Consider the following 238,932-nt stretch of genomic DNA (forward strand, 5'->3'; position numbering starts at 1 on the left):
CCTGACCCTGGTGACTCAGGGGGCATGGAGGAAAGGGGAGGGCTAAGTGCTTGGTGGCCAGCTGCCCTGCGCTCTCAGGGCCTTATCCTGTCTTTGAGCCTCCTAGCATATCAACAGGATATGGCCTGGACATTTTCCTCCCCTGGCTTCCCCAAACACAAAATGCAGTCCTTTGTCTGGACAGCACTCGGATGGGCTCTGGATAGGACCATTTTCAACTTTCTCTCGTTAGATGAAAATGTCCTGAAGCCAATTAAAACTTAATCTGTGAAAGTAATGCTAGTACATTCTAGACCCACAGCCTGGATGAAGTTTGGCTTCTGATACTTCTCATGTGCTTAGCCTGGATTTGATTCTGAAGAGCTATTTTATTGTTCAAAAAGCCTTAGCACTGTATAGTGCCTTCCAGTTTGGTCTCATCTTAGGCTAATAGGAGTTCTATTTTTTGAGTTAGTACATTACTTTGCAAACCTTCAAAATCTAGCTATTGTCTTACTCTGTTTTCAGTTGCTGTAACTGAATGCTTGAAACTACAGGAATTATAAAGAACGATACGTATGTGTCTTAATGGTTCTGGAAGCTTAGAAGCCTAAGATGAAGGGGCCACATCTAGTGTGGACCTTCTCACTGACAGGGACTCTGCACAAAGTCCCGGGGATGCACAGGGCATGGAGTGGTAAAGGAGCTCACCAAAGCAGCTAATCTGGTTTGAGAATACATCTAATCCCGTTAACTTCCTTCCTCCATTACTAATTAATCCACTAATCCATGTATGGATCGATCTATTCATAAATTCAGAGTCTTCCCTTACTCACCCACCTTTAAAAGGTCCTATCTCTAAATACTATTAAATATAACTTTGGGGGATTAAGTTTTCAACTAAAAAATTCTGAAGATAAACATTCAAGCCATAGCAGCTACTTTGTAAGAAGCACACACAAAACAAACAAACAAACAAACAAAAAACCCTCATACATTTTTCATGTGAATTAAAATGGACAGTCTAAGAGCAAGCCTACGTAACAGGAAGCAGCACCATTTTTACTGTTTTAGAAGGGCATTAGCTCTTGTCAGGGCTTCGTCCGTGTGAGGTCTGGAGAGCATCTACTGCCTAGTTTGTAGGGCTCAATGCAAAATGAAAAGATGTGACTCATTATTTAAAAATTATGAAGACTTCTCAGAAGCCATGAGAAGTGGCCCTTCTAACCACGGGGTCCCGGGCTGCACAGGTCACCTATCCTCAAGGCTGTTGAGATAGAAAGTGTGAGTGCAAATTGTACTGTGTGTCAAAATGCATTCACAGACTACACAGACTGTGTTTTTATGGGAATCGTCTTTGAAAATACTTTGCTTTTAAACTCAGGTGGCTGCAAGTCATGTGTTTATTTTGTGAGAGGCTCTGATAGAGCTATAAATAGCATTCTGTGTGTGTTTTGGAATTCGTGGACAGTGAGAAAATCGGGCCTTTCAAGTCACCTTCAAAGCTAACAAACTTTATGAGCACAACAATGGGCAGTGAATGAGGCTGTCGTGCTACTCTGTGTGTAAGTATTTAGTCAAACAGCTACAACCCATGATTATGACTTTCTTTTGATATTTTGAAACTGACGCTTTATTTAATCCATGTATTTTCACTGGTATTTGAAACATTCATGGGGTCCATGTGGTGTAATGAGAGCACGTACTGGGGGAAATCACAGCACTAAGCCATGTCTCCCATTCCAACGCATCCTCTCCCAAGAGAAGACAGTGCCACTCACCTGTCATACAAGAAAAAGGTCATTGACAAAGCACGTCAGGCCACCAAGCTCTGTTCAGTCAAGAGAGAATTTGGGGCTTGCTTTTTCTTATCTTGATATCTAGGGAAAGTTTGTTTCCTTTATGGTGTGAGCTATGGCGGGCTGGAACCATCACAGATTCTAATGAGATATGGTACAGCATGACGTGGGTACAGATGGTTCAATCGGCTTCCTCACCATCAGTTGGTCTCGTTAGACTCTCAATCCGACTTGATCCGTGGAGTCAACAGACTTGTACACGTGGCGTCTGTTATGGCTGAGATCTTCAGTGTCCTCTGTAGGCCTCTGATGGTAAAGGAGAAGGTGGTAAGGCCTGTGATGAGAAGGATTTAGTAGAAGAAAACTTCCCAAGCATCCCGTGGAAGGGGATACAGGGACTCTTGCTTCCTGCTGCCATGAAGCAGTAATATTTCCCCCTCTGTGTTCATCTCCAACAGGCCCAAAATCAACAGGGCTGAGCAACATGAACCACAAACCCTGAGCCCAAACAAACATTTCTCTGGTTAAGTTGCCTCAGCCTTTTGTCGTAGTGAAGGAAACCAACAGGCCATCACGCTTGGGTTTCTAAACAGCAGTTCGCAGCAGAGATGAAGACATGCAAGAGGGGAAGAATCACCTTTGAGCCAAGTGGACATGTGGGTATTTTTTTAAGATTTAATGTATATGTTTGGATGTATGTGTACCACATGCATGCCGGTGCCCTTAGAGGTTAAAAGAGGGCCACCATGTGGGTGCTGGGAACCAAACCCAGATTCTCTGCAAGAGCAGCCAGTGCTCTTAACCACTGAGCCATCTTACCAGGTCAAGGGAACATGTCTTAATTTGAATTTGGACACTGTATTTGCTCTTTGTGGTTAAGTTCCTCTTTTAAAACATTTCCTTACTTGTCAAGTGGAGAATTATTAATATGTACTTTATACAACTGTCATGAGAATTAAAAAAATTAAATACATGTGTAGATATCTACACATATAATCATGTATGTATAGCTACATGTGCACACATATGTAAAATTTGGCCCATTGACACTAAGTAAATGGCAGCTTTTAATAATATTTATTTGTTTATTTATTAAAAATTGTTCAACACAGTCTCACTATGTAACACAGACTGGTCATGAATTTGTCATGCTCCTGTCTCAGCTCCTCAGGTGCTGGGATTATAAGTATATTTCATCACGCCTAGCTAGAATTTGTATTATTACTAACTATTCAAGCAAGAAATTTGCAAGACAGTCTCCTTGATAGGAAAAGAAAGAAAGAAAACTCTACACAGCATTAAGTTACTTACGTTATCTCCATAAATTAGATCTTAGGACAAAGAGAAACATCTCAAAACAAGCAGAAAATAATAAGCTCCAGTGTGTGTCTGACTACTAATTAAATGTCATTAATTTGCATTCTGTTTCTCTCTCTCTCTCTCTCTCTCTCTCTCTCTCTCTCTCTCTCACACACACACACACACACACACACACACACACACACACACACACACACACACCAGCCCTCCCTTCCTCTCCCTGTCTTTCTCCTTCTCCCTCCTCTCCCGCTCAGAGCTCTTATATCTGCTAAGCACAAGTTCTACCACTGAGCCACAGCCCGGACTTCTATAATTTAATGAAGATGTTAGTCAGAGGGTCAAATACCCATGGACAGTTGTATAAAACAGGCACGCACGCACACAACTCTGCTAAGGGAGTTTGCGCTGCCGGTAAGGCTCAGCAATGGAACACTTATTTGACATGCACAAGGTCTTAGATTCAATGTCTAGCATTGTACAAAAAACAAAAGTACATGATTCTAGCAACTTATTGAGCCCATTTCAAAGATGATTTTGTTTGTATCTACCAAATGGAGACAGTGAGTTGTGGTGGTTTGAAAGAAAATGGCCTCCATAGGTTGTGGCACTATTAGGAGGTGTGGCCTTGTTAGAGTAGGTGTGGCCTCCTTTGAGGAAGTGTGTCACCGTGGGGGTGGGCTTTGAGGTCTCCTATGCTCAAGCTATGCCCAGCATGGAACACAGACTCCTTCTGCTGCCTGCAGATCAGGATATAGAACTCCCAGATCCTTCTCCAGCACCATGTCTGCCTATACTCTGCCATGTCCCACCCTGACGATAATGGATGGAACCTCTGAAACTGTAAGCCAGCCCCAATTAAATGTTTTCCTTTGTAAGAGTTGTTGTGGTCATGGTGTGTTTTTACAGCAATAAAAACCTTAAGATATGAGTATCCTTGTATAAGATTGGTACATATTACTCTATCTCAATTAATTGACCCTAACACAATAAAGTATATTCTCTCCAAAGGCATAATTGTTATAAAGGTAGTTCAATTGTTGGGGATCCAGGTCCTTTCTATACATCTGCCCTGCCATCTTTGGAATGTTAATAATTTTGTCTCCCAGTGGTGATGTGGCTCAAAAGCTCCAAACACGGCATTCTCCCTCAGAACCTATGAAAAGGCTGAAAATAACCAAAGAAAAGGAAAGAATATAAAAATCTTATCTCTAACTTGTGGCTTAAGAACAAAAGAATAAACTTTGCTCGTAAGTGTCCTCCTAACAGACTCTTCGTATCTCATTAGTTAAAGTCAGATCACATGTTCATTCCTAAGCCACTCACTGGCAAGTGGTATAGAGTCAGCTTCTGAAGAGGCTGGAGCCACCTCTGCAGAAACACAGGGCTCCATGGAGTTTAGACACTAGAAGAAAGTCAGAGATGGGACCAGGGAACAAGAAGGGGACATCTAGCCGTGTTTGCTCACCACTCTAGGCTTCCTGTGAAAATGAGTGAAATAATTCACTGGAAAAGCTTTAATCCCCTAAAAATGGGCACTGCTCTGGACAGCTGCCATCAAGCATAATCACAAGGATATGATCACCCACTGGAACTGTCAACAAGGGTGGGCCTACCGATGTTGTCTCATAGAAGGCGGTGTGCGTGGAGCCATTGGGCACTCTCTGAAACTGCAGTCACTTCCTCTTATGCCTGCCTCTGCTACCATTGCTGGAGAGCTGGCCAGATGTTTCCAGATTCTTGGCCTCTTATCCAAAGAACTGAAAATAAGGGCTCACACAGATTTGCAAAAGAAGCAAAATCTCTTTATTTAAAGCAAAGAGATAGTACAGATTAAAGAGGGATGCACTGTCAAGATTGACAGCAGGCCAGATGAGTAACAGTACTTGAGGGTCTCAGCCTACAGCCTGCGATCTCTTTATGGGATATAAAGGAAGGAGTTGTTTACTATGGGATGCACTTTCAGTGGTTCCCTGATTGGCAAGTGAGATCATGCATTCTTTTTTCCTACTGCCCTTGTCCCTTCCCATAATGCATCTGATTTTAATAATATGCATGTCCAATTACACATAGATGTAACATAGTGTGATGGTCCAATTAGCAGTGTTCCCCTTAGGCTCGTGTATTTGAACTCTTGGTCCCTAGCTGTTTGGGATGTTATGGAACCTTTAGAAGGTGGAACCTTGGTAAAGGAAGTACATCCCTGGAGGTGGGCTTTATAGTCTGAGCCCACTTCCAGTCCTCACTTTCTGCTTCCTGTGCGCTGATGAAAAGTGGTTTCTCTGCTTCCTGACTACAAGGCTGTCCTCACAACCCTGCTGCCTTTTCTACCACGATGGACTATGTCTCCTTTGGGACCGGAAGCTAAGATAACACCTTTTCTCCCATGAATTGCTTTTGGTCATTGTATTTTATCACAGCAACAGAAAAGTAAATGGTGTGGATCCTACACTGTTGCTCAGAGATGGGAGCAGCTCAATGCGGGGGGCCGGGAGGGGGGGCGTTGAGGGTTTTTCTGAGGTTTTCAGGTGTATTGTTTGGAGAGAAAGATGTGTGTGCACAGTACACACAGGTGAAGTAACCAGACAACCAACGTCACTAATGGAAGAGGAGGTTGTGAATAACCCCAAATAAGCAGAGTTACAGGACAAATTACCCCTCACACCTGCCTTACCACCCCTCACCTTTGCATAATTCGGTCCTGCCGTACCTGATCGTGGGTGGCTGCTAGAGTACAGAGGATATGGAAAGTTACCTGAAGGGAGGTCTCTATCTGTGGAGAAGTCATTGTCCATTTGAGGGTGGAAGCTTTCCACAGTGCCGCAGTTTGGGGGTCACCCACATTCTTGTAAGTAACCACCATATTTATATAAATAAACCCAATAGGCTCATTGGTCCATCAAGCTGAGTTGGGTGGAATCATTCCTTTGGTCTTTCCTTGCTGCCATATCTAGGGTGAACAGGCATTTGTTCAGGTTGTGCCAGAAAAAATTAAAGTGACAGATACATGGAAAGAGTCCTTCACTTTGAAAATTTGTAATTCCTAGCTGGGCAGTGGTGGCTCATGCCTTTAACCCCAGCACTCAGGAGGCAGAGGCCAGCCTGGTCTACAAAGTGAGTTCCAGGACAGCCAAGGCTACACAGAGAAATCCTGTCTCAAAAAAAAAAAAAAAAAAAGGAAAAAGGAAGAAAGGAGAGAGAGAGAGAGAGAGAAAGAGAAGAAAGTTTGTAATTGTAATTCCTGCATCCACACCAGACAGTTCACAATTGCCTCTAACTTCAGTTCCAGAGGTAGCAGCAGTCATGAACACATACCCACACCCAGAAACATAATTAAAATAAACCTTTTAAAAAAGAAACCAGTAAATCAAACAACATACTCTCTCTCTCTCTCTCTCTCTCTACACACACACACACACACACACACACACACACACACACACACACACACACACACACACCCTTAACCAGATTGACGCAAAGCCCAGAATTATCCTTCCAGCTCATCTTGTCTTTCCCAGAGTTCCCATCAGCAGAGGCCTGTCTGTCCTCTGTCCTCCCCGACTGTGTAAGCAGCTCTGACATGGTCCTTGAGGTCCTGCCCCATCTCACTGCTTCCCTTGGCTGTAGGCTGGACTTGGTCATTTGTTTTTGTCAAACAGAACAGTGAATTTCTGGGATACAGTGTTCAAGCTGAGGTAATACGAGACTATGACTTTCATCTTGCTCGACTGCTTTGTTATTTCCTCATTTATTACATTTCAGTGAAGGAAGACACTGTGTGGGGAGAGGCCCCGTGGCAAGGAGCTGAGTGGCCTTGTGCCAAGGCTGTGTGAGGAACTAAGTCCTTCCAACAACTACAAGCGGGTTTGGAAATGCCTCATTCTCCCGCTGAGCTTTGAGAGAGACTGCTGTGCCAGCTGGTGCCTTGACAACGGCCCGTGAGAGGCCAAAAAGGTGAATGTCGGACCCAGCGCTGCTGGTTCCTGGTCCATGAGTATTATGGGATGAGACATGCTATTTCAAGCTACTTCAGTTGGAAGTCATTGTGTGGGTTCACTTTGTGAGCTAACTTGAGTAGATTAAAGGATACCTAGGTAGCCAGTAAATGCATTCTGAATGTGTTTCCTGAAGAGATGAATGTGTGAAGATGTGTCTTTGGCTCTGTGAGCAGGTGTCATCCAATCTACCCTCAGACACAGACTGGGATGACCCCTCCAGTTTCCCTGACTCTCCGGCTTGTGAGACATTTGATTTCTTTGATAAATCTCCATATATGCATATACATATCGCACAGCATACACATACATAAGTCTCACATACTTACATACAAATAACACCGTATATATCTATATAGGTGAACATAGGTATTATATTATTTTAATTACCTATCTACTTATTGAAGGGCACAGTGTGTGTGCCATGGTGTCTTTGTGGAAGTCAGAACAACTTTTAGGGGTTAGTTCAGTTACTTGCCATTGTAGCTAACAATGACATCAAACTTGCAGTCCTTCTGTCTCAACCCCCCACCCCCCACCACCCACCCCCACCACCCACCACCCACCACCCACCACCCACCACCCACCACCCACCACCCACCACCCACCACCCACCACCCACCCCCGGGGCTGGAATTATAGACATGTGGACAATATTATTCAGGGCTAAGTGTGGAACCCAGAGCTTCATGCATGCTAGGCACACGTTACCAACTGAGATACATCTCCAAACCTCAACTGTTACATTCTTTAAGAGAACAAAAAAGTCCAGCTGCATGTGACGGCGCACAGCACTGATCCCACCTGTGGTAAGAGGACTGAGAGTTCCAGACCAGCCTGGGCTGCAGAATGAGGTTCTGTCATGAAACTTCAGGAAGGGACAGAAGTAGGATTGGACTCAGATGTGGTTTTACTTAAGAAGAACGAATACTAGCTGGGCCTACTGTGTGCCGATTTTGTGCTGGACACTATTTGAAGTGCTGTAGATACAGCAGCTTGCTATAGCAACCTCACGAGATGGGTGCTGCATTCTCTCCACATAAATGAGATAACCATAGCACCAACCAATTAGGGAATGTGTCTAATGTTACATATTGAGCTACAGGCTTTGACTCCTGTCCAGCTCCCTAATTATTCCTAGCTTTGTTGTTGTTATTGTTATTGTTGCTGTTTGTTTTGTTTTTGTTTTTGTTTTGATATGTGATTTTTCTGTGTTGCCCAGGCTGGCCTCAAACTCCTGGATCTAAGTGATCCTCCGCCTGAAGAGTAGCTGAGCCTCTGGGTATATGCCACTGTGCTCGGCTCATTGGTGTCAAGTGTGAACAAAGGGGCAGGAAATCCAGGCAAAGCACGCAAGCACAGCACATACTTTGGAATCCTATTTGGATTTGGTCGCATATACCTAAGGCCCTTGTAACGGAGTACTTGGCATACCAATCCCCTCACCTGCAGGTACTGTGTGTGCACGCTCATCTCTCTCTAAGCACTGCTCCCAGCAACCTCAGAACCCGCTGGACCCCGTCCCCTACATCTGCATTGAGCTACATGTACTCCTATCTAAGCAGGCATATGGGCTTTCTTATCCATAGTAACAACCAAATTTAGGCACTTTCTACTCAAGTATATTCCCAATATATTATGATTTAAGGAATAAAAGGGCAGGTGTATAGTCAACTGGTTTTCTTTGGATTTTATTAGTGAATTTTGTTTTCTCACAATTTTACACATACACTGTAGTTTCTGGTTACTCCCCCTACACCCTCTTGTGGTAGTTTGAAAGAAAACAGCCCCCAAAGGGAGTGGCACCAATGAGAGGTGTGGCCTTCTTGGGGAGGAAGTTTGTCACTGTGGAGGAGGGCTTTGAGGTCTCCTGTGTTCAAGCTATACCCAGTGAGACAAATCACTTCCTGTTGCCTTGAGTCAAGATGTAGGACTGTCAGCTCCTTCTCCAGCACCATGTCCACTGCATGCCACCATGTTGCACCGTGACGATAATGGACTGAACCTCTGTAAATGTAAGCCACCCCAGTGAAATGTTTTACAAGAGTTGCTGTAATCATAGTGTCTCTTCACAGTGATAGAAACCCTAATTAAGATGCCCTCCTATTTCCTCCCACACTGCAAGAACTTGTACTCCTTACAAATCTCTTTCCCACAAAATTTGACCAGGGTCATCTGTTTGACCCCATGTTTAGAAGTAACTATAACAGCCTGGTGAGCTCACCTGTGGGTATACAACTGAATACTATACCTCCAGAACCTGTTGGCTGCCAGCAGCTCAGCAGAAGATGACAGGGTCCTGGAAGTCCATTCCCTCTCATAGCTGACTATTAGGAGGTCCCAATTTCTATGAACCCAGTGTCAGTATAAGTCTGTGGCTGCCATGACCTTATCACGCTTTGAAGATGGTGTTTTACAGCCTCGATCCCCTACAGCTCTTACATCCTTTGCACATCTCTTCTTCAATGTTTCTTGAGCCTTCAATGATGGTGCAAATATTTTGTCTTAGGCTAAGCCTTGTCTGAGCTCAACCATCCTTCTTGTACCATAATGGGTCTTTGCATTTATCTCTGTTCACTACAAGGAGAAATATCTCTGTGTAAGACTGAGAGTAGCCTTTGTCTGCGGGTATAAACAGATAGTTAGGGGGTGATTTAATGCTATGTCAATCCTGCTAATCAGACATTTGAGGTCCCCCCACCCCCACTCCCAGGGCCTGAGACCTCTTCAAATACCAGCATTGGACCAATTTTACAGAGTGAACCTGCAATCCAATTGGCAAGCAGTTGGTTGTCCCCATAACAGTAATGCCACCATTGCACCAAAGGGCACGTCTTTCTAGGCAGCTGAGTACTACAGTTTGTAGAGTTTACATCTGTGTTGGAGTATCAGTACTTTTACCCACAAAAGCCTCCATAGGACCATCTAGCACTATAAGAGCCAGTTGGTAAGAAGGAATCTTCCAACCCAGCTGAACTGGTTGGGATATGCACTGTATCCTTTAGTATAAAGGTTTAGGTGAAGCCCCTATTTACCATCTTATGCTTATGAATAACTGGGCATGCATATGATTAAAGTCAGATGCATTAAGGAAAGAGATGTGTGCAATAAGAAAAATAAACATGACCTAATGTATCAAAGTGAGGAACTACCCAAACTATGCCTCTTAGTATCTAGCCACTGCTTTTGAAACTCATATAAAAGAAGGCCCAAACAACAATTGGGGACCTTGAGTCCTCTTCCTCATATGGCCCTCTTTCGATCTTGATGGCAATTCTCTTTCTAATCTGTACTGTTATTTTGCTCTGAATAAAATTGTCTTGTTACTTTTGTAAATCTATGTGAGCCATTATTTCTAATTCTTTGGACAAAGGGCCTGGAAACATCTGGCCCAACACCCAACCACCAATACTATAGGAAATTCTTTCTTGGAGCAATGACCACAGCTCCAACGGACACTCTGGGTTAATCTCTGCAGTTGAGGGGTGCAGGCCATAAAATGTATGCTATATTTGTTCATGGCTACCATGTCATTCTGGCCTTTGGGAAAACATGGTTAAAATTAGCATGCTTTTCCAAAAAAAAATAGGATAAGATATACACAATCTAAAAAGCTATCATTTTAACTGTTTTTCAGTGCTCATCTCGGTGGCATTAAGAGCACTCTTGGTGAAGGCTGGGGATGTAGCTGTTGGTAGAATGCTTGCTTAACATGCATGGAGCCCTGGGCTTACTCCATGACACTGAGGAAAATGGGGCTGTAAGGAAGAACAGAAGTTTAAGGTCATCCTTGGCTACATAGAAACTTTGAGGCCAGACTGGAGTATGTGAGATCCCGTTCCCCAACTCTGCTCCTCCCACCACCAAGGAAAGAGCTGGAGAGATGGCTCTGTCAGTAAAGTGCCTGCCATGCAAGCCTGAGGACCTGAGTTCAGATCCCCAGCACCCATGTACTGTCAAGGGTGTCAGCACACCTCACATCTGTCACCCTTAGTTGGGGAAGAAGAACAGAGATGGGCAGATCCCTGGAGCTTCTGACCAGCCAGTCTAGTCATCAGTGATCTCTGGGTTGAGTGAGAGACCTTCTCTCACAACAAACAGACCTCTGACCTCCATAAATACATGTATATACACAGATGCTCCTTGCATGCACACACACATGAACACACACTTCACATACACAAAATTTTAGAAAGAATTATTACCAATGTTATACAATTATCACCATCATCCATTACATAATTAAATATGCCAAGAAAGCGTGCCCAGTCCTCAAAATGCTGCCTGGAGCTTTCTGGCTAACTAATGTTAGGCTATTTTGAAAGGACTGCCAGGTGGTGGTAGCTTATACCTTTAATCCCAGCACATAGGAGGCAGAGGAGAGTGGATCAGAGAGTTCGAGGTCAGCCTGGTCTACAGAGCAAGTTCCAGGACAGCCAGAGCTACACAGAGAAGGTCTGTCTTGAAAAAACAAAAATAAAGAAGAGGCAAAGAATCAAGTTGCTTTTTCTTGTAGTTAGAGACAGAGATTGAACATACCTACCTTGAAAAGGAGGCAATAGTTTGCCTTACCTTTATTCATCTGAATGAGTGACAGGAATGGCTTTTGCTGTTCTTATTGGCCACTCAGCATCTGTCTTTGTTAGGGTTTCTATGCCTATGAAGAGATTCCATGACCATGGCACTCCTTTAAAGGAAAACATTTCATTGAGGTGGCAGCTTACAGTTTCAGAGGTTCAGTATACTATCATCATGGTGGGGAGCATGGCGGCAGGCAGATGTGGTGCTGGAGGAGTAGCTGGGAGTCCTACGTCTTGCAGGCAACAGGAAGTCGACTGACACACTAGGCAGTATCCTGAGCATAGGAAACCTCAAAGCCTGCCCCCACAGTGACACACTTCCTCCAACAAGGCCACACCCACTCCAATAAAGCCACACCTCTTAATAGTGCCACTCCCTGTGAGATTATGGGGTCCAATTACCAAACTACCACAGCATTAAAGTCCATTATCCTGTGCAAAGGTCTGGGCTGAGGAGAAGCAGGGGCAGCCTTCCTAAACAGGAACTTGATGCTCTCCTGACTCCAACTTCCTTTGCAGCTAAGACACACTCCTCCCCAGACTCTGTCATCTGGACTCTCTCACATGGAGTTTTAACTCAGGAATACTTGGCTGGAATCCAATCTAGTATAGGTAGCAAACACTAGGACAGCCATCTTCAGAGTATGGAATAGCATTTCTCACCATGGTGTTCTGGGGACAATCCCCAAAGACACAAGCATCTGTGCTTATGACAGCAGCAGAGGACATCTCCACAGGCCCGGCTTGGTAGCAGAATCTTGGATGTTTTCCTGTAGGCATGACTTCTAATCCTGGCTTTCTCTGATTCTGAACATGCTGAGAATTATTCAAAGGCCTTTTCTAGACCTGGGTATGGTGATACATGCCATTAGTACCAGCATAGAGTTGTACTCTTGTAACCGAATTGACCATCACTCTATCCTTCTGACAGAGGTGAGGGACAGCATCTCACTGCCACCTGTGAGAAGGTCATGTAGAACTCAGGTGACCAGATAGGAACTTTATTTCCATGATACTATTTCATAGCTTGATAGACAGCTCTGACATCTGCTTGGGTCACCCAAAACTGAACTCAGAAGCCTCAACAGAGGAATTTTGATTTGACCCTGGAAAAGAGGAAGTGGCCTCTGTCTCTGAGCATGAATTCCTCCTGGATATGTCAATCCCTTACCTCTCCTTTGAGTGGCCTCAGGGATCTTTCCTGGGATGGAGAGGTTCAGTCCTGGAAGTGAAAGTTCCTCAATGGCCAAGGGCAAAGATGAGCATTTCTTATTTCATAATACAGCCCAGCTCCCCACTCCACTTTTATCTATTCAGCAAAACTAAGATGAGTGACTGGAGATGCGGACTAGGCATTAGACAGACTCCCTGGTGGGCAGACAGAGAGGGAGAGGCAGACTGTGCACCTCCAAGATGGCTGGCTTCTTCCTCATCTTCAGACCTGAGACAAAAGCCTTGGAGCTTAAAACAAAGGCCTTGTGGGCTTTTTCTGCTGCTGACGGACTGGCTCTACAAGCTCCAGATTGGATCAGGACATGTTTACACAGTTGTGGGCTAATCAACCATCCTGTCTTTCTTCAAACTGACTAACCCTAAATTAAGGGGAGGAAGACCCTTCAAAGACTTTTACAATTCAGAGCCCTCAAGTAGAAGCGGGACTTTGGCTCTCTGAGTACCACGACCACCTCCTCCACCACCACCACCACCACCACCACCACCACCACCACCACCACCACCACCACCACCTCCACCACCACCTCTACCACCACCACCTCCACCACCACCACCACCACCTCCACCACCACCTCCACCACCACCTCCACCATCACACCTCTACCACCACCACCTCCTCCACCACCACCACCACCACCACCTCCACCACCTCCACCACCACCACCACCACCACCACCACCACCACCACCACCACCACCACCTCCTCCTCCACCACCACCTCCACCACCACCACCACCACCACCACCACCACCACCACCACCTCCACCACCACCACCTCCACCACCTCCACCACCACCACCACCACCACCACCACCACCACCACCACCACCTCCACCACCACCACCACCACCACCACCACCACCACCACCACCACCTCCACCACCACCACCTCTACCACCACCACCACCACCACCACCACCACCACCACCACCTCCTCCTCCTCCACCTCCACCACCACCCACTCCTCTGCTTTGTGGAGGGTCTTTACCTCTGCATGTCTGCTGTACATGTGTGTTTCCTTAACCCTAGAGAAAGCCTTTCTTCAACTGCTGACCCCATTTGCTGTGTTTGAGATCTCCCTGGCTAGTACCTGTCACACTGGAGATTTTCCCCTTAAATTCTTTAACTAGCAGAGAAAAGGAACCCAATCAAGACCCAGAACCATAACAGGAGCATCTCAGGGTGTGATTAATTACTTTGGATGCTGTTGATGCAGGCTGAAGATAATGTTGTACTGATAACAGCAGTGTGGAAGTCTACGGACTGGTGGCATTCATCTTCAAGAATTATGAGTTACAGTCTTGTTATATTCACCGAGTGACTATCGTGAGTATGAGACAACCACTTATGACACCCATGAAGAAATGCCCATGTGGAATGGTCACATGGACCCCGAAAAATGCACAGAGCACCTAAACCCTGTTGGTACCTGGAGGTGAATATGGAACATCCTGTGGCTATGCAGGGCAGGTGTGCTTGTACATGTTGTGAGGCAGAGTCCTGGGTCTCCCTCTTTCCTAGACCAGTTCCCCGTTACTGCTGCTCTGTTTATCCACTGAAGTAACCCAAGCATGGCACAAATCCCCTACTCCTCTGTTGGCATGATGCCTGGTGCTCAGCTGCTGTGCCTTCTCCTGATCCACAAGAGCGGTGTGCAAAAACAGCTGTGAAACTGTAGACGTCTCAGGCTCACTCCTTGAGTAAACTGTTTAAAGCTACTATCAAGCATGGACATGAGGCAAAGATGTATTTTGGAACTTGGAGTCCCAGAAGTGTTCTCATTCTTCATACAACCAAGGAAGAATCATGGAAGCACATTGGGGAAGTAAAGTCTAGCAAACCCATGGCTAGCGCTAATACATCCTTGACATCAGACATAAGAGCAGAGTGTTTGTCCTTTTTGCTGATGAACTGGCAGAGAAGCTTAGACATCTCCCTCTAAACTAAAGACCATTTCCTTTCTCTTACATAGGTATTGGTCTGCAGGGTGCAGATTGAACCCAGGACCACCTGCACACAAAACAAGGGAGTCACTGTTCGACAGTGTCCCAGACCCTTTCATTTCTTACTCCATCAGAGATGAACAGGAAACCATGAGCCCTTCATGATTTCCTCGTTCCCTTTCTAAATTCACTCTCTACAGTCCCCAAGCAATGAGAGCCTGTGTCCTGGCATCATGTGTACGGCCAGCTGATGATGGCTTCAGAAACACTCTCTTATGGTTTATGATTGAGAGATTTTTTTAACCGAAATTTTAGAATTCAAGGGTAGTGCTCATTTGTATTGCTTGTGATGTTCCAGAGAGTTCTAACAAGTAATCATGTGAGATGAGAGATATAATCAGAATGAATATGAAAAAAACAGAGAGAGAGAGAGTCAAGTTTGCATGGTAGCAGGTGTTCATAGCTCCAGCCATCTAGGGCCTGAGGCAAGAGGTTTTCATGAGTTCAGGAATCTGAAGCTAGCCTGAGTAATGTAATGAGACCAGGTGTAAAAAATTAATTTGAGTTTCAGAGAAGATACTTAATTTGCTGGGGCCACACAGTAAGACAGGGATAGTGACAGAGCTGGGCATATGCCCACATTTTCTGACTCAATCCTCCTGGCTTTTGACCAGTCAATAGGCTCTTCTCCACTTATATGTGATTGCCTCAGTAGGGTGGGTTTCAAGACCAGTCACAACCCCAACAGCCTTTTGTGAGTAGCTCTTTACATGTGCTGTTTCTTCTAGTTCACTGTTTTGTTGTTGTGATACAATACTCTGACCCAGGATCTGTGGACCATCGATGGCCCCGTTGTCAATGGTCTCTGTCATAACCCAGTGTCTGTGGACCATTGATGGCCCAGTTGGCAATGGTCTGTGTCTATAACCCAGTGTCTGTGGACCATCAATGGCCCAGTTGTCAATGGTCTGTGTCTATAACCCAGTGTCTGTGGACCATCGATGGCCCAGTTGGCAATGGTCTGTGTCTATAACCCAGTGTCTGTGGACCATCGATGGCCCAGTTGGCAATGGTCTATGTCTATAACCCAGTGTCTATGGACCATTGATGGCCCATTTGGCAATGGTCTCTGTCATAATCCAATGTCTATGGATCGTCTATGACCTGATATCTTGGCCTCAGCCTGGCTTCTTCAATTTGTATGTCTTGAAATGCAGCTATCATATGAGCAATGATGACATATAATGCTAAAGATGCAGCTGATTACCAGAAATGATTTTGTTTTCTGGAATGTACCCCACTCTCATGCACAGCAACCCTGCTTTCTTTTTAGTGTCAGAATAGCTTCTACCCACCAAGTTCTGTGTCTAGCTTACAGCCCCCCTGCCCCCGCCCTCATCGTATGTACCTTATTGAAGTTATAACTTTCCCACATCCCCACACCCTTATGCTACTCTCAAGTGATGTCAGAATTGTCATTTTTCTTCACATTGAACACTAGGAAATAAAAAAAAAGAATGACCTGCCTTTGATAATTCTTTCAATACAAATTAAAAGTATTTATCTAGAAGGTATAAATTATACGAAATTCAAAACAAAATTGCATTTGTTTCTTTGTGTGCTTACTTACATATTCAGTTATTTTGAGACAGGATCCTGTTCTGTAGCCCTTGCTAGCCTAGAACTCATTCATGTAGAACAGGTCAATCTTCAACTTGCAGCAAATCCTCCTGCCTCAGCTTCCCGAGTGCTGGAATCACAGGCCTATCTCTGCAGGGTCAGCGAGAACAGGTGTCTCAAAAAATAACATAAGGTGGCAGAGATTGAAAAAGACACCCAACATCACCCTCTGGTACACACACACACACACACACACACACACACACACACACACACACACTATTAAATTTCTAATGGCAAGAAAATGACATTTTTTAAATTGCACTGAGCTTGACAGTTTTGAGCACATGCCTGGATTGTCTTGGCACCTTGTGATAACACTGGTCCAGATTTAGTGGGTCTGGAAATCTGTTTTCTTCCACTCTCCCCGTGTTACTGGTCCACAGACCACATGCACTGTGGATAACTTTGCCTACCTTTAAATGTTAGCCTAACCAGGGTGTGGTGTTCAATGCCTTCAATCCCAGTACCCAGGAGGTAGAGGCAGACAGATCTCTGTGAGTTCAAGGCCAGCCTGAATTCACATAGTGAATTCCAGGAATAGCCAAGGCTACCTAGAGAGATCCTGTCTCAAAAAGCAAACAATAAAAATAAAAATTAATTAATTAATGTTATCTCAAATGATTTTTGTGAAACTCCAAAAATTAAAATAATAGCTACCAGTGTTTCCCCTTGCTAAGAGGTCTTATTTTGTTCTACGTTAAATATTTTATTTTCTCTGCATAGTTACAATTTTAACTAATAGTACTTATCAGCATAGGAAAATGGGGATTTTTAGATGATGTGATGAAGAGAACCTTTGTTTACTTAATGCTCAGAAATCAGGCCAGTGTCCAGTGTTTCTAAAGTAGGGTTAGGTCTCCATGGAAATGTCATAGCATTGGCAGTCCTGCTGCTAGGCAGGCTAGGAAAACCCCGGAACAAATACACATGCCAGGCAACTTCTGGTTTTTGTTTTGTTTTTCTGTTCCTCCATGTCCAGCCTGGCAAGATGCAGTAGCACACAAACACTGGGTTTGCATACTCATTGGTCGGGTGCATGCATGCGTGCGTGCGTGCGTGCGTGCGTGCGTGCGTTCTCTCCTTTCTAATGGGATGGTCCTTCCAGGATTCCTTCTCTCCTTTCTAATGGGATGGTCTGCCCCCTTGAACTGAAGTTCTCAAGCCGCTGTCTGATCTCATGTGTTACATACTGAGCTGTATCACACTAGCTTTTTTTTCAAGCACGATGCGATTGCCCTGATTCAGTGTCTCGTTCTTTACATAACAGCATCATGCCATTTTTCATGTCCCAGGGATGACTTTCTTACCCAGTCGCTCTTTCTCCATTGCTCCTTGGCATGGGAGATGTAGGAGTCCATACTAAAGGCCGAAAGAATGACTGGAGGGTGGGATTCAGTGCTTGACTAGCAGTCAGGAAGTCCTGGGTTCCATCGCCAGCATCACAAAAACCTGTCATCCCAGAACTCAGAAGGTGGAGGCAGGAGGACCAGAAGTTTAAGGTCATCCCTGAAGACAGAACATGACACCAACCTGGGATACCTGAGGTCCTATCTTTAAAAAAACGTGCTGAAATGAAGAGGGGGTAGAAATCCTGGATATTCCTTTGAAAGGCAATGGTGTCAGCACATAGAGTGAAGCTTTTAGCGAACCAAATTTTCCTCCACAAGAGAAAATATTAAAACTTTCCCCAAATGGAGAATAACATGGCATCTTCATTTGTGATTGCAGTCATCCAAGAGAGAAATAATCACTGGAACCTGAATGGTTGAGGTAGAGCTGGGCTTAGGTGTGTAGCATTTGAGCAATGTAGAGATAGCCGGAATGATTGATCTATGTGGGAGGGGCCATCACAATGGTCCAGACCTCAACTCTCCTCTTAACGTCCCTCCTTCAGCATTCTACCTGCTAAAAAAAAAAAAAAAAACAAAAACAAAACAAAAAAAAAAAAACAGACAAAAACAACCAACCAAAAACCTCATTCATTTTCACTCTTCCTGGCTTATTGATGCAACATTCCTAAGAAGTCTAGTCGGTCTTACTGAGCTCTAGGTTACCATAAAAGTGTTAAGTTCACAGCAGTGTCAGAGTTCAGAGAAGGATGGGAGAGACTGAAGGACAGTTCTTTTCTCTGGGGTCAGAATGTTGCCACCTTTCCACTGAAGAGCAGCCATTAGTTTTCAGGCTCATTTTGCATGAAAGAAGTCTAGAGAATTGCAGAGCAAACCATCTGTGGTGACTATAGAGAAGGACCTCTGGAATACACTTATCTAAATTACTGCCCATGTGCCCCTGTGCCATCCCCTCTCTGTAGAAGCTCACTGGTTCCACTCCATCAAAGAGTTTTATACACAAAGTTTATACACAAAGAAGAATAATTCAGTATCCCCTGACTATCTGCAAGGAAGTATTGTAGAGAACTGTGAGTTCCCAACCCTAAAACACTTGGAATTCACCCAATGAAAGGTCCTGCCCTTATTTCTCCATCTACACTAGGGAATGCAGTTTCTGTAAGAAAGGAAAAAGGTTGTGTTCTCTGCCTGCCTATGAAAGAAAAATAGGGACTGTAGTCCCTTTCAAGTCAAAGTTTTATTCTTAGGTCAAAGGCACCTCAGGAGCCTCCTGCCAAATGCATTGAAAGGCTTTGTTTGGCTATCTGAAGCCATCAAAGGTCATGAAGGTCATCGTTTCACCCATGCTGGGTTTGAGAAATGTGGCCTTTCACCGCTTCTCATGTGCAGCAGAAATGAATGCTCAATGTTCGCTTCATTACCCGGTCCTCGCTTTTTCTCTTCAGACTTGATGAATATCATCACCCAAAAGATAGTCATGTTGTGGCCTCTAGCTTACCTTAAAAGTCTTGTTGTTAAGTCACAACAATGCATGCTTGTCCAGACTTAGAGAACAATGGGAGAAGCTGAAATGTTTTTCTCCAAGGTTAAGACACCTTTCCGGGGCCTGCTGGTTTCTCTCCTGGATAAAGGTGACCTCAAATCACAGACAGACCAGCCAGCCAGCAGCAGGACACCAGGGAGCCTGTTTTCAACAACACTCAGGAAACCCTTCTTTCTTCATGGTAAACACCAGTTAATGACTGAGAGGTAATAGAAAACTTAAAATTGCCTAAAGCAAACATCAAAAATAAAGATTGCAGACGAGTGTAGATCCACAAAAATTAGTGGATCAAAGTACAAAGAGGACATTATCATAGACTCAAGATGTATACCACAAGGCTAACTCCAAAGGGGAAATATTAAATAGACAGTGGAGAAATCTGTGATGTAGCTGATACCACCATGATCAAAAGATATCGACATTATCTATCTCCTTGTGTAATATGCCTGTCAAAAACATAGCATCATTTCTGTGGTTGGTTGTTCTCTTTTTGTTTGTTTGATACAGGGTGTCAGATGACCCAGGGTGGCCTCAAACTTACTGTGTAGTCAAGAACATGGCCTTGAACTAAACCTTCTGACCCTGCTTCCTGAGAACTGGCATTACAAGTATGGACTGCTATGCCGGACAGTTCCGAAGTCTTGTCCAAAATGCATGACCTTGAATTTAATCATGAGGAAACATTAGACATGGCTTTGATGTTGTCATTTTCAGTAGTCATTCCTCATTCTGGGTTATACTCAACCTGCCTGCTTAGTGTGATAGTCAACCTGCCTGCTTAGTGTGATAGTCAACCTGCCTGCTTAGTGTGATAGTCAACCTGCCTGCTTTGTGTGGTAATCAACATGCCTGCTTTGTGTGACTTGAGCATCTATTCTTAACTCCTTTGTTTGTTTGTTTGTTTGTTTGTTTGTTTTTAGTTTTTTGAGACAGGGTCTCTCTGTGTAGCCTGGGCTGTCCTGGAACTAGCTCTGTAGACCAGGCTGGCCTTAAACTCACAAAGATCTGATTGCTTCTGCCTCCCTGGATTAAAGGTGTGCGTCACCACCCACCAGGATCCTAACTCTGTTCTTTTTTCCCTGGGGCAGACTTTTCTTTTGACACCTGGACCTTACAGGTGTTTCTTCTTACCCATGTCTCAGTTTTTTTCCATCTTCCCAGCTGTGGCACTTCCCATCATTTGTGTGGTGCCCCAAAGTGATCTCACCCACTCTTCTGCTTCTTGGTTATAGGTAGAAATCAGAAAGTTAGGAAAACACCATGGCCCAAGACCACATACCTTAAATATCATACCAATCTTATTTCACTTGCTTGCCTCAAACTCACCATATAGCCACATGTGACCTTTAACTTCCAATTCCCCTGCCTGTACCATTCACGTGCTGTGACTTCAGGTGTAGGCTACTATGATCAGCTTATGTGGTACTGGGATTCTAACCTAGGTTCCTTGCATTCCCAACTGAGCTACACCCCCAGCCTGGCACCCTGATCTACTCACATTCTATTGTGAGTATTCAATGGCATAGGCACCCTCAGCCCTAAGAGAGTTGACTGTGTGCTAAGTTACAAAGAAAGCAGGCACTGGAAAACAATAAGCAACAACGGCAGGAGTCAGACGGACCTAGAGTAAAGTGGTGGACTACTGGACATATAATAGGACAATGTGATGCATAGCCTTTCTTTCTTCTTGTGTGTGTGGGAGTGCATGTATGTGGTCATGCATATGGAGGCCTGTGGGGGAGTGCATGTATGTGGTCATACATATGGAGGCCTGTGTGGGAGTACATGTATGTGGTCATGCATATGGAGGTCTGTGTGGGAGTACATGTATGTGGTCATGCATATGGAGGCCTGTGTGGGAGTACATGTATGTGGACATGGATATGGAGGCCTGTGTGGGAGTGCATGTATGTGGACACGCATATGGAGGCCTGTGTGGGAGTGCATGTATGTGGACACACATATGGAGGTCTGTGGGGGAGTGCATGTATGTGGATACACATATGGAGACCTGTGTGGGAGTGCATGTATGTGGACACGCATATGGAGGCCAGAGAAGGACATTGCATGTCTTTCTCTCTCACTCTCACCCTTACGCTCTTGAGACAGGGCCAGTTACTGGACCGGAAGCTCATTGTTTCCACTAGGCCTACTTGCTAGCCAGTTCCTGGGATCTGCCTGTCTCTACCCCATAGTGCTAGGGTTACAGACACATGTAGCCATGATCGTTTTTTGTTGTTGTTGCTGTTTGCTTAATGCGGGTGCCAGGTATCTGAACTCAGGCCCTCCTGCTTGAACAGAAAGCACTGCTACTTAACGAGCCGTCTCCCCAGCTCTGTGATAGTTAAATTTGATTTTCTATAACAAACACACACACAACAACAACAGAAACCAAACCACCTTTACTTGTGTGTGCCCATACTTTTAGATAATAAAATTTAGGGGGAAAAAAAGACTAGAGAAGTGGGGTAAAGGTATCTTTTTACTTAAAAAAAAAAAAAAGCACAGAGCAATGAAGGAAATATCTCCTTATTTTCCAATTTTATCCAATGATGTAATGGAATTGCAATAAAACTAGTAAGATACACATTAGTAGAAGACTCAACTTTCATAAGTCAGGTGACTTTGCTCCATTTTACAAAGTATCATGAGTACAAGGCTCATGCTGCTTTCTCAGTAAGTGCTTGACCATTGGATGGATGACTCTAGACCATGGCGTACAGGTGTATAACCTAAGTGCACCGGCACCAGGTGCTCCCCAGTTAGTGCCTTAGAACATAAACCTCAGTGAATCGGCAGGAAGGCGTGCTTCCAAGATGGGCTAATCTGTTCCTCTTCCTCAGAAAAATTATTGCCTTCACTAATGAGGTCTGGAATGGGAATGCTTCTGTCAGTTTGAATCTGAGGAGACAGACTCAGGCACCATCCACGCACCTTCTATAGAAGGTAAAGGTACTGTCAGTAGTAAAGTCAGGCTTTTGTGAATGACTTAGCTGGTGTTTTTTAGTAGTATCCTGCATGTCCTAAGAAACAAAGTCTTTTTTCTTTCTTACTAAATAAAAAAGCTCCATAATATGTCCGGTGGTTTGAATGAAAATGGCCCCCACAGACTCACAGGGAGTGGCACTATCAGGAGGTGTGGCCTTGTTGGAGGAAGGGTGTCACTGGGATGGGCTTAGACGTTTCAAATGCTCAAGCCAGGCCCGGTGTCACTCTCTTGTCTTGCTGCCTCCTGATCAGGATGTAGAACTCTTGGCTCCTTCTCCAGGACCACGTCTGCCTGTGTGCCACCATGCTTCCTGCCGTGACAACAGTAGACTGGACCACTTACCTGTAGCCAGCCCCCATTAAATGCTTTGCTTTATAAGAGTTGCCATGGTGGGGAGTTAAGGGGATTTTACACTCTTGAGGTTAGGCCTTGAGGAAAGTCAGAGGAATTTTTACAATCTTGAGTTTGGGTCTTGAGTTATGGTACATTCGGAGATTTACAACTTTTGATTACAAAGTGCTTGCGAAAGCCCGTGGCTATCTTGACACAGCTGCTTCCTCTGTAGCTGAAAGAAACGCAGGGCAAAGGGCCACCTAGAAGCAACTGTTAAAGGTTAACCTTTGTCTGAAACAGTTGGCAGTTCCAATATCCCTGGAATATGTGTGCAGGCTACGGGCATACAATTTTTCACATTCAGACCTTGAGGTATACCAGAATCAAAGTCTTTTTTTTTTATTTCTAGATTTTTTTATTTTATTTTATAATTAATTTAATTTTATATATCAGCCATGGACTCCCCTGTCCTCCCTCCTCCCACCCTCAGCCTCCCCCCTCAATCCACCTCCCCACTCCCACCTCCTCCATCAAAGTCTTGATTCCTCTGAGTCTATATATGAACCCGAGTCTGAGTCTGAATTTTCAACAGTTGCATATTGTGAGCAAAGAATCAAGAGTTCTACTGAAGAAATGTGGTCTTTTACAAATCTAATCAGCACATTCATCACACATGGACCGATCATTAAGAGTATCAAAAGAGTAAGTGTAGCTAGAGTTTTCCTGCCTTGCCCACAGTCAGGACAAATCTTTGTCACCCGCCAGTCCCACAGCCGCTCAGACCCAACCAAGTAAACACAGAGACTTATATTGCTTACAAACTGTATGGCCGTGGCAGGCTTCTTGCTAACTGTTCTTTTATCTTAAATTAACCATTTCCATAAATCTATACCTTGCCACGTGGCTGGTGGCTTACCAGCGTCTTCACATGCTGCTGGTCATGGCGGCGGCTGCAGTGTCTCTCCGCCTCAGCCTTCCGCTTCCCAGAATTCTCCTCTCTCCTTGTCCCACCTACTTCCTGCCTGGCCACTGGCCAACCAGTGTTTTATTTATTGACCAATCAGAGCAATTTGACATACAGACCGTCCCACAGCAAGTAAGTCCATCAATTGAGGCCAATAGGGTTGTCAGCTGAGGGGACCAATTAAAGAGCTTATGGAACCAGGAAAGTGATTGCTGTCTTTCTTTTTGTCTTTCTAGGAGAATCACTTTGAGTTCTTGAGTGTTTTTCAACAACACCCGAGAGGTTAGCATAGAAACAACAGGATTTACCCAAGGCAGCACATAGCCCTCCTTGCTCAGGAGTAGCAAGTCCTGTTCCCTTCTGTTCTGTAGAACCATTTCTGCTAGAGTCTGCCTGTTGTTCAAGGTGTGCAGTTGCTGCCTGGATGCAGAATAGGTCTTTTCCCACAGCCTCAGAGAGGCTCTTGTAATTGACTCAGCTAGTGATCAGTGCTGCTGCTCCTAGGGTGGCAGAACCCACAATCCCTACTTGCACCATTATAGGGACAAGGATTGGGTTTCCTCCTTTATGTCATAGCTCCAAGGAGGAGTCCAAATGCTGCCTGCCAGCCAGATCATCATAAAAATATATTTGTGGGACAATTTGTACTAAGACACAGAGTTCAGGTTGGTTTCCCATGGTATAAAGGCTACTTAATATACAGGGACATAAACCCATGGGGCAGGCACACCAAAACCCTCATGGGGTGACCAGCTGATAAGAGTTGTTTAGGTTAAGAGTATTGGAAGACCTTGAGAAAAAAAATATATATTTTTGCATATTGATGAATAGGCAGTTTTGTCTAAGGGATAATTATATGAGCAGAAGCAGGTGGCATCTCTTTGAATGTTTCCTAGGGTAAGAGGGACAAGCTGTCCTGTTGGTTAGGGACACAGTCCTGAGTGTTATGGATGGCTGTGTAACCAGAAGACCTAATGCTATATAAAAGGGCAATCTAGGTTCTAGACATAACCAGCAGTCATGAGCAATATTGGTATTGGTAGAATTAAGGAGGGAATAGGTGGCCAGGACCATTTCAAAGAAGCGGTCCATAGGCACTGGTGGTTCAATCTGGTTTATTATTTTACTAGTTATAGTTAGCACTTTGATTCCTGGTGAGATGACATTCTGACATTCTGGACTATCAGGATGGTGCTGGGATGAGTTGTGAGGACCTGAATGGGAATCAGGAGAGGCCTAAAGAGGTCATGTAAAGATTCTATGGGGACAACAGGAGTCCTAATCTGTGGTTGCTATATGATAAATGCCATTTCATGGTCATTACCAGAGTCCTATAGCCTAAATCCCCAAGATCTTCCTGAATCCTAGGAGCTACAAGCTTATGGCTGTGTAGTATCCCATCTCGTAACTTGGATAGTAATAGGGTTACAGAATATGGGTCTTGTGCAGGAACTATTAACAGAAGCTGATATTGTTATTAAGGGCTCATTGTCAACATTCCAAGAAGGAGCCCAAATTTCACATCCCAAAAATGGACACCAGAACTCATTCTGACTGGAGCAGACTGAGTAGAGATAGGTAGACAAACATTGTAGATTTTTCCTTGAAATTTTCCTAAGAGACATTTAGTTAAGGCTAGAGATTTGCATGCTTTTCTAGGGTGAGAACCAAGTTGGAAGGTTCCTCTATGACCAGATCTTCCAGTTATCTGATTGAATACTAGGTCTGGCATTAGATGACATAAATCAGTCATAAAGATTGGGGCTGCCTCAAAATCTATTTGGAATACCTCAGATGTTAGCCATCATGCCCAGAATTCTGTAAGTCTCCAAATAAAAGTAACAGGAGAAGATATTGGGAGGTTCCCAAAGGTCCCAGAAACTAGACATGAGTAAATCAGAAGAGTCATGATAGCTTGAGAACTCTTAGTCTTACCTTTAACAGGTCCTTGGGGTGTGTGAAGGCTCTCCACTGGGCATCTGAGTTGTCTGATCTTCCGTCAGGAGCATGCTTGAGATGAGGTGGTGAATCCATGTCCTGATCCCAGCAGCTTTCACAGCAGTCGGGATAGTCAGGATCACTCTGTGTGGACCCTTCCAGCGTGGTCCAAGGGGCTCTTTGTGATGTCTCCAGACGAGGTCTGCCAGTTTATGGTTATGTAGCTTGGCATGTGGCAGCTCATAGATATCTCTCAGAACTGGAAAAATATTGTCCTGTACCACCTGGAGTGCCTGGATAGACTTAAGAAACTTGTATTCAAACATCTTTGTAGTCAGAAGTTTTCCTGTGTCCAGCCCAACTCCATAGTTTCTCAGCCACTTTTAAAATAATCATTCAGAGGCTTAATATTATTTACAACTGTATGGCCTATGTCAGGCTTATTGCTAGCTAGCTCTTATAACTTAACCTATTTCTATTAATCCGTGTATCTCCACATGTTCCATGGCTTTACTGGTCTGCTGCATCTTGCTGCTCCTTCAGCAGCAGCTGGCCATGACTTCTGAAGGGAGCTCGGGAACGAGAGGAGGGAGCCTGCCAAATGTGGATTTCAGAGGGAGTGTTCCATACCCGGAAGAGGGCAAAGGGTAGGAGAGCTGTTCAGTCGTCTCCAGTGTCTAGGGTTAATTTAGTTGAGGTCTCCTTTAGGGTCTGATTCATTCTTTCTATCTGTCCTGAACTCTGGGGGTGGTATGTACAATGCAATTTCCAATTAGTTCCCAATATTTAACTAAATCTTGTGTTACCTTAGAGATGAAAGCTGGTCTATTGTCTGACCCTATTACAGAGGTGTGGTGATATATTGTGTACCCTAATAAAATTTGCCTGAAGATCAGAGAGACAAAGGAACAAGTCACTGCCATGTCTCACCTCTAGGACTCCTCAGCCTGAAAAGCCTCCAGTTCCTGTCTCCTCACACATTATGTACCGTTCTCCACCAAGCCATCACTTCCTGGGATTAAAGGCACGTGAGCTTCCAAAGCAAAATCACAAGATTGTGCCACCACTGCCTGGCTCTGTTTCTTTCCTAGACTGAGTCAATCTCATGTAATCTAGGGTAACTTTGAGATCCAATGGATCTCTGCTTTCTGAGTGCTAGGATTAAAGCTATGTGCAACCACTGCCTGACATCTATGGTTAATCTAGTGACTTGCTCTGTTATCTAATCTTCTAGCAAATTTTAATAGAGTACACAATATATCACACAGAAGGAAGTCCATATCCTGGGATGAATTCATTGATGATCTTCTTGACTACTGTGGATGCTGTCTCTTTTGGAGTGGAGAGGGCTTTGATCCAATCTGAAAAAGTACCTATAAAGACTAGGAGATATTTATACCCATATTTGCCTGGTTTACCTTGGAGAAATCCACCTCCCAGTGGACTTCAGGGGGAAGTTCCTCTTTCCTTCTTGCTTTGAGAGGGCTCTTTATTTTATGGGTTAGTAGCCTGGCAGGGGGGCCATTCAGTCACACAGTCCTCCACTAACTGATTTATGTTGAAATTTTTGAATTTTGAGTGGCCTAGGAATTCTTTTAATTTTCTTTGACATAAATGTGTCCTCCTGTGGATTTGGCAGATCAGGGACTTGGCCACTACAGTTGGCAGAATGAGTCTTTCATCTGTAGTATACAACCATCTGTTTTTAACCTGGGTGTTTGCCATCTTGGCAGAATAATCTGGTATCTTGGACAACATATTGTCTGGTATTGTTATCAGTAAATTGATAGTGGCCAGGCAGCCTCCTTGGCTGCATGATCTGCTCTCTATTGCCCTGGGTTTCACAAAAGTTTCCTTTCTGATATCCTGGGAAAGAGATGATGGCCAGTCTTTTTGGGAGCCAGAGAGTAGACAATAAGTCTAGGACCTCTTGTTTATTATTAATAGTTTTCCCTTCAATAGTTAGCAAGCCTCTTTCTCTGTAGATGGCAATGGACACGTGCTGTGGTGTAGACATAAGTTTCTGTCCCACCTGGTCCCACAACTGTTCAGTCCCAAATAAACACACAGAGGCTTGTATTAATTATAAACTGTTTGGCCTATTGCTCAGTCTTATAACTAACTAGCTCTTACACTTAAATTAACCCATACTTCATGTCTAGGTTTAGCCATGTGGCTTGGTACCTTTTCTCAGTTCAACATTCTCATCTCACTTCTTCTGCTTCTGGCTGGCAACTTCTTCTCTGCCTTTCCTCTTCCCAGCCTTCTCCTAGTCTGATCACCCCACCTACACTTCCTGCCTGGCTACTGGCCAATCAGTGTTTTATTAAACCAATAGGAGTGACAAATCTTTACAGGGTACAAGAGCATTATCCCACAGCATTTCCCCTTTTTTTTCTTTTCAAAACAAAAACCTGAATCTAATCTTTGTTTAGCTTTTTCCTGATCATTATTCATAACAATTTGTAACCAACATTTTAAACAAAGACAAACATCCATAACCCACCAAATAACTGAAGACCACCCACACCCCAGCTCTTGGGAATGTGGGCATAGTTTTCTCCATACTGCCTCTTGTTGGCCTTGGGCGAAGGCATCCCAGGAGTCCCTGAGAAAATTTTGAGGTAATGACCAAGTCCTCTGAAGACCATCAGTAACTTTTGTTGACAGATATCACCTGTCAAGTTTCAGGAGGTCTCCCTTGACCATATCTGATCCATATTAACCTGGAACGAATCGACAACCTCTTGTTTCCTGTAGAAACAAAAGCAAAACAGCTTCTCCAAAGCAATGCATCTTTCAAGGATGCTGCAACCTGCCCAGAGGAGCAAGATGTAAGTACAAGTAAGCCATGAGACACATGGCGATACACAGATTAATAGAAATAGGTTAATTTAAGATGAAAAACCTAGGTATCAAGAAGACTGAGCCATAGACCAAACAGTTTTATAACTGAATAATTATTTTGTAAGTGGTTGTGGGACCACAAGTGGGAGAGATTCATCTGGCCTGCTGGGCTGGGCAGGACGGAGAATCTTCCACCTACACCATGGCAAAAGCATACGGCGGTCCGAATAAGCATTGATAGTTTTGTCTTTTCCTAATTGTCTTGGTTAGGGAAGTCAGTTCAGCCTTTTGTGCTGAGGTGAAAGAGGGCAAGTCTGTGGCCCAGATAGTCTCTGAGAATGTCACTATTCCCTGCATACCTGGTTCCTTCCTGGATGAAGCTGCTGCCATCCCTGAAGTGTGTGAGGCCTGGATCCAGCCAGGGGGTGTTAGTCGATTCTGGTCAGATTCCATGCACTTGCTGCAGTACCTCTATGCAGTCATGGATGATGTCGGAATCTGGGTTAGGCAGCAAGGTCACTAGGTTGAGAGAAGTGCTAATGTGAGGGGGTTGAGGAGCAAGGCCTGGTAACATGTCAACCGGGCATTGGCCATCCACCAATCAGGGGGATTACTGAGAACCCCCTCTATCAAGTGGGGAGTAGTTATGCTTAGAGGTTGCCCCAGAGTCACTTTGTCAGCATCCTTGACCAAGAGGGTTGTAGCTGCAATGATACGGAGGCAGCTGGGCCATCCAGAGGCCACAGGATCCAACCATTTGGATAAATAGGCCACAGGCTGCTTCCAGCGTCCAAGATACTGAGTCAGTAACCCCTCAGCTAGGCCCAGTCTCTCATCTACAAATAGTTGGAAGGGCTTATTTATGTCTAGCATAACAAGATAGGGGCCTTTAGCAGAGTTTTCCTTTATGGCTTTAAAAGCCCTTTCTTGAGCCTCTGTCTAGAGGAAGGATTCCTCTGTCCCACAAGTGGCCGCATATAGTGGTTTGACCATTTTAGAAAATCCTGGTATCCAGAGTTGGCAGAATCAACTCTGAGCCTACAAATTCTCAGATTTGCCTTCAGGTCTTAGGGGCTGGGATATCCAGGATATTCTGCTTCCGGGAAGGTAATAGCCATTTCTTATTTTTTTTTTAAAAGAATGTGTCCTAGGTATATGACTTCTGAGATGCAGATTTGGGCCTTTTTAGCTGACACCTTGTATCCTAGGTCATCTAAGTCTTGCAGTAAGTCTCTAGTTGCCTGTAAGCAAGAGCCCTGGTCCTTGGAAGCAATAAAGAGGTCATCTACATATTGAAGTAGGCTTACCTCAGGGTGTGAGGCCCACTATTCCTTCATATCTCAATGGAGGACCTCATCAAAGATAGTTGGGAGTTTTTGAATCCTTAGGGTAGGCAGGTCCTTGTGAGCTGCCCACTGAAGCCTTGGTCTGGGTCATGCCATTTGAAGGCAAAGATGGGCTGGCTCTTAGCCTCCAGGATTAGGCTGAAGAAGGCATCTTTATGAACTAGGACCGAATAAACTTGGAGCTCTGGAGAGAGGGAGCTCAAGAGGGTATAGGGGTTGGATATAACTGGATGAATACCTTCAACCCATCTGTGAGTGTCCCTGAGGTCCTGCACTGGATGATAATCATTGGTCCCTGGCTTTTTGACCAGCAGAAGTAGGGTGTTCCATAGTATCACAGTCTGGGGGAGGCCAGCTCCCAAGAACTGCTCCAGGGTTGTGAATAGAAGACCTCAGAGAAGCGAGGGATTAGGAAACATTTTAAAAGGTATTTAGAAATAACTTTCTATCTATCTGACAGGTAAATAAGGAAACACACTTGCTCTCTGAGGGTAACTTTCTCTTTTACTTCATCTTAAAAATGTTCTCTCACTCTTTTCCTCTCCACACAGTTACAAATCTCCATACAGCCATAGCTATACATCTCATTTTCATAGCTTCTCACCATATAATATTTTACACAGTTCCTTCACGTTCTCATACAGCTCTTTACACAGTTCTTATACATAGCAGCAGCTCTTTCACACAGCTTTCTTTCTCACACATTCATTCACACACATATATTCTTCTATATCATTCATTCACTCTTTGGTCATTCATTCTCTCACATTTCCCTCACCTTCTCTAATGCTTCTTCGTCGTCGTCTCTCACTCAGCGCACGTACATTTTACTCACATTCTGTATAGCTTCCTTCTCTACATTGCCATTGCTGCTCCCATAGCCAAACTCTGGACGATATATGTTACATTTTCGGGGGTCTGACACAATCTCATAATACATGATAAGGTAAGTCACACAGGTCATGCTGACTGGTGAGTTGTGCTTGGCTAAGCATGTAGCCCTTTCCCGGACAGAGAGTGACTTTGAAATTCAGGACTTACAATAGCAGTAGCAGACTGAACCTTGAGTAGAAGGGGTTCGTGCAGAAAGAGAATTATTGGAGGAAGTTATGCCTACCAAAGTTGCTTCAGTTCTGACCTTGATTCATCAACAAACAACACCTGGGATCTTGTCTTTGTGTATTTTCTGCTGGGGCAGCTTAGTCTGTTTTGAATTTGTTCTAAAGTTTAAAATTAGCTGTTTTTTGAGACTTTTTGAGAATACTGTTACTTTCTTGAGTTATTAAAGAAAAATAATCCGGTATTATTTCTATACATCAGAATTATACAGCTTAAACAGAAATCATCTTCCTTACCATTCACAGCTAAGTATGCCCAAAGATGTAACACATTACCAATGAGTCGTGGAAGGAACCCCACAGCTGTTCTTTTTAGGGGGTATAGCAGTGGCACATGAGAAAGTTACAGAGAAAAAACAACCATTTTCCACAGCCAGTGACCCCATGGCCTTGCCAGGTGGGGCTCCCCAACAGGAAGTTATACATCTGGTGAGTCGACTTGTCAAACACTAGCTGTCACCTTCTGCATACCCCCACAGGCCTCAGCACCATGGAGACTGGCAAGGCACTAGAATTCCATGCTCCAGGAGCTGGTTGATATTCTTAGTGATGCCCAATTTGACTTGGGAGTCATGGGGTACTGCCTGACCCAGATTGGTTGGCACTTGCTTCTAAGATAACTGAGACTGGGGGCTGCTGGATTGCTAGCTCTGGAAGACTGGTCTCTGTCCATACTCCAGGGATGGAATGTTGGAGTTCGAGCGTCAAAGGACACACACCTACAGTAAGCATCTGTGGGAAAAGCCTGTATTATTCTTCTAGGTCCAGGCATAAGGCATAGACTTCACATCATGGGTAGATCATCACCCTTTTCCCAGTAAAATGAATTTGAACTTCCATCTTGGTCAACAAGTGTCTTCCCAAGACGGGGTAGGGGCATTCAGGGATAACCATGAAGAAGCGTGTAACCTTTTTGCTTTCCAAGTCTACAGTTTGTTTTGTTGTCTGTGGATGTATAGCTGTCCCTGTAGTCCCTTGAACAATGTTTGTTTGTTTGATAGAGGCCCTAGTGGGGTTTTTAACATGGAATGCTGAGTTCCGGTGTCCACTAGGAAGTCAGCAGTTTGCCACTCCACTTGTAGGGTTACCTAAGGCTTGTGGAAGGGCCTCAAGCCTCATCCCCTTCAGTCATTATCCCTGCCAGTTTGAGGAAATTTTGACCATTTTTAACATCTTTTTTGTCCTTTCTTTCTCTGGGGACATTCCTTCTCCCAGTGGCCCATTTCCTTGTAGTAAGCACATTGATTCTTTTTGAGACAGGGTGCTTGGGGTTCTTATTATTTCCTTGCCCACTGTTTATTTGGGACAGCTGTTGGTCCCTGAGTTCAGTGTACCCCCAACTCCTGTCTGATGCCAATAAGAACTTAACCAACCCTTAATGTTTGTCTATCTTTGGGTGCTCCTCTGTTACTATAAACTTTGGTGGCTATAGTTACTAATTCAGACAAATTTTTACCTTTGAATCCATCAAGCCACTGAAGTTTGCCTTTAGTAGCTGGAGCTGCTTGGTTAATGAAAGCCTGATTGATTGCCATCTGATTCTCTGGTACCTCAGGATCCAATGGAGTGTAGGAATGATGTGTTCAACAGGCATGCAAGAAATGCACCCAGTGGCTCATTCTTCTTCTGTACTACCTGACTCACCTTTGACAAATCTGTGAGCTGTCTATCAGCTGCTCAGTCCCCCCCCCCCAAGAATCTGGTGATAGACCTGCAGCTGCTCCCTACCTTCAGTTGTGTTTAGTCCCATCCCTTGTCAGGTCCGGAAGTGGGGAAGGTAGTATTAATAGTCGTCTCATCATCCTTGGCGCAACCATCTTGCCCTGGGACCAGCTTGCAGCATTCTCATCAGATTCTCTCTTTCCTCAGTGGTAAATAGAACCTGGAGGAGCTGTTGGTAATTATCCCAAGTCGGATGATGGGTGAACAAAACAGAATCAAGAAGACCTATTAGCACTTGTGGCTTCTCAGTAAAAGAGGGAGTTTGGAGCTTACAGCTGTGTCAGTCACTAGTAGCAAAGAGAAAATAGGCTAGGCAAGGTTTGCCCTCCACATTGGGTGGATCCTGGTGCAGAGGGGAAGAGCAGTAGAGGCCTAACCTGTTTTCTCTTTGTGGTTTTCCTGAGTATGGAGGTGCCTTGACCCAGGTGGTGAATCAAGGAGGGAGGGGAGAAGGAGGAACTCTGGGAAGGGCAGAAGGTTTAGGAGAAGGTAAAGTCGTAGCGAAGCCAGCAGCCATGCTATTCCCCATTTCAGAGAAATTCCCCACTTGCCTATGGGGTCAGGGGTTATAAGGAGGGGGAGGGGAGTCATCCAGCCCAGGATCAGAAGGGGAAGGCAAGTCTGCAGGAGTACTGGAAAGGTTAGACTTTCCTTTTGATTTCTTCAGTTGGATGGGAAAAATGACAGTCTTATTCTCTGAGGAAATAATTGGGGGTTTTAGCCAGGATGGGGTTTGACTAGGAGATAGCACCAGGCCACGATGTAGGGGACCTGGTCTGGATAGCCTGGATGGCTAAAAATGATGTCCTGCACCCTAAGAATAAGTTTAAGATCAAAGGAACCTTCAGGAGGCCATGTATCTCAGAAGGCTGGCAATTCTAGTGAAAAAAAGACTCTAAGTCGTCCAGGTTTGACATGGGCAGCGGAGACTGCTGCTGCACCCCCAAAGTCCTGAAAATGAGGAAGTACAAGGTCCAAGGGGGCCTGAGGTTTAGAGGAAGCTCGGTCCATGGTGGGAGTTAATTCACAAGCAAGTACAGTGAGGAGACCAAAAGTAAACAAGACAACAAGTAAACAAAAGTGGGGAGACAAAAACCCGGTAGACATAGACAGAAGAATGCAGCACAATGAGCCATATGGTCCACAAATGAACAACCCAATGGCCAGAAGAGGGGTTGAGGCATCCCCCATTCCCCTCTGGATCAGAAGTCAACAGCATGTCCTCCTGCTCTCCATTGAGCCCCAGTTTGCCTGGACACCAGATACAGAAACCAGAGAAAAACTTACCAATCAGCCAGAATCAGCAGAATAAAATTGCCGGAGACTGGGGTGTCCTTGCAGAATCCTGCAATCCCAGATGATCTCCCAAAATGTTGGGTCTTAGGGTTGTGCGAATAATGGGGGCCAGACCACTGAAGTTCATTAACCAGAAGCAAGGGTACCAAAACTTCTAGCTAGCTAGGGCCACAGGCGGAGTTTGGGATTCTGACACTGTGACCATGAAAAGGTGCCACAAGCCTCTTTTTATAGTAAAAGACCACACAGCAGGTGGGAAATTAAAGGGATTTTACAGCCTTGAGGAAAGTCAGAGGAATTTTTACAATCTTGAGTTTGGGCCTTGAGTCACAGTACATTCTGGGATCTACAACTTTTGATTACAGGGTTTTGGTGAAAGCCTGTGGCTATCTTGACTCAAGCTACTTTCCCCCATAGCTGAAAGGAATGTGAGGCAAAGGGCCCTGTAGAAGCAACTGTTAAAGGTTAACCTTTGTCTAAAGCAGCTGTCAGCTCCAAATCCCATAGAATATGTGTGTAGGCTACAGGTGTCATGATGCAGCAGGCAGGGCCTTTGGAGAGTTGGGAGCCAAGGTGCCCCATGGCGGGCGAGGCAGACATGCCATGTAGACGTGGCAGGCTGCAGAGTAGCAGGATGGAAAGTCACTCACACCCCAGGCACAGCATCCACATGCAGAGTTTATTATAGAAAAATAGAGAGAGAGAAGAAGAGAGGAAAAGAGGGACAGAAGAGAAAGGGAGGGAAGGGGAAGTGGAGATGCGCACACCTCATGGTGGAGAAGGGAGGAAGGGAGGAAGCAGAGAAAGTGGAAGGGAGGGGTTTTCTTTTTTAAAGGGGACTTTACATCAGGACGCAGGGCAGGTCCCCAAGGGGCGGGCCAGAATACCAACAATATGCATACAACTTCACACTCCTGGGCTCTTCGCCATCTTGTGGAGTGGACCTTAAGTCAAGTCAGACATTGGTTGACTACTCCCATGAGCTCTGTGCCACCATTGATTCAGCATATTTTACAGGCAGGAGATTGCAGGTCAGAGGTTTCATGGCTGGGTTGGTGTTTACATTTCTCTTTTGGTGGGCTGCAGAGTATCTACCCATACTAAAGGTACTAGAATGTAAGGATGAAGGCTCCATGTAGGCACCAGCTTGACTTGAGTTGTGAAGGTGTTGTCCCTGGCAATGGAGCCCTGTAGTCTGTTTTCAGAGAGCAACCCATTGTCTTCGCAACAGGTTGGGTGGTTTGAGGATTTTCCTAGGACCCCCTTGGCCAACAACTCAATTGAATGCCACCCAGTCCTGTTATTGGAAGCCTCATTTGGTGACAAGAGATAACCAGTTGAGACTCCATACCCCCCATTATTAGGAGACCTCATTAGGATCATCGTCCTCATCATCCTTCATGTATTTTAGGAAGTTTCCACTGCACTAGGTTTTTATATCATCTCTCAAATGCCCCTCAATTCCAGCGAGCTCTCCTTGAACTCCCTCCCCGAACCCTATCTCTCCTCCCCCTCCCTACCCAATCCTCCTGTTCCCATCCTTAACCACCCCCAATCCACCCATAAAAATCTATTATTAGCTGCCGTTAAGTAAATGATAACCAAGTTACAATCCATAGACCCAGAGATATTAGGTATAGAGGAAGCATCTGGGGTAGAGAGAATGACACATGGATCTCCCTAGGAGACTGACCTTGATTTTCAATTTGACAGGATTTAGAAACACCTAGAAAACAAACACCCAAGAGTGTGTTTCCAAAAGAGGTTTAACTGAGGTAGGAAGACCCACACAAGATTTAAGTCATGGCATTCATCTCCCTCTGCTTCCTGAATACAGGGAGCATGTGACCAGCTGCCTCACATCCCAGCTGTCATGTCTTTACCACCATGCTGGACCACCATGCCTTCAAACCACAAGTCAAACCAGTCCTCTCTCTTATTGGGTCTTTTGTCCGGCATCTTGCCACAATACTGGGAAAAGCATCTGGTGTCAATGGTAACTCTAACTATTACTATTTTAAATAAGATTCTTCAGTATCATATGACCAGCATAGCTTCTAGTATATGCTGTTGTTCCTGAGCTGACTGGTTGGTTATCTCTAACCTAATAAACAGAAAACATAAAAGGCAGGGTCTTAGGTAGCCCAGGTTGGCCACAAATTCACTATGTAGAAAAGGGAGATCTTGAATTTCTGATCCTCCTGCCTCCACCTCTTGAGGTATTACAGGCATGTACCACCATGACTTTCTGATGTAGTGCTTGGGTCTCCTGAATTCTAAGAAACTGAGCTATGTCCCTAGCCCGTGATTTGCTCTTAACTGACAAAGACATGTTTCCCTTTATAACTCAATAGAGGATGGCAAGTTTTTGGTGCCATGGTTTAGTCTGCAGAGACTTTTTATCCTCATGATATATGAGGTATTGGTCTGGTCCACCACACGTATATAATATTGTACTCACAGGACCCGGAGGAGAGGGAGAGTAGGTTGTGCAAAGATTCTTCTACGGGAAAGTGAGCTGCTGTGCTGCTATCAGCCACACCAGGGATAGAAATGAGAGAGTTCATAAGAAAGCTTCCTCACAGGGGCAGAAAGAATAAAAACAAAGCATTTGCCAACTTTCTTAGAAAGCTTGGCCTAAGGCAAATGCCTATGTCATTTCCTTCCCTCCTTCCTGTTCCTTCTTCCCTCCTCTCCCCCTTCTTTGTCTTTCTAGTTAGCCTCCTTGCCTTTCATCAAGACTAAAATTTGAGCCAGATCATAGGACTTATAGGGAAGAGATGGATGGCTCGATGGATGGATGGATGGATGGATGGATGGATGGATGGATGGATGGATGGATGGATGGATAGTCAGACACACCGGTAGGCATGGTCCCATTGTAAGACAATACCTTTGTTCCATATGAATAGTCACTCCTGCATTGTTGAGGATATTTTCAAATCAAGTATTCCCAAGCTACTTTGAGGCATGCACACTGATTTCAGAAATCAAGTTACAGTGGTATTAGGGCTTGAAGCCATGTGTAGGCTCAGAGATGTCTGTTCTCTCAGATACTAACCAAGGTATCTGGGTGCTGTTTCTACTGAGTATCCTGTTTGCCCATAGCAGCCCAGTCCTGAAGCCTGGGTATAGTACCACACTTTGAGGAACAGACAGAAATTCTGCAGTATGTATTTGTGCTCAAAGGAAAAAATACAATCTTCATTTGATTTGTATTCCCTATGTCTTATACTTCTGTCAGCCCTGCCATCTCTGGAACTTACTGAAAAACTATTTAAGACTATGCCTCCTACTCTAGAATCTGTTCTGATCAGGAAACCACTGAGAGCGAAAGGAGTAATACAGAGTCATAACCAAGTGCTTCAGAGGAAATGGTAAAAAAAAAAAACAGCAGAAATTTAGTTTCTCAAAATTCTGTATGCAAACCAAGTGTTTGAAAAAAATCTTCCAACATCCTGACTTTATAGCTATCTACAAGCTTTTGGATTCTTCCTGTGTCTCTTTCACAGGTCCATCTTCTCTGAGAGTCTGTGGATTTCTTCATTGGATTTTTGACTATCCTAATCACATTGATCATACTGAAAAGACTTTGTTTCTGAATGAGGTCACAGTTACAAATAGTGTGAGGGAATTAGGACTTCAGCATCTTTGGTGGCCCTATAATCTCAGAACTCAGGAAGCTGAGGCAAGAGAAACATTTGAGTCCAGTTGTCTTAAACCAACCTTGGCAACATAATGAGGTAATCATTTCTTAAGAGAAAAAAATAAAAGACAATTCATCCCACAACAAAGACTGGGAAGGAGGGTGTATCTGTAAAGATGATAGGGAAATTATAAGCAAAATGGTAAGCCAGATCACTCAATTCTATCATAGGTCTAATGGGGTTCATAAACAACTCCAAGGTGAGCTAATACATTTTTACAGGCAAGAGAAAAACTTCTATTTGGTACACTGTGTGCTAGAAATCGACAAATCAATATTATTCAAGGTGTGTGGACAGAAATATTTTTTACACAATATTGCACACATCCTGTAGACTACACCTCATAAAAATGGGGGCATCAGCAAATGTTGAAAGATGTCCATCTTCTTCCTTGGAGTGTGGTTCTGAAAGGTCCTGTGTGTCTGTTTTTGACTTCTGCCTCTAAATGATTGAACTGGTCTCACACCCACCTCACAAATGAGGGGTGTTCAGAGCCCATAGAAGTACAGAGAGCTTGTACTTCTTAGAGTTTGTAGATTAGGTCCTGGGAATGGTCTTCATGCCTGTTTGCTCATAAATACTGGCCTAATAAGCAGCTCTGTGTGTGGCAGAACTCCAAACATAACACCCTGGTATAATCCACTAACTAGGTTGTGGGGAGGCAGTTAGTTCCCTTCTATGTATTAACTTCCAGCATTCTTAGAAGCTACTGGGAAAGACCTAATTGTTGCCCATGAGCAAACTGCACTGGTCAGTTCTGTTCCGTGGGATCACTGTAAACCCCATAGCGTGGACAGTCAGTCAGTCACAGGGGCCTCCCTGTCTCTGAGCCCAACCTCTGTCCTTAATTCCCTTCTTTGCCTGGCCTGACCTTTGTTTCTGAGCTTACCCTGAACCAGATTTCCTACTTCTTCTGGATGTTTTGATCAATGCCTGAAGACTACACTGTCGCCCCTTCCTTCTACTTCAGTATCCTTCCAGATGTTGCCTCTGAGCACATCCTTGGCTCCAGGTGCTGCTGTTGAAATGTTGTCCTTACACTCAGTGGTCACCCAGGTCCCCAGAATTCTACCTGAGACTCATGCCTCAGCTTTTCCACTCTGAACATTTGGATTTATTTATTCATTCATTCATTCATTATTTATTTATTTATTTATTTATTTATTTATTTATTTATTTATTTATTTATTTATTTATTTTCTCTCAACAGAGCTTCAGGGACCAGTCAGTCTCCTCAATGCCCATTTGAGCAACTAGATATCCATATTAGCACTGTAGCGTGACACCTGTTTTCTCATGTTTCAGCTTGAATGGAGAAAACCAAAAGGCATGCTCCAGTCTAGCCCTCACCCTCATCCATTCAACTGCACAAGTCCACACTTCCGTGCTTTGACTTTGCCCTCCTTGGAATTTGCAAACAAACAGAGCTGGAGATTGCAGAAAAGAGCCTACTGCAGCAAGACCAGCATTGGGTTCTCCTGGAGAAGTTCAGTGTAAGAATGACTTAGCAAAATCTTTGTTTTTCTAGTTCATGGCCTCCTCCTTCTCCTCTCCTTCCTCCTCTTTTCTTCTTCTGTTTGTAGCAGTGACCATGATACAGCACATTCACAGTTTTAAGTCAGTGTCCTTGAAAATTATCAGCAAAAAGTCAATCTTACTTAAATCGGGAATTTTTTCCCTCTTCTTGTTTCTCTCTTTTGAGACATAGTCATTACAGCCCAGACTAGTCTATGACTCAATATATCACCAAGGATGACTTTGAACTTCCAATTTTTTTTTGCCTCTACATCTGAAGTGCTAAGGATTACAAGCAGGGACCATCATGCCCAGTTTTCATGATCCTGGGAATCAAACCCAGGACTTTATGAATGCTAGACAAGCACTCCACAAACCGAGATACATCCCTAGTTCCCTAGAGGAGGCAATTTCAAATATTCAGCTGGGGTTGGTTTCCAATACATAAACTGTAGTAGAAAATAGGAAGAGCATTGCCTGATGCTCCCACTACCATGCTTTGCCATCATGGTGGACCATCCTGCCAAGTCACAACAAGGTCACCTTCCTCCTCTAAGCTGCTTCGGGTCAGATGCTTTGTCACCACAACAGGAAACATAACTACCACTTCTTCTATTAGGAGCTAGACCAAGGACAACAAAGCTTTCCTCACGTGTCTAGATGCCATCACAGCACACCTGAGGGGTGATGTGCCTGGTGTCAGCAGCTGTCTGTTGGCCACAGGAGGAGAGCCAATGTTTGAGTACAGATGCTGCTGCTCACGACACCCTTGGGAGCTTGGGGACAAAGCAAGAGTCCCCTGGTTTAACTGATGGGAGCTCGGCCAAGATAGCTACCTGGTTTCCTTGGCCTTAGCACCAAGGGGATACAACTTACAAAACAAATCCTTCTTAGCTATGTGATGCTTGAGTCCCTGGCTTGCTTTCCTCTCTCAGTTTCATTGTCTGTCTCTACAGGGGAACCCATGGCTCTGTGACAATAGGGTTCTCAGATTGGGGAAACTGGAGGAACAGCTCTAAGAAAGCCGCAGGGGAGCATGTCTCTATGGCTGGTCCTGACACAATCCCTACAGGAAAGCCAGAGATGAGCACGTGAATGAGGTTAGCCCACCAGGAGATTCAGCTGCAGCTGTCAATTCCTTTGTATTTGAATCTGAACTACAGGGAGAACACTGGAGAGTCTCCTTGTCACAGATGTCTAATCCTAAAGTGTTTTTTCTACCATCAAATTGGAGGCCGTTCTTCTCCCTCTGCTTTTTTCTCCTCCTCCTCCTCCTCCTCCTCCTCCTCCTCCTCCTCCTCCTCCTCCTCCTCCTCTACTTTTGAACCAGGCAGGCCTTGAACTCAGTGTGTAGAGGATGACCTTCAGTGTCTGAACCTCCTGCCTCTATTCCTGAGTGCTGGTATTACAGGCATGCGCCACCAGGCCCAGTTTATGGATGGGACCCAGGACTCCATGCAGGTTAGACAAGCACTCTATTGATTGACTTGTTGCAACAGCCCCTGGGCCATCCTTGACAAGACTTTTCTCTTTTTCTCTCTAGCCTAGGTCTTGAAGTAGGAGACTTTGACCCATTCTTCTCCCTTTCTCCTTAAGTTCCTGGAGCACGTGGTCTGTTTATTCCCTTTGCAAGTCCTTATATCATCCTCTCTCACCATGTCCTTCTCTCTTGATGTGCTGTGTTCAGTGTGAAGGATACAAGGAAACCGTGACCCCACTCCCTGTGATCCAGATGACACTGTGAATAAACCTACATTGTGTTGGTGACATTCACTGACTGACCTGGCTAGACAGTTTTGCTTAGGCTTAATTTGGTTTGGTTTTTCTCTTAAGACCAATGCTTTGATGAAAGGCTGCCAGACATTATCAGCCCTATTCTCAGTGAAGTAATCCCCAACAAGCATTCACAATCTCTACAAACATGCACCCATACTACAACTCAAGCAACAACCTAAGACCTGACAAAAATTAGCTCATGGGCTGTAGAATCAGTTCATGGACTTGATAATAGAATGTTTGCCTCAAATGCACAAGGTCTTGGGTTTAATCCCCAATATTGCAAAAGTAAAACATGTAAAAAGGTTGCTTTGGTGGGCTGATTGCCCTTCCTTATAGCTCCAGAAGCAGAAACCTCACCCACTCTCATCCACCACCCCAGGAAGTGCCTGAGACTGAATTTACTTAGCAAAACACACCAAACATTCCAGCAGTATCATGATGACTCTCACGCAGTGTTCTCTAAGCCTCCACCACTGCCCAGCTGTGCAAAAATCAAGAGCAGGAGAATCCTGGGAGCTCAGAGATGCTCTGGCTTGGAGGACACTGTTAGCTTGACCTTGGCTGAGCTAATTCAGTTTTCTCTCATCTTCAGACACAAACCCAGATCTGCTTCATTGCATTGGTTTGAGAATAAAATATGCTGACACTTGAACTTAAAAATCTGTTTTCTTCTAAACACCTAAATCATTAATCTGTACTTTTAAGACTAATGGGCACTGGAGTGCTAACACCCTATCTCAAAGGTTAATATTAAACACTTGTATTGCTTTTGCCCTTTTAGAAGTTGAGCAATAGACACTGTTCATGTGTTGACTTACCAAATGCAAGCAGAGCACTGGAGGACCAGCTGAACAACAATCATTATCATCGGTAAACATAGAAAGCAGGCAAGGACTGAGGCTCTTCCTTCCCTAACAGAAAACCCTTATCATGGGACTTCAGTAATCCCATCACAGCTAATCTCTGCTAATCATTCACTATTGCATCATTCACTATTGCGTGACTTCTGCTCCTTTGGTTATTTTGAATTGAATTTCAGTTCTTTAAGGCCAAATGGGCTAGCCAATGAGGTGAATGATTTACCTTTTTTGTTATCCCTTCAGGCATCACTGCCCTTTAAGGTTTAAGGTCTAGGAAACGAAGTAATACATACTTCTTGTCTTAAGAGTTTGAAATTCCATTGCGAGGAAAAGACAGTTTATGGGAAAAGCAATCACGTTAAGGCTCAGAAGGGTGGCCCAGTCCGTAAAATACATGTGACCTGAGTTTGATGCCCAGCATCTATGTGTTAGCAATGTGCGGGCAGTGCATGTCAGTCATCTCAGCACTGGGAGATGGAGCCAGGAGGATCCATGGGGCTTGCTGGTTAACTAGTGTAGAGGAATCAGTGAGATCCAGGTTCAGTGAGAGACCCTATCCCCGAAAAATAGCAAGGAAAGTAAGTGACTGAGAGACGCACCTGACCCCGTCTCTGGCCTCCACATCGATTTACATACAGACGCATAAACATGTGTTAAATACCAAGGGCGTGAAGAGACAGATGAACAGAATAGTTGGCATGAAGAAGCTCTCAGCTCTTAGTGTAGGAGACAAAGCCAGAAGGAGGACCTGTTTCCTCAAGTCAAAGCACAGAGGCAGTCATCTCAGCTCCATGTGTCCAACAGAACCTGTGACAGGCCACCCACTCCACTAACTGAGGACCCAGTGTGTTCCTACTTCCTAGGGCGTCTTCACACACTGTCCTGGCAGCTCCTGCTGGAGTGTGTGAGAAGCCTGAGGCCTCAGTCTCACTCAGTGCATGTGAATGGTTTGAAATATAGAGTCAGATTTTCCTGGACTGAGTACTGACTGATGGTACCGAACATCAGAATGAAACCAAAGAAGGACTCTTGAGATCCACTCTAAAGATCTGGGAAGAGATCTCAGCTTGTAGAGTACTTCTGATGCAAGCATAAGAACCCGAATTCTAGCCCGAGCATCCTCATAAAAGCCAGGTATGTGTGCTAATCCCTGAGAAAGGAGAGAAGGGAGAACTCCTAATTCGGACAGCCAGCCAGCCTAATCAGCTAGACTGTCTTAGGGTAGATGACTCTGCAGGAATGGCAGTGCAGGCTGACCTCTGACCTCTACGGCATATGCACTTGCCCCCTACACACACATGAGATGGAAACTAAAGTTGGTCATCAAGTCTGGAATATATAAATGTAGAAGTATAAATAAAATCAGTCATCAGGCTGGAATATAGTGACAGCCTATTAGCAAGTGAAAAAATGGTATACAGAAAGTCTATGGTATGTAGTGAACAATGGGTATCTAAATTAGGGTCATAGTTCCTTAAAATGAAGTGCTTCTTGAAGACAAGGCTTTGGGACATCCAGCATCTGCTCCAGTTAACATTTATGCTAGGAACGATGATCCAAAAATCACAAGGATGGTTGATGCTTCTCACTACCTTCAAAGAACCTCACACAAAGAAGGAAAAACAACAACAAAAACCAACCACCATGTTGTAAAAGGCTTTTGGTGGCCTTGGCGCCAAGGTGCCTCATGGCAGGTGAGGGAGACATGCCATGCAGACAAGGGGGGCAGCAGGCCAGGAGGCACAGTGGAAATTCACTCACACCCTCCCTCTCTCCCTCCCTCCCTCCCTCTCTCCCTCCCTCCATTTCTCTCTCTCTCTCTCCCCTCTCTCAGATCTGAGAAGACAAGGCTCTTTCTCTTGACTGAAGACTCCTCACCTGCTGTTTTACAGGTTTATGCTCTGAACCAGCAACTGAGATAAGCCCCTCCAACGGATGCAGGGGTGAGGCAGGAGAGCACACAGTAACTCAACTCGTGTCATTCTGGACTCTGTAGTGCTGAATTTTGCTACTTTTAACATCTGTGCTGACTTACAGGTAGTCTCTACTTCTAAGAGAAGAATGCTTCCACTGGCGAATCCATCAATAGTTCCAAGGAAACTGACTATTGGCCATTTCTCTTGTCAATGAACCAAGGAAACTTGAATATTGAATATTACTAACTTGAATAACTCAGTGATTAGGGGAAACAGGTTGTCACTACACAGAGTAACAAAGACAGACCAAGTCAAACAGAGCTCAGTTCTCTGGAGTGACTCTTCATACCTCCAAGTCTAGTACCAGTATTTTTAAAAATGACTGCATCAAGCCAATGACAGCTGGATAAACAAGGACTCCGATCCTTCTCGCATGGAGATGCTGGTCACTCTTTTAGGCAAACAATTGTGCTTGCCACGTATCCTGGAGAAGATCAAAGGGGAAATGGGAAAGAGAGTAGAAATAATTCAACTACAGCCTGATTGTGCTGCATCCATCATAGAAATGAGGATTATGGGAGAGGAATCATTTCTACTTTGAATTATTATGACTTGTCTAATATCTATCACTCTAATACAATACTCGAGATAATCAATGTGAAGAGGAATGGTTTATTTTAGTCAGGGTTCTAGAGGTGTCAGCTCATAGTAGACTGGTCCCATGATTTTTGAGACGGGGGCAAAGCAGTCTATTATGGTAAGAGTGTGTGGCAGAGCAAGCTGCTCACCTCACGGTGGTCAGAAAGCAGAAAGGGAAAGAGAGGCGGAAAGGAGTTAAAACTGAGAGGAGGAAAGAGAGAAAGAAGGGTGTCTGGGTACCAGTGTCCCCTTCAAGGTCATGTTCTGACTTCTTGTAAGCAGGTTCCACCGTTTCCCAAGAGCCACGAGCAGAGGAACAAGCCATAAACATTCAGGACTTTCCTGATCCAAACTACCGCAGTGTTCACTGTGTGGTCAGTATTTTAGTTTATGTTTAAAGATGTCCACTTAGGATTAGACCTTCTATGACCATCTTCTGTCTCTCTTCTCTCTCTCTCTCCAGGTCTCCTGTATCCAAGGCTGGCCTCAAATTCTCTATGGAGCTGAAAACGCCTTTCAACTGTTTATCCTCCTAAACACCCTACTACTTGTACTTCCATCTCCAGAATCTTGAGATAACAGGGAGGTCCCAGCTTGCCCAGCTTATGTGGTGCTGGGAACTGAACCCAGGCTTAGTACACACACACACACACACACACACACACACACACACACACACACACCACATTTAGACTTATCCAGTTGAAGTTTGTTTAGATGACGCTAATCTTGATGGTAACATCACAACTTACCAGGAGCTGATGGGGCTGGATCTGCCTTTTGCTGTGTACCAGGCTCCCCAGGGTGCTGGCTGTTGCTTCTGTGCCACAGAGCTTCCTCCCAGCCTGTTTCATCTAGCGCCTGTTGGCCTTGACCTCCACATCAAACAGCAGTGTGATGTCATCCGTCTTCCTCGTGGTAGATTTGGTGATTAGGAGAGCTTGACAACAAAGTAGGGCCAGATGTCTTTCTCCTAGGGACCCGATTCCAAATTTATACAGGATCTGTCCAGAACCACGAGGTCTGTGGCTGCCAGAATGTAGGTGACGTACAGGTCTTCTTTACTGGGACTGCAGAAACCTCTAATGACTGTCTCCCTGATCTTCTTGACCTTTTGGTTTCACCTTTGAGAAGGACAGGGATGTCCTAAGCATTCAAAGCCATCTTGGTGAAAAGGGTGCTATTAGGATTATAGATGGTGCTTTAATTTATAACACACACCTGTATAAAGAACTAGAAAACAATTTACATAAATCGGTGATGTGCTAGGTTCTGGTAAATAAATTCAGAGTTTTTATTTCAACATTAAGATGAATAAGTTCAGAAGTGGTGTTGTGCCAAGAGCATTAAGTGCAATTGTGAAAACACTTAGTGACACTAACCGAGCTCAATAAAATGGTACATTTTATTTTAAGTGCATTTTCCTGCAATGTTCTCTAATGAACAAAACTATTCTTACTGAAGGACACCCCCGGGCCGGGGTGGGGGGGGGAGCGTTTCCCATTGTGCTGCTCTCTAATAACTTACATCAATAAGCTTCAGGTGTGTAGAGACAGGACAAACTCCAAATATGCCTCCCAAAGTTCAGGGTTGGGAGTATTACAAGATTAAAAAACAGGTGGCTAGCTGTGGTGGTACATACCTATAATCTCGACACTTGGGAGGCTGAGGTGAAGGCTGAGGCAGAGGATCATACGTTTGAGCCCAGTCTGAGCTAGATAGTGAAACCCTGTCTCCAAACACAGAATCTGGGGGGTTGTAGTTTACTGGTATAGCACGTGCCTACCATGTATGTACAAGGTTCTGGGTTCAATCCCTAGCACAGCAAGAAGAAAGGGGATCTCAGGCATGAAGAAAGATGAAGGTCGGGGGGTCGGGGGGGGGGGGGCAGTGACACAATTGTTGGTCTGCACATGTAACTCAAACTGCGTGGCTCTTCACAGGAAGCATTTTCAGAAAATGGAGGCATTGCAGAGATCCAGCAGTGAAGACCTCCTGCATCCAAAGTCACCCACGGGACATCTACCCATACCCCAGTGAATTGTCAGTGGTGGCAACCAGTTTGATAGACAAAGGCAGCCTCGGAGGTCTTGAAAAACAACTTGGGCACCATCACTACTGTGTCCCCTGTGTCAAAGGATGTCTACAGCAGAAGTGGAGATTCCCTGCCAAGCTGTGTGGCCCCTAAACTTAGTGATAAAAGCAAGCAGCTAATAGCCATGGCAGGAGGGGTCTGTTCATGCTTCTCCCCATTGTCATTGTAGAGACCAGAGGTACCTGCACACACAAGAGGGTATATAGAGTAGCCACAGGAGCAGGAATGCACTTGGTCATCCATGTTGCCTGCCCCAAACATACCCTTTAGTAGGCTTTAGACTCCTGGGCCAGGACTCTCTAGAGTACATATCCCAGATGATCTTGCTGGTTTGTTTCCTGGGTGTTTTGTTTGTCAGCAGGGTGCACCATAGAAAGACTACAAAAGTCCCCAGGGGGGAAATGGAGAATTCACTCTGGCGTCCACCAGTCTTCCTCTGGTTTCTTGGGTCAAAGCCATTATCACCACCCACTGTGACCCTGCCAACACTAAGAGCAGCCAGCAGTGCCAGCCCAGGGGAGCTGACTCTTGGATTAGATCTCCTCAGGGGGTCTACGTAGCTCTTTGCCACCCACGTCCCTTCTCCCATCCTCTGGGTAGTGATTGTGTGGAAACCTGGCTGGTGGCTAAGTCACTGCCAAGCTCTAAGTTGCTCCATGCTGTGCGACAGTGGATCTCAGGCTGAGTCTTGCCCTGGGTGAGTCTGTTTCGAGTGAAAATGCAGAGGCAGGATGACTCTACGGCTCTTTTGTACATGTAGACACCACCGCCCAGCCAGGCCCAGCCATGAGCAAACTGATGAATAACTTACTCCTGCAGATAAAAACGTGAGTGAGTGAGGGTCCGTAGGCAGGAGGGCAGGATAGCTTCTAACACACCCAGCTGCCCCTTCATATGACGGTTAATGCTCCTTCAAAATCAGCGTTCATTAAAATAATCCTCTGCCACCCCCGCAACCAGAATCGTATAAGGAACCAACCAAAATTGACAAGTAACTCTGACTCAGCTTTTTAGGTGACTTAGAATGAGTTATCTGCAAGAAGCATTCTGTTGTTTTTGTTTTGTTTTGTTTTTACATGTGGCCCATGACCTCAAATTGCACATGTTGGGAAATGCTGCCATCTCTCTAGATGATGATCAGTTTTCACTGTAGAGCAGGTCTTAGTTTCCTTCGTCAGACCTGCTGTCTTAGTTCACAGAGCCCAGCTTTGCGAAGCCTGTGCAGTAGCTCTTTACCTGCTCCAGGAAACATTCTCTCAGGCTTTATCTCCTGGTGGTGCATATCAGCTTGCTCTCCATGGGGGGCAGGTGCCCATTGCATCTGAAGAGGACTGCTGAAGAGAACCTGTCTCCACTGAAAGCCATCACAATGCTCAGAATCTCAGTGACCAGATTAAATCTAGACACAGCCAACAAGGGAATCAGCGCCTTGGAAAAGAAAGAAGGGACTGGTCAGTTTATACCACAGAGGATGAAGAAATGGAAAACAGTAAAGGCGAAGGACAGAAATGGAGGGTGGAGCGTACATGTCATGAGAAAGCTTTGCAAGAACAGATGAACACATGTGTGCCTTTCTATGACATCAAAATTTGTTGAGTAACAGTAAAGTACGTTATGGCAGGTTAGTGGACGGACCTCAGTCTAGTATTCCCAGTGTCCTTGGTAGCCCTGGCTAACACCAGCACAGGCCCGTTCATTCTAGTCGTTTTTAATATTTAACCCACTTTTAATTGTATGTGTGTCTGGGGGATGGGGTGGGGTTACAGAGGAGCTATAAAGGGTTTAAAAGGCCACAGCAGAGTTCAAGAGGTTTCAGAGAGGCCTGATAGACAAGAGCAGAAGTTGATGTAGATACAGAAACTGTCTTTGCAGAATAAGATAATAAACCAGCTGGAGGTCTAACTGCCACTGTTGTCACCACCACCACAACTACCACCACCACCACCACCACCATCATCACCACCACCACCAACAACAACACCATTACTACCACCACCATAACCACCACCACTGTCACCAACACCATCACCACCACCACCAACAACAATAACAACAACACCATCACCACCACCACCACCACCTATGGTGGTATTTTATTTGTACTGAAATGTGATTTTGATTGTATGTTAATAAATAAAGTTGCCCGGGGGTCAGAGTTATTAGAGCCATAGCAAGAGCGTGGCGGTGGTGGCGGCGGCGGCGGCGGCGGCGGCGGCGGCGGCGGCGGCGGCGGCGGCGGCGGCGGCGCACGCCTTTAATCCCAGCACTTGGTAGAAGAGCTAGGTAGATCTCTGTGTGTTCAGGGATACAGCCAGCATTGGAGACACACGCCTTTAAGACCTGGAGGGCTATTCATACAGGCAGTGACGAGGCAGTCACGTGTTTGGGTTTACAACCAATGAGAAGGCAGAACAGAAAGACTATGTAAAGACAAACACACAGGAAGTAGGTCTCTTTCGGAGAGGTAGGAGCACTGCAGGAGCAAGGGTAAGGTTTTAGCTCTGAGCTCTGACCTCTTGGGTTTCTCTTTTACATTGGTTCTGTGTTTCTTATTTAATAAGACGGTTGGTTACATCTACAACCACCACCACCACCACCACCACCACCACCACCACAACCACCACCATCACTGCCACCACCACCACCAGTGTCACCGACAACCATCATCACCAACACCACCAACACCATCATCACCACCATCACCACCATCACCACCACAGCCACCACCACCATTATCACTATCACTACAACCACCATCACCACCAACACCACCATCACCACCACCACCACCACCACCATCATCACCAGAGGGTCAAACTGCATATCAGAGTTGAGTTCCAAGAGTGGGTTTCACTGGAGACTGAATGACAGCAGACAGATAGACAGCAAGTCCAAACAGGTAAATGGACAGATGGGCAGATGGCAATTTAAGTAGGCTACATTAATGGGAGTGGGTCATGCTGAGCTGACCTCTTGAGTCAGTAGGGAGTTCCCTGACTGTTAGTGTCTTGACACACAAGCCAGGTGACACATGAGGAGCTTGAGAATTTGGTGGGAACTCTTCTGCCACAGTGTCAAGTGCCCCTCTCTTTGTGGTCTAGGTGAGAAAACAGCACTCTTCCTCAGTCTGATGTGTCCAGTGAGTTCTTGGACCTGGCTTCCCTGATGTCATTTACTGTACTGTGTACATTCACAGTCCCAATTACTTTGTATGTTTATAGCATGGTACCCTTTCTGTTTCCAGGAATGTGTTAGCTGTCAGCCTGGGTCAGCCTGGGTCAGCCTGGGTCAGCCTGGGTCAGCCTGGGTCAGCCTGGGTCAGCCTGGGTCTTTGGGGAGTGCAGGATAGATGGGCCTGTTCACCTGCCCACCAGGTGTGCAGGCATCCTCCATCTTCAGCATGGAGGCAAAAGCTACCCATAAAAGAGAGTCTCTCAGAGCAAGACAGAACCTGGTCACAGATGAAGAAAAGTAGGAGCATACATCTCAAATAAGATTTAAAAACTGGCAATAAGTTATGAAAAATTGAAAATATATGTACACATGGACTTTGGTGGCTTGTCTTTGTGCAGTGCTGAGACCCGAACCCAGGGCCTCAAGCACACTGTGTGCAAGTCTTCTGTCACTGAGCTATGGCCCTCATCCTTTAGCATTTTCAAATATGATGAATACAAAATGCTGTGTATGGCATTGCCTTGCATATATATATATATTTGCATAACAAGCTCTTAAATTTTAATTGCATAAAGTGCAATCTAAGTATGTTATTGCGAAGAAAATCATACAAACCGAAACTTTAAAAAATATTTAAAGTGAATAAAAATGATATTTTAAGAAAAATATTTTTCTAAAGAAAAGCAAGAGCAATAGGGTTGAACACTGTAAACTAGATTTTTGCTGTCTGCTCCATTCATAGGTTGAAGCCCTAACCCTCAGACTGACTGTGTTCTGCAATACGGTTATTGTAGAAAAAAGGACCATAAAATGAGAACACAAAAAACTGGGCTCTGAAAACACCGTCTTCTGGACATAACAGAACTGCCTCACTCATGAACTCCTTAACAGCTGCGATTGCCAGCACCAGATCAAGCCAGTCAGCATTCTAGCGTGTAGTGGGGAAGCCTCCTATCCCTCACTGTGAACAGCTTCCTGGTGAGGGAAAGCCTGTCTTCCCTGGGATATACTTCCTGGAGGGTGGACCACATCCCCCTGGATGACCTCACACCCAGAAGTACACATGGACAGCACAAACAAACAGATACAGAATTGGGGGCAGTGTGGGTGACTCTGGGAGGTGTTGGGGATGAGGATGATCGAAACACATCATATGAAATTCTCAAAGAAATGAATAAAGTGTTTAAAAGCAGAAGTGGGCTCAGTTTGATGGAATGCACTTACAAGACCTCTTCTTCCTTGTGAGCATGAGGCCAGTGCCATCCTCTCTCCCAACTCCCACCAAAAAGCCATCTGAAAACATTGAAAGAGAACAAGCTGTTGTCAAAGCAGAAGCAAGGACGCCAGAATCAACCGCGCTGACACACCCGGCCCAGATGTGGAATGAGCGGGCCAGGCAAATATCATGACAGGCCCCTGATAACTCAGTTCACAAGCAAAGGGCAATCAGTCACCGAGGCCCTGACAATAGATGGGGAGAATTACACATATGCCTGGGCCAACTCCTCTTCCCCCTCTGGGACTGGTCCTGACTTGTCCAAGAATGGAAGAGCTATAGCCTTAGCCCACCCCTGCCAGCCCTAACCAGTTAGAAACGTACTAATATGATTGCCACTTGTGTAAGCCAATCCTGGTAGAATGGGCACACTGCTTTTAGAATTCCTTCAGTTGTGCTTAAAAGGAGGCTGCAAGCTTCTCCCAGGGTCACCATTTTGCCTTTTTGTTGGATGTGTGGCCCCAGTATACTGACGGGTACCTTTACTCTTGAGATAATAAATGCTGTTGTTGATTGCATCATGACTGGTGGTCTTTTATGGGACTTCTCATGGACCTAACACAGAAAACAGGTCATCTGTGGTTCAAGCTGCCCCATGCTGGGAACTTTGTTATAGCAGCCCAAGCTGCCCAACACATTAATAATGGATAACATCTACTACATGATCAATAAAATAAAACATAGCTTTTTTAAATCACAGAGAGTTTAAACAACACCAAATTTGCACATAGTAATTTAGCATTGTGTAATCTGAAAGAACATGAAATCAAATGATCATTTGATAAATCAACAGTCATGAGAAATTTCACTGTGATTCATCTAGTAATACTAGATTAAATATAAAATCAATATAGATATAAAATCAGTAACTTTAGCCTGTCCCCTAGTATCCTGTACCTGATTAAGTGCAGATGAATCATTTTAATTTTTTATTAATTTTTAATTTTTTTTGTCTGTGTGTGTGTGTGTGCACATGTGCATGTAAGTGTAAGTGCCCATGGAGCCCAGAAGAACGCATCAAATCCACTGGAACGAGTTACAGAGGGTACTGAGAACCAAGTGCAGACTGGAAGAGCAACACACACTTTTAAGTACTGAGGTGTCTCTCCAGCCACCAGATGGATAATTTTACTGAATTTATAAAACTGTAATGTTTTTTGTCGCTTATGAGACAAAAGTTAAAAATGAAACTCAACTGTGCTATGTATTGTGGTGGATACATGAGCTGACTTGATTACGGGACCATTTGACAATTTATGCAGATAGAAAATCATCCTGGCCAGGCTGTGGTGGCCCACACCTTTAATCCCAGCACTTGGGAGACAGAGGTAGGCTGAGTTTGAGTCTAGCCTGATCTATAGAGCTAGTTCCAGAAAGTCCAAGGCTACACAGAGAAACCCTGTGTCAAAAAACAAAAAGAAAAAACAGGTTCCACCCTCCTGAATGCTTAAGGGAAGTTCCTTGTCTGTGTATCCTGAATAATGGGCATTAACAGCTTAGATGCAAGATTGTAAAACATCAGTATCGAACTTCTGCCCTCCAGGGTCCTCCCATTGTTCTGTAAGCCTGTATTTAAGACCTCCTACCCCCTTCAAGAAATGACATTCGACATTTAAAATTAAATATATATATATATAATTGAATGAATACTGTGAATGTAATCTATGAATACCACAAATGTGATTAATATCATGAGTGTAATTTAAAAAATTAATTAATTAATTAATTTTTAAAAAAGAAAAAAGGGGGGTGGTTATGAAGTTTGGTAGCTAGGGAGGTGGGGGTGGATCTGGGAGGAATTGGGGTAGGTAGCGGTGAATATGGTCAAAATATTTTGTATGAAATTCTCCAAAAATTAATAAAAATATGTTATCCTGTTTGTATACATATATAATTTTTATTTGTCAATTACACCAATAAAATAATCCCAAAGACATATAGATATATATTGGGAAACTAGAGCTGATTTTTTGAAAAATATAATAGCATAGACAAAAATCTGGCAAAATTAATTAATAAGAGAGAGAAAGAGATTGAGAGTATTAAAATTTAAGGTGGAAAGGGAATTTTTTAAGGTTATAACAGAACACTGAAAACAAATTGATGCTAATGAAACTCAATGATATATTTTAACTCAAAATAGAAAGCAGCTTTCTTACCTCAACAATTCAAAGTGGTTTGCTAAAAATTACAAGAGGCTGGAGTGGTGTAGGCTCCATGGTCAAACCCTGGCACTAAAATCAACAAGTAAACAACCAATTACAAGAAGTCATTGTTGGGGGTTAAGCTTCTGCAATGAGATCCAACAGGAAGTCAAAATGGAATTATTCCTGTTTATCAGGTTTGGGGCCACAGTTTGATTTCCACAGCAGGCCTGCCTTGAGGGGAATGATAATTTCCTTCGCCTTAACCATAGCGCTTTATATTAAAGGAAGAAAGTAGTATTAACTCTGATGACTTAACATTACCCCTGTAGCTCAGTGCATCTCTCAGCCCTTATCAGAGAAGCTTCTTCCTGCACTAGATGACGATTTAAAATTTGTCAATGCACAGAGGATAAGGACCTGAAGGGTGCTTAGCCCTAAATGGGACATCTGTGTCCCACCCCTTCCTCCAGGCTCAAGAATCATCAAGGAAGAGCGAGCAGAAAGATTCTAAGACCCGAGATGGTGGATGACCACAAGGAAAGAGTGCTTTCTGAACACAGAGGGTGGTTCATGTGAACACAGTGCTGTGACAGACCTGTTCAAGACCAAGCCAGGCATAACCTCAGCACCCAGAGGGTGAGTGGGCCCAAGTCCCACCTCTAACCGAGGAGCCATTGTGGATTGACAAGTGCTGGGAGAGGCAGGTGTAACCCCTGGTAGGCTGACCACACTCCAGGGGAGAGTCCACACCCTAGAGGATTGGAGCAGCACAAATCGGACTCAGTGGCTTGAAAAGAAATGGGAGTCATGAAGTTTGGTAGCTAGGGATGTGGGAGTGGGTCGGGAGGAATCGGGGTAGGGGTGAATATGGTCAAAATATTTTGTATGAAATTCTCAAAAAAAATAATAAAAATATATTTTAGGAAGGAAAGGGAGGAGGGGGGAGGGAGGAGGAAGGAAACATTAAGTAGCCTGATGTTGTCTGTCAGTTACTGCCAGTGCTCTCTCTGTCTTCGCCTTTTGAAGATGTAATTTGCAAGCGAACAGTGTGATTTCTGGTATTGTCTCTCTTTCTTTAACTCTTCTTGCCTAGAACTCTTTTCTGCTCCTGGAACATTTACTGTTTTTTTAAAGCATTTTTAAAAAATTAATTTATATTATTATTGTGCATTGGTGTTTTGCCTGTGTAAGGGTGTTGGTTCCCTGGAACTGGAGTTACAGACAGTTGTAAGCTGCCGTGTGGGTGTTGGGAATTGAACCCAGGTCCTCTGGAAGAACAGTCAGTGCTTTTAACCACTAGGCCATCTCTCCAGCCCCCATTTACTGTTTTTTAATAGGATGAAGAATTGCCTGACTCTAGAAACAAAATAAGTTCAACTAAGATTAAAACTAGATGGAATTCTTGTCATTTCGTCTTTTGACTCAAATAATAATGTAATTACATTTTTGTTTATTGTAAAATAGAGATCGGTAAAGCTTCATATATCAATAGATTGTAAAATTACTGAGTTATAATCAATATCAACCCATAATTAAGTCTCCCAACCACCCAAAAACATAGACTACAATTAAGAAGAAAAAAATCCCTTAACCTATTAAAAGGAACCTACAGGAAAAGTCCATCAAACATGAGAGCTGCTGGTTAAAATCAGGAGGCACCGTGGCAAAACCAGGCGCTGCTGGCGTCCCAGGGTTCCCATGTAGAGCCAAAGTCTCAGAGGTCTTTAACATAAAGAAGGCTTATTATTTCCTGCACACACACACACACACACACACACACACACACACATACATACACACACACACACAAACATACACACACACACAAACATACATACACACACACAAACATACACACACACAAACATACACACATACAAACACACACACACATACAAACACACACACACACACACACACACACACACACACACACACACACACACACTGCAGTGCTGAACCACAAATACAATTTGATGAGAAAAAAAAAAATGGATCCATAAGGAAATCGTGGGATTCAAGAAGCAGCAATGGTCAATTTGAAAATGCAAATTTTTAGAAATTTTGGAAATGTGGTTGGGAACACACTCATACTACAATTTCAATGCTTAGGGGAATTATTTCAGGGTTTTTTTTTTGACAGATATTCGCTCATGTCCTATGATCTAAAGTATTTATTATTTATTATGGATATTTTCAAGCAAATATAGCTAGAAGTAGAGAGAGTAGGACCATAAACTTTTATGGTATGAACTTTAATATATATATTTTTTCCACTTTGTTTTGTTGTCCACTTTTGCTGGAGTGACTCATAATTCACCCAGCTATGCCCACTGGCGTGAGAGTGGGGTCCCGATGATATCTCATACGGCCAGGATGGCCTCAACAGACTGTATTGAGGCTGGCCTTGAACTCCTGGCTTCCTGCCTCCACTTCCTGAATGCTGAGATTACAGATGTGAACCACTGAACCCTTTCAATGTGGATCTCCAAGAAACAACTGAAACACACATCATTATCTCATCTAATAATCCTTTAAACATCCTGGCGCTAAGATGGGTAGAGACTGCTTGTACCTGCCTGCCTCACTACCCACCTGTCTTCAATGCCAAATTTCTGGGAAAACTCTTTACTTTTAGATATCCAGGAAAACAACTTCAGTCTTATTTCGATATCACCCCTTTTGTCATTACTGGACAATAATTTAATCAAATATCTTTCCACCCAGCACTCGAAATTAAACGGAAGTATTTTTGACTGCAAGTGGGAACCTACTGAATGCCTGAAGTGGGCGGTGTAACCTACTAGACGCCTGCAGCGGTAGCGTGAGTTCCCAAATGAAAGACTACCACAGAGGCAGCTCGTGAGCCTGGAACTGAATGGAATACCTTAGTATCTTGGTAAGTGCAAAGATACCAAACAAGCATGGCTAAGAAATGAAAGACTGGAGAGAGATGTGTAGCATGAATCTTAAAAGTTCTTATTAATAAAATCAAACCTGAGGCCATTTATTGGGGTCCATGCTGGTAGATCAGAGAGACAGAACAAACCACAGCTATCTCACCTTGCCAATTCCTCAGCTGGTCCTGTTTCCTCAGACTGGAAGCCTCTCAGTCCTCATCCAGAATGAATCTCAGCTGAACTGTGTTGCTCCATAGCCTGAATGCTTAACCAGCCAAAATTTTAACCAGCCAAATGCCTCTAGTTTCTGGTCCTCACGCCTTATATATCTTTCTTCTTTCTACCACCACTCCCTGGGATTGAAGGCTGACTTTCTGGGATTAAAGGCGTGTGTCACCATGCTTGGCTATTTCCAATGTGGCCTTGAACTCACAGAGATCCAGAGGGATTCCTATCTCTGGAATGCTAGGATTAAAGGTGTGAGTGCCACCATTTTCTAGCCTTTGTATTTAGTGGCTGTCTGTTCTCTGACCCCAGATAAATTTATTAAGGTACACAATATTTTGGGGAACACAATACCACCACAGAGATGTATTACAGTATTACAGAAGACACTGTTTCCAAAGCAACGCCCTCCTTAAAAGCAGGAACCCTGGGGATTTCATTTAGGAAGCCTATGCAGACTCATTCAGGAAAACATGCTGGGGGGTGGGGGGGGTGGGGATAGGCACATTCCTGAGCATGCTCAGTTTAAAGTCATAGTTCAAGAATGAAAGATGGCAGAACTATCTGGGGACTTTCCTAGCTCAAGCTTATGGAGCTCTGGAATATTCAAAAGGTTAAACGGGCAGGAACATGGGCATGCTAAGTTTTCATTGTAGAGTTGGCAGGCAGGAATTCTGGGCATGCACAGCTTTTATCATGAAATTTTAGCTGTGGGGGAGGGTGGATAAAAGGATGTTTTGAAGGTACCCGAACATAAGCATTTGACTTTAAATTTGCCTACCTGTTCAGACTAATACTACCTGTCACACTGTGGGGTTCCTAGTTCTGTTGCAAATGCAGTGCTGCTTGTCTTTGCTGCGTGTTCTGTACCCAGTGTAGCTCAGTTTAAAGGCAGAGAGGAACGTCAAACCTACCTCTGATGGATTACTGTATCCTCTTCAATTCTGCCATCCTCCTGCTGCGTTCACTCACACCTGTCTCGATCGTGGTTGCTGCTTTGCTGCTCTGATCTTTCAGCTTTTATTAAGACCAATTAGAATTCGTGTTACAGAGACATCTGAAGGAAAGGAACAAATCATCCACAGAAAATGTCCCAAGAAAAAGAGTAAATTGGCCTAATGGTATAGCATACTTCCAACAAGATAGAATTCCACACATCTTCCCAAATGTTTGTTTCTGCTGTTCTCTACAGACATAAAAGGCAAATGGTCTTTTTGTAGTCCCAGTTCAATTAAAAATTAAAGCTGGCTTTGGAGTTGGAGCATGGCTCTCTCCTTCTCTAAACCCAAGCATGCTTGTTAAAGGAAAATCGGAAGTCTATGTCTCATGTCAGAAGAGCCACCTGATATGGGACAGAAGAAAAACCAAAATTAAGGGACTATTCTATTGCCACTAATCTCAAAATTCTTTGGTTTTATTTTGACTCTTTAAAACTTTTCTTAAGGTATAAATATTATCTCAAAGTTTATAAGATTATTATATATCTATATATAAATGTTCTGTTGTGATATTGGTGGTCATATAGAATACTAACTAATTCTAGAAATAAGCTTTATCTGGCTTCCTGTATGTGATTTCAGGCTTGAGTCAGAAGCAGATAACTAGGAACTAAGTTTGTGTACCCTGGATGTCTTTAACAGAGTGTGGTCCTTTAACCTCTCAGACATCTGATGTACATGACATTTACAATATTTACGTTTTCTGCAGTGAACAGTGACCATTCCTAGCAATGACCTTTGAGGTCTCCAAGAAGATGATGGGTCCTTGCAGTGATGAATCCGCCTGGACTGTGATAACGCCACTAAGCTGACAAATACCATACTAAGATCAGCTTCAGACTACAAACTGCTCAGGACAACTTCCAAGCAGTTAGCTGAGATGGTCCAGCCTCATAGACTACTCCAGCCAGGACTTCAGATAAACCCTGCACTTTCCCATTGCACCAAGAACGAACAACAGCCAGCTCTCCCAGAGCTTGACCATTGTCTCCATTTTCTCAGGGTCCCCTAAAGATGCCATTGACCCCAGGCAGCAGGAAGTAATTTTAAGAACACAGCACCACATTCCCAAGAGGTGAGAGGATGGTCTTTTGGTGGATTATGGATGTTTATCACTGTTTACCTGGGTTGGTTGCAAGTTGTCATTGGTCATGATCAGGAAGAAAACTAAGCAAAGGAGATTAGATTCAGGGATCTTCTTCTGAAAAGATAAAAAGGGAGGATGTAGGAATGATAGGATAAAAGGGTAGATTATTGAATCTATTTTTAAACTAAAAAGCAACTACTAGTCTCAAATATTTTATGTTGGTATGGATTTTTGCATATTGATACAAATTTAAGGTTGTTTTTGTTGTAACATATATATTATATATATATGTATATATATATATATATATATTTCTCTTGTTCAAGGTATTGTACCTATACAGCTCATCTAACAATGTAATGTAAATTTCTAGTCCTTGAAAGTTATTATTACAAACTATTTAATATAATTAAGAAATGCAGGTTAGTAGTTAGTCATCCATAACAATCAAACTTGTAGTCATGCTAGGTATGTTTTCAAGGTCAAACAGATATTTTTTAGATAGATTGGTCAAAGATTTGCAGAATATGGCATTTAAGATGTTTTAATAACATAAGGGTTTTCATGACAGTGAGACATGTCTGCTCCTGGCAGCACCAATCTACTTCAGAGAAAATGATGAGCACCAAAGAAACTCCATATGGAGTTTGCTTCACTTGTGGCAAAGTTAGCCACTGGGCAAGAAAGTTCCCTCACCTCAACTGCTGACAATATGCTGTCCAAATCGGACAAGCAGGACAAAAAGAAGACAACTGCCATACTTTGTCATGACAAGGTAGGACAGTCCTTCAAAAGCCCTGCTTCACAGAACGGAAGGCCTGGAGGCTAAAGGTGGATGATCCAGTGCTGTAGAGGGAACGTGGGTGACTGTCCAGGCAGCCAGATGCCACTCATTTCTATAGTTTTAGAGCTTGCTTTCTCTGCATGCCTGTTTACTCAGGTAATATTTTGTCCTTCTCAGGTCTCTGATAGGGCTGAAGATTAGAGAGTTATTTTGTTTTCTTTATTACCAAATTCAGAAAAGAAACTTACAAAAGAGATGTAAAGTTTATAAGGTTGTGAGACATAAAAGCTTAAGTTATTCATATAAGAAAACGTTTTAAGGTCTAAAATGATATTTTTAGGATGGTAATACAAGTTATGGCAGAAAGTGGTTTAGGTATAAAACTTTGGACTCATCGAGATAGGTTAGATAATAGAGTAATTTCTCCAAATCTGTCAAATACAAACGGACTGGACATTGCGAATGTAATTCTTGCCTGATAATTGTTCTTATTGTATACAGTTTTACTGTGTTAGAGTTAAAACCTTTCCTTTTTATTTAGACAAAAAAGGTGGAAATGTAGTATATTTGGTTGTACTGTAACATTCCAAGACTGTTAATAAAGTTAACCTTGAATCAGAGGGCAGAGTCGATGACTAGCTGACTGGAATTAGTCTCAGAGGTTTTGGAGGACCCAGGATATGGTATGATAGAGAGGCACAGGAAAGAGTAGGGAGGGCCTTAGAAAGATGTGTGGGCCCTTCTGATCTGGGAAGTGGAGAGGGAGGGTCAGCTGTTTGTCCCTCCACTGCTTTCTTATCTATCAAGATTTTACCCCAAAATCTGACTCCCGGGTTTTTATTAATAATAGAACAATTTAGAAAACCGCTTCTGCTCCCCGCTCTTCCAGAGGCCCCGAGTTCAGTTCCCAGCGCTCACATCAAGTGGATCACAAACTCCAGCTCAGGGGGACTCCAGCCCCCTCTTCTGGCCCTGCACCGTCTAATTTCCAGAGTTGCTCCCCCCAGTCTCTTTCTCTCAAGTTGTCACATTCTTCCTTTTACCAAAATTCTCCCCATTAGCATGTGGATGCACAGCTTTCCCTGTTAACAGACAATAATAGTGGTCTCCGGTCACTGCCCCACATTGTTTGTTTGTTTTCTCAGAAGGCCTTTAAAAAAATTGTCTTCACTCACTTTTTCAAACTCAGCTTTCAGTAATTCAAAACTAGTCCATACCAATCCTGGTCTCCCCTCTGCTACCCCACAACCCACTTTAGGAAGCTTGTCTGAGTACCTCCCATGGCCAATTTGAGGACACAGTCATAGCAACATCTGGCCAACAGTGGACTATGTAGCTGAGGGTGGACCCATAAGATCGTAGCGAAGCTGAAAAACCCCTCTCACCCTCTACCTCTAGAGAACCTTTTCTGTCTTGGTGTGTTTAGATACTCCAACACTAAGAACTGTGTTACGGGGCCGGCGAGAGGTCTCGGCAGGCACAGACACTGCTGCGCAAGCCTACCGACCTAAGTTTGACACCTGGATCCCAGGACGGAGGGAGAGAACTGACTCACCAATCTGTCCTCTTACCTCCACACACAAGACTCACCATGCACGCTCCTGCACACATGTGAGATGCACACACAAATAAGTAGAACAAAAACTGTGAAATTCGTATTATAATGTCCTACAGTATTCAGTATAATAGCCCGTTGATGGGTGTGCAGTCTGAAAGCAATAGGCTATACTCTAATTGCATCTGTGGAGGAGGCTACACTTCTAAGGCTAGGTAAGTGTTTTATGATCACACAATAACGGACCTCCTAGCCTTATGTTCCTCACACGTATCTCTCCCTTTCTGTCTCACGTTAGTAAGTGACTTCTCCATGGAGGCAGTCTCCCTGTGCTGGACAGTTTTATGTCAACTTGACACAAGCTGAAGTCATCAGAGAGGAGGGAACCTCAATTAAGAAAATGCCTCCATAGGATCTGGCTGCAGGCAAGCCTGTGGGGCATTTTCTTAATTAGTGATTGATGGGGAGCGCCCAGCCCCTGGAAGATGGTGCCATCCCTGGGTTGGTGGTCCTGGGATCTATAAGAAAGCAGGGTGAGGAAGCCATGAGGAGCAAGCCAATAAGCAGCACCCTCCATGGCCTCTGCGTCAGCTCCATGGCCTCTGCATCAGCTCTATGGCCTCTGCATCAGCTCCTGCCTCCAGGTTCCAGCTCTGCCTGAGTTCCTGTCCTGACCCCCCTCAGTGATGAACAGTGATATGGAGTGTAAGACAAATAAACCCTTCCCTCCCCAAGTCGCTTTGATCATGGTGTTTCATCACAGCGACAGAAACCTTAACTAAGACACAGGCATTTTAAAACCTTTGCTCTTATCCTGATGTGGTCTCTCTGCCCCTCTCCTCCTGCCCATCACTGGAAGTTCCTTCACGGAAACTGTGTCTGACGCTGTCCTTCCCTCTCCTGCCGTCACAGAAACCAGACTGTCACCCTTCTCTTTTCTTTCCTTCTTTTCTCCTCTCACTTAGTAAGCCCAGACTGGCTCAAACGTGTGATCCTCCTGCCTCAGCCCATGGATCTGCCTCTCCATCAGAGCTGTGACTCAGAGTTTGAGCAACACTCTTGAGTGTCCATGGTAACCTAGGGTGGCTTTAAAACCGAAAAGGTGATCCATCGAGGAGAGATCCTTGGTCGGGGGTGGGGGAGTGGGGGGGGGGTGGAGGGTGGAGTCAGGTTCTTGTTGTACAGCACAGACTGGCCTTGAATCTGTGATCCTCCTGCCTCAGCTTCCCAACTGATGGGACTATAGTTGCGAACACCTCACCTGGCTGTCCTCTGGGAAATTCCTGCACACCAGAGCACCCCTGGAGGTGGTGTTGAGGTATGGGAAATGGGGGGGTTATTGTTCTCCTACCTCAGTTACTGTCGCTGGAAACCACTTTTCCCTGCTCTTCAGGCAGAAATGAGAGCTCAGTGAAGGCACAGTCCTAGCTACAGCTTGGTAAAGAAGCATTGCAAAACACGGCACTCAGTACCTGTGTGTTTCTGAAGGAACACCATGTCTTTCCCTAAGCCACAGCAGGCTGCATCCAGCTGTGACTCAGAGCATGATCAACACTACTCAGGGCCATGGTAGCCGAGGCTAGTTTCAGGTTACCTTTAAAAGGTAAAAGATGATCGATCAATGAATGATCCATGCAGCAAAGCCCATCTGTGTGTTTGTGAATATTTTAAGGGGAGCAAAACGCAGTGTCCCGCTGGGTGGGACTCTTCTCCTTCGCCTCCCTCTTCTGCACCATCAATCTCTTATTAGACTCATAGCTTGCTTTATAAAGCCAGGACAAATGGAGCAGCTGGCCTCAAGCAACCGCCTGTCCTCTTTGCACAGAGCACGGAGAGGCATGCCAGCTGAGGTGGGGGCAATGACTGTCTTTAGGATACAGACCCATCTGTCACCTCGGCAGAACTGTTGCCTTTGATTTTCCTGACCCTGGGAGGACAGCCCACGAGTACAGAGAACTGGAGCTTTCTGTGAACCGGCTTTGTGTAAGTCTATGAAATGGCTGGTAAAGTTTTCAGTGCCCTTTCTACCAAGCAAGGAACAGAGATAACAAAGCGAAATGACCCTCAATGTGTAGAAAGCCTCGTTTGCAATTAATTCTCAACAACATGATATTAAGTTCTATGGCGTCCCAGTGCCTCCAGAGTACTGTGTGCTTAGTGTTTATGTGGTGCTGTGCTCAGTAACTTCCTTCCACTTCCTTCCCATCAAATGACTCATATCTGTCTTTCTCAGTAAGAAAATTAAAACGAAACTGCATGAGACTGGGAAGCTAGAAGATTAGAAGAGTTAAGATTGGAAGTAAGTAATCAGTCTTGCTCTATGCTTTCCGCCTTCATTTACTTCCTCGGGTCCATCACCGCCGGGTTCTAGTCTTCTGACCCTTCTGACCCTTCTGAGCAGGGCAGCCTCAGTCGCCAGTGTCTCACTGGTGTGTGGCTGCCACCTGCTGGCAGAGTCTGGAACTGCAAGAGTGGACATGCTGCGTGGACGGCCAGAGGCAGCGAAGTCCCCTAGCAATGTACAGGTGTCCACAGTGATTCGGGTTCCTCGCTCTCCTAGGAAAGGCCACAAGAGGCCTGATTCACGGCAGGAGCAAAAACTGCTCGGGCTAAAAGATAAAGGAGTAAGAGAACGGGTGGCAAAAGGTGACGGATTTCGACATCATTCAAAGGTCCAGGTGTGCAATCATGCAGTGTACCGTGACAGCACCACTCTCCACAAATACGCAACGCTGTGAGAGCCGCCCTCCCCCGAGTGGGAGTGTGAACGCCACACCCAAACCCTGCGACACATTTGCTGGCCCTTATTAATGTATCTGTCAGTGCTCAGTGATTCCTGTGCAGTCACGGCAGACATGTCATCTGTAAGATTCTGGGACAATGGTAAGGTGTTTGGTTTTTGTTTTCCCCGTAACTAAGTTATGAAATACAAGTAAAACTAAGAGGGTGTGCTCAGCATAGTTAACAGGTGAGTCTTCCGTGAGCCATGTCAGGATAACTGGAATAAAGAGTGTAGGAGCCAGCGAGATGGGTGGGTGGGTAAGGGCGCTTGCCACCAAGCCTTACGACTCCTGGGACCCACGTAGTGGAAGGAGAGACTCGAACCCTACAAGTTGTCCTCTGACCTACACACACACTGTGGTACACACTCCTCTCCCAAGGGGAAAAAATGTAATAATTTTTCAGAAGTTCAAAAAACTGGAGATATAAAGAGCAAGTAACAATGCTTTTCCATGAATAAGAAGGTGGGAACGGCAAGCCGGGTGGGGGTGGTGGAGCCTTTAATCCCCGCACTGAGGTGGTTGGGGGGGGGGCGGCAGGCAGATCTCTGTGAGTTCGAGGCCAGCCCACTCTCCAGGACAGCTAAAGCTACACAGAGAAACCCAGTCTCAATAAACAAACAAACAAAAAAAAAAAAAACCCTAAACAAACAAAAAGAGGAAAATCTCAAGTCACCACCCTCCCATCATGGCACAATCAACCTCACCTTAGTGACACCAGGACATCCACGTCTGGACCCAGACAAGGGGCTGAGCCTGAAGCTCCCCCACAGCCCCCCCCCCCCCCGTGGTCTCTAGGCACCTGCCATCTCTTGACCAACCTTCAATCTCATGTCCAGGCTACCTTGAAGACTGATGTGACTGAGAGAATCAGAACACACAATCTCAGGGTGACTCAGGATTCAGGCCCTGTGACCCTTGTCTATCGTACATGTACATCTTCTAAGCCTGTGATCTGTACATTTTTCTGCCTCATGATCCTGGGATGGCTCACCTCAAAGCTGCCACTGCATCTGGCAAATACAGACAAACACAGATAATAGTTAAGTTGTTTTAATTGTGGTAAGGTAGGTCATTTGAAAAGGGATTGTAGGCCAGGTATTCCTAGAAACAATGTTTTTTCTAGAGATAATCCAAAAAGAAGGCCCCAGCCTTCTGGGGTATGTAGAAGGTGTAATAAAGGCCTGCATTGGACTAATGAATGCAGACCAACAAGGAACAGGCAAGGTAACCCTTTGCCTTTGGGATACGCCTTATGGGGCCTCCCACAGACCCCAGTATCAAATTTGATTCAATCATTCCCTGTCAGTGTCAGAGAAACTCACCCACAGAGCAATTAAAGGATTTAATGCCTGTTGCCAAAAACAACACTGCTCTGGATATAATCAATGGCAGAACAGTTTCAGTAGATAAAAAATTCAGGAGAGACCATAAAACAAGTATTTTGGCAAACAGCTATAAATGGTCATAGACCAAAGCTAAAAATACAAATAAATGGCATTGAAATTGAAGGTTTAGTAGACACACAAGCAAATCAACAACAATTTCACCCAAATCTTGGCATCTACATTGGCCTCTTCAGGAGACAAATATTCAGATAAAGATTTGAACTTTATCTCAGGTAAAACAAAGTGCAAGATGGATTGAGGATATAGGGCCAGAAGGACAAATAAGCAAATTAAAGCCACATGTGGTTAACATAGCCATGAATTTATGGGGATGTGATTTGTTGCAGCAATGGAAAACACAGAAGAACATCCTCCTATCTCAGAAACAAAACGTGAAATAAAGAATGATTCTGAGAAAAATATTAAAAGGTATTATCAAGAATAGTCACAGACCATTCAGGTTGTACATAAGCAGGACACAACAGGTGTTGGTTTTTTAAAGCTTCCAACAGCCTTATCTTTAAAATGGTTAACTAACAAATCCATGTGGGTAGAACAATGGCCTTTGACATAAAAAAAAAAATCAGGCCTTAGAACATCTGGTGCAGGAACAGCTAAATGCTCAACATAATGAGGAATCAACCAGTCCTTAGAATTCCTTGATATTTGTCATTAAAAAGAAATCTGGAAAATGGAGAATGTTAACAGATTTAAGAGTCATAAATAAGGGGATGCAGTCAACGAGCTCGTCACAGCCTAGAATTCCCTTGCCTTCTTTATTACCTAAAGGATGCTCTATTATGATGATTGACTTAAAAGACTTAAAATACTGATTTTTTACTATACCTTTACAAGAACAAGATTCCAACAGGAGAGACCTCTTGAATAAGGAGAGGTGATAGATAGTCCATCAGACAGCTTGCTCACTCAAACTAAATTATAAAGACTAACAAATGACATTCATTTGACCAGGCATGAAAAAATAAATATAAAAAACAATATTTTTAATGACAATTTATCAAATGCACACTTGTCTTATGGGCATGAAAGGAAAAATGAGTTTTCTTAAACCACATGTCTTAATTCCATGTTAGAATGTTAAACTGTAGATTGCCACATGGCCCAGGCCATCTGGGACATCAACTTTTGAGCTTTCTTCTTAAATAAATAGGATATTTTTGTCATTTGATATTGAAAACATAGTTAAGACATTTAAAAAGTTTTAAGTAAATTCAAAGAATTACTGCAGTTCAAATTTGTTTTCTAAATCTCTAAGAGTTGAAGTGATAGAGAGCTAAGATAAAATATTTGAACAGGACAATGAGAGTCCATGCCTTTGATCCCAACAGACAGTGGATTTCTATAAGTTAACTGTTTTCTAAATCCTAGAGTTACAGTAAACAAGGTGGTGGTGGTGCATGCCTTCAATCCCACAACCCTGGGACAAAACTCAGACGCATCTCCCAACTGGTATGTTTACATATCATATTTACAGACTTAAAAAAAAAAAACCCTCTAAGGGTTACTAGAAAGGCAGCTAATTTCCAATGGAGACAGGAATAAAGAGCAGCTTTTGCAACTGATGGTAAGCTCTCCTCCATGCATACAACCCTGACTATTGAACCAAAGAATATCCTAGTTATGGATATAATGTTTATTGGTAAATTGGCAACTGAGGACTCTTCATAAGTGCAAAAAGAAGTCCACCAACATTTGCCTGTTGGCTTCTATTGAAAAATTCTCTCCATATACAGAGAATAAATATTCTCTGAGAAAAAAGAATCTGGACAATTTACAAGGCATGGAGAATCTTACACTCAGTCATTGTCAACCACCCAAAGCCGTGAAAGGAAAGTTATTAGAGTGGCACTGGTACCTGTCTGAATTCCTTCATGACCAGGATGTGGTAGCAAAGGGGTCTGTGCCTTCCTGCACTGAGAAAATAGCTCATTTGTCTAAACCCCTCCCCCAAGAGAGGCACTATTGAACGGTGGAAACCAATGGAATGGTCACAGCATTTGGCTAAGGCAAGGTTTACTGGTGGTTCACCAACCATTGATGGAACCAAACCAATGGAAAGCAGCAGACTATAGACCAGGGGATGCAATGGCCAATACTGAGGTTCATTGAGGCAATGAACCAAAAATCAGCACCGTGCTATCAGCTATAAGACATACAACTAGGAAAGCAGAAGGAAAATCTCTATCGTCTCCAATTTGTGGTGTGTGTGCAAAGGTGATCATCAAAATGGAAAACCACTAATTGGCAGATAAATGGCAAAGCTATCTGGTCGTAGGAGGCGTGAATGGAAATGGCAAAACCCAGCAAAACTTAGCAAAGATGTCAAATTTTATGTAGCTCACACAGGCAAGACAGACAAAACGCCTGAAAATAATGAAATAGTGGACAAATTAGCATCATGTTTAGTTAAGACTAGCATGTTAAAATTTGCCAGGGAACAAATTCAGAATAAATCAGCAAGCATGATAGATTATACATTAGGAAAACTTGGAAGTTTACCCCAACACTAAAAAATAAGGGGAAATGGAGAACCAAATTAACCCTATGAGAAGAACTACTATAAGGAATCCTTAGCAAGGAGGTGGTTCACACCTTTAATCCCAGCACTTGGGAGACAGAGGCAGGCACATAAGAATTACAGTGATTTAAATTTAAAAGCCTTTTGCAAAAGGCAGGCTGAAATTCAAAGTAAATGTCCTCTGTGATCTAAAAATAAATACACGTAAGCCTTGAATTTACATATATAAAGAGAAAGGAGAACATAGGTATATTTATCCATACACACTAAGGTATATTTAGTTTCAAAATTTCAAAAGAATTTGAAAGAATATTTTTCTGTTGAAAGAAATGAATACTTTTTCTGTTGCCAAAATACATTTTGCCTTAGGAAAGATATAACCTACCAAAAAAAAAAAAAAAAAAAAAGGAACCCCCCAGAGTTAGGGTTTCGGCAGGGTTTTACTTTTATCTTTCCAAGAGAATAAAAGCATCCAACTAAGAAATCCGGAGACCACTAGACAAGTTATACATCTGAAGGAAAGGGACAGATCATCAAGAGAAAATGTCCCAAGAAAAAGAGTAAATTGGCCAGGTGGTATCGCCCACTTCCAACTGACTGGCCTGAAATGCCAGCTCAGAGCCCCAGCCTAGTACCAGCACCATGCCACCATCTGGACCAAGTGGCTTCCCCTTCCCACTAGAAAACCACCCAAGCTTCTCTGCAAACAGTGGACACCTTCGGGTTGACTGCTGCATTCTACGTAGCCAGGATTACCACGAAGTTGACAAACACCACCCAAAGGTCAGCTTCAGACTACCAACTGCTCAGGACATTCAAATTGCTGCGTTCATATGAAACGGACACTAACATTTTACAGAACATTGAACTCAAAAATACCTAATTCTAAAACTGCCAAATACAACCAAACTGAATGTTGTGGGAAACTAGGCAGAAATAGCTTCATTATTATAAATAGTTTTACTGAATTAGAGTTAAAACCTGTCCTTTTTATTTAGACAAAAGGGGGAAATGTTGCAGGATATTCGATCACACTGTGATCCCCTGGATTGTGTTATTTACTGGATAAACCTTTCTAGTTGTGGATTGGCTCAGCCCTAGCACACACCTTTAATCTAAGAGCTTTCTGCCTGAATAATGTAAACAGGATTAAATAAAACCAATCATAGGTCAAGAGGCAGAGCAAGCAACCAGTTGGCAGGAAGTGAACAAGAAAAAGACAGAGAGAGTAAGAGGAAGTCAGGAGGACAGAGAGAGACTCACAGGGAGTAGAAAGGAGGAACATTCAGTTTGGGAGTTCCTTTTGGTTTGAAATGGCACAGGAGGAGGAGGCTTCTGGGATGATGGCAGAGGAGGCAGGTCAGTTGGGTGTTTTTCTCTGCCTCTCTGAGCTAGTAGGCTTTCACCCCAGCATCTGGTTCTCAAGTCTTTATTGTCAAAATTAAATGATTAAGATTTTGTTAAAAACAACAGAAGTGTGTCACTGTGGAGGCGGGCTTTGAAGTCTCATATATGCTTGAGCCATGCTCAGTGAGACAGATCACTTCCTGTTGCCTGCAAGTCAAGATATAGGACACTCAGCTACTTCTCCGGCACCATGTCTGCCTGCACTCTGCCTTCTTCCGGCCATGATGATAATGGACTAAACCTCTGAAACTGTAAGCCACCATAAATAAATGTTTTCCTTAATAGGAGTTGCTGTGATCATGGTGTCTCTTCACAGCAATAGAAACCCTAAGACAGCTAGTATGCACAAGAAAAAAAACCATTTGGAGGTGAGGGGTCAAAGGAGACAAAGTCAAGTTACATAAAATGATAAGTAAGCTCTGGAAAGCTGGGTTCCACAAGGGGCATACAGCTGACAGTATGGTGTATAATTCAGCTTTGCTGAAGGGTAGATCACACCTTGTTGTTCTTACCACAATAGTAATAATGCATGGAAGAAACCTCCGGGAGATGACAGATTCATTTATGGCCTTGATAGTGATATGTTTTCAAGAGTATGTGCATACCCTCGAATTTAACAGTTTGTATACATTAAGTGTGTCCAGTTTATGCCACTTACATGCCAATAAATGGTTTTAAGTTTTTAAAAGAATTTTATTATACCTATTTCTGTTTCTTGCATGCATACATATGTGGTTGCGTGTTCCTTTGCTTGCATGTTGAGGTCAGAGGACAACTTGTAGGAGTCAGTTACGTCACTCCTCCGTGTGGGGCCCAAGGACAGAATTTAGGTTGTTAGGCTAAGCAGTTCTGCCAGCCTGCTTTCAAGTTTGTTTTTAAAAATAATCTGGAAACCATTGTGGAATTGGAAGTCAGATGTATACAGAGAGCTGGCAGGGCAGCAGGTTGTGAATGTAGCACCAGTCATTCGACTACTGGGCAGTAGACTAGTGAAGGTTAGAGCCAAGTGGCCCTCAGAGTGAGGGCAGCGGGACTTCTCTCAGTGAACATGATATCCACGCAGGGAGTGTTGGACATTATGTCTCAGTTATTCCCTTCATATGTATGCGATGTTTCACAATAAAGAAAAGGTGTGTATTAGCCTGAGGAGCAGGCTCAGAAGTGTTTCTGGCTGCTTCCCACAGTTAGCCCCGCTGAGTCTGATCTCAACAATGCTGCAGTTTGGGAAGGTTAATTTGATTGTCAACTTGACAGGATTAGAGTCATCTAAAAGACAAGTCTCTGATCACAGACATGAGGGAGTTTCTAGAGTGGGTTAGACTGGGAAAGCTCATCCACTGTGGCAGCGCCACACCATGGGCTGAGTTTCCAGATTGAACACAGGAGAAAGTGAGCAGCCAGGATCACTCATCTCTGTGTGTGTGTGTACAGATGCAGTGTGTACAGGTGCAGTGTGGCCAGATGCAGTGTGTACAGGTGCAGTGTATACAGGTGCAGTGTGTACAGGTGCAGTGTGTATAGGTGCAGTGTGTATAGATGCAGTGTGTACAGATGCAGTGTGTACAGGTGCAGTGTGTACAGATGCAGTGTGGCCAGGTACAATATGTACAGGTACAGTGTGTACAGGTGTAGTGTGTACAGGTGCAGTGTGTACAGATGCAGTGTATACAGGTGCAATGTGGCCAAATGCAGTGTGTACAGATGCAGTGTGGCCAGGTACAGCATGTACAGGTACAGTGTGTATAGGTGCAGTGTGTATAGATGCAGTGTGTACAGGTGCAGTGTGTACAGATGCAGTGTGTACAGATGCAGTGTGGCCAGGTATAGTATGTACAGGTACAGTGTGTACAGGTGTAGTGTGTACAGATGCAGTGTGTACAGGTGCAGTGTATACAGATGCAGTGTGTACAGGTGCAGTGTGGCCAGATGCAGTGTGTATAGATACAGTGCGGCCAGGTGCAGTGTGTACAGATGCAGTGTGGCCAGGTGCAATGTGGCCAAATGCAGTGTGTACAGATGCAGTGTGGCCAGGTATAGTATGTACAGGTACAGTGTGTACAGGTGTAGTGTGTACAGGTACAGTGTGTACAGATGCAGTGTGTACAGGTGCAGTGTGGCCAGATGCAGTGTGTATAGATACAGTGTGGCCAGATACAGTGTGTATAGATACAGTGTGGCCAGATGCAGTGTGTACAGGTGCAGTGTGGCCAGATGCAGTGTGGCCAGATGCAGTGTGGCCAGATGCAGTGCATGCAGGTGCAGTATGTACAGGTGCAGTGTGTATTGGTGCAGTGTGGCCAGATGCAGTGTGTACAGGTGCAGTATGTACAGATGCAGTGTGTATAGGTGCAGTGTGTACAGATGCAGTGTGGCCAGAAGCAGTATGGCCAGAAGCAGTGTGGCCAGCTACCCCTCCAGTTCCCTCTGCTGTCATGTCCCCACCCTGAGGGACTGTGCACTCAAATTGTGAGTTAAATAAATCCTTAAGTTGTTTTGTGTTCCACCGCAGCAGCAGGAACTTAGGGTGAGTGCTGGCTGCCAGCCTGTCATGCCTCCTCTGAATTTGCAGGTGCTGGTGTTAAAGCTGTGGTTTGCACACAGATACCTGGTGTGTCAGCAAAGCTCCTGGCTCCCATCTACCCTATGAGCATACACGGAAGAAATACACCAGAGTACATGAAGAGGATGCCGCATCATGCATTCCAGGGCAGATTGGGCCACACCACACATTGAGAGAACAATGGAGTTCACACTTGTCTGGGCCTCATGGAAGATCTTGCCTGACATTTTGGCTATTAAAACTGCTCAAAACAACTGTTTGTTTGAGTAGAAAGGCCCCAGGGGGTCTCAGGTAGCTGCTGTAATCCTAGACCTCAGAATTTCTGCAGTGAATGGACCAAAGACAAAAATATGCTAGGCTTGGCTTTAATCGCTTCCGCCACCAAATGAGGTTGGGGTTGTGCTGGTCTCACTACTGTGACCAAATGCCAGACTAAAGCAACTTAGGAAGGAAGGGGCTATTTGGGCCCATGATTCCAGGGAATCAGTTCTTCATGATAGGGAGAGCGGGGGCAGAGGGGGCGGCAGCTGGCCTATGTCAATAATCAGGAAGCGAGACTGACGTGTGTTCTCTGCTCACTTTCTCCTTTTTATCCAGAGACACTAGCCCACAAAGTCTATGTGTTGGATTAATCTAATCTAATAATCTCCACAGACCCCAGCCCATGGAACACTGCTGTCCACACCTTAGATTAATCTAACAGTCCTCACAGACATGCCCAGAGACTTCTTTCCATGATGATTCTGAAGCCCGTCACACTGACTATCACGACCAACCACATGGATGGTGTCTTTGCTTTGCCCTGCCCCAGCCCGCTTTCCTCATTCCATATCTGGATCTCAGCCTGGGAGGCAACCCCTCGGAACCTCACAGCAAGGCTGCTGTCCTTGGCCACCGCTTGGGAGGGCGCATGGCACCCAGCCGCACTTTTCCCGTGGCCTCATTCCTTCTGTGGAAGGGTGAGATCGTGAAGGCAGTTTTTGTTTTATTTTGTTTTTTATAAACCTCTGTATCATCTGGTTCAAAGACCCCTTCCTTCCCTCATCCCTGTGACTTGCAGCTGGGACCACCTTGAGTCCCTACGTTCTCTCATTTGGGCTCATATACTAGTGGTCCTAAATAGGATGTAATCCTGCAACATCTAGATTCGTCAGTGGCTGTTGGGGTGGAAGGTTGATGCTGGCATTGAGCAGAGATGCTGGGACACACAAGAGAGAGTGCCTGATCCCAAATGTCAGGAGTACCCAGGTTGGGAGAGCTATCCTGCTCTAGGTAGACAGAGCCTGGTAATTAGCACCTCCTCCCATGCCCTGGTACAGAATGCCTCCTGGTTCCCGCTGACCGACATGGTACCAGATTTAGTAAACATTACCTTAGGGGATTTCAGAATTGTGAATGAGGGACTGTGAACTACGAAGGAAAGCACAGAGATCTTGTTGTCCTACAGAAAGAAAAGCCCTTAAACAGAACACTGAGAAATTTGACTCCATCAGAATGAAAGGACCCCAGAGCTAGAGACCAGCCTGGAGGTGGACATCTAAGATGGCCAGAGCTGGCAAAGTTAATTATAATTCAGATATTCAGAATGCTCAAAGTATGCCTGCTGCCCAAGAAATCTAGCTGAAGAAAATGGATAAATGTAGAAGAGAAAAACTAAAGCATTAAAATACATACAATTAGATGTCCGATTTCAGTCTTCAGGTAAATATGAATTGAAGCAAGAGTATTAATTTACATCTATTATATTGACAAACATTGAAAGCTGGCTTAATTCTGAGTGTCGGCAGGGATCTGTGACTATATAGAAATGACCTGCTCTGTGGCTAGAGTGTGGATGGGGCGGGACAAGAGCGATGGCGTGGCAGTGTGACAAATTAAGCACAGGAACGCAGACCTTAAAGTCAGAAAATCATTTCATTCATTACATATCCCTACAAGTCCATAATGTAATAGACACCCGTGTTTGCTGGAGTGTTCCTGGAGGGAGAGGGGGAGGCATTCCTACATCCCTCAGAGGGAGTATGTGTAGGTTTTCACTATGGAACATATTGTGTCTTCCAGCAGCAGTAGATTAGATATGTTACCTATTCAGAGAGTAGCACAGAAAAGTCTTAAAAGTATATAGAGCCAAGAAAATGCAAAACAGAATGAGATATGTGGCACATTATCCTTTTTTATAAATTAATAAAACATGCCCATCAAATAAACACACATTTCTGATGGGTACAGTGTGGTGGTTAATATTCATCGTCAGTTTGTTAGGGTTTGGAATCACCATGGAAACACACCTTTGGGCTTATCTATGAGGTTGTTTTCAGGAAGGTTCATCTAAGAAAGGAAGGCATTCACTGATGGTGGGTGGAACTGTTCTCTGACTTGGGCTCAGACTGGATAAAAAGGAATAAAAAGGAAGAATGGTGAAAGCAAGCTGAACAGGCCCATATCTCTCAGCAGAGGCTGGCTGGGGAGGCTGCGGAGGCTGGGGAGGCTGGCTGGGGAGGCTGGGGAGGCTGCGGAGGCTGGGGAGGCTGGGGAGGCTGGCTGAGGAGGCTGGCTGGGGAGGCTGGGGAGGCTGGGGAGGCTGGCTGGGGAGGCTGGGGAGGCTGGCTGGGGAGGCTGGCTGGGGAGGCTGGCTGCGCATGTGGTGGGACAGCTCCCTCCCTGCCACCATGCATCCCCCAGCATGATGGACTGCGTCCTCCCAAATGGTTAGTCAAATAAATTCTTCTTCCCTTAGATCGCTTTTTGTTACAGCAAGAAAAGAAATGGGTACAGAGAGAGCCGAGGGGTGTGTGGAGGGTATGATAATTAACCCCAATGTGATCACCCCAACAGGAAGCCACCGAAGAGAACTCCTTTAAAGTGTGATAAGGATGCTGAGGTCAGCTCTCCACAGTTGATGGCTTCTGGAGAGGGAGTGGGTAGGGAAGGACTCAGTTCTATTTAAGGGGCAGGCCACTGGGAGTTTGACCATGCTCCAGTGAGTGTATGAACAACACAAATTGGACTTGGGGTTTTTTTAACGTTCATTTTTATTTTTCATTTTTTCGGGGGGGGGGGCACAATGGTAGGGGTGGACATGGAAGGACTGAGAAATGAGTATGATTGGGATGCATGATGTGAAATTCCCAAAGAATCAATAAAAATAAAAACAACAAAAAAGAACGTGTGGGTGCTGTGGACAGAAGGGAATGAGTGTGAGGCGTGGGGAGAGCATGAAAGGGAACAAGTTAGAGAGGAGCTTCGTGTGTGGAGAGGATGCTGCATCGGGCCTGTGATCCACCCAGAAATCTGGAAATCTGCCAGAAATGAGGAAGAAGAGAAGGGAGCTAGAGAGGGGGAAGAGAGGGAGAGAGGGAAAGAGGGAGGGCGGCGGCGGGAGGGACCCACATACTCTGGAAGGGCAAGGCACTAGTGGTGGAGATGGGAAGGTGTGGATCAGGAGAGTCACATCTGAGTTCGGGGCTGACGAGGGAAATCTGAAGCACGCCCTCTAAGGTAACCTCTGTATAGAAGATACAGAGATAAAAGCCAAGAGGTCAGAGCAATAGCTAAGAGCTAAAAACCTTACCCTTCACTATCACGGTGGTCCTACCTCTCCAAAAGAGAGCTACTTCCTGTGTGTCTGTCTTTATAAAGACTTTCTGGTTCTGCCTTCTCACTGGTTGTAAACCCAACCACATGACCGCTTTGCCACAGACCTCCAGGTCTTCTATGGTTGGTATTGAGATTAAAGGCGTGTGTCTCCATGCTGGCTGTATCCTTGAACACACAGAGATCTACCTAGCTCTGCCTACCAAGAGCTGGGATGAAAGGCATGCACCACCAATGCCCAGCTTTTGCTATGGCTCTAATAGCTCTGACTCCCAGGCAACTTTATTTATTAACATACACATTTTAGTTCAAATAAAATATCACCTCTGAGCATTGCAGATCACGTGAAGCCTTACCTGGCTTTGCCCGCCCTCTTCTGACCTTCTGGGCTGATTTGGCCCTGTGCACAGGCAGGTGGCAGTGTGAGCCCCTGTGCACAGGCAGGTGGCAGTGTGAGCCAGCTGCAGGACAGAAGCCTGAACCGTGGTCAGTCTGTGACCTGGTACTGTCTGGTTGTAAAACAGCAAGACAAAGTTTCCTTCACACCCCTGACCCCGCAGAACCCTGAAAAGGTGAGGGCCCGGTGCCTGCCTGTGTGAGGGGGTCCCCACTGCAGGCACTCTGCAGAAACCTGGACTGTCCTGGCCACACCGATCTCAGTGTCCTCATGGCGGTGATATGTGGTATTTATTTAGCACCTGTTCTGTGCTCCTCAGGCTAATACGGAATTCATACTATAATATACACGGAAATTTGTGACGTAATAAAGTGGCTTTTATTTTTTTGAGGGGCTAGACAGATGGCTTAGCAGTTAAGAGAGCATACTGCCTACAGACACCCCAAGTTTGGATCCCCACACCCACACAGGCAGCTCACAACCACCTGTAACTCCAGTTTCAGGGGACCCCTCCCACATGTACCTGTACACACACACACACACACACACACACACACACACACACACACACACACACACATACTCCCCAACATACATGCCTATACACGATTACAAAACAAAACAATTTTTTTTTTCTGAAAATGTTTTGTTGAGATGTCATCTCATGCAACCCAAACTGGTCTTGAACTCACAGCACACAAGGATGACTTCAAACTCCTCATCCTCCTGCCTCTACCTCCTGGGTGCTTGGATTACAGGTATGTAACCCCACCCCCACTCCAGTTTATTCAGTGCTGGGACTGAACACAAGGCTTCATTAGGTCTATGCAAGTAGTCTACCAACTCAGCTATAATAGTCCTGCCCCTAAAATAGTGTGATTGTGTGTATGTGTGTGTGTCCGTGTCCGTGTGTGAGAGATGGGACCTTTCTTGCCATAGTTGTGATTGACCTAAGGACCTAAGATCCTGAACACTCAGAGTCACTAAAGATCAACCTGGGACAGTGGCTCTCAAGTTCATCGTCTCACACCAGGAAGAGTAAAAACACAGACACTTGTAGACATGACCAAAGCAGAAGCAAGCTTTGCTGGGGAGAATGATGAAAAAGCAAGAAACTGAGAAAAAACGAGAAACTTGAGAGAACGGCAAGGCCTTCCAATAGAGGGATGAGCCTTTGAACTTTCTTGTCGAGGTTTCTGCATGGCTGTGGCAGAAACCAGAGAGGCGGAGGTGAGTGCCATGAGATGGGTTCTTTCCCTGGGCTAACGGACCACGCCACTGGAGGGCCCACACCCTCTATTCCTGCCTTCTTGCCCACCCAGGGGATGGCATCCTCTGTCCACGTGCTGTCCTTCAGTCTCTGACTCTAGCTTTGTTAGTGATTGACTTCGACTGTCTGCTAGCTGTTAGTGACTCGGCCGGCCTCTGACCCGGCAAGTGTCTCCAGTGCTATTAATTAACTAAGTTGTCTTTGTTTTCACAGCTACTGAGAAGTAGCTTCAGTCTTGGCTAGTTAGCTCCTTGTCTGGGCATGCTCTGGGGTCTCTCCTAAAGTAGGCAAAGGCTTTCTTAGAAGCCATCTTTACTTTGTTTATTATGACCAGCAGCACCAGGAGCAAGGACGTATGAAGGAGATTGAGCCTCGCACGTGTGTGTTCGAGGGCTTTCGGGGGGGGCAGGGGGGGCAGGGCCCTGTCCTCTCATGTTTAGCTTGGCCGTCTTGGTTCTTTGTTATTCCCAATTGCTCCCAGCCTCCCCGGTTTAAACCTAACGTTCTCACTGCAACACATCTGAGTCGCTTGCAGCTCTCACCAGGGACGCCTCTCCGGTTCACCTAGGGGAAGCTGCCTTCTGCCTCTGCTTCCTGGAGCCCAGGCTGGCCTGAAGCTTGCTACAGCTGAAGATGACCTTGCCTGCTGCTCCTCCGGCCTCTACCTCCCCAGGGCTAGTATGCAGGTGTGCGCCACCCCACCCGCGCTTCTTCCTTTTTTTAACCAATGCAGCATGGTTGTATATATTTACAGGGCATGGTGTGATGATGTGGAAAATTAGATTAGGATAATTGGTATATCCATCACCTCAGACTTTCATTATTTCTTTGTTGTGATACAATAAAGTGTATTAACCTGCAAAAGCTCACCGATTTTCCCATCCTTCAGAGGAAGCCTGTAATTAAATTATAGTTCCCTCCAGCCCCCACTGCAAACTTAGAGCACTGTGTTCTGTAATTTAAACATTAAAATGTAATGTTCTTCCTGTGCTTAATTCTTTCCCTTTCATTTTATTTTATTTTTTTTTTCTGTGATTAAAGACCAATTGATTGCCCCACAATTACCTTCTGAAATCCAGGAAACTGGATAGGGCATCAAAAATACATTTTAAATTTGATCTTTTAGTAATTTTCTCACTGAGATGGAGAACAGAGTTTGGCTGAATCCTACTGGAGGAGTGACTTTATCCCCCCACCCCACCCCACCCCAGTAAGAGGGGAACAAAGAAAGCAGCCCTGGGCCCAAATGTTTGGAGACTCACCCACTGGGCACCTTTTCAGCTTTATGTCTCTGTCTGAATCTTCACATAAGAAATGAGCTTTTGGTGCCTGGGAAGTGGTTTGGGAGGTGAAGTCCCTGCCACACAAACACAAGGACTTGAGTTTGGGTCCCGAGCACCCATGTAAAAGCAGAAGGTGGCAGTGTGTGCGTAACCCCAGCACCGGGGGTGATGGCTGTTGTGACAGGCGATTCTAGGGGTCTGCTGGCCGGCCAGCCTATCCCAAACTGCAAGGCGGTTGGCTATGAAGCCCTACAGATTCCTGGTCATGATCGCAGCCGGTCTGAGGACCCCTACAGGAAGCGTACATGCAGAGTGGGTGCTGTGCAGGGCTGGAGGCTGGAGCAAGACCTCATCAAAGATCGCAGTAGGAGGCGCTGAAGTGAGGCTTTGTCATCCCCATTGTCACCACGGACTTCTGGGTAATGATAGGATTCCCGTCTCAGTCTCAGTCTTGGGTCTGAGACGATAAAGGGCACCTAAGAGTTCCCACGACAGGTACTCTGGGTTAGGACCAGAATTCACATTAGTTACACGGTAGATAAAACTGAGGTTTTGTGGCTCAAAAGTCCCCCTACATATCAGGTATGTGGGTAAGTGTACGAAACCCCAGCAACAGGAAACTCAGGATCATGAGTTCAAGGCCAACCTGGGCTGCATAGTGAGCCCCTTTCTCAAAACAAAACAGATCGGGGGGGGGGGGGGGGGAGGAGCTACAACTTCTATCCAGCAGACTGAATAGCTACAAGAAAATCAATACACTAGAATGTATATCTGAAAAACTTCCCAGAATGCTACATGGAAAGCCGAAGGGTTGGAAAATACTGAAAGGGGGCTGAAGTGTAAGACTAGAGAACAGATCTTAGCAGAGTTACGGGAAAAGTTAGAGAGAGACTAATGATTGTCACAATTGAAAGACAGGGATCCTAAGGTAAGGGAGTACAATGAATTCCAATAAACAAATCGACGCTTAGGAATGAAAGTGTAGCCAGACATGACGGTTCACATACCTGCCATAGCGGCATCCAGAGGCTGAGGCAAGGACTGCAACCTGAAGGCCAGCCTGGGCTATAGAGAGATACTTTAGGCTAGCCTGGGATATATCGTAAAACTGTCAGAGAGAGATAATGAAGAAATGTAAATTAACCCATTTTAAGGAAGTACTAAGAAGTTTCTGTGAATTAAACTATAGGATTATTAAATGATGGAGCAATCCTGTTTTTAGGATTTGATTTTAAAAGTTGATTTTAGAGTTTCCATTCCAACAACTGGCCTCATTTCTCCTATCAGTGAGTCACTAAGATCACAGGGCATGAAGTCAGTGAAGATACATGCATACTGGGATTTTCACCAACGACCTTACAACTCTTGGGAGCTGCTTTCCCCAATTATGCAGGGTGCTTCAGTTAAACTGCATTTAAACATGCCCACAGTTCCATCCCAGGTGGAAGAAGAGACCTGATTTCCAAAAACTTGTCCTCTGCCCTCTGTACACATGCTGTGACATGAGCACACACACTCACTCACTCACACACAAATACACACGCAAATATATAAATAAGAACACATCATTAAATAAAAAAGATGAGTTAAATACACAAACAGATGTGTATTATTTATGAAAAAGTGACCCAATTTTACAGTATTTTCTTTGAATTGATGAACAGATACAGAAAATTAACAAGCATGCATAACTTGATATACCCACCTTAAGAAACAGGAGACTGGCAAAGAGTACTTGGAAAAAAGAACAAGGTAAGATACTCACCAGGAAACTCAAGCATATTTGTCAAATTTGAGTAGTTAGGGAGGCATAGCGGACGCTGGGGAATGACCAAGAAGAGAAAGGAGAGAAGAACAGAGACAGAAGCAGGCCATACAAATATTAGGACCAGATGTGACAGAGGTAATGCTGTGAATCCACGGTGAAGCGGGGACTGCTCAACAAAAAACCTTTAGAATTCTCTTTCATTATCAAGAAGTAAAATACCTTGTAAACTACAAGACAGAAAGTGATCAACTTTATTTAAGAATGCAGATGTGAAAACTAGAACTTTTTAAAGTATAGGAAAGGGAATCTCTACTCTCCAAGGATCTACAACATAGCCTGATAGTGGGTCAATTAATGAGAGAAACCCTGAAGCTTTATTAAGAGTGTGGAAGCACCACACACAAAGAACGAATGTCCTAAGATCCATTAGGACTTAGATGAGTATAGACCTTCTCCATAGGAGAGAAAGCACATGGAAAATTTAGAGGAGAGTAAATTATTTGGAGAGAACGTGGATGGGCCCTAGAACACTAGACTGTACCCTTGTCCAGGGTGAATGTCCCAGGCGGTGAATGTTGTAGTTCCTTTTCCTGTTGCTGTGATAAAATACCCTGAACAAAGGCAACTTAATGTAGAAATGTTCGTTTGGCTCATAATCTCAGGCGACAGTCCATCATTCCAGGTGGCAGGAACTTGAAGCAGCGAGTCACATGGCACCCACAGCCAGGAACAGAGAGCAGTGAATTAATGTGTGCACACGAGTGCTCAGCTTGCTCTCTCCACGCTTGTGGAATCCCCTGCCTAGGGAGTGGTGCCACTCACAGTGGGTGAGTCTTCCCACACAACTCAGGTAATCAAAATAATTACACACACACACACACACACACACACACACACACACACACAAAGATTTTAAAAGTAAAGACTTTCTCAAATGGCCACCTAAAGATAATCCACAAACCAGGAAGAAATTTATAGCATAACATTAAAAAAATATTCTCCCAAATACATTTATAGAATTAAAAATCAATTGAACAACTCAAACAAGCAAACGTTTCATGACAGACAAAAACCACGGTTAATCATTGATCTCACAAACATGCTCCAGCCTCCTTCTTAGTGACAAATATAAATTAGGGATCATGTTTTTTAAATCTCCATCAAGTTGTCTAGAATTTTAAAATTCTCAGCTCCGCAGTGTCAAGTATTAGGAACCAGAACAATGAGGACTTATTCATAAGGACCGATGTGTGCTAGATTTACACAGGAGGGTAATTCGGAATCATCTAGGAAGACGGTGTTGTAAGCTCCACCCTGGGGAGCCTCACCCAGGTTCACAGGGAAAAGGTGCAGTAGCGTCTGTGCTGGGCTAACCATTACTGAGGAGGGAAATGGGAACAATATTCATCAATTCTCAAAAAGAGTGAATGAATTGTGGCCTATGCGTTTATTGAAATAATATATCCAGCTGTTAGAGGAGCGATAGCTACACTCGTGGCCACAGATAAATCTCATATACACAATACTGTGCTTAAGAAGGTTACGGGAGAACCTGTATAGCATGTACATGTACATGGCTCCATGTATGTAAAGACTCAGAACCGTGTAAACTTAAAGAAATTGGTCAAATAAAGAGGCTTTAAATGTTACTGTATAATCTGTACTTTGTAATATCTGATCATTGCATGGTTCACTAACCTCCAAGCTAACAGAAAATTAAGCATTAACTTTAGTGCTAACAAAAAATATCTGCTGTACCAAAACATTTAAAATTCACCTACAGAATTTTGGTATCTGAATAGAGAATCAGAAAGATTATTCTAGGCTGTCTCTGAGATGCCATTAGTGAGTCATACTTTGTTCTAAGTTCCTGCACTTCCAGCCGTTAGAGCATGAAGCACTGTCACCTACCCGCACGGGCTGGCTGTAACGTTTGTGGAAGTTCTGTCCGGCGGCTGCATGCCTAGACCACCAAAGCATTCTGTCTGGACTGTAGCAGCGGGCAAGGCTGAGCGACATGTCCAGGGCGCAGATCTCGGCTCTGGTGTGTGGTGTTGGCGGGTTCGGTGCTCTCGTGGCCGCCACTACATCCAACGAGTGGAAAGTGACCACCCGTGCGTCCTCTGTGATAACCGCCACGTGGGTCTACCAGGGTCTGTGGATGAACTGCGCAGGCAACGCCTTGGGCTCCTTCCACTGCCGGCCGCATTTTACTATCTTCAAAGTAGAAGGTAAATATTAGAGCTGTGTTTGGAGCTGGAGCAGATCGTCACCTTCAGGGCTGTGTCGGCCAGCTGCTGACAGCTGGCTGCTTGGTTGGATGTGTCAGTGCCGCATTTTGCGTATGGTAGATGGGGGCTGTATTGGCTAAAAGAATTAAATGATTGATTTAAACAAAGGAAAATTAAGAATAACCTTGTGGATCTTGTAGACTTGGCTGGTGCCAGGAATAGACTCCAATGGAAAGGGTGGAAACATCTGTGTTGACTTAAGACCTGGTTTTACTACCCGATGAGTCAGAGGGAAATCTTCACAGCACTTCTATCCTGTGTTGAGAGATCTTTCATTGACTTAGAATCTCCCACCTGAAGGATAACACTGAATGAAGGAAACAATTCAAATGTCAGGATAGTTCCCATGTTTTCTTTTCTAGAACCATGTTTAGTGATAAAACAACAATACCACAATGTTCATTAATTGGAAGAGCATGCCGTGAGTGCCCCCTTGGGTTCTTCTAATTCGCTTTTCATTCGTGTGTGATCATCCCCTTCCGAACTCTGGATCTGAAAGAGGACAGTTCTGTTTGGCTGGCTCTTTGGTTTTAAAGACATTCTTGCATTCTACAGGCCACCAGGGAAACAACTGTCATTTACTTTATAACTTTTTAATAATCTCCATCTGCCTCCCTTTGCTGAAAAGTATATACTTCTGCAAATATGCTCATGATGTAAGCTCATTGTGTTAAAAACTCTGCCCAAGTTTTAAGACACAGACTTCACAACCAAGTGACAAAACTGTACCTTGGCCTCGGTTAGAAAAAAAAAGAAAGAAAAGAAAAAAGAAGGAAAATTTTAACTAGAAGTCACTAAAGCATAATATTTTACAGGGCTTTGTGTCAGGTCTGCACATCATTAGTCCCCAGTGATTACCAGGGGGTAAAGATAGACTACTTTAACAAAGCCAGGAGATCACTTATGACAAGCCACGGGTATGCCCAAGTGTGGTTAGCCCAGGCAAGCCCTTGGGTAGCATGTGCTTTCCTAGAATCTGTTAGAGGAATCGCCGTTGTCTTCCTAGCCAGTGCTGACTTCCTCGATAGAAAACTTCCCTTGGAGCAGAGAGGAAAAGGAGAGTGTGTAGACATGACTGCTCTGCACACCTCTGTGAGCCTTTCTTTTTCCAGACTTCTTAGCCAATCTCCACCTTGAGCAGCATGTGGGTAGCTCTGTTTCTTTGTTCTTAACTAAATATGTACTTTTAAAGTACATCATCTTATTGTGCCTTATTCTATGTGCCTAAATGAAACCTAGTTACTGAGAAAAACACATGCTCAATCTTGGCTTCAACGTGGCTTAAAGAACCATGACAGATTTCTCTATGACTTCAGTGGCTCTTTCCCGAATACACCTTAGAAAACACACAGCTTGCCGGGCGGTGGTGGCGCACGCCTTTAATCCCAGCACTCGGGAGGCAGAGGCAGGCGGATCTTTGTGAGTTCGAGGCCAGCCTGGGCTACCAAGTGAGTTCCAGGAAAGGCGCAAAGCTACACAGAGAAACCCTGTCTCGAAAAAACAAAAAAAAAAAAAAAAAAAACAAAAAAAAACAAAAAAAAAAAAAGAAAACACACAGCTAGGAATGTTATTACTAAGCAGGGTTGACAGTGATCCAAATAATAGTCTACACTTAAAACTTACTTTTAAATTTTTGAAACATTTATCAACATTGTCATCATCATCATCGTGTATATACACAATGCGTGTGTGTATATGTGTGTATATGTGTGCGCATGCACAGTTACACACATGCCAAAGCACATGTGTGAGGTCAAAGAAGTCTTTACAAAGTCACTCAATCCTCCTTTACTTTGGTTTTGGGGACCTCAGATAGGGTGCCAGTCTTCTACAGCAAACAGCTTTACCTGCCAAGGCTTCTCATGGGCCCCTGAAACTTTATTTTTAAGTTGATCTTGCTTCTTGATAATGAAAATTAACAATGTTCTAGATCTGCTGTAAACCCTTTGCACAGAGGTGGTTTGAACTTTTGGCTCAGTGTTCCCATCAGAGTACCTAAGGTGACAGGTGGGGTGGCTCAGGCCTACAATCCCAGCACTCAGGAGGCTGAGGCAGGAAGACTGTCATGAGCTACACAGTGAGACCTTGTCTCAAAAATCCAGTTCTTGATACCCATAGATTAGTGCATCTCTCAACTCTCAGAGGAGAAGCTCCTTTTATAGGAAATGGTGACTAATTCAGAGACCAACAACAGGTCAATGTCAAGAGAGAGGTTGGACTTATGCCCAGCTGTAACAGGACCTCTACAGCACACCCACTCTACCTCAAGGCTCAGGGCTCATGGCAGAAGAGGGGATTGAAAGGTTGTAAGGGCCTGAAGGAGTGAATGTATTGAAACAGTGGTTGCTGGATGTGGCAGCTCAGTGGTGCACATAGCACACAATGGCTGGGACTGTGTGCACAAGATCAAGCCAGCCAAAATGCCAGCATGGATGGGGAAGGACCTGTGAAGTCCCACCCTATCCGAGGGGCTATCAGTAGTTGATGTCTGCTGGGAAAGGGACGGTCAGTCTTCCTCAGGGATGCAGGCCATGAGAGGATGCACATGTTCCAATAGATGGTCTCACACCCATGAGCATCAGGTCTCACTAAATGGACTCAGTGAATAACTTGAGAGAGAGAGAGAGAGAGAGAGAGAGAGAGAGAGAGAGAGAGAGAGAGAGAGAGAGAGAGAGACTGCAAACACATATAGTTGGGGTGGAGAAGAGGGGATGGGGAGAAACTGGAGGGGAAGGAATGGGGATAGATAGGATCCAAACACATGTGATTGTGAACACTAAATAAATAAAAATTCAGTTACTGCAGAAAACTATCTTCAGCGTCAGGATTATTGTAATCTACCAGTGATTCGAGGTTCACAGGAAGATGCACATGCATGTGCCATATGCAAATACTGTGCCCTTTGTATAAGGGATCTGTGCGCTCCCAGATTTTAGTGTTGATTCCTATTTCCGCAGAAGCCTTAAGTTTCCTAATCACATCAAGAGCACAGCTGGAAGAGCTGGCTGTTTTCCCCCTCGTTTCCACTGCAACAAGCACCAGAGAAGCAGGAAACTTGCACACAGACACAGGAACCATGAGTTGAGAAAAGGTGACGAGGAAGGAAAATAGTTGTACCATTTTAAATAAAAAATATTCAACCTTATTTTGACAGCTCAATACAAACTTTCTTAGCTTTCACCTAGATAAAGCTGCCTCTGAAACAAAACCCAACAGTAGGGAAAATGCTTGAAAAGTGTCAGTGTCCTCTCCTGCTGACTGCGTGGCTTCATGGACCCCCTTCTTTGTATGCAGCATGCTCCAGGACAGCCACTGTGTTCAATAGAATGCTTTAGGTTAATAATGATTCCATCCTGTAAAGATCTGATGTGAAGACTTGGCCAGTGTATTCAGAAACCATTGAGGTTGGTAGTTGCTCTGTATATAGTAAAGGTTTGATGTAAAACTGTCACCACAGTGTTTGAGGGAATTGTTTAGCTCTGCTGTGATTCCATCCTATAAAAATTTGATGCAAAAATCTATAGCTTTGAAGGTGTGGCCATTCTTTGGATGTGGAACATACATAGTTATTGTAAAGAGTATGGGCCATTTCCAACAACAGTCTTGAGAAAATACACACACATAATTAATATAAGCTTCTGAGTGATTATTTTATAAGCGGATGCGAGGTCCATGGGGCTGGACAAGACCAGAGAAAACTTCAGCTGCACTTGAGCAACAACCCTTTGAGACTCATCTATAAATTTTCTCTTCCATAAATTGGGAGGACTGAACTCTAATAGTTTCTCAATGCATCTTTCAAACAAAGCCCAACTCAAGAGCATCACAGTGCTTCATTGCTGGTGTCCTCCATCCTCTTGGGCTCTTACACTCTTGCTGTTTCCTCTTCCACAGGGTTCCCTGAGCTCTGAGGGGAGGGATTTGATAAGACATACCATTCAGGGCTGACTATTCCAAGGACACTCTCTCTCCATGTAATGTCTGGCTGTGGGTCTCTGCATCTGTTTCTATCTGCTGCAGAGGGATCTTCTCTCCTGATGACTAATCTATGAGTATAGCAGAATATCATTAGACGTCATTTCATGGATACTTTTTTCCAGACTGGTAGTGTTTGGTTTTACCCTGGGTCTCTTGGCTACCTAGTCTCTGGTTCTTGGTCTCCTGAGCAGTGTCAAGTATGGGTTCCATCTTGTGGAGTCAGACATTGGTTGACTACTCCCACGAGTTCTGCGCCACCATTGCCTTAGAATATTTTACAGGCAGGAGATTGTAGGTCAAAGGTTTCATGGCTGGTTGGTGTTTACATTTCTCTTTTGGTAGCCTGCCGAGTATCTACCCACACCAAAGGCACTAGAATGTAAGGATGAAGGCTCCATGTAGGCACCATCTTGACTTCTCCATCTTCAATGGCTTGTGTAAGTGTTGCCATCAGCAATGGGGCCCCATTGTCAGTTTGCAGAGAGCAACTCGTTGCCTTAGAAACAGCCTGGATTGTTTGGAGATTTCCATTGGGTTCCCTTGGCCAAGAACTCACTTGAATGCAACCCAGTCCTGCTACTGGAAGCCTCATTTTTGTGACAAGAGATGGCCAGTTGGGACTGAGTGAGATTTCCAACATTTAATCTATGTAGCAGGAATCTCTGTTCATGTCACCAAGCCTTGGCAAAGAGGCTGGAGTCCCCAGAAATGCTTAGGAAACAGAAGAGCATGTGTAATGCAGGAGAAGGAAATCCACAGATTACTGATAATGAATCTATTTATTACAGGGTTGTCTGGGGCATCAACTCACTGATACGGGATATGACAATTTCAGCCACAGAGTCCCTGGAAGGCTGAGAACCGGTATCATGCTGTTTCATGCTGCCTGGCCTGGTCTTCACCGAGAGAGAGAGAGAGAGAGAGAGAGAGAGAGAGAGAGAGAGAGAGAGAGAGAGAGAGAGAGAGAGAGAGAGAGAGAGAGAAGGGGCCTGTGTTTCTGCTCCTCAGGTCTTAAGCTAGCTAAGAGGCTATGCCCTAGAGGCTGGTACCCCAAGGTCATAGGTTGAACGAATACCAACTACATTTCCCCTTTTTGTCTAAATAAGAAAGTTCTAAACCTAATAGAAAACTATATACAATAAGAATAATTATCAAGTATTGTCCAGGATAAGGAAAAGGTAATAACAAACAAAAAACAAAAATGGAACTACAACTAACAAGAACAACGTCAAGTAAGAAATGCACTAAATGTCCAGGTCATAGGTAAATGACAAGTTATGGAGATTACTCCAAAACCTGTCCTATTCAGAAGAATTTGAATGTATTACCTAATATGCTCTCAGCTAAGATACGAGAGGATTGTGACTGTAACTATCTAGTCTTCAACCCGTCAAAGACCTGGGAAGGAAAATAATATTACCTGAGTGAACAGGGAGTTCAGGTGAGAAACTTCCCAAAATTGCAAGAAATGACAGAGACAGCTGGCAGCCTGGACAGTCAGTCACCCAGTGGATAAACAGCACCTATATCCCCTGGGAACTTTCTAGGAATACACAGTCTCAAGATCTAAAGGATCTCTGGGGCCTCTTACACATTAGAAGTTTTAGAAAACCCTCGTTTCTAGAATTCTGGTAGACTTCACATTTAGTGAATGTCTTACTCTCCCTGAAAATCAGGGTGGGTTTTTTTTTTGTTTGTTTGTTTTTGTTTTGTTTTGTTTGGTTTTGTGTGTGTGTGCACCCAAGCATGTGCATGCATTCTTGTGTATGAGTGTGCACCCAAGCATGTGCATGCATTCTTGTGTGTGAGTGCAGACATATGGCATGCATATATGGCATGCATGTGGCAGTCAAAGAATAGTGCTGAAGTGTCAATTCTCACCTCCTGCCTTGAGCAAAGCTCTCTTCGTGTTTTGTTTTGTTTTGTTTTCTGCTGCACATACCAGGCAAGCTGGCTCCTGAGCTTCTGAGGAGCCTCCTGCCTCCGTTTCCCAACTCCCTGTAGGAGTGTTGGGATTGCGGACACAAGGATGGCGCCTCTGGCTTCTCTGTGAGTTCTGGGGATTCAAGCTCAGGTCTTTACACTTACACACAAGCACTTTTGCTCACTGACCCATCTTCCCAGCCTTCAGGATTCTTCTTATATGGTAATTACTTGACACAACTCAGGCAAAAGACACTGTTACTCTGCCTGACACCAAGACAGTTCCCCATAAGCAGCGACAACTGCCTCTATGAATACCTCTTTAGTTCTTTGAAACTCCACGTCTCAAGTGGAAGAAGGTGTTTCCAACCAAGGCTTTAGTAACTGATTTTTGGACCTCAAAGCCACGGGAAGCATGCCTCTGGTTCCTGCAGCACATCTTGTAGGGGAGACGGAGGCAAGGACTCCTGTCATATGACATAGTCACATAATGTGTTTCTAAATGTCCTGGGATTGTTTTAATCGGCCGTGGTAAGACACTTGACACACAAATGCCTGCGACGTGTATTGGGAAGGCTTTTCATACTCACAGACCTTAAGAATGCAGGAGGCAGACATACCTGCAAGGCCTTATGGGGAAGTATGAGATTAATGAGCAGGCAGGAGAGGGGAACAGCGCACGGACCTGTGTCTCCTCAGGAAAGAACTGTGCTGGACAGGGTCATTGGCCTGGACACATTTTATATTGACTAGTTGAGAAGATTTTAGCAAGCTCTCAGGGCGGGGGCTCTCTAGTTCCTGGCAATTAGGAGCTTGGGGTGTCAGAGTTGGAGAAGGAGCAACCGGGGGATGGTTTTTGACTGGCTGGTTTGTAAGGCATGCTTGCAGATTCATGCATTGTGTCTGAGAATTACCTAGCTCTGGGGAGGGGTGTTCTTCACCTAGCCAGCGGAGCTCTCAGGTAACTACAATATAGAGAACACAGAAACCGAGAAATACAGACAACGCTGTGTCAACCCCAGACCCCGGGTCTTTGCACAGGTATCAGCTGGGCAGAGGTTCACTGTCCCGCGCCACCTTGAGGATTAATACACACACCTCACTTGCAGCAGCTCTTTGCTGGCAAATTCTTTTGTGTAAGGAAAGCTCCTGTTTAACTTTCCTGGGGTTCCTCACTCCTTGTGCATCGCCCAGTCACCTCTAATGAGTGTGTACTGCACAACTCTGCCACCCAACCCATCACAAAGTCTCCTCATAAAGAGAAGATACTCAAAAGATAACTTTTCAAAATATTTGTGTGTGTATGTGCCAGTATGTGTGTGCCTGCTCATGCATGTGTAAGAGCACATTTGTATGTAAGAGCAGATGTACGTGAGGGTCAGAGGTCAACAGCAAGTCCCCAGGATCCTCCTGCCTCTGTCTCCCAGCACCAGGCTTACAAGCGCATGCTACCACATACTTGCTCAGACACGGGGAGCCAGGCTCAGCCGTCACCCCTGCACAGCAAGCATTATACTGGCTGAGCCATCTCCCCCATGCCCTCAAAGGAAGTTTTCCAAGGAAACATTGCATTCATTCATTCATTCTCAAACATCTCACGTCTATACGTTTCGAGATATGAGATGCTTATTAGAGAAAACTGCATCATTCTTAATTGAGCTTGAGGTAATTAGCCAGCTGGTCTACAATTAAGCTTCTGTTAGATTTTTTTGTATTATAGGTAAGTTTGATTACCAAAGGTTGACAACTGGCAAGTGGCTATGTTGCCATGTTACAGATGCAAAAAGATCTTACGGGATTGAATTTGTTGATTCATGAATATGTCTTGCCATCAAAGCAATCACTAAACCTGTCATAGACTATTTACTCTGTTTCACTGGACAACAGGACATGGACCTGTTTGAGGATGTGTAGCACAGAGTGAGGCAGATATTCATTGAATATCAGCCTAGAATGGTTAGAGCTACAGGACAATTAGGTACAGGGGACACAGAATTCCCAGAAGAGCTGGTGCTGGAATTGTCTGCTGAAAAGGGGACAGAAGCCTGGGAGGGCAAGAGAGGAGACATCTCAGGCTAAGGCACCTACCCAGCCCCACAATTTATTAGCTGCATGACTTGGAGCAGAATGCTGAGAACTTGAGCTTCCTGGTCTGTAGAATGGGAGTGTTATCTACTTCAGGGATGGCACTGAGTTCATGTGTTGGTGACATGCAGAGCAATGCCTGGCACCCATAAGCAAAGGCCTAAAAACAGGAAAGAACCACATGTCCCAGAGAGCAGACCAGGCACATCTGTAAGACTGAAGAGAGGGCTGTAGGCAGAACTAAAGAGGAAACTGCCAGGGACATTTCAACTCTAAGAAGGAACAGACTTCACTTGGCATTGGAAGGCTACGAGAACAGGGTAAGCTTTGAATTCCTGATGGGATTTGGCTGTGGGGAGATTGGCAGGGTTTCCTATTAGAACCTGAACAAAAATAGCAGTGAGAATCTAGGCCGACTTCTGGAGGTAGAACTGATGTGTGTTCGTGACTTCTGAGAAACAACGGGGTTTGTGAGGATCCCTGCTGGGAGTTTGGTGACTGGTGAGAGAGAGAGCTGGCCACATAGCTCACCCCACCGAATCTCCAGTCCTTGACCTTGTACTTCCTAACATATGCCATGATTTCAAGTTCTCTAATTCTTTCTTCTTTTTAAAATACTCTAATTTATTCTTTGACAACTGCCTACATGTACAACATTACTTTGACTATATTATTATATATTAACTCCCCCCATTAACCTCTCTTACTCCAGCCCACTTATCTTATATTAGTTATTTTTCTGTTGCTGTGACAAAACAGCATGACTAAGACCACTTACCAAAGGAAGAGTTTGCTTGGGATAAAGAGTCCATGATGGCAGAGCAGAGGCACAGCCATGGGAACAGGAAGCTGAAGGCTCACAAGAGAGAGAAAACTAGACATAGCGTGAGCAGCAAGGCCTGCCTCCAGTGACAGACCTCCCACAACAAGGCCGCACCTCCTGAGTCTCCCCAAATAGCAGCAAATGGGACCAAGTATTCAAATACTCAAGACTTTAGGTGGGTACTTCATCCAAACCACCACACCCCTGGGCTCCTTCATAACTTCTGCTACTTTCAATCCTGTTCTATGTATATGATCTAATTTTAATTTAATTGAGAACTATTATTTCTTGCATTGATCCTGACATATATTAACATCTGGCTTTAAACCGGACATTAGCACATCATATACGCTAAATTTAATTAGGACTGATGGTGTAACCACAGGTAGGAGGTTATTTACTGGGTCACAGCTCTACCGCTGAAGAAAAAGACTCTCCCTACCCAGCAACTATGAACTGCTCAGGGAGGATTGGGTGTCTCGAACCCCTTCTCCATGATGGTGGATGGTCGACTGCCCTATCTTGTGTGGGTTTTGTGCAGGTGCCTACACTGCATTCCTGATTGCCACAGTCTGTCACATCCAGTCACAGCTCCTCCCCATCCTCCAGCTCTTCCGTTATTTCTGACCCCCTCATCTTCCACAGTGTTCTTGAGCCTTGAAGCACATGATATGGATGTTCTGTTTAGGACCACCCTCACCAGCCAGCTATACTAAATACTTCGACAATTCGTGAGTCTCTGCATTAACCACCACCCATCACAAAAAGACATTCCTAACTTCATGTTTAGTTTTGGAAAATCAGCTGTGTGGAATGAGACAGAATAGTCTGAGTGGATTTATTTTTTATGTAAAAAACTGTACACTTTAGAAGTTTAGTATAGACTGGGAAGGAGAATGGAGTAGTCATAGAAATAAACACAACCTTAGGCTGCCACTATCGTAACGAGAGAAACAAAATAGCCCCCCATGTTCTATAATGAATTATATTCTACTTTAATAGACATGAACATAAGCGATATCCACTCATCCAGAAGATCTAAACAGGAGCATGAGCTAGGCTTTGGAATAACCTAAAAAAAAAAAACTTAGTGTTTCATATGAGGAAAAGGAAAACACATGAAAAATGTAAGGGGTGGGAAGAAGAAACATGAGGTTTGGGGGTAGATGTTACAGAGAAGTTAGAGTTGGATTGCCTGGAGAAGTGATTTCTACCAGTGTGCCCCTCAGTGGGCTGGGTTACCACAAAGAAACGGCTGCAGGTACCCTGAAAACACCCTCTGTTGTAGTGTATATGATGTGCTAATGTCCGGTTTAAAGCCAGATGTTAACATATGTCAGGATCAATGCAAGAAATAATAATTCTCAAGGCATAATTTTGCAGTTTGGGGTTCCTAAGAAACCCACAGCATGTGCCACCTGACCTTTGCTGGAGATCAGAGACTGTTCCCAAATCCAGGCGCAGGGCTAAGCCGTGGGACGGGGGATACAAACAGCCGAGTCCTGCTTTTTGATGAATTGCTGTTGGTTGACGTTTATTTATATATACCAAATATAAATCCCGGATAAAACCAGATTGACTCTCCAGTAAGGAGGATGATTTTCTCCAGAACATGAGCTGTAGAGTGTGGGTGAAGCAGGCGCGGCCCTGGGGGCTGCTTTCTTCTTCTCCAGCCAGCTGTTCTTTCACATGCCCAGCAATCCCAAGCGGTTCCTGTCTTGAGATTCCTGTCGCGACAGAACTGACTCAGCAGCGTAATTAAGAACTGGAGATCAGCTGATGCCCGTTCTCCTGTCTGAGGCTGGCCTCACACTCTATGCTGTCCGTCTGGGTTTCAGGCAGGAGACCAATCACATGACTGTCAAATTGCCTGATGCCAGCCGGTCTGGAGGCCACCTCCTGACCGAGTACCTGCTCTGAATTCTATGATTAACCAACCTGCCTGGTCACCACATTTCTTCAGCCTGCTTAGTTCTCTCTCACACTACAATTTAGTTTTTCTCAATGGTGCCGTGGGAAGAGCTATTGGAGGGTGTAAGTGGTGAGAATGTTGGGGGAGATGGGGGTGGGTAGTCAAGACATTATGTGAGAGAGAGAGAGAAGAGAGAGAGAAGAGAGACAGAGAAGAGAGAGAGAGACAGAGAAGAGAGAGAGAGAGAGAGAGAGAGAGAGAGAGAGAGAGAGAGAGAGAGGAGAGAGGAGAGAGGAGAGAGAGAGAAAGAGAGAAGAGAGAGAGAGAGAGGAGAGAAGACAGAGTGCGCACACACACACGTGCTAGTCATTTATGTGATCCATTCACTTCACTTTAACAGTACTCAGGAGCCTGTGGTGGCTCCTGGCACCCGGCTTGGTCCTGGATGCCCGTGACAACAGTGCCAGTGAGGTGCCCTGCTGAAGTGATCTTCCCAGTCTGCTGCAATTCCAAAACTGACCCTCAGAGGTGGCTCACAAGTTCTCAGAGGCACGACCTTAATTGCTCCTCTGCACCTCTGCTGTCTGTGCCTTCAGAGACACCGACAGGGAGGGGCTGCCCTTACTCAGTGGTGATCTGACCAGCTTTCACTCCACGTCTACTTAGAATTACGAACAAATACAAATTCACTGTAGACTTTCCGCATGGTGCATGGGCATCTCGTGCATTTTCTTACCATGCAGCACCTCACACACACACCACTTGTCACGTAGCATGTCACATGTGTCATATAATTAGTCTCAGGTGGAAAGACAGAATTAGAAATCAAAGGTAACACGGGCTCTTGCTGCTCACCCTAGTCAGTGATCCACATGGAACAGGGATCAGAACGGAAAATGCAGCTTCCCACTTTGTCAACCTGACCATCCAGCACACCATCGCCCTGATCTACCAGGACATACCAGGACATATTAGAAATTGTTTTACCTGCCTCCAGGCCACCCAGATTTGCCGGCACTAGCTTTGGTACAGTCTGGCGTCTGGCCTTCCCCACCCCTCTCTCCTTTTCCTCCTGGGTTAGCTGTATGACCTTTCCCCCATTGCTTATGCTCCTTCTTACCGGAGGATTGGGCCGGTGACGGTCAGTTATCTTCCTTGCTGTTTGCTCCAACTCACAGTAGCCTTTCAGGACGCTTCCACACTTGGCCCATTCATCTTCATATCATAAAATCTTTCAGTTTAGGAGTGTGTAAGGCCTTCTACGTATTCCACATGTGTAGATGTAACCAATCGTATTATTAAAATAAGAAACACAGAGCCAAGGTAAAAGAGAAAAGCCGAGAGGTCAGAGCTCAGAGATAAAATCTTACCTCCTGCAGTGCTCCTAGCTTCCCCGAGAGAGGGAGGTACTTCCTGTGTCCCTGTTTAAATAATCTTTCTGTTCTGCCTTCTCATTGGTTGTAAACCCAACCACATGACTGCCTCATCACTGCCTGTAAGTACCGCCCTCCAGGTCTTAAAGGCGTATGTCTCCAATACTGGCTGTATCCCTGAACACACAGAAATCTACCTAGCTCTTCTAACCACCATGCTCTTACTATGGCTCTAATAGCTCTGACCCCAGGGCAACTTTATTTATTAACATAAAATTAAAATAACATTTCAATACAAATAAAATATCACCACATTTCCCCTTTTCTATTTTAATAAAAAGAAAAAAGGCAAAAGGTTATAACTAACAAAAGAAAAACTATATACAAAAGTACAATAACTATATACAATATATACAAGTAACAAATACCTAAACGATGTCTAGTCCATTTGTATTTGACAAATCAGAGAAAATAATTCCCTTATCTATCCTATTTTAGTAAGTCCAAAATGTATCTAATTCACTTTCTATCCTAATTAATCTTCAACTATAACTAACTAATCTTCAACTCCCTCAGAGACCCAAGAAGGAAATAATATTAGCTAACAAAAATAAAAACAAGAAGTGCACAAAAGCAGCTTCCAAAAATTTTGTGAGTTGACAGAAACAGCCAGCTGCCTGGACAGTCACCTGAGGTTTCTCCACAGTGTTGGGGCATCATCTTCAGCTTATAGGCTTATCGTATCTGACAGACTCATTTGTGAAGTAGGTTGTACACAAGGTCAACAGTTCAACCTCACATTGGGTGAGAGCAGTCCATGTACCAGAAACACCTGAATTCCACTAGTGTCATGTCATGATTCAGGATTTTAAATTCTGGAAATTGTTGATGGTTTTTGAATTCAGCTGTCCATTCTTCTTGGCTGTGTATATATGGCTTCATCTAAGCATGCCCTTCTCCACATCCCTCTATTAAATGCCAGTCTACTATTGAGAGGCGTGAGCTTTCAGTTGCTGTTCCATTGCACAACAGAAGCCATCGGCCCACTGCCTGTTCAGCTGCCTTCAAAGAAAAGGGCACTGTACCTTTTCCAGATTGTGAAGGCCACTTCAGGGATGGTGCCATATTGTCCTGGCCTCAGAAGATGCCGTCTGATAAAGCCATAACCACACTTGTTTTGGCAGGAATCGGTAGTCCTTTGTTTCGTGTTCTGTCTGTCCATTTTGTCCTGTTGATACGAGGATACTTTGTTGTCCAGTGGCTAACTTTTGCCACAATGAAAATTAACTCCATATGCAGTTTCTTCAATGCCCATATTTTCTCTGAAGTAGATTGGTACTGCCAGGAGCCGACATGTCTCAAAAAAGAAAATTTTCTAAGTTATTAAAACATTTTAAATGCCATATTCGGTAGATCTCTGAAGGGTTTGAAGATGACCTGTCTAAAATATATCTGCTCAATTTTTAAAACATATCTAATATGACTACAATTTCTATTGTAATGTCTAACTACTTTCATTTCTTTATATCCTAATAGTTGGTAATAATGTAAAGTATTTAAAACTAGCAATTGTCTTTTTCTTTTCTTTTCTTTTCTCTCTTTCTTTCTTTTTTTTTTTTTAACAATAACCTTAAATCTAATCTCCTTTGCTTAGCCTTTTTCCTAACCCTTGACAACAACTTGTAACCAACCCCCCTAAACAATGAAAATTATCCCAGACCCAAAACCCATTAAAAGAACCAAAAAACCACCCGCCCCACACCACTTCTTTGGCAATGTGGGTGTCATATTCTTAAAATTGCTTCCTGCTGGGTATGGGTGAAGTTATCTTTATCCTGAAAGAAAAATTTAGGTTAATTGTCAAATTCTAGGAAAGGTAACTATATCCTTCATTATTATCCAGTCTGTGTATAAAGCCAAAGTTCAGGGTTTATCTCAAGTCCTTATTCAAGTAGTCTTTGAGACTGGATCATCTCAGCTAGTCATCTCAAAATTGTTCTGAGCACCTTGTAGTTCAAAGCTGATCTGTAGATGATGTTTGTCAGCTTAGTGATATTATTATTGTCCACGTGGAATTGTTGTTGTTGTTGTTGTTGTGGGGCCCCATCTTCTTTCCGGAGACTTCAGTTGATGTTAGGCCTGGCCGTGATTTCCTGCAGAAAACTGATAAGAGACTCGAACACAAAGACATATATATGCAGCTAACTGAAGCCTTTTTTCTAGAATTAGTTAGTACTCTATATGACCATTCATATCTTAACAAAGTTTAAAATGTATATATATATTAATCTTGTAAATTTTGATATAAAATTTATACTTTAAGAAAAGTTTAAAGAATCAGAATAGAATCAAAGAGTTGAGATTAGTAATAGAATAGTCCCTTAATTAATTTAGCTTTTGTCCTGTCCCATAGCAGAAAATGGCTCTTTCTGGCATGATACAGGGAGTTTGCATTTTCCTTTTAACAACATGCTTGAGTTTGAAGAAGGAGAGAGCCATTCTCCAACTCCAAAGTCAGCTTTAAATTTTAATTGAACTGGGACTATTAGAAAACCAATAGTGTTAAATCTTTAGAGAAAAGCAGAAACAAACATTTAAGATGACATAAAATTTTTTAGATAATATATACCCATATGCCATATACTCCCATATACTCTGTTTCCTGGGATAGATGATTTGTCCCTTTTCTTCAGTTGTCTCATTTGTCTTGTGTCCTTCAGATTCCTTAACCTTCATTCTCCTAAAAGACAAAAACAAAAACCTTCCCCCAAGACTAATTTTGGGGATGTTCCTTTTTGGCAAGTTATTATCTGATTAAATGAAAAGACATGTGTTACAGGTACAAGTTAGTTTAAATTGGATGTTCATGCTGGTTGATGAACTATCACCTCCTCTAATTAAGAGGTTTCTCTTGTTCAAATCGAACCTTTATCAATTTTGATGGTACCCACAGCTTATCTTCTCCTATAGAAACAAAAGCAAAACCTCGTCCCCAACGTAATACATACCCTGGCTTCCATTCTGAGGTCAGCACATCCTTAAAGTATATAGGCTGATTTAATTCTGTAGTTTTTTCTATTACCCAATGTCTCTCTGCAGCTGTTGTTCCTTTCTCATTAGCATTCAGAAAATTCAAAGTTAATAGAGCATTATGCAGTCTATTTCTGGGGGTTTTTGTTACTCCTTTCTGTTTATTTAGCATATCCTTTAGAGTTCTGTTTGATCTTTCTATAACTGCTTGACCTGTAGGATTATGTGGTATGCCTGTAATATGCTTTATTTTGTAATAATCAAAAAACTGTTTCATTTTAACAGAGACATATGATGGAGCATTGTCAGTTTTAATTTGTGCAGGTATACCCATGATGGCCATAACTTCTAGCAAATGAGTGATTACAGAATCAGCTTTTTCAGAACTCAAAGCAGTTGCCCATTGAAATCCTGAATAAGTATCAATGGTGTGGTGTACATATTTCAGTTTTCCAAATTCTGCAAAGTGAAACACATCCATCTGCCAGATTTCATTCCTCTGAGTACCCTTTGGGTTACATCCTGCTGGTAATGGCGTTTGATTATAGAAGGAACAAGTAGGACATTTCTTTACTATTTCTTTGGCTTGTTGCCAGGTTATGGGAAAATCCTTTTTTAAACCTTTACTATTGACATGATGTTTTTTATGAAATTCTGAGGCCTCCAGCACATTTCCTATCAATAATTTATCAATCTCATCATTGCCTTGTGCTAGAGGGCCTGGCAGACCAGTATGAGATCGGATGTGAGTTATATATAAAGGATGACTCCTTTTCCTGATTGTATCTTGTAATTGAATAAATAGTGAAGTTAATTCTGAAGCATCAGGGATAAATTCTGCAGTCTCAATATGTAATACCACTCTTTCAGCATACTGAGAGTCAGTTACTATGTTGAGAGGTTCTGAAAAATCCATTAATACCAACAGAATAGCATACAATTCTGATTTTTGCACTGAATTATAAGGACTTTGTACCACTTTACTTAAATTTTCTGATTTGTAACCTGCCTTTCCTTGTTTGTTGGCATCTGTATAAAATGTACGAACTCCAGATATGGGTTTTTGCCGTACAATTCGAGGCAAGATCCAATCAGCTCTCTTTATAAAATCAATTCTGTTGCTTTTGGGATATTTGCTGTTAATTTCTCCCAAAAAATTACTGCAAGCTCTTTGCCAAGGTTCACTTTCTGTCCATAATTTTTCAATGTCCTCCTTAGTTAAAGGTACGACAATTTCTGCTGGGTCTATTCCTGCTAATTGACGAAGTCTCAATTTTCCTTTCCAAATCAAGTCAGAGATTTTTTCCCCATAAGTTTTTAATTTTTTATTTGGTTTATTTGGTAAAAATATCCATTCCAATATAATATCTTCCCTCTGCATTAATATTCCAGTAGGGGAATGCCTAGAGGGTAAAATAACCAAAATGCAATCCAGCTTTGGATCAATACGATCCACGTGCCCTTCATGTACTTTCTTTTCTACCAAGGCCAATTCTTTCTCAGCTTCAGGTGATAATTCTCTTGGACTATTTAAGTCCTTGTCACCTTCTAAGGTTTTGAACAAATTAGTCAGTTCATCATTTTTTACCCCAACAATAGTTCGTAGATGAGAAATATCTCCAAATAATCTTTGAAAGTCATTAAGAGTCTGTAGTCTATCTCTCCTAATTTGCACCTTTTGGGGTCTAATTTTTTGTAGCTCTATTTTATATCCTAAATAATTAATAGAATCTCCTCTTTGTATTTTTTCAGGAGCAATTTGTAATCCCCAGCAAGGCAAAATTTTCTTTACTTCTTCAAACATTCTTTCTAAAGTATCTGCATTTGAGTCAGCTAGTAAAATATCATCCATATAATGATAAATTATAGATTCAGGAAATTTTTTACGTATCACTTCCAATGGCTGTTGTACAAAATATTGACACAGAGTTGGGCTATTTAACATTCCCTGTGGGAGGACCCTCCATTGAAATCTTTTAACCGGTTGAGAATTATTATAAGTAGGCACTGTGAAAGCAAATCTTTCTCTGTCTTTTTCTTGTAAGGGTATTGAAAAGAAACAGTCTTTTAAATCAATAACTATGAGAGGCCATCCTTTTGGTAACAGAGTAGGCAAAGGAATTCCAGATTGTAGAGAGCCCATCGGCTGAATTACTTTGTTAATTGCTCTAAGGTCTGTTACCATTCTCCATTTACCAGATTTCTTTTTAATAACAAATACAGGAGAATTCCAAGGGCTGGTTGACTGTTCAATATGCTGAGCATTTAACTGTTCTTCTACCAGCTCTTCTAAAGCCTGGAGTTTCTCTGTTGTTAAAGGCCATTGCTGAACCCATACAGGCTTGTCTGTTAACCATTTTAAAGGTAGAGCTGTTGGTATTTTTGGAAGATTATCAGTTGTTGTGCCCTGTTCTTGTATAATATGGATGGCTGGTGACCACTCAAAATAATGCCTTCTAATATTTCTCTCAGAAACATGTGCTAGTTTATGATTTGTTTCTGAGATTGGAGGGATTTTAATCTGAGTATTCCATTGTTGCAACAAGTCTCGACCCCACAGGTTCATAGCTATGTTAGCGACATATGGTTTTAATTTTCCTCTCTGTCCTTCTGGACCTATACATTCCAGCCATCTTGCACTCTGTTTCACTCCAGATAATGTCCCAATTCCTAACAGTTGAACGTTTACAATCTGAAGAGGCCAAGCTGGATGCCAAAATTCTGGTGCAATTATGGTAATGTCCGCACCTGTGTCTACCAGACCAGACAACAAAACACCATTTATTTTTATCGTTAATTTTGGTCTTTGTTCATTAATAGAAGTTTGCCAAAAAATTTTCTTTATGTTTTCTCCTGAATTTTCTATTCTCTCTTTTTCATCATCCTGACCAGCATGATTTATTCCAATAGTCATTTGGTTATTTAATCGCTCAGAGCAGGGATTTCCTCTACAGCTGCAGGAAAGGTTTGAACTGGTTTTGCTATGGGGGCCTGCATGAGGCCCCTCCGGGAGTTTCCCGAAAACTGAGGCAAAGGATTACCCTGTCTGTCCTTTGTTGATCTACATTCGTTGGTCCAGTGTTTTCCCTTACCACACCTTCTGCATACTCCAGAAGGAAGGGGCATTCTGTTGCCATTGTTCCTTGAAGAAACATTGCTTCTAGGAATGACCTGTTTACAGTCCCTTTTAAAATGTCCTTGCTTTTCACACCCAAAACATCTAACACTCCTCAAACCTTTTGAAATTACTTCTCCTACCCACGTATCATGCTCATCAACCTCAACATTAATTGTTTCTCTAATCCAATCTTCCAAAGGTGCAGATCTTGCCCTTAACGGCCTGATTATTCTTTTGCATGCTGCATTCGCATTCTCAAATGCCAAAGCTTCAATTATTGCCTTACTAGCTTCTGATCCTGAGACCATTCTGTTTACTGCTGAAGCCAGTCTTTCTAAAAAATCTGTGAAAGATTCTTTTGGGCCTTGCATAACCTTTGTGAATGACTCAGGTTTTTTTCCTGGTTCATCAACTCTGTCCCATGCATTCAAGGCTGCCATTCGACATAAAATTACGGTTTGAACATCATATAAACATTGTGTTTGTATTGAAGCATATTGGCCTTCTCCAATAAGCTGATCCTGACAAACTTGTATTCCTTTATCCCTCCATTGTGTTTCTACGTTTCTAGCTTCCTCCTTAAACCACGTTAGAAACTGAAGTCTCTGGCTGGGTTCTAGAACAGCTTGTGCAAGGTCCCGCCAGTCCTGTGGTATAATCCTATTATATGTTGACCAAGAGTTTAACATTTGCTTTACATATGGGGAATGCATGCCATAAGATACTATTGCCTCCTTAAACCTTTTAAAATCCATCAGTTCAATTGGAGCCCAGATATTTTGTGTAGCCATTTGATCAGGCATCTGCTGTACGGTTACAGGATAAATTAAGGATGATTGTGTGAAAACAGGCTTTCTTTCTGTAACCTTATGATCCAAACTTGAACCAACTTCACTGTTAAAATTAACAGGTTTTTCTAAAGCTGTTATCCTGGCACTTAAATCGACTATCTTTTTAAATAGTAAAATGAGAATAAGCATGGTGATTAACTGCATAATTCCCATAATACTAATCTTTTCATATAGTTGTTCCATTGTCAGACTGCCTAAAATTTCAAACAAAACCCAATTTTCTTCCAATGTACACAGGAAACCCATTTTTTTTTTTTAAATGTGGAAAAAATTTGTCGTTTAAATAGTTTCCTTTATGACTTACCAAATCTGCGTAGAACAGTAGAAATCCGAGCGAATTTCAAAACAGCCACCTAGAGTCCTAGGTGTAAATCCAGAGAGAGAGAGAGAGAGAGAAGAGAGAGAGAGAGAGAGAGAGAGAGAGAGAGAGAGAGAGAGAGAGAGAGAGAAACAGAGAGACAGAGAGAAAGCAAGAGAGAAAGCAAAAGCGAAAGTGAAAGTGAAAGTGAAAGTGAAAGTGAAAGCGAAGGGGTAGCCGGCTAAAGCTTAAAGCCAACCACTTGTTCCCTCTTGAGCCGAGTCAAGGCTTGGCTTTACAGGCAGGGGCCCTGTTTAGCAGGGCAGGCCTGAGCTGTTTGTAGCACTGGCTTTAAGCAAGCAGCTCACAGTCCGGCCTGAGCCCAAGCAGACCTGGGCTGGGGCTAGGGAGCCGGCTGCTCCGGCTAGGGAGCCGGCCCCAAGCAGTTTTTAATGGATTCTTGTCACGTTGGGCGCCAGATGTAGATGTAACCAATCGTATTATTAAAATAAGAAACACAGAGCCAAGGTAAAAGAGAAAAGCCGAGAGGTCAGAGCTCAGAGATAAAATCTTACCTCCTGCAGTGCTCCTAGCTTCCCCGAGAGAGGGAGGTACTTCCTGTGTCCCTGTTTAAATAATCTTTCTGTTCTGCCTTCTCATTGGTTGTAAACCCAACCACATGACTGCCTCATCACTGCCTGTAAGTACCGCCCTCCAGGTCTTAAAGGCGTATGTCTCCAATACTGGCTGTATCCCTGAACACACAGAAATCTACCTAGCTCTTCTAACCACCATGCTCTTACTATGGCTCTAATAGCTCTGACCCCAGGGCAACTTTATTTATTAACATAAAATTAAAATAACATTTCAATACAAATAAAATATCACCACACACATGGTCTCTGTGGGATTCTCCCAGCATCTCCACCTCTGTATCTTGATCTCCCAAGCCAAAAGCATGATGCCTCTACCTCCCCTTGAGGGCGTGCCCATCCTGCTGGCCTCAGGCTCCACCATACTGCCCTCCTTATCCTGGTCTCATCACTGTGTCCTTCTCACAGGCCTCCCCAGCTCCCCTACTTCTCAACTCCCCTGGTTATCCAGACCTGAATTCCCACAATGCCTCCTTCCTTCTCAGGCTGAAATTTGACCATGCTATAGAATGAGCCTTATAGTCCCTCCCACTCCCCTGGAAGATCCTCCGTGTCTCAGGCATTTGTGACTGCTCATCCAGACTCAGCCTCTGGGCTCTCTCTGCTCACCTAGATTTGGAAAAAAAAATTCTATTTTTCTATTCATTCTGAACAAGGACATATGGCACAGTCAGGAATAACTTCCAAAGGCAGAGCTTCCGAGTTAAACTCCAGCCTTCCTTCAGCTGCTGTGGAGAGCAGCCCCACACACCCTGTTGCTATGTAATGCCCTCGTATACTGTAAAGATTTGTCACTCGAATTGGTTTAATAAAACACTAATTGGCCAGTAGTGAACTACAGGCTGCCAACCAGACCAGGAGAATTCTGGGAAAAGGAAGAGCAGAGTCAGAAGTCATCAGCCACAGACAGAGGAAGCAAGATGAGAATGCTGAACTAAGAAAAGATACCAAGCCACGTGGCTAAACATAGAAAAGAATTATGGGTTAATTTAAGTGTAAGGGCTAGTTAGTAATAAGCCTGAGCTACCAGCCAAGCATCTTTAAGTAATATGGAGTCTCAGAGTCAGTTATTTGGGAAGTGGCTTCTGGGTATTTGGGAACAGGCAGATGGGAGAAAAACTTGTGCCTACACTTTGTACTGCTGCATAGATTCTCTCCCTGGTCCGCAAACTGGCTTTTTAATATTGGATGCTATGATCATACTTGTTTTACAGACACAGTAACTCGAGTTTGGTGAAGAGACATAATCTCATGACAAAGGTGTGGTGGGACTGTATTCATGACTGTGCTTAAGCCCTCCATGATCCACCTTTCAAGGGCTCCCCAACAGCAGCTAATTCTCAATAAGAAAGATCAGGCCATCCTGCTCAGCCCTGCTTCGTCATCCTCTATCTCTCTCCTGCATCAGTCTCCACCCCCAATGCCACCTCCCAAGCACAGCCTTTTAGTATCTTCCTGCGTGACCCCATCCCAAATCACTTGGCACTGCTTTATGATTTTGCTAATCTAGCTCCTACTGTAACTACTTCCATATTTTCTGTCTCTTGGCACTGGATTTTAGCTCCATGAGGATAGAGATTTAATAATTTCTGCCTGGCCCTTGCCTAGACCATTCGGCACAAAATCCATGCTCTTTCGTTTTTGAGACAGGGACTAAGTCTATAGAGCTGGAGTAACTCATACTCGCTATGCAGCCTGGGATGCCCTCAAATTCGCAGCAATCCCCTTGCCTCTGCCTCACAAGTGCTAGAATTACAGTCAAGTGCTAACCCGGCCAGACAAATCCATGCTCTATAAGTGTTGAATTAATGAATAAAGGCAGGACCTGGATCATGGGGCATAGAGATTTCTTTTCCAACAAATGCTGTCTGTTTTATTTCATTTTGTATTGTTGTAACAGAATACAGGATAACTGTAACATGTATACCACAATACAAAGAAAGGAGATTCAGTACCTGACGATTTGAGAGGCTAAAACCCAAGATAAGACAGATTCATTTTTTTTCTTCAATGTGTTGCCTGCTCTGTCCTTAAACTTGCAGTGGTCCTCCTGTCTCAGCCTCTGGAGTACTGAAATTACAGTTGTGAGCCACCACACTCAGCTAGGAAGCCCAGCACATTCAGCCTTGTGAGGGCCACCTTGTAATTTGTGAGAAACCAGAACTGTAACCAGCTGTGGGCAGAGCACTTCCCACAGTGAGGATGGAAGTGAGAGCCAGAGAGGGGCCTGGCTTACTCTTCTTATAACAACCAGCTTCCTCCTTTGAGGCCCGGCCCACTCTACCAGTGATGAGGAGGGACCCTGCAAAGACCCAATGACCTTTCACACACACTCTCTTAGAGGTGTCAGCACCACCCCATGGGAACCACAGCATCTTTGGGGATAACTCAAACCTCATCCAAACCACAGCTCCTGCAGCAGCATTGTTGGACCTCTCCAGAGAGATGTAGTTCCTCATTCACCCTCCTGTGCAAAGGCAGGACATGGTAGACGTGAGGCACTCAAGTTCACTTAGCAGAAGAGAAAGTGTCCTGTACACACGTGCCTCAGTGGGACCTTTGCTTCTGGGCTCAGACACCATTTCTGTAATCATCTATTGTGGAACATGGCTGGGATTTGCTGCTGACAACCATCTCTGAAATGTACCCCATAAGTATCTGTGACACCTCATTGGTCCCTGGTTTCCTTTCAGGTCTTCATTTTATTGGACTTTTCATTTGGACATTAACATGAATATCCCAGATTGATCCACACTGTTCCTTCTGGGCAGCAGAAAACCCACTGAAAAATCTAGATGTGATTCTAATGATAAAGACGGTAGCTAGCTGGACTAACTGATTACCTAGGCAGAATGAGTCTAAGTCCTTCTCTTCTGGAGGGACTCTGGACTAAGTCCCTCTGCTGGTAATTAATGGCTCTCAGATATGGACATGATGGTTGGTCTTTCCATAAATCATGCAGCCATGCATGACCACCATCAGCAGAAAATGGGCTCCCTGGCTTCTCATCTGCAGGATTTCAGAGAGGCCACGTGGACATTTCTATGAGGGCTCCAGTTTCTGAAGACTAGGAGCACAACTGCAAAGTGCAAGGTAAACATGTGCCATTCACTGCCCGCAGACCAAATTACTAGCTGTGGGTTTCTCCAGACAGATAGGACCAACTAGGTTATCTCTGTCACAGCACGTGGCTGAGCATGACTGGCTGGGAAGCGGTATTCTTTCTTGCTCTCCAACTCTGGTGGGTGAGATGGGAAGGGGAAATATTTTTCCAACAATAAGCTGTTTCCTCTCTGGGGTTGCTTCCTCTCAGGATTTTCTTAACTACTCTCTTCCTTCCTTAATTACACAGACTCACCAACTCGCCTTCAGCTTTGTAGAAGATCTGTAAACAGCTTTCACTATTAACTTCAACTCATAGATCCTCCCTGCCTGCTTACAAACGTTGATTCTTAATCTGCCTGCAATGCTGTTTTGACCTTTTAACCTCTCCTCTTCCATGTCACTTTTCTTTCTCCTGTGTGCAAAAGTGTGCCATCAACTGAAGTAGTCTCCGGGGGCACTGCTGTCAGCTTTACATTTATGTCCAGGTTCTGATGGAGTCTCGGGCGAAGCTGCAGGCTTTCCCAGGGGTCCCTCCATCTCTGAGCTTCCCTGGCGATACCTCATCACTCCCAGCTGCTCCCTATCTGTAGGGGGGAAGCCAGACTCTCTGCTCAGTTGGGCTATAGCTTGGCTTTTGTTCTACCAATGGTGCCACCAGTCTAGTTAAACACACGAGTAAACATAAACACTAAACAGTTGTATGCATGTCCTGCATCTGGTCAGTCCCTGACACACCTCTCCTAGTAACACTGCTGTGTGCAAGCTCTTCCCACTGAGGATTTGCCACACTGTCCCCTCAAAGTCTTGTTCTACCCTGCTGACCTCTGGTAGCCTTCCATCACTTGCCTCTCCCCACCCCCTGCCCCTGCCATCTTCTCTTTCTTGTCCCTCTCCCTCCCTTGTTCCTCCACGTAGGTTAACTGCAGACAGACTTTTCTCAAGGGTCTTAAGAGTGGTAACGCATTTGATTCATCTGTGAGTAGGTGTTTCCTGTAAGGTGTCATCCAAAGCCATGATGACTAAGTCAGGGCAAATGGGTAGGACATTGGGCCAGAAGCCTATATCTGCCCTTCCCCCCGCCGCCCCCGCCAGCAACTGAGAGAAGCCAGTGCTGGCCTGGGAATGATCACTAATGCAGGCTGCTCTCCTCCCTCCCCACCTAATGTATTAGTCTGAAGGAAAGTATTGTCTACATTTTGACCTCAACTTGGAAGCTCATGGGGGATGGTGGTGATCAAGGTGCCGCATTTGGGAAGGATGGACAGAGGCAGGGAGAAGGGAGAATGCCAACATCCTGGACCCTTGGAGGAAATGGCTCATGAAAATGTGTGAATCTAAAGAGATACAAATGGCAAGCACTACTGAACTCCATGAGCAGCTTGTGATTTTTAGACACTGAAAAATATTCTGTGGAGGTATGATGTGTGCTTCCAGTCCTCTTCACATTTAGGTTCTCATTTGAAGGCTGTAAGACCAGTAAATTAAAGTTTTGTACAGAAATCTCCAGGTGGTTGATCATATCTGTTAGGGGTGCCTCTCTGTCCCCACCCCGCTGGGTTCTGTAAGAGCCCAGATCCTGTTGTCCTGCAGATCATTCCAATTCTGGAGGTTTTAAGAATTGCAAGTACTCTGAATGCTGAGCTATCTTTCCAACCCTTCCCCACTTCTTACATCTAGGAAACAAAAGTATAGCATCTGCCCATTTCTGTGGTGTCAACTGTCCCTGAAGCTACCAACGTTACATCACAGGTCACTGAACTGGAGTCAGGAGGAGATACACAGGAACAAATCAATGCACAGATATAATAAGCCCAGACTCCTTAGGAGTAGAGGTAAGAATTTAGGCAGCCATAAGTCCGTTTCTTTAAATGGCTGCATTTCAAAACTTAGCTGGGCGCAGCCAGGGCAAGCTAGTCCCAGCACGTCACTAGCTCTGGATGCACACATTGGATGTCCTCTGCTAGACCTCAGGTCTATGAGGACAGAATCCAACCTCTAATCACATTTGTTTTCCCCACAGAATTTCAATACTTCACATACAACAACGTGGGAGGAAGGGGCTGAGCATGAGTGAACCCCTCTCCTCTTCCATGTGCCCTTCCCGGGGCACCCTGCTTCCCCAGCAGACCCACTCACACTCACACAGGTTAGGGCCTACAGTCTTCTGTGCAGTGACTTGATTTTGCTCCTCACATATCAGCTCCTTATAGGTCAGAACTCAGTCTTATTCATGTTATTCAGTTCCATCCACTGAGGAGTCTGACTAGAATAGCCTAATCTTTTTACAATGGACAGTTGCCTTTGGTCAAGAAATAATTTACCTCACTTTTTCCCTCTATAATTCCTGCCTATTCAGAAAAGTTGTGATTTTATTTTCCGTATTTGAGATGGTTCTGTTCCCTCCTTCCTCCCTTTCCTCAGAACCGTGTCTAAGAACTGAGATCATGAGTTCCTCAGCAATGCATGCCTTACCCTTTTCTCTTTATATACCTAATAAATCGGAGTATCAGGAAAACAGGAGACATTCAGTGAGAGATGTTGGCTGGGTGGATAGATGCAGGCCTGGGTGGATAGATGCAGGCCTGGGTGGATAGATGATGCAGGCCTGGGTGGATAGATGATGCAGGCCTGGGTGGATAGATGATGCAGGCCTGGGTGGATAGATGATGCAGGCCTGGGTGGATAGATGATGCAGGCCTGGGTGGATAGATGATGCAGGCCTGGGTAGATAGATGCAGGCCTGGGTGGATAGATGCAGGGCTGGGTGGGTGGGTGGGTGGATGGGTTGGAGAGAAGTCAGGGCTTACAGCATTCATTGATGGAGCAACATATTTCTTTCACTGGTCTTGAGCAGAAGATGCAGCTTTTCTCCTACTGGGTGCATTATGATACCACTCATTCATCTATTCAGAAAGCATACATTGAGACCACCCTCACAGTACTTAGTACTCTAGGCGTGGGGCAGAAAACAAGTCACAGTTCCTGCCTCATCAAACTTAGGTTCTAGTGAGATCAGTAATAGTGAGGCGGGGATATAAGGAACAGCCTTGCATGCAGCCAAGAGCAAGCATCAGCCCATCTACATAAATGTTAATTAGCTTCCCTTTATCCCCGTTAGAAACATTCTATAATGGTACCCTGTCTATTTCCATACTTTGCTTCACTGAATCTTTTTTGTCTGTCTGTCTGTCTGTTTTGGCTTTTCAAGACAGGGTTTCTCTGTGTATCCCTGGCTGCCCTGGAACCCACTCACTCTGTAGACCAGGCTGGCCTGAAACCCAGAGATCTGCCTGCCTCTGCCTCCTGAGTGCTGGGATTAAAGGTGTGGGCCAGCTGGGCCTGGCTAGTTTCACTGAGTCACAAAGAATTAAAGTTTGACCACCAAAGAGTCAAAGCTGTAGTTATGGATAGACTGCCAGGGAATATTCTCAACGTGTATGTTTCTTTAATCTATGAAGGCTTGGTTTTTCTCATCATCTACTGTTGAGAGCTAATCTCTCTGAAACTACAAAAATTTATAGACTGCTCAAGGAGAAAAGCACACATGATACAATGCATGGAAGTTTGTTTCCAATAACCCCGAATAGAAAATTTAATTTAAAAATTATTTTTTCTGCAGCCCGGTGGTTCTGGCCATAGGATTCTGTCTGACCCATAATTTTATTAGTATTTTCCCAAAGAAAATATTTCATATCTTCTCTTTAAAAATATTTCAGCTGGGCACGGTGGCTCACGGCTTCAATCCCAGCACTTGGGAGGCAGAGGCAGGCTGATCTCTGTAGGTTCAAGGCAGTCCTGCTACAGAGCAAATTCCAGGCCAGCCAGGGCCACATAGAGGGAGACCCTGTCTCAAGAAAACAAATAAGTTTAATTGCATATTTTCATTGTGTGTGTGCACACGCATGTGCATGCCCGCATGCCATGTGTGTGGAGGTCAGAGGACAACTTGGGAGATCCAGTTCTCTCCTTCCACTGTGAGGATCTCTGGGATCGACCTCAGGTCATCAGGCTTGGTGCAAATGTTTACCTGCTGAAGCACCCCACCAACCTAGTCCATGTCTTCTGAAAGTGCAAAGAAACTGCTCTGGACTTCTTTTAGAAGTTTTTGATGACATACATTGAATTTAAATTATTTAATTGGTATTTTATATAAAAATAAATTAAATTCAAAATTCCCCCAAAACAGAAACACTTGCTTATGTTTCTGTCTATATTGCATAATAACCCAGTGACTAGTAAAAAGAAGGGCTCTGTGAGTTCATTTGTTGGATGGATGAATTTATTTATTCATGAATATATTTTTTATTCATGAGTGAACATATTTATTCACTCATTACACTGCTTCCTCTTCTTGCATTTTATCTGCCATTTTCTTTATTCTTTGGACTTAGCAACACTTTTCATATCATTTTCAATAAAGGAGTTGAATAAATGCATATTGACTTGAATTGAAAAGAGAAATGGAAGCAGACAGAAAATCTCTAGCAAATTGGACCAAAAATCTCCCAGTGTGTTGCAAATTAATCCAGCCAATGCTCCGGATGTTTTGGATGAGGGAGTTCTACCCCAGACAGGTCACAGCGTCTTACTAACCTGGATTTGCTTGAAGGAAGATTCCTCTAATCCAAAGCTTCCTGGGGTTTAATTTAATTACTAAACAACACACAGTGCAAGCAAAGTTTGATTTCAAGATGACTTAGCAGGAAGTCTCTGGCGTGATCATAAAAACAGACACCACACAGCCCAGTTAAGAGACTGCATTGAACCAAATGGGGATGGGTACAATTGAGCTGGAGTAGGCTTTTTTTATTTACTGTGGGAACAGAAGCAATAAAATGTGTATCACTGAGGGTTACTTTTTGCTTTAAAAAAAAATGTGAGGGCCTAGAGAGATGGCCCAGTGGTTAAGAGCACCAGCTGTTCTTGCAGAGGACCCAGGTTCTGTTCTCAGTGCCAAATGGTGGTTCATACGGCTCTGTAACTCCAGTTCTAGGGGATCTCACGCCTTCTTCTGGCCTCCATAGGCGCTGCACTCATGAGGCGGTCTTAAGTACATGTAGGCAAATGTTCTTAATCAGAAAAAGCTAACTAATTAAAATTTCAAAGTTATTATTATGTGGGGTGATGTGTGTGTGAAGCACATGCCGGGGCACATGAATGGAGGTCAGAGGGCACGTTTGTGTGGTTCGTTCTCGCCCCTCGAACTCGGGTCAGCTGGCTCGTGTGGTAAGCACCTTTACCCACGGAGCCACCTCGCCTTCCCCTGAGAGTTAAAGTTTAATTCTGCCCCCTTTAAATATAAAACTGCACTTGCTGTTGCCACTCCAAGGAGATGAACCCGCTGTCGTTTCCTGCCCTTCCTTGTTTCCTCGCTCGGCTCACGGCAGGGCTCTTCACTGCCTCTGTCCATCTTTATCCCCACACAGCTCCCCACTCCCCTCCCGCCCTGCTACACGTCCTCTAAGGAACCTCAGGAAGGTCATGGACATGAGCCCCTGAACAGCCATGCACCCACATACAGCACGGATGTCGATTACGCATCTTCTCCATGCGTTAAGATTGTTCTTGCTCCTGGGTGCAGATCAACGGAGAGAAAGCCACTGCTCCTGGGCTCTTGCTGTTTTGTTTTTAAGATTCAAATCTGAAGTCAGGATAGAAGCAGAGGGGTCAGAAGAAAGAGTACGCCCATATATATGCACATATATATGCATAACCCACACTATATATGTATGTATGTATTATGCATGTATGAGACAAATGGCGTCCCAACATCTCAGCATGGTTCAGCCACATAAGCATCTCTTTTCCAAGGTGGTTAGGAGCCTTGCGAAGGATGCACAGAGTGAATGTGTCTGTAGTTTTCATTTTCTGTGATGTCCATCTGATTTTCATCTCTGGACAGCATTGGTCTGGTAACGTGGATTGAAAAGCATTTCTTGTCTTTTATTAATTGAAAGAGGGCCTGATGTTAGAGACAGCACCTTGAGTGTGGTAGGTCCCAACTGTCAAAATGTGTAACTAAATGTCTAGACAGCCCAATGGCCCACTCAAACTGAGACAAAATTGGCAGAGTACAGTGTATTTCCTTTGACCTGACAAATACAGAGGCTTGTTGGACCAGATTTCAGTCTGCTGCTTTTTTTCCTCACATGAATTGTTCATGGGGGACATGTACTTCCTAGTGCATCACAGCAGAAGGCTTAGGAGGCCTGATTTCTTTTTCCATTAAAAGTCATTGGTGGGTTGAGATGTCCTAGCTTGGATCATTCACTATAAAATTCTGTCAGTGTTTAATCCTTCAGCAGGCACTAAAACCCATTTGTCTTGAGTTATTATTTTATTAGAAGTTATAAAATAGTGAGATTCTCATTCCATTGTTCCTTCTGCATTTCTTATCTTGAATTCTTCTAATGAGAGAAATTTGTTACATAAACTATTGGCTAGCACTCAATAATAACTTCAGTACAGTTCTGCAGAGGTCAGGCATTAACATGATTATGTTCATTTTCCAATTTTCAGAATACTGAAATGGATCCTAGCTTCCTTTAAACGCCTAGGGTGATGTGAAGATCTGGGGAGCTAAGTTGATAAAATGCTTGCTGTCAACCAGGAGGACCAGAGTTTGGGTTCCCCAGATATACATGAAAAGCCCTGTGAGCATGGTGGCCGGTCTGTATCCCAGTGCCTGCACGCAGAGGCAGGGCATCACTCAGGCTATGCTGGGTGACAACATCCAATGCCAACCCGCCTCTTCATGTACATGCATATATGTACACACACTCATATCCACACATATATGTTCCAACACCCATACAATACATGCCATACACATGTACATACATTTTAAAAAGTGTGTGTGTGTGTGTGTGTGTGTGTTAATTATTGGAGGGAAATGTAGGAACTCACAGACTTTGTTTAGGGGTCTTTGTTTTCTTTTATTCTTGAGACAAAGACTCACTCTGTAGGCAAGGCTGCCTGAAACTCATGGTATAGCCTAAACTGGACTGAAACCCATGATTCTCCTGCCTTAGCTTCCTGAGTGCTGTTATTGTAAGATGTACTACTGTAGCACGAATCTTAAAAGGTCCTATTAATAAAAACAAACCCGGAGGCAGATATTGGGGTGAATGCTGAAAGGTCAGAGAGACAGAACACACCACAGCTAACCTCACCTCGCCAACTTCTCAGCCAATCCTTTTTCCTCATCTGGAATGGATCTCAGCTGAACTGCTGCTAAAAGCCTAAAAGCTTAACCAGGCTCTAGTTCCTGGTCCTCATGCCTTAAATAACTTTTTGCTTCCTGCCATCACTTCCTGGGATTAAAGACATGTCTCACCATGCGTGGCTGTTTCCAGTGTGGCTTTGAACTCAAAGAGATCCGGATGGATCTCTGCCTCTGGAATGCTAGGATTAAAGGTGTGTGTGGCACCATTTTCTGGCCTCTATATCTAGTGGCTGTTCTGTTCTCTGATTCTAGATAAGTTTATTAGGGTGCTCAATATATTGGGGAACACAATATCACCATATACTACTACAGTAGAGAGAATTTTAAAATATTTTTTCAATACATTTCAATAGTCTTTGCAGTTACTATTCATTTGTGTTCCTGTCATTGATAAGGGGGTATATTGGTTAGTTTTAAATGTCAGCTTGCCACAATCTAGAGTTACCTGTGAAGAGAGTCTTACCTGAGGAGTTCTCTAGATCAGGTGGGCCTGTCTTGGGGGATTGTTTTAATTGTGGATTCAACCTACTATGGGATGTACCATTTCATAGACTGGACCCTAAACTGTTTAAAAGTGAAGAAAGCTAGTTGAGTGTAAGCAACTTACGATGTGTGTGTGTGTGTGTGTGTGTGTGTGTGTGTGTGTGTGTGTAACAAAGGATCCATCTGTTTATGTTCTTGACTATGGGTGTGATGTGATTAGCTGCCTGAGTTCTCTCCTTGGCTCACCCTCAATGATGGACTGTAACTTGGAAACTGCAATCCAGATAATCCAAAGACTTTCCTCCCCTGAGCTGTTTGGAGTCAGGACATGTTACAGCCAACAGCTCGTTCATGTGACAAGGTGGTCCTGCCTCATCCTTCATATTGAAGCAGACGTTTCTGCATGGAGCCTTGCTCCTGATAGCTGGAAATAATGTTTGTGAGACACTGTGGTGCAAGATGGGGTGGGATGTGCTCTTTGATGTGATGTTTTTATCTCTTTCTTGCACTGAAAATTTTGCTTTCTAAATGAGAGAATAACTTCTTTTTCTGATAAAGATACTGTGGTTTCATGAATGCTTTAAAATATATCAGGGGGAAATCATGCAAAAAAGATAATTACTAAGAAAAAAGCTGATTTCTTTACAGCTTTTTAAGATTTGTTTTCTTTTCTTTTATCCACCCCCCCCCCTCTGCCTTGGCATGAACCCCACTCTGACTATCCAAAACCATTATGTGATTTAAAAATAGAAGCACACCAAAAGTCAGATGACCCATGGGAACTTTGGCCAACATGGAAAGCAGTGGTGATGTATCCTGCAAGGTCATGACCAACAGCAGCTGGCGTTATAGCCAACTACTCATTAACTCTCATTTCTGCTAATTCAGAGGAGGTTATATACATAGCTGCCCTGCAGTATGGGCTTCAGTTCAAGCTTCTTTATTTAGCGAGAGCTTCCCCCCTTGCTAATGATCAATCACACAGCAGGCAGGGAGCGCATTTCACTCCTGAGGGTTTGATATGTAAGAGGAAAGTACAAAGTGCTGGAGTTATGGATGGGTAGAGGGGACCGGGACCTTGGAGGCCACCCGCTTTGGTCACCCCTGCTTGGTGTCAACACTGAAGGGCATGGCCTGGTTCAGTGGCAAGGGGGCAATTCTGATCCCAAGACTCAGCTGACATGGGAAATGCTTGTGGGGTGTTTGCTCACTTCAGTGTGGTGAGGGGGTTCATACAAACCTGGCTGGCTGACACTGGAGCCCCATTTTGGCCAGCCTCTGAGAGAGGTGCTGCAGAGAGAAGGGGTCCCAGAGAAGAAGGTGACCAAAGTCACAGGAAGAACAGGGTAAAGCCCCAACCTCAGGCAGAAGGGGTCTTCCCCACAAAGTGACACTTCCTGCAGACCTGCTGGATGAGTAAGTTAGGCATGAGAAGAGAGGATGGGAATTTTCAGGTCAGGGAAAGACAGGTCAAAGAGTCTGACTGAAAAGACAATTTGGTAAATTCAAGAGCAAGAAAGAGATAAAGGCATGCTGGAGCACAGACTGAAGACAAGAATCTCAGATGAAGCAGGAGAGGAAGGTAGGAAAACAGGTGACTGGCTTGTCACAGCGCCCTGTAAAAGCACTTGCAAGAACTTTTGATATGGCATAAGGGTATGTAGCCTCCAGTCCTAAAGGAAACAAATGAGGTCTTCTTAAATGGCCTTCCACAGGTTTTCACTGAGTGAACAGAACCCACCATTTGTTGAGTGCCGATGAAGACCAGGCATGGTAAAAAAGAAAATCCATCAATACCAAGTAGCCCTCCCACCAAAGAAGGCTCTGTCTTCTTCTCCTTCTCTTCCTCCTCCTCCTCATCCTCCTATTCTTTTTAAGACAGGGGCATACTGAGTAATCCTAGCTGCTCTGAAACTTACTATGTAGATGTGGTTTAAAAGAAAACGGCCCCCAAAGGGAGTGGCACTATTAGGAGGCGTGGCTTTGTTGGAGGAGGTGTGGTTTTTGTTGGAGGAGGTGTGTCACTGTGGGGGTGGGCTTTGAGGTCTCCTATGCTCAGGACACCACCCAGTATGTCAGTCAACTTCCTGTTGCCTGAAAGGTGTAGGACTCTCAGCTACCTCTCCTGCATGTCTGCCTGCACACTGCCATGTTCCCCACCATGATAGACTGAATCTCTGAAACTGTGAGCCATCCCACTTAAATGTTTTCATTTATAAGTGTTGCCATGGTCAGGTTGTCTCTTTACAGCAATAAAAACCTTAACTAAGTGTAGTTGGAGTTTCTTCTCCAGGTCCTGCCAAGCCCCGGCAGTCCGACAGCCCACTTATAAAATAAACACACAAACGCTTATATTATTTACAAACTGTATGGCTGCAGCAGGCTTCTTGCTAACTGTTCTTATATCTTAAATTAACCCATATCTATTAGTCTATAATTTGCCATGTGGCTCGTGGCTTACTGGTATCTTAACATCTTCTCATGGCGGCGGCTGACAGTGTCTCTCCTCACTCCACCTTCCTGTTCACTCTCCAAATTCTCCTCTCTCCTTGTCCCACCTATACTGCCTGTCTGGCTACTGGCCAATCAGTGTTTTATTTATTAACCAATCAGAGCAACACATTTAACATACAGAACCTCCCACAGCAACTAAGACATCAGATCAGGCTGGCCTTGAACTCAGAGATCCATTTACCTCTGCCTCTCAAGTGCTGGGTTAAAGATATGTGCCACCATACTGTCTTTCTTTTAGATCCCAACAGCAAGAAACATATCCAAGAGCTGAGGACTAAAACAATCAACCAATCAAAGGCTCCAGAGATTCTCACCTTTGGAGTAGGACACTTCCCACTACAGGGGAGAAGATGACTCTTAAGCGCCCAGGGGTTAATTACCTTGGCAACTGTTCTCAGCGTGAGACCGGGGGTGAGAAGCAGGTGTCAGAGCAACAGAGCTCATCCTGAATGCCCCAACTGTGGTGCTTGGAAAGTCAAGGTCTCTCTCTGCTCCTTGGGTTTCTCCTCGGATTATAAACTGAAACTTCCATATTAAGGATTATACAATCCACCAGGAGCTAAGAGGGGCAGAGGATGCACACCCCAGGCAATCTGCATGCTGAGTGACAAGGGCAGGAGCCAGGCCCGGGCTCTATTCTCAGCAGATAATCAATCCAGCAATTCAGTCCGTGGCAAAGAACAGCAAATCCCATTATGTCATATTTATTTAGTTCTCATTTGTTTCTCTCAGCCAATCTCTAATTGAACATGCTTCAGGACTGTCTACAGTGCTTGAGAAAACAGTCTCTTGCTTTGTTCCTAGAGCTCTGACTAGGCGGGCTAGGCTGAGGCCATACATTTGGTATGACATGTTTCCCAGGTAACGCCAACACTGGTGGTCCAGGGACTCAACTTGGAAAAGCACTGGTAAACCCAAAAGATGTTCAAGGGCCCGCCCATACCCTCCACCTTGGTGAGAATAGAAACAAAAACTGAAGCATTAGAAAGCAGTAGAACATGGGTTCTAAGCAGATAGAAGAGGCTGCTGTAAGCATGGAGAAGAACAGCCTAATTGCCTCCAACAGCTTAAGGCACATGAAAAAATAGGAGGAATGAGGGAACAGGCCAAAGAGGAAGGAGCCACATGCTCAGAACAGGCGGGAAGGCACCTGTCTCTCTGGGGGAGGAGGAAGTCACATGCAGCAAGTGACAGAGGGGTAAGAGGACCAAAGAGCAGAGGATGATAAGGCGGTGGAAGCTGGCGTAATAAAGGATTTGGATTTGTCTTTTGGATTGATCATCTAGGGATGGAGAGAACAATGGTTGGGTGGATGGATGGTGGGGACCAGCAGTGATTCAAGTGAGAGCTGATGTCACCTTGAGCTTGTCAGGGCCCGGCTGGTGGAGAAGGGGCGAGGCTTCAGAAACGGTGAAGGAGGCCCTGTTTGCACAGGAGTCAAGGCATACACCACTGTTGTCACACAGTGGAGGGCTCACACATTTGATGACCAGCTTAGATCAGAACATAACTCTTCATGCCCAGTGTTTAAGAGCCCCCTCTGACCCCTGGTTCCCCATGTTCTACACATTTGTAGGAATGAAAGGCAGGAAACAGTCGTGTGCCTATGGAAGCTCTCTGGGAGGAGAAATGGCCGTCATTTAAAGGTAAAGCATGAGAACCCAGCACCTATAACAAGTGTATCTGAGGACGTGAGCAGGGCAGCCTCTCAGTCGATCATGCTAGGGTCTGGTCCTCTTGTTTCCCAAGCTCCAAGGCCACCAGTGCAGGCCAGAGTCCCCTAGAACCCCTTCTGCTTCTGCCCATCAGGACTGGAACACTGTGGGCCTTCTGTGACAGGACCTGGAATGATAGCTTTCCCTGGAGCATGCCAACAGTCTCTGCTTGTCTCCAGTCTCTGCCCATGTGTTCCACAGCATCCCTGAGATCACCTCTTCCCTCCTGCTGTGCCCTCCTCCTGCAAGCTGAAGGCAAGAGGAAAGATGAGGGAAATGGATGGCTTGGGAGGCATGAGATGTGATGAACCTGACTGCTGGCCTGTTAAATGTGACCTTGGATAGATTGGCAAGGTGGAGATGTCCTATAAGCATTTAGTTAGACTTATCGGGAGCTCAGGGGGGAAGTCTCAGGTGGCTTCTTAGTTTATTCAAACAAAATGCCCTGGAGTGGATAACTCACAAACAGAAATGCATCTCTCACAGTGTGGAAATCTAATCCAAGGCTAGTGGACTCAGCCTCTGGTGAGGGCCTGATTCTTGTCCTCACTGATGCAGTTTTCCACTGTGTCCTGGTGTGGTAGAGGGATGAGGAGACTCTCTGGAGCGCTCTTCACATGGACGCTGATCTTATTCATAAGAGTTACAGCCTCTTGATCTAATCAGTCCTAAGGTCCCATCTCACAGTATCATCACCTTTGACATTGGGGTGGCAGCATAAGCATTTTGGTGGGATATAAACATTGAGACCACAGGGGCTGGCACACGAGATGTGCAGTCTCCAAAGTAAATGGGACTCCATGGGGTGTGCGAGGAGAAAGGTGTCCCAGCACAGTGACAAACAGGAGGTGGCAGAGGAAGGTGCTGCTGTGGACATGGGAAGGGCTTTCATTTACACTGGCTCATAGCGAAATTCCACAGGAGAGAAGCTGAGCCTCTGGACTCATCATTGGGTCAAGTTCTCACGGTGGGAGGAGGCAGACCCAGGGCAGGATTCGGAGCTTCCTCTCCACCTTTCATTTTCTCACTCATGGGTCCTTGGCCAAGCTCTCTTTTGTATGCAGCAGGCACTGGATGGGACCCGGATGCGAGTTGGGGTGCAGAAGAGTCAGGGCGCAGCCAGCCTTCCCATTGTGGTAGGAACGTTGTCTCTCCAGATTGCAGTGTTACTCGGGTATGCCGAAGCTGACCCGTTAGGAGATGATCGCCACTGAGATCTTGTTGTAGACCCCAGGTAGGCTGCATGTCATCACAGAGGCCACACGTAGACGCACCAGCAAGGGCGTGTAAAGACGCAGGTGACGTGACGACACATTACTGATTCCCACCGTGTCCTGTCCTTCTGTCACTGTGATGAAAATACCCTGACAGAAAGCAGCTTAGCAGAAGGATTTATTGGTTTCCAGTTCCAGGTTACAGCCCATTACAGTGGGAAAGTCAAGGTAGGAACTGAAGCATCGCATTCACCGTCAGAGCGGAGAGGCTCAATGCACACATGCTGCCTGCTTGTGTTCCTGCTAGTGTTCATCACTAACACAGTTCAGGGCCCAGCAGGAGGCAGGGGCTGCCCACGATGGGCTGGGTCTTCCTATAACAATGACCAGTCAAGATAATCCCCTGCAGATACACCCATGGGCCAACCGGATCCAGATAATTCCTTATTGAAACTCTCTTCCCAGGTGATCCTGGGTTGTGTCAAGTGGTTAAAGCTAAGCAATGCATGTGGGAAGGAAGGGCCGAGACGGGATAGACATGTTTAGGATTGCCTAGTTTACATCATTTCATCAGGCCTAGCCACCTGGCCCCTGAGGTTACTAAAGGCGGGACATTAGTGGTCCAGAAGGAAAGAACAGGTGAAATACTGGGAGTGTGCAGTCGGGGTTGGTTGATGGTGTTTGAAAAGCAACCCTCAGGAGGGGGGAGGGCTCCCAGAGAGAGAGAGAGAGAGAGAGAGGCCATGAAGATGGCAGGATGCCTGGGTAAATAATGAAGGTATATTATTGCCAAGTTGTACAGAGCAAGGTGTAGTTGGCATATGCCCTCGGGGCAGATAGTAAGGCTCTTTTTTTTTCCCCCAGCAGTTAGAAGAACAGTAATATTAAACAAGGAAAGAAATCCAAAGGCGCTAGAGAATGCAAAGGTAGCATCACGCCTGCAATCTGCCTGTGTGACATCTGTGACCAAAACATGGACGCTTGCCCTGCCTCCGCCCTTTAGTCAAGCAGTGTCTTAGGAGTGCCACCAGGTGGGCTGAGTACGTCAACACAGGCAGAGAGCTGGGCGGAGGAGGAAGAGGCTCTCCCTGAGGGAGGCTCCTCGGAGGAACCATCTAGCAATGAAATCCAGACCCAGTTTAGGGAGAAAAACGGCCTTTTCCCTGAAGCGTAAGTGGGGATCGTCTGTGTTGAGCCCTGCGGAACCGCGCAGGGGAGACGCAGCCGAGTTTGAGAACACTGCATTTTGTCTTATGGGAGATATAAAGGACCCCGGAACAAAGTAGAAGAACCAGGTTTGGGAGCAAGAGCGTGTGCACGTGTGTGTGTGTGGGGGGGGGGGCAGACAGGGAGGTTGCACATGGAGTCCCTCCTGCCTGATTTTTGGCTGAGGGAGCCACACAAGCAACTTTTTCTGCGGGTCTCTCAAGGATCCTTGTGTTCTGCTACCCCCTCGTGGTGAGTTTTGGTATGGCATGACTGTCACAGGAGGGCTTTTTGTTGGTTTTCAAGTTTGGCTGTGGCTTCAGGAGTCTCTCCTCTGCAGATGCTCTCAGGGGGACTTAAGAGTCACTGGCCACACCGGGCTCTGGCACCGAGATGCAGCCGCAGCCTGCGTGGCTTCCTGTGCCTAAGGGTTAAGGACACCCAGTCCGTCTCACTTCCCATGAGATCAAACACAAGATGTGTCACAGTAGACAGTGGCAAGGCGGGCTTTTGCTTGCTCCTCATTCTAACACAAGCTTAGACAGTAGCAGAAAGCCCATCTTACTAATAAGAGAACCACCCTTGAGGTCCTATCCCGGGATCAACAAGCTGGCTACCAGAGCAAGTTTTAAACCCAGAGCCATGGGGCCGCAATGTCTACACCCCCTGCAAGACTCCAGGGTCTCACCTGCCCCAGGCTCTGCAGGAACTTTAGACTGACCACAGCTCCCTGGAGGTTTTGCCCCCAATTTCACACTGACTTGAACACACCCAATCTGAAGGGCAGCCCCCCAAAAGCCCCACACTTGGTGGAAGGGTGTCTAGTCCAGTTGCCCTATTATTGCCCAGGCAAACAGTTCCCCTAAAGCCGGTTCCCAGGCCGGCTGAGCCCAGATGGTGCAGAAAGCTGCGATGCGGATGTTCCCAGGCTCCTCCCTATCCTAGCTGATTCCCTCGTCTCTTTCCGGAAGATCCCGCCCACTGTGGAAAGCTTATTTCTGTCCACTCTACCTCCGTCTTTTAGTTACTTTTCTTCTGATGTGATAAGACACCACGACTAAGGCAACTTATAAACGGGAGTGTTCTCTTTGGGCTCACAGCTTCAGCGGGTCAGTCTCTCTGCTTCTTCCCCTGATGGCAGGGCAAAGGTACGGAAGAAGAAGGGACAGCTGAGAGCTCCCGCGCGGATCCATCCACGGGAAGAAGCAGAGACACACTGGGCGTAGCACACGTCTTTTGAAGCCTCAAAGTCCGTCCCCAGAGACACACAAAGCCAAAACAGTCCCACCAACTGGGAATCAAATATTCAAACCTATGAGAGTTGAGAGTATTCTCATTCAAACCACCGTGCCCAGTTACAAGTGTTCCCGGAGTTCTGGTGTGGATCGAGACTGCCAGGAGAAACACTGGGCTGTGAATTCTGACTCCAGAAGCCCGTGGGATCTGCTGCTAACACTCATGAGCCTGGACCAAGACTGTGAATGAAGGCTCATACTCTGTGAAGAAGTGAGCAGTGAATGCAGGGTCCTATATCCTCACAGGCCTAGCTGGCAGGTGAGGAGCCCTGGCCTCTGGTACTCCGAGATAGACAGAGCCAAACTCCTGCCTTGCTCCCTTCTCCTCCTACTTCTGCTGAGGCAGGGGACTAGCCATATTGGTCCCAGTGGCCTAGCCCCTCCCTCTTTTCTTACCTGTTCATCTCAGAATAGCTGTAAAATATGTGCAAAATCACTAAACAGCAGAATTGTCCCGGCCTCTGCACCTTTTGGACAGTGTGCAACATGCTAACCCAGCCACCCCTGTGGTCCTGGGATGGAGAATTCCGAGAGGAGTGGTTTTCAGTGTACAGACCTGACTCCGTCTGTCCTGGGCCTCTCTCCTGAGCCCTGAGAACGAGTTGCGGGGGTTGGTTCTCCCCTTTCACCTCGAGGGTCCTGGGGTTTGAACTCACTCTTCACTATGGGCATCAAATGTGGCTTCGCCCACTGAACCATAGTTCGGGCTGGAGAATTTTACAGATAGAAAAATAAGGACAAATACAAGTTCTGGGGTGTTCGTGACCACTCTTATAATATCTGTACTCCAGGCCACTGTGGTTACAATTTTTCATTGCTATAGAATATACATAGCATTTTCCATTTTAAATCACATATTTCAGCAGCATTAAACACACACTCATTGTTTATAACCACCACGCTCACCCATCTCTAGGACTTGAAGTTTAAGACTCTGTACCTGGTAACTAGTGCAGCCAAGTGCAGCTTCCTGCTTCTCCCGCCACCCAGATCCTGGCAGCGTCCATTCCATTGCCTGTCTCCATGAATCTGACGCTGTGCGGTTCTTCATGCAAATGGGAACACTGAGTATCTGGCTGCCTGTGTCCAGTTATTTCGCTTAGTATGTGGCATCAAAGTTCATCTATGCTGTAGCATGCACCCAAAACTGTCACTGTATGTCCCTAAAACAGAAGGGCGTGTGTGGATTTACCACCCTCTTCAACCTGGCTTGCCGTGGAGCCTGATGGCCTGATTCCCGGGCCCACAGGGTGAAAGGGAAGCGCCAGCTCCCGCAATCTGTCCTCTCACCGCCATACTCCAACCACGCCCGGCACAAAGACATAACCTGTCCTCAACACTCTCCTGCCCACAGCCGCCGAATTCTGCCCACGACCAGTGTGACACTGTCATGCTGCATTTTACCTATAGATGGCACTAGTGATCAACTGCTAAGTTCACTTGGTGTTTAGAGAGCACCTTTTGTGTGCTGTTGGCAATTACAGGCCGGTGTAGAAACTCAGAAATGTGCCGTTTGCTCTGGGTAGCATGCCTAAAGCCTCATGCGTTTCAATTCAAATCGATAATTATTGGTATCAGACAAGTTCGCAATGTTTACTAAATAGAAAGCATCGAAGTTCGGTTCTCCATATGGAGGTTTTCCTATAAAAACCCACACTATTGTTGTTAAATGACTGAGGCTACTTACGCTTATGTATTCTTCTGCTTGACAAAGATAATTGTGCAAGTGATTTATGGGTTAAATGCCCGCTGCTAATGTATTGTCTGAATAAAACAAAAATTCCCCAAAACTTCCTTTAGCATGAACGAAGATTGTTAGAGTGGCAGATGTGGCTGGGATCTTTCTTAAAGATTTATTTTTATCATTTTTAATTATGTGGGCATGTGTGTAAGAGGTGTGTGTGTGTGTGTGTGTGTGTGTGTGTGTGTGTGTGTGTGTACGTATCAACACTGGTAACCGCAGAGCCAGCAAAGGGTGTCGGATCCTGTCCTCACTAGCTTTCTATCCCTGTGACAAACACCATAACCAAATGTAACTTGGAGAGGAAAGGGTTGATCTCATCTTACAACTTCCAGCCCACCAGGAAATCAGGGCAGGAACAGGAGGCAGAACAGAAACAGAGACCATGAGAGATGCTGCTTCTTGGCTTGCTCTTGGGCTCACATTCAGCTGCCTTTCTTACCTCTCTCAGAACCACGTCCAGCGATGGGACGACCTCCTGTGAGCTGCCTCCCTCCCCCAGCGATCAGCAATCAAGAAAATGGCCCTTACAGGCTTACCTACAGGGCAACCTGAGGGAGATTATTTCTCAGTCCAGGTTTCCTCCTCCCACATGACCCTAACTTGACAAAAAACTAACTCCTAGAGGTCCTCAGTTGTGAGCTGGAACCCCACTCTGTAAGAACATGGGCTTCTAGCCCCAGAGCCCTCCCTCCAGCCCCTTTCCTATGCCTAGAGTCAACTCTTCCATCCATCCAGAGCAAACCCCAAGCTCTGCTCTTTAAAGCTAACTCTCACCATACTTAGTCCAAGGACGGCCCCTGATAGCGTTCCCGTGACCCGTGTTCTCCAGCTGTTGAGTATTCCTGGGCTTTTCTCGTCCCTTTAACAGTGCTTCCCCTAACCTTTGGATACAGCCCATGTCTATCTTTCTCTGGATCTATATGCATCGCTCTCTCTCTCCTCTTGATCTCAGCTACCAAGCCTTCATATCTTCAACCTCCTAGCTCTACGGGTATTTACACCCCACTTAGAGAGCGAGCACTCAGTCACACAACTCAGGTCAGCTCCGCCAGTGAGTCGCCCGTGTACACAGATGCTAACTACACTCAGTGAAGCCCTGGAATCTGAACGCTGGAACCAAAAGCAAACAAACAAAACCCGACTACCAAAGGCAACCCCCTGCTGCCCCTCTTCCAGCTTCCCCGTTTCTGCATGCCAGTTTCATAATAAGAGTGCTGCACGCATAGGGACAGAGTACTGCAATGTAAGACAGAGCCAGCTCAAGGAGTGTTAGCTGTAATTCTGAAGTGTCAGCATTTAATAACTGTGGGGTTAACTCACGGTATCAGTAAACATATTGACCATGAGTAACAGTACCTGACAAGATTTACTTTCTGTGGGTGGCATAGTGGAGGTCACATTCATGTCGGTGTCCAGCCTGATTTTAAGTCACAGGCTCCTAGTCTAACATGGAGAGAACACCCCAAAACAGACATAGCAAATGTGTACAAGGACTGGAAGCAGTGTGGCCGAACTGAAGAGACAAAGGGTTACTGACCTCAGGACTCCAGGCCAGCCGCACAGCCCAGGCCAAGAGCAGAGCCGGTATTTGGAAGGGACTGCACAAGGGGTGGAGCTGACTGTGCTGTCCTCACACTGAGACTCGTGGCAGGTGTCCTGAGTGAGCACGGCAGTGACACTCCCGTGTCTGCCTCACCAACAACTCCCAGAGCAATGAAAGCTGCATGAAGTGTCCCCTGCAAGTCCCAGGGTTTGAGGGCTCCCTTTGTTTAACCAGCAAGGGACTGGGGCCAGCCAGGAAGTCCAACAGATTTCTGTTTGGTACTTTCACAACCAAAGAATAAGTTGCCAGTTTTCTCTCAAAAGAAAGCAGTCAGTTAAGTACTAGAAAGAGAAATTTTGAAGAAAAAAAAAAAAAAAAAAAAAACAGGAGGGAAGTAAATCTTTTAAAAAAATGCTGCTGTGGCTCCTCAAGATGAAGAAAATGGAGGTAAAGTCAAATGTGAATGGGTGTGCTTTTAAAACCAGGAGAGAAAAGACCAGAATTCAAGATGGTTTTCAAAATGCCATTCAGGGCCAAATTTTTCCAGCCTATTAACTTCAATGGAGGGGGAACAAAAACCACAGCTCCTTTGTTGCGGATCCTTGAAGCACTTGAAGAGCGATGGAGGCAGGTCTTTTCTGAGAAATTGTCTGAAAGGTCAAAGCCATGGCCAGAGGCAGCCCTTCTGAAGAGGGCACCCTCCAGCTCTTGACCTTGGCATCACAAGTGCCTTCTTGTTATGTTTTCATGGAATTCACCTGGGAGCCAGAGTGCCACACTCCACCTGCTCATTACCTCACATACTCAGTATCCCCATCACCTCAAATTCCCTTCAAGCAACAGTTCAGTAGAAAATACTTCAGGAGAATAAGAACTTAGGAGCTTCCAGAATAGATAGAGACATAGTATAAAAGGAGGACATGAATTCTTTTCTTTGTATAAAAATATTGTAATGAAATTAAAAACAAGTAATATAAAATTTACCATTTAGGGTCTTAGCTTCATTGTGAACGTGACTGCATTTGGAGTCACCTAGGAGACATACGTGGGAGTGTACATATGGGCGTGTCTCTAGAAATGTTTAGCTGAAGAGGGGAGACCCACCCCAGATGGAAGCAGTAGCACCCCATGGGTTGGGGTCTTAAACTGAATGAACAAGAGGAAGAGAGCTGAGCACCTGCTTTCATTTGTCTCTGCTTCCTGGTGACAGGCATGTGACCAGCCTCCTTACATCCGGGAGCCTTCCCTGCCATGATAAACTGTACCCCTTGAACTTAAGTTGCTGCTATTCAGGTATTTGGTTTCAGCAACAAGCAAGGTAACTAATGCATCATAGCAACCAGTTTGGGCTTTAGAGTGTGAAGGATTTCACACCTCTGTGCAACCAATCTCCAGAAGATTTTACTTCACAAAACAAACTCTGATCCCTTGAAAACCTCCCCAGATCCACTGCCATTTTTCTTTCTGCCTCCATGAATTTGCCTAGTCTACTTATGCCATAACGGTGGGACCACACACTATTTGTCCTGCGGTGAATGACTTTTCACATAGCATAATGTCCTCAAGGGTCATTCAACTTCTGTTAGATGTCAGAACTTTTTTTTCCTCTTTAAAGTCCATAATATGCAAATGCCACATTTGGTCTATCCTTCATCTATGGGTGCTGGGTGGAACATTTTAAGAAGTCTTTGGTAGACTTTCTTTGGAGAGATAGCTTAGTGGTTAAGAGCACTGACTACTCTTCCAGAGGTCCCAGGTTCAATTCCCAGCATCCAAATGACATCTCATAACTGTCTGTAACTCTAATTCCAAAGGACCCAACACCTGATTTGGTCTTCATGGGCACCAGACATACAAGTTGGTACACAGATACATGCAAGCAAAATATCCACACATAGTAATTTAAATTAAAGTTTAAAAATAAGTCTTTGGAAATGTGTGGGGTGTGTATGAAAGGATGTCACCAATTACAACTAACAATTATTGAGGCCTTCTGTTTGGCCAGCACTGAAAATAGGATCTGCATAATCACTGCTAACCACTGGAAATTCTTACTAGTCAAGGCCCCGAAAACTAGATTTTCATCTGCTTTGTTAGTACTATTTTTATTGTCATTTTAAAATAGATAAACCTATTTTATTGAATAATGGTAAAATATCATGTGAGATTGCATGTGTGAAGTGTCTAGCACACCCTGAAGTAACAAATGTTTATCAGCTTTATCGGCAGCTTCCTCTCTCTCTGTACTAGTCATGTATGGCACTTTCTGTGACCACCCTTAGCATCCTTGTCAAATGCAGCCACGTTCCATTCACTCGGCATCACCGCTCTTCACCAGCAGTGTTGTTAAGATGACCTGCCCCAAACTATTTCATCTTCATCTTTCAAGTCCCTACACCTTTGAGACACACAGTAAAAAGACAAATACATGCTATATTACTTTCCATAATATATGCAATGCCTGTGTTCTCAAGCTATAGGAGACCCGGGCTATAAAGGACAATCACTACACAGCAAACAACTGTTCAAATATTAACATATATCAAGCTTCGAGGAAATGATATGCAAAGGAGACAGAGGATCAAAGAGGGCCCTGTTTCTGCTCTATAGTGAGGAAGCAGATGGGTACCCAACTGTATGCCCAAGTTGTAATTGACATTCACTGAGGGGCAACTGGAGCAAATGAAGGAAAGAAGAGGGAGGATGTCTGCATTGACTTTGTGCCATGGGAGACTTCCTTTCAGAGTTAATTTGGAGATGAATTCCAAGAGCTGACAAGCAACAACCAGGTAATAGATGTGGGCCAGTTAGAGGAGACAGGTGAAATTCCAGGCTGTGGGCACAGAATACGCAAATGCATCAAAGCATGACTTGTCTGGTCTCTCAAAGGGCTGAGGTCTAGGGAAGCCCAAAAATCCAGAGAGTTCCATGTCATAAGGACTTGTAGGATGAGGTGAAGAGCATGAAATTTATCATGCAAATTCTAGACAAATTTTGATAGAACAGGGAGGGGGCACAACCACATTTGTGGTTTTAAATGGACTCTAATATGAAACATATATTAAAGGATGGTGAAGAGAAAGGCACAAACCTGAGATGATATGGATGTTTTGCAGGAGTCTAGAGGGAAAATGTTGAGTACCTAATTCATGGCACTACAATGACAACTAGGGATACACATTAAAGATGTGGAGTTGAGTGATCACGTGGGAGTGAAAAAGGTAGAGAAACCACAGATGGTTCCCATTTTTTAATTCTTGGTGAGAACTTAGAGGATGGACAAGATTTGGGATGGAGAGGGAAAGCATTGAGTGACAAGATCATGAATACTGTAGGCTCTAGATTGTCTCACAATGACAAATATATGAAGTTCAGCCTCCAGTCAAGGGTGAGTCTACATACTTTAACAGGGGACTGTGCCAGGAGGCTGGACCCAGCACCTTGCATGGAAATTTATTATAAAGAGGTCATCATTGATATTCTAATTCTGAAGTAAATGGTAGGAGTGTCTGCCAGCTGGTCCAAAATTCTACAAGTGTCATTTTGAACATGCTCCAAGAACAGAGAAATAAGATTGATCAAATAGCAAAAGTATGATCATTTTGGTTTGATAATAATGTAAAGAGGGAACGAGATTTTTTTTAATTTATCTTATGTGTATGAATATGCACCATGAGTACTTGGGAATGTCAGATGGTTGTGTGGTACTGGGACTCAAACCCAGGTCCTCTCTAAGTGCAACAAGTACTCAAGCCTCTGAACCATCTCTCCAGCTCCAATAACCAGATGTTTAGTATCTTAATTTGAGACTCAGATAGCTCTAAGCAACACTACTTCCTCCTAAAGATACAAATGAGGTGATTTGGGGTATCTCTACAAATCTCCTTAACATAGGGTCCTGGGTGACTGCTGGCCCTTCTTGATGGTCAGAGCTGTTGTCTCTGCTGATTTATCTGTAGTTACTGTCCTTTTTCCACATGTGCAGTCAACCTTTCTCACATGCAACTATCCCCATGGTTCCATTAGTATCCAGTGCCAATCTCCCAGGTGAGCCGATAAACGTTTTGTGACTAGTAAGTGGGTAACCATGGGGGGACATGTTTGTCTCAGGTGATTCCAAACTGACAACATTTTTAAGTGCATCTCAAAACTGACAGTGGGGAAAAGCTTAAGCGTTTCTGTATGCAGGTTGTGGCGTGATGGAGATTAGCCTCATTTGATGACATGCCTCCCCCCCACCCCCGTTTCCCTGGCTTACATCCTGTTGTTGGTTGGTCTTTGGTCTTTTGGGGGGCCCCGCCACCGAGCTCCCAAATAAATCACACACAGAGGCTTATTCTTAATTATGAATGCCTGGCCTTAGCTTGGCTTGCTTCTTGCCAGCTTTCCTTAACTTAAATTATCCCATTTGCCTTTTCCCTCTGGGCTTTTTCCTTTTTTAACTTCTGTCTTACTCTTACTCCGTGACTTTCTGTGTAGCTGGGTGGCTGGTTCCTTTTTTCACAGATTTCTCCCTCTATATATTCTCTCTGCCTGCCAGCCCCACCTATCCTTTCCCCTGCCTTGCTATTGGACATTCAGTTCTTTATTAGACCATCAGGTGTTTTACACAGACACAGTCACACAGCTTCCCAGAGTTAAACAAAAGTAACACACCTCAAAATAACATTTCCCAACACATCCTAGGATACTTGACAGAGGAGGAAATTGGGCATCTCTACCTGTGAGATTTACCTGGTCACTCTTCCCCTTGCCTGTCAACACACATGGCCACCAGCATCAGATTTCACATACCTCCTCTCAGGAAGCCTGTGATGGTCCTGAGCCCTCTGAGCTCACTTTAGTATTTGTGAACTCATTTCTTACTTCCCCCCTTTTGCAGACTTTTATACTTGGACATGACCTCTAGACCAGTGCAAATTACACTGTTCTGTTCAGAATCTTGTCTCAATTTCTTCCACCTCTCTCCCTCTCTCCCCTCTCCCCCTGACTGGCCTGGAGCACACTATGAAGACCCAGCTGGCCTGGAGCTTGGAGTAACCTCCCCACTTCTGCCTCCCTAGGGCTAACATCAAGGGCGTGCATCGCCATGACTTGATTCTTGAGTATTTGATTGTCTGTCTATTTATTAAACTCTTACTCAGTTTTCCTTGACAACAAAGCAATCTTTCTGGGCAGGTAACTCATAAAATGTATTGTCTCCCATCCAAGTACTAACCAGGCCTGATCCTGCCTAGCTTCCAAGATCAGACAGGATTAGTTCAGGGTGGTGTGGCCATAGACCTAAAATGTACTGTAAATTGTGTAAGTGATGGCTCATGGGAGACCTACCTCAGGTTTTTACTTCCCTGCTATCTGAAGCAAATTATTCAGGCCTCAGTCCCCCAGGTATGAACCATGACAACAAGACCCAAAGAATGTAAGTACCTAAACATTAAAAATACTCTGAGTAAATATACTTGTCAGGTGTACGAATTTTCTAGAAAATAAACATTCTGCACTGCTGTAATCTTTTTTTTAATCTCAAAGGTTCTTGGAACATCTACAGAATTTAAGATTTGACAACCAGTTTTACAAGAACCTTGTCCAATCTTCTGGTATATCCAACAGTCGGTCAGCTCTAAGAACCGAAGCCGGCAGTCAGTAGAGGCAACACCATAAACACAGATTAGTATCACTTACCGGAGCTTTTGTGGGATTTCCTTTGGGTAAAAAGCAAACTCTATGCTAGAATGGCCGAGAGCAAGTGAAAGAGACACAGTGCCAGAGCCAAGCCTATACCTGCTCCCAACAGCAGCCATGTCCGGGTTCTCGGCGGACGTGAATGGAGCTGGTTCCACACAAGTGCTGCTTTGTGAAGAAATGATCCACAATGGGCGGAAGGGAGGGGAAGGGGTGGAGGCCTCCTCTTAACACTTCAGACTGAGACCAACATGCAGCTAGGAGAAGGTTTCTGTCAAGACCCCTCTTCAGGCCGGGGAGACAGTTCAATTGGTAAAACGCTTGCCATACAAGCAGACAGGCCTGAGTTCAGACCCCGGGAATCTAGGTTGAAAAAAGCCTGGGCTGGGCCTCACTGCTTATATTCCCAGCCCTGGGGATATGGGGACAAGTGGATATTTGGGGCTTGCGGATGCCGGCTTGAGCTAGTTAGTTTGTAAAAATGAGCGACTGTTTTAAAAAAAAAAAAAAAAAAAAAAAAGCCCAAGCGGGGTGGGGGAGGGGTTAGTTGGCCCCTGAGAACTCAGGTCTTTATGTTAGCATAGAAGACACGTAACTGGCGGATCTGTTTCCCTAGATTCGTTTTTGGATTTCTAAATTAACACCTCTCAGTCTTAGGGCTTCTGTTGCTCCAGTGAAACACCAGGACCAAAAGCAAGTTGGGAAAGGAAGGGTTTATTCGGCTCACACTTCCACAGCACCGGTCATCATCAAAGGAAGTCAGGACAGGAACCTGAGGCAGGAGCTGATGCAGAGGCCATGGAGGGGTTACCTCCCCTCCATGCTTACTGGCTTGCTACCCATGGCTCGTTCAGACTGCTTTTTCTATAGAACCCAGGACCACTAACCCAGGGATGGCACCACCCACAATGGTTTGGCCCCCATTGAAGACTAATTAAGGAAATGCTAATTACAGGCATGCCTACAGCCTGATCTTATGGAGGCATTTTCTCAGTTGAGGTTCCTTCCTTTCCTTGACCCTGGCTGTGTCAAGTTGACATTAAACTATGCAGCACAATTGACCCCTTGTCACCTTGACACACAAACACAGCACTGTTAGACCAGCCTTTCCTTTCTTGTGCATCCCAAGATTATATATTAATAGCCATCTCAACATAAAACACTTTATAAACTTAAGTCTCACAGCCTTACAAATTCAAACACTTTAAACATTGTCTCTTTAAGAATATTGTTTCCTTTACAATCCAAATTCTCTGTAAAAGTCTCTCAACTATGGGATCCTGTAAAACCAAAAATAAATTAAGTACTTTCTTAGTTTAAGAGGGAAGTGCCAGAGCCTTCACAATCTGAAAAAAGCAAAACAAAGTGTAAATAAGTCAATGCCTTGGATCTGGGATTCACTCACCATCTTCTGGACTCCTAAAAAGGGCTTGGGTCACTTCTCTGGCTCCACCCTCTGCAGCACACACAGCTGTCTTCCAGGCTCCAGCTGGCTCCACTCCACTGCTGCTGCTGTTCATCCCACGGTACTGGCATCTCCAAAATGCTAGGGTCTCTGCTACAACTGGGCTGCATTTTCACCAATAGCCTCTCATAGGCTCTCTTCATGGAGCCAAGCCTCAACTTCTTTGCATGATCCCTTCAATCCTGGGCCTTCAACTGTGACTGAGGCTGCACCTTCACCACTGGCCTCTCCTGACCTCTCAGTGCCAGCTGAGACCCCTCAGCTGCTCTCCATGACCCCTTCATGTCTTCAAAACCAGTACCACCTGGGTGACTCATACACACTATCAAGTCCAGCTGCCAGCATGAGGTACAACCTTGGCTGTCTCTGGAACATAGCTTCTCTGTGCTCCCAGGAAATACTTCCCAGAAGAATTCACCTCAGTGATGCTGGTCTCCTCATAAGCACCACTAATTTCTTAGCTCCAGCCAACCAGCATGAAGTATCCCAGCAAAACAAAAGTTTCACTTTAGTAGTTCTGGTCTCTTGTTAATCACAGCTGATTCTTCAGCTCCAGCTAACCAGAACCACAGAATCTTAATTCAAAACAACAAATGGCCCTGATAGCGTTTAAACTTCACTCTGAAATGCCACAGGTCAGGCCTCCATCTTCTGCACTGCTTCCAATATTTTCCCTTCCAAGCTCCTACAGAACAGCTCACCAAGCATGGATACTCAATGCTTTTTCTTGCACAAAGTTCCAAAGTTCTTCCACGGTCCTCCCCAAAACAATGTGGTCAGGTCTATCAATGCAATCCCCCACTATCCTGTACCAATTTGTCTTATTTAGGGTTTCTGTCTCTCCAGTGAAACACCATGACCAAAAGCAAGTTGGGAAGGGAAGGGTTTATTTGGCTTACATTTCCACAGCACTGTTCATCACTGAACAAAGTCAGGACAGGAACTTGAGAAGGGCAGGGGCCTGGAGGTAGGAGCTGATGCAGAGGCCATGGAGGAATGCTGCTTAGTGGCTTGCTCAGCCTCCTTTCTAATAAAATCCTGGACCACCAGCCCAGGGATGGCACCACCCACAATGGGCTGGGCCCTCATCAAACACTAATTAAGAAAATGCCCTGCAGCTGGATCTTATGGAGGCATTTTCTCAATCGAGGTTCCCTCCTTTCAAATAACTCTAGCTTGTGTCAAGTTGAAATAAAAATATCCAGCACACTCACACGTATCTGATGTTTATAAACTTGAATTTGGAGCTATGATGACATTTTAGAATGACCTTTGTAATTCATCGTCAAGATCTTCTACGCTACTTTTACTCACCAAATAACTTGAGTTCTTACTCACTGTCAGGCTTAGGGATGAAGGAGGAAATTTACACTTGGTTTAGCAAAAGTCAGGATGTGTGCTTGGATGAATGAAGGTACATGAAATTTCTCCTGCGGGATTCAAACTACACATGCACTCCACTTCCCAGCATATGACGCCTCGCTGTGTCATACATACTTCTAGTACACTCTTCTTCCATGCCTTTCTTACAAGATGCCCACCCTCCTTGTTTGACTTTCTGTCTTTTAAGAGTAGTAAAATACAGGGATCTCCCCCCAGGCCCGCCTGCCCCCCTCCTCACTGCCAAAATAAGATTCCCACCCCCTCCCCCATTTAAGGAGGCTAAGAAAATGAAAAGGCTGTTCTTGGAATAAACTGTTAACATTAATAGGTAAATGTTTACTGGATAACTACTATGTTGGTTAGAAATAACCTTCCCAACTATGTGCACTGAAGACAAGGGCCTAAATACACAGATGGACAGCATCCGTGGGAGCCAGAGAGAGAGAGAGAGAGAGAGAGAGAGAGAGAGAGAGAGAGAGAGAGAGAGAGAGAGGAGAGAGAGAGAGAGAGAGAAAGAGAGATGCACATGACTTTGGGCACTGTCTTGCATTAGGTCTCGGGAGCTGGTGGTCATACTTCAGAAACCCTGCCAAGCAGTGGGCTTCAAGTTGGAAGCTTCTTTACCTCACAGAAATAAGCTCATGTGAGCAACCTCTACCTACTCTACCCCCTAATTCTATCCCCAAAAGCCAGTGGCCAAAACAATCTATCAGCACACCACTGATAAAGGGGCCCAAGACTTGAGCCACTGTACCTGGATATTTACGTCGGTGTTGGGGGTTGAACTTATTACTCTTGGTCTTGGATTCAAGGATCAGCTATGTCCTATCTTTTTAATAGCATGTTAGGAGGAGACCAGAGTAAACACATGTCTGAAGTTCATCTTCTCTTCGGGGTTGCAGCCTAGGAAACAAGTCTGTGATCGACGCACATCAGCTTGTGGCCAGTTGTACACTGTGTACCCAGAGGCAATGCAAGCTTCAGTCAGTGTTAGCTCCAGCCACTCATTCCAAGGGAATAGTGACCTTTGTGGGGGAAGTGTCTTTCTAATTCATGCTACAGTCGAATTGGATGTGTCCTGAGCTGCTGACCATTAAAGTCTGGGGATTATGTGATTGCAATGTCTATCTGCTGCTGGGATCTGGAAGAATGCTTCCTGGTGAATTTACAGCCGATCCCATATTTTGACCAAGCCATTTCCTTTCTCTGTGTGACAGTATCTCTGCAACACCAGAATTTACAAGTGGGTCACATACTGTGGTGTTGAATAGTGTTGGCTTTCACATGCAATACAGCAACCAAAGATCGGAACTGGCTGGAGGAAGCAAGAACTAGGTAAATCAACTAACCACCTCCCCCAAAAAATTTCAAATGAGATACTAATAATAGGTAAAGTCAAATATAGAGGCTTTCCAAAAGATTGACAGTGATACTGAATGATGCTAACTGAAGACAGGACCATCCCCACCCATTCAGGGTGGAGCTCGTGATAGCAGAATCCAGGGCAGATGCCATAAGAAAGCCACAGGGGCTGTGAACCTGTACTAAGAGCACAGTTTATTAAATGGGTGGTTGACAAGAAAAATGAGTTTGTTTAGTGCACTATCAGCACTGAGTTAGAGAGACAGCACCAAGACCCCACACTCAGTGGCATGTAGAGCCAGAACACAGCACAGAGGGATTTGCTCAGGGATGCGGACGCACTGCCAGCACGTGGAAACAGGTGAAGGGTCACCAAAGGTGGCTGGTTTCTTTTTGAAACAAAACTGCACATGAAGGGGTTTGTTTGTTTGTGTAGCTAGAGTTTTCCTGCCTTGCCCACAGCCAGGACAAATCTCTGTCTCCTGCCAGTCCCACAGCCGCTCAGACCCAACCAAGTAAACACAGAGACTTATTTTGCTTACAAACTATATGGCCGTGGCAGGCTTCTTGCTAACTGTTCTTATAGCTTAAATTAATTCATTTCCACAAATCTATACCCTGCCACGTAGCTCGTGGCTTACCAGCATCTTTTCATGCTGCTTGTCAGGGTGGTGGCTGGCAGTGAGTCCTTCTGCCTTCCTGTTCTTTTATTCCTCCTCTGTTAGTCCTACCTATACTTCCTGCCTAGCCACGGGCCAATCAGTGTTTTATTTATTGACCAATCAGAGCAACTTGACATACAGACCATCACACAGCACAGCCAAGTGCAGACCATCTCAGACACCTGCACTCAGGCCCGTGGTCCTAATCATCCTCTATGTGGACCTGCTGGGTAAAGCCACTAGGAACCCAAGAACGGGCTCCCACAGGACATACAGAACATCCCACAGCATGTTTGTTTGTTTGCCTGTTTGTTTTTAAGGGCAGAACTAGTCAGGTGTATAGGACACTACTTCTACAACTAGGTTTTGTTTTTCCTTAATATTATGTGATCAGTAGATAAATGCCATCGTCCATAAAATTTTAAATTAAAAAGGTAAGCCCATAAAATAACAAGGAAGGGCTGGGATAGGGTCAGTCAGTAGAGCACTTGCCCAGCCTGATATAAAACTGGCCATGGTGACACACACCTGAATCCCACCACTGAGAGATGGAGGCTGAAGAGCCAGAAGTTTAGAGTCACCGTTGCCTGGGCAGGAGGTTGGAGGTGCGCATGGGTTATATGAGACCCTTGTCTTGAAAAAGGTCAGAAGAAAAATTCACAGAAACTCCCAGCTCCCGTCTTGCTGTGCTGGCTGACTTCTCTTGGGTCAGAAAGTTAACAATGCTTTCTTTCCCTTGATAAACAGTTTCTACCAAGTCTCATGGAATATTTCTCACAGGAAGTGAGATTTCCAGCTAACTGAAATGACTAAACATGATTTCTTCAAAAGAATGTGCCATGTAACTTAGAAAACAGGGTTCGGGAGGAATTCTGCGTCGCTGGCCTTATTAAGATGCGATTTTGTGTGTGCAGTCAAGGGCATCGGGAACTCCAGTCCTTCAAAGTCTTTAACATCCACACAAGTCTGCCTCCAGGCTGGAATAACTTAGTCACCTGACTTTCCCATAACTTTTATTATGTTTGGCTTCATGAGGTGCATTCATGCACACATGGGTCCTTTTCCATCTTCCAAAAGCCTTTTGTAGGACACCAATAACCCCCGCTTCTTACCCAGCTCCTCTCTGATACCACACTCATCCTCTCTGAAGAAAGCACGGGGCATCTCCAGAGATTATAGACAAATATGTCCACTCAGATTACAATTCACTTCTACAATAATGTCAACTGACCCTGTGTTTAATATTATTGCTTAGAGATACCACTGATTTGGGACAGCAAAATGTCTCTCTCAGTAGGTAAAGTCACTTGCCAGCAGTTCCTTGCCATTGAGTCCAACCCTGGGACCCCACAAGGAGGAAAGGGCACACTGACCCCTGCATGCTGTTCTATGACCTACATACATGTGCTATGGTGAGTGTGTGCACACATAAATTTGCAAATAAATCAATTTTTTAAAGATCTGGCTGGTTGGTATTGCTTTTAATAATAATGGCGGATCACAAGTTTGAGGCCAGGCTGGACTATAAAGAGGGTAGTCCAGGGAAAAAAAGAGAGTGAAGAAAATCTTGTTAATTATCCTAGCCCCAAACTCAATCTTGCTGTCATGGAAGGTCACTTTTCATTATTTGAAACATAGAGTTGGGGGTTGCAGAGATGGCTCAGCGGTTAAGAACACTGGCTGCTCTTCCAGAGGACCCGGGTTCAGTTCCCAGCACCCACATGGCAGCTCACAGCTGTCTGTAACTCAAGTTCCAGGGGATCTGACACCTTCACACCAATGCACATAAAATAAAGTTAAATAAATTATTTAAAAGAGAGTTGATCATCGTTGACTTGGAAGGCATTAATGGTCAATAAATCCTGTGTGCTAGACATTCAGCTATTTGCACGTAATGATTTTTAGTGCTCACCCACACCAACCAGGAAGTGTGCAATCAGGTTCACGATTCCGGGTAACCTGTTGTTGTTTCTTCTGTTTGTGGGATGGAGGGGGGGGGAGGAGCTGCCGGAAGTCGCCACAGAGAAAGGAATGAATGAATGGTTGCAATCGGTTTCACAGAACCCACGTCCTGTGCTCTGAATTCTCTTTGACATTTCCAAAGCTGCTGTTTGTTTGGGGATATGAGGGAGATGTGAAAGCTCTTTGTTCAAATCACAGTATTTGTGAGTGGCGTGAGACAAAGACACAGGGCACCTCTTAGGCGGTCATGCGATCTCTACCGGAAGGAAATAGAGTGTTGAATTACAGAGAGTCAAGCAGGCAAATTCACCCAAGAGGGCCGGCTTGGGTGTAGCGGCCAGGATGGACCCACAGCCACTTTCCCCCATCTGCCTGAGTACACTCAGGCCAAAGGACGGCACAGTGCTCTCTGGCTTCATTCTAGCAGAGGGAACACAGAAAACGCATAAAAGATAATGGGATTTTGTACATAAGTTGACAGCTGCCACACACATTAAAAACAGACAAAGTCCTCGGGTATGCCAGCTGTCTCCTGCAAGGGTTTTCATTATTTGTTTGTCCACTGCGGTATTACAATGGCCTATTGTCATAGGAAGAGCCAAAGAATTGTTTTTCTGTTTTCTCAAATGAAACACACAGGAAGCTAAGTTCATATACTAAATCCTTAGAAAAGGTCTTTGCTTACTCAGCCATACTAGAAACCAGCACAAGGGAATGGACCATCTTTCTTAAACAACAAATATAACAACGAGATATAGAGAGTTGAACTTGGGATTCAATAGCAGTGGTGTAGTTATTTTGCATTTTAGGCCCTTCCTTAACTCTCAGTTGAGGGTTGCAGTGCGTTTAGTTAGCAACATGGAAGTGGAATCCCTGGAATAGGAAATGTTTCATGTTTTGAAGGCTCAGACTCCTGATTTTCCCAGGAAACAGTCGCTCCCTGCCTTGTGCTGTGGTGTGAGGTGTGGGTTCCCCACACTCTGCTCCAGCTGCTGTCACATCTGTTTGCTGCCATACCTCCTCCCCATCACAGACTCATCTTGGGAACCATAAGCCCAAATAAACTCGTTTTGCCTATAAGTAGCCTTGGCCATGATGTTTCATCAAAGTAACAGAAAAGCACTTCATTCAGACAGGAATGGCATAGGGTCAGTTTGTTTTTGTTTTCTTTTTAAAGAGAAATAACTGGTTTTTTGGACTACATTATTGTCTGGGCAGTACTCAAAACTGCTTTAGACTGAGGCTTGACAGCAAATCCTTAATTCATTGTTTTCATTGAGGGATACATTAGGCTAGTGTTTTTCTTCTGGTAATTGTAGCAGCATAAGAAGGTAGAGAAAAACAATCCTTGGGTCATATGATTAAATAGTGACTGGATGTGCTCAGTTTGCCGGTAGGAGATAAAGACATTCCAGCCTTAGGTTTTACAGGAGAGACCACACTTCTCATTGAATAGCCACCAAAGACAGACAGAGAGCTGAAGCATGGTTCAGGCTCGTGGGTGAGGTGCCCACAGTGCAAGCAGCTACCCCGGCCTAACCTCTCCCCAGCTCTTTTCTCTCACTTTCTGCCTGGGTCCCTCCCTCATTACTGATTCTACTTACCAGGCTCTCTTCTGCACTACACTGAAGTAGGAGCCGCAACTTCCGTCTGTTTCTGAAAGGCCGTTCACACTGAACAAGAGCAGATAGGGTTCTTTGTTCCACACCTTCAGAGGACAGTAGCTCCATTCTGTGAGAGCAGGAGATCCAGCCCATAATTACCTGTCAACCAGAGGGGTCATTTGGGTACTGGGCCTCTTGGGTAGGATTTAGTCAGTAGGTTCTATTTAATTTTCCCAGTGTTGGTTTCCCTTTCCATTCCTTGCCTCATCTGTTCATGCCCATGTTAAAATAGCATTGGTAGAGCTGGCTGGTGGCACACACCTGTAACTGCTGGCGGGAGGTGGAGGCAGGAGGTTCAGAGCTCAAGGTCATTCTAGAGTACATAAAATAGCAAGTTTGAGGCCAGCCTCAGTTAATAGAACCCCATCCCCCCAAAATGAAAGTAAAAATATATAAAATAAAAAGTTCAAGCATTTGAAAGACTATGAAGCTAGAAAATATACACAGAATATAAAGGGAAATATAAAGAGGACCATGGACGCTACTGGAGGTATTTCATGAGAGAGGAACGGAGCAGCTGGATCAAAAAGGTGCGGCAAGGACACCCAAGAGACCAGGAAGAGCCCACTGAGAGAGAACACAAGCCGCTGCGTGGTGTGGTGTCACCGGGCGGTGTTCTGATGGGAGAGCAGCCGGAGGCCGGCCGTGGTGGGCTGAGAGGAGACATCCTGCTAGCAGACAATGCCATCGTGCCAGGAAAAGAACACTGAAGAACTTTCTTTGCAGTGTCCCCAGGATGTTCTAAATGCACTTGTGTATCCTCCTAAGCCCCCCACACCAGCCCACACCACCTGCTGTATACAAGCAGAAAGATCAGCCGTGGCAGTTCCTCGCTACCCTGACAGAAGTTACAGCCTTGAGATGAAGCTTCGTGTGGGGCATTTTATTGTTTTGTTTTTAAGCCATCGTTTTCTGGAGACCACTGACCCCGGCAAACGCTATCACTTAACACTGGATACAATTCCCTAACCGTGCAATCAACACCTCAGAACTGTGGTTTGGGACCCTTCACATGGCTCTCTTTGCTTTGTCAGCAGTCTTCGCCTGTCGGCCCTGAGAACCCTGACTTACCTCACTCACACCTGTTCTTTCTCCTCCTTTCCCACGGCTTTACAGTAAACAGTGTTTATCTTCAGCCATTGAGTTCATTTTTTAAAAACCACATTTAAATGTCTTAGCACTCTTTAGCCAATAGAGGGCGTAAATATCTCATGAGAAAAATAGTAACAGCATTTCACCACATTTTGTTGCTCTTGACAGTATTGAAACTCTGTTCAGTGCAGTCGTGTGCGGCACATGCATGAGAACTCATTCTGTATGCGAGTGAGGGTTAAAAGTCCTTCACTTCTTCAGAATGGATTCGGAAGGAACTGGGATAGAGAAACAGGGTGAGGTTAAGGGGTTTGGGGACAACCAAACCAAACTAAGATAGACTGCTTTAACATGAAACACTAAATGGGAAAACAAAAGCAAAAACAAAAACCAGAAAAACCAGTTGTGTACTATCTCCTAACTTCTGGCTGTTTCCACTCTGTCACAGCTTACATGAAGTGGTCAAGTTTAGACTTTGTATAAGATAGAGCTAAATCAGATATTTTCAGGCGTGGGCTTGCTGGTATCTCCCCCCCAAAACACACACACACACACACACACACACACACACACACGTGTGTGTGTGTGTGTGTGTGTGTGTGTGTGTGTGTGTGTGTGTACGCATCATCACTAGGATTGTTCATATCTCAGGGAAAACACAGGAAGTAGTGTGACAGGTACAAAGGAGGAAATGTGGATTCCATGCTCAGCTGTGCTTCATGACTTGTACACATTTAGTCAGGGGGATGTCACGACATCAGTGCAGCTCACGGACCTGGGAGGACATACAAAGGGAGACATGCTTCACGACAGCAACGCACTATAACCATCCCTTCCTCAGCAGAAATTCATCTTGCCAAGTCCTGTGCACAAAGTCTATGAATTAAGGTAAAAATTTACTTCACAGAATGGCAGTTCCAAATCCAAAGATCCTGGGTTTCTGTTCTTTTTAGTTTGTTTGTTTGGTTTGGCTTGACTTGTTTTTTTTTTACCTGGATCTCCCTTCTTTCTGTAACTGGTTTGAATCCTGAATTCAGGCTTCTCCACCTAGCACGCATGCCTGGCTGGCATAGGAACACAATGGACACTCATCCAGGGGAGTAAACCGTTCTGATTGGCTTCTCACTCCAGTGATGAAACCAAATGCATGCAGGGTTTCACTGAAACGTTATCTATTGGCTGGCGCTGCCACCCTCAACCCGGACCCAAACAACCCTCTTCGGCAAGGGAACAGAATGCTTGCTTCTTCTTAATGTACAGGTCGATGGACATGGATACAGTTTGGGTGGGAATTAACAGGACAGCAATCTAGAGACATGACTCTACTGAGACATTTCACAGTCAACCCGCATTCTCTGAAATATAAGAAAGAAGGTGAAACGAACGCAATATGATGGCCAGTGACTGAGAGGTGAGAAATGATGCTGGCTGTGGGGGCACTCGGCTGCAGTCCCCAGCTGCAGTTCCTGCACACAGCTGCAGTCAGCACACAGCTGCAGTCCCCGCACACAGCTGCAGTCCCCGCACACAGCTGCAGTCCCCGCACACAGCTGCAGTCCACACACACAGCTGCAGTCCCCACATACAGCTGCAGTCCACACACACAGCTGCAGTCCCCACACACAGCTGCAGTCCACACACACAGCTGCAGTCCTTACACAGCTGCAGTCCACACACAGCTGCAGTCCCCACACACAGCTGCAGTCCACACACAGCTGCAGTCCACACACAACTGCAGTCCACACACACAGCTGCAGTCCACACACAGCTGCAGTCCACACACACAGCTGCAGTCCCCACATACAGCTGCAGTCCACACACACAGCTGCAGTCCTCACACAGCTGCAGTCCACACACAGCAGCAGTCCACACACACAGCTGCAGTCCCCACACACAGCTGCAGTCCACACACACAGCTGCAGTCCTTACACAGCTGCAGTCCACACACAGCTGCAGTCCCCACACACAGCTGCAGTCCACACACAGCTGCAGTCCACACACAGCTGCAGTCCACACACACAGCTGCAGTCCACACACAGCTGCAGTCCACACACACAGCTGCAGTCCACACACACAGCTGCAGCCCACACACAGCTGCAGTCCCCAGCTGCAGTCCCCACACACAGCTGCAGTCCCCACACACAGCTGCAGTCCCCACACACAGCTGCAGTCCACACACACACAGCTGCAGTCCACACACAGCTGCAGTCCACACACAGCTACAGTCCCCACACAGCTGCAGTCCACACACAGCTGCAGTCCCCAGCTGCAGTCCCCACACACAGCTGCAGTCCCCACACACACCTGCAGTCCACACACACACAGCTGCAGTCCACACACAGCTGCAGTCCTCACACACAGCTGCAGTCCCCACACACAGCTGCAGTCCACACACAGCTGCAGTCCACACACACAGCTGCAGTCCACACACAGCTGCAGTCCCCACACACAGCTGCAGTCCACACACAGCTGCAGTCCACACACAGCTGCAGTCCCCAGCTGCAGTCCCCACACACAGCTGCAGTCCCCACACACAGCTGCAGTCCACACACAGCTGCAGTCCACACACAGCTGCAGTCCACACACACAGCTGCAGTCCACACACAGCTGCAGTCCTCACACAGCTGCAGTCCACACACACAGCTGCAGTCCTCACACTCAGCTGCAGTCCACACACAGCTGCAGTCCACACACAGCTGCAGTCCCCACACAGCTGCAGTCCACACACACAGCTGCAGTCCACACACAGCTGCAGTCCACACACAGCTGCAGTCCACACACACAGCTGCAGTCCTCACACACAGCTGCAGTCCACACACACAGCTGCAGTCCACACACAGCTGCAGTCCACACACAGCTGCAGTCCACACACAGCTGCAGTCCACACACAGCTGCAGTCCACACACACAGCTGCAGTCCACACACAGCTGCAGTCCGCACACAGCTGCAGTCCACACACACAGCTGCAGTCCACACACACAGCTGCAGTCCACACACACAGCTGCAGTCCACACACAGCTGCAGTCCACACACACAGCTGCAGTCCACACACACACAGCTGCAGTCCTCACACACAGCTGCAGTCCTCACACACAGCTGCAGTCCCCGCACACAGCTGCAGTCCACACACACAGCTGCAGTCCACACACAGCTGCAGTCCCCACACACAGCTGCAGTCCACACACAGCTGCAGTCCACACACAGCTGCAGTCCCCAGCTGCAGTCCCCACACACAGCTGCAGTCAGCACACAGCTGCAGTCCTCACACACAGCTGCAGTCCACACACAGCTGCAGTCCTCACACACAGCTGCAGTCCTCACACACAGCTGCAGTCCACACACACAGCTGCAGTCCACACACACAGCTGCAGTCCTCACACACAGCTGCAGTCCTCACACAGCTGCAGTCCCCACACACAGCTGCAGTCCACACACACACAGCTGCAGTCCTCACACACAGCTGCAGTCCTCACACACAGCTGCAGTCCACACACAGCTGCAGTCCACACACACAGCTGCAGTCCACACACAGCTGCAGTCCCCACACACAGCTGCAGTCCACACACAGCTGCAGTCCACACACAGCTGCAGTCCCCAGCTGCAGTCCCCACACACAGCTGCAGTCCCCACACACAGCTGCAGTCCACACACAGCTGCAGTCCACACACAGCTGCAGTCCACACACACAGCTGCAGTCCACACACAGCTGCAGTCCTCACACAGCTGCAGTCCACACACACAGCTGCAGTCCTCACACTCAGCTGCAGTCCACACACAGCTGCAGTCCACACACAGCTGCAGTCCCCACACAGCTGCAGTCCACACACACAGCTGCAGTCCACACACAGCTGCAGTCCACACACAGCTGCAGTCCACACACACAGCTGCAGTCCTCACACACAGCTGCAGTCCACACATACAGCTGCAGTCCACACACAGCTGCAGTCCACACACAGCTGCAGTCCACACACAGCTGCAGTCCACACACAGCTGCAGTCCCCACACACAGCTGCAGTCCACACACAGCTGCAGTCCGCACACAGCTGCAGTCCACACACACAGCTGCAGTCCACACACACAGCTGCAGTCTACACACACAGCTGCAGTCCACACACAGCTGCAGTCCACACACACAGCTGCAGTCCCCACACACAGCTGCAGTCCCCACACACAGCTGCAGTCCACACACACAGCTGCAGTCCTCACACAGCTGCAGTCCACACACAGCTGCAGTCCCCACACACAGCTGCAGTCCACACACAGCTGCAGTCCGCACACAGCTGCAGTCCACACACACAGCTGCAGTCCACACACACAGCTGCAGTCCACACACACAGCTGCAGTCCACACACAGCTGCAGTCCACACACACAGCTGCAGTCCCCACACACAGCTGCAGTCCCCACACACAGCTGCAGTCCACACACACAGCTGCAGTCCTCACACAGCTGCAGTCCACACACAGCTGCAGTCCCCACACACAGCTGCAGTCCACACACAGCTGCAGTCCACACACACAGCTGCAGTCCTCACACACAGCTGCAGTCCTCACACACAGCTGCAGTCCTCACACACAGCTGCAGTCCACACACACAGCTGCAGTCCTCACACACAGCTGCAGTCCTCACACACAGCTGCAGTCCTCACACACAGCTGCAGTCCCCACACACAGCTGCAGTCAGCACACAGCTGCAGTCCTCACACACAGCTGCAGTCCACACACAGCTGCAGTCCTCACACACAGCTGCAGTCCTCACAAACAGCTGCAGTCCTCACACACAGCTGTAGTCCACACACACAGCTGCAGTCCTCACACACAGCTGCAGTCCTCACACAGCTGCAGTCCCCACACACAGCTGCAGTCCACACACACACAGCTGCAGTCCTCACACACAGCTGCAGTCCTCACACACAGCTGCAGTCCACACACAGCTGCAGTCCACACACACAGCTGCAGTCCACACACAGCTGCAGTCCCCACACACAGCTGCAGTCCACACACAGCTGCAGTCCACACACAGCTGCAGTCCCCAGCTGCAGTCCCCACACACAGCTGCAGTCCCCACACACAGCTGCAGTCCCCACACAGCTGCAGTCCACACACAGCTGCAGTCCACACACACAGCTGCAGTCCACACACAGCTGCAGTCCTCACACAGCTGCAGTCCACACACACAGCTGCAGTCCTCACACTCAGCTGCAGTCCACACACAGCTGCAGTCCACACACAGCTGCAGTCCCCACACAGCTGCAGTCCACACACACAGCTGCAGTCCACACACAGCTGCAGTCCACACACAGCTGCAGTCCACACACACAGCTGCAGTCCTCACACACAGCTGCAGTCCACACATACAGCTGCAGTCCACACACAGCTGCAGTCCACACACAGCTGCAGTCCACACACAGCTGCAGTCCACACACAGCTGCAGTCCCCACACACAGCTGCAGTCCGCACACAGCTGCAGTCCGCACACAGCTGCAGTCCACACACACAGCTGCAGTCCACACACACAGCTGCAGTCTACACACACAGCTGCAGTCCACACACAGCTGCAGTCCACACACACAGCTGCAGTCCCCACACACAGCTGCAGTCCCCACACACAGCTGCAGTCCACACACACAGCTGCAGTCCTCACACAGCTGCAGTCCACACACAGCTGCAGTCCCCACACACAGCTGCAGTCCGCACACAGCTGCAGTCCGCACACAGCTGCAGTCCACACACACAGCTGCAGTCCCCACACACAGCTGCAGTCCACACACACAGCTGCAGTCCACACACACAGCTGCAGTCCACACACACAGCTGCAGTCCCCACACACAGCTGCAGTCCACACACACAGCTGCAGTCCTCACACAGCTGCAGTCCACACACAGCTGCAGTCCCCACACACAGCTGCAGTCCACACACAGCTGCAGTCCACACACACAGCTGCAGTCCTCACACACAGCTGCAGTCCTCACACACAGCTGCAGTCCTCACACACAGCTGCAGTCCACACACACAGCTGCAGTCCTCACACACAGCTGCAGTCCTCACACACAGCTGCAGTCCCCACACACAGCTGCAGTCCACACACAGCTGCAGTCCCCACACACAGCTGCAGTCCACACACAGCTGCAGTCCACACACACAGCTGCAGTCCTCACACACAGCTGCAGTCCTCACACACAGCTGCAGTCCTCACACACAGCTGCAGTCCTCACACACAGCTGCAGTCCTCACACACAGCTGCAGTCCTCACACACAGCTGCAGTCCACACACACAGCTGCAGTCCCCACACACAGCTGCAGTCAGCACACAGCTGCAGTCCTCACACACAGCTGCAGTCCACACACAGCTGCAGTCCTCACACACAGCTGCAGTCCTCACACACAGCTGCAGTCCACACACACAGCTGCAGTCCACACACACAGCTGCAGTCCTCACACACAGCTGCAGTCCTCACACAGCTGCAGTCCACACACACAGCTGCAGTCCACACACACAGCTGCAGTCCTCACACACAGCTGCAGTCCACACACACAGCTGCAGTCCTCACACACAGCTGCAGTCCACACACACAGCTGCAGTCCACACACACAGCTGCAGCCCCGCACTCAGGAGGCCCAGGCAGGAAGACTGTCGTGAGTTTGAGGTCTGCCTGAGCTACATAAGGGGTACCATCCCAGACGGGACTACAGAGTAAGACCTGCCTCTAAAAATGAAAATTAAATTAAAAAGAACAAAAGTAAAGGGCTGAGAATGGAGTTCTTGGTTGGTGCTTAGCCAGCACAAAATAAAACCATGCACAGTGTCTCAACCCTCAGCTCATCCTTAACCAAACAGCGAGTTTGACCCGTGTGAGACCCTGTCTAAAGAGAAAGAGAAGAGGGGGGTGAGGGGAGGCGTTCTTAAAGGGGCTGCTTTTCTTATCTGCGAAATCCGACCATGCCAGGGCTATAGTCGTAACACCCACGGTTTCATGTGTGTCTGGACCGTTGGCTTTAGAATATGAATGCGTGTACTTTAGATACGGTGAGAGTGGGCGAATTTTGATTGGCAGCAGGGGTGGATATTGTTTTTTTCTACTGACGTCAACACCACCCACTTCTTACTCCTCGGTGGCACTCCTTTGATTAGAACTAAAAGGGCTAGGTAGTAGTTTTTAAGTTGCAAGGCTTGGGTGTTTGGTTCTTTTGGACGTGTCATGCTTAATAAAACGTCTTCACAACAATGGCCTTAGGAAGGTCCCTGCCATTGACAAGTGTGTGATTTGGAACACCAGGCACATTGGCCACGTGGCCGGTAGCCCAGGGCCAGCCACACTGAGAAGTCAGCAGCTGTGCATGCTAAATGGAGCTCTGCCATTAACCTGCTGAGGGACCTTCTAAAAAGTGCTTAATTCCAACCATGAAAATCAAGAGAGGTGCCAGGGCCCTAGAACAAAGTAAAGAAAACTGGGCCGTGTGCATAAAGTAACCAACCTGCTTCCTTCACTCTGCATCTCCTTGTTAGAGGGCAGGGGACTTGAGTGACAGGCGGGTTGTGGTGCCTGCTCTAAACTTTAAACACTAATATGCACAAATGCACATAACTGGGAGGAACGGCCCGTTGGGGCGAGGGAGACAAACTCAAACTCTGTACGGAGCTCTTCTGCCTGCTCGCGTGTGCTCAGACACCATCATTCTCTGACCAGCCTCTCCCTCCTCCCTCCTCCCTGTCGTCCCCCAGCCTGTCTGGTTTTCCTTTGTTGGCACTGAGGAGGAGAGGAAGCAGTCTGCTCTCACAGTTTAATTCCCCCCTCACTTAAGCACGCTGGAGTTGTAGACTCCCTTCAGTTCACCTTTCTCTCCTCCCACCCCTGCTTAGGAAAGGGGACACCGGCCCAAGCAGCTGCGGGTTAATAACAAGGCGGGGGAAGGGGTGGATAGATTGCAGGTCCATTAAATTCCAGTCCTGCGAAGGACTGTCTAGATTAAGTTTAGCATCTGATAATGATTTTGAGTGATTGCCCTGATTAAGTTAATTGATGCAAGACGACCCGATTAATTGTGGTTGGGACCACACTCTGAGCAGGGCGGCCTGGAGTATACAGAATGGAGAGGACAAATGGAGCGAGCACGCGCCAATTCACCGCTCTGCTTACTTTGGACTTACTGAACTGAGACCAGCTCCCTCAAATTCGGGCCACTTGACCCCCTGTCGTGATTGGCTGTACTCTGACTCGCTGTTGTGATTGGCTGTAACCTGATTGACTCCCTGTTGTGATTGGCTGTAACCTGACTCCCTGTCGTGATTGGCTGTAACCTGATTGGCTCCCTGTCGTGATTGGCTGTAGCGTGGATTGTGAGCCAGACAAACCCTTTCTCTGGTAAATTGCTTTTGTCTGGTATTTACAGGAACAAGGAAAAAACTAGGAGAGCACACAAGCACAAGGACTTGAGTTCAGATCCCTACGCCCCTCTCAAATGCCGGGCGCTATCATCTGAATGCAACCCAGAGCTGAAGGATAGAGACATGCGGATCCCTAGAGCTTAGTGGCCAGCCACTGGAGCCAAATTAGTGAGTTCCAGGTTCAGTAAGAGACCCTATCTCAAAAAATAAGATGGAAAGCAATCTAGGAAGATGCCTGAGATGGACCTCTGTCCACCACACATGTCCATTCACGTGCATACCCATGTGCACATTTGCATACACGAATGTGTACCACACATACACACACCCCTAAACTAAAAATAATTCCAGTTCAGTGCTGTTTCCACTCATTATGCCAAAGTTTAATTATTTTTTAAATAATCATTTAGAATAATTATTTGTATTGTTTATTTATTTTACATCCCACTAGCAGTCTCTCCTCCCTCCTCTTTTTCCAGTCCCTTCCCCACCCCCCAAAGTTCAATTATTTAAAAATACTCCCATTTATCTTATTTTTTCATGTGTCAAAATGGGATTCATGCTTGTTTCTTTACTACAGGAGCACAGGAAAGATGTCTGTATATTACACTCCACTGTTTTCATGCATACAAGGATCATTTGCATTAGAATATGCATGCACACACTGCAAAACTCAGTGTGATTGTGAAACATAGTCAAGTGTGGTTCATCTTCACCCTCGTTTTACTAGAATTTCAATATTGTACTGGAAGTGTGTATGCTGCACTCATTAAATAATACGAAGAAACTAGAAGCCATGGTCACACTCATAGTCATGGCCGTTAAAATAAGAAAGCATGGTTGTAAGGAATTATATTCATGTTTGTCCAGGAGTGGCAAAGCAAACATTCGCATGCATGGGACTCTGAAAGCCATCGTCTCAGGAAATCCTCTGCAGGGCCAGGATGCGCTCAGTCCGTAGAGCGCTCGCCTAGCATTCACAAAGCCCTGGGTTCAGTCCCCAGCATGGCATAGGGCAGGTGTGGTTGTGCATGCCCATAACCCCGGTACTTGGAGGATCAGAGGTGTAAGGTTATCTCCAGCTACATAGTGAGTTTGAGGCCAGCCTGAGCTATGTGAGACCCTGATCCCCCAAGCCCCCTCCTCCTAAAAAACAAAACCAAAACCAAACCAAAAACTTCTGCCTTGAGACCAAGAGTCATCCAGGACTTTCCAGGTGCTCTGTAGAGCAGGTCAATGACATTTAAGTAGGTGTAATTGTGGACATGCATAATACTGGGCACTTAGCTTGATTTTTCCTTACACAAATGGAGCATTAAATAAGTGTCTTGAAAGCTAAAAATCACTAGGAAAGGATGTACAAGAAGCTGCACCCCCAATACTCACAACCATAATCTGTAAGAGAAGGTCCCACATAGCTGTTTCTGACAGATTCTAAGTAGCAATTTCCAAAAAACCTCCCTATCTTCCTAATTTCATACTACGTGATTCCAAGACATCACCAGAGAACACAAGGCTCCCTCCTGCGGGTTCTTAGTCTTGTGATTAAAAGAATTAAAAATAAAACAACAACAAAAAAGACTCAAGGACTCTCATTGGACTGACAGAGCAGGCATACTGGGGCTTTGAGCAGGGCGGAGGAGGAGATGGGGAGGAGGAGACGGCCATGCTCTCTAGGCAGAGGTAAGGCAGACTCAACAAGGAAAGTCTGCAGGAAACCATGTGTGTGTGTCTGTCGGGGGATGTGGGGGTGTCTTCTGGAGAAGAGGTCAGAGAGAGAATTCCCAGAGGTCAAAGTGAGCAGGCTTAGGACTTAGATCCATGTTGGAAACACTGAGATACAAAAAGGGAAAAGAACAAGTTACCTTTCCGGCCTGGCAAGATGGTTACCACGCTTGCTGCCCAGCATGGCCGTCTAGTTTCCATCCATGGGAAACACCACATGGCAGACAGGGAGAAATGACTCCACAAGCTGTTCTCCGAACTCCCAACTGTGTGCCATGGCATGTATGTGCTCCTAATAAATAAATAAACAAATAAATGTAAGTAATTTTTTTTCAAGAGAAAAAGAAAAGCTAAACTTTCTGAGTTAGAAGTATATTTGAAGTATAAATGATAGAACATCATTTCACAATAAGATTATAGATTAAAGATGGTTATTCATAGAAGATTTATTTACAAAGAATAAAGAGTAGACAATTACAGGAGTTTTTTGAGAGTTTACACTTAATGCTCCATCCAATATTTTGTCATTTGTCCTTTTGATTAATAAATTTAAGTTCAGCAACTATTTATCAAATGCTATAATATACCTATTTATCTAGTATCCATATGTGGTGATATTTTATTTGTGCACCCCAATAAAGTGTATCTGGGGATCAGAGGAAAAAGTCAGCCACTATATTAAACATGGAGGTCAGGCAATGGTAGCATATACCTTTAATCCTAGCGTTCAGGAGGCAGAGATCCTTGTGAATTCAAGACCACACTGGGAACAGAGCCAGGCACACACCTTTAATCCCAGCACTAGTTAACCATAGAGGTCTGGAGGTCTGTACAGACAGACAGGAAGTGATAGAGCTGGGCGGAAAGAGGAAGTGATGTAGCTGGGAGGAGAGAGGAAGTAAAGTGACAGGGTATAGAAGGTTTATAGGCGTGAGTATACTGGAAGTAACTCTCTCTTGGGCTGATGAGTATGCAGGAGGTAGCTCTTGGGCTGAGGATTTCCTGTAAGGATTTCAAGTAAGAACTTGGTGTTGCTAGAGTTTTCCGCCTTGCCCACAGTCAGGACAAATCTTTGTCACCCGCCAGTCCCACAGCCGCTCAGACCCAACCAAGTAAACACAGAGACTTATTTTGCTTACAAACTGCATGGCTGTGGCAGGCTTCCTGCTAACTGTCCTTATCTTGCTAACTGTGCTTTTATCTTAAATTGATCCATTTCCATACATCTATACCTTGCCATGTGGCTGGTGGCTTACTGGCGTCTTCACATGCTGCTGGTCATGGCGGCAGCTGCAGTGTCTCTGGTCATGGCGGCGGCTGCAGCGTCTCCTTCTGCCTTTCTGTCCTTTTATTTCTCCTGTTAGTCCCGCCTATCTTTCCTGCCTAGCCACGGCCGATCAGGTTTTATTTATTAACCAATCAGAGCAACTTGACATACAGACCATCCCCCAGCACAGCCAAGTGCAGACCATCTCAGACACCTGCACTCAGGCCCATGGTCCTAATCATCCTCTATGTGGACCTGCTGGGTAACGCCACAAAGAACCCAAGAAGGGCTCCCACAGGACATACAGAACATCCCACAGCAACTTGGTGGCTTCTTTCTGCTTCTGTGATCTCTCAGCTTTCACCCCAATATCTGGCTCTGGGTTTTATTTTTTATTATTATTTTTTCTTTCTTTCTTTCTTTTTTTTTTTTTTGTTTTTTTTTTTTTGTTTTTTTTTGTTTTTCAAGACAGGGTTTCTCTGTGTAGCTTTGCGCCTTTCCTGGAACTCGCTCTGTAGACCAGGCTGGCCTCGAACTCACAGAGATCCACCTGCCTCCCGAGTGTTGGGATTAAAGGCGTGTGCTACCACTGCCCAGCTGTTTGTTTTTTTCAAGACAGGGTTTCTTTGTGTAGCTTTGGAGCCTATCCTGGAACTCGCTCTGTAGTCCAGGCTGGCCTTGAACTTAGAGATCCGTCTGCCTCTGCCTCCCACTCGAGTGCTGAGCCACCACCGACTGGCTTGGCTCCAGGTTTTTTATTAATAAGACCATTTAGCAATTCATCTTACATCCATATTTTGATTTTTTTTTTTTACTGCTCTGGAAGTAGACATGAAGTAGCAGAATTCTGTTCTTTGCTTTTCTGCTGTACAGTATGGAAACTCTAGAAATTGGAGGGCAAACAGAACATCATACAGGCTGCTTAACCAACTTTCATGGGCTACTGTGTTGGCTGTGCCAAAAGAATTACAATATAATCTTTCATATAGTGTTCTTGGTGGTGCAAAAAAGCCATTGTAAACAACAGAGGGTTACACAGACGGACAAATTCCGTGTCGGGAAGTTGCTGGCATAGGACATATTTGTTGGGAGGACTAATCCCCCCGTGTCCTAGGGGTGTGGTGCTCACAGGTAAAAACATGACATCAGCTTTGTTCCTTGGATCTTTTCCTTAACACTTCACAGAAACAGCCATTGATGGAACCACGGAGGGAGGAGTGTCTCTTCGCTACTGTGTTTTTATTGATGTTATTTCCCTTTCCCTGTTCAAAGTCACTCACCGAGTCAGCTCTGCGTCTACATGAAGGAGCCACACATCCTCCTATGGACCTCTGGTTTGAAACAGGCTCTGTTCACTGCTGTGTATGCTAGGCTAACCAGCGCACCAGCTCCCCAGGGTTCCAGTCTCTGCCTCCTGTTTCGACTTAGATACTGTCTTAGTTAGGATTACTATTGCTGTGATGAAACACCATGACCAAAGCAACTTGGGGAGGGAAGGGTTTACTTGGCTTATGCTTTCACATCACTGTTCATCACGGAAGGAAGTCAGGACAGTATTGCGGCTTCTTTTATTGTTTTATTAATAAACAAAGCTTGGGAGTCAAATACTAGGGAATAAACCTGATTGATCCAAGGAACGGTGGAGAAACCATCACCTGACCCTCTTCTCCACCTTCCCCAGTGGAAAAGACTGAACATCTTTAAGCTCCTCCTTATTATCACTGTGTTCCTCTATCTTCCTCTGAGAAGCCAGAAAACTCTATGCTCCACTCCATTGGCAGTCTCATTGCAACAACACAAACAAATCTCCCCACACAGGACAGGAACTCAAAACTAGGCAGGATCCTGGAGGCAGGAGCTGATGCAGAGGCCATGGAAGGGCAATGCTTACTGGCTTGCTCAGCCTGCTTTCTTATAGAACCCAGGACCACCAGCCCAGGGATGGCCTCACCTACACAGCGGGCTAGACCCTCCCCCATCAATCACACATTAAGAAATGCCCTACAGTCCAACCTTATGGCAGCATCTTCTCAATTGAGGTTCCTTCCTCTCAGATGACTTTAGCTTATGTCACGGTGACATAAAACTAACCAGGACAGGTGAGATCACAGGCTACATCTCACTTTACTTACGGTCTGCGGATCCGAACTGAGGTCCTCACACCTATACCATAAGTGCTCTACTCACTGAACCATTTCTTAACCCCATGCTCATAAATATTTTATCAGCAGAATTATATTTGGGAGAAGTACGATAGCTTTCAACTTTTAAATGTTACTCAAATCTTGCTTATGGTGATTCTAATTTTTTTAGCGTTGAACTCAGAGAAGTTTTTAAATCATGCCTTTTTAAAGAATGGACATATATAAATGTTGCTCAAGTTGATATATTCCAATATATATTTTATGACATAATATACATTAAGAAGTTGCTTTTGGATTCTAGTTTCCTCACCTGAAAATACTAAATTAAGAGTATTTTCTAACCCTAGCATTCTAGAACAATAAAACGTATGTCTTATTACTTTTAAATGACATCAAACTAAAGTATCCTAGTGCAAAGTTAAGTGAACAAAATTTTAGAAGAAAAAGTGGTGTCTGAACTATTTTCCACCAGGAGCTAAAGTGTGTGTCAGTTTTCTGTAGGAGACAGATGGAGCAGTTCCAGGGTCATGGCCAACACTGGTCCCTGCCCTTAGGAACCTGACCTCCTGTCTCCAGGCTATACGCCCTGGGGTAGAAGATAAAAGATATCTTTTTAAAAATTTATACAAAGACATTATTGAATAGCAGAGGCCCTCACCTAATTCTTACACACACACACACACACACACACACACACACACACACACACACACACACAAGCTTTCCACAACCCCACTGTACCTTCCACACTCCAAATCTTTTTTTTCCAGACAGGGTTTCCAGACAGTGCTAGCTGTCCTGGAACTCACTCTGTAGACCATGCTGGCGTTGAACTCAGAGACCCTCCTGTCTCTGCCTCTAGAGTGCTGAGATTAAGGGCATGCATCCCCACCACCTGGCCACATTCCAAATCTTTTGCTTCTCCCCTTTAAAAAGAGTCATTTCCTCTGGTAGCCAGAAGTTTCTCCACGGCCGGTCCTGCAGTCAGGATGTATCTCTCCTACCTGTGTCCTGCAGCCACTTATAAAATAATCACTCAGAGGCTTAATATTAATTGCAAATTATGTGGCCTGTGGGTCAGGCTTCTTGTTAGCTAGCTCTTACAGCTTAACTCAACCCATTCCTATTCATCTCTGTGTTGCCACCTGGCCGTGGCATTGCTGGTCTACTGACATCTTGTTGCTCCTTGGGTGGTGGGCTGGCGTCTCTTGTCACCCTCCTTTCTTCTCCTGTCCCTTCAGTTTGAATGTCCCACCTGACCTCATTCTGCCTTGCCCTTGGCCAAACAGCTTTATTTATCAACCAGTCAGAGAAACACAAATTCACAGTGTACAGAAAGACATCCCACAGCATCCTCCTTCCACATGCTCTATTTCTCTGAGCTATTCACAGAGGGACCAGCCTCTCTCTTGAGACAGCTTTTGTCAAGGTCAATTGTGAACTGTATGGTATTCTCTTCCTTCACAGATGTGTGTCCCTCTCCATGGAGCTAGCCACAACAATGGCCCCACATGTCCTTAGACCTTGTTCCTCACATGGTCCCAGGATTCCTACCCTGGGCTTTCTCCTGCCCAGATACTCTGCCCCCTCACTGTTTTCTGCCAGTTCCTCCTGTCTTCTTGCCTGGGAGATGGGAGATGGACATGGGCTTTCTCTTTTCTACTTCATCCAGCCCTGGAATATCTGGCTTGCCAGGGATTCACACCAACCACTGGCATCCCAAATGTGCCTTTCTAACCTGTGTTCTCTTTCCAGTTGTTCACTTAGAGGTTCACCCTACACCTCAGCGTTTCCTCTCATGTCTCCCAGGAGCTCACACTCTGTTGGTCTGAAGCTAACCCCCTGATGGCACTCAGGCCTGCTCCTCTAGAGGATTTACCCTCTCCAAAACAGTGCCATCCCTCCCAAGGCTGACACCAAACTCTATGGTCTTTCTTCACTCATCTCAAATGTCACAGCTACTGGCAAATCTTGTCAGCTCTACCCTCAAAACACCCAAAGTCAAAACTGGACCTTTTCCTCCCCACCCCACTATCCAGCTGATAAGTTTTAGTTGGATTATCGCAGCAGGCTCTGTCCCTTTGTCTGTAAGTCTATACTGCCCCCCTTCAGGGAACTTTCAGGTAGTTGCAAAACACACCAGACACCCCCCCCCCCTCAAAAGTTGTCAAAGTCTCTCTGTCACACTCTGAATAAGAGCTAAAGGTGTGTTTAGGGTTTACAGGGCTGTGTACAAGCTGCTCAAGCTTGTATATACACACACCATACACACGCACAGACATAGACACATACACAGAGATACAGGCAGACACCACATGACACATGCACAGAGACACATGGTAACAGGTAAACAACACAAGAACAGTACAGACATGGACACACAGACATAAAGATAAAGCAGATGCACAGACGTGATGCATGCTTATACACACACAAACACAGACAGACAGATCATCAATACGCAGACACACAGACATACTGCAACCACCTCGGTTTTGTTTCTTCTCTGTCCCCATCTCCCACGCTACCATTCATTTTCTGTTATACTCTGGTCCCTTCAGTGGAAACCCCTATATCGTTCACACAAGTGCGACATGCCCCCCTCTCTAGAATGCTCCGCCTGAAGAGATCTATAGACACTTGGCCTTCATTTCTTTCAGTCTTTACCCAAAGTCATCTGGGATGGCTTCCGCAGCCACTGGAGATTTTAAAGCCACCACGCTCCTTCTCCACACACGCGTCATAGCTCTGGGCCCACCAGCTCTTTCTCTCTTTAGCGTATATGAACTAATAGTCTGGATTTTTTGTTCGTTTTATCTGTTCCTTCTTTTCCCCAGTGGAATGGGAGCTGCACTGGGGCAGGGGGTTGTGTTTTCCTCACCCCTGATGTGGAAGGATGCTGGAGCTGTAGACACACAATGAACACATGTTGGGTTGATTCGACGGATGACTGGTGCTGTTCCAAATGTGGGAGCCAAAGTCAAACAAGCTTCAGGATTTTTTAAACGTTGTCCTCACAGAGAGGAATCCCAACCTCTTCAGCCTCCAGAAGTCACCACCAGACTACAGGTTTCATGCCATTGTCCTCTTCTGCCTGGTCAGTGCCCCCACCCCCCAGTCCCACCGTGGCTCGGCCGTCTCTGATTGCCCGTCCTCTCCATCAACCATCCCTGTACACACCTCTCCATCATCAACCATTCCTGTACACACCTCTCCATCAACCATCCCTGTACACACCTCTCCATCAACCATCCCTGTACACACCTTTCCATCAACCATTCCTGTACACAATTCTCCATCATCAACCATCCTTGTACACACCTCTCCATCAACCATTCCTGTACACACCTCTCCATCATCAACCATTCCTGTACACACCTCTCCATTATCAACCATTCCTGTACACACCTCTCCATCATCAACCATTCCTGTACACACCTCTCCATCAACCATTCCTGTACACACCTCTCCATCATCAACCATCCCTGTACACACCTCTCCATCAACCATTCCTGTACACACCTCTCCATCATCAACCATCCCTGTACACACCTCTCCATCAACCATCCCTGTACACACCTCTCCATCAACCATCCCTGTACACACCTTTCCATCAACCATTCCTGTACACACCTCTCCATCATCAACCATTCCTGTACACACCTCTCCATCATCAACCATTCCTGTACACACCTCTCCATCATCAACCATCCCTGTACACACCTCTCCATCAACCATTCCTGTACACACCTCTCCATCATCAACCGTTCCTGTACACACCTCTCCACCAACCATTCCTGTACACACCTCTCCATCAACCATTCCTGTACACACCTCTCCATCATCAACCATTCCTGTACACACCTCTCCATCATCAACCATTCCTGTACACACCTCTCCATCATCAACCATTCCTATACACACCTCTCCATCAACCATTCCTGTACACACCTCTCCATCATCAACCATCCCTGTACACACCTCTCCATCAACCATCCCTGTACACACCTCTCCATCATCAACCATTCCTGTACACACCTTTCCATCAACCATTCCTGTACACACCTCTCCATCATCAACCATTCCTGTACACACCTCTCCATCATCAACCATTCCTGTACACACCTCTCTATCATCAACCATTCCTGTACACACCTCTCCATCAACCATTCCTGTACACACCTCTCCATCATCAACCGTTCCTGTACACACCTCTCCACCAACCATTCCTGTACACACCTCTCCATCAACCATTCCTGTACACACCTCTCCATCATCAACCATTCCTGTACACACCTCTCCATCAACCATTCCTGTACACACCTCTCCATCATCAACCATTCCTGTACACACCTCTCCATCATCAACCATTCCTGTACACACCTCTCCATCATCAACCATTCCTGTACACACCTCTCCATCATCAACCATTCCTGTACACACCTCTCCATCATCAACCGTTCCTATACACACCTCTCCATCATCAACCATTCCTGTACACACCTCTCCATCATCAACCGTTCCTGTACACACCTCTCCATCATCAACCGTTCCTGTACACACCTCTCCATCATCAACCATTCCTGTACACACCTCTCCATCATCAACCATTCCTGTACACACCTCTCCATCATCAACCGTTCCTGTTCATACCTCTCCATCATCAACCATTCCTGTACACACCTCTAGCACATGTAGGACATCTGCAGCTGTCTACAAGGACACAACTGGCTAGACACGAGCGAATCAAGTGGGCCAGGAGACTGGCATTGAACTTCTGAATGTGTCCATTCTTGTTTGGTTTTGGTATGTCTCAGTCAGCTAATATATAAGTCAAAATTTCAGCTGGGTGTGATGGCACATGCCTTTAGGCTAGCATTAGGGAGGCGCAGGCAGGCAGGTCTCTGAGTTCTAGGCCAGGATGGGCTACACAGAGAAACTCTGTCTTGGAAAAAAAATCCCCTGTAGCCAGGCTTTCCTAGTACCACCAGCTCCCAAATAATGACACAGAGACTTATTATTAATTATGAAAGCTTGGCTTTTGCTTAGACTTGTTCCCAACTAGCTCTTAAAGCTTAAATTATCCCATTTCTATTCATCTATGTTCTGCCAGGTGGCTCTTTACCTCTCCTCCATTCTATATGTCTGACTACCTCGAGTCTGGCTGGCTAATTCTGCCTCTCTTCTTCCCAGAGTTTCTCTCCCCCTAATCTCACCTATTCCCTCCTACCTAACTACTGGCCATTCAGATCTTTATTAAACCAATCAGAAGGCACCTTGGCAAAGTCATGTACAAAAAGATATCCACAACTATCCTCAGGAAGCGACATGAGGAGGAGAGCTCATAGCGTAGTGAACAAGACCCACTACGGAATGGTACCTTCCAGATAGCAGGTAGGAGGGCAGGTCTCACTGGCTAAGCAGCTCCCTTCACGTCAGCTCTGTCAGCTGAGAGAGTGGCCAGAACTCAAAGCAGGAGGACACAGACTAGCTGAAAACTTCTAGCGTGCGTGCGTGCATGCGGGCATGCATGCCTGCGTGCGTGCGTGTGTGCGTGCGTGCACACTCACAAAAGTGTTCCCACATTGAACTCTGACACAGTAGGGAAGCATAGGGAACTCATGATGAAGTACACTAGTGAACTTCAGTTCACCTGTTGCAAAATCTACTCAATGTGCTGAAATTAAGTAGGGATACTGGGCACCTGTTCAAATACTTATGAAAACAATTTTCCTGAAAAATAAGTCTAAGCCCAGTTAGCTAGGATTGATTTAATTCGGGTTCTGTGTGTTTGTTTGTTTGTTTGTTTGTTCTTACACTTAGTAGGTGTAGAATGAACTACTCAATATGAGTTAGAGAATTGTCTTGGTAGGAGGCAATTTCTCAATAACGAGAGTAGATTATAGAACTGAGCTGGCCATGAACAGCTTCTCTCTCTCTCTCTCTCTCTCTCTCTCTCTCTCTCTCTCTCTCTCTCTCTCTCTCTCTCTCTCTCTCTCTCCTCTCTCTCTCTGTCTCTCTCTCTCTCTCTGTCTCTCTCTCTGTCTCTCTCTCTCTCTCTCTGTCTCTCTCTCTCTCTCTCTCTCTCTCTCTCTCACACACACACACACACCTATCACTTCAAAATAATTAATTATGACACAGAAAACCCAGGGCTGTGAAAAGACTCTCCTCTCTTCCCATCCACTCCCACCCACAGGAGTTCCCACTCTCCTTTGAATTGCTTCTCTGCCTCACTTCGCCTGACTTCCTCTGGCCCCTCCCTTGGTCCCACCCACTTGCTTCCTGGGTCTCTTTCTTCTCCAGCTCTGGGCACTAACCTCTTCTTTATTGGCAGTCCAACACTTTCCAAATTTCAGTTTAGAAGATTTAGAAGAAATTCAAAAGATTCCATCCATATTCACTTACTGTCGGTCTACTTTCAATCAATACCATTTTCTTTTTCCATTTTTTGACCAGGGTCTGGTGGGTGACTTGGCCATCATGCCAGATTTTTTTTTTTTTTTTTTTGTTGTTGTTTTTAATGCTACAGATTGACTCCAGGGATCCAGGCAAGCTAGGCAAACACTCCGCCCACTGAGCCTCAACTCCAGCTCTGAGCAGAGTTTTTATAGAAAATTTACTTGTATACTTTCAGAGAGGAAAGCTTAGGAAATCATCCAGACAAGATCAGGTGCATTTGGGTGCTATGACCATAGTCATGCTTGCGTCCATTGTGTCTATCCACCCCAGACCTTTGTGTAGACTGTGTTTAATCTTCACAAGCCTTTTAAAGAAGTCATTTTTCATTCCCATTATAGAGTTTAAAAAGTGTTGCTGAGCAAGATAAAGTGAGAGATGGAATTTCCACTTAGGTTCATAATCTGTCCTCTGTCCACCACATCACCTACTTTTATAATTGCTTATTACCATGCTTTCTTGTATATCCAGTTTTAAGAAAAAAGAACATAAGACTAAATATATAGTTTTTTTTAAAACATTTTCCTCATGCATCTCCATCTATAAACACAGCTTCCTTTAAATATATGGGGGGGGGGGGGGCTAGAAAACAAAGTGCTGAGGATGCCAACGGGAGCTCTGGGTCCTTTTCCTGTTGATTTTGTCCAGATACAATCAGATCAAAGCCTGGGAGGCTTGAAGACTTGGAAGTGGTACTGAGAGTGATCCTAGAAAAATCCTTTGCTTTATAAATGAAGAGGTTGTAACTCAGAAAAATAAAATAAATTGTGCAGAAAAATAAACACTGATATACGTATATACCCAGCCTGCGTAAGTGGATTGAGTTAAAACTCGGTTGATGCTCACAGACCGACAGAACTCCTCCTGTCCACCTACACGTTTAGGAGTCCCTAGTATCCCAGAGTGAGAGGCATTTCCAGCTGGAAGTGTATTGAGCTATGAGCTGCTGAATCCAAATGTTCCCAAGGTGTCTCATATTTGGGAGTGAGTGTTTCAAGTGAAGGTCTGAAGAGCAGCTCTCAGGGTAAAGGCAGCACCCTTCAGCAGGCTCGTGGAAACATCTGATGAGTGGGTCCATCCTCAGAGATTGAAAACAAAGTAAGGCAACTGTTGGTGTGCTTACAACTTGCAACAAAGTAAAAATGAGTGCAGGTGTATATGTGCAATCGTGTATGTACCTGAATGGACAGTGATGGATACATATGTATGTATAGTGATGCATTGATAAAAGTGTTCATTCCCTGGGTACTCTTGCCACTCCGTAGTTTTTATACTAAGTAGATTCCATATGTCATAGAACTTGCGTGGACTACGGAGAGTGACTAACATTAGGGAGAAGAACACAGATATGCTATTTTAATAACGAGTTTTGGCATTAATGCCTTTGTTAACAGATACTTGTAACAATATTTGGTTGCTAAGTAGTTGTTTTGATAACACTGTCTTATTTAGGGCTTCCATTCTGCCCAGCCGATTAACAGCATGCTACCTTGCTGGAATCTAGGAAGGAGCTAATGCATACTGAAACCAAACGTGATGCTTAGAAAATCCATGAGCTGTGTTGAAAGGCACACCTGTGTTCTTTGGCAGGTGAACTGAATCTCAAGTAAAGAATTTCTGCAAATCTTCCGTTCAGTTGGCCAAACTGGTTTTCACTCCTATTGAGCAGCTGGGGTTGGGGGTGGGGATGGGGGTCGGGGGGGGGTACTTCATTTTTCCTTAAGGACCACAATATTACCACACAAATAACGTTTAATGCTAACGTGTCAGAAGTGGAAAGGATGACGCATTTCAGGGCATAAAGTATCTTCCAGCAGATTTGTGATTTCTCCATTGATTAGTGCTTCTCATAGTAGGAAAGGGTCCTTTGCAATGAACAACTCATGATTAAGATGTTACAGTGGATAAATTAGAAAAGGCTATTTTCTTGATGGTTTTGTTTTTACACTTAAGAATAGTGTGTTATGAATAGTTAAGTGAAGTGTCGGCGAGCTGAGTCCTAAGGAAAATAAGGAAGTGTTTATCAGTTGGAAGCACTCTGTAAACTGCTCTGCAGATTAACTGCAAAGGTTATTTGGGACTACATAATCTTAAATCGAAACAAGACATTTCTCTTCCTTTTTAAATATCCTCTGTGTGGTCCCTTTTCACTTTTTATGTTAGATGACACAGTCCTCTGGGATATCTTCAGCATTCTTCTGACTACATTATTTTTAAGCTTTCAAAACAAAAGACATCTAAACTGAATGCTTGATTCAGTCCACACTGGTCTTTAGACATTAAAGAAAGTATTTTTTCCATTCTTGTGGGCTCAAAAATATAACTTCTTACAATACACATGTAATGTGGTCTAGAGAGCTTAACATCGTCAAATCTCAAAGAAAGGGCCGAGAATAGAAGAGAAAGAACACAGGTGTGAGGACCCTGGCTAAGAAGAGAAAGAACACAGGTGTGAGGACCCTGGCTAAGAAGAGAAAGAACACAGGTGTGAGGACCCTGGCTAAGAAGAGAAAGAACACAGGTGTGAGGACCCTGGCTAAGAAGAGAAAGAACACAGGTGTGAGGACCCTGGCTAAGGGACTAACAGCACCGCCGTCCTGGCCGTAAGTGAGGTTTGTTTCACTCCCGCTTGTTGTAAGTTGAAACTATGTGTTACAATCTCTACAGGAGTAGAATGTTTCTATTTTTACATTTTCAACACGGAGATTCATCTTTCTCTCGCTAGTTCACACCATCTGTTGTTACACTGTTTGTGTACATATCCATGAGTCTCCGCCCTCTGGAGCTGCAGTCTCCAGTGGCTCACACTGGGAGCTTGGAAAGTCCTGCTGCCTGGCTGGCCACCCTGGAGAATTTGGCTTCTTTCGTGGGTGATGCCATAAAGCAGGGCCAGAGGCTACGTGGAGTTCTTCCTTAGAATTCAGAATTTTTTGCTTCTGGAAGCTCTGATTGCATAGCTCATGGCCGGGGGGTCATCCCCCCCCTCCCGAAAATGTACATTACGTAGGAAGAAGTACATCATACTTTACACTTTTAGAAAGAAAACAAGGAGTCTTTTTTTTTTTTCACAGTTATGTCTTTAAAACAGTGTGCCTTTGGATCCAAACAGTGGAATTTACACCCATTCACTTGGTAAGCATAAACCTACTGAGATCTAATGACCACAACTCCAAACATGTTTTTGTGTCTAAGCCAGTATTCTATCAAGTAAAAACAAGAAATAGTTAACAAATCAGCAAGACACAGCAAAGAGCCTGTGAACAAGGACAAAGTAATAATTTGGATAATACTGTTTCACCAACTTCATAGAGAGTGTGCAGGCTTAAAATACAAAATTAAAACTAGATCAGGAATGGGGTTCAGAAATTTGACATGAAACTCTGACAAAAGGCAGGAACCCAGAGATGGGAGTACTTCATGGCAGGTGATAGAAAAGAACAGAAGACACGTTGCAGTCACTACTTGGGGGGGAGCTGATGTGAATAGATTGGAGATGACAAGGAATGGACTCCCCAAACGTTGCTCTTAAGTTTGACCCACCAGTGACCCCATACTGACACATGGGATAAGTTAGGATCAAGACCAGAGCAGGAGGTAACTATGTCTGCCTCTCACTGGCCAAGCGGTGCTCACCCTCAGGTCCATTTCCACCGCTACCCAGCCACTTCAGACTTCAATGTGTTTCATTTGGTTAAAAAATAAAAAATGGAAAGAAAAAAAGATAATAAGGTGGTTACATTCTTCACAATGGGTCAGAAGTAACTCTGCCTGGAGATTGTGAAACTCAGCTAGGAACTTGCTTGTCTGCAGCTGACGGATTTTATGTTTTAGACCTTTGGTTACTTTTGGCAAGAGTTTGATCCTGAAAGGTCACCGAAGAACTGCAAGAACTTTTAGTGGACAATAATAAGCCCATAATGGAGCCAGTGTCTTTGTCCTCTCATTTATGCCCAGATTTGCGACCTCGGGAGCTGGAAGGACGCCTTGGTCTTTGTGTTTATCTTGAGACAGTGGAGAAAAGATGAATGAATGCGTTCATTCTTCAATTCGGCGGGAAAGGTGGAGGAGCTGGTGGGGGTTGGGGAGAGGGCTCAGTAAGAGCAGGAGGCCCTCTTAGCACCTCTGTAAGAGCTGAGTATAATGATGTGCATCTTAAACCCCAGCACTAGGGTGGGGGAGCAGAGAACCGTGGCTGCTCAGAGCTCACCGGCCAATCAGTTTACAAAATAGTGAGCAGGAGTTTAGTGACGGACCCTGTCTCAAAAAATAAGGTGGCCAGCCATAGAGGCTGATACCTAGTGTCCACCTCTGGCCTACATGCACTCACATGCAAGCACACACAGGTGCACACACACATACAGGTGCACACATGCACACACACATATGCACACACACACATGCACACACACAAGCAAGACAAACACAAAAGTTGACGAGGACGATAGCACAGTCAGCAAAGCCATTGCTATCCAAACCTGAGGACCTGAGTTCAGACCCCGAGTCTCTACCTAAGAGGCTGAGGTAGGGCTGCGGAGAGAGGCAGAGAAAAGTGAATCCCTGGACCTCACCAGTCAGCCGCCTAGAACAATCTGAAAGCCTTGGGCCCCCGTGAGAGAGATCCTGTCACAAAAAACAAAGTAGATAGCACCAGGGGGTGCTTTATGGCTGCCACACTCATAGGCATGTACACACACACACACACACACACACACACACACGCACGCACGCACGCACGCACACACAGTTGAGCAAGAACCCTCACTTTACAAACCGGACTCCCCAAACTGAGTGTTCTGGGGGAAATGAGTCCGGTGGCTGGCCCGCCTCGTGCCTTAGTTAGCACAGACCCTCCCTGGGCTCTCTGGTCATCTGCTGCCTTGGAACTGGGCCGGAGCTACAGACTCCTGATTATTCCTTTCCGCATACCACTAGGCCAAAAAGAACTGCAGAATTTTGAGGGCAAGGCCATTTTCAGTCTCTGTCCTCCCTCCTTAACTAGCCAAACAGGGTCACTCAAACAAGCGTGGCACACTGGCCTTTAGCGTTCAGCAAAGCGAGGCTGCGTTACCGTACCGTGTCCTTTCAGGGCACACCAAAGCTGTTGCTGCTCTGCTTTTACAAGGCACCCAGTGAGCCAAGCTATTTGCCACGGGTAGGGCTGGGTCGGGGGTGGCTCGGTGGGAGGCGCCGCAGGCTGTCCCCATCTGGTTGTCCCCGGACAGCTCCAATAAAAGAGTCGTTTTCCGCGCCTGGTCTGTGGGAGATTTGGGGACCTCAAGCCCAGGAGCGCGCTGGCTTGAGTGCTTTGCAACTGCGGGCAGCCAGGCCAGCTGCTGGGAGGAACCCAGGAGGTCTAGCCCCAAATCGCCCTGTGCGCCCTGGGTGCCCGGGCAGGCGGTGGTGTGAGTGCGGGTCCGCTCGCGCCCCCTAGTGCCCAGTGGGCGGGACGGAGGCGGTGACCGGGGGCGGAGCCTCGGGGCTGGGTGCGCGGGGGTCGCCAAGCCGAGTGGGAGCCAGCGCGAGAGCGGCTGCAGGCGGCGGTATGGCAAGCACGGCCTTGGAGATCATCGCCTTCACGGTCTCCATCTCGGGCTGGGTACTGGTGTCCTCCACACTGCCCACCGACTACTGGAAGGTGTCCACCATCGACGGCACCGTCATCACCACGGCCACCTATTTTGCCAACCTATGGAAGATGTGCGTTACCGATTCCACCGGCGTCGCCAACTGCAAGGACTTCCCCTCCATGCTGGCGCTGGATGGTCTGCATCCCTTTGGGCTCCCATCCCCATTTCTGCCCCTAGCTGGCTTTCCTGGCTGGCGCGTCCTCTTAGGAACCCCCGGGAGGGAGGCTGGGCCCCGCTCTGCCCCCGGGGAGGGTCTGAGATACCCGCTGTCCGGTGGGGCGCCTTCTGAACCTGGGAACTCTTGGTGGGGACGCATAGGATCATTTCAGGCGGTTGGTGAGCGACAGGGCTATTCCCGAGTCTGTCTGGGACTGTTGGGACGTAGAAGCTTGCCACCCCACCACCAAAATCCGATTCTCATTCAAATGACACCACTGAGATCCATGAACGATGGCCATGAGATCCCTTTAGCCGGTTCATTGAGTCTTTGTAGAGCCAGGCACTGAGGAGGGGAGAAGGAACCATAGTGAAGTTTTTTGTTCTTTTTCTTAAAAATTTAAAATCCCTCCTACATGCTTGATGGCTTGAGGTTAACGCTTCCTCTAAGTTTCTGGGAAATAAATAGTCCTTGTGGCGGCAGCGGGCAGAAGGTGTTGGCCAGCAGGACAACGAGCACACTTCCAAGCTTTGTGCGTGCATTCTGGGTCTTCCTTGCTTGGTTTGTTTTGAGAGAGATATTGACGTAGAATCGGTTCAGCACCAGCACAATGCTTGCTCGAGTTCTAGGCTCTTCCCAGGATTTTACCAGCGACTAAAAGGACTCTGGCAGAAATTTAAGAAGAGCCCTTTGCATTGCTTCTAGGTTCTTGAGGTGTTTTCCTTTTCTTTATTATTCCTCTTGCGATTTTTATTTGCATAGCTGGGTAAATAGAAGACTTGATTCCCCTAAGACAGTGCTTGCCACAAAAAGCAAACTGTTGCTCAATTCCGTGTTTGATGGAAGCTGGTATAGGGGAAGAGGTGCCTGCCTGTAGAAGGGTGGGCCCTGGTGTATAAAGTAAGTAGCTGGAACACTGTTTATTGCATGCATTGCCGCTGAGTTTCCTGTGCTCAGGAGAGCACACATTCAGGAGACAACAGGCAAGCTCTTGTTTCTGTGGTTTGCATTCAGGAACACGGGAATCACAATATGTTCTAGGACTATTCTGTTTGTAACTCTGTTGTTGCCTGAGATAGCCTGCTAGATAAGTATGCTTCCTTCTTCGGGGCAGTTGGGGGACAAAGAAGAGGAGAGAGAAAGAAATACTCCATCAAGCTTTGAGTATAGAACAATGGGGTTTCCCTGTTGTGTGTCTGCTGTGAAGGTGGAGATGCTCTGTGGTGTGGGGTGGGTACTGAGGAGGACGCGAGACTCAGTCCTCATTATCAAGAACTTGAGTTGGGCAGGCATTGAGTATAGGCATAAATGCAAAATGGGCATGCTCATGTGATAGAAAATGATATTTTAAAAAAGCAGAAGTGACATGTCCCACAATGTTTTTAAATTAACAACATCTTTGAAGTTGGTACAGACAGAAAAAAACTTTTGAGCTGCTGCATAGCTCTCAGTCTGGATAGACAGGTTCATTTAAGCCATTGACCTCTGGTGGACACTGGACCCTTTCCAACTTTCCCCTGCATTAGTGCCTTACTGAAATTCTTTATATTCACCTCTTCGTGTGCATGTATATTTCTCTACAATGTTCCATCGCCAGACAGAAGAACATGCATTTTAATATCCAGTTCACACTGCCAAATTGCATTCCACTAAGAGTGCAAGGACAGCTGCGGTGACGTTTCTCACCGCTGTTCCCACCCAGAATCAGACATTACAGCTGCGGTCTTCCCGCCATTTTCCATGGCGTTCTCAGCTGACTCTGACCACTTAAACTTACCTACGGACCATTTCCTTTTTCTTTTTTTTTTCTATTTATAGTTTATGACAGTAATTGTATTGTTTCTTCGGGGTTTTTTGTATGGGAATCCTTGATTCCTTGGTGCTTGCTATCTGAACCCACTGCTTGGCTAAATTTATTATATCATTTTTCCACACTGAACTTTGAAAATGATGACGTAATTACAGCTATCGGTCTTTCCTTTGGTGGCATCACCCTCTCTGGTGCACTAGGACATTTTCAAGACAAACTATAGAAGACAAACTATAAAAGACAAACATAGCTTCTGCATCTCCCAGGAGGGTTCAGCCACAGCTAGTTTTTTCAAGTGAAAGGGAGTTGATCTCCCCTCCCCCGGACTCAGGTGGAACTTTCCAGAGCAGCACCCTCCCCCCAAACTCCAACCCTGCCTTCTCTCTGTCTTGGATTTCCAGGGCAGTTATGTTGGGTGCTGGGCCTGATATCTGAAGTGGAAGGAGAAAGCCACCTCACTGTTGTCTCTAGTGTCTACACACCAGACCAGCCATAGGCTCCCGTGAGAAACGCCGAGAGAGAAGGCTGGAGACTCTTGCCATCTCGTGTTATATATAGTAAATAGAGTTTCCTGTTTGAAGTCACATCTCTGGTTTCTCATCCTCTGGAGGAATCTCGTTGCTCCTGGATTTCCCTTTGGGAAACACGAGGTGTGGCAAAGCTAGCATCCCGTGAGGGCCCTGTCCTGTTGGCAGACACTCCCATCTGCCTGCAATCCATCTCCGCCTGGTAGAAGGAATTCTGGAGTGGTTTCTTACTCGCGTGCCATTCACCTGTGACTGTTCCTGTTTTCCAGACGAGAAACGGAGATGCAGAGAGAGCCGTAGGTGATGAAGGCCGCACCGTATGTAAACAGGAGTGTGAGAGCCGACAGTCAGTGTCCTGCCTGGTCTCCTTCACTCTTTACACAAATACGCCACGCTCCTCCTGCTGCAAAAGCTTGTGTTCTTTCCCATTAAACACAGCAACTAACTATGCTGCTGATTTGCGACTGGAAGTAAAAGACGTATCATTAAGGAGACATTTATCTTTTAAGGGTTACCTGGAAGGTTTCCTGCCACAGAATTCATTAGGTCCAAGTTACTATTTGAAAATGTCACAACGGAAGGAACTGGTGATTCCTGTTTATTGCTAACCCGTATTCCTTCCAAAGAGCACTTGAACTTCTTTTCACTTGTTTTTACCATGTGCCATCCATTTTTGCTAATGGGGGTGTTTGCCATTTCTTGCAGGAGAACTATAAATTATACCTTGAGAACTTCTAAGTAAATACATTCATGCCTCAGCACTTTAATGTGTTAATTAGCTATTAACGGTGTCAGTAAATTAGGCCTGTCAGAAATAATGGCCTCCGTGACCAGGTTTTTACTACCCCTCCCTGGATGGTGTAACTTCTAAGTCTGCCCTCGGGAGCTGTTAAAAAGCTGGGGTGTAGAGGTCTGCCCTGCAGAAAGATAAACTCTGAAGGTCTGCTGGAACTCACTACAGCCCGAGATTCTGGGTGCTCACAAACCTCAGGCTAATTAACGAACACCACAACCAATTCCTTTCATGGCTGGCAGGGGAGTTTTTCCCTGGTCTTGGCTCCCCATTACAGAAAAATCAGGCCAACTATTGTCTTTGGTGCATGCAGAAAGTTAGCAAGTGAGTGTTAGTGTTCTGGAGCCAGGGTGAAGTGCACTGCCCGGCACCCCAGCTTTCTGGGGAGCACTGGAGAAGGAGCACAGCTAGACAGGATGAGAACCTCCTTGTCCCCCTTCTCTCTGGCGTCTGTGCCTAGAGGTCAGGAAGGTCAGAGAGAGGGGACTTTAGAATGAGAGACTCTGGAAAAGTGATTGTTTCTGAAGGGTAACGACTTCTGTTATTTCCCCTGCCTTGCCAGCCGACTGGGTCGGACTGGCGTTCTAACCACTGCTTCCCACGCACAGAAGCGCATTCCCTGTTCTAGACACCAGACTGTAGAACTCAGCCGTTGGTAAATTCCAGACCATCTCTCTGCCTATGATAAAGCCCGTAAGGCAGAGGACGCAACTGCAGATTATGGCTCACAATAAAGGAATGCTTGTTTCTGTCTTTTCTAAGTATACATTGCACACAGAAGTCTCCCTTTTCCCGTGGTGCTTCTTTCTTGGGTTCCATTGGCCTATGATCAACTATAGCCCAAAAACATTAAATGAAAAATTCCAAAATTAAATAATCTAGAAGTTTTGGATATGTTTTATTCAAATAAGCTGTTAATTATTCTGTTTTACCTAATTGTTACCTTTGTCTTCTTTTTTTTGAAACAGTGTCTCACTCTGGAGCCCAGGCTAGTTTTGAATTTACCACCCTCTTAGCTCATCAGTAGAGTTCTGCGATTATAGGCCTGTATTTCCCAAGCCCATCTTTATAGTTGCTATTAATTTTTTCTGTACTTAATCTGTAATTTTTTCATGTATTTACGGCAAAACTGGTGTATATATAGAGTTTAGTAATTGTGGTTTCATGGGAGTTTTGAAACAAAACATATCCCACACTGATAAAGGATATTACTGCATTTGTTTGTACATGTCTGTGTCGATGTGTGTGTGTGTGTGTGTGTGTGTGTGTGTGTGTGTGTGTGTGTGTGTGTATCCTTCTACTTCTGTTGTTCATTGCTGGCATTCAGAGCAAGCTAAATGTGACCTTCTTTGCTGCCTGCGGTGAACAGGGGACCACTTCTGATTGTCCTTGCAGACACTTTGTAAGGGGTGATGAGGGCTGGCTTCTGCTCACGCCGTGCCTAGAGGACTCATGGGCTAAAGTTTAAAACAGAGTTGGTTCAGTATTTAGTATCAGAGACCCAGCCAGCTCTGAAGCACCATTATCGTTAACAAAAGAATTCTCCATTATCCCAAATCACTAAAAATAAGTTTCTTTTGCTGGTTTTGGTAACCTCCACATCAGTGAAATTAATTTCACACCATAGAATTGAAGGACTTTGTCACGGCAGTCTGTGTTTACTGGGGTTCAGGGTGTGTTACCTTGAGTAGGAAGAACAGCTCCTTCTGCCTTGCAGCATGGATCTTAGTAACTGTATTCACACTTTAAATTCCATTCTTTTCCAGAGGCACATGGGACCAGAGGCCACCAACACTTACTCCACAAATTTACAACTATTAGCTTACAACTATTAATTATCCTTGACTTTGCTTAAATACTAAATAATGATAGATGACTACTGTTCCTTACGTTGGCACTTGAGAAGTTTTTTTTTTTGTTGTTGTTGTTGTTCTCTTGTTTTTATTAGAAGGCTCAAATCCCAAAGTAAACCTTGTGTGTGTTCATTTGCTTATTATATTTGCCTACAACTGGTGGCGCCCCTCTCGCTGCATCAGACCGAAATGTGTTGTTTCAAATGACATGAAGTGGCTTGTATGGGAATGGTGTATCACTTTGAATTCTGTTCATTTAGAACGGGTCAGTGCCTGGCCAAAAGCCCTGCTGAAGTTTATTATCACTCCAGCTATGCAAATAAGATACGTGCCTGTGAACATGAGTGGTTCAGTAAGAACAAGCTTACTAACACAAGGCACTCATTTGCATGCAAACAGTTGACTTCATTATAAATTATTATTCTTTAGTATATGCACCTGAACATTAGCACGGTGTCACTAAAATAATTCTTAGACTCACTGTGGGTCCCTAACTCATGCCGGTTAGACTCACTTATAAACTTCCATTGATATCAGGAGACATCTTGCTGCCCAGTTATAAATAAACATCCTAATTTCATAGTTCCAGACTCCTCTCAGTGTCTGTTGAGTTTTGGGTGCACTAAGGAGTTAGAATGAGAAGCCATGAGGCATGAACTTAACAAACCTTTCCAGGGTGGGATCCTCTCTACCATGTACTAACTCATCTGCAGCAAATCACAGCACCTCTGCATGCCTCAGTTTCCTCCTCAGTAAACACAGGGATAACTTAAAGATCTAGTCAGAGGCACAAGGTTAACCTTAAAGTGTGTGACGCAGAATAGGCATTGAGATAGACTTACTTGCTTTCCTTCTCTGCCTTATTGCATGAATTGACCATTGGGTCGCCCCTGCCCCAGGACAGTATAACGCCCTTCCCAGTGGCAATGCAAAGTGAGCTTTTCTCTCTGGAGATCTGCACATCCAGTGTTAACATAAACGACCTGCTCTGATTACAGGTTATATCCAGGCATGTAGAGGACTCATGATCGCTGCCGTCAGCCTGGGCTTTTTCGGGTCCATTTTTGCGCTCTTTGGAATGAAGTGTACCAAAGTCGGAGGCTCAGATAAAACCAAAGCTAAAATTGCCTGCTTGGCTGGGATTGTATTCATATTGTCAGGTAAATAGTAACTTCCACCAAACACGGTGCTTCGGGGCGCTCATGCCACGGAGCTGACTGCAGTACTTGCCCGCTGGTGTTTTTCAGGTCTGTGTTCCATGACAGGCTGTTCCCTGTATGCAAACAAAATCACAACAGAATTCTTTGATCCTCTCTTTATGGAGCAAAAGTAAGTGTTGTTTTTAGTCTATATGTTTCTAGCTCACAGAAAAATTATACGAATAAATATCTCACATTAGGACATAGATTTTCCCGTGTCGCTTTTGAAAATGAAGTTTGTTGGTAAGTGGTACTCTGTGACATCAAGTTTATGGGTGGTTTTGGTAAAAGATGCTTTCAGACTTCATTGGCATTGCACATTATCTTTAAAGACCTCAAAGCATAGGATGTAGAACAAAAAACTCATCCATCTTCCATCACAAAACTGAGGGGAAATTCAGGAAAAGTTGGAGTGAAGTAAGATGGGAGGGTTAAGTTATGAAGATGGAACATTAAAAGAACTGGATTGTTTGTTCAGAACACTATTTGCTAAGTATTAGTCGCTGGGTCTTCTACGCCTGCTCCACCTAGCCAGCCTTTATGAAGAAACTGCACACAGCGAAGTTTCTCAACAATGCTGTGGGAGCAAGGTACCCGTTCCTCCCCCATCACCCCCCCCCCCCCCGCCCCCGTCAGTGTGGCTGCTCCTGTCCACAGGTGAGTGCCTTGGGACTAACATCATTTGGTTGGTTATTGTTTCTAAGTTGCTGCTTTTTATAGTGGCCCTAGGCTTATTTCCTTGAATTGGGAAAATCCCAGGGATACCAAATGAAAAACAGCCAACCATATATCAAATCTATTTTTTTTGTCTTCATGAAACTATGCTTACATACTGCTATAGGAAGCTGTGTGTGTTCGTGTGTGTACATATGTGTGTGTGTGTATGTGTGTGTAGGTGTTTTTGCTATCAATCAGGCTGACAATTATATTTTAGACTTGAGATAAGTATTATAAAATTTTTTAAAGGTCTAGTATAGAAATAATTGGTCAAGTGGGCATTGCTTTTTCCTAGTGCATTAAGAAGTCGTCAGGGCGGCAGTGGTGGTGCACACCTTTAATCCCAGCACTCGGGAGGCAGAGGCAGGCAGATCTCTGTGAGTTCGAGGCCAGACTGGGCTACATAGTGAGTTCCAGGAAGGCACCAAAGCTACACAGAGAAACCCTGTCTCAAAAGAAAAAATGTCTTCAAAACATTGCTTTCTCTCTTTAATATAGTTAATGCATGTGTCAAAATAGGTGGAGTTGTAATATTTAATGGAAATTATGTTAACATATGTCAGTCCCTTCATGTGCCAAACATAGCAGTGCACAGATTCTGTCAAATTATTTTACTTCTTTAATGCCCTTATGAAGCAGGACTCTCTCTTGAGATTCTCTTTCTGGGATCGAGGCGAGAAGGGCAAGTCAATGCTGACAGGAACTTGGGCTAAACTCCTCCACATTTCAAACAGGGGTGGAGTTCTGTACAGCACATGCCTTAAAATGTGCAGCTTATAATAACAATTTCATAATTTTTGAAACTAGATGCTACGTGTGCTTTTTTATTACAGAGTTTGCCATACATTTATTTTACAATAGTTTCCCTTAAGAAATTTTATTAAGTAGGAAACAAACAAACAAAAAAACATTGTCCTTGGACCCAATATAATTTTTAACTCTTCTATCCATGTTAGAAAAATATATCTTGATTTTTTTAATGTTTGCCTCACTTTTTTTCTGTTGTGTTTTGTGTTTTTGAGATACAGTCTTGTTCTGTAGCCCAGGCTAGTCATATATAGTCTTCCTATATCCTCCTGCCTCAGTGTCCTGAATGCTAGGATTATAAGGGCTTAGCTTCTTGTTTAATTTTGAAAATTAGATTTGCACAGATGTACATGATACTAAACACAAAGGTGAAGATTGGGCCCTAATAATCTCAATGAGGCTAGTTAGCTCAAGGAATGATTAGATCTGAGAATTACAAATGTACCATCACATTCTAATTAAAGAGGCATGACAGGAATCTAGTCTTCATTGAAACTTAGTGTGTTTTCAAACACTGACCAGTTGAGGATCATGATTTCATCCGGTGTTTTATTTTTTAATCAACACTTTCTTGGAGGGGGTGGGCATTGACTCCCAACACAGAATTAAACTGGTTCGTTCCACAGGTCTTGAAAAAGTCATCTTTAAAGCAAGACTTTGACCTGGTTTCTTGAGGGAACAGAACATTCTCAGCTGGCTTTGCTAGAATTTAATAATTCCTGTGTGGGGGTTGGGGATTTAGCTCAGTGGTAGAGCATTTGCCTAGCAAGCGCAAGGCCCTGGGGTTTGGTCCTCAGCTCTGGAAAATAAAATAAAATAATAATAATAATAATAATAATAATAATAATAATAATAATTCCTGTCTGATTTCAAGTTTATTTGTGCTTGAATGTGTGTGGGAGTCACAGCTCCTGGCTCTGCCCACACAGGTGAATGGAGGTTTGGAGGAGGCCACTGTAGGAAGGTTCTAGCTGTTTCTGATGTCTTAATAGACTGGATTATGTAAGTTTCTTGAGGTCAGAAAGCATCTCTTTCAACTCTACCTACCACAGTGCCTCCAAGTGAGAGCTACGGTAGAGAACTGGTCCTTTCAGACTTGTGCAAAGCCTTCTGTGTCAGCAGTATGAGGAGGCAAGATTCTGAGGATGGAGGTGGGAGGCAAAAACAAGTTCCTCTTCCCATAAATGCCACACACTGGGCTATACAGTTACCTGTAGTCAGAAAGTTTCTCAGTTCTCGCCCAGCCCTGCAACCGCTTATAAAATAATCACTCAGAGGCTTAATATTATTTACAAACTGTATGGCCCATGGCAGGCTTCTTGCTGGCTAGCTCTTTCATCTTAAATTAACTCATGTCTATTCATCTATGTTTTGCCACATGGCCGTGGCGTTACTGGTTGCTGGCATCTTGCTGCTCTTCGTTCATGGTTGGCATCTCCCCCTCCTCTCCTTTGTTCTCTCCGAATCTCTGCTTGGATTTCCTGCCTGCCTCTAAGCGACCTTGCCATAGGCCAATGCAGCTTTATTTATCAGCCAATCAGAGCAACACATGTTCACAGCAAACAGAAAGGCATCCACAGCAGTTATCACCAAGTGCCTTCTCCCCAGGGGCTGCCCCAAAAGCTGTGACAGTAAAGAGTGTGGCTCCCAAGTTCAGTCCTTGGGCAAAGCACAGGAAGACAGCTGCTGGCCACAGGTTCTGGTTTGCATTGTACTCTCGGTACTCTTGTCCCCAAAGCCTAAAATGTGCTAGAAGCCAGGTCAGGCCTTGGAACGTGGTTCCCTCTTATTGGTTTGTTGATGCTGTTGACTCTCACAGTACTTCTCTCCAACATTAGACCTTTGCAGATCTCCACATCATCCCTCTTTTATGTACACCTTGGCTGCCTAAGTTAGGAAAATACAAATAAGCTCATCAACAAATCCCCACTGTGTGCAAGGAACCCAGTTGTAGCTTTATGCATGAGAAAAACATGAGTGGCTTCATGTGGGTCAAGAACCCAGTAGTCTCATGGCCGGCAGTGTCCTTCCCAACGCTGGACAGAGGCACAGCACTCACACGGCTCGCTGGTGTTGGTGCTGTTTCCCTTTTGGTCTCTTTCATCCACGTGAAGACTCTGTTCGGACAACTCCAACACGGGCGTTTGCAGAGCCTTGAAAACAGCCCCTTCTCTTTCCTTTGGGCTGTTTCAAACCAACTTCCCCTTTTTTATTAAAACAAAATGTAATAACTCCAAAAGAGAGAAAAGGCCCTGCCCTCCTGCAAGCTTACGCTAATAGATGCCCCAAAGCAAGACTCACAGCCCACAGGATGACATTGTTCTTACCCTTGCTTTGGTGTCCAAACCTCTAACTCCCTGAATGTCTTGTTTTGTTTTCTTAAATAAACTGTTCCGAGTTACAATTGATCAGCAGAAAGAGACTGCTTTTCAAATCACTCCTGTAGCCTGTAACCACGACCCATGTAAAGGAACAGAAGAGCGTGCTCTGAGACTCTGCTATGTGCGATGTGTCTGATGCTTGGCCTCTGAGTCTCATGCTTGGGTCTTGCCCTGGAGGCTTTTCTGTTTTCAATGTTACTGTGGAATACTCCTCATTCCTGGCATATCTGATCTGATACTTTAGGATTTAGACCATACGAAGGTAAAATCTTTTCACTATTGTGTCTATTTAGCAGTTAGAAATTAATGCTTGCCAGGCTGGGGATATGGCTCAGTGGTAGATCCTGTGTTTAAATGAAAATGGTCTAGCTTTAACCCCCAGCAGAGAATATAAAGGCATGGGGTAGGGGGTGGGAAGAAAGGAGGGGGGAGGGGAAGAGGGTGGGAGAGAAGGAGGGAGGAGAGAAGAGCTACTTTCAGATAAATTCTCTCGTTCTGGTTTCTGGTTGAATACCAGCCTTACAGGTACATAAGTGACCTTGCCAGGCTGTTTAACTTGTCTTCCACCTTCATCATCAAGTACCACTGTGTGGCTGCTCACAAGGTTATTTGGAAAGTGAACTGACGTTGATAAAGAGCCCATAGAGTTCTGGGTAGGAGATACTGTGGAAGCGTTAAGTACCGAGAGCAGAACAAATGGTTACATATTAAGAAGGTGTGATTCTGTGACTTCACTTTGTTCAGAGTGGCACAGGGCACCTCTGCTTACTGGAATCCCCCGGATGCTTTTGTGAGGCTGGCAAGCCTTTAAACAGCAACCAGGACAGCAAATGTTTGCCAGCTCCTATTTCGTTTTACTGACTAGCCTGTGGCGTAATTGTCAGCTTGCCCCGAGCTCTAGCAACTCAGTTCCCATCCCTCTATACTCTGGTCAGCTTTCCCAACTTGCCTCCAGAGAGGGGAGCACCTCTGGGGGATTCCCTCTGTGCTATGGGCCCACATTGCAGCCCTACTGGTAGCTCCCACTTGCTGGTTGGTTAATTTGTCTCCTAGACCAGACAGGGAGCATCATGAAACAGAATGCAGGCTAATTGTTGGACTTCTGCAGAAGAGCGAGGGTGACAACAGTGAGGTCTGTGTCCCTCCATAAGGGACAGACATTTGCTTATGAGATAAGGGTAAGCAGGCGAGGAGAGAGAGGATCCTGGGGCTGGAGAGATGGCTCGTCTTTAAAGGCTGGGCTCACAACCCAAAGGTCAGGAAGGGTCCTGAGTCCAAGCTGCCTGGTGTAAACTCAGCTCTGATTCCTGCTGGCCGTCCGTGAAGTTTCACAACCATCTTATGCTTTTGTGCTTTGAATCTATAGACCGAGGATAAGAGGTCGCAATGGTCAGGTGTGCCGGCACAGTTCAACTGCTTACAATCCTATCTGATGGTGCATAGCAAATATTACAAAACGTTAGCTCTTGTTTTGAAAGGTAGTGGTCCTCACACAGCAGAACATCTTCTCTTACAGCATTTTGAGATTAGCAGGAGAGAAATGTTTGCTGGAATGTTAGAGCCCTAATAAAAAGGATAATTGTTTTATGTTACTTGGCTCTCAAGTAAGAGGAAGGTTCAAGAGGGATCTAATGCCAGTCTTTAGGAGAGCCCACACAAGGAAGACAATGCCCAGTAGTTTCCGGCCCGCTGTGTCACCGCCCTGAGACATGCAGCACCGTATCACACACAGTCAGATGTCAGGACACTGTCAAGTGGACAGGGACTGTGAGACTCTTCTACCAGAACGTAGCCCACGGAGTCTCCTGAAACACCTGCTTTGGCTCTCCATCGTTTTCCAGCATGCTGCTGAGGATTCTGAAAGAATGTTAGAAGCATTTTACTTGCTGAAGGGTTTTTTCCTCCTGCTGGTCCATCTGTTCCTATTCACTTCAGTACAAATGAACTCACCTGCTGGTGCCCACAGGGACTTCAGCACAGGCTCAGCTGTACAGAGTCTACCCTGGAGGATCTCAGGGCAGTGTTTGCTGTTAGGCATTTCCTATCTTAAAGGACAGCCCTGTCAGCCCGGTCAGTTTATTCCGACTTCAGAGCTGCCTGTAAACATGTCACTGAACTTTCTGTGAGCACCGTGACTCAGCACACCATTCCCACTTCAGAGCAGGTAAACCCCAATTATCCACACTGCTGGAGGAGATCAATGGCATGAATGTTACTAAGTAATGGATTTGTTACTGAAATGAATGGTGTAACTCAGGACATGAGATATTTCTACTAAATTATAATTTACCTTGGCCAACGTGACATTTAGTTCCACTGTAGATGGCTTCTAAGTTTCCATGAGTAACTGGCAAGTGTCTTGAAAGACATGCACTGATCACCTGGTGCAGTGTGAGCCAGGAAAGCACTCGGAGACGGGTCGGTCTTGAGTCTGGAGCCTGAAAATCTGAGCTCTTTGGGATCTTAGATTAATTCAACTGCCTCATCACAGTAACACAGATGGACAGTGTTATAAAGATTAAGGAAAATAACATACTGGGAAAATGTTGGTCAGAGCTACCAAATTTTACTCGTTTTACATCCATTGGTGAATTCACATCGGCATTCTTGACTGCTTATTTATTTATTTATTTATTTATTTACAATACCTTGGAATAATTTCTAACACTCATCTGCTTTCTTAGTTCTTTAATGAGTTAAATAAAATCTTTGCAATGTGTTCTTATCTCTAAAAATGGAGGTGAAAGCAGTTGCTACAGCAGCACACAGGAAGAAATCAAACAAGGTTCCTGCCATTACCACAGTTCGTAGGATTCTAAACTAGTGGCCAGTCACAACACGCTGTAATAATGCACACATCCATACCTGTCACGATCCACAATTCAGAACTGACACCGAAGGAAGAAAAGAAAAAAGTCCATTTCTGTCTCAGTTTTTCAAATTTGAGAATTCCCCATGAAGACGTCATGACATGGACTTTAAATTTTCTTGTCCTCTTCTTGCTGCTGGTTGGGTGCTGTCTGCCACTGTTCTGTAAGTGTTGGGGATGCCAGACCGTGGGGGGGAACTGTTAACAGAAGAGATGGCATCTTACAGAAGGGAGGTGGACTGTGGCAACCACAGGGTGGGGGGGGCTCTAAACACCCCACTCTACATCAGCGACTTGGAGTGTGCGGTATCGGGAGTAACCGTACTTCTGCAGAATCCCTAGAGAGTACCCGTTTATACAAATGTATCCTTGCGTTTTTTGTGGGCCTTAGATGATACAGAGGTGTTTACATCAGACAATCGTGTGGAAAAGGCTGACTGAGCAATGGAATTCAGTTCTGAAGTATTCATGTGGATAACATGTAAATGTACTTTCTAAATTTTTAGCATTTTTTCCCCTAAAACATACTGTTTTGCATTAAGGCAGCTGGCATATTTATTTTGGTTATTACCATTCTTAATTAAAACAAGGGCATTGTACTCTAAAATGACCTGTGACCTTCATTAAGGTCACTTCAGTTTTCTGTGGGCCCTGAAAGGATGAGGTGTTTTCATTTGTTGCAGCCACTTTATTTTTGGAGGGGCTGCTCAGCATGCCCTGGTTAATGACTCCTCACCTTTTGTGGGGGTTGGGGGAAAAGACAGCCCCAGGGCATTTGGAAAAAATTCCACACCCCACAGTTCTGGAGCCACTGAGAACTTAATGAGCCAGGGAGGGAGAGAACCTTTCTGAAATGGGAACTAAAAGCAGGTTTCACTGACCAGGATTTAAAAATATTCATAAACTCCTTACGGTGGGAGCAACAGTTAAGAGTCCAGGTTTGGAATCACAGTTCAAGGTTTTAAATATGGGTTCTACCATTTGCTTTAGCTGAAATATGGGATAAGTAATTTAATCTCGAGGAGCCTCAACTTCCTCATTTGCAAAATGAGGATATTTATACCCATACCCCAGGACTGTACGAGGGTGGAGGGGCTGGCAGTGTGTGTTAAGAAGAAAAGCCCGAGTCCTAAGAGAAAGGAAGGGCATGCTGCTTCCGCGTCCTTCCTCAAACCACATGTGTATGTATCTGGGAGGGCTGAGGTCACCTGTGTTTGCACAGACATGCTCTTTGGATTCCATTGTTAGATTCATCACGCTGTTCCATTATTATTTGCTTAATGTCTCACCAGCCCCACTAGACTAGGGGGTCTGTGGGAGGAGCTGATTCCCATCATGAACATGCTGAGTAGCGCAGGATGTGGCTTGGATGTCTGTGGAGGAAAGGAAGGAGATCCCCAAGAATCCTTCGTCAAACCAAGTCAGAAATGGAGAGTTGGGCGCAAGGTCAGGATGTGAAAATAAGTGCTCCCAGTCTCCTTCCTTAGGGGGGCCGTGTAGGTTAAAGGGCTAAACTATGACCAGATGTGTGCGTTGTGCTCAGTCAGCGTCACCACGAGACTGCAACCCGCTCATGGAATGAAGGCCACGAGCAGCGGCCTTATGTAGCTTGAGACACCCCAGGGAGAGGATAGGAATTTTTGATTTTTAATGTTTCTGATAGAAGTAAATTCATCTCCCAGTCTTGGTTTGCTAAAGTCACGTTCTCTGATAGGAATGCGTTAAGGCTCCATGGAGGCAACAATCAGATAAGCACTGTCATTTGGCATACACTGAAAACAGTTCATCGCTAAGCCAACTTGTGGCCTCACCCTGGCAGTTATGGATGTGTCCGGAGTGGAGCGTATTTGTTCTTCCAGAGTAAGGAGGAAACTGTGGTGATGTGAACAAAAGAGGCCACACTGTGAGTGAAGAGCTGGCTGGGGACAAGAGGACACTGCTAACAAAAACATTCCGCAGATAATGTGAAATTTGGATAATCTTCCTCAAGTGTTGAAATCAGTTTCTTAGCATTACCAAAAGTCAAGAAACACTTCCAGGCAGAGGTGAGGGAGACGTGCCTTGGAAACAGATCCTGGTGGGTGTTATATTGTCCTTTCTCTCAATGCTGCCTTTGAATGATCCCAGTCAGTGTTTGCCAGATGACATGCACCGATAGGTGTGAGCTGAAGTCACTGTTGAGGGAGACTGGGACATGTGTCTCTCAACAGAACGAAGAAAAAAATCTTAGAGAGGAAGAATCAATCACAAAAAACCATCACATCAGAATTGTTAAAAACATGGGTGATACAGGGTCTCTAAAGACAACTCCAGATACTGTTTTGATGTGTTTGGCAAGGTTTACAATGGAAGTCAAATGGAAAAAAGTGATTCCCTTGAAAGTGATCCTGCATATGTGAACAGTAAAATACATTCAAGAAATGGAATGAGGGTCTAGGGATGTGGCTCAGTTTGTAGAGTGCTGGTGTAGCCTGCACGAGGCCCTGGGTTCTATCCAGGACAAGAGTTATTGTTATACCCTAAGATCGCCATCCCCAAGCCCTTTGGTAAGTTTCCAGATGGTTTGAGTTAATGAAGATACAACGCTGAGGTTCTACACTGTGCTTGTCATGTTCCTTTTGGGAAGGCCATGTCTCGGAGCGTGCGGCTCATGGCTTCTGTGACATTTGTTCCTCACTGACCATTCTTAAGAACTGGAGGCAGGTGTAAAACCCATGACTGAAAGGAGGCCCCCGGGGGACTCTTTGAGGGTGCACGTCCACTATGCAGTTGAAGGAGAGATGACCTCCGAGGATAGAGAAAGATGGTGACAAGGTTTGGTTTCCTGTGGGAATGGCCTCCACGGAAAGTGTTGTCCTGAGCCGGCCCCTTCCTCTGTGCTGTCTGGAAGGATCTGAAGCCAGTTCATTCCAGGACCTCAGGAGTTCAAAGGGGTCAAATGCCATGCACCTGCCAGGAGGCACATCTCTGCATCTTTTATGTGTATAGTCTCATGAAGACAATAGAAAAGGGGGCACACCTGAGGATCTGGGCCGTGAAATGTTCAGATGTGCAGCATGAAGATTTATCAGTTTCTTTTCTCAGGAATGCCACGTCCCCTCGCCGCCATTGCTCCCCATCTGGCCATCTCTCCTCTCTGATGTGCACTTCACTCTTGGTCCTCTGGTGCATGTGTGCACACGAACAGCTGTGCTCTTCTCCATTGACACTTTCTGTTTCTGCCATTGCCACTCCGGAAGCCTCGAGGTCTGTGGGCTTCCCGAAGCAGATGAAGGGTTAACCCCCTTCCTGTTCCATCACAGCTGTTCCTTGCCACAATCTGTCCCCTGATTTCCCAAGGATGTAAGCACAATAGAGGAGAAAGGATCACATGACAAAGTATGCTTAACTCCATCCCAGATGGGGGGGGGGGGGGGAGAAAGTCCCTGATGCTTTGTCAGCATCATTTCCTACCTGCTAGTGGTCCAGACCCCACTACACAGACCACCAAGGAAAGCCTATGTTGGGGTGTCAGGGTGCAGAGATCCCCCCCCCACAGCTCCTGCCAGCTGCTCCCCACACCTGTGTGGCCTCCACACCAAGCCAAAGGCAGGCTCTCTCACTTTATGTCTTGTCCGTGTCAGGAGCAAGTGGTAATCTGGAACCCTGTCTTCTCTTGACCTTGGAATCTCCTGAGATTATCTCTGCATGGATCTGTGAGACCAAAACACACTCTGGGTTCATTGTATACTGAAACGCACCAGTAGACCTTTTTTCCAGTCTTGCAGTGTGTATGTGTGTGTGTGTGTGTGTGTGTGTGTGTGTGTGTGTGTGTGTGTGTGTGTCAAAAGTGAGATGCCTTTTCACAGAAGAAAACAATTCTGCAGGAAGAGAGAAAGCCCCTGAGGTTTTACAATCCTCATTCCTTTGGGGGTGGGGGTGGGGGCTATGACTGTTACTCACCTGAAAGGGTTTCTTCTAGCTGTCTAACAAGTGACTTCATTTTCAAAGGCCTTTTCATCTGGGGAAAGGCCTGTCTCACTCATGTCTGCATTCACTTTGGCCATCTAGGGAGTACTGTGGCCTGCCATCTAGAAGCTTGGTCACTGGTTACCTCTAAATGTTCCCACTAGACCGTAGTGATGATGCTCCTATCTGTCCCTTGCCCTTTTGCACAGACATCTTGCACCTTCATTTATCTGCACACACAGCAGGTATCTGACATACACTGAACTAACTGGAACAGACATGGAGGGAGACTTCCTTTTCCTAACTGCAGAGTATCTAAACAATTTGGCCCGTGGAACAAAAGAAATGAATGGAAAGTTTGGAAAGTGAGGGCAGAGAACGGAAGAAAAGTGCTCATGAGTCAGTCAGGTGACCCCGTCTTTGACCTGGCCCGGCCCTTGCTTCCTGTCAGGAAGTTAGAGAGGCTAAAAACACTTTGAGAAGAGTTCAAAGCGCTGACACAAACATGTTACTACTTCCCTTAAAAGTGTGCAGAAAGAAAGTGTGAGCATTTAGTAACCCTGGGTCAGCAGGGCCACGCGGCCCGGGTGAGCTGGTTAACGCCCATGTCGTCCTTTTCTCACAGGTATGAACTGGGAGCGGCTCTCTTTATCGGATGGGCAGGAGCCTCTCTCTGCATCATTGGCGGCGTCATATTTTGCTTTTCAATATCTGACAACAACAAAACACCCAGGTAGGAAAGAGACAAAAACCCTGTTGGAAAAAGCGCTCTACCTGTGGCTCTCAGCCTTCCTGAGACTGCCTCCCTTTAACACGGTGCCTCATGCTGTGGGGACCCCCAACCTTAAAATTATTTCGTTGCTACTTCCTAACTGTAATTTGGCTGTTTATGAATCATAATGTAAATATTTTGGAGACAGAGGTTTGCCCAAGAAAGGGGTCTCAACCCACCGCACTCTATTATTCCAAATCATTACACACGGGACCAGTTACACACAGTTCGTGTGACTCTTAGAAATTGGAAGTAACAATGGAAAAGGGCTAGGGACAATTATTATTTTGAAAGATCTCACTGCTGTGTTCTAAAGCTATTTCTGTTACTGGGAGGCCGAGCCCAAGGGTAAAGGCATGTTTTTCATGTCGACTTTACTGTGATTTTCACACAGGCAGGAATCCAGTTTCAGGAAAACGAGCATTAGAAACTAGTTTTGAGAAAGAATATTAGAGCCAATAATGAGTTCCCTCTACAGAGTCTTTCACCACGCAGGCTGTGTGGACAGAAGAGGGATGAGCGCTAATGGAGGAGGAGTTAGCTCTTAGCCACTGACAACAATGGTTCCGTCCGTTTCTCCTTTGCCCTGCGTGTACAACGGAATCAACCCAAGTGTGTTTTACCTTCCAGAATGGGCTACACATACAATGGCCCCACGTCTGTCATGTCTTCTCGGACCAAGTATCCCGGTGGAGAAGGAGATTTTAAAACCGCAAGCCCTTCCAAACAGTTTGATAAAAATGCTTATGTCTAAGAGAGCTCCTGGCAAGCTGTGTCTCGAGTGAGCTGTGAAAGCGAACTGTTCACACGATGACCCTTCCACGGCCTTCTGTAACTACCGCTTCCGCTTGTTTTTTTAAAATATGAATTTGAAGACTGTTGATTGGACGGATGTAAATGTTCTTATAGTTGTATACTAATCACTTTCTGTTGTGCCTTCCTATAAGGAAAATAAACAGGTTATTTACAGGATCTGTATATTTTATACACATAGAACACGTGGACGCTTAGTTCAAAGGCTCAGGAAATGTTGGGGTGACAGTCACGTTGGTCTTCAGTACGCTGAGAACTCCCCTCATTTCATCCAGCTGTTAGACAGAAGTGTGTAGGCAATGAGGTCTTGTGGATGGGAACGGGGGTAGTGAGACTATTCCTCACCGGGTGTGCAGGTTAAACGGTCCCATTGTTACCTGCCATGTGGAGTGGCCGTCTAGTTTCTTAGACCTGCCTGACAGGACTGCCCCTCCACGGTGATGGCTCAAGAAAAAGGTGTCATGGCCCTGTGTGTGGATCATAAGCCACACAGGTTTGTCTGACTCAGAACGCCCATTACCATCAGGTGAGCCGGGCAAAGGCGGTGACTGATTCCAAAGCCAGCTAAGGAAGTTCTGGGGCCCACTGCTGCGTTTCCTGGGTGTCTCACTGGCCTGCGCATAGAACTTTCCAGGTCACTGCGACACTGGCCATTTTTCAAGACATGGAACTTGATCCGGTGACTTCTGAACAAAGATGCAGATTTATTCCTGAGGCTGGCCCTGCACATCACTCTCCCACAGAGGCAGTAAATGTCTCCACTACCACACAACTCTGTGCCCAGCTCACTCATTCTCACCATGCCCCTGTTGGTAGGTAGGGACTTTCCTGTATGTACAACGAAGAACGTGGAGAGTTGTGTAATGAGCCCTTTAGTGACGGGGTCCAGACATAAGCTGGGACGGTCTAGGGTAAAATATATACAGTATCAGTTGTAAGAATCGGCACCTGTGGCAAGTGCTAGAAATTGTCCAGGACGAATCACATGGGTGACTACATGACTTTCCCCAAGAGTGAATGGCTGAAAATGAAAAATACCTGTTTGCAGGTACTCAATGGAAAGAAAATAAATTTAAAAAATGTTCTTAAAAATATAATTAAAAATTTAAAAATGCCATACCTTGTTAATACTTGATTTTTTTTTTTTTTTAAATAAAGGTGGCTTAAGTACCGCAGACCAGTGTGGAAATAGCATTGTGTAGGCAAACATTTAAAATGACTGTTTTTTCTTCAACTGAACTGGTGAAGACAGCAGTCAGCTAATAGGGAGAGCCGGGGATGAAGGTACGGATGGGATCAGGGAGGGGTCATCGACGGTCTGTCTACAGAAGAAGGAATAGATCAAACAGAATGGGGAGAGGAGCAAACCAAACAGGTAAGCTAAAGGGCTGAGCTTTGTGATGCACATACACCAACTTCATTCATCCGCTGGGTTTAAGCAGAGGATCATGACCCTTCCCCAGTCCCGGACATGAAACCGTGCACAGGACCTGAAGCAGGCTTACTGTAAAGCTGGCTTTTGTTACGTTCTGGTTGTACATCCTTCGGCCAGAGACTTAACTCTTGATTCCTAATGTCTTCATGAGTACACAAAGAGCACATCTCAAAATTCTAAGGAAGGAAGACCTGAGTCACACCCAGAACGGAAGGGAAGCCAGATGGCTCAGCCAGGGCGTGGTGGCGCACACCTTTAATCTCAGCACTTGGGAGGGAGAGGCAGGTGGATCTCTTAATTCAAGGCCAGGCTGGTCTATAACAGGTTGAGTTCCTAGTCAGCTGCAGCTACATAGTTGAGAAAAACAAAATAAAAAACAAACAAACAAACAAACAAAACAAAAATACCACGTGGCTCCATAAAAATCTGCTGAGGAAGTGAGTGATGTGTAAGGTGTTTATCTCTGTCCACACATCGTAGTCTGACTGTCCCTCACTAAGTCTTAGAAGCCTACGTACAAAGTGAGCCTATATTTGCACACAGTGGCCCCTGTGGGAAGGTGGAAGGATTTTTGTTCATGGTTTGGAATGGGTACACATAGGTTTCGGGATGGTAGCCAGTGTAGCCATGGAGATTTATTCCAAGATCAGGGTGTTAGAAGCCATGGCTTTGTGTAAGCCCCTTCATAAACTTAGCCAAGACGTCATCTCTAATGACCAGGCACACTCACAGGGTGTAATGGAGGACTTTACTGGCATTGTTGACGGATGACAGGAGACCCCAAATCACAAGCTATTAAAATGTTACCTTTTCTTTTTTTGAGATAGAGTCCTAATAGTACCACAAAGTATAAAAACTACTTTTTAAAAAAAGGGAAAAAAATTTAAAAAGAAACGGAAAAACGAACAGTTTATATATAAATTTTCTGATCATTGCCGAGATCATTGTTCAAGAATATAAATTAGTTCTGAGGTATTTTATAATGGGCTGAGTACTGAAAAACAGAGGAACTACACACATGTGTGACTCGGGAATGGCTCATCTTTTTCTAATGATCATCTCATAAAAATCAATTGGCATTTAGAACAGTTGCACATTATTCATAAAATATCCAAGCTAAAGACTACAGTGCACAAAAGAACTGGTCAGTAACGACATGCTAACAGGGCCTCACAGCTCAGTGGGACAGAGGAACTTGAGGAGAATGCGTTTATCATGGCCTAGCTAATTGTCACCGGTCTAGACTTATTTCTAGATGGAAAACAACCAAAGTCACTGACATCACTAATTCAGTTTTGAAGAGACTTAACAGAATTTTATAACATAAAAACTACCAATGTGACAGTACATACGTATTTTAAAAAGCTACAATAACTCAAACTAAAGCCTACTATCAGTCAAAAAAAAAAAAAACACTTAAAAGTTAGTTGAAAAAAAAAATACATTTAACACTAGAGTACCGTTGTGAAGAAAACACTTTTTATGACTGAAGGACATCCTGTTTCTACACAGTGGGCCAGCTGACAGATTTCAGTACTGTGTTCCGAGTTGTTAGAGACGCCCTTGCTCTGAATGGGCTTCCTTGGTAGGTGGGAAACAGGAGGGAGCGTTAGGAGCCAATAGGCTGCTGGCCGAAATGCTGCTGGAACAGTTCTCTGACGCGGACTTGTTACACATCCAAATCGTCACTCCAGTCAGTCACCGTTACCAAGCTGCTTTTCAGTGTGCTCGATTCGTTTTCTTGAAGTCCTGGACAGGGAGCAGGAGGAAGAGAGGGAACCTGTGGTTAATCACAGTCCCCAGACTACAGTCTTTGCTCACCCAACATCTGAATCTTCCAGGCTTTCGGGGAGGTTGCTAGAAAACGCAGCCACAGTTGGGTACGCTTCTCCATCTCCTCACAGGACATGTCCCGAAGCTCCTAGGCAGCAGGGCCTGTGTCCTGCTTCTCTTCCTCGGAGTTCAGCGTGGTGCCTGGGTGTTAAGTTCTCAGTGTGCCTGTGCTGTGTTATTAACTATGAGCAAACAGAAACCGGGCAAGAAAGGAACACAAACCCTACACATCAATGCAAATCTAGTTAAATATTTAGAGGTAAGTGTTAAACATGGATTTGCTGGAGTAGAAGGACTTAAATTCGAAGTTAATTTAAAAGAGCCATGATTTTGAGCCATGGGAATAGCACACTGTGGAGAGTTCCACTCTTGACTCTAGAATGTTCTCCGAGGAACGCAGGGTCCTGGCATTGAAGCAACCTCTCAGTTCCTTACGAGGCCATGTTTCTCAAACATTGTCTTTGGTTTTTATGAATCTTTAGCAGAGATGACTTCATAATGGCTATGTCACAGCCATGTTATCATGTCACAGTAAGTGCACAGCTGACATATTAGAAAAGAGAAAAGGGACAGAGCGGAGAAGGCCCTGAGGGGGACAAGAAGACCCGCTGAAGACAGGAGACATGACTATGGAATCTATAGGCACAAAATCACACAGCGCAGCATGAGAGGTGCAGAGGATGGGGGTAAAGACCCCTCCCCACCCCCACCCCCCCACCCCGCCATCTTGGTAGGGCATCGGAAGCTAATGTCTGAAGTGGTCAAATCAAGAAGCAGGGTTGAGTCCATTACTGAGAGATGCGGGAACAGCTCATCAGATACTAAAGACAGTGAGAAATACCATGGAGGAGTCCTTCTGTACATCTTCTCATTTACCATGTACAAGGATTACTTTGATTTAAAATATATAAATAAATTACAGCTGGGCATGGTGGTGTAACCGGTGTGGAAAAAGTGAAGATATTCTCAAGAGTTACTTGTGTCATTCAATATGACTATCAGGCCTTTGAAACAATGGATTTCAAAGAAATGAGAATTCCCCCAGGAATCTCATGGTGGGAGAAGGAAAAGGCCCTACTCCAGAATGAGATGTTACAGTTCTTACAAGTCGGATCATCTTACAGGCTAAGACTAAATCCCAAGCAATGGCGCCTCAGGGGCGGCAGGACCGATGCTCAGCTGTAGACGTCCTTGGCCCTCTGAACTTTGACTTGGGGGTGGACACTGGGCGCCTTTGTCCCTCTTCCCAATGCAGCTACACTGAGTAAATCTCCTTGTCTGCCTCCCACTGTCAATCTGGCTCTTTTAATTGGGAATGGGTGGCTGGATCTGACTTGGTACCCAAGTTGTGACCACCCCAAATTTGTTAACAGTTGGCACATCTATAATCTCGGTACTCAAGATGCTGATGTGGAAAGACTGAATATTCAGGGCCAGCCCTGGGCCACACAGTAACACAGTTGAAATCTTGTCTCAAAAAGCCAAACAATTGCCGGGCGGTAGTGGCGTACACCTTTAATCCCAGCACTCGGAAGGCAGAGCCAGGCAGATCTCTGTGAGTTCGAGGCCAGCCTAGGCTACCAAGTGAGTCCCAGGAAAGGCGCAAAGCTACACAGAGAAACCATGTCTCAAAAAATTAAAAAAAAAAAAAGCCAAACAAGCAATACACACACACACACACACACACACACACACACACACACACACACACACACACACTATGATTTTGAATTTAGAAACTAGGCCTATTGAGAGTTCCATGACTCCCTGAGTTCCATCCAGGCTCTCAGGTGGACAGGAAGCGTTCCAATGTACAATGTCACTTGTGATCTGTTCCACTGACTATAATGCTATTAAGAAAAAACCCCCCTTGGAAGAAAGCGAAGGAAAGTACTTAATAGGAAATAAAGGAATACTGGAAGGTTGCAAAAAGAATGTTCTCATCCATGTGTAAGCCCAGAGAGTCTAATATCTGGGGGCATCTGCGTGAAGAGAATATCTCCGTGGACATTGTAAAAAAATAACATTAAAATGTTGAATGAAACACTACAGCAAAAATTAAAATGATTTATACATATGTGAAGTAAGTTATCAATATTCACATATAACTTATAATAAAAAAAAACAAGATCTTGGGATAACAATTGTGTCATTTGGTTTGGTTTGGTTTTGGTTTTGGCTAAGTGCTCTACCTCTGAGCTATGACCCACGCCCCCAACGGTGCTTCTGCCTGACCGTATAAAAGTGTGACTAAAAGCAGATATTTATAAAGTTGAAACACTTGGAACTGAAGAGCTAGCTTGATTGGTACAGTGCTTGCAGATCAGTTATGAGGAATTTGATCTCCAGAACTCACACTTTAAAAAGGTCACGGGTTAGGGCGGCACCCACTGTTTCCCGGCACTGAGAGAGCAGGAACAGACCCTGGGACTCTAGCCGGCCAGCCAGTCTAACCAGCTTGGTGAGCGCCAGGCCAGTGAGAGACCCTGCCTTGAAACACAAGGTAGTCTCAGGATGACACCAATGACTTCTACCTCCACATGCATGTACATAAATGTGCACCCACATGAACACACACCTCCACATGCATGTACATAAATGTGCACCCACATGAACACACACACACCTCCACATGCATGTACATAAATGTGCACCCACATGAACACACACACACCTCCACATGCATGTACATAAATGTGCACCCACATGAACACACACACACACACACGCACACTACAGAAACACAACCCATCAATATATAAGAGTGAAATCTGCGAACCTTCTTCCTTGAATTCCCGAGGGTTCACTGGGCCCCAGGCCCTTGGCACGTGACTGGAATTTAGATCTCTCTTCACAGGTGGAGGTTCCCTCTGCTCTATCTTTTTCTCCAAAGATTTATCTTCCTCTAAGGATGATATGTCCCAATCATCAGCATCTACATCTGCGCACTAAGAGAAACACAGAGAATAACTTGCATTTCCTAAAGCAACAGTGCCTCTGGTTCATTTTGTGGTGCAGGCTGAGCACTTGACACTGAAGGATGAGGCTAGAATGACACAGGGGACCCAAATGGAGCCATCTTTGCAGAGCTGTGAAGCGAACCTGAAAACCCGCATCTTGAAATTTACAGGTTTTGTTTTTTCACGATGTGGATTTTTTCTTTATCAATTGTGAATTTAGAAAATTCTAGAATAGAAGGATCATAGGTGGAGGAAACTCTAAAAGTCAGGGTGAGATATGTCACCCAGGAGCCCTGCAGAATGAGACCCCACTAGAGGGAGCACATTTCCATCAAGCCTTTTCCAAGGACAGCCATGCCATCTTGAATGACGCAGCATTCTGACATTCTTTGTGTGTGTGTGTGTGTGTGTGTGTGTGTGTGTGTGTGTGTGTGTGTTAACACAAAAAAAGCACTACCTAATGAAGAAAGCTCAACAGATTGCTTTGAGTCCCGTGGAAGAATGGAGGGTGGGGGGTGGTTAGGTTACAGAACTGAAAAGAAGAACTAGTATTGGAGGATGCAGTCTACACAACCATCTGACCAGAACCTTCCAGGCCTCTCCAATGATTCTGACCCCCAGGTGGGGCCAACCCTTAAAAGTCTCGATTTTATTTCCAGGTATCAGAAAAGTCCGTGGAGTAGATGTGGAAGCCCCAGTTCTAGCTCATTGCACTGCTGTGGTCAAAGCATCTAATGTCTGCAGGTATGACGGGCGGAATTGTGAAAATCTGCGCAATGTGATGCCCAAACATCCTTGCATTGCAGGTTGAATAGCCCTTAACTGAAAAGACTGGGCCAGAACTGTTTCAAATTAGATAGGGTTTGGGGCTTGGGAATATTTTCAGACATTTTATTGGGTGTCAATATCTCTAATCTGAACATTCCAAATCCAGTATGACCCAAAATCAGAAACTTTGAGATTGAACCTAGAGCCTCCTGCAGGCTCCACTACGCTACATCTCAGATCTCAAAATCTGAGAATTTTTGAGTCGATGCCAATGTTTAAAAAGCACTTTGGGACATTTCAGATTTCAGACTGTTCAATCTATACCTCCCCTCAGGCAGCAGATCGTCTATGGAATGGTTAAAAAGGCAATACTAAGAACAAATCAAGACAAAACGTCAGCCTTTACTATATTAACTAGTCACATCTGACTTTCATTTCACTATAAAATATATTTACTAATCACTTCGAGAGACAAATTAATTATCAAGTGGTCTCACCTTTAACTCTTGCGGTCCTTCCTTTCTGACGAATGTCTCAACAGTGTTTACCCCAGTAACTGGTTTATCCCCAATTCCCTGCTGTGAGACCATGTTCTCAACAGTGTCAGTTTGGATCTGAATGGAGGTTCCTATGGGAGCAACAGAACACAGTCAAGAAAAGGGTTGGAAAAACTGTACCATCATCAGTTCCAAACAACTCCAAAACTGTCAGCTTTGAAGGAGTTTCAGCTTCACACATAACTATTTATCACTCAAATAAAACTAGCTGAGATATTTTGGGTTTGGGGGAAAACTGGGTTTGGAGAGACGCTGGCTCAGGGTCGGTCAATAGCCCCGGCTGTTCTTCCAGGTAAAGGTTCAGTTCCTGGTACCCACAGCACAAAGCTCACACACACCTGGAACTCCAGTACCAGGGGATCTCATGCCCTCTTCTGGCCTCCGTAGGCATCTGAACACACATGTGCACATACACACACACCCACATGCATAAAGTTTAAAAAAAAATTTAAAAAGCTAAATACTTATAATTCCCTTAAAAGAAGAAATTATAGTTGCCCAGGCATAAAGCTACAGTTTTCACTCACAGTAACAGGAGGGTGGTCTCATTCCAGTACGTGATATTTAATGGATATTTACAAAATAGTGTGAGTTATTTTTTAATGTACTCATTTTCCAAAACTATATAATTACATATTATATACAAATTATATGTAATATAGTTAAACCAGATATATTTAAAATCTGTAATGTTAAAATTACACTAACATCTATTGGCTCTACTTCCTTTGGCAAGTTACAGGAAATCTCCCACAGGAGGCCCGTCTGTCCTTCAAAGCACCCTGTGAAAAGCACAGTGATTAGGACAGCCGTTCTCGATCATCCAAGATGAATGGATTGAGTTTTGTTTGGGTTCTGCTATCTTAGAACGGAATGCTAGTTGGAAGTAGAGTAAAGAGATAATTAAGTTAAAGAGAAGTTCTTAAGAGTGGGCCCATGGGGCTATGGAGTCAGAAGCTTGCACACAGCATGAGGACCTGAGTTCAATCCCCGGCAGCTACATAAAAACCCAGGTAGGCTGGCATGTGCTTATAATCACAGTGCTGAGGAGGTGGAGACGAGAACATTCCTGGAGCTCGACAGCCAGCTAATCTTGCCAAATCAGTGAGCTTGGGGTGAGTAAGAAACCTTGTCTTAAAAAAAAAAAAGAAAAGAAAAAAATAAAAAAAGATACCCAACATCGACCTCTGTCCTTTATACATGTACACACACACACACACACACACACACACACACACACACACACACACACACAATTTAAAAAGTGGTCCATGATCTATGTGAACAGTCCTTATAAAAACTGGAAACCAGGACTGAAATGAACTCACAGGGGTAAGATGATATGAAGATAGACAGGGAGAGGAGAACCAGCCCAGAGACACAGAACACATCTTCCCTTGTAGCTTTCTTAAGGAAAGGACCTGGCCATCACCTTGAATTTGTTCATCCAGCTTACAGAAGATTGACACAAACAATCTCTGTTGTTCCAGACATTCAGCTTACAGTATTTTATTAAAGCCGCTGCAGGAAGGCCACACACTCAGGACCCTCAACCGGCTCTTCCCCTTCTGTTTGAAGACGGGCGGGTCTCTGGAAGCCCTCGGATAAGCCCCATAATCCTCACACACAATACCAGCTCAGACGTCTAGTGCCTGGCGCCCCTGGGTGGGGACCACTGTCCTATCAACCTGAGTGGGGTTTTCAGAGGTCGAAGCTCACCTGTGGGCCTTGGGGAGACATCTGAGTCCTCCATCTCGCTTCCCCCTGTCCAGTCCGGGTCACTTTTGACAGAGCTCTTTCCGAAGTTACCCATGGTATTTTTAGATGGCTGTAGGGTCAGCAAGTCTGAGGATACGTATGCCTGGATGAAGTCCTCTTCATCAAGCTCCTCCTCTGAGCTGAAGGGAGGCGTCCTGTGTAAGTCAGAACCAAAACAGGGCTGTAGGGAGACATCAGGACCAAAATGGGGGCACGGGGGACTGTCAGAACGAGAACGGGCAGGGGGGGGGGGGTATGGTTGCCGTCAGAAAAAACAGGGGTAAAGGGGTGTTGTTTCTCATTTCAGAATTTACTAACCAGGTGTGCCTTTTTTTTTTTCTTTTTAAAAATCAGTTCTTTTAATTAGCACACAATTGGCTTTATTCTGAATTTTTATACATACTTTGTTTTTGTTGCTTTCTCCCTTCCTCTCCCTCCCTTTCCTTCCCCCTCCTCTCCCTCCCCACTCCTCCTCCTCTCCCTCCCCTCCTCTCCCCTCTCCTACCCCCTCCCCTCCCTCCCCCTCCTCTCCCTCTCCTCCTTTCCCTCCCCCTTCCCTCCCTCCCACTCCTCTCCCTCCCCACTCCTCCCCACACTGCACTTCTGCTTTCTTGTCACATACATCCCGTTCCCCTCTTTTTATTTCTCTGTTTTCCATTCCCAACATTCCTTAATCCTCTTCCCCCATTCACGGACCCCTCTAGTTTTACGACTAATGTATCACCGCCCACATACATATATAAAAATTAAAACCCAGGGTCTACATATGAGAGAAAACATTTAATATTTGTCTTTCTGAGTATGGAATATTTTGCTTAAAAGTAATGTCTACTTCTACACATTTTCCTGAATAAAACGGCAATTTGTACATGTACCACATTGCCTTCTCCGGTCATCTCTTGATGGACATTTCTTAGCTATGTTGAATAGTGAAGAAAGAAACACATATATGTGGATCTCTCTCTGTGGTGAGACTTAGAGTCCTTTGGGAGCGTGCCCAGAAGTGGGACAGCTGGGTTCTATGGAAGTTCTATTTTTAGCTTCTTGAGAATCCTCCCTATTGATTTCATGTGTTTGCCTTATAAGGTGATACAGGTAATTCCCAGAAGTATAACGAAGGTCACTCCCCTGTACCCACAGACAAGGACACAGTGAAGCCAGAGCCATGTGCAAAACTGAGGGGTCATAAAGACTCAGATCTGCCAATCACAGCACAGTTACAGAAACGGACTGAAGTTCCCCTAAACCCGGACGTGTACCCTCTCAGTGTTCTTAGCTCTTAAGACACTTCTCAGCGAATGAAAAACATATCTACACTCAAACTGCTCCATCCTTTAAAATTCTGTTACTTCTGATTCATGGATTGCCACCCCAAGTTTGGGACAGCACTGTCCATTTGAAAAACACTTTTTTTTTTTTTTTAAGATTTATTTATTTATTATGTATACAGAAGAGGGCTCCAGATCTCATTACAGATGGTTGTGAGCCACCATGTGGTTGCTGGGAATTGAACTCAGGACCTCTGGAAGAGCAGTCGGTGCTCTTAACCTCTGAGCCATCTCTCCAGCCCCGAAAAACACTTTTAGAAAGCCTGAATTCCACATATCACATGGACCTGTGCACACTTGTTCAGTCATACATGAAACAGCTCTTCTCCTGAGGTTTGCTCACGAAAAGAGGAAGCATTGTTTGTCTCTAGTTAGTGATGTCCCAGAGAAGAGACACAATGGTGTTGGTATCTCCAGACTCAGGCAATGACAATGACATTCAACCGGGAGAAAAGGAGTGTCATTCAGAACTAATAACAGAAACAGACCAGTAATTTACTGAGTGCCCACAAGTGCCAAGACTCTTTTGTATGTTCTCATTTAATTTGTAAAATGACCCAAAGCCTTTGGTACCCCCACGCCTTTAATCCCAGAACTTGGGAGGCAGGGGCAGGAGCATCTCTGTGACGTCAAGGCCAGTAGAGCCAGAGAGTCTTCCAGGCCAGCCAGAGCTACACAGTAAGACCTCATCTGAAAAACAGACCATCATCAAAAAAAGTATTCTGTAAACAAGAAAGCATCACATTTACAGAAATTTTTTTTTTTAAATTAGGCTCAGAAGAAGCACGTGATGAATGTGAGCCAAGATTCTTATCTCCTGAGGGACCCCAGCAGAAGGCAGTCTAGAGTCTTCAACAGCCCTGATGAGGGGTCACAGCCCCCAAATATCACCTGACACCTGTGTGATCATGGACCCAGCCACCCAAACAACATCCGTCCTATTGAAATGTGCTTGTTAAAAATATCACACTGAAGGCCAGGCAGTGGTGGCGCACGCCTTTAATCCCAGCACTTGGGAGGCAGAGGCAGGCGGATCTCTGTGAGTTTGAGGCCAGCCTGGGCTACAGAGTGAGTTCCAGGATAAGCTTCAAAGCTACACAGAGAAACCCTGTCTTGAAAAACCAAGAAAAAAAATCTCACTGGGAAGGCCGTATAAGAACTCAGAGGTGGTCCTTTTTGTTAACGGAGGCCATGTGGTGAAATGCTACTGAGTGAGGGGGTAACTGAAGAAGACGTGTCACAAATAATAAGCCGCAAAGGACTCGAAAAGTAATCCCGATGAATAACCACTGTGGTTTTCTTAATCACAGTGAGCCTCCACTTTACCACGAGAGGAATGCCCAGAAACTTTATATTCCTTCCACGCACCCCCAGAACCTCTCCAGTACTCACCTGGTAGATGAAAACTTTCTGAGAAAATGATTTTCTTTGGTATTTTTCTTAAATCTAAAAAAAAAAAAAAAATTAGAGGAAGACAAAAAATACTTCTAAAGCACCTAAGTAAATAACAGTTGACACAATGTCCATGGAAAACACAAGTCTCTGTTATCCCCAGAGACCACATGGAGGTTGGGAATATGATCCTCTGCTCCCGACTCAGTGTGTGTAAGCCACCAGACCTGTCGTGTGGTGACATCTGGAGGCAGGCAGGACTTTAGAGAGTTCTGGACTAGATGGAGTCAAAGGGTCGGGTCCCCATGACGGGATTACTGCCTGTGGTGGTCTGGTTGAAAATGGCTCCTATAAGCTCAAAGGTTTGAGTGCATGGCCCCACTGGGCCTGTCTGGGAAGACGAGGAGGTGTGGGATGTGGCCTTCTTGGAGGAGGTATGTCACTGGAGACAGGCTTTGAGGTTTCAACGACCCATCCTTTTTCAGTTAGCTCCCTCTGCCTTGTGCCTGTGGACTGAGATGTAAGCTCTCGATTACAGCTCCATGGCTGCCTGGCTGCTGCCAATGCTCCCACCATGACGGTCATGAACTCTAGCCTCCAGAACCGTGAGCCCCAGGTTAAACGCTCTCTTTTGTAAGTTGCTTTGGTCATAGGGCTTTGTCACAGCAACTGGAAAGCAGCTGAGACTTCCTTTAAAAGAGGAAGAGACCAGGGCTTGCTCGCCGTGTGAGCTCTGGCAAGAGAACTTGACCTTTGACACCTTGCTTCTGAACTTCCAGCCTCCAGAATGAATTCCTGCTCTCTCAGTGACCCAGTCTGTGATGTACTGTTATAGCAACTGCAGTTGGCTAAGACAAACAATACTTTTTTTTTTTTTCAGTTGAAAACACTCACTTTGGGACAGCCACCTTATCAGTAAACACAGTCCTCTGTCTGACCAATGGTCTGCTTTGCGGGGGGAGTTGGGTGGCTTTGGGTACTTCTTCCGCTGGGAAGGTGGTCATGGGAGGGATATTGTGCCTATCTGGAAGGGAAACATCATTCATGAGTCTCCATTGTCTCTGTGGTAAAGTGAGAAGTCAAAGTAAATGACACAATGCTTTCCAGGGTGTCACCGAAGAACAAGCCTCCCAGGCTGGGATCCCGACTCAGGGCTTCTAATTATTGTTCGTTTGTTCTTGGGTTGTTGTTTTTTTTTTTTTTTTTTTTGAGACAGAATCTCTTGTAGCCCAGGTGGCCTTGAATATGCTATATAGCCAAGAAGGATTCTGAATTCCTTGCCCAACTGCCCTTACCTCCTGAGTGCTGGGATTATAGGTATATATCCACCCCAAAGTGTGAGTCAGGGCTTCTCAAAATAAAAGTATAACCCAAGGCCCAGCATTTCAAGTAAGACAGTAAGAAAGCTGCCAGGGCCCAAGTCTGCAAACATTTAAAATTATAAAACGGCTGTTAAATGTGGCTCCCATTTGTAGCAATGAAATGCCAGGAGGTGGCAGTGGCTTACCCGAAGACAGCGACACTTTCTCCTCCATTTTACAGATGAGCTGATGTTCAAGGGATTCTCGAATTTGCTGAATGTCAGGCATTTGTTTTGCTAGATCATGTCTGGCTAACTGCATGGCTTTAAGTGAACTATTCAAGACTTCACATGGAATACCGTGTATATCCTGAAGGAATAAGATGTTGTGTCAATCTGTTATTATTATCCTTGGATGGTTTTCATTTGTAGACATATGTCGACATTAACTCTGTTCTACTGGTCTACCAAGTGAGTTCCAGGACAGCCAGAGCTACCCAGAGTAACCCTGTCTTGAAAAAACTAAAAACTAACTAACCAGCTAACTAACTAACTAATAAACATAGTAAAGTAACTGAAAGTCCAAAGCAGATCCAAACACACACACACAAACTGTTTCCACATAATAAAAGCATTATTTCAAATGAATGGGAAAGGTGAATCACAGAACCAGTGGTATCAGGACAAGTGCTTCAAAGGGAAATAGAGTTCAACTTTTCTAATTCTGAACACACACACACACACACACACACACACACACACACACACACACACAGACCCCAAAACCCCCAAACTAGGAAACAAACAAAAATGTCTCCAAACACTAGGAGAAAAACCACAGATGAGGCTCTGATTAAAATTAAAATTCCCAAAACTCATAGAGACAGCAAACATGAAAATCTAGTCTCAGGAGCATCTGCATGGGAACCGTGGACACTGCATGGCTGTTCCCACCACCCCAGTGCGGCTAAAAACCCACACAGAGAGTCTAAGGAGTTACACACAGAGAGACATGGAGCACCTGAGCCCTTCAGGGTGCGTGGGGATCGGGACACTTGAGAAAACACTCAGGAGCAGCTATGAGATAAGCATGTCTGCCTCTTGACCCAGCAACGTCATTCCTGGGTACACATCCAGAAGACAGACACCTATCTTGATGTTCTAGGCTCACACCAAGGAACACGCACAAAACTGAGTATCTAAAGGGCGCATGCGGGAACCTTGCACATTTATCCATCTTCAGGAGAGAGAAAGCTGCACAGTGTTCAGACAACTCGATGCCACAGCAGATAAATAAAGAGCAAACGACTGTGTGTGAGACAGACATGAACCCCGCGGACCAGAGCATCGTCAAAAGGGCAAGATGCAGACCAGCACACAGCACACGACTCCACCTCTCCGAGGCCCAAGAACGAAGGAAATTCAGTCACAACACCCGTCACCTCTCGCTGGAGAGCAGCTGTGACAGGCAGGAACGAGGTCAAGGGGACCTTCTGGGGCACTAGAAATGTTGTGTTACCACCTGGATGCTGATTGCAGTTCTCTCACACCAACCCATCCACACATCTATAAATACACACACATATAAACATACAAATATGGAGATACACAATGTATCCATATGCTTACTCAAATGTATGTGTCTGCCATGTACATGTATGAACATACAGTTGCATGCAAATGTGTATGTACATAAATACATAGCTGTATCCATACATGTTGACACACAAACACCTGTGACATACAGCTATATACACATGTATTTATACACGTCTATATACACATACATACTGTACCCATCTATCACACATTAAGCATGCCCATAGGTATAATGTACATTCATGCTTATATATATATGTTCACATGTGTCTATGTTTACATGCATTTGCATATAATACATACATATATTCATACATATACAGCCATGTATTTACCAGCACACAAATAAATTCATCAAATTGTTAGGATTTATATACTTACTGTATTCTAATAAAGAATTGTAAAAGCACAAAGGATTTATACATAAGATGTGATATTAAGATAATTCAATTTGGCTTCAAAATGAAACCTGATTCAGCTGCCCATTTATTCAACATTTACGAAGTGCTGATTCTGTAATGAGCAGTGGTATGAGGTGAATATCAGAATGTATTATTCTGAATGTATAACTATACTATACTATAACCACCCAGACAGACTCTGGCTCCCTCATTACTACCTACGTAACCTAGTCAAGTTACCTACTCTTTATATGAAATAAGTAATAATGCATTTTAGTCCACATTTTATTCCCGTTTATAAATTAAGTTTGTATTTGTTAAGGTCTTAGCAGATGCTACCCAGAGTTCTGCTAATCCGAGTTTAATCAGCATCAGTCTCTAAATTCGGAGACTTTCTTCTCCTCTCTCATGGGTCCTGATACGGGATATGGGACATAAGGAAATGTTCAGAAAATGAGTCAACGTACTGCGTTAATCCCAAAGCTCCTCAGTTTCCTTCCCAGCTCCTTCTCCAAGTTCGTCCTCAGCCCCTTAGAGGAGGAGCTGCTTTTCAAAGTCTTCCTTAAATACGTCTTCTTATTTAATTTCTGTTCATTTTCTCGTCCTGAATTAAGGTTTTATTAAAAAGCAGATTTAAAGAGAATTATACAAATTCATTCGGAATGGAAAACAGCAACATACAACTTTAAGACAAAGTAAACATCTGTGAGAGTTTAAAGTTTGGAGATTTTATCAGCATATCTTAGCTTCTAAAACTGATTTAAGTCTGCCTCCGAACTTAGTAACTTCTAAGACTACTGACTGCCTACCCAAATTACAATTAGTCAACTTAAGAAATAGATTATATATTTCTTTAATGTTTAAATATTTATCAGTGGGAGTGTTTCCCCAAAAGTTCATCTCTAAGCCTAGTTAGAATTTATCTTATGAAAAGAAAAAGTCTAATTTATTTAAAGTTTAAGTTTTAAGGAGATAAATTTAGTATATACTAAGTACACATAAAACTTTGTGATTTTTCTCCCCTTCAAAGTCTTTACCAAAACTGAAAAGAGGTTAACAAAGTCTTAGTAAGTGAAACAACTTATACTTTAAAACAAAAAAGCCAAACAAAGAAACTAATCAAACAAAAAGCCCCAGGTCTTATCTTTCCATTTTCCATCCCTTGTTCCTCCCTTCATCTTTGTGAGCTGGAGTGGAGTCCAGTAACGACAGCCTCAGCTCCCCTAGTCTACCTGTACTGCCCACTTAAAAAAAAAAAAAGTCTAGTCCAAGAGGGCTTGGAACAGGATCCTAACAGCATAAGGTTTCACAGTGAGGGTCAGTCTGTCCAAAGTAGCTTAAGACCTGACTACAGAGACCTAATATCTGGCAGGTCAGAACCTTAGAGACAGTCCAAAGCCAGATCTGAAAAAAGTCTGGCAAATACACTGTCATTCTGGGATCCCATGTCCAAGCAGGTTCATTTCATTCAAAAGGACTGGAAAAGTGCTGTAAGCCAGCAAGAAATGTGTTCCTTCTTTGAGGCTGGCTGTAGGGGACTGCCCCAACCCCAACTACTCTCCTGCCTCAGCAGATGGTACTTACAGCAGTTGCCGCCACCTGGATTTGTGGAAGATCTTAAACAAAATGCCTTTTGCTTAACCCATTTTCCAGATAGCTGTCTGATCCCAATGCTAGATCATATCTTGTTAAATTAATGAACGGATATTTTTTTGTGGGGTTCTTCTTTGTTTTGAGGAAAGCTCAGGCTGGCCTCAAAGCCACAGTGATGAAATGCTAGGATTACAAGCCTGAGTCAAAATGTTCATCTATTAATTAAGTTGTGCTAAAAACAAAATTAGCTAAACTAGTTTGCATATTAAATAGGAAAAATCCTGCATGAAGATGTATTTTTAATACTTTGCTATTCTGGCTTGCTCAGCTGTAAATATCACAGTATATATGATTACGTCACTAAAAGTCGGAGGTCATCTTAAATCTTATACTCTCAGCATTCATGAGGCTGAGTAACTGCTAATGCTTTAGAAAATTCTGCAACCACACACATACACACAGAGACAAAAAGCCAAACCAATCAAAACAAAACAAAAATCCAACCACTTAAGCAAACAACAAATACACTCTGTCCTAAGCACCGGTAACAATCAAATCAAAACACATTCCACATCACCGGCTTTGCACTATCTAGTGGGCCAGTGTGGGGATCAGGAAAAAAAAAAAGGCTCTCAGAGTCACATTGCTACCACTGAAACTAGTCGATAAACAGTTAGGGGCAACTTGTAAAAAAAAAAAAACAAAAAAAAAACATGAAAACAAACCTCATTAAAAATGTATTTTTAGCCGGGCAGTGGTGGCGCACGCCTTTAATCCCAGCACTCGGGAGGCAGAGGCAGGTGGATCTCTGTGAGTTCGAGGCCAGCCTGGGCTACCAAGTGAGTTCCAGGAAAGGTGCAAAGCTACACAGAGAAACCCTGTCTCGAAAAACAAAAAAACAAAAAAAACAAAAAAACATATTTTTAAAAGTGATAATGATGAACACAGCAACACCAGGACTTGAAAATATATATCAGGTAGATTTTATGAACGGGACTGGTTTAGTCAATTTTCAATTTGTAGCTTTGTAAAAATAAGGAGAAATGATAAAGTCCTATCAAACACAGGAGTTATAATTTTATGCATTATGGTTGAAGAGATCGTTCAGTAGTTGCGAGCATTCATGGCTCTCCCAGAGGTTCTGAGTTCCGTCCGCAATCATGTCAGGCAGCTTATCACCGCTTGTGATGCTCCCTCGAAGGGAATCCAGTGCCCTCTCCTGGCCTCTGCAAGCACTGCACTCACATGCATACGCCCGCTTACATACACACATAATTACAAACAAAAAAGGAACATTTTTTGAAGTTTACATATTGGAATATATATTTTTAATTTCTCTTCATGACAGAAATAGTTAAGACTGGAACCCTCATATTTATTACCAAATAGTTTTCCACTTAAGAAGTGATGCATGGGGGTGGAGTGTTGGCTCAGTGGTTAAGAGCACTGACTGTTCTTCCAGAGGACCCAAGTTCAATTCCCAGCACCCGCATGGCAGCTCACAGCTATCTGTAACTCCAGTTCCAGGGGATCTGGCAGCCTCACACAGACATACATGCAGGTAAAACACCAATCCACATAACAAATAAAAATAAATTTTAAAAAAATTATAAGAAAAAACAAGTGATGCACAGTGAAGCATTATTATTGATAAGGAAAAATCATAAGGAATTGATTGAAGCAAGTTTTCAGAATCTATGTCTAACGTTAGAAAAGACTCCTTGTGAAGCTGAGTGTTCCCAGCACTCGGGAGGTAGAGGCAGGCAGATCTCTGTGAGTTCAAGGCCCGCCTGGTCTAGAGAGAGAGGACAGCCAAGGCTACACAAGAAACCTTGTCTTGAAAAACACAAAAAGCAAACCAACCCCCTCCCTGAGCATGATGGCACACAGTCGCCGTCACTGCAGTCGGGAGGGAAGGGCAGGGAGACCCAGACTTGACGCCCAGCTGGACTACATGAAATCCTACCTCAAGCACACATTTTAAAAAAGAAAAGACAATTGCACAATTTTTCATAAACTTCAGAAATATTAAAAGCAATTTTTAGAAATGCCAAATGAAATATGTTAGCAATAATGATTCACCAGCTCCACTGTAACAGCTCCCACATCCTACCATGGAGTACTATTCTTCTCTAACTACCTCATACCCGGTGCTTAGATCCTGGTTTCCTTTTTGACATTGAGAGGATTTTTGGGACTGGGGCTATGGCTCCCAGGTAGAACCCTTGCTGAGCAAGTGCAAGGCCCTGAGTTCGATCCCCAGCACTGGAAAACACAGTAATTTGGAAATGGACACTTTACTCATTCATTTCAGGCTCACACTGTAAGAAACCACTGTGACACAAATAGTTCCACATCATCTGGTATAAAACATTCTGTGTCGCTGTTGCATCTGGTCAGCACATCTGTACTGAAATAAAGGATTTTTGTTTTTAAGTTTCCCAACATAGAAAATTTCTTATTAATTTGCTTACAGAAAAAAAAAAAAAAAACGCAATAAAGTAGAGGATATAGGAACGTTAGGGGAACAAGATAACAAATGCTGATATCCTATCAGTGGAAACGGCATTCAAATCTAGATGCCTTTCTTGTTTTCGGTACAGCATGATGCGCAGCGTGGACTTGGACTCTCAACTCCAGATCTGAACAAATGAGGAATGCTGGCACTCTGTTACCTTTTTCTTCCTCTGAAGAAAGTTCTTCTATCGGCTCCAGGACGTGTGATGAGAAGGCCTGCTCTGTTCCTGAGGACAGAGAGGAGTGACACAAATATGTTTGCTTCCTCCCAAATTGTTTACAGACATACATATGTACATACAAACCACTGTGTGTGTGTGTGTGTGTGTGTGTGTGTGTGTGTGTGTGTACATATATGCACATATCCACAGACATATTCTGCCAAAATAGCAAAGATCTACTGGGATAATATTGAGGGAGACACTTTTGATTTTATTATTTTATTTATATATGCTTTTTTTTTTAAAAGTAGGGTCTTGTAGCTGTAGCTGAGGCTAGCCTTGAACTCTCTATGTAGCAAACAACAACCTTGAACCTTGACCTTGATTCCACCTCCTAAATGACTGAATTATAAGGATCAAGCTACCATGCCTGGCTGAGACAACTACAATTGGTCACTTTTCCAGGAACTCTTCAATTTCTAGGTGTTTTCTATTAACTTCAAATATTTTAAAACTATATATTTTAAGTACTTAAATGAAAACTTCTCATTCATTAATCTCTTGCCTGACACACGAGCCATCTATCTAAAATAGAATACCAGAAATAAATAGAATACCCTTAAATAAAACAGAAGCCAGACCTTCCAAGGGGGTGCATTGGGCCTGGATCGCTCACTCCCATGCCTGGCCACCCGTCAATCCTCTGAACTGTTGGCTGGCAGTGCACCAAGATGAAGAGCTAGCAAAGCATGAGCTTGATACAGAGGCGGGGAAGCAGCAATAAGGCGACCCACTCTTAAAGACATCCACACCCCAGACTCCCGTTCTGTCCTGGAGAGCCAGCCCAGGTGAGGCTACAGGCTAGGGAAGAGTCCAGCCCACTGCTGGGTGAGGTAAAGAGAGCTGCAGTGTACCCCAGAACTCAGACGGAGACTGGGAAATGACATCTCTGGTTGACTTTAGCCGGGACGTGCTATCCACCTGCACAAAGAAATCTGCCAGGAGCTCAATCAAGCCAAGCCCCGTCCTGGGAAAGAAGGAACACGCTTCGTGGGGAAGGTGCAGTGATAGCACTCAGGATGTAGACATGGCAACACACAACCATCAACACTGGCTTACGTGATACATGGCTCACACACCTGCAGCTCAGAGATGACAAAGAGCACTTCTCCATCCACACTTTCACCTTGGTGAAAGCCATTTCTTTCTATCTTAGCCTCCAGAAGGGTGTTATGTAACAGTTTCCTCCAAGATTGAAACAGTCTATCCTGCAGGAATCTCCTTAAGCAGAAAGGTAAACAATTAAAATACCTCCAGGAAGGCTCTCTGAATAGGTGAGACAGTTGATTGGCTTGATCAGTTTGGGAGGCAACTAGGCAGTGGGACCAAGTCCTGTGCTCATTGCTTGAGTTGGCTGTTTGAAACCTGGAGCTTATGCAGGGACACTTGGCTCAGTCTGGGAGGAGGGGACTGGACCTGCCTGGACTGAGTCTACCAGGTTGATCGCAGTCCTCGGGGGAGGACTTGTCCTGAAGGAGGTGGGAATGGAGGGTGGGCTGGGGGTAAGGGGAGGGGGTGGGAGGGGGAGAATAGGGGAACCCATGGCTGATATGTAGAAATGAATGGTATTGTAAAATAAAATTAAATTAAATAAAAAAAAAAAAACAGCTCTAGGAAATCCCTGAAGCTGAGCAGACTCACTAGGCCCCTCCCTGCCAGAGCAAACAACAAAAGCTGAGTCCCTCTCAGACAAGCCAAGTCGCAAAGACCCAGACCAGCTGCCTGGGAGAAGCAGAAACCAGCCGAGCTTCCCGGAAGAGGTTGAGAACAGTCTCTTGAGAAGGATGGTCTCTAACCTGATGAGCTGCCTGCAGGCTGTGCAGTGTGCTCCAGGGTCCCAGCTTTGCAAGCCGTCACCCATGCTGGGGTGGGCCTTGGTGATGCAGCTGTCTCAGCCATTTCTGCTCCTGGAAGTGACCCTTCCCCCATATTCTTGCAAGTGACCCCAATAAAACCCACTGTTTTACCAAGTTGGAGTTTTGAGTTTGGTGGTGTCTGTATTTTGATCTGTTGGGGGCTCCCTACATAGGGTGAGCAAACATGTCTGTTGCATCTCTCCCCAAGAAAAGTTTGTCTCACAACAAACAGGGAGTGGGGCCACCAGTTACTGAGTGTTCACCAGGCAGCCAGGCAAGGATCTGAGTTGTTACACACCTAATACTTGGGAAGTCTGGCTTTTATTAATGGGTATTTCCAGGACACTAATTTGAATGGATGTGTGGTTGCGTGAACAAATAAACTTACATATGTATATAATATATATTATATATATATGAGAAAAAAATGTAAGAATCAACTCTTGTTGCTTTGCCAGAAAGCCAGTCAATCTACTGCCTGTCATCTTTTTTTTTTTTTTTTCTTTCTTTTTTGGTTTTTCAAGACAGGGTTTTTCTGTGTAGCCCTGGCTGTCTTGGAGCTCGCTTTATAGACTAGGCTGGCCTTGAACTCACAGAGATCTGCCTGCCTCCCAAGTGCTGGGATTAAAGGTGTGCCACCACCACCACCACCACCACCACCACCACCACCACCACCACCACCACCACCACCACCACCACCCAGCTTTAAACGATATTCAAATAAACTTTGGCACACAGTCTATTTCTAGGTAGGGTACAACTTTAAATTCGAAATGGGCCCACAGCTCCTTGGAGGGGAATTTAAGTTCATCAGGTACCACAAAAATTTTTCAAAATTGTGATTGAGCATTGATACTTTAAGATTATGTCTAGCTTGAAATACAGAAATGAAAGACCTAAGGATGACAACTAATTTCATGATTAAAAAATAAGTTTTTTTCCATTTTGTCTTTAGGTATATAGGGGTCTTTACTGCCATGTATGTGTACTCTGTGTGCAGTGTCCAGAAGAGGGCACCAGATCCCCAGGAAAGGAGTTGTGCATTGCCCATGTGGGTGCAGGGAATTGAACCTGGGTCCTCTGGAACAGCTAGTGCTGTTAATATCTCAGCCATCTCTCCAGCCTCAATTTAAGTTTTTAAAAAGGCACACAGTAGCCAGGCGAGTCTCCTAGCCAAGGGGCTGCCCCCCTGGGGAGGCAGGCTCACCTCAAATCATCTAATGCAATAGATGGGATGACTGACTCCTTCTACCGGGGTCTAAGTCAGGACCACTGCGTCAGCAGCTGCTAAGGGCATTCCCTCCTTACTGCAGTTTCCCACTCCAAAACAGCGCAGAAAGAGTTTGAAGAAAAGACTGTTTTAAAAGGACAGGGATTTGTAAGACAAATTAAACATGAGCCTTTTCTATCAAATGCTAAAAAACTTGAGCATAGGACAAGGAATTCAACTCTTTTTATCTCCCCTGCCTCGCAGGACTTTTATATGCAAATATTTTACCCCTTCCTCCTGATAAAACTATATTTACACAAAGATTCTGCTGCATTCTGGGATTGAAGTGGCTGACTGATTCTCTCTTCATTACCTGTACACCCTTTCTTTTAAGACTAACCAATCAAACAAGACTATGAGGTGCGACCCCAGCCAATGGGTGAAAAGACAGGGTTGTCGCCTGAGGTGAGTGAAAACCAAGCGCTTCCTGTCTTGGTGCTTGCTCTTCTGAACGCTGCCTCTAGATGGAGTCAAGTTTTGTCTTGTGTACTAAATATACATACATCACACATGTAGATAGTTTCCTTATATTTTCAAAACTAAGGCAAATTTATGCAAGTTGAACATGCATTTTATCTATTATTAGTCTAAAGGAGAAAAAGGTCCTGTGTGTTTTAAACTCCCATAAGTAATATAATCCAGCAAGTAGGTTTCATACTGTGATTGAATACATTCATCACAAGTCAGCCATGGATTCTGGGATCGCTATAAAGACCATCATGCACAGATGACAAGATTTATGAAGACAAAGAGTCGGAATTTAGTTCCATCATGAACTGAAGCCTACTCTTCTGTTTGTTTTTAAGTAGAGTTTCCCTGTGTAGTCCTGGCTGGCCTATAACTTTCTCTGTAGACCAGGCTGGCCCACAACTTGCAATGACCCTCCTGATTCTGCCCCACAAGTGCTGAGATTTCAGACCCATACCACCACACCCAGCTCCTGTCTACTTTTCTTTCAATTAAAAAAACAAACAAAAACACTGATTCATTGATTGATTGATTGGCTCATGTGCGTGCATGCGTACGTGTGTCAGTGTGGATATGGGAGCACCATGGCATGCATATGAAGTCAGTGGAACATGAGTCTCAGTCCTTGTCTCCCACAGTGCTCACAGCTTTGTGTGTATGTGTGGGGGTGCTGGCTTGGGCTTCCCAGGACTCTCATGTCTCTGCCTCCCGTTCACCTCAGCAGCACTGGGATTCCAGATATGGGTTCTAAGAATCCAAACTCTAATCCCCACACTTGTGTGGCAAGTGCTGTATCAACTGAGCCATATGAGCTGCGACTCAGCCAACGTCTGTTCTTCTAAGGGTCAAAACCCAAAGTGGAAGGGGGTAATCGTTAGGTTCTAAACCACCTGGAGACAGGACAGGACTGAAGTGGTCCCCCTGCCTTAATTCTTTGTAACACACAGCAGCTGTGCTTTGTTAGCTATCACATACGCATGGTTCCTGTAACATAAACACATAACGAGCAGGGGACAGACACTGAAAGAACCCCAATTCCACAGACGAGAAGTACAGCTGCACACGGTCATCCATCTACCCGAACAGACTGCAGTGCTTCGCACCCGCTGTCCTGGCGGGGATTTCATCCCTAACGCCTTGTGCAGGCTATTGCCTTTGGTTTCTCTTTTTTCTATATCTTCCTGACCAATCGCTGGGACCGTTTGTTTAAAAGAGGTGACTAGCCACCACACTGAAAGTTATAAAAACAAACAGAAATGCCCTGGGGCACGTGCTGGTTGGCTGGCCTTCCTCGGGACCTACCCCTCCGCCAAGATCATAAATAAATGAAGTACCGACATTAAAAGTGCTGCGGGTAACCCCAACAACACACTCACACACTGCACGCTTTATGGCGTTGGCAGCAGGTTTTGTTTTCAGTCATGTAATCTGTGAAGACACAGGTTTACTAACTGCTTTGTAGTTACTAAAGTGTTTCCTGTTTTATATAATCGAACCCCTGCTGGCAATCTGGGTTAATGAATTATCTAACTCGGGGTGGAAACTGCACCCCAAACATCAAGGCTGTGGTTGAAACCTACCATGTACCATGGTCAGGCTGGGTGGGCCATCCAGAGTCTGTGTGGCTGAGGCGCTCACTGAAACAGAACGAAAGGACAAGCTCACTGGCCTCGCCGTGACGACCTAAGCATCTGACCACACACCCTTCACAAAGATACAGACAGCCCACAGGAAGCGCATGCCTCAAACAACAGGTGCTAGCCAGCTGGCTTGATTTGAGTTTTTAAAATAGTTTTTTAAATTATTATTTTGAGGTGCCAGGGATAAAGCCCAGCGCCTGTGCATGCTAGCGAAACATTCTATACCAAGTCTTCAAAAATAACTTTACCAAGAAATAATTACTTAAGTGCGTGTGTGTGTGCGTGCATGCGTGCGTGCGTGCGTGTGTGTGTGTGTGTGTGTGTGTGTGTGTGTGTGTGTGTGTAGTTTTTAGGATATTCACAGAACTACGTGACCACAGTCACTAGCTAATCTTAGAGCTTTATCAATCTTCCTTAAATGCCGATACCCGTTAGCTACTGTGGCTCCTTTCCTACCCACCTCTTCAGCCTCTAGAACAAGCACTGTCATCTGTGTGTCTGTGACTTGACTGAGTATTTCACACACACAGAACTACACACTGCGTTCTGGCTTCTTCCAGTCAGCATGTTTTCACTGTGTAACATGTCACAATTAGCATTATTTTTATGCGCTGTGTAACATGCCACAATTAGCATTATTTTTATGCACTGTGTAACATGTCACAATTAGCATTATTTTTATGGTCTAGTGTATAACTGGACCCCAACTGTCCATTACTTAATGGACATTTATGTTGTTTCCATTTAGGAAGAATAAGTTCTGAAAAATATCCCAAACATGAGGTTAGATGTGAAGGAATTATTAATTCAGGCACAGCTTGAGACAGAGGGAACCTTAGTCAATACTAAATGCTATTTTTTTTTTTTTTTGGTTTTTCGAGACAGGGTTTCTCTGTGTAGCTTTGCGCCTTTCCTGGAACTCACTTGGTAGTCCAGGCTGGCCTCGAACTCACAGAGGTCTGCCTGCCTCTGCCTCCTGAGTGCTGGGATTAAAGGCGTGCGCCACCACCGCCCGGCCAACTAAATGCTATTTTTAATTTCCCTAGAAAGGCAAATTCTTCAGCCTCTTTTCCAAGATTTCACAATTCCTATCTGAGAGTCCTTGGAGTATCTAATTACTCAGGATTTTTCTCCCCGTTAAACTACTTAACCTATTAGTTTACTGTTTGTCTAGCTAATCTTTAGTCCTACCTCTACCTTAAAAATATTGGTCATAACCTTGTTACCGCTGTATGCTTACTTTTTTTTTTAAACAAAAATTACTGGCAAAAGCATTCCACTCATAACTGTCCTTAAATGACTAGAAAAATAGAAAATAGGACTTCTGGACTCATTTGCAACTTGTGTAGTCTAGATCAAGTTTTTGCCAATTACAGTCTGTGAGAAATATGGAGCCTGCTGATGTTTCTGTAAATAAAGTTTTATTGAAACATGGCCAAGTTCATTGTTTTACTATCTACAGCTAGTTTTGTAATGTTATACTACAACTATATAGTTTTAGAAGAGCATCTTGCCAAGTAACTTCAAGTAGTTACTCTATCAATATACTCTTTACAGGAGAAAAAAAAACCACCAAAAAGACAAAAACAAAAACTGATCTAGATGTTATTCCAGCTTTAAAGCCAAAAGATGCTGCTGTGTTAGAACTGATCCTCTCCCAGTGCCTCGGAAGCCACAGAGCACTCTCCTCCATGATAGAAGGCACTCACGGGACTGAAATGAAGAAGGTCTAAACTCATCACACCAGGCCCTTCCTGAGCTGCACACTTCATTCCCAGACGGCAGCAGGAAAGTCAGTCCATCCCAGATGACAGACCGCTGTCTGCATCGCTAAGAAGCACACCGGCAGTCCACAGGTTTGACCACATCCACCGTATGCACTGGGCACTAGAACGCCTCCATCTTGCCAGGAACTGATCAGATTTATTGGTCATTTCACTCCAATGCTGACCTTTCCATTATTATTTGGATCTTTCTATCTGAAACTTGAGGGTGTGTTCTTGAAGAGAACTTCCTGTCATCCCAAGAACCTGGGGCTTTTAGATCTTTCTCCAAGCCAGAGGAGGGGGTAGGGATTGGGGATGAGTAAACTGCCCTTAAGGGACCCCTACATATGGGCTATGGACTCGCCCCCACCTCCCCTAACCCCGGTGACATGAGGACTTTTTCTTACCATATGTTCCATAGGGGGAATTTACACATTCTTCTTTATGTTAATTTGCACAAACAACCATACAAACATTATGTACATTTTAAAACATAAAAATATTTGAAAAACTGAAGAATGAATTCTTTAATATATCAAAATCTTAACTGATTTCTTATATCCCATTAGATCTGGTTGCCTACCCCAGACCATCTGGACAGTCCACTTGGAGAAAATCACTCCCAACACAGCTTGCTGTTGTTTTCTTTTCTTTACTGTTTCTCTATTTGGCGATATTTCCTTTGTTAGTTTTCTTTTAATGTTCCCCGCTTCCCTGAAGTGTGTTTTTTATTTCCCGAGTCTGGGTCCTCCTCTTAGCACTGAGCACTGCTGCCCCTCCCCCTGCCCCCCCCCCCCAATCTCTCCGGCTTTAAGAGGCAACAGGGGCTTCACAAGAAGCCCCGCAGAGACAGCGATGGAAACTGTCCGGAGAGTTCCCAGACACACCACTAACGATGTGGTCGTCACTCTGCAGTCCTGGGGCCGGCCTGGTGAGCGGTGTCAGCACCGTGCCGTCTCAGGCCTGAGCCCACTAGTGCTCCAAAGCCCCGGGCATGCGGCCCACCTGACTGTCCCTCACAAGTATCACCTGCTCTCCGACTTCCTCTACCCAGAGTTCTTCTCTTCTCCTTTCAGAAATAAAAAATATTAAAATTATTTGAAAAAAATGAGACAATCACATCTTTGTTTGTGTGCACACATGTCCGTGTGTGTGAGTGCATGTGTATGCACACAAATGTCCGTGTGTGTGTGTGTGTGTGTGTGTGTGTGTGTGTGTGTGTGCATGTGTGTAACTGTGGAAGGTGAGGATCAATGTCAGGTGTCTTCCTCAATTGGTCTCCGTTTTATTATTACCAGATTTACTTTATTTATTTATGTCTGTATGTATTTGTGTCTGGGAATAGGTGTGACAAGGGTATGCATACTTGTGTTTGCAGGGGCCAGATGAGGGCAATTGATCCCTCAGAGCTCAAATAACAGGTGTTTATAGAATGTCTAGCTTCTCACATAAGTGTGTGGATCTGAATTCCAGTCCTCATAACTGCTCTTAACCTCTGAGCTATCTCTCTAGCTTATCTTTGGTTTGTTTGTCTTTTGAGACAGGGTTTCTCTGTGTAGTCCTCCCTGTCCTGGAACTCACTCTGTAGACCAGGCTGGCCTTGAACTCAGAGATCCCCTGTTTCTGTTTCCTGAGTGCTGGGATTACAGACATGCACCACCACACCAGCTATTCACTGTATCTTTTAAGAAAGATTTCTGACTGAACCCAGAGCTTGCAGATTTGGCTAGACTGGGTACTAACAAGCCCCAGAGACTCCTTTCTCCACCTCCTAGTACTCCTGGGGATTGTAGACATGTGCTACCGGGCCAGCTTATACCTTGCTTGTCCCTGAGTGCTGGGGACCAAACCCAGGTCCCCACTTGCACAGCAAAGATTTTACTGCCTCAGCACCCTCCCCCGTCCCCAGATTTGATCTTGCTGGTTTACAACTGCGTCTTGACAAATCCAGGCCCTGGATCGGATGCCCACGCTGATCACAAGAAGGGACAGGGGACCTGCTGAAGCCCTCAGCATGGAGACTCAGTCATGTCAACGGCCTTGGCCACTAACCATGCTCTTCCCAGGGTCCCTCGGGAAATCCCAAAATGGGAACTTGCGTGATGCCAAAATTTTTACTCATTCCTTTATAAGTCAATTTGCCAAATAATAACTAAGCAAAATCTACAAGATCTACAGCCTTGGATTACAGAGCTAAGTCAAAGCCAGAACCAAAATGGATCACATGTCATCACCAAATATATTGTTTCCAAGAACAAAAGTCTCTAAAAAATTAAGTAAGCAAGAAAAAGTGAGCATAAAGCTATTTTAGACCTTGAACCTACACAGGTACTTACTGGGTGCAGCAGGGCCAGCTGATCTAGAGTCCAATGCTTGCCAGGTTAGAGAATTCCCTGAAATGACAAAAATACAAGTTAAAAATGAAAACTGTAAGACAGAAGCAAGTTTTGGCAGCAAATCATCCTAAATTCTGCCACCAGTAAAACAACCGGAGAAACTCTGCGACACAGGGCACCTCGCTCTGCGGAGTGTGCTTGACTCAAGTTCTTTTAAAGCTCATTTTTTCTCTTTCTTTTTGGAATGACGACAACTACCTATATTTAAATCAGCATTAATTTATATTTCTTCTCCCTTGAGCTCTCATTATTCTAAGAGAAGCTAAAGGGAATCATGAACTCAGCCCCTCTTCTTTGCCAAACATTTATCCCATAAAAAGATGGAAGGAAATCCCGCTTGTGTGTCCCATTACCAATCCAGCTAGTGTCCCTCAAGCAAGCAAAATTCCTTAACAGTCTGAGCCACCCTGGCCAAGCCTGGGATCTCTGGGCAGAAGTCTAGCTTTTAGCTCCACTTTCCCTTCTGATCCAGATCGTGACTGGTGGAGATGGCCAGGCCACTGCTGCAGTCGGTCCTAAGTACGGCCACCACGCCTAGAAGGAAGCTCTAACCCTCAACAGCTGCGGGGAGGGAATGCAGTGACCTCTACGGTGTTTTAGAACGGCCTGATGTCGGTCCTAACAGCCAGCGCTGGGGGTGCCACTGCTGTACCTCAAGTGAGTTCTTCCGTTTCATCCTGAGTCAAAGCTTTAGCTAAGGTACTATTGATTGCCAGTGTTAGAGATGAAGACACTGAATGCAGACTCACAAAGACACGCCGTGCCAGGGACGGGGGTTGAACTCAAACTCTTTCTAGGCTCTGGGTTTTTAACTCTGTCTTATGTGTACGAATCAAGAGATGAAGGGCAGGACTGGAAAGATGGTTCAGTGGTTAGGAGTATTTGCTGCTCTTGCAGAGGACCTGGGTTTAGTTCCCAGCACTCACATGGCAGCTCACAACCATCTGTCACTCCAGCTCTGTCCAGAGGATCTGATGCCCTCTTCTGGCCTCCACACTGGTCTTGCATGCTCATGGTACACATACATACATGCAGGCAAAAGCACTCGTACACATAACAATTTAAAAAATTTTGAAGAGGCAAATGACCACTAACCAGCACTGTGCACATAATTACTGACTGAGTTATATATAAAATATTAAATGGGAGTTTAGCTTTTCTTAGTTCTTCAACTTTCTGGGTTATGGCAACAGATCTCTCAATTATTAAAATAACATGAGGACATATATGCCAAATAAAAATACCAAGTAGAATGGCGCTTTAGTGGACACAAATCAGCAGGCCCGATTTTCTGTACCCAATGCTGTCAAGCAAGCCACTTTGCTTTATCACAGGGATCCTGTGCACTTACCTTTCAGCTCACCAACACTGATGTATGGTTTACTGGTAAATTCTCTAATCTGTGAAAGAGAAAACAGTCGGCTAGCCATTCGTATTCTAAACTAGAGATGGACAGATTGAACAAAGCCTGATACGGTTGTTGGTAAATTAACCTTTTCACTGAATCACCCCTACATGGCCTTCCTGACAGAGGAAGGAGTTGTAGAAAGGTAACACTCACGGACCTGGCTATTTCTCCAAGTGATCATGGGCAAACGTCTCACCTACCTTCAAATGTGCAGTCTGAGGCATCTCTGTGTCTCAAGTAGCTCTGGGGACAATTTATTTTAATGCATTTACTGTTGCAAGCAATCTCAGGGAGCAAAGAGCTGACTTCGATCATCTTCAACCTAAGATGCCATATCCGAAACCACTGTCCTCAGATCAACTGCGCGGCTCCTCCAGGCATACCTGCTGCCTCTGGCTGAGGATCAGCTCATTCTGCTCCTGCACTTTCTGGCCTAGCTCTTCTATCCGCCTCTTGTAGAAAATATTATCTGCACTTAGATCGTCCATCATTGAGGTTCGAAGCTTCTCGATATTGGACAGGAGCTGGAACAACAATCGGGAAGCGCGTTAGTCTGCAAGGTACATGCACGATCTCTTTTTTGCAGATTTTATGTGCTTGTCTTGACTTCTCTGCTGGTTTTTTGCAGTCTCTCTGCATTGAGTCATTCAGAAAATCTTCAGTCCATGCATGCCAAGGCCCTGGCTGTGCTAGAATTCACCCTTCCCAGGAGTTTATGATCTGAGACAGGAAAAGCTGATCAGGCGGGCCGTGAGTCAACTTGAGCATATTCCATCAAGTAATACACAGCTGCTTGCTGACTGAGGACAGGGGTCTTTCCTGGGGGTCTCACCTCCAGAATGAACTTTACATATAGCCCTGTGCCCTGCCCTCATATCCACATGTAACATGCCAGCTCAATCGGGTAGTCATGGGCCAGAGAGTTCATTTGATTCATTTTATACCCCAGCAATCAGCATAATCACTGGTCCATATATGTAGGAGCTTCAGGAACAGAGGGAGAAGGGAGACATGAATGGAGGGAAATGGCAGTGAAATGCACACTGATTCATCTTTAGAGACTATGACGGTTAATCTCTTTTTCTTCCTTTTACTTGTATGTACGTATGGTCTCAGTGTGCATGTGTGTGAGTGCACATGCACGCGAGTACACACACGTGTACCCATGTCCATGTGGAGGTCCAAGGTTAACACTGACATCCTCCTCCATCACTCCTTATCTTCTTCAGGCAGAACCTCTCAATCCAACCCCGAACTGGCTGATATGGCTAATCCTGATAGCCTTCTGAGGCTGAAACTATAGGTGGGCCACCACGTCCGCTAAGCATTTTCTCAGGGTGTGGGAACCTGATCGTCTGTCCTCTTGTGTGTGTGGCAAGCCTTTTAACTGCTGAGCCAGCTCCTCAGCCCACGTGATGGTTAATCTTGTCAGCTTAATGGAATTTAGAGTCACCGCAGAAATGAACTTCTAAGGATTTTCTAACTGGAGTTCACTGGAGTGGGAAGACCCGCCTTGAACGTGGCCGTCGTTCTATGGGATAGGTCCTGGACTGAATACGAAGCAGAAGGGGACCTGAGCAGTGACATTCACTTCTTTGTTTCCTGGCCGTAAGCGCCTGCCTCCCTGGTTCCCCTGGGGTGGACTGCATCCTTCAGCTGTGAACCACCGGGCCCTTCCTTAAGCTGCTTATGCCAAGCGTTGCCTCACAGTCGTCATAACCCAGCACAGAAACTTGATGCCAGGGAGATTATACACTGGACACAAAAATCGCTTCTGATAATCTAGGGTAACGAAAAACACCACAAACCAGCTGGTAACTGGTACTCAGGGCACTGTGCATCTCACTCCTGATACGGAGGTGGGGGGGGGGCCTCCAAACTGGGGCTTTTCGTCACGGTCGCCCACACACCGACACAGAAACTTAATGCCAGGGGAGAGTTTCTCTCATGAGAGGGCATGAGTGTCCAGATGGGCATTTTCCATTATTTTTTTTGAAAGATTTAGTTTTAACTTGTGTATGTGTGTATGCATGTGTGGATATGTGCAACATGAGTGTGGGTACCTGTGGAGGCTAGAAATGTCTGGAGCTGGGCACAGGCAGCTGTGTGCCGCCTGGTATGGGAGCTGGGACCTGAACTTAAGTCCCCTGGAAGGGCAGTATGTACCTTTGGGCATTTTTGTTTTATTCTTTTATTTATTTATTTATTTATTTATTTATTTATTTATTTATTTATTTATTTATTTACACTCATGCTATTCATTAATTACACTCATGATACTAATTACACTTGTGGTAAAAAAAAAAAAAAATGTGGAGCCCAGGCTGGCCTTGAACTCGTGATCCTCCTGGCTCCGCCTCCTTCAGCAAACCCCACCGGCGTTGCCACCACTACTGAACTATATCTCCCCAGCTGGCTGTGTGTTTTTAAATCAACACTCACTATGATGCCGTGTACTCCAGATCTTGTTTGTTCCATGATGCTACAGAAGTGCAGTGGAGACTCACAGTACAGACTCAGTCTGGAGAGGTAACATAATGACTCAAATTCAGAGAGCTGGGACGGACAGAGCCTGACCTTGAACTTCCACACCCGGCTTCAGAGTCAAGGCTCTACCCATGGCATGGTCTTGCCTGTGAAGTTCTGTGTTTCTGAAAGTGCGCGTAGAAACACTGAGCTGAAGCATGTGGGGAGCCAGAAGAGAACTCCTCAGAGCCGGGTGGATTCTAAGAATTTCTCCAAGAAACAAAGCGTCAAGAACTTTCCGACATAGTAGTGCAAGAATTTCATCCCCGCACTTGGGAGGCAAGAGGCAGGCAGATTTCTGTGAATTCAAAGCCAGCTCCAACTACTTGTGGGTTCTAAAACAGCCAGGCTGTTTAGTGAGACCCTGTCTCAAGACAAAACAAAAACAAACTTTCTCAACACTTCCAGACGGTTGGAAGGGCATGTCCCCATGACCCACAGAAGTCTTCTGAGAAATGCTTAGCTAGAAATCAGAAATTCTAGTAAAAATGCTCAGGGTTTGGGGTGGAGGTTTAGGACCTTAGACCAGATCACCAAATTGAGGAGCTACGCCAGTCACCAAGGAGCAAGGGAACCCAGGGAAAAAAATCAGGGGGTGTCGTCACTGTGGTACCTCAATCAAGAATGGTTACAAAGGTACAGACAGGAATATGATGAGAGGGGGATTCAGAGAGCTTAAACAAGATAGTCAAAAAACTACCTCACGAAGCCGTGTGTGTGTGTGTGTGTGTGTGTGTGTGTGTGTGTGTGTGTGTGTGCATGTATGTGTGTGTGTGGCACCATTTCAAGCTCTCTGCCGTCTTCCCTAGCCTTACTCATAACACCAGCCTTCTCTGTCACTGCGTGACCATAACGCACCTCCTGGGCTCTCAGGCTGGGTCAGAAGGTCACACCGTGGATTATCTGTGACTCCCTTTGAATTCCTGCCAAGGCTATTTCAAAAAGAAAAGACTGCCAAGAGCCTAGGTAAAGCAATAACAAGCTGGCACAGGCAACTTCCCCTGAACAGAGAAGCACAGTGTGCGCATTGTGGGGAGAGCAGGCGCCAACCATGTGGAATAATTAATAGGTCTCAGGCGGAGATGACTGCGTTGGATTGAGTTCACCGCTCTGTTGGGGTATAAGTGAGACAGGGAAGCAAGCAGCTTTGAAACAGCTGAACCAGCGGACAAAGGAACAGCGCGCCCTGGCCAGGCATGAGTCTCTGCACACCGACTACGCACAACCCAGTCTTAGGTTTGGATGGAGCCTCTGTGATGCGCTTCTAGCAGAATGCAGCGAAACTCACAGGCAGAGTTAAAGTCCACATCTGCTGACTTTCAGTTTATGATTGGGGAAGCTATCCTGAGTCGGCTTGTCTTGCTCCGTGAGCCCTTTGAAAGAAGTTCCAGACCCTTCTCAGAGAGGAAGACAGAAACAAGTGTCACTCCCAGAGGGCCTCGAGGTCAGCGGCCATGCTGGGGACGTCCGTGGAGGGATGCAGCTTCTGGAAGCTAACCCAGGCTAACCATGAAGAGCTCCACAGGAGAACACAGCTTAGGACATGTTCTGAGCACAGCTTGTGGATTCATGGGCTGGGGTCCCAGCCAAGTCATGCCTGAGACTCCGGTCCCACAGACAGTGGGAGATGACTCATGTGGACCATTTGGGCCTAAATGTGTGACAGTCTGCCCCGGGGAGTAGAAAGCTGATAAGGGGGAAGCAGCCATGAGAAGAACAAGTGAGGCTTTCCACGTGTTTAAAATTAAAAAAGCCCAGGGTGAGGCTGGAAAGAACGGTGGGTAAAGAGCAAGCATTGGTTCAGATACCCAGCACCACGTCAAAGCTGAGCAGGCTGCTGCACTTGGGAGGGGGTGACCGTGAATCGCTGGGGCAAGTCAACCGCCTGAACTAACTCTCCACGTCACTAAGCTCCAGCTTCAGCAAGAGATCCCGCCTCAGGAAATAAAGTGGACAGTGAAGACACACTCAACATCAGCCTGTGCCCACGCATACAGTGCACATATGACCACGTGACATATGAACACACATACATGCACACACACTATATATATCAAATCTTTGGGAATATGATATTCTGCTTAATACTGTATGAAAGAAGTACTTAGTACTAAATATATAAAGGAACATCATTTTAGGGAATGTGTGGATGAGGAAACAGTGTGCTCTATGCAGAAAAGATCTGTTAGCAATACAGAGGGCACAAAAGATAATATTTCTTAAAAAAATAAACAAGATTTCCTATCTTAAGATATTCTCAAATACACCTACTTTAGATGCTTTGTCCCAGTGAAAACATGAACAATGAATTTTCTGATGTACTCAGTGAACAGGAATCACTTTTATAATAAAGTTTTGTTTTCATTAGACTCTTAATGTTAACAGTCTTTTATTTATATTCCAGCTCAGAAATGTGGGAAAAAAACCCACAATAACAGAGAAATGATGAACAGATGAAACATCTAAGTAAGATTATCATATAGCCAATAAAATGATGTTGAAGGATATTTTTAAGCATAAAGCATTTGTTCTCTAGAAAGTACAAATGCAAATTTTGTAAGGCTGTATCTATATGTGGGGGGTTACATTTCTGGAAATGGAACCTTTCGATGTGCAGATTGATGCAACTGTGGCATGAATGTTAGGGGCGACCAACCACTCTATGATCAGATCAAAGGCCTGCTCCACAGGAAGGGGCCCATGCCCGGGGCTGTAAATTAGGCCACGAAATTGTGGTTGGAGAGGAGGAAAGGGGAAAACTTCCTGCTATGATTTTGCTAATGGGCAGGGTAGCAAATGCTTCTAAATACCTCCTTTATACCTTTAGATTGACAGGGCTCTCAACCCTCATTAGAGAAGCTGTCTGCAGTGGGCCGTGGTTAATACAAAAAGGTTCACAGCTGATCAAAGTACAGAGGATAAGTGATTGCAGTGTCCATCCCTGACAGGACATTTACCCCACACACACACACACACCCTACCCGAGGCTCAGGGAAGGGAGGGCAGGAAAACTGTAGGAGCCAGAGATGGCGGGCTCCATCTATAAAACAGCTGGGCATGATGTTACCCAGGAAACTGGTCTCCTCTTTGGGTTTAGTCTTGTTAATAAAAGAATTTAAAATCACACTCAGAAGGAAGCATGAGGACAATTTAATCAGAGTTTAAGAGAAAACCAACAGGTCAGGAAAGCTGTAAGTTTTGGCAGCAGCCTGGAGGGAAAACGTGGAAAAAAGGAGAAGAGAAAACGAGGCCATTTGCAAGCAGCCCCGTGGTGAAGGTACAGAGAGCTTTAGAGAAAGAGTGAGGGAGCAGTCTACAAGAGAAACGAGAAAGCTTGAGTGCAGACCAGAGAAGGGGCAGGCTCCGGCGCCATCTGGGTATGACAGAGCTGGTACACTCATAAGCTCAAGGAGGCTGTGGCTGCCTACCTAAGAAAAAGCCGGGCACCAATCCAGCATGGATGGGGAGGAGCTCATGACACCCCACCTGGAGCTGAAGAGCTACTGGGAACAGTGACTGCTGGGGAGACAGAGCCATTTTTGTCATGGATGTGGCCCCTGGCAGGTCGCCCATGCCCAGTGGACGGCCCTACACCCGTGTGCATGTGGGCAGCGATAACTGGAAGCGATGGCTATTTCTTAAACAGATTTTAGAAAGCAGACATGAAGTTGGCAGGAAGAGGGGACATGGTGGTGAAGTCCAAGTCCAGAATGAGCTGGGGGCGGAGAGCTGGGAATGGGTAAGATCAAAATACACGGCATACATGTGTGAAACTCTCCAAAGACAAACAAAATAGTTCAAAACATTTATAATACAGAAAGAGAATGGAAGAGTATTCACTACAAAGGAATAGCTGTGGTTAATTTTTTATGAAAGCCACAAATATTTCTAGTCTTGTTACACATTCTCTAGAAATATTAAATAGGAAAATACCACCATCATTATTGAGTAAATTAGAAATTCTTTTCAAAAATGGCCAACGTGCGTGCGTGCGTGCGTGCGTGCGTGCGCGTGTGTGTGCGTGTGCGTGTGCGTGTGCGTGTGTGTGTGTGTGTGTGTGTGTAGCTTAGTAACACAGCACTTGCCTGAGCTCGAGGCCCTGGGCTCCACCCTCAGCACCGGAGAGAACGGGGCTGGGGTCTGACCAGAGGGAGGTCTCACTCTCAGCCTTACCTGTCCCTTCTCCCTGCTGTGTTCCTCGTTGAGAACCTGAAATCGATCTGACCACTTGTTTGCCTGGAGGAGAGAAGACAAGTGATCTGTCTGTAACAGTAATGCAGCAGAAACTTGCTCCACACCGGAGCTTGCTTTTCGCTGGGTACCTATGAAACCCAACGACCTAGTAAAATGTTAGCTGGCATTTTCAGATATTTCTGTTACAGAGTAGTCAGTATTTATGTTAGAAAGTGGGGCCAGGGGAGTCTGTCACAACTATGGGGATGGAGGTGACACAGTCAGGGTCACTCCTGCTGTGATGAAACGCCATGGCCAAACCCTCGGGCAGGAAAGGGTTTGTTTATTGGCTTATACTTCCACATCACAGCTCATCACAGTTCACTGTCAGAGGAGGTTAGGACAGGAAGTCCAGCAGGGCAGGAACCTGGGGGCAGGAGCTGATGTAGAGGCCATCGAGGGTGCTGCTGACTGGCTTGCTCCCCATGGCTTGCTCAGCCTGCTTTCTTATAGAAGTCAGGACCACCAGCCGAGGGATGGGACCAGCAGCCCAGGGAGGGCACCACCCCCATTGACCACTAATTAAGAAAATGCCCTGCAGGTTTGTCTACAGCTGGATCTTATGGAGGCAATTTCTCAATTGAGGTTCTCTCCTCTCCAGGGACTCTGGGGGGTGAGGCAAAGAACTAAGGTTCCTGGGTCTAAGGTTCTAAACAGGCAACTGAGTTCATGGGAGACACTACAGTCTGCGGGAAGTAAATGTCAAGAGTATGAGCCAACTTGTAGTTTCCTGCTCATGCCAGGCACCTGGCTGAGCAACCACTCACTGGCACCTCGGAAGAGGATTCGAAGGACACCCTGATCTGTGCGGGAAAGGGGTGGACACAAGGAAGAGAGAACTACTGACTGCGTGTAATTAAGATCGGACCAAACAAATGGTATATATAGTCTAGAGGAGATTTGGGGAAGCCTTGTGGAGGTGCTGTTCCAGCGATGCTGGGGAATAAGTGTGAGGCGGACCCTGAAAGCAGAGCTCACTGCCAGCAGAGAAAGCGGCAGGGCCGTGGCAGGGAACAAGGAGCCATGTTTCAGAACAGTGGTTCTCAAGCTTCCCAGTGCTGTGACACTTTAATACAGTTCCTCACGTTGCGGTGACCGCCAACCATAAAATCATATTCATTGCCACTTCATAACTGTGATTTTGCTACTGTTATAAATCATAATGTAAATATCTGATGTGAAAGGGTCATTTGCACCCAAAAGGCTTGCACCCCACAGGCTGAGAAAAACCCTTCCAGTAAGAGGATCCTGGGGCAGAGGGAACATCATCACCGTAAGTTACAGTCTGGTGAGAACAAGGCCTTGCTGCTGGTTGAACGGTCTGCAAGTGTATGTGTGTGTGCTTGGGGGGGGGGGGGGTCACTGAAAGACTAAGACAGGACGATGATAGATGTGCACCCAACTGTAATGAGAAGGCACATTTAAGGGAGGCAGGCAAGACGTAGCGTTAAAACAAGACACAGCAACCACATTTCAAAATGCCCTTACCATTTAAACATTTCACAGGTTTACTTTATTAATATTTTATTAGACTTATTTATTATGTGTGTACATGCATGCATCTGTGTGTGTGCATGTAAGGTCAAGCATTGATTGACACTGCACACGTGTGGAGGTCTGAGGACAACCTGTGGGAGTTGGTTCATTCCTTCTACCCTGTGGGTCCCAGGGCTTGAACCTGGGCCATGAAGCTTGGTGGCAAAAGCCTTTACCCTGTGAGCAAGCTCAGTGACCCCAAGGCTTTTAAACGTATTATTACTGAATCCGTGGGTTACAATCCCCCCCCACCCCCCCACCCCCCACATATCGTACCTGGCTGTCAAGGAGCTGCAGCACGTTTTGGAAATCCTGGGGATGCGGGAGACGGTCTTCTTTAAACTCGTTAACGTCTCGTAAGGTGCCTATGTTGGACTTGATCTGCATATTGGACTTCTGTATTTCTAACAATTGCTATAAATGAAGAAAACATCGCCAGTAGAAATGTGAGACATGTCTAACTGACACAGCGGAAAAGCTGGAGGGCCCAAAGCCCTGTTCAGCTCTTCCTGCCCTTCTAAACCGACCCTCCTCGCACGCTGCCTCCTGCCTCTCCCACGGCTCTCTGATCTTTGATGTTTCCATCAGAGTGTATGCAAGATAGAAATGGGAAGGAAGGGCTGGAGAGATGGCTCAGAGGTTAAGAGCACTGGCTGTTCTTCCAGAGGTCATGAGTTCAATTCCCAGCAACCACATGGTGGCTCACAACCATCCATAATGAGATCTGGTGCCCTCTTCTGGCCTGCAGGTGTATATGCACACAGAACACTGTATACATAATAAATAAATAAATATTAAAAGAAAAAAAAAAGAAATGGGAAGGAAAACTAACTTTTAAAAAGTGATTTATGACGGGGGTAGGGCATGGCACAGTGTATGTGTGGTCGCCAGAGGACAATTGTTAGTCTGTTCTCTCTTCCTACCTTCATGTGGGTTTGGGGGACTGAACTCGGGACACCAGGCTTACACACAAGTACTTTACTCTCTGAACGACCTCTCTGGCCCCAAATCAACTTTCTGGCCTTTGACAATGTGTTTTTACATTTTTAACAGGCACATAACATTTGTGAGAGGAACTGGGTATGTCTGTCTCTTTCTGTTTGTATTTTTGTTTTTATTTTGAGGCAGGTCTTGCTATGCTGCCCAAGCTGGCCTTGAACTCTTGTTTATCCTGTCTCAGCCTCCTGAGTGCTGAATTACAAGGGCATATCACCATGCCATGTGAAAGCTAGTCCTAAGACGTTAAGACACTATAATGGAAAGCCAACACCATCGGGGGCCAGATCAGTAAATCCAGTAGGGGCATAAATGTTTTAAGTTCCTCAACGTTAACTATGGCAATAAATAAACAAACAAGCAAACAGATAACAATCCCATACAGCAACAAGTTAACATCAAGTTAACATCAACGACAGAAGGGCGGGAGCCTACTCACTGTGTGCTCACAGTGACCACTCGTGTGCAAAGCGGCTTTTCAGTTAAGAAGTGTGTTCCCACCAACACTACTGGTAAGGCAGAAGTGAAAAGCCATAGAGCATGAAGATCACGTGTGCACTAGGTATGGTGTGACGAGGTGACACATCACATCCAAGATGGTCCCCGCATAAACTCTGACTAATCATGATAAACTCCTGGCAAGGCGTCTAATACAAACAACCCAAACTTCCTTAAATCGCCAGGTTCATCAATAACAAGATGGAAACACTAAAACAGACCAAAGGAAGCCTAAGGAGCAAGGTGACTAACTCCAACACGGTGTTGGACGAGAACCTGAGCAGGAAAGGAAATGACAGGATTGGGTGGGTGTCCCTTCCACAGAAGCCTTTAGTTTTGTTCCCAAAACTTGTCGTCCTCTAGAGGGAGCCCGAGGATCGCCCTCGGGTCTCTCTTCCTTTTCTCCAGTTTTCAGATCAAAAGGAACTAGGTTGTCAGGCACTGAAGGGTCCAGCCCCAGTAAGTGAATCTTCTGTGACACACATCTACGCACCACAGCTGTTCCCACACAGCACAGAGCCTGCTCGCCATATCCTGCTTACTTCAGAGACCCAATCCTCTTCATACGACAGACGTGGGGTGAGGTGGGGGCAAGGCAAGGGCTCTTCTCTCTCCCCCACCCCTCTCCTCCTCCTCCTCCTCCTCCTCCTCCTCCTCTTCCTCCTCCTCCTCCTCCCACCTTGGTAATCTGTGTCAGCCTTTCCATCCACTACTTGGAGCATTCTAGAATCTGGGGAAGGGTTTGTAGTTTAACCAAATAAGGAAGGGCACATTTCTTCTGGGAGCTGAGCGAACGCATCCAACAGGCATTCTGTACTAGAGTCTGTACAGACCGCCCACTCATAACAAAACCATTTCTCTTGTCTGCTCTGCCTCCTATGTGCCGCAGTCTTCCTGGTAGGAGAGGCCGTGTGTACTGGGCATGGTGACATGGCTGAACCTTGGGTCATGGGGTCATGCTAACACTGTATCTCAAAGCAATAATACCATGAGAACTTCTAAGATAGATACTCACATATTCTAATGCTGAGTTCTTAGAAGTTAAGTCTTTAAACTCCTTCATGAACATCTCCTTAACCTTTTCCATTTCATCCAGTAACTTCTCCTTTTCTTCTTCCTTCCATCTATCAAATAACTTCAGAAAGTCGTCTTCCTTCATTTTCTGCATTTCATATTCCTGGAATTATTTTAATGTGTGTCATTAAAGGCTCCGGGATAAAACAGGCAAATTTCAAAACAAACTGTAGCTTCATCCTAACTCGTATCACACACATACCCCAAAGCCAGCATCCCTATTTCCCTGCATCTTTTAAAGTACCAGTAATTTCATCCTCTCCAGTACAGAACTCTGTGCCCTACCTTAGAGAACCGGACTGCGTGGGCATGCTGGGCAGACTCTAGCTGAGATCTGGTGAGTTGCAGCTGTTCCTTCAACATGTCGATCTCCTTCTGGAGTCTGTCGGTCTGGGCCTTTGTATTATACTCTGTTGCGACAGAAAACCTAGTCAGAATCTAGAAAATCTAGTTTCTCATGAACTTGCCTAAAAAAACCTTACAGGGCATAGTTCTATGGATAAGATAACAGAAATGCTCTCACTCGGGACATTATTACTTATTTTATGCTATGAGCCCAATCCCATGTTTATCTGGAGCCCTTCATGTGACCAGACATTTCATTAATTTTAGTGACCTCTTTCAGCCACTCACTGTACTAACTAAGGTTGATTATTCAACAGGGACAGTGTGAGAGCCCTGTTCGGGGAACAATCCTGGTTGTTATGACCACGGGTGCTCTGGACTCCTTCAGAGATGTCCATCTCACTCAAAAACAGAGAAGCAGAGGCTCCACCTACAAGTACCACAACACTGACATCATACGCGTTGTCTGGTCTCCCACCCAACTTTCCTCAAGTCCCTGTCATGGATCGCACAGAGGGCAGGGGACTCAAGACGCAGACTCGGGCGGTCGTCTGCCAACTGGGGCCAAAGCGAAGAACTGAAAAGGTGTCAGAGGAGGCAACAAGTGGAGGGAGGGGTACTTAGTATGTCCATGTACTTACATGAGGATGTACACATGACTGAATGGGCATACATGTGCTGTGAGTGTAGACATGAAAGGGGTGGGAACCAAAGCAGAGAGTCAGAACCTCAGAGATGACCTGAAGAAGTGATACTCATTTCAGAGTCTGACGTGTTCTCTGACACGAGTATGAGATAGAATGGGAAACTGAAACAGAGAGACAGAGGTCAGTGTCACACTGAAGAATGGAGGTCAGTTCCAAACACTTCAACATTGCCCTGTTTCCCTCAGACCGCTTGCTTGTCTCCGCAGTCTGTGGTTTAGAATGAAAACTTCTGCTGCCTGTTTTGCTTCTACTACAAAGCACAATGGGCCGAGGAGAAACAGACTGGCCCCAGAGGGAGGAAAGCAGCCCTTCTCTCGAAAACACTTCCGCAGGTTACAACGGCACGAGGCTGCCCGCAGGAGGAGGAGACCTTGCGTTCCTTGAGAACACTCCAACAGTGGGAAGACTGACTCCTTGATAAACCACAGACCCCTTCGCCCACAGCTGTCTTTATTTCTCCCTGTACTTTCCGGTTACTTCCCATCAGCACCCACACACACTAATTCCTGTATACGATCATCTTCTCTCATCTCCACGCTTCAATCGAGGCGATGTCTTGGGTCCCTTGCCGTCCTTCCCAGCACACACTGGTAACGTGTATACCCGTTTGTTAAGGGCATTTCCTCACTAACTCCCAACTCAGCTACTCAGACTGACCTGTCATCTTAGGAGTTCTTTGAAGCTGCTGCGTCAAGGCCAACGACTATGTGGCAACGGTAAATTCCCCATCTGCACCCCACTCTGCTTCTGGAACATTTGATAGATCTGACCACTGCCACCTTCTAGGAACACTTTTCTCCTTGCTGAACACGACAGCACACTCCCTAGGTCACCCCATGGTACTTCCTACCTGCCCTTCTTGAGGAACAATGTTAGGAGGCCTAGTATTGGCCTTGGGTCTTCTGACCTCTAACCAGATGGCTCACCCAGGCCACTGTCTTCCAGATCCCTCTCCCCTGGGCCTCCATCTGCAAACATCAGCTGTGAGTTGCATGTCTCTTGTATGTGTGATGTAAATGTATGCATGGCTAACACAAACTCTCCTGTCTCCACCTTCCTTTAAATTCTTCCCGCCCCTAACCCTCTATCACAAAAACTATTCACCTAAACAAGAGTAGGTCTTTGTTTTATCTCTCGCTTTCACCCTAAGTCATAGCTCTGTAGTCTCTGTGTCCAACACATGCTCTTTGTATCTCCCTCTGCCCTGGAACTGCCCCAGTCTAGGCTTCCTTTACTCACTGGGACTTCTAGGCACCTCCTCATTCTTCTATCAGCTTCCACTCTGGCCCTTGCAGACTATCATCTGTAGCTAGAATGTTCTCTTTAAGGTACAAATTACCTCATCATTCTCTACGAAAATGTCATCCTGCGGCTCCCCATTGTACTCACCCATAGGCCAGGGCCTCCATCACCTCCTGAGATCAGTCCCCCAACCCTCCGGCCTTCCCACACACCACTCCTCCAGTCTCCTTCCTGTCCTCTCCTCCTGGCCCTCACTATCAGCAGTCCTTGTACCTGGGATGCTCTAGTCCCTGATTCTCACCAGACTATCACTTCTTCATTACTCTGCTCTCTGGATAATCCAGACACAGCCTCCTCAGAGAGGCCTTCAAATATCACCTGGGATGATTCTCCCTGTCTTTGTCCTTCACAGCCTTTGACATTTTCTTTGCATTTGGCACTTGGAAACTATTGCATTGGTTTAAGCGTCTCGTAAGTCAAGCAAGACTTGAAGTGGGACTTCTCCAGCCTGCTCAGGGCTGTGTGCTCGGCAGTCAGGGTACTGTGAATACACACAGAAGGGTTCAACATCTACTCACTGGATAAGCACAGCCCATAAGACTTCCTTCAAGAGGATTGAGAAATGCACCGGACCACATCTCATTGAGAAAGGAAAAAGGGAGCAAGAAGGAAATAACTCCGATACAGAGTTCATGCCTTACCAAGGTGAGGCTCTGAAGTGTGGCGGCGTTGAATGTGGCTTTGCAGGAAAGCTTGGTTCATAAAGGCCTTGTCACAGAAATGGCACTGAAAAGAAAGCGACAGATTCAAGGGTCTACAGTGAGTTTCCCATCTACTTGAAGTACAAACCGGGGATCTGAAGCATCTTCCTAAAAGATGCAGATGTCGGCTAGCGATAGTAGCTCAAAGGGCAAACGTAAGGTGGAAATGCCCTTCTGGAAACAAGTCAATGAAACTTTGACAGCTGGAGCATCCCTTCTGGTAACTTCTGGAAGTCCCAGTGATGTTTCTATATATCAGTTTACATCTTAATACCACCAATTTGTTCATGGCAGGAGAAGAGACGGTAGCAGAACCAGCCCTGCTGAAACCTCAACGTAGGATTTCCAGCTTCCCACTAGTGTGAAAATAAATTTCCGTTACTTAAGCCATCTAACTGATGGCATTTGTTATGGCAGACCTAGTAGCTAATATAGATACACACGCATATGTGCATGTGCTTGGGTGTGAAGTGTTTTAAAGCTAAAAACATTCTCTTATGACTATACACACCCATGAAAACTTTCAAAGGTGTACGGTATACAACGAACACACAGGAGAATACAAGGACACAAGGATTTCCTCTGGAAATGGATGGAGAGAAAATTCTATTAAAAGAAAATAAGGGTATGACCTCTGAGAGTTGGCCATATTCCAGGGATGGCCCCACACCCGAGAATATGTGGATAGCACAAACTGGACTCCATGGTTTTTGTCATTTTACAGAGAACATGAAGTAGGGTGGTGGTAGAACTGGTAGGAGCTGGGAGAGGTGAATATGATAAAAAATGCTATGAAATTCTCAAAGTTAGTAAAATTTTATATAAAACAATGGAAAAGATACCTTTTTTAAAATCTTAAAGTTTCCCCAAACTAGAGGATGGAAATACAGCAAAACCCTGGCACACACTACGTTGTCAGTTACACTGTTCAATGTGTCTTTCTATGCTCGTTACCAGTCAGTCCACTGCTCTTCTTACTGATTTTTCTGTTAAAATCTTCCAAATACAGATATTCAGCACATGGTCCTTTGGATTTTCCTGTATACTATAAATTTTACATAAAACACATTGAGAAAGAAGACAGCACATCTTGCCACTGTAACCCTTTGGTAGATTTTGGCTGCATACAACACATGTCACACCCACACTCTCAATGGGAAAAAGACTTCAAGAATGGACATCCTCAGATATTTAATTTTTACTACATGGCTACTGTGATTTCTTGAAACAAAGGGAAATGGAGATAGAGAAGTGATATAGGAATGAGATGAGGATTTCTGAAGATGAACTTGCTCACATGGTCTGCCCAATCATTTTGCAAAGAGTCCAGGGCCTCTGGACTTTGTCTGCAGAGGGGAAGGGAAATTAAAATCTGGCAGTCACGTGACTTTTCTCATCTTGTATTAAATCAACTCTGGTGTTTGTTTTGTCTGCCACAAGGCTTCCCCACCTCACTCTCGGGTTTTGGCTAAAACAACAACTAACTACATGTTAAGTCTGGCCACACAAACCTCATTAACAATGACTATGATGTAGGGATGATGACCTTCCCATTTCACAGAGCAGACACTAATGTACACAAGAGTTCAGCCATTTGCTAAGGTCTAGCAGTTGAGACAGTAGTAGAGATGTGTTGTGGGATATTCCTTTACACAGTGTGAGGGTGGTTGGTTTATTAAGAAGCCATACAGCCAATAGCAAGGCAGGAGGTACAGGCAGGACTTCTGGACAGAGAGAGCTCTGGGAAGAAGAAGGTGGAGTCACCAGCCAGACGGAGAGGAACCAGGATGGATAATACAGAGTAAAGGTTACTAAACCACATAAAAGGATTTACATTAAAAGATGTGGGTTAATTTAAGTTATAAGAGCTAGTGGGATAAGCCTAAGCTATAGGCGAGCTTTCTTAATAACAATGTTTCCATGTCATTTTTTGTGAGCTGGTAGCCCAGAGAAAAGTCCGTCTGGGATTTGAGCCCCCAGGGTCCCTCGAGAGCTTCCTGATTACTGTTCCCTGTGGAAGCAGAAGCATGTGACCCGATTCTGCAGCAGGGCTAGGATGCAGTCCCACATTTTTCAATTTCTATCAGTCTGCCAGTCAAGCCAGGAGAAAAAGGCCATGGAATGGAATATATCCATCAGGAGGGAAAGGATTCACACACTCCTGTCTTTTTTAGTCCTGACAGCACCCTTCTAAGTCATGGAATTTCTTATAATCTGAAAATGCAAACAGGTCCTCAACAAATTTATCTTAGACTGAAGGTATGGTAGAATGTGAGAGAAAGAGAGAGCGGGAAGGGAAGGGGGGAGAGACAGAGAGAACTTCTGTCCATCTGGAGCTAAGACTCCTTTTGAAGCCTGAGGATAGACAGACTCATTTAACTCACATTTTCCAGCAGAATACTGATTCTGTTGACTCCTCCCCCAAACCACCAGCATCAGAAAGGTGTGGCTATTCCCTAACAAGGGAGTTGCTCATTCCATACCTCTGGAATCAGAACCTCCAAAACATCACAATCCTGGCGGGTCAAGGAAGGCCTTGAGGAGTGCTTGGCCAGGAAAAGACATGTCTAAATTAAAAAAAAAAAAAAAATCTAAGTGTGTGTGTGTGTGTGTGTGTGTGTGTGCGCGCGCGCGCGCGCGCGCGCGCGCACATGTATGCTGGAAAGGTGGCTCAGCGGTTAAAAGCACTGGCTGCTCTTACAAAGGACTCAAGTTTGATGCCCAGCACCCACATGGCAGCTCACAACTGTCTGTAACTCCAATTCCAGGAGATGTGACTACCTCTTCGGGCCTGCACAGGTACTGTATGTATGTAGTTCATGGACATACATGCAGGCAAAGGGCCCACACACATAAAACCAAAACATGTTTTTTAAGAACGTGTGTGTGTATGTGTGTGTGTGTGTGTGTGTGTGTACACATACTAGGAAACTTATAAAATAGTAGGTTTCCATGTGACTTTTTCAAACATCCTTGGCGTTATCTTCCGAGAATTCTGTTCTACCCTCCCATGCCCCTCCCCACTTAACCCCTTCCTCCCTTTGCCACGCCCATCACACCATCTGTATTCGCTACACCACGCTCCTCACGTTCCTCCCCTCCCCTAACGGTCTCTCTTTCTAGTTTCCTGACTTCTACAGGTACTCCTCGACAAACACACACATCTAAAGATTCAAGTTATGATCCACATATGAGCAAGAATGTGTGCTTTTCTGTGCCTGGATTACTAAAATTACAAAAAATAAAATACTATAATTGTAATTAGTAAAATTACACTGATCAGTTTGCCTACCAAGTTCATAATTTCATTTTCCTTTACAGATACATAAAATTCTACTGTGTATGTGCATGTATATGTGTATGTCTTATTGGCCATTCTACAGCTGATGTTTATCTAGTTATCCTGCACAGAAGGATAAGGCTCCTTCCCAGAAGCCTTGGGTTATCAAGTGAAAACCCGCATGACAGGTGTGAGAATACCCTATAGAGTTGTGTGTGTGTGTGTGTGTGTGTGTGTGTGTGTGTAGGGATCCCAGAAACCCACAAAACAATACAGTATGTTACCAGTGCTCTTGGTTACCTACTAGAACATGACTGAAAGACCCACAATTTGATTATAGGACATGAGTAAACCAAGCTGGCACTAATCTGGAAGTTTCTTCCCCACTGGCTGGCTTTCACAGTGCCGAAAGGTGCTATGAAGGATGCTGAGGGAGGAAAGTCATCAACAGTGTCACCCAGCTGTAAGTCATAATGATAATCACTCTGACACGATGAGCCAATTAGTGCAATCGTGGCATGAAAGATATGGGGTAACCCCAGCTCAGGAGACATCATGGAAGAGATGGCGGAAAGATTGTAAAAGCCAGATCTGAGGAAGATTCCTTAGAAACAATGTCTCCCAGACATGATGAAGCCACTCATGAACTCACAGCAGCCATGGCTGCCAGCACAAGACCAGTGCAAGATCAAGCCAGTCAGCATTGCAGCTTGGAGAAGGAACCTGAACACTAGCTGACTGAGTAGCTTATTGGCAAAGTGATGGTCAGTTTCCTTCTGTGGTGTAGTTTGCCCAAGCTCCAGTAGAGGGCTCCCTACACACAGGACAAAGCCCTAGGTTGGATTACTTTTCTGGCAATAGATTAATTAATTTTAACTAATGATTAAAATGCCCAACTGTATCCTAAAGTCAAATGACTAAACAAAATCAAGTCTCTTCCCCTAAATTGTTTTACTGACCAAATATAACCTAGTTCCAACAATTTTGCTACTCACTCTCCATTCACGCTGTCGTCTTTGGGCACCTGACTCGCCCTGGGGCTTTCCCCGCTGAACCCCAGCCTTCTTTACCTCCACCGTCACTGAGCTCCTAACATGGTCTAAGGATTTACAAACAGATAAGAGGAAGCATAACTCATCACCAGAGAGTCGTCTGCGTGTCCACCGAGCCCTCACACCCTGCCTGCTGTATCTCATGGCACACTTCCCTCTAACAGGCAGCTGCTACTCATGTCCCGCTCTCCCGGGAGGAAATCCACGTTAGAGATGAAATGACTTGTAATTTCATTCAAACCCGTGCGGTCTAACTGTGACACTGTCATCCTGAAGTCTTCATAAGCCACGGTGTGCTTAGGAGGACAGAGCACCTGCACACCTAAGGAGGAAAAGATGATGTAGTCACTTCTGCCTTACTGTCCCACGTGAAGACCCAACACAGCCAACACTGGCATTCAGAGTCGGCCAGGTGCTAACAGAGGAAAGGTGTCTTTGGTTTAATAAAGTCCTTCGCTTTATCTATGCACACAGCATTCATATTTCATTTGTTTGCTTTCAGCTACACCCCCCACTCATGATTCATGTTTGAAAATCTTCACTAACAATTATTTCTAAGGTGATTGAGAGAATGAAAGATATAACTTTTTGCTAGATGTACTAATATTTCACTAGATTACTACCCAAACTAGAGAACGATACACTTACTTTAAATGTTTAAGAAGAACTGATTCCATTCATTGTACAAAAAAAAGTAATCATACCATTATTTCTAGGTATGTAACTTTTGAACAGCATTTGTAAAACAGGTCTCTGAGGACATCAAGTGTCATTTGAAGAGAGTGCCTCCAGGTGGTTTGTTTACCCAAGGCCACTCACTCCCTGGTCTCCTCACAGCATTCTTTCCCAACTGCTCTGCAAGCTAAAATACACTTCTTTCAATTTCTGTGAGATGTGTTTTACACACTATGAATTGCATCACTTCTCTGCCTTAGACCATGTCTGCCACACTGAAGTCTGCTCAGGTCCCCTAGTCTGAAGACCACCTGAAGCCACTTAAGGAGTATCCCAAATGTGTGAGAAGTAAATTAATTCTGTCAACCTGTTGTTTACTATTCTTTTTTAGCCTAATCTGAAAAGCCCAAACCTCAAATGCTCTGAAGCCTAGACATCTCTCCCAAAGTATAAAATTCCATGCCCATGTGATGGGTCTCAGTCAAAACATAGGCAAACCAAAAATACATAAAACCAACTCCAGGCCATCACTCTAAGTGGTATTTGAAATATCAATTAAATTTAAATTTAGATTTGCATCCCATAGGCTGGAGGGCCTTTACTGTTCTTGCTGAGGACCCAGGTTAGAGTCTCAGCATCCATATCAGGTGGCTCACAAACTACCTGTAACTCCAGTTCCAAGAGACCTGACACTCTCTGGCCTCCTGGGGACCTGCACGTGACCATGCAGGCTCAGACACAGGCACAAACACATAAACAAATAAATATTTAGATTTGAGTACCAACCCCAAGACACCTCGTGAGATGAATGCAAATATTCCAAACTCCAAAACATATCTGGTCCTAAGCATTTCAAAGCAGAGATGCTCAACCTGTACATTGATTTCAACATTGCAATATTTATCCTGGATTCAATGTCTAATTCGAACAGACAGATTATGATTAAGTCCAAAAGGTGCTGAATTCTTTAAGTGCTAACTACATCGAACTACATTTAACTACATTCTTTAAATGGTAACTACACACATTAAATCTTCGGGAGTCTGTAACTCACTGTGAGATGGTTCCTATTTTGGAACAAAACAAGGGTGAAGGAGATACAGAAGTGTGGCAAACGTAGGTCATAGGGTCTGGGTGATGGGTTCATTAAGGTTCTTGGTTCTACTTCTACTTGGTTCGTCTGGTCTCTGTCATTTGGAAAACACTTCAAATTAAAGGGGGGGGGGATGTTTCACATATTGAATCATATTCCAGGTCATCTGGGGGCCAACCTCAATAGCAATTTGTACACAACTGATTTTTTTCACAACATCTGTTATAAGGAGGAAACAGGTTCAACAACCAACATTTGGGTAACTTCATAAGCCCTGCAGACAACAGTAGGTAATTACCAATTCCTTGGTGGCTGCAGAAGGCAATGAAACACTTGCTCTGTTGATTAAAATGAGTGTTTTCTCTGAGGAACCAATCTCTGGGAAGAATGAAAAGGCTAGTTCCCCTAAAGTGAACTGGCCCGGCACAGTGTCCCACCTGGTAATAGCTGGCTTTGGCCTCTATCATCAGTTGCTGCGTGGACAGCATCTTCTTCCTGCGTTTACACTCGTCCTTCAGAAGCTTGATCTCGCTAGCCTGTTTGTTGAGCAGCTGCTTGCTCTGCTCGTAGTCGATCAGGCTCAGGCGCAGCCTCTCCTCCACTAGGCTTAGCTGTGAGGTGAGGAACTCCTGCGAATGCATTAGGTATTCGATGGTGAGCTGCGCCAGGCGGATCAGCTTCAGCAGCACTGGGTCTACCCCTGACTGGCAGTGTGGGCACTTCTCGTCCTCCAGCTTGCAGAAGGTGATGTTCATGATGTTCTCCTGCAGTGTCAGGACATCCACAGCGCCGGCCACCTTGTCCACGTCGATGGCGCTCAGCCGCCTCCAGTCCACGCTCTCCAGTCGCGGCCGGAACTGGAAGAAGGGCAGGGGGCCCGAGGCCGCTCTGGGGGGGACAAAGGCCATGGGGGCCGCGCCTGCGGCAGAGGCGTCGGGCCCCTCGGGGCTGTTGGCCAGAGGGTAGTAGACGTGCTTCTGGAAGGGCTGCGGAGGAAGAGAGAGCGCGGCGGGAGGCGGGAGAGCTCCGAGCCCAGAGTCCCAGCGAACCCCCGCGTCCCCGCCCTGCATCCCGGACAGGCACCTCCGGCCTCGTGCATCTTACCATGCTTGCAAGCCAGTCCGCCGCCTAGGCTTGCGCTGGAGGGGCGGGGCAGTGTAGTCTACCTGGTCCGGGCCGCCTTGGGGCCGCCGCCGCCGTCACACCCCTCGTGAGCCGGTGAAGGCCCAGACCCCCGCTGCGGCGGCGGCGGCCTAAGATCTGGGCGTCCAGGACGTTGCTATGGCAGCGCCCAGCCCCGACCTGGAGCACAGGGCGTGTCCGCCCACGCGCGTTCAGCATGCGCCCAGGTACCTGCGGGACCAGAAGGACGAGAGAAGACCTCTTGGAGCAGCCGGAGACCCACACTCCTCATCCACCCGGAGCGGGCATCTCTTGTCCGCCACCTCCCCTGACACCACCCTCCCTGGTCTCAAAAGATATGGTCCAGAAAGCCTCCGGAACATGCGAGGGTCACGTCTCCAGGACCTTCACTCCAGCTGTGGTCTTCTAGCTATCCACCCCTACGCTAGCGTTAGGTTTTGAGGTGAGACATATACATTCGTTTTTAACTTTTCCACACATTTGGGAAATGTGTAGCAACAGAGCTATAAAGTTAATTGAGAGCGTAAGAGCGGGAGGAAAATCTGGGGCAGGGCATACTGCATGTTGACTGCGGTGTTAAATATATGGATGTATACGTTTGCCAATTTTAGCGGAATTGTACGTTTAAAATTAAGAGTGTGTTTTTTGTATTACAACCCAGCAGAGTTAAACTTCTCAAATTAGTCTTACAATTCAACATACTTTTTAAAGGGATTGTTTTTCCTCTGTGGACTGGCAGCTTAACTCTGACATCTTGTTAAAACACAAACCAAGTAACTAGCCCAGGATACGCACTAGTTTGTCATTCCAAAAGCATTTCTCAAAATGTTGAAGTTAAAAACGGATGGGAACTTCAACCGTCAGCGTTCTACCCAGTTTACCAGGTACAGTATTTACCTTACAAATTTGTGTCCGTGCTGCATTCTTTAAAAATCTAGCAGTGACCTGCAGACCCCAGGCTTCTCATTGTGGGGGTCCTCTGGAGGCTGCCAGTGGTTAACACCTCGGAGATCAAGGAGCTGAGGAAAAGCCAGGCATTCCTCAATCCACCAGGGAGGCCCTGCTTGGACCAACCAGCAGGGAATGTTTTTTCTTTCCTAACAACCAAATTCGTGAACAGAAGAAAGGAAAAATACAATTCACAGTAACTAACTTGAAGTTAAGATGTAACAACTATTATGAGTACTTTCCCTGTAAGTAAAACCATAGGAAAGTGCCCAGGAAATAAAACACACACTTCATATAAGCCATGCACTCAAAAGATTCTGGGGCTATACGAAAAACAGATTTTACTGCAACCTAGCATAAAAGCCCCAAGCACATAAACAGCTTCAAGACTGAGTCTTCCACGTACTTGATGCCTGACCCAGAACACATCTGTTGACCCTGGCCCTCAGTTTCCCCATCTGTTGAAGCTCTGGGATACCAACCTGGCAGGTTTGTGGATTCTGGGCTCCATCCACTGGGCTGGCGGGATCAGCAGGAACAGGAGAGGTGTGCTGCTCACCGCTGTATTGCCAGCACCTAGTGCAGCAAGAAAAAGGAAAGGTCATTTGGAATGTGCTAGGATTTAAAAACAAAAAAGCAAAAAAACAAAAACAACCACCACCAAAAAAAAAAAAAAAAAAGACTGAGTGAGTTAGGTGCTTCTCTTAGGAGATAATGCCTCCAGGCCCATATCCCTCCCATTTTCTTTGCCTTTGGCCGGTTAAAGGGATGAACCCTTGTTCTGTTCCAAAGACCCGCCAGCTGAACGGGGGGGGGGGGCTAGCGCGCTCCCCCCCCCCCGCACACCCAGTACGGACGCGGACGCGCGCCGGCCAGGCTACAGTCTTGGCGGTCACCACGGGAGCTTAGGGTACCTGTGGTTAGCCATCCTCACCCCCTAGGTCGAATCTCGACCACAAGATGGCCGGAACAGGAAGGCAGGGGGCATACTTCCCTGTTCGCCCTGCTCCCCATCCCAGGCTGGCTCCCCGACCCTGTGCGGCGACTACTGTGCTGGGCACACCGCCTGGTGCGGCAGGCCTGCTGAACCCGAAAAGACAAAGGTTCGGGAAGCCGAATCCTGGAAAGCAAAAGATGGTTGGGGGCCGCGGCGGATCTGCAGCGCTGCGGATCTCAGCAGGCAGAGTGGGGGAAGAAGGCCCGACTTAGCTCGCAGAGATGCGAGATGCTCTCTGTGCTGTAGAAGCCCGCGGGCGCCTGGAGCATCCCAGACCTCGGCTCACCCCAGCTGCGCGCTCCTGGGCGAAAAGCCGGGCGCTGCAAGCCACGAGGCGTCACCGGGGCCTCGGATCCCGGGATTGCTGCTGGCGCAGAGGCGGGGCTCGCGGAGGGCGAGGAGCAACCGAGCAGGGAGAGGCAGGCCGGCTCCTTCTTCTTCCAGGGTGCAAGATAAAGCGTGTCTTGTCTGGGCAAGTTGTGACGAGGCGGGTAGCCTGGCGTCGCTCCTCGTCCTCCCAGGCTCCAGGCCGTGGGTGGCTAAGGCTGCCCCACCCCCCTCCCGCCCCCTCCCCTGCACGCTCTTCTGGTGGCTTCTTCTCTCCGCTACCCCGCTCCTCTGGCAGCTGGGCGGGACCGTCCGTGCCTAGACCGCAGCGCTAAAATGTGCTCCTCCAATCCTGCAGCTGCTGCAGACACGTGACGCGACGCTGAGCTCCGTTGCTGGCTCTGGGTGCTAGCCCCGGGAAGACTTTTCAAAAAGAATCCAGATTCACTTCTGCCTCACGGTTAATTCTCTCTCTCAGCTCGCCGCTTCCTCTGAAGGGCCCCTGTGAATTTCCTTCCTAGAAGAGATGCATTTTAACTGCAAATATAGGCCGATGAAAGAGACAGACCTTCAAGAGTCTAATGAAGGATGTGCTCTAGAGCCAAGGGAAGTGTGACTGCTCCTTAAACCCGAAGTCGAACCGTGATCCTGCAAAGGGGAGAGGAGGGATGTCCATATGCGCGCATAGCGCTATTCACTCGTGATGAACGCTGGATTCTGTAACTAGCGAGATTACAGAGCAGAGTGACGGCAGGGACTGGGCTTTTAACACACGGGATGGAAGATCGTATTATTTCTTAAATCTATCCTACACGTGGACTTTCAGTTAATTGACATAAAACTAATCCAATTTGAGGAATCTGAAGCAAAATTACAAGTGTGGAAGATATTAGTACAAAATAATGTGCTGGTTAGTTTTTATCAACTTGACATTAACTATCGTCACCTGGGAAGACAGAACCTCAGTTTAAAAATTGCCTCCATCAGATTGGCCTGAAGGCATGTTTGGGGGCATTTTCTGTATTCCTGTTGGATACTGAGGGTGGTTCCACTCTTAGGCAGATGAGACTGAGTTGCCAGAATGAAAAAGGAAACTGAGCGAGCAAGTCAGTAAGCTGAGCTCCAGCGTGGTCTCTGCTTCCGCTTCTGGGTCTGCCCCCGCTCCGTCCTTAAGCTCCTACCCTGGTTTCCCTTGACCACGACTGTGTTTGAACTAAGTAAGCCCTTTCCTTCCCAAATTGGTGTTGGTCAAGGCAATTATCACGGCAACAAGAAGGTAAGTACATGTTGTGTAACGGTTTCCCCTGAGAATGAAATATTCCATCCTGCAGGGAAACTCTGTAAGCAGGAAGTTAAACAACTCAAGATAGCCGGAGGAAGTTCCCGAAACGGACGAGACCCATTAGGCTCCTCCCTGCCAGAGTTCGCGATCAAAGCTGAGAGTCCCTCTCAGACTCAGTGAAGCTGAGCTGCAAAGAAGGCTCTGAGACCAGACCAGCTGCCTGGGAGAA

At 45.2% G+C, this 238,932-nt stretch overlaps 2 protein-coding genes across 9 annotated transcripts; one reads left to right on the forward strand and one right to left on the reverse strand.

Moving 5' to 3' along the window:
- The first annotated feature begins 81,399 nt into the window (after positions 1 to 81,399).
- Positions 81,400 to 183,681, forward strand: Cldn10 (claudin 10). 2 transcript variants are annotated; one of them, XM_006978751.4, is made up of 5 exons: positions 81,400 to 81,851; positions 171,015 to 171,176; positions 171,264 to 171,345; positions 182,563 to 182,670; positions 183,340 to 183,681. In XM_006978751.4, exons 1-5 carry the CDS (start codon positions 81,638 to 81,640, stop codon positions 183,461 to 183,463), a joined length of 690 nt encoding a protein of 229 aa, XP_006978813.1. In that variant the 5' UTR covers positions 81,400 to 81,637; the 3' UTR covers positions 183,464 to 183,681. The 2 variants fall into 2 exon arrangements, with proteins under 2 accessions (XP_006978813.1, XP_006978812.1); XM_006978750.4 differs by lacking the exon at positions 81,400 to 81,851 and adding an exon at positions 164,709 to 165,011.
- A 2,733-nt stretch (positions 183,682 to 186,414) lies between these two features.
- On the reverse strand, positions 186,415 to 237,775 carry Dzip1 (DAZ interacting zinc finger protein 1). Of its 7 annotated transcripts, none has more exons than XM_076545557.1 (23): positions 237,381 to 237,775; positions 236,580 to 236,673; positions 236,047 to 236,246; positions 235,111 to 235,359; positions 234,444 to 234,992; positions 227,847 to 227,931; positions 225,137 to 225,261; positions 224,793 to 224,954; positions 222,560 to 222,697; positions 220,688 to 220,750; positions 214,372 to 214,512; positions 213,932 to 213,980; positions 212,521 to 212,577; positions 208,359 to 208,415; positions 203,122 to 203,190; positions 199,321 to 199,457; positions 197,061 to 197,223; positions 196,448 to 196,577; positions 195,554 to 195,607; positions 192,795 to 192,988; positions 191,016 to 191,146; positions 189,570 to 189,738; positions 186,415 to 186,706 (listed from the first exon to the last, which is right to left on the reverse strand). In XM_076545557.1, exons 4-23 carry the CDS (start codon positions 235,111 to 235,113, stop codon positions 186,627 to 186,629), a joined length of 2,556 nt encoding a protein of 851 aa, XP_076401672.1. In that variant the 5' UTR covers positions 235,114 to 235,359; positions 236,047 to 236,246; positions 236,580 to 236,673; positions 237,381 to 237,775; the 3' UTR covers positions 186,415 to 186,626. The 7 variants fall into 7 exon arrangements, with proteins under 7 accessions (XP_076401672.1, XP_076401670.1, XP_076401673.1 ...); XM_076545555.1 differs by having other exon boundaries at positions 192,795 to 193,054; positions 237,381 to 237,714; XM_076545558.1 differs by lacking the exon at positions 208,359 to 208,415 and having other exon boundaries at positions 237,381 to 237,714.
- Positions 237,776 to 238,932: the final 1,157 nt, after the last annotated feature.

Source organism: Peromyscus maniculatus, chromosome 9 (assembly GCF_049852395.1).
Source record: "Peromyscus maniculatus bairdii isolate BWxNUB_F1_BW_parent chromosome 9, HU_Pman_BW_mat_3.1, whole genome shotgun sequence".
Taxonomy (NCBI): Eukaryota; Metazoa; Chordata; class Mammalia; order Rodentia; family Cricetidae; genus Peromyscus; species Peromyscus maniculatus.

Coding starts and splice junctions, on each gene's coding strand:
- Cldn10 (XM_006978750.4), top strand. CDS start 164,792: ATGGCAAGCACGGCCTTGGAGATCATCGCCTTCACGGTCTCCATCTCG. Junction 171,346..182,562: donor CCTCTCTTTATGGAGCAAAA/GTAAGTGTTGTT, acceptor CTTTTCTCACAG/GTATGAACTGGGAGCGGCTC. Junction 182,671..183,339: donor GACAACAACAAAACACCCAG/GTAGGAAAGAGA, acceptor TTTACCTTCCAG/AATGGGCTACACATACAATG.
- Dzip1 (XM_076545555.1), bottom strand. Junction 212,578..213,931: donor CAGTGTTGGTGAGCTGAAAG/GTAAGTGCACAG, acceptor TTGTCATTTCAG/GGAATTCTCTAACCTGGCAA. Junction 196,578..197,060: donor GAAAGTGTCGCTGTCTTCGG/GTAAGCCACTGC, acceptor TTTCCCTTCCAG/ATAGGCACAATATCCCTCCC.